The sequence below is a fragment of the Dermochelys coriacea genome, chromosome 10, assembly GCF_009764565.3.
Source record: "Dermochelys coriacea isolate rDerCor1 chromosome 10, rDerCor1.pri.v4, whole genome shotgun sequence".
NCBI classification, from domain to species: domain Eukaryota; kingdom Metazoa; phylum Chordata; order Testudines; family Dermochelyidae; genus Dermochelys; species Dermochelys coriacea.
The window spans coordinates 65,360,821-65,619,772 of NC_050077.1; the positions used below are offsets into that span (position 1 = coordinate 65,360,821).

General features: G+C 41.1%; 1 protein-coding gene and 2 long non-coding RNA genes across 8 annotated transcripts; 2 read left to right on the forward strand and 1 right to left on the reverse strand.

Moving 5' to 3' along the window:
- Positions 1–11,102: 11,102 nt before the first annotated feature.
- On the reverse strand, positions 11,103–228,251 carry FBN1 (fibrillin 1). 6 transcript variants are annotated; one of them, XM_038418952.2, is made up of 66 exons: positions 228,200–228,251; positions 227,167–227,452; positions 208,572–208,654; positions 207,204–207,302; positions 199,779–199,874; positions 197,644–197,739; positions 147,616–147,813; positions 144,620–144,745; positions 136,722–136,847; positions 132,483–132,641; positions 128,183–128,338; positions 126,009–126,149; positions 124,940–125,059; positions 119,514–119,639; positions 117,072–117,194; positions 111,581–111,703; positions 109,360–109,512; positions 104,817–104,870; positions 103,465–103,590; positions 101,140–101,265; positions 99,925–100,044; positions 98,879–99,016; positions 96,696–96,746; positions 93,436–93,561; positions 92,253–92,480; positions 89,758–89,883; positions 89,534–89,662; positions 87,634–87,759; positions 87,361–87,486; positions 86,186–86,308; positions 81,131–81,256; positions 79,982–80,107; positions 68,952–69,074; positions 68,094–68,216; positions 66,056–66,181; positions 63,966–64,088; positions 62,921–63,043; positions 61,448–61,612; positions 60,976–61,044; positions 60,744–60,869; positions 59,066–59,188; positions 56,178–56,336; positions 54,589–54,660; positions 51,564–51,689; positions 47,384–47,506; positions 42,817–42,942; positions 41,557–41,673; positions 40,576–40,704; positions 39,246–39,365; positions 38,356–38,481; positions 35,252–35,401; positions 32,335–32,400; positions 31,459–31,575; positions 31,090–31,209; positions 29,897–30,019; positions 29,247–29,378; positions 28,648–28,773; positions 27,827–28,033; positions 25,993–26,118; positions 25,636–25,758; positions 23,343–23,459; positions 22,112–22,240; positions 20,498–20,617; positions 16,810–17,041; positions 15,428–15,605; positions 11,103–12,374 (listed from the first exon to the last, which is right to left on the reverse strand). In XM_038418952.2, the coding sequence occupies exons 2-66, from the start codon at positions 227,340–227,342 to the stop codon at positions 11,985–11,987; spliced, it is 8,607 nt and encodes a 2,868-aa protein (XP_038274880.1). In that variant the 5' UTR covers positions 227,343–227,452; positions 228,200–228,251; the 3' UTR covers positions 11,103–11,984. The 6 variants fall into 6 exon arrangements, with proteins under 6 accessions (XP_038274880.1, XP_043350163.1, XP_038274879.1 ...); XM_043494228.1 differs by lacking the exon at positions 228,200–228,251 and adding an exon at positions 227,771–228,197; XM_038418951.2 differs by lacking the exon at positions 228,200–228,251 and adding an exon at positions 228,139–228,164.
- LOC119862352 lies at positions 119,068–132,618 on the forward strand. The gene is made up of 3 exons (XR_006274866.1): positions 119,068–119,384; positions 124,163–124,219; positions 125,988–132,618. It is a non-coding gene; the product is annotated as an uncharacterized LOC119862352 (long non-coding RNA).
- LOC122456167 lies at positions 141,907–146,777 on the forward strand. Its single transcript, XR_006274865.1, has 2 exons — positions 141,907–142,054; positions 146,114–146,777. It is a non-coding gene; the product is annotated as an uncharacterized LOC122456167 (long non-coding RNA).
- Positions 228,252–258,952: the final 30,701 nt, after the last annotated feature.

Below are 258,952 nucleotides of genomic sequence, written 5' to 3' on the forward strand. Positions count from 1 at the left end.
TGTTTTTATAAAATTTCACCTTGTTGATTTCAGACTAATTTTCCAGTTTATCAAGGTCATTTTGAATTCTAATTCTGTCTTCAAGGGGGTTGCAATGAGATGGGTATAACTTATCAACATATTATTCTCTAGATGCTCATAAATTGATTGTTTGACAATTTGTTCCAGTATCTTTCCAGATGTTGAAGTTAAGATGGCTGGTCTATAATTTCTCACGTCCTCTGTTCCCCCTTTTAAAGATAGGGACCATGTTTGCTCTGGACCTCAACTGCCCTCCAGGAGTTCTCAAAGATAGTTGCTAACAGTTCCAAGTTTGCTTCAGCTAGTTCCTTAAGTATCCTATGGAAAATTTTGTCAGGACCTGGCAACTTGAAAACGTCTAATTTGTCTAAATATTCTTTAACCTGTTATTTTCCTATTCGGGCTTATGCTCCTTCCCCCTTGTTATTACTGTTAATTGTGTTAAACATCTGGTCACAATTAAACTTTTCAGGGAAGACTGAAGCAAAATAGGCATTAAACTCCTCAGCCTTATTGGGGTTGTCCATTATTAGCTCTCCTTTTTCAAGAAGTAGCAGACTTACTCTTTCCTTGGTCTTTCTCTTGCTCCTTCTGTATTTACAGAACCTCTTCTTATTGCTTGTTATGTCCCTTTCTAGGTGTAACTCATTGTATGCCTTAGCAAAAAACATGTGTTTTCCTTAATGAAAATCAGCTTATCTAGGGGTATGTATACAAAGCAAAGAAAAACCCACGGCTGGCCCATGCCAGCTAACCCAGGCTGTGGGGCTGTTTCATTCTGTGTAGACTTCCCCCAAGCCGAAGCCTAAACTCTGGGACCAGGGTCACAGAAAATCTCTAGGGCTGATTCTCCACTGCCTCCCACCTTATGTTGTTCTTTATCCCTGTGCCAAGCAACCATGAAACACTGCCGTTTTGGTTTTGTAGCACCATCTGGCTGGCAGGGTGAGTCAGCAAAATAGCGCTACATGATTACGTAAGGTCCCAGAGCCTGACACCCAATAACATGGTATGGTCTGTTTTGCCCCCCAAATGTTATCATAGCATCTAGGTGCTTAAAAAACCAACCCATGCAGCCTTCTTCTAATGTAATATATTTTACACCCTGTATGCAAGAAGCAGAAGCTAAAAGCCTTTAGTGACGGGAAGAGGTATCTTTGGCAAGTCTATTTTAAACATGTGGACTGGGCAACCTGTTAATTTATTTTTTGCTGAGTCATTTTCTCTTTGGATTCAGCAAAGAAGGACTCATCTTTGCATAGTTAGTACTCCACACTTGACATTTACTAGTTTTTTTTTTTATGGTTACCTGGATTTGACCAATTTCAGGGAATCTTTTTTAATGTTTCATGAGTTAGCTTTGTTCCTTCCCTCTCCGTGGAGTGATCAAAACCTCCATAGGAAAACCAGCCTCAGATCCTGAAAATCACACATACAGTCTCCTTTGACTTAAGTCCCAAAATGGCTTTTCTGGAAATGACATTGGCACATATGCAGTATGTTGACATGAAGTGTTCTGGATAGTTACCCATTTAAGGCCCAAATCTGCCCTCAGTTGCACAGGTTTAACACTAACCTCTAGAGCCAAACTCTGCTCTGAAGGGGATGGTATAAAGCATGATTCAGAGGAGAATTTGCCTCTTACTTTTTAAGGTCCTTGGGTACTTTCCCCCTAAACCAATTGTGCCTAAGATATGGTCCACACTTGGTGGCGGGAGAAACCACAGTTGATTTTCTAAAAGACTGACCCTCCCAGATGCTTAAGGCATCCAATCTTTCTCCATAGCTTCTCTGATCTCTTCACTAGTGAAGTATTAGACCAGGTAAGAAATAAGGAGAGGTTAGGTTTTTTTTTTATGGCTTCTCCTAGCTCTGAAAGGCAGTATTGGCAGTAATAGGGTGGGGAAAGTTTGGACATTCTAGACCTGCAAAGAATGATGGGCAGAAGAGGAAGGGAGTAGGGAACAAAGAAAAGAATAAGAGAAAGAGTAGGACTGAGAGCAAATGAAAGCTTCCCCAGTACAGAAAGAGGGAGGAAAATTACCTGAAGCCCCAGGAAGGTAAGAACCACTATATCTTAGTAACCAAAACTCTGGACTTAGAACCACAACAACATTAGTCTTACAGCGCATTTCACTCAAGTATGGCAAAGAGTTTTACAAAGGAGGGGAACTATCATCATCCCCATTTTACATATGGGGAAACTGAGGCACAGCAGTTCAATGAGTTACCAAGGTCACAGAGCACGTCAGGAACAGAACTCACCTCTTAGTCATGTGTGTCTCAGCCACTACAGCATGCTACCTCCCCTAGATGTGCACCATTCCACCTAACCAGATCCACGTCAGAGCCATACATGGTACAGCAAGTCCTGTGTTTTAGGACTGCAGTCAACAGTGTTGAATTATGTGGGGGAAGCTTTGCACTGAACCACCAAGCCCCCAAAGCTGGTAATTTTCATTCATTGGTGACAGCTGATTTGCATGAAACGGTTCGTTAAAGATCACTGTATAGCTGTGATGAACCAGCAATGCCTAACAGCTAGTTCCTCTATTCATTAATCCTAGTTTCCTGTAGTTTCAACCAGTATAGATGTGGATTGACAGTGCGGTTGTCTTCAGATTCCTAGTCTACTTTTCATTGGCATCTTGCTTCTCATTTCCTGTTGGCCACTCCTAGCATATGTGTTTCTCAAAGCAACAGTAACTTGTGCTATCATCCTGCTCTGTAGCCTTACATTTATATTCCATGGTCAGCTGCTCATATTCTGCCTGATACTTGAAACCAGCTTCTGCTCAAATATTTTCCAGCTACATTTTGTGTTTGGAGCAGAAGGAATCTCATGATCAGGGATTTTAGTGACTATTATTATTTTTTATTTAAGACAAGTTTATGTCTCCAGATCACTTTAAAGAGAATGAACAAGGAAGTCTTTTCAATTGTTGGCTGTCCAAAAGGCAGCCGTCTTATGGCTAAACTGGCAGCCTTAGCTTCTGGGCTGTTTCTTGTAACATTACTGGTAGTTCTGAACTGCGGGCAGCGGCTGGGCTGAGAAATGATGCCAAGTGGCTCTGAGTAGTTCATTAAAAATAATAGGTGAATATTACATTTTCCCACTAAGTGTGTGTGCATCATATTCCAGCACAAAACCATGGGGCCCATATTCACCCCTGGTGTAACTATTGCTTTCAGATGTGGATTTGTCCCCAGGGCTTACAATGTGTGCTATGGGACTAATCTGCTCCCACTGAAATCAGTGGTTTAAACCACAATGGGGCTGGCTCAGGCACTAAACCTGTATATATAACCTCAAAACATGAACACAGGGAAGCCCCCATTGTAGGATTGAGTTTATTAGAGCAGTGAAAACCCAGGCAATCTCAGCTCCAGGAACTCATGAGTGGAACTTCAAGCAAAGTTTCCCTTGGTTTTCAGGACTACTCACATGCTTAAAGTTAAGCACATGCTTACATGCAGTGCTGGGTTGGGACCTCACTTTGCGAACCATTTTCTCTCAGATTTAGTTTGTGTGGACTCACTCTTCTGCCTCTTGCTATTTTGCTTTCACGCTTAAAACTCAAAATCAAAGTGACATGCAGCCAAAAATACCAAGATTTCTTAGTTTCAGCTTGAAACTAAGGTCAGCCTCCAAGTTTTGCATGGTTTCCACCTAAAACCATATATCATCCCTACTTCACCTGAAATTTGTTCCAAATTTGCTCAAGAGTTGGCCCAGAGTTGCTTGAAACAGAGCCCAGTTTCAAATGAGAGGTTCATAAACCTTAATAAACCTGGCCCAAGTTTGGGCTTGTAACAAAACCAGAAACATGCAAGTTTCACCTGGTTTGGGTTTTGTTACAAATGCTTCTCACAGAGCTAGTATTTATTATGATTACAGTTATAACACATTTGGACTGGCCTGAATGTATACACCATGTTACAAACAGAAAAGGCCCAGACCCATTTTCTGCCCTGTGGAGCTTATAATGTAAATAATATACTGATTTCTGTTTAATTTACATATATGCATAACCAAACATTTATCCCACATGACTTACTTAGCTATTCTAATGGTTTGTTGCAGAAAAGAATCTCCATGAAGAGGTGCAGTTGGGACCCATTGGAGTGACAAGAGTTAAGAAAACAAAGCCGAAGCCTTGTGTTGATGGATACATTCATAAAAGCCTGTTTTTGTAGATGACAAAACCGAGATGTTGGCTGAAACGATGTTGTGTTCATCAAGTACGTTCTCAATTGTTACTGCAACTTTGGCTCTTCCAAATACTCAGGGAGGATTGGTCTGATAATTAAATCATGGGTCTGGGACTTAGAAGAACTGGATTTTGTTCCTGACTCTGCTACAAATTGTGCTGTGACCCTATGAAGGTACATAGTGAGAAACCTCTGTGCAGCTGCAACAACCCACCCTGATTGCAATATCAGCTCTGAGTGTCAAGGGAGCGCAGGAGACTGTAGGCCTTATGCTACCACCTTAAACAAGTGGATAGCTGGCTGGGTATGTGAAAAGGGGTCTAGTAAGTTACCTTTCTTATTACCCCAACTCTGTCTGGCCCCAGAAAGGAGCCCTGAGAGGAACTGTGCCTCTGAGGGACAACTTTGTGAAGCAGCAGTACTATGTGCCTTTCTATACTCAAGGCTGAGCCTAAAGGCCTTACCGTGTGAACTTGAGCAAGCCTATTAACTCCTCTGTCCTCCATTCAGAAAATACTTAAACATGTGCTTAAGTCTGTCCCTATTCAGGAAGGCACTTTTAAGTTAAGCACATACTTTCTGGAAACAGAACCTCTGTTTTTCAGTTCCCTCTCTGTAAAATGGGGATAACACCACAGCCCTACCTCACAGAGGTGTTGCAAGGATACACACTAATGTTTGCGACGTGGTCAGAGACTACAGGGCTGGGAGCCATAGAAATGTTATAAATAAACAAACTAAAGAAATATTAAATTGTGGTGCTCAGACCTATGAGAGTTCTGGATGCTGTTCAGTATGACGAAAGCCTCCAGCAGGCCTGTGTGAAAAAGTAATATAGTTTTTGGGTACTTAGCAAAGGTTTAACGTAATGCATGTCTGCTTTGGCAGATGCAATGGGAAATAGTCAGCCTTTCTACACTCTTCTGTATTTAATATATATGAGAATTCAGAGTTGTGACATAGTGATTGAAACAATTGGCAAGCTCACATGGTTATTTTTTCAGAAATGAAACAGTCTCTGTGCATTAAAGGAAAGGCCCTAATCCAGCCCGCCCTGCACCCACCCATCTCATGGGTAAATTTCATCTTTAGAAAAGTATTTTAGAAGTGGAAGAGAGTCTCTGACATACAGAACACAACATTTCTATGGCCCCAGTGCCTTCAGCAGGAGTTGCTTCAGGGCCTTTAGCCCCAAGAGTACTTCTGCTAATGGGGGATTCTAAAGTGTTTCTCTAGCTTTTAAAAACATAAAAAACGACAAGTAAAAAACAAGCCTTTTGTTCATGCTGAAGTGAGACATTGTCATTCACATGTGAAGATGGTAATAACGTATAGATAACCAAAGTGAAGTATCCCTAGGAGAAATGGAGCCTCAGAGGGTGAAAGTTTGAGTGCCCTTTATTCCTACTGAAGCCAATTGGAGTTGAGCATGCTCAGTTCCTCGTAAGATTGGGCCAATGATGCCTTAGGATTTATATGTGAGCTGCTTTAGGTAGCAGAGTCAGGACTCGCACTCCTGCATCTTCTTTGCCTAAGCTACTGGCATGATGAAAAGCACAGGAAACAGAGCTTAAACTACCCTTCATTTTAATTTCATTACAAACACACAGCATAGGCTTTCCTTAGTCCTCTTCAAGCTCACCCGTTCCCCTCACCCCCATGACACCAGCTTCATTGCTAATTAATTATTGGGCCACATGCAAAATGGCATGGTAATGAGGGATGTGCAGAAACCTCCCTCTTTGGCGTCTTCCAGTCAGGCCTTGCTGAAAGTCAACTGACGGCTTGCATTTCAAATGCCCCTCTTGTAGAGGTAGTCTAGGCTCAAGTAACCTACATCTCATCTAACCACCAAGAGCAAGATCCTTCTCAGAGGAACAGTTTATGTGCTAACGTCGAGTGCACAAAGCTCGAGGAGCTCAGGTTTGCTGTGGAGACTCAGTTACTGTATGATCTATATGCTCATCTTGCTGGCTGACTTAACTCAGTGCACTGAAGAAGAATATGAAGCCACTGTGAAGAATACCCTCGTGGTCATGCTTCAGGAAGTGGAAGGTTGTGAAAAGTGGCTGCAGAATGAAAGCGTAGGGGAACAAAGCTCTGCATCTGAACTAGCATTCAGGACAGGGCTAAATGTGTTCAGGCAGAGCAAGGACTGCATGCTTAATGACATCTAGGGGTATTAAACAACTTCTATACAATGGGTCTAATTCCGATCTCAGTTACACCAAATAACTCTAATGCAGCCATAGAAATTACTCTGGATATACACTGGTATCACTGAAATCACAGTCTGGCCAAATATATCACTGTATGCTGTGGGGAAAAAAAGGTAATGCTTCTTTCAATGAGAATGCACCCAGTAGAGCGGATCACATAATTTTTGCCTCTGAAATGAATCTGAGCATCAGCAAGACTTTAGCCTGCAATAATCCCTACAATAGTTTGAAGGGTCTGAACCTTTATTACTACTACTGGTCAATAACTACATTTCAGTGTGACAACCAGCATGCAACTGTCATCAGCTATAATCCCTAATGGCAATGAACTGGGGGAGAGTGATTCTAAACTTTGCTGATAAAAGTATTTTGTTGTGACTAAATTGTAAAGTGAAAGTATGAATGGTCTTTTGCCAGAGCACTTTCACATAAGAACAGAAGAATGGCTATACTGGGTCAGACCAAAGGTCCATCTAGCCCAGTATCTTCTGACAGTGGCCAGTACCAGGTGCCCCAGAGGGAACAAAAAGAAGGGGTAATCAAGTGATTCATCCTGTTGCTCATTGCCAGCTTCTGGCAAACAGAGGCTAGGAACACCATCCCTGCCCATCCTGGCTAATGGCCATTGATACACCATGGCCATTGATACACCTATCCTCCATTAATGTATCTAGTTCTTTTTTGAACCCTGTTATAGTCTTGGCCTTCACAACATCCTCTGGCAAGGAGTTCCACAGGTTGATCGTGCGTTGTGTGAAAAAATACCTTTTGTTTGTTTTAAACCTGCTGCATATTAATTTCATTTGGTGACCCCTAGTTCTTGTGTTATAAAAAGTAAATAACACTTCCCTATTTACTTTCTCCATACCAGTCATGATTTTATAGATCTCTATCATATTCCCCCTTTTCCAAGTCGTCTTTTTTCCAAGCTGAAAAGTCCCAGTCTTATTAATTTCTCCTCATATGGCAACTGTTCCATACCCTTAATCATTTTTGTTGCCCTTATCTGAATCTTTCCCAATTCCAATATATCTTTTTTGAGGTGGGGCGACCACATTTGCATGCAGTATTCAGTATGTGGGCATACCATTTATTTATATAGAGGCAATATATTTTCTGTCTTATTATCTATCTATCTCAATGATTTCCAATATTCTGTTCACTTTTTTGACTGCCGTTGCACATTAGATGAGCTTTAGCTGTGGAACACTAGCTTGATGGACACATCCTTTGAAATCTGTGTTTGGTAGGTAATACCTTCTGAGAACCCCAAGAATAATTTCTTGTCTCATTGATTTTATCCTTTTCCCTTTGGGTAGTATTGCTTGCTCTTGTTTTTCACAGCATGCAAGCCAACATGACTCCACCTTCTGTTAATCTGTTTTGTGTATTAGCTCTGGTAAGATCAGCAGGAATGTGTAGAGCAGAAATTGTCATTGTACAGGTGAAATTTGGGGGCACACACATTTACCCAATACAGAGTAGGTGTTTAGCCAGGCATCTATACGTTTCTCCCACACTTATGGAGCAGAAGCTAATAGATTTTCTAAAGGTAAAGTTTACTCTGAGGTGTTATTTTGATATGACCACATTAATGCGATGACTAGTGGCTTGTTCTGGTGAGTGTTCAGAAGGGGACACTCAACTTAGATTTTTCGAGCTGACCACAGTTAACACCAAAATGTTACAAAGGGCTAAATTCAGGCCACTTTGAATAAGAAAGTGTGAAGAAGGTCACCAAAGTGAGGTGCAATATTTGCACCCAATCCTAGCTCCCCTCACATCCAGAGACCATGTAATAGCATAGAGAGGGTGGTATAGGATGAGGTCTGAAGGTCATGAGCCGCCTGTTTTTGTACATACTCCATTATCCCTGGTGCCTCCTTCCTGGCTGGGATTGTGCTCTTGGCATGAGTAATCTGTATGTGCACCTGGGCAAAAGTTGTGCGGGTTCCTTCATGCTGGCTGGAATATGGATATCAAATGGAACTTTCTTGGTCTTCTTATTTTTGTCCCCATTTTGAGTGAAAAAAAGGAAGAGGAATTTGAACCCATCTGGTATCTATCCCGGTTCCAAGGAGTATGCATATGGCATTTTAACCTTAGTTGCAATGTACTGATTCTGGCTGAAGTAATTCTGATCCGTAACACTGGGGTGAGGCTTTATTCACTTTAATGCTGTGGCTTTAAAATGGGAACCTAAAAATTGCTTTTTAAAGGTGACATTTGCTAGAAAGAGATGTGAAAGGCTCAGAAGGTACAATCCTGCTCTGTCACTTGGTTTGATCTTAGGTGAGCTCGAATGTCAGCAGTTTGATATAGACTGGTTAGCATCACACTTACCTGTAGAGACAGGTGTCAACTGAACGTGAGTAAGGAAAACAGTCACAGAAAGGTGTGCTCAGAGTTGGTTACAGCAACAGGCAAAGATCAAATGTATCAGAGTCCTAGAGGGCAGGCCCTACCTGTGCTGAGGAACCTAGACTTGTCTGTTTCAGAGCCCAAATCAGAACTTAAACTACAAGCTAGAAACATTTGCATTCACATTTTACTTTGATATGAAATCCCAGCAAGAGCAGCTACCTGGAAATTGGTCTCAGACCGGCTATAAGAAAGACAAACAGTTTGGGTTCTTTGCAAGACTGTTTAAAAGGGAGACTGTGGAAACAGTCATGTCCTGCCAAAATACACATCATCTGTCAAGCTTACAAGATACTGTTACAATACACAGCAAGTCAAGAGACCGGGTTGATATATACAGTAATGAAACATTTTTGTTAAGCTGTATGTTGACCAGAAATTATAATATTTTGGCACATGCATATAAGTTATGCACAAATTCACTTGCTAAAAGCCACAATTATTTCAAAGAGCTAAAATATGTATCACCATTTCCCCAACTCTAATATGAAAACTTTTACGTACAAAACCATACTAAAGCTCCTCCTCCCCTTCCACTCTACCACAGGCTTAGAGCCTCTGTGAACCCACTACCAAGTCAAATACAAGAAAATGATTGTATTTAATTGCTCTTGTAGGTTCCACAAACACTATTGGCTTAGTGCAATATCACTCTTTGTTGTTCATCTCAAATCCAGGAGTAATTAAGAAATGACACTCACATCAATAATTATTGAAGCTAAAAATTCTAAATTACATTGGCAGGATACAGAGGCAAATCTCAATTCGGGCCCAATCCTGCAAAGAGACACACCTGGGTCTGAACCCTTTAAAGGGACATTGTCAAGATTTTGTAGCATAACATTGGAATTGTTCAAATATGGTGTTTAGCTGACAAAGAGAACATTCTGATTTCTAAACATTTCTTGTTTGAATACATCACTCCATGGCACAGAAATACTTTAAAATAGTCTCTTTTTGTGGGACCTCCGAAATCACAATATTTCAAACTGCCTTTTTTCCCCCTGCAGTTTCAGTTAACAAAGATGATTTTCAGAGCTGTGCAGACAACACTGAGGCTGCTGGAGCACGATCAAACATAGGTTTGGCATGATAAGGTGTTCTATAAAGGTTTACATGTTAAATGAAGAAATCTACTTGACATTGTCTGTAGATTTCTCTAAAATAATTCCTTTTAGTTCCTCTCAGTTTTTATGTACAGGAAAGAAAAAAGAAATATAAACTCCAATGTACATGCCTTCACTGGCATTAAAAAAAACCTCACTATCTATTGAAATGGGAATGGTATTTACAATTGTAAAACTCTGAATATGTTTTGCTATATCTAATCAACATGTGGAAAATATGCTGTTCACAACTGTGGCACTATGGTAAATAAAACCAGACATGGCCTACTGAAGACATCATGGTGACCCTCTGTGTGCCAACTTCTTTTAATATTATTTAGCTGGTTATGGAGAAAAAAATCTGATTACAGAAAATAATATCCCTCTGAGTGAATTATTACAGAACATTTCCCTTTTACAAACTATTGTCGCTCAGTATATTTCCATCTATCAACTACAATGCTGTCCAATCAAGTTTTTCCACTGTATTTTCAGTGCCACGAATTGTTCTCTTTTCTTTTGGATATTACATTCTCACATATCAATAGAATGTTCTTTTCTTGCTAAAGTGTTAGCTTGTACCACTTCATAGACAAACACTGGCACCTTCACATTACGCATGTCATATAATTTGCAGTTGATTTCAATACTGGATTATCCCTTTGTAATCAACCTTGGATTATTTGACAATAGATGTCATGCGGAGGGGAGGAGGAGGAAGAATGGTATACTTTATGCATGCCAAAGGGGCTTTAGGAGACACGACTTTTGAAATGAAATGCACATGTTTTCCAAATAATGATTTAACATCTGATTTTGCATGTTTTGGCTATTAGTTACTGATTGACAGGATTATTTAGGTCAGGTCACTGGAAATGTTCTAACTTGCCCTTTGGGAGCTACATTTTAAAGAATTCCATTGCTGAATTAGTATTGTGAATAATTCTGTATTTCTCTTCTGTCTTCCTCCGCAGGAAGACTGAATAAACTACAGATGCATATATTCAGTAATGAATCACCTATACATGCAGTATATCCCATGCTATACAGGAATGCATGAAGCATAAACATTCAGTCTAGTGTACTGAAGAACTGGTATTAGCAAGAACACAAAGTCACAGAATAAACTAAAAAACCCACTGTTTTATTGTGACGTTGAACCCTTGTTGATATGAATGATTATGGGTATTCTTGACATGTATTACATAATGTCATAGTGTAGGATGGCACTGATTATCATCTGACTTCTGAGAATGTTTAATGGTCCCTACTGACCTCAGTGCATTTTGATAAGTCACAGAAATTTCATCATCAGGTTTGTGTATACAGTTAACAAGTAGTTGGTCTTTATAAGCACCATTACAAACCCTCACATTAAGGGTATTATTAATCTAGTTTACAAATGCTTCATTGATAAAAATAGCATGATTACAGTATACACACACTTAATTTACATGTACTGTATTATAGGCATAACTGAGATAAACTACTGAGCTAACTTTGGTTGATTGAAGTATGTAGACTGAATAATTGCAATTTTGGCTTCTAAGTTGTGTAAATATTACAGTGCATTTATAAATCTAGATTGAAAATTTACGAGCACCAAATGGATATCATAAATGGCTGACCTAGTAAGTTGTAGTTGGAGAAGCAAAGTTTAAGAATTACAAAAATAGAGAAGTCCATCAGTTGAAAGCACGTTCTTGTACCTCTGCTGAAATGATGTGTCTCAGCATCAGTGGCCAACCTCCAATGATAAAAGTCCCAGTTTTCAAGATTCAACATATCAAGGTAGCTCAGCTACACTTTAAGAAGCCTGAGAAAGTGGTTGTTTTGAGCTAGGGTATTCATCCTGTACCTTGCTTATGTAATAATATAATAGTGCTCATTCATACAAATGTACTCATAAAAGACTGTACCTATGATATGGAGAATCTGATTGGGAGGAACATTCAGTCCTACCTATCTATCTTTGGTTTTAATTATTTGGTCTTTGGTTGATGAATTAATGAAGCAAAATCTGAATTTTCATTTTCAGGTTATCTCCCAGCTCACCACTGAGGTAGTCTTTGTCATGTTTGTCTTCAAGCTGGTTAAGTTCCTTCTTTTTATAGAGAGGAATACTACTGATTTGTAATGAGTAGGTTCCAGGTATTGGCTTCTTCTTTGTGAAATGAAGGTAGCTTATCCCTTCCTTCTGATTGATTCTAAAGAAACCGTCTTCGTTTCCAGAGTCAATTAAATATCGGTTGTGATTTGTCAGTGTTGAGAGAGCGGGAAGAAGTTCCAGGATGCGATCTTTGTTATTAAGCCCCGAGGTGTTGAAGGAAAAGATGGCTATTTTTTCACTATCCCAACTGGCAAGACTGACTTCTGGTTCCATCTCAGGTTGATCCTGCACAAGAACACTAACATTAGTCTCTGCTTTGTCACAGAACAGTTTCATCCATTTATAAACATTTCTTTCCAATTTAAGAGGCCATCTAATAAAAAAGTTGAAAAGAAAACTATATTGTTGCCTGTCTTAAATGCCAGGCAACCCCACTTGCTCCAACTGACTTGCAGAGGGTCTAGGTCAGAGCAGGATTTGAACCTTGAACTGAGCAGTTAGTCCTGTGTATGAAGGCAAAAGAAAAGAAAGTCTTAGTTACTTGCAATTAGCATTCTCTGTATGGGTCATCTCAGGCATGCACTGAAAGACACTGCATGCTGCACATGGCTCTCAGAGCCTTTGAGATGATGCATTTCAGAGTTCAGACCCTTTACTCACCCTCCACACACACTGGGTGCACACACCTGTGTCACACTTCCCAGTCTGTCCAAAGCAGTAGTGAAGTGAAGCTAACAATGAGCTGCGTGAGGTAATGTGGTTGGTGGAGCAGGCAAGTCATTTACATGCGTGTGACTTAGTTTTCTTCTTTACCAGCTTTCCTCTACCTAAGCACTCTGTTGGAACAGGCTTCCAACAGCTTCTGTGCTACAGACTAAGGGAGCTGGAGATGAAGTGGGTGTCAGCTCTTACCTCTAAGGACACATCTACACTGAAGCCGGAGTTGTATTTTCCTGCTCGAATAGATTGCACTGACTTTGATAGAGCTACAGTGCTAAAAACAGCAGCGTAGCTGCTGTTGTTAGTGGTAAGAAGTATTAGGTGCCCTGAATACAACCTAGGGTCTTGGGATGGGATTATATTCAGGGTGGCTAATGTCTCCCATCATCACCTGCACTGTGGCACCTATGCTGCTATTTTTAGCACACTTGCGCTATCAAAGCTTGCATGTGTACATCTACCCAGTGTGGGGGACATTACACCTGCAGTGCCAGTGCAGATATAGCTGAAGTCAAGGTGATTGAGCTCATATAACACATGAGCTAAACTCCACTGAGATGAGTTATTAGCAACATTTCTATAAGGCAGAGTTTCAGGGAACATAAAAGAATGTCAGCTGGAACGATATTATCTTTGAAACTTCCTGCAGCAGGCAAGGGTATGCCTGTATAATTCTTCAGCCATAGGGACAAACTGCCCTTCATCAACTAGCAAACATGCAAAGCTTTGAAACCCTGATGATTTTTAGAGAACAGTTATCCAACCTGTGGCATTCCAGCTTGCTTCACACTCAACACAGCTTCTTCTTCAAGTATATTTATTGTGCTTTACTAAATCATTGATCTTGCATGATTATACACTTTGCAACAATTTCAAGGGGCCCAGAGAAGTGCACCCAAAAAACTTTTGCGTGGGCAAAACCCCCCTACTTTTGCACATATGGATCATGTACCTGTGTACACAACTTGGCTTGCACACACAAACTTGAGTTATTTTACATATGTGAAGGGTGTCCCTGATACTCCGTGTTAGCACATGAAAAGATGACATATCTGCACATGCAAATATATATATGCTGAAAGCATGCAGGACGCTTAGCTCAGTAAATGTGCATGTGGTGCAGGGACATTTTAGGAGGCCCTTTAAAGTTTTCTGGGTTTCACTCATCACGATGCACAACTCAGAGGGCAAAACTCAGAGGGCAGGGAATGAATTAAATGCCCTTGGATCTGGTGGCATTTCTAAAGTAAATTAATTAAAATTTCTCAAAAAGAAGAATATGAATTTTATAGTATACCTTAATTGAAGGAAGTTCTCTGGCCTGTGCTATACAAGAGTTCAGACCAGACAATCACAATGGCCCCTTCTGGCCTTACAAACTATCAAAGGAGCCAAATCCTGCAGCCCTCAGTTAAACAAATCTCCCACCAAGATGAGTGAGAATTCTGCCTGAGTCAGAGTGCAGAATTTAGTCAATGGACAAGTTGAACCTGCCACTATGACTTCTTGTGCACAGGCACTGTACGGTGCTGGAAACAGGAGGAGTCTAACTTTTTCTGCCAGGCAAGTGAAGAACAGAACAGGGTTATGACCGTTTGAACACCGAAGTTACTCGCTTTTGTCAATTCAAAACAAACCATAAGGATGAGGCTGATGCAGTGTTTATTTTCCTTTGAATCGATTTTAAGGAATGTTTACTAAAAATGAAAAGAAAACGATCTCCCATTGGAGTGAGTGAACGGCGACTTGTAAATAGGTGCAACTAGTTGCACGACACACTGTTTTTCATGTAAATACAGGTTGTTACGTCATCTATTATTAACATTATTTGGTGCAAGAGGAGGAGGGGCAGTTGGCTGAGCAACACAGCAGATTGTAGTAATTTAAATTTCAGTTACCCCAACCTAAAGATGTGCATTAAGCCTACTGGTCACTCCAGTGACCTTCCAACAATTATGTTCTGAATTCAGCTTCCAGCTCTGCTATCTGGGCCACACAGGGAGAACACTATTTGCCTGACTGTCTCTGACAGTCTTTGGTCCAAAGCCAGAGTTGTGAGTGACCAGAAGCACGTCCACATACCTCGTGAAAGGTTGCAGTGACTGGATGCACAGGAATCCCAGCGGTTTCTGTATTTAGCCTTTGGAACACAATATTTTCTTTGTAGAAAATCCCACCGGCTCCATGCTCAACAGTCCCTTTCAGTGGGGGACTCACCCACTCCCAGAACTAAGTGTCCTTGGTTTGAGACCACAAGGTAACAAAAAAAAAAAGTGTTCTACACTCATGCTGTCCTTTGACATCGAGAACTGTCCTCGCTCTTGAGCTCACCCCTTGCTGGAGAGTTCGAGGGGCATTTAGCTTTAGTGTTTGACAAGAAACAGGAAATGAGCAAGTGTGTTAGGATCTTCCAAAGATGACCTCTCCCCGATGACTGTATCTTCAGAAAGCCCCCCCCCCAGGCATGCAAAGTCCCAGAGCAACTCCTTGGGCCATGTTGAACTTACATGCCTGGTTGCAGTCTGAATTTTTCCATCTAGATTCTTTCTTTGTACCTTAAGTCTCTCATTCTGGCTCTCAGAAAACAGCCCAAATCCCTCCCCAAGAAGGACAATTACCTCTGCTTCATATGCAATGGTTTCATTAGTGCTTCTGCGCTTCCTTCCTCTCTTGGGATAACCGTTGATTTTACATTCATAGCACGCCTCAGGGGAGAGAGAGTTGTCATCTACTTCATCGCTGATGGGCAATTCTTGACCATGACCTTTACCCAGTCCCACTCCAGAAACACAGTGTCTGATGAATTAAGAAATGCAAATTAGTTTCATGAAATTAGTTCCACCCCTCAAGAAAAACCCCATACAACATTAAGAACTTGTACTGCTCTAAACACACAGAAAAATAACGTAGCCAATTTAAGTGGCAAAATTCCTACTGAGGTAAATAGGCCGAATTCTCTTCTCAGTCACACTTTGGCTTCAGAGAAATTGGCCCAACGGGGCTTTGCCTAAAAAAGGCCTGCAATGTTTGGCCCTATGTAAACACTTAATGATTCAGAAACACAGGCCCTGATTTTCAAAAGTAGCTAGTGATTTCGGGTGCCCAAACCGAGACACCTTGATGGGGGATATTCAGGAAGCACTGAGCCTCTTGTCTTAAATGCCTCAAGTTGGGCAACCAAAAATCATTGGTCACTTTTGAAAATGGTGGATGGGACAAAGATCCTGGCCTACAAAGTGCTTGAGCTGAGATTCTTCACACACCTAAAAGTCCCAATGAAGCTAATGGAAGTTTAGGCACCCAAAGACTGCAGACCCAGGTCTGTATTTTGTAGATTGCACATGAAGTTCTAATGAACATTATTCTCTAATTTTTCATGCCAGCACAGACATATACAGAAAATAATTCCCTTGGAACTTCGATGCCATTCAACTAGAAACTCAGGACCACTCCAATATAAGGATATTTCATTCTAATGTCATCAGTAAAAGACTGGGATAACAGTGATTGTCTTTAGAGCCATACAATTCCCCTTTCCTTAGAGAGGAGCTCTATGCTGCACAGGAATCAAGTTCATACTGAGGGGGGAAATCTCCCTAGTGCACAGCTCAGGTACGTGGGGTAGGTGCTAGAGTTCTTTGTAGTAGGACAAAAGGAAGGGAGGAATCTTCCCTCCCAACAGGAGTGTCTCAGCAGACACTACTCCAGCTTGTAGTATCCTTTGTGGCCCTGAGCCAAACTTCCTTGGCAAGGCCTAGAGAATTCATCTTGCTATAGATCCGTCATCCCCACCTTCATCTCTCCTATGGCCCTGCCTCATCTCCCTTGCAGAACTTGGCTCCAAGCATGGGAGGGAGTGTGAAACTCTTGTACGCCTTCCCCAAATCCCACCCCTTTCCCAGCAGCTCTGCGGCCATTGGTTCTGCAGCTCCACAACCAGAGGCAAGGGAGCAGATTTTGCCGCCTAAGGCCTATTAGTTTAAATATGAGAAGCCCTTACCCTTGTCCTATCCTGAAGTAACCAGGTGGGCATCCACAGACATAGCCACCATCAGTATTTGAACAACCATAACTGCATGGGGCTTGTGCAGAACTGCATTCATTGACATCTTGGCAGCCTCCACTAAATTGTTCATACTGAAATCCGGTAGGGCACATACATTTATAGCTTCCCAAAGTATTGTGACAAGATGCTCCTCCACAAACGTGTGCACTGAGGCATTCGTTTTCATCTGGAAGGGAAGCACAGGAGATTAGAAACTGGTTTTTATCTTTAGGATTAATTCAGCCTATTCCTCCCCTCTGTAACTTTAGAAAGGCCTAATCTGGATAACTGAACAGATTCAAACATGCTGCCTCATCAGATATCCAAATCCAAGAACAGGGCTCTGCCTCATCCCTGGCTGCTGCAGCAGGCCCTAGGAGACTACTGCAACCAGAGTAACACAGAGCAACCTTTGGGCTACTCTATACCATACCAGAAGCTGTTTCAGCTCCCAGCCAGCCCAGTTCAAGGGAGCAGAACAGTAGCTTAAGTGCCACCTTCCCCCCCACTCTTCTCAGCTATGCCAAGTGTAAACTGGATGAAGCTGAAGAGCTGGCCTGGTAACACCATATTTATTATATTGTAAAACACTAAGGGGAAAGAGTGAAGAAATAAAGCATGACAGTTTCTGTAAGCACTGAATCTTTTTTTGATTCAAAAAGGAGATATAGATGAGGTACAGTTCCTTACAGAAGAAATGAGCAGTAAAAGTATAGTATTAAAGCACCCTTTGCAAGCATATGTAAATATTAAAGGTGGACAAAGTTTGGATCTGCACTTTCCCCCAGTTCAGTGGTATGGTGAGTAGGAGGTCAGGTTGGACTCATCTACAGTAAATATATGGCTTATTGTTCAGGATGTTTTCTCCAATATGGCAAATTGAAAGAGTGCCTTGAGATTTATTAATGCTACTGTTCTGTGACAAAGTTTAGCTATTTTTCTATATTTTAGAAGCAATCCCTTAAATTTCTTGCAATATTGAGTTATGGATTGGCACAAAACAGAACTGTCTGGGCTAGAGAAGCAGTCATACACTGCACAAGACATGGGAGGAACCAAAGCATTCTTTGGTGATTAACTAAATGTGTGTTGCAGCAACATCAAAAAGTCCCTGTACACTTCATATAATAAGGTCAAAAAGACAAAATTATTTGCAGAGTCAAGATTGCCAAATTACATGAAGGAAAGGTCTTGCAAAAGCTTATGACACAAATTCTTCCCCTGTGGTATGCCCAGGGGCCCCAGCTTAATATCTAACCATACTTAAGAAATCATATTCTTACATTCAGGAAATAGTAGAATCTAGAGCCTGACCTTGACTCCCTAAAGTCCACAGGGGTTTAATCATTAACTAAAATGAGGACAGGTTTGGGTTCTATGTCACTAACTATGGCTCAAACCTACATACTTAATTGCTGCTGAACTCATGGTTATCTTGCCTACATTATGCATGTAAATTTGGGCTATAAGAAGGTTATAGCAACCACAGCAACTAGGGAGCCAAAATTGAACTCATTTTACCCAATTTTGAATCAAAAGGGTTCTCAACCTTTTTCTTTCTAAGCCCCCCAGCATGATATAAAAACTCCACGGCCCGGCTGTTCCACAACCTTTTCTGTATATCCAGTAGATTAAAAACCAGGGCTGGCATCAGGGGATAGCAAGCAGGGTAACTGCCTGGGGCCCCATGCCACAGGGGCCTGCAAAGCTAAGTTCTTTGAGCTTTGGCTTCACCCAGAGCAGTGGGGCTAAGGCTTCAGCTTCAGCCTCAGTGAGTTTAACAGCGGCCCTACTCTCTGGTTTATTTTGGCAGACCCTGAAATCTGCTCGCGGCCCCCTAGTGGGCCCCGGACCCCTGGCTGAGAACCACTGAACTAGAATTTAAGTATTGATTTCCATTTATAGGGGGGTTGTGCTGAGGAAAAGAGGAGAAAAATCCAGTGGAAAATGATATAGTAAATATACCCTATAAAGAGGATCCACTGGTATCAGCCCGGCTTATCAGGGGTTCACTCATTTCTAACAAACATTGGTAGCATATGCTTCACTTTAGCTAGAAAAATGGGTTTCAACTGTGGAATCATCCTGCAAGACATGGGTTTCAACTGCAAGCAATAAAGATTCAAAATATAGTTTGAGGCGCTCAGAGAGAGTTTCTCCATCTTTGATTCAAGAGAGCTGGAAATTACAGTTTATTCTTTTCAGGTTATTTTTAAAAGGGTGAATTAAACCCCAAATTAAATCAAATCTCCCGCTCCCCCCACATTTAATTAAATCTTTCCATAACCAAACCATTTTTGAATGAGCCTCAAATTCCCCTGCATGTAAACCACACTGAGCGCTGGAACAGAAATGTCTAGACTCCCCTTCCAGGGCTGTGTAATATGTCAGAAAGTTTGGTAAACATAATTAAAAGCAGAGACCTCCCTAGAGCAGCCGAAAGATAACGCACAAAGGCATTTTTATATGCTCTTAAAAACAAACAGTGCCAAACAAAGAGTTATGAGGCCCTTAATTATCAAAGATGGGGTCATCAAACATATCTCTTTAGCCATCCATGCAAAACTGCAGCTTGTGTGGAACCTAATTAAATCCGACTGGAAATACATGGAATCCTAGCCAGCAGAAAAATAATGTGTCTCTCATTTGAATACAGCAGGTTCATGTTGCCCTGCTGCAGAACAATACAGAGTTGTTTCCTAGGACTTCTGAGACAAGTAGGGCACAAATCCGTTTGCTGAAGTCATATTGAAGAGTAACATTCTCCATAAGTAACCCCACTGATGTGGGTCACAGCAACTTGGGAAGTAACCAAATTTTAGATGGGGACCAAATGTTTCATTTTAATCTGCAGGTGAATTTATTTCCTAACACACTGAAGAATCAATAGCAGAAACAGTGTTTGGTAGGTGCTCCTTGCACATTTTACCCCTAAGCTCTGGGGAAGTATCTTTGGGCAGATACAGTCAAATCTGGCTGAATTTTGACAAATCATGTTTTAGCTTTGTAACGTGGGCAAACCTCCACAAAGCATTAGGAGAACCTATCATTCATGCATGAGATCTCAGCAGATTTTAAAGCTAGTTCTCAGGCACAACAGTCCAGTTGTGGGACTGTAGCTAAAAGATGGAGGTGCAGATGCAGCAGGATTGTTCTGGAATATTAGATGCTTGCAAAGTGTTGTGCTAGATGGTTAACTTACAGGTCTATTACAATCCAAGTACAGGGTTTGATTCTGCCATTTGTTATGTGTCGTCAACTCTCAGTTTGAGTCCCGTCTGAGCAATGACTGAGAGACCGCTGAGTAAGGTTTTCTGCATTTGGGCCATGTCTGAGTCAACAGAGTACTTAAGCATATGAGTAGTAGTTCTCCTGAAGTCAGTGGGACTACTCACTACCACTCACTTAGCTCTGACTGAAGTGCTTTGCTGAAGCAGGGCTTTGGCCATTGGACTTCAATGGGAGTTGAGTGTGCTCAGAATGTCACGAGAGGGGCTCAGTATCGTATCAGGGTTGCCTTCTGCTGGACAGAGTTTTATGAAATACACGGCTAAACAAAATACAGAAACAAAACCTCCCCCCCCATCTTGTTGCTAACACAATTATAGTGTATTTTATTTTGTTAACAAAGACAGTGACTTGCCAACACATTGGTTCCACTGGTAATGCTGGAGATATCCATGTGGGCAGCTACACCTGTATCCTCCAATTATATTCTGGCAACCATGCTGGCACCGGTGGTTTCCATCACATTCATCAACATCTAAAAGGGTGACACACAGTCCAAGTGTCAGGAATTCTCTCTTCTCAACGGAGATATTAACCACGCATTTTCCATGGTTTCTGAAAAAGGTTTTTTTCTTTTCTTTTTAATCCTACTATCCTCCCAAATCAGTGTCACGTGATCAGTGAGGAGAATTTGTGAAAGGTGGGCAAATATGAGTGGCAATATAAAACTGTAAGATAGAGGAATATCAGAAAAGGAGTAAGCTAACTTCAGTGGCTTTTTGTGTTAGTTCCCTCGTCATTTGGGAATTTCTTTATGACACAAAATGTGATCATCTTTTTAAAAAATAATTTAAAAATTGAAAGCAGTGTATCCTAGAAACAGTGGCCTGTGAAATATTTTGCTCAGAATTTAAGCAGTATCCATTAAGTATTGTTGCATTCCTTAAGAATGGAGCATTTATGACTGAATGGAAGCACTGGCAGACAAAAAGATGTAAATGAAGGCCATTTAAAAAAGAATATAATGTGCATTTTAAACCTGCATTGAAAGATTAAATAAAATTTGTCATAAAAAAGGACTGGTTTTTATTAAACATTTCAGGTTCTATCTTTCTGAACCTTTTTCTTCACAAATTCTATTAACCTTCATTACTCAGGCATCAATCACTCTTCTACTTCACACATGCAAGAAGTGAATTACACGCTGAAATTGACTTTGCATAGTGCGCCTTTGTGCTTCATACTGTAATCCTTCTTCTAAACTAGACAGAAAGAGCCAAATTCAGAGCTGGTTTAAGTTAATGACATTGCATACACTTGCTTATTCCAGCTTTGAATTGGTCCCTGGATGCAAATGACTTCAAATAACTGGGTACAGCTCCTACTTACTTCAATGAAAGTGAAACTGCATAGCTGAGAGCAATGTGTGTGAGTATTTCCTTGTGTACTCGCATCAGATGCATGCTTACTGTTCCTTTCTTCTATGGGGCATGTATATGAAGCCAAATTCATTCCTGGCGCATCCACTGAATTCAATGAAGTTGTGTTTGCTTTCACCAGGACTGAATAGGATCCACACAGTAGAATTCCCTTCCACACTTGCAGACAGAGCCATCAGAAAATCAAGGTGTCCAGGATTTTCACCTCATTGTCTGTGTTTTGCTTTCTGGATATCTTATTATTTGAATGTATATCAAAGCTGATCTACAAATAGCAACAACTCCCACGGGAAGGGAAGGAGTTCACAAATTCTGGGGCAAAATTCAACAGGAAGCCACCAAGCAATGTTCAGTTTGGAACAAAGGTGCTTGGCTCAGCACAGAGGGAAAATCACCCTCTCCTTATGCATTTGGGGAGAAGTGAAAGGAAATCCAAGAGGAACCCTCTTATTCCCAAAATTCCCAGTGGGGCAGCGGAAGTCTGCGTGCTGTGGTCTTTGAGTTTATGATGCCAGATGCCCCAGGCTCATCCTGTTGGGACAATAGAAGACCAGAGGGCTCAAGCTGTCTGTAATATTTACTGTGCCTACCTTCACAGCTGAGTCCAGTCTGGTCAAGGGAGAAGCCACGCTGGCATTCACACGTGAAACTTCCTGGTGTGTTCTGGCAAATACCCCTGGCCCCACACAGATTGATTTCAGAGGCACATTCATTATTATCTAAAGGTAAAAGAGATGAAAGTATTATTACTGTTCTGCAAGGTAATTACTCATCTTGAAGATGATCATTCAAGGATGTTAATAGTATAAGAGTGCATGAAAAGCAGAAAAGAAACGTAAGTGACACAAGACATTGACATGACTGACACTGTGCTCCTTTCCATCCTATACCTTGCACCAAAGAAATGGGAGAGAGAAATCCCTACTTTTCCACTTGACAACACTAGCAGGAGATACAATATGAAGGGAACTGCTCTCAAACCTTCATGCTGGATCCTGACAAATATTCTGCTCTCCTTGTGTACACAGCATGGACACTGGTGCCGTGGGAGCGCAGAATACTGGAATCAAGATCCAGATTGCAGAACCGAAAAGGAGAGATTCTTTTTTACACTGAAACTGTTCTAATATGGATGTATACATAGGTCAAGTCGTTTAAATGTAAACATTTAGGGCCAACTTATTAAAGATACCTTAACATGGCACCCAACTACAGGCACAACATTGAAACTGCTGCTAACTAGTGAAGAAAGGGCAAGAAAGATGTACAGTGCTATCAGTATACAGTCCTTGCACTTGGGGAATTCAGACTTGAGTGCAGGAAACAAGGGAAAGGGGGAGGGAGGAAGGGCCTTTTTTCCACCTCTGCCCCTACTGTTTCATCCAGTGCAGTCCTCCTCTGTCCCTAGGTCTCTAACTACCTGATTTGCTGGTGCATTCATATAGACACCAACACACTCTCATTTATACCAACAACTAATTGCAGGTGCAAAATATAGAGGCTGTTTAAAAAAACATGGCTCTGTGTACAAACATATCAGTTTCTTCTACAGTAAATAATTGGTACTAGCAGACACAGCAAAGAAAATTTGTTTGCACAACAAACTTATTAGGCCAAATTCCATCCTTTGTGGTTGCCCCAGTGTAAGTGGGAGCAGAATTTGGTCCAGTATTTCAGCATAAACAGCTTCCATTTCTGCACCTCATTTCTTCTGGAAGATGAAGTGACCATCCTGTTACAATACTGTCAGGAATGAGACGCAATACGAATCCTCAAATGGGAGTTTCCACTTAATGAAGAGCAACGTCCAATGTCACTTACCAATACACGCTGTATGATGCTGAGTGAAACCAGGAGGACATTTACAAGTGAAGCCCCCTATGGTGTTGACACACAGGAACTGGCAGTTATGCTGTTTCGTTGCACATTCATCGAGATCTGAAAGAGTAAGCCAACATTCCTTCCATTTTCAATCCCTACCAAGGTGCTGACATTTCAATGTTGACACTGAGAGAAGTGGCTGCAAGTTAGCGGTTCAACGTACAAATATTTTGTAGAGGAGTAAAACGTAAAACTACATTGCATAGGCCTGGCCCAGTACTCTAGCAGAGCAGAACGTGCTACCAGTCAGAGGACCTTGCCTGATGTCAGCTAGTGGGACAGGAGAGCTTCAGGCAAGTAACATTACATTTTGATTGATTTATGTAATGCCCTTAATATCAAAGAGCGGAGTAAAGCCCCTGTAGGTTACAACAGCAATTACAAACTTGGCATAGGAAATGTCATTTTACTTTGTCATTATTGTTTAAATAGTTCCTTTGGGATTACAGCCCACTTCAGCAGAATACAGTTTATAGCCTGCTGGGGCTCCTTTGGAAGACAACTGACTTCAGTGGTAGCAGGCACTTATTTTGTAGTAGCATCTATCAGACAAATGATAACGATGGCTCTGATGCTGGAGTGGGTTCCCTTAGAGCAGACTGTGATGGGCAGGTAGAGTCCTTTTTAATAGAGTAGGACTACATGTGAAGGGAGCTAGAAGCCATTGAAGGACTGGAGATCTGACCTAAAAATGCTTTTACAGATTGAAATAATGTGTGCCAGAAGACAGCATATTGTATAAATTACACAAATTATGGACCAAATTTTCAAATGGTAGAGCCCCATTTGCATGTATATTAAAATACATATGCAAAGGTGCTTCCACAGTATTGCGCACCTTTACCACAAATAGGATATTGCAGATGCGATCAGGAATTTAAGTGCACAGCTACCTAGTTGCCTATGCAGTTGCAGTAAATGTATGCGCGGATGTGCAATTGCACAAGCTCCTCTTTGCATGTGGAGCTCCATGTGCTCAGTGCTCCAGCACTGAAAAAATTGATTCTCTAGGATGAATACATGTTAGCATGCAGCCATAAAGCCAGCAACAAAGGGAGAGCAAAATGGAAGTTACTGGCGATAGAGAAAATGTCATCATTTTAAGATGAAATTTGAAAAGAGATGGAAATTGGATAAGATGTAGAGCTACAGAGGGACTCTTCCAGATGACAAAGCCTGCAGAAGAGAGGTCTCTCCGACCAATGGTTTTGTCGAAAGACACAAAGAGGAGGCAGAAGCAGTGGAGAGGAGGAGAGATAGAGAATATCCCTGAACTGGATCTGCATGGGGGCACCAGTGAGGCTGTTTGAGAAATGAGGTTTATTGGTAGTTCCTCTTGGGACTTGTGAGAAAGCGGGCAGCAACAGTGGAGAGCTTGATTGTAGGGCACTGGGACCTGAAAAAGCCATGGAGCCAGGAGTTGCTTTAGACAAGAGGAGGAGAAATGAAGGCACAGATGAGGGTTTCAGAATTGGTGGAGTCAAAACAGTTATATGCTTAGGCAATATAGACTCAGACTTTAAGGCCAGAAAGGACAATCATGATCATCTAGTCTGACCTCCTGCACATCGATGGTCACAGAACTTCACCCACCCACTCCTGTAGTAGGCCCTTCACCTCTAAATTATTGTCTCTTCCTGTCAAAAGGCAGTTTTGTAGACAGGAGAGGTGTGGGAAGAAAGGTGAGGGTTGAGCTTGATTCCAAGGTTACTGGGAGATGGGAGTCAAGGAAGGAAATGGAGGAGACAGAGTATTCTCCTCTCCTTCATTTTCCTCTCTCACCCACTGCTGCAGGAATGGTTAGTTAAAACACTGCTGATGCTTGACAGCATATTGCAAACATTCCATCTGAGCTACTATAACTGGCATTAATTAAAATGAAATTATTATTGCAAGGCATGGCTTAAATCAACATGCTTAAAATCAGAAGAAAAATTATTTATACCAGGGAGCAAATATTGAGAAAGAAAAGTCTTAAAAAATATTCACTGCTATTACTGTGACTAGAATATTCCAACTGTCTCCAATATTTTTGGGCTCGCCTCTGCTCTCACATTTACTCCAGTTTTAGACAGCAGAGTTCAGTGGAGATACTCCTGATTTACACCAGAGTCAGTGAGATCAGAGTCAGACCCTTGGCACGTATGTTGGTAGCTATTTGTCTGTGAAATGTATCTTTGGGCAGATACAGTAAAATCTGTGAAACGTAGAGTTCCTCCATTCAAATTTTCACCTTTACAGCTTCTTCCATCCTCTTGTAAGATGTACCCTTTTGGACATGAACACTGGTAACTCCCTTCTGTGTTCTTGCAGATGAAATTGCAAGGCTTAGGGGACTGGTTACATTCATTCAGATCTAAAATAAGAAAACACAGACTCTTTTTGGCGCTATCAACTAAGATTTGTAATGAAGAGTTAAAAATATTCAGTAGTTTATTTCGCACAAAAATATTCCCCCAAAGCCTGGTAACAAGTGATGTTTTGTTTTCCAATGATGAAAGAAAACCCTCATTTCTTATTCCTGTAAATTTCCATTCAAATTCATCTCTTTAGTAATGTACTGGCAGGTGTAAAATAATGGAAAACCTACCTATGCAAAGGGTGCCCGTTATATCTGGAGTATAGCCAGGTTTACATATGCAGCGATATGATCCTCTCTCATTGATGCACTCTCCATTCCGGCAGACATCGTGAATAACCTTGCACTCATCAATATCTGCAATGCAATAAATATAAATTCAGAGAGAAGACAAATAATAGGAAATTACTGTACAAATTCAGTGAGACTTCTATGTTTTGACAAGAAAAATGCAACATCCAAATAATGAAATGCTCCATGCATTTAGGAGGCTTGTATCTTTAGAAAGAAAAATATGGAAGGATTTAGGCAATGCAGCACAAATTTAACATTTAAATGTAATGAGCAAGCTTTAAATGCAAATGAATAACTAGAGTAGGAGTGCTATCAAGAACCTCAAATAAAAGACTTGTTCAAGCTCCCATTTAAGCCAGTGACGAAGCTCACATTTTCTTTTACGAATCTGACCCAAAGAAAATCAACAGGGATACTTCAGCATATTTGCAAGTGAAATTTGTGTAACATTTTCAAAATCACATAAGTGACTTATGAGCTGAAGTCCGATTTTCAAAGATCACATAAGGCCAGGTTTTTAAAGGAATTTCGGTGCCTAAAGATGCAGATAGGTGCTTATGAAAATTCCACTAGGCACTTCTGCTTCTTTATGTGCCTTTACAAATCTGGCCTTTATGTACTTAAGAACCTACCTCAAAAGTCAAAGTGACTTAAGCACTTTTGAAAATATTATCCTTTATGTATTATGTTTCTTGCAGGTTTGAGAAGCTAAGTGTAACACAGAAGCATAAACTCTGCTGCTGACAGCTCACAACACCACTGAACATCACTGGGGCCTACCTAGAGCAAGGTAAAGTCCCTCTTTTCCAATATTGCAAGGTTTAAAGAAAGTTTTCCACTTCCTTCCCCAGGGTTTTTTAGTTAGCACTGCACACTAGAAAGAAAACTTCACCAAACGATGCAATATTGGGGTAAATGGGACTTACCTCTCCAAGGCTCCAGCACTTTTCATGGGGTGTGTCATGCAGCTCACCAACCGAGAGCATGCTGGGGCATCATACTGAGCACAAGCCCATGATCTTGGGGTGGGGAGAGAACAACACTTCTAAGAACTGGGGAAAAAACACCAATGCTTAGCATCAGTGACTACTGTGCTGAAACGTCCCCTGGGTCATTTGGAGTACTCAATGGTATGTTTAATTATAGATCTTGGTAACTCCTTTGTATGTTTTTGTCCAGTTATCTTTAATCAAACCAAACAGGTAATTACAACAAACACAAATGCCAGGTTTCAAGTGTCCTCCATTAGACACAGACAAAAAGCTCAGATCTGAGTGTGCAAACATCCACAGACACATAGGTGCTAGAACTAGGGGTGCTGCCACACGTCCCCGGCTTGAAGTGGTTTCCATTATATACAGGATTTACAGTTTGGTTCAATGGTGCTCAGCACCTCCACTATAAAAATTGTTCCAGCACCATTGCACGTTCATGTGCTGGACTACCTGATGTCTGCATACAAATGTACGTCCTGCCAGCGAATGATTTGGGGAGCCTGCTGAAATTTGGGATTTAGTTGGTGCCTAACCACCTGAGTTGACTGCTCAAACACCTTTTTGCCTATGCACGAAGGTCCTCAGCAAATTCTGCATTCTCACTGTTGGAAAGCTTGCAGGAAATTTGGACCTAAATGTCTGTGTGTTAAAATAAAGGATTTCTGTGTGCTCAAAGATGCAGCAAATGGAGTTTATATTTTATCTCTTGATTTCATAGTTGCTAATGTGGTTTTCTGATTGCAGATTTCCCCTTAAACTTTTACAGACAGAAGTACCTGCTCCATTGGTCATGTATCCTCGGCCATGGGGACATAGCTTTTTAAACGCCACAGTGCCTGGGAAGGGGCAGATCTCACAGTTTGGCCCCCAGCCACGCCCGCCATCGCAGCAGCATTCAGACTTTGTGACAGAGTTCCTATTGCTTGATCCAATCTGACACAGACTTTGTAACACTTCAGTGAAGCAGTAGCCCTCTCTGTTGTCTGAAAGACAAATTATGTTGCAAGTAGAGTACTCGTGGCAATGAGTGTAGGGGGGTCATGACATATTAAGAATTTAGTCAGAAATATCAAAGAAAGGGAAGCATACTTAACCCTGGGACTGTGGAAGTGAGAATGAAAGTCTGGCAGCAGCAAGAAAGAGAACATGACGTCTGAGGGAAACAAAGGAGACAAGAAATTTAGTAAGAGGGTAGGAGTCAAGTCACAGTGTGCCTAGAAAGGTTGCACTTCTGTTTGAACCCAAAGAAAAGAAGAAGGGCTGACTGAAAATAGAATTATCATAGACAAAAGGACAGAGTAACTCCCTGCTGATTGATACTAATCAACAGGAGGCTTTCATAATAAGCCAGTGCACTCTAACCAACTGATACAAGAGTACAACTAGCAAAGAAAGAATTTAGTGCCAGGATGGTGCTTAGTGACAGAAGGCTCCACCCTACAGACACTTAAGTAATGCCATTGAGTTCAAACTCTTGAGTAGTTCTGCAAAAACAGTAATATATTATTAGCCAGTGAAATAATCCCAATTTACTGCAAACTTCCAGTACCAAATGAGATGCTAGCTGGCTTTGCTAAAGCATTAACCTGGTGCTTACCAAGGCATTCATTCTGGGTGTCACTGGCAGTGAATCCTTCATTGCATTCACATCTGTAGCTTCCTATTGTGTTGATACAACGTCCATTCTCACAGATCCCAGGTTTGGTTTGACATTCATTTTCATCTGCATTTTTTTTGAAAAGATGTGACAAAAAATAAAATCCATAAACATGTTAGTCCAGGAGTCAAAAAGAAGTATGAAGTTTTGAACTTTGAATATATTCAGCCTGTGGACCCGATTCTCTACTGCCTGTGTCGTCATTAACCTCTGTGCAAAGAGAGTGTACAATGCTGCCTGATTCAAATTCTCCATTCACTAACAATAGTGCTAGCATTTTACACTTATCTTCCACATGTGACCACATATGTAAGACAGTGGAGATATAGGCTCTGCACGACCCTTTACCTGCAATTATGGGCACAATTATACAGGTAGATGAGTGATTCTCCCCCCCACCCTCCCGAATTCCTAAATAATTAGTCAAGTCCAAAATTGCCAATTTTTCTTCAGAATCTGGCTCTATTATCTGAAATTCAGCTCAGCTCTACTGGGAAAACGATTATCTCACAGAAGTTTAACACCTCAGTTTCACTTACCTACACAGCCCTCACCATCCTGTCTGCGCTGATATCCTGGTCCACATATGCACATGTAAGTGCCAATCAAATTTTTACACTCCATTTGTTTTGAGTCACAATCATGAATTCCTTCTTCACATTCATCCTGATCTGAAAGAGTTCATATTACAGAATCATACATACCTACAGAGAGAGATTCTCATGGAAACTCATAATAATGAACTGTTCATTTTGAAAGTGAAATCACAAACAACTTCTTTCAGCTGTGCTAAATTAATAATCGGAAAATACTGATTTCACTTAAGGTGGGTAACCCTTTACATTGATACTATTACCCTTTTCATAAATTAATATATTTTAAGACCAATATGATCAACTAGTCTGATCTTCTGCATAATATGAGCAGGCCATAGACTTTCACCCAAAATTTTAAAACTTCCCTAGGATGAGCAAGTGTGAAAAATCATGAAGGGGGAGGAGGGTAATAGGTGCTTATAAAAGACAAACCCCCAAATGTCAGGACTGTCCCTATAAAATTGGGACATCTGGGCACCCTAATCTTCCCCTTTCAGGACTCCCCAGGGATTTGTACCTGGGACTGTTAGCACTGAGAGAATTGTACCCCAACCTGTCTGAAATTACAGTATCTTCTAACTATGAAACTTTACCTCTGCACATTCTCCTGTCTTCTCTAAGAATGTAGCCAGCTGGACACTTGCATTCATATGATCCGTAGGTGTTCACACATCGGAAGGCACACAGTAGAGAATTCTGAGCACACTCATTTACATCTGTATTCAGACAAACAACCATATGCAAAGTGAAACTTGCTTTTGCAAAAGACACCAGCTGAGAATGTATGTAGGTTAGTTTAGTTATAAATCAGAGATGCCAAATTGCTCAAGGTTAAATTTTACTGTCAGATCTGTAATTCTACTGACTGACTGTACACTTCTGCACAGGACCAGGGCCACAGAAATCCCTGCTTGCCTAGATTTCCTTATGGGAGCAAGGCAGCAGAAATCACTGCCTGCAGCATCAATCTGGCAACTGGAGTAGTTTCCAGCTTTGTACTGCCAAAATACAATTAGTGTTAAATCAACACCTGCCCCCAGAACTTATTTACTCTTACACGTGTTGTTGATTCTAGGCATTTTATTTTAGCTACCAACAAGACAACAGACTCTTCCGTAGCCTGCATTTTACAAAATATTATCCTTATTGTGACCAACATTGACTAAAACATATTTATTCAAGTGCTGTGTAAACAGAACAAAACTACATTCTGGTGTTTATGCATTTGATCTACCTCCCACTGAAGTCAATGGGAAACTTTCCACCAACTTCTGTGGGAGTTGGAGGAGGCCCTAAGTGCTTATTAACAGTAGCTCAAGCCAGTTTAGTGGTAGAATTACTCTCCGGTGCATTGCTGGAGAGAATTAGGTTATGCCAGAAGATCTGAACTCTCATATCAGAGCTGCATGCATAGTGAATACAATCAGTAACTTTTCTGGAGAGGGTACTGAACGGAACTTGCTTATGTTACCCGCAACTGGGCAATCCATCAGCACGCACTAGCTCAGAAAGTGAAGAAGCTGCTCACTTACCTTTCCAGTTAGAAACAGGGTAACATGGTAAAAGGATTCACATTTGGATTGGCACGCGGGATTCACATTTGGATTGGGATTCCTGTATTTGGAGTGGTGATGAGGCTAAGGTCTGCCATAGATAGTTGGAGACATCGCACAAGAGTATCTCTAGTTCGCCTGCTTTGGCAGCTCAAAATTTATCAATTATTTCTGAAGTTACTGATGGTTTACCATAAAACAAACTGAAAGACCCGTGCATTTGAGAGTCTCACCTTCACATGTCATCATTGGTCCTGGCTCAAATCCCTCATCACAGGTACATTCAAAACCACCTACAACATTCCTACAAGTTCCATTTCCACATGGATTTCCAACAGAGCATTCATCAGTATCTGCAAGCAGTTAAAACAAGACATGAATGCATGTTACAGGAGGCTGAAGCTTCAAGTGTCTGACTCTGATTCTGCAAGGATTCTGCATTATTCATGTGCAAGGATTCTGTATTATTCATGAGTATCAGAGTTTAAAAACAAGGAATCAGTAAGGGTCCTAAACTGGAGTCGCATCTATCACTACTACTCTTTATTGTTATACTTGGGGAATTAGGAGTCATTAAAATGGAATACAACACTTTTACTTACCTACACATTGAGCTCCGTGAAGGATATAACCAAAAGGACATTCACAGCGGAAGGACCCATCCGTGTTGATACACTGCCCAAATCTGCAGTTATCTGGGTCAAGGCACTCATCCACATCTTAGTCCAGAAACAAAAATAAAAGGGCTACAGTTAGTGAAATTAATTAAATGCCATTTTTGAGACTAAACTAGCAAGACAAACATGAATTTAGGACTGAATATTCCACAACTCACAATGAAAATATTTGAAAGGAGATTAGTTCACATGAGGGACAATAGGAACTTTCACGCCAAATTTTCCAAGGGTGGCACATAAGTTGCAATGATCTTAAAGGCTGGATAAAGAACCTTCTTAAGAGGGGTTCCAGTGAGAGGAAGCATCATGACATAGTAGCTATCTCACTCTCCTGATATCAAAAGAGTTACCCACAAGATTTAGGCTAGAGTGTTTGTCTACGGAGGGAGTTAGACCCAAGAACGTATACAAGTGAACTGGGACTCTGCGGTTTTAGTACTAAGAGATTAAAACCATTTCTTACAGATGAGCTGGGTATAAATGTCGGTAAGAAGCGGAAATATGCAGCTTGGATCCCTTCTCTAGGTTTTTCAGATTTCTCCTGGTATGTCTGGTCATTATAATTTAAGACAGAGAACGGTCTCCTCAAGGTTAATGAATGGAGTGGGAGAGAAGTTCAAGTTTGAATTTTACATTTGTATAAATAATTCCATGCAAAGTGTCTGTACAAAACAAATCCAGGGCTTTTGAAAACATTTGCAGAGAAGTGATTTTTAATTGGAAGGGAGGGTGGCTGATGGACAGGAAGTAGCCTGCTAGAGTTATGTCCCTACGGTAATGTTCAGAACACCAATCACTTACCAAGCCGTGCATCCCCTGGTCCAATAAGGATGCCAATTCCAAATGGACAAATTTGACGAAACGCCTCTGTAAGTTAAATGCGTATGTTAAACCATGTAACAACAATTAATTACAGATAAATATATTATCAGTTTAACATACGGTGGGATGCAGCTTTCATTTATATATTACATTTAAGAGGATGTGCGTGTGCGCACACACACATGTACACCTACTCACTCAAATGTGGTACATAAAGTATATATACCTACACTCCTTTACATATAAAGTAACTGTATTCCCTTCATTTTTATCAGGTACATATATAATCTTACAAAACAATTAGCATTGTTTATTTTATCCTTATGGAAGACATTAAGTAAAAGATTTATATTAAAAGCAGTAAAATGTCAACAACAGTATTCTTTTTTCTTGTAACTAAAATTTCTGAAGAAAATACAGCCTGATCTGATTGTAAACCAATTTGTTGAATCCTGTAGAGCCACAGGTTAATAGCTGCCTTTTATACATCAAGTATTGATTTAATTACAGATAGGCTGAGGTACTGTTGTCTCAGTTCAGCTTAGATTTACATTAGAATTAGTTTGATGTCAACAAACCACTTGCGCTCTTTTTGCAAGATATCAAATGGCAGACGTTGTGCAAGATCAGGTTGCTGTCCACTCTTTGGTGTGGAGAGCATGTTCCCCCTTGTTTATGTGTGTCAGTTAGCACACTCTGGACATTTGAAAAATAAATAAAATCATAAATTTCCACTACACTGAACCAAAAGGTAATGAGAATGGAAATGCTCACAAGATTTCCATCAAAGTCAGATTCAGAAAATAGAACGCTTATGATTTTGAGTTAGACCCAGTTCAAAAAACCCCCACAAGCTTTGGGGTTGAATCCAAAACCCACCCTCACCCCACCCAACCATAAAATTTATGCAGGAAAGTGGAGTCTTGGATTTGAGATTAGATCAGACCCACCTTGAGATATTATTTATCTACTCTACACTCAGAATATAACAAATCCTTTCGCAAGATACAGTAACATCCTACTTTGAAGTACTTCAGTACACTATGAGTAGGCTTACAATACAACAGACCCATATAGTTTTAGAGATAGTTGCACATGTTTTGTCTTATGGCTTAATTTTAAAATATTAGCTACATTTTGCTGAGATTGTATAAAGGAAATGAAACAAAACAGAACGATGTACGATAGCATTAAAAATCAATCAAGTGCCAGACCAGCTCTTCCTCACAGAGAGTGAAATTCAGCCCCATGCAGAGTGTAAGCACAAGGGCTATGCATCACACAGGCATTTAAAGTAGGGCTTAAAATGGGACATAAGTGATGCATAAGCCTTAGGCTGACCACCTGCTCAAGGGCACATTTCACACGGACTGCATCAGGGAATACAATACAATGTTTAAAAAATTCGGCATCCTCCATATTAAGGGAGTTTTCTAGGTTCAGAAATTTGTAAGCAATTTCTTTTTTAAAGATGGAAAAAAATAAAGAGCCTTGATCTTGTCATATGAGAACAATTCAGACTGGGACAAACGTATGTGCAGGCACTTCAGGAAAACGCTCTGAAGCTCACCATGCTTTTATAATTCACTCTACTCTTTTGGCTTGTACACACATAGACCAATTTAAGCACCCATGCTTAGGGGAGCCGCCTTCAAGAAATAGCACAATAGGGAAACCTGGTGTTTTGTTTCTTGGCTTCGGAGAATATAGTCTGCTCAACATCTCCATGATTTGTTCATGAGCTGAACTGCATTAACACATCATTGAAAATAGTAATACTGTTAATTGCGATTTGTCATTTTGAATTAATATACCTGTAACGTAATAGCACTGACACTGTGAATTCCCTAAGTGTCTATTCAGTAAAAAAACTGTATACCAATACTTTAACTGAGAGCAGCATGTGCTTCAGGGCTATCCTAAATTAGGGCTGCAATGAGTAATCAGTTTCACTGTTCCCCCTGTTATTTGAGTCTTTCATAGCTACAGGATGGAGAAAAACTTTTTAGCAATAAGAAAATGTGCCAAAGACAGGAAAGGAGGTTCAGAGAGGCAAGTGTAATAGTTGTAACTACTTTTAGCTCTACAGTTTTTAAAAAAAACTGACTAGATTTTAAGCTTACGGTGGTCCTTTCTAGATTTCATTTTGTTTAGATGAAATTCATTTGTATCCCATAGATTTTTAAACTTACAGCCTAGCAAGGACTTAATGCTATTCTACCAAAATTTAAAAATAAAAGATGCATAGCATTAGAAAACTCCAGAGTAGAGACTTATCTGACTTTCTTTCCATAAAATAACCCAAAAATGCGACAAATATTTTTTGAGAAACAGGTATGTTGTATGGCTTTCTATACACAAAGGCCTTTATTTCATTAAAAGAAATATTAAGTGAGATGGTTACTACAGAGAATTCTTTGCTGGGTGTCTGGCAGATGAGTCTTGCCCACATACTCAGAGTTTAGCTGATCACCATATTTGGGGTGAGGAAGGAATTTTCCTCCAGGGCAGATTGGCAAAGGCCCTGGGGGTTTTTCGCCTTCCTCTGCAGCGTGGGGCACGGGTCACTTGCTGGAGGATTCTCTGCACCTCGAAGTCTTTAAACCACAATTTGAGGACTTCAACAGCTCAGACATAGGTTAGAGGTTTGTTACAGGAGTGGGTGAGTGAGATTCTGTGGCCTGCATTGTGCAAGAGGTCAGACTAGACGATCATAATGGTCCCTTCTGGCCTTAAAGTCTATGATTCTATGATTCAAACAAAATAATCTACTATTCCTTGAGGAAGATCATTCTGTTTTCTAATTCCCACTTCTATGACTCTCAAAGTTATTGTTTGTCTTCTTTCGGTTCTGAGTGCTCATAATACCATGATTGCATTATATCTGATAACGTACCATCTCCTTCCTCTGGGCAAAGCTCACATGGGTCACCCCATCCTTCTCCTTGCAAAGCGCAGCAACATTCTTGCTTGGAATGGTTTCTGGATTTGGGAACTGAGCATTTGCCATCTTCAAATTTGGTAAAGCAATAACTCACTCTCAGATCTGCACAAACAAAAGCACATTATAATACAGCTCTGCATTAAAGGCATTAGGACTTGGTGCAATTGGTATGTGAAAATCAAAACTTAAGCTAATTACGAAAGAGCTTCCATATGGATGGATCTTAAAAAGCATTGTTGTGGCCAGTGGTTACAGTGGATTGAAACCGAAGAGAGAGCTCTCTCTCTACCAACCAAGGAAGAGAAGATCCATGGGAGAGAATTGTTTACTCTAGACAGGGAGAAGAGGGGGAGCTCTGTGCTCCTCCCAACCTCACTTTCCTTTCCTGCACCCCCTGAATATTAAATTAATTTATTTACATTCTATTATTAGAGCAATGATCTTTAGCTAATAAACCACGTGGAAACTAAAAAGCATGAGTTAACCCTTGATGATAATGCTGTATGTAAAAAATAATGGAGTGGCAATTTTCAACAGCACCTTTTTCTTCTTCAATGCTTTACCAAATTAGAGATAAAGGCCCATTGGTTCTGTGGTACCACATTGTGCTCTTACATGTTGGGTAACCTAAACACTGGAACAAAAGTGAGATCACAGACCACATGCTTCAGCAGGCAACTCCTTAGGTTGGCACTTAGACAGCATAAGGGTCAGCTGCAGAAGCAGCTGCTCATCCAGTTTTCTGGCTACAAGATCAGTGCTGGGCACTGTCCAGACTTCAGAAAAACTCTAGGTAATGTGAAGTTTTAAACAGAAGCTTGTTTGGCTCAGTACACTCAAAAAAACCAACCTTCTTCTGAAAAAACACATTGCTTTAAGTTCAATGTACAGAAATAAATTAATTTTCCTATGACAATCCACATGAAACACCTGTCCTCTTTCAGAAAAGACAAGATGAGGTTGCATTATTTCTATAATTATTTTCTTGGCTTTGTGGGTGATTTTTCAGAAGAAGAGATTGATAGCACATGGGCTTTAAACAACTATGTAAGTGCAGCAACTATGTAAGTGCAGCTGCTATTTTCACCACTATTTTCACAGTGCCAAACCAAATGTTTACTGCAGGTTGGATTCATCTCACCAAAACCACAATCTCATTTAGCTACCATGGGATGAAGAGCTCACTAGGGTTTCAACAAGCATCCCTGTCTTGGGCCAAACATAACTACAGAGATCCTGAAAGGTCTTGTCACTGGTGATTCTTGCTGAGCCTACTGTACATTGCATTTGTGAACCTGGATATCTGTGAGTTTGGAAGTTTATATCTACTTGAGCTTCTTCAAAGTCTTTGAGATGTTCTTCTCTTTAGTTTGCTGCACTTCTGTGCAGGCAGTAACAAGCCTACATCTTTCTATTCCTAGCTGTTCAGTTTTTGATCTCCTTTCTTAGTCAGTTTCATGTTTATGCTCAAAACATTGCAAATGATTCTGGTAGACAGAGCTGGATTAACTCTCCTGTGGACCCGGGGCTATTAGATTTAGACCCTGTATACAAGTCTTTTTCCTAATTTAAAACAAAATGATCACAATTATGGCATCGAGGCTATTAATGCTATATTAAACTTGCCTTTTAAACAACATAAAATCGTTCTGTGGTTACATTTCAGTCTTAAAACATGTAGAATATAGTTAAGTTAATTTAAAATAGCCTACCTCTTACCTTAGAACAGCTGCTATATTAGTTTCTTTCTGGGAGGGAGTTTGGGTGCAGGAGGGGGCTCCAGGCTGGGGCAGATATTGGGGTGCAGGAAAGCGTGAGGGGTATGGGCTCTGGAAGGGAGTTGCGTGCAGGAGGGGATTCTGACCTCAGGCAGGGGGTTGGGGTGCGGGAGGGGGTGTGAAGTGGAGGCTCCAGCCGGGAGACGCTTACCACAGGCGGCTCCCAGCTGGCGGTGCAGCAGGGCTCAGACAGGCTGCCTGTCTGCATGCCGTGGCCCCACGCTGCTCCTGGAAGTGGCCGGCTGCTGGCACATCTCTGCACACCCCTGGGGAGAGGGGGACAGCGTGTCTCCGTGCATTGCTCGCACCCATACGCGCTGTCCCCACAGCCAATGGGAGCTGCAGGGATGGTACTGGGGGCACAGGCAGCATGCGGAGCCACCTCCCTCCACCCATGGGCTACAGAGATGTGCCAGCAGCTGGCCGCTTCCGGGAACAGTGTGGGGCCACGACATGCAGGCAGCCTGCTTGAGCCCTGTTGCGCTGCTGGACTTTTAGTGGCCCGGAGATCACGATCGACTGGCAGAAGCTCCAGAATCGACCAGTTGATTGTGATTGACGGGTTGGTGATCACTGAATTATATAGAATTATCGATTTATTTTTGAGGGGCCTCCCTTAACCCGAGGCCCTGGGCTGCAGCCCCTAAAGCCCCTCCATTAATCCGGCCTTGCTGGTAGAACAAAGGCATCTAAATCCTTTTAAAGCAGAGGGTGTTTACTCTTCTTAAAATGCTGCTTTCAAAGGTTCTTCTAGTCTTTTCTTTACCACATCTTCCTAGTGAGGAATAGCATGTATCTGATACTACTTAACATCTGCTAATCTTTTTTCACATCCACTCTGTTCTTTTCATCTACAGTAGTATTACTCTAATGTAAGCTCTTCTGTATATTCATCCTCAGCTCGCATTCCATACACTTCGTTCAAAGTTCAGAGTAGCCGCCTCAGTCTTCATTTTCACCTTTCCCCTCCTCTTTTAAGATTTCTAAACTTTTTCTCCAGGTAGGTGAGGAAAGGTTTCAAGGAGACAGGGTTCCATTGCTTAACTCTGTGCCTTAACCATATTTTTTCACTCTTAATTGCTCCTCTCTCTCTTGTGCTGAGTAGACAGTGTGAGAGAGAATCTGGGACAGAGTGCATAAGCATCAAGCTTTCTTTGTGAAAAACCACTATTAGATTCTACAGCCTCTTTGTTAATTTAGAAACGGGCATCTAGTAAAGTTTTTAGTAAACCCAAAGCAAATAATATATAAAGACCAAAATGTATAAAAATAACTTGCCTTGGCATCTTCTGCCGGTGGAAGACAGTACAAACCCTTCAGGACATAGGCATGTGAAACTGCCTGGAGTATTGCTGCATGTACCCAAGGCACAGATTTCTGGTTCTTCTACACACTCGTCAATATCTGCAAGAAAAGTAACACAATACTTCAGCCATCAAAACTGCTGTATTGGCAGCTGCAAAACACAAAAGGTAACTGACAATACCCAGCATAGTAACTGAGATCCAGCAGGTATTACACTGCATAGTTTCAGCTGAGAGCAAATTCCTGTGCCTTAACGAAAATAAACTTTAGCACTCTATTGATAATAAATCCCGATGTGCAATCTGAGACTAACTTCCAAAGACGTTTTCAGTGGGCATGCTCACAATAAGGAGACATGTCCAGGCCATACAGGCCTTTAAAAATGTCTTTCCGAGGGTCACGTCCTCTAGTCTTTGGTCAGGCAAAACTCAGAGGATTTTTGCTTGAGTAAATACTAAGTGATGACAGCACAGGCTATCTAGCATTGCACATTACCAAGAGAAAAGTAATACTGTGTATTTAGATACCATAGCGATAGTACCTAGACAGACTAATGGGTTGCCCCCAAATGAGTAAAAGTCTCTGTGGCTGCATAGCCTGGAAGGATTAATTTAATTATCTATTTTTTAAATCAATACCATTTAAACTTTATCATACATATTATACTGTACACATGTACATAAACTTTACAGGACACTTAATTTTGTTGGAATTATTCTATTTTATGATTAGGTTCAGACACTTGACAGGGGTCAAAAATGACACGTCAAGGCCTAAAGATAGGCATGACTATACATATTATTAGGACTGAGAACTGCTTTTGACCAGGCTGCCATTACGAAATACGAATGACCCTTATATACCTTCACATCTGTCATTTTGCAGAACGTATCCAGGAGGACAGATGCATCTATACGTCCCATCCAGGTTCTGGCATGTGCCAGGTGAGCATCTACCAGGCTCCACTGCACACTCATTGATATCTGCAAGCAAAGACGTGAAGGAGCAATATTCAGAACAGTTATTGAGGCAGCTCTAATCCTGCTCACATCAAGTCAAGTGCAAAACTCTCGGTGAAAAGAATGGGAGCATCTATCACTTGCAGGGCTCTCTGAGGGCAGGGAGGCAGTCTTTTTTTACAAGGAGATTAATGTGCTTATAAATTATCTTATAAATCAAGAAAGACGAAAGATTCCTCAGCCCAAGAATCAATATCAATTCATCCATGTCAGGCATGGATAAGGATATAAGTGAATTAAACGTATCTGGAAGGGAGGAGGCACTAAGAAGTGTGAAGTGCCCCCAAATGCTGAACACTTTTATTAAGCACCCGAAGTCTTCTGTTACACTGCTCCCTGTGCCTTAAACAGTCTCCACCATCTTGTCCTCCAAGCATTCACCCTCACCTGCTTTAAAACTGGCTTCCTCCAGGAGTCCTGCCTACCTTCTTCCCTTCACTGCTAATTTCCCACCACTGCCTTTCCTGATCTGTTCTGTGTCCTGTTGTCTTGCTTTGATTATCTGCCTTACAACCTGATCCTGAAAACACAGCTACATGTATACTTACTTTTATGCACAGTGCCACTGAAATTATAAAAAGGAGCAACCATATGGGTGGGAGAAAGGCTCTGCTGGACCAGGCCCCTGTGCAAGGGTGTGTGCTGGCCAGAAAAGGTGTCATACTATACATCTGTAAAGTGCCATGGTAATCTAGAGAGCTATGTACTTTCTTATTAAGAAGAATCAATAACTATTATAAAAGAATGAAGTAAAATCGGACTCCCATGAAAGGGGAAGATCTGGGAAAGTTACTGGACCTGATTGTTTCCCTCAAATATATGCAAGATGTTTTTTAAAAAAGATTTTTGTTTTACACGCAATGGCCTGCAAGGTATTTGACACCCCCACCCCCCCAAAAAAAAATCCCCAGAGAGGAGACAAAGGTAGTTTTAGCCAGTCCTAGAGCAAAATTCCTTCCTGGCTGTGTGCACAATAAGTTAATGAGTATTTCAAGGAATACAATATTACAATGCAGCATGCTACCACAGTATTTGTGCTTTTCCACAAGAGCATAGTGATAGCAGGGGAAGTTCTTCTCTAACGTGCCTTTTTCTCACCATTTTTACCTGGGACCATGTGCTGAGGGTTTACGGTCCTCTTGCCATAGAAACCAATGCTAGATTAAAACCTCACCCACACAGGTCCTGCCCTCGGAGGACACCTCATAGCCATCGTTGCACAGACACTGGAAAGACCCAACTGTGTTTATGCAGCGGCCATTCCTGCAGAGCATCCCATTTCCACTTGCACATTCGTCCACATCTAAAACAAAAAACTAACGTGAGAAATGCATGGCGAAAGCCACAAAGATTAAATACACGTAAGAAGGAATTCTGTTTATTATTCATCCTCACAGCACAATATTGATACATTCAGGGTGGCATAATTATTTATCTGTCTCTATATGTAAAGCATTATCCCCAAATGTGGGCCCTGATTCTTCTAAGGCATATGCACACGTGGGTTCTTTCTCCCACCTGGAGCCCCATTTGCATTCAGTAGGGCCACAGACAGACAGCCTTTCACACACTAGAATCCCATTAATTGCAGAGATTTTAAGTCCACAGTATTCCTGTCCCTTTCTGTCACCTCCTGAAGAAAGTCAAAACAGTTTTCTTCTGTATCATAAATATTTTTGCTTTCCTCAAAAACTATTGGGAAAAAATTGCAGCCAATTTATTGTTTTATGGGATTCTTAGATAGATAGATACTTAGAACTGACTGTATATTCGGAAGGCATATGTTCAAGTGGCTGCCAGAAGAGGGGAGTAAATTACATAGCAAGAGATTAGAGAGACAAGATGGGTGAGACAATATCTTTTATTGGACCAACATCTCTTTTATTTTTATTGGTCCATAAAAGATATTACCTCACTCACTTTGTTTCTCGAATATCCTGCGACTGATACGGCTACAACTACACTGCATAGAGTATGAGACTGATAAACTGGCTTCCAGAGCAAAGAAATTGCTCTTTACCTCTAATTGTATTGACTATACAGCTGAGATTTGAATTCACTGGAAAAATATGGTGTTTATGATTATGTCATTAGAATAAGAGACAACCTTAGAAAACCTGGACTGGTCTCAACAACAGTTTTAGTACCTCCTTACCTATGCAGTCATTATTGTGTGAGAGAATGAATCCATTGTCACAGCGGCAGTTGAAAGAGCCAACGGTATTTCTACATGTTCCATTACCACATGGATCTTTTTCACACTCATTAATATCTATGAAAGAAAAGCAGCAACAAGAACTCTTGTTACTAACTGATAGTGAAGAGGGAGGCCAGATAGCCAAACAACGTGCAAAGAAATGAACTAATCCTGGATTACTAAAAGAGCAAATGGGAGAATAGAGATTAAGCTTCCCTTAAAAAAAAAAAAAAAAAAAAAAAAAAAAAAAGAAGATATGAGACAGGGTTATACATTTGACTGATAATGTCAAAAGATGGTTTTTTGAGCAAGGGCTGATCCACAACTTGTTTACATGCAGCTTCCATCTTGCCGTTTCCAAAGGAGGCATACACTAACCTTGTCTATAAGGGATCTGCTGTCTTCCCAAGGGCTTTTGGGTGGCTAGCCACTTCTAACCCAGACGCCCAAAATCTCAGTAAGAGAACTGGGTGAAACCTAGAACAGAGGGTGCGTTTCTTCTCTCCCACTCCAACAATGTCCCCATGGAAAAGGGACAAATTGGCCCGAATCTGACTAGTTTTATCTGAGATGAGCACTACGCAAGCAAATGCTTAGATGCAGTACAGTATATTCTGAGTTCACTGATTGCATAAGTGGGCACAAGTCCTCTGAAGTCAGCAAGTAATTTGGCCCTAAACCTGAAGCTTTCAAAGGGCTTAACATGAAAGCTCTTGTTTTACTTAAAACAGCTTTGTTTCTGCCTCGCAGGAAATCAGTCCTTTACATGCTTCAGCATTAGACAGTTTTACAATTATTGTATTGCAATGTTGCATTATTAATCTGTGGAACTCATTTCCATGAGGTATGATTGAAACCAAGGGGTTAGTGAAATTCTAAAAAGGATGGAATATTTATATGAAGAACAAAAACATCCCTCTACAGCTATGTTAGGTAGGATACTTTTTTTTTTTTAAAGTCATGGGCACTATATGCTTCAGAGTATAAAACAACCACTAACTGATGCAGAATAAACTTAGCCAATGGTCAGTTCTATCCATAATTGTCAACTAAGATGTGCTTGCTCCTTTTTCTGAAGCATCTATTACTGGTCACTGTCAGAAGAAGGTCACTGGACGAAAAGTGCCACCGGTCTACTCGGATCTGACAATCACTATGACAGAGAAAAGGCCTCAAACCCCTTACTCATTAATCTAACAGCATAACTTTGATACTTGCCTATGCACATCGTTTGGTCAGCATTGGTTTTGAATCCCGAGTGACATATGCAGTAGAATCCTCCAACAGTGTCAATACACTGGCCATGGCTACAGATATTGGGAATTTCTAGGCATTCGTTGCGATCTGTAAATAAAAGGCATCTGAAAATTGTTCCATAAACCACAAAGCCAGAAAACCTATAAGTGGCAACTATGAAAACTAGAATCCAATTCATGGTTCTAATTTAAAATGACAATTGTTCTCTCATGGCAATAAAGTACTAATTTGTTAACACAAAATGGAATATTCATGGTAAATTAATTTTTGCAACATTTGCAGATTTGGAAAATAATTGGGAAAAGTTACTTACAAGCGACTATTTCTAGCTACAGCAACAGGGCACCATGGGAATAAAAATAATGCCATGTAATTGTGTGGGAAAATCTCTCTTATGCTGAATTAAACAGCTTGTAAACAAAGAGAATAAACAATTGTGCAGTGGTTTGGGAGGTTTAAGAGCTTTATCTGTTATGGTTATACATATTTCCAGAGGAAAATACTACTTGCTTGCAGACATGTTTGATTATAGTACTGAATGTAATATGATCATCTTGATTAAAAGAAAAGGAGTACTTGTGGCACCTTAGAGACTAACAAATTTATTAGAGCATAAGCTTTCGTGAGCTACAGCTCACTTCATCGGATGCATTTGGTGGAAAAAACAGAGGAGAGATTTATATACACACACAGAGAACATGAAACAATGGGTTTATCATACACACTGTAAGGAGAGTGATGATAAACCCATTGTTTCATGTTCTCTGTGTGTGTATATAAATCTCTCCTCTGTTTTTTCCACCAAATGCATCCGATGAAGTGAGCTGTAGCTCACGAAAGCTTATGCTCTAATAAATTTGTTAGTCTCTAAGGTGCCACAAGTACTCCTTTTCTTTTTGCGAATACAGACTAACACGGCTGCTACTCTGAAACCTGTCACCTTGATTAACTATCAGAGAACTCATACAAATGAGAAATGGAGCGAACACTGGCCCTTCCCTGCACTAGGCTCTCAGAAAACCAAAATCCAATGTGCAAGCAGAGTGGTGCACAAATAATATGGCTACAATGGTGCACCCAAGTGTGATTGCATCTAAATCTCATCCGAAGTGACACTACGCAAACCACCAAGATCAATGGGAGTGTGATTAGCTTAAAACAGGGACATGCCTGGCAAATAATTTGGGCAGCACATTTCCTGACAGTAGCCACAAATGCTTAATAGCACCATCCTGCACAGAAGAGCAACAAAAAGTACCGTACCGTGCAGTGCTGGCCCGGTGCATGACATGCTGCTTTCCGATAGCAGGATGTCTTTTGCGCCAGTTGGATATGTGACTACTCACTGCTACCCTTGCTGTGAATGCTTTCCTCCGTAAGTTCCGGATTTAACCGGCAGTCAACAAAACACATAGAAAGAAGCAGAATGTTTATTATTCAGCACATTTCTCCCCATAATAAGAGGAAATAGTGATGGAAAAAAATCTAGTAAGGTGATCTTGTCTACCTCCATTCGAATGAAGGCTGGTTCTATTCAGTATACTCCTAAGTGTTTTGTCTATTCTCGTTTTAAACGACTCAAGAGATGGGGTACTCCCTTTTCTCTTCAAAGCCATTTCACAATCCAACAAATATGGCTAATTAGGTAAATTTTTCCTTATATTCAGTCGAAAGAAAGAAGCAGCTTCTTCCTGGTGATGGAGAGATCCATTAACAGGAAGTCCCCTGTTCTGTCTTCACAACTTTCAATGGTTGCACTCCAAACTTTATGGCCATCATAGACCCTGGGAGCTTCTTTTGTGATGAACACAGAACATTAGGAACTGGGAAGCGGCACTCTCTAAGGCATTATGAAAGAAAGTTGGATGCAAATTATCATCATCTTGCCATAACAGGTAACACCTGAAGAATTCTATTTAGATACTGAGAGGAGTAACTAGCTCAATCTGTCTGAGGAAGCAACAGGTCATATTTGGATACAACAGCACACAAACAGTTCTAGTGTTACCATTTTCCATGCAGTGGCTGCTCTGTGGCCCAATCCTACAAGGTGCACAGCACCCTAAACTTCCACTGATTTCAATAAGGTTGCCAGGCACTTTGCTCAGGGCTTTGCCGGATCAAACCCTTCATCAAACACTTTTATTTTGACTGTGATTGTTCCACCTTATTTTCACTAAATATAAAATAAAAGCAAAATACAGGGAAGTAATGCTTGTGCCAATTTGTATTAGGGTATTGTGGCTCATATCAGAACTTTCCCTGGTTTTCCTGTTCTGTTAAAATGAAGGAATTACAACAACAATCATGTTAACAACATGCTAAATATTTGTACATGTTGCCATGTATTTTAACAAAACAAGCTTTAGTTCTCAAAATGATTTTCTTTTCTGCCCCTACACCCTTTTCCCACGAAGGTCTCATAAAACAATGCAAAACTGCACTGCAGTAAAAAGTGCACTTCCTAAAACTCAAAAGCTTAGAAGCAGAAAATCCAAGGAAAATGTTATCAAGTTCCTTTGTAATTATTATTTTGTCCAGAATGTATACAATGTTTACAGCCACTTGGCACACAATCCTATACAGAACCTTTGCGATTCTTTAAATAATCAAGATAACAAGAATACCATTCTTGCTATGATGTCATCCTTGGAAAACAGAGTGAATGGAACAGAGAACTGTAGTCCCAGTCAAATAAGTATATTAAAATAATCTCTGGAGTCTTGTTTAAGTCTATAAAAGTGTGAAAAGCTTCTTAAACTTTCTAAGCTAGCTATTGAACATCACCTAGCAGATAAGACCACCTTGTCATCAGAGACTCCTAAAAGACAGTGATTATTTGTGAAAATCTGAGAGGTAAATAGCGCTAAAATAGTGCTAAAACTAAGGTTAAGATTTTGTCACGGTTATTTTCAGTGAAAGTCACAGACAGGTTGTGAGCAATAAACAAAAATTCACAGTAGCCCATGATCTGTCTGACTTTTACTAAACATAATAGGGGGTATGGGGAAAGAGCTGGGGGGGGATGTGTGTGTGTGTGTGTGTGTGTGTGTGTGTGTGTGTGTGTGTGTGTGTGTGTGTGTGTGTGTGTGTGTGTGTGTGTGTGTGTGTGTGTGTGTGTGTGTGTGTGTCAATGACAGCTGGAGCCCCATGGCGGGAACAACTGACAGCCCGAGCCCTGCCACGTGGGTGCGGGGACTGCATCACCACGGTGCTGGGGCACATGGCCTTGGCTGAAGCCATGGGTGTACAGTCTCCGGTCCCAGCTGTAGGTGTTGACAGCTGAAGCCGAAGAAGTCACAGGGTCCATGACTTCTGTGACTATATCGTATCCTTAGCTATAACACATTTAGCAAGTGATAATGCAAACCACAGTAATTATGTAGAGGAAGGAGAAAATACTGCACATTCCCTGAGAAGTTTTTGAATTTTCAGGGCCAGAAAACAGTAGTTTTCCTTGGCTTTACCTCCATAGATATATCACAAATGAAGGGTTTAGCACAACAGAGTTAGTTCAAGGAAGGAGCTTTAGGGATAGAGGGGCACAAATGGCCTATTTAGAAACCTAAAATCTACCTGTTAGTCTTTATGAATTTTCTGAATGTAACACTGACCATGTAAGTTCTTCTAGTTCAGTTTATTCTTAGTTTCATTTTCATTTTTGAGGTTAATTAAATAAAAGCTAGAAAAATATTATGTGGCCATGTATGAGAGTCAAACAATCTTTACGTGCTGTATTATACTACTCCATAGCCAGACACTGTGGTCTGTTATGGAGGTATACGCACAGAGTCCATCCAGCTAACGCTAGTCACGCAGCAAGCACTGTACTGAGTGCAAGTCAAGGCCAGCTTTTACTTGTAACCATTAATGAAAATACTTTATTCAGTGTTGGATTCAAAGAATACACTCTTTTGGCAGATGACATTTCAAAGCCCCTCTTGGGAAGTTCTCTGGTTAGACTTATTTTGCAATCACACACCTGAATTTTTGCAGGCATGAAGTGTATAAACCATGAGAGAGATAAAAAAGCAGAACATTCATCAAAACCTTTATGCATTGTTAGGAGGCAGGTCCTTACAGCTCAAAAACATAGTCTGCACCCATTCCAACAGAGCAGTGGTCCCCAAACTGTAGGGCACTCCCTCTATGGGGGTGTGGAGGAATGTCCAGGGGAGCACCACCCAGGCCCACTCTGCCCCCAGTTCTGCTCCAGCCACGGCCCCAGCTCTCAGCCCCTGGCCACAAGCCCACTTCTGGCTGCAGCCCCCCCCCAGGGTGGGGGCGGACCAGGTGGACACATTCCATTACTGGTAAGGGGAGCACAAGAGGAAAAGTTTGAGCACCACTGCAATAGAGGCTTGTTGAGGGGAAAAACCTATCTTCTCCCTACATTCTTATCACCATATTAGTTTAGAGTGACACAAACACTACAGCCTGTTATAGAAAAAATATGATTTTAAAGGTTTTATTTTTAAAGCCACTATCTCCTGCATACTGAGATACAAACAAGCCTGGAAATACTCACCAGCACACTGGCCTGTTGATGTGAACCTATAGCCGGCTTTACACTCACAGCGATAGCTGCCAGCCGTGTTGACACATTCTGCATTTCGTTGACACACTGGTCCATTCTGGCATTCATCAATATCTATCAATGCAAAACAGAATATGATTTTTAGGATAAACTGACCACGGACAAGAAAACAAAATGTATTTTTAAACTCAAAGGGATGCTCTCTAACCTACAGTTAAGGAATTTTTTTGTTTGGTACAAAATTTAAAGTATTTTTTTAAATGCAGAGAAAAATATTTCAATGAGAGTAGATTTTTGGTTGGATTTAAATATTTCTCCACCATGATTCTGAACGTGCATTCAATCCATCACTGAAATTCAACCCTTTGCAGGTAGCCAATAGAAGGCTCTTATGAAACCTACGGGTCTTTGGCTGGCACTCTGACCATGGGTGAATTTCAACCGGTGACCCCAATCCTGCACTATGAACCCTGCAGGTGGACTGCTGTGTCCACACAAAGATCCACCGAAGTCTCCGAGTTTCCACACTGATCACAGTGCAGGATTGGAGCCGAAGTGAAGTAACTCTCAATGACTTTAACAGGAGTTCAACATAATAGTGACATGCAAATAAGATTTTTAATACAATTCTTTCAGTTTTAATAACCTAAGACTCTAGTAAAAATACAGGTGAGGACAGTTAGGAAGAAAATCATTTTCACCCAACAGTTTTTCTTTGAAATATTTTTTCCTTTTGAAAATTCTTAAACTAAATTTAATTATTAATTCTTTACCTGCAACTTAATTGATAAGATTTTTGATTTAACTAATTTTCCTCCCTGCTGCCTGCCAGCAGAGCAGATGAGCAAATGACACATTTTCAATCTGTAATATTAACCAGTGTCAGTTCCAATTTATTTACTGTGGGTGGGTGGGCGTTGCATGGGACACACCCATTTACAATAACTGTACTGTTGTATACAATTCCTAAAGGCGAACAGGAACTGAAATACCCGCTTTCATGAAAAATGCAAGCACTAGTTACCCACAAAGAGAAAGACAGCATTAGAAAGGAGAGAGAGCGTGAGCCAGCCTGGTAGCTAGGGGTAGTAGTGTGTAATAACGAACATGAGACCTGGGCCTGAATTTGCATTCTCAGTCCCCTAGAAGGCAAGGACTGGAAGCATTAAAGAGGCAACATGTACATTTTCCCAGGGGTGTGGTGTTACCTTGGTTATTCAATAGTAACACCTGGACAGCAGGAAGTGAGTTCTGAAAGCATCTTATTTTAGCTCCCCTGACTGACATACACTGTGGTGGGAGAAGGGGTGCATACAAGAAGGTGAGGAGTTATATGAAGAAACAGATAAGGACTTCAAGAAACTAAAGTTTTATTCTGGGTGGCCTATTGCCAAGTGCCTAGATTTCATGGACTTGTCAGCTTCCCTAGAAGTGCTTCAGTCCTCTTGGGGAGGGTATATTGTTCCCTGGAAAAGTTATTGCCTCCTGGCGGCTGCGTGAAACTGAGGAGATATAGTACCCAAAGCAACTCAGTATCATTCTTCAAGAAGAAAATACAAAGCATTTTGTTTGTGTTGTAGCTGTGTTTTTTAATCATACAGTAGGTTTAAAAAAAGGTATATTTTTCATTCCAGATACTATTTTGAAACTTGATAAACGCATCAGCTAACCTAGGGGACATAGCAGATACTCATGCGGACAGACAGTGTGATCTAATAGAAAGAGAACTGGACTGGAACTCAGCAGACATGGGTTCTATTCGTGGATCTGTCACTGACTTGCTCAAATATGAAACTGCAGAACTACGAACTGTGGTATGTAACCGATCATTTAAATCGGCTTCTGTACCAGATGACTGGAGGCTAATTTTTGATTAATGACTAATTTTTCAAAAAGACTCCAGAGGCAATCCTGGCAATTACATGCTGGTAAGCTAACTTCAGTACCAGGCAAATTGGCTGAAACTATAGTATAGATCAGCATTATGAGACATGCAGATGAACATGATTTGTTGGGAAAGTGTCAACATGGCTTTTGTAAAGGGAAGTCATGCTTCACCTATCTATTAGAATTCTTTGAGGGGTTCAGCTAACATGTGGACAAGGGTGATCCAGTGGGTATAGTGTACTTGGACTTTCAGAAAGCCTTTGACAAGGTCCCTCACCAAAGGCTCTTAAGCAAAGTAACCAGTCATGGGATAAGAGGGAAGGTCCTCTCATGGATCAGTAACTGATTAAAAGACAGAACACAAAGGGTAGGAACAAATAATCAGTTTCAGAAGGAAGAGAAGTAAATACTGTCCCCCAGGGGTGTGTACCGGAACCAGTGCTGTGCATCATATTCATAAATGATCTGGAAAAAGGTGTAAACAGCGAGGTGGCAAAATTTGCAGATCATTGAAAATTACTCAAGATATTTAAGTCCAAAGCAGACTTTGAAAGAGTTACAAAAGGATCTCACAAAACTAAGTGACTGGACAACAAAATGGCAGATGAAATTCAATGTTGATAAATGCAAAGTAATGTACATTGGAAAACAATCCCAAATATATATACAAAATGATGGGATCTAAATTAGCTGCTACCACTCAAGAACGATATCTTGGAGTCACTGAGAATAGTTCTCTGAAACAGCCACTCAATGTGCGGCAGCAGTCAAAAAAGCTAACAGAATGTTAGGAACCATTAGGAAAGGGATAGAAAATAAGAGAAAATATCATATTGCCTCTATATAAATCCATGGCATGCCCACACCTTGAATACTGCATGCAGTTCTGGTCACCCCATCACAAAAAAGATACATTAGATTTGGAAAAGGTACAGAGAAGGGTAACAAAAATGATTAGGGGAATGGAACAGCTTCAGTACGAGGAGAGATTAAAAAGACTTGGACTTTTCATCTTAGAAAAGAGACGACTAAGGGGATATGACAGAGGCCTATAAAATCATGGCTGGTGTGGAGAAGGTGAATAAGGAAGTGTTATTTACTCCTTCACATACGAACCAGGGGTCACCCAACGAAATTAATAGGCAGCAAACAAACAAACAAAAGGCTGTACTTCTTCACACAGCGCACAGTCCAGGGGATGTTGTGAAAGCCAAAACTATAACGGGATTTAAAAAAGAACTAGATAAGTTTGTGGAGAATAGGTCCATCAATGGCTATTAGCCAGGATAGGCAGGGATGCAATTCCATGCTCATGGTGTGGGAGTGGACGACTGGGGATGGATCACTCAATGATTGCTTGTTCTGTTCATTCCCTCCGACGCACCTGGCATTGGCTAATGTCGTAAGACAGGACGCTGGGCTACATGGACCATTGGTCTGACCCAGTATGGCTGTTCTTATGTTCACAACCACCACAGAGAATGAAGGAAATTCATACCATAATCTTTAATTGTTTCCTGACAGTGACTAAGGGCTTTTGTACATGGCATGGCAAAGCACTCCAGAGAGATGCGATATGTTTTGTGCACTAATGTGCTGTGCACTAACTCCCGGTATAGACATGCTGACGTGCTCTAAAAGGTACCTAGTTGTCTAGTCCAGGCAGCTAGAGCACAACATGTGAGCTTTCTCTACAAATCACATCATTCTAGGGCATTCTGCCAGCACCGATTAGCCAGCCCCTAACACACTGAACATTTATCAAGATTTACTTTACATGAGAATCCACTACAATATTTTTGATCATGCCTTTGATTTTGTTTTCATTAGGAAAAAAATATCAGCTTGGAAGTGAACGCTGGTCTTGATCTGACATGGGAAGACCACCCACTGCTCATATTTACATCCAGACCATGAAAAGTACGAAGATTCACTTGGCACAACTGGTTGACTCAAACTCATTCAAGACTTTTATACTAATTGGAAAATCAGGTACTTTGTTTCCAACAGTAAACATACATGGCATCCGATGAAGTGAGCTGTAGCTCACGAAAGCTTATGCTCAAATAAATTTGTTAGTCTCTAAGGTGCCACAAGTACTCCTTTTCTTTATACATGGCACCAGATTTTCCAGCAGGAAGCCAAAATGTCTTCATTAAGACATGCCTGGCCCACATTTCTCTGATCCTAGTATATACCCCTGTTATGGATGAATTTGCAAGTACATTAGATTTGCCAGCATTTGACCCAATTTCCGTTTGTGATGAAAGTATAAGCCTCTTACCTTCACAGATCAGCAATTTGTCATTGTAAAAGAATCCCACTGGACACTCGCATCTGAAGCTGCCAACCATGTTTATACAGACTCCATTCTCACAGACTCCAGGGATCTCTCGGCATTCATCAATATCTGTAACAATTGATTTTTAAATAGTCTGAAAGTGCCAGTTCATTTAATCCCCTTTTACAGAAATGTTTTCTTATTATCATGGCATATTATCACAATGTTTATATTAGCAGCATGATCCTGTTACCGTGTAAAAAGGCATCAGACATTCAATAATTCCTACACATGCTAGAAAACTAAACTAGTCTACTCAATGGCTCTCATTTTTCACTATATCCAAGGTATACCCAGCCCAGGGCAAGTTAGGCCCACTCAGGACTCTCAAAATCCATCCCCTATCTGATCTGTCCACTTCCTGCACCTGACATGCCTCCTGCTATCCGTTATGCTGGAGGTGTGGCTGCAGGTGTGAGAAGCAGCAGAGCCATCTTCACCAGCCTGCATACCTGCAGACAGTTCCCCTACATGGGGGCAATTCTTCACTTGCCATTTCTAGCCCCTTTTGGCCACTTTGTGCTACTCACATGGAACAAGGTGTCCTTAGGGAACCAGAGAATCCAGCTTAACCTATTTTGCCGTCAGGTGAGTGTAATATAAACTGAGCTTCTTCTGTATTCATTAAAAAAAGCTCATCATTCTCTAAGAGCCTGATCAAAGAACTCACTGAAGTCAATGGAAAGACACTGTCTTTAGACCAAGCTCTCTGTCCTTTGGCATTTGTTATAACAACTTTACATTCACTTCCACCATCTGTTAAAGCCTGGTTAGTTTTATGCCCTTTTACAAAAGTTCTGAAGGTACCAATGACTAATGATATTTTAAATGCCTGAAACATACTATGCTTTTCATTGATTATGTCTAGCAATTGTCCTTCCTGTTTTAGTAGATTTGTGGGCCAATTCATTGTTTTGGGCCCTAAAAATGCAGCCAAAAAATAGTACAAATCTCACTTATTGGGCTCTTTAGCTGTATGTCTCTTTAAGAGTCTAACTTCAGCATACAGGTCAGAAAATCCATGGAAGCCTTTTCCTTTAATAAAGAATGCTGTCTGCAGGGATTCACAGAAGCCAATGAACATTAGGGGAAGGATACACTACAGAGCTCTCTTCACACCTAAGATACTTTGCTTCTGATTTTGAAGGGGCCAGTTTTGCTCCTGGACTAAGCTTTAATTTCCTACACAAGATTTGCTCCTGATGATGATGATTTTTAGCCTGCTGGTTATAAAAAGTGAGTCAAGGCAGAATCTAACAGTCTCTGTCTCCCACCATCAGAAGCAATCATCCCATATAAGGATGCAGAACTCTAATGGCAAAAATGGAACATAAACATAATGGGAAGAAAGTACCTCAGCATTTCCGGCAGTGCACAATGTGGACTGCTCCTGCAGTGGTGTAAGCCAGTATACCTACTGCAGTGGTTCTCAATCTAGTTAACATTGTGGGCCACATCTGCAGTTCTCCGTGGGTTACATGGGCCACATCCACACAATATCTATACTACCTGTAGGGCACTGAGGATGTCACATGGGCTACAGCTGTGTGCTGACTGGGCCACAAGTGGGCCATGGGTTGAGAACCACTGGCCTATGATGTGTAAGAAGTGGGAGTGGCTACTACTGCTCTCCTGAAGAAGTAAAAGAAGCAGTTCAGGTATCAACCCAGCAAGGCCTATGAAGTTCCCAAGAATCACTGAAAAAGTGTGTGCTTGCTGGACAATGTAGCCCTGAATGAGCAATTTGTCTCACCAGTGTGGCTAGGGATATACTAGTACATGAGGACACCAAAAGTCAGCTGCATTGGCTGCTGCACTCCAGTTTGAACAGGGCTAGCAGAATAAAATACTACAGCTGCCAGGGATGCAGGCTGCAACACGTGCTATTAACTGCTACTGCAGGATCTGCATATGGTGCACATTTACATTACCCCACCCCTGCCTAGGGTGACTCCATCCTCATTTGCACAGTGCACACCACATTATATTGTACAGAGAATGCTCAGATCATGCAGGGCTGGACACAGCTTCACATGACTGCCTCCGATTGAGCAGGTGGTGGGCAGGTACTTTACTACTTGCCACCTAAAGCTCATGTGTAACTTAATGTGCTGGTCATAGGGTACATGATGATTTTGGTCAATGAGATCCGGTGCTTTGCTCCTCAAAAGACCAGAAACAAAATGTACAATATGTTTCTAGTAATTCTTTTTCTTATTATACACTACATCTTATTAGAATTGATTGATTAGACCCTATTGTAGGGTTCTATAATGCCCATCACCATAATATATGGATATAATTCACTTTGTTGCTGTCTATATAATATAGTTCTGCTTGTCTGTTGTACAATGATTGCTCCACATCTCATTTGTCTTTTTGTGGGAATAAAAACAAAAGGAAGCCCCCACTAGGGATGAATTTGGCCTCTTTGACAAAAACAAAACAAAAAGAGAAAATGAGGAATTCATTTGTCACACACAATACCAATGTTACACACGATACCACATGTGAGAAATATTTTAGTGGAACAGAAAAAGGGATTGTTGGGTTAATTCAATACACAGAGGATTGGTGTGAAACGTCAGATTAAATCTGTGATTTAGTCAAAAGGAAACGCTCCTAATTCCTCTGAAACCCAATGCTGATTGGCCTTATTCCCAGAACCTCTCCACTCTCTGGTGTCTACAAGCCATTCATCTAGCTCGATTACCATTTCTTCAGAGCTTTAGATTGTCATGATCACAAGCAGCAATAATCAGAGCTGCCAGCTAGGAGGAGTTAGGCAGAAAGTTTGCAGGATCTGATTTAAGACAAGGGTTAAGGGTTGCACAGAAAGTTGAATTTCGTGGCATTGTTTAGTCTTTATTTCTCTCCAGGAAAGAGTTGATTGTGAAAACAATGCCTCCCTTTCCCTAGTACATACGTAGTGTGGAATTTAACTCAAAACAGAGTAATCACAACTCACCAACTGGTAAACCTGTATAAATGTCAATGAAGAAACCAGGCCTTTGACTTCCACAGAGTGTTGCAAATTCATCTGTAGCAGGAAAAAAAAAAAAAGACAACAGTTATCTCGAATGTATCAAATTAAGTGAGTAATTTCACTCCAAGCCTGAGAAAAATGCAGTCTCCACTTTTTTCTGTACCTTTTGAGGGATGGATTTTCAAAGGAGGCATGCGGCACCTTGCATGAGTGCACACTCTCCTGCCAGATTTGTAATGGGATTCTGATCCCACGCCCAGTGAAACCAGTGGAAAGACTCTCATTGGTTTCAGCGGGCTTTGGATCGGATACTTATTATTAGGTACACACTTGTCAGGTTATGTGGGTGCACTGTACTTTGTATGCACAGGTCCAGCTCTGTACTTCACAAACCTGTCGTAATTTGGAAATCAACACATAATTTTTAAAAATTGCAAACAACCTGGATGGAGCCAGTTCTCAGGTCAGATAAGTCTGTTTTGCGCCAGCTCACCAGCATGAAGCAGAGGAACACCTGGTGAATCCAGCTTTCTGAAGATTCTCCCAGTGTGGAGGAATCATGCAATGGCACAGGACTGTCACAGTGACTCCTATGCTACACGCTTCCTGTACCCCGCATAGGGTCCATCCTTGGAAGGGGCTGAGGTGCCCCTGCAATCCCTGACTGCTGAAAGAAGAGAAGACTGAGGGGAGATTTGATAGCAGCCGTCAACTACCTGAAGAGGGGTCCCAAAGAGGTTGGAGCTAGGCTGTTCTAAGTGGTGGCAGATGACAGAACAAGAAGCAATGGTCTCAAGTTCCAGGAGGGGAGGTCTAGGTTGAATATTAGGAAACACTATTTCACTAGGAGGGTGGTGAAGCACTGGAATGGGTTACCTAGGGAGGTGGTGGAATCTCCATCCTTAGAGGTTTTTAAGGCTCGGCTTGACAAAGCCCTGGCTGGGATGATTTAGTTGGTATTGGTCCTGCTTTGAGCAGGGGATTGGACTAGATGACCTCCTGAGGTCCCTTCCAACCCTAATCTTCGATGATTCTATGGAAAGGCTCCTTGGGGCTCTTGGCAGCCATGGGTAAAATACAATTGTGTTTTATGATGAGGACTGTGCTGGGCCTGGCTGCCCCAGGATCGGGGAACATACAGATGTCTTAGCACAACCTATGAACCCACTCTTGGTTACATGCCAAACACAGCTTGGCTGGCTCATAGCATCTGGCCTATACATGTTTGTCAAAAGGGACAGATGGACAGTCGTGCAGAACAAAGTCCTCCAGTAATTCACAGAACAGGCAGAGCATAGCAGCAGGAGTGCAGAGTGCTCTACGATGACCTACTCATGTGCCTCAACCCTTACTTGAAAGGATCATCTCCAGGGCACAAAGTATAATGAGAAATGTATTATTTAATATGTGTATATTTGTATACATATACCAGTAATATTTGTACACATATACACACACAATTATACAAAATACATACCACTTTCCTCTCTCTAGCAATTCATTTTATAGCAGCTTGCAGTAATCGTATTGTTAATGGGGCCTTTTTCAGCTAGCTTTCAAATTAAACATACCTGTGCTAGGGATGGGGCATTGTTCACAAGGCTTATTCCATGCACGCCCAATATTGTAGGAACAGCAGCACATTTTCTTGGTCATGTTAAAGAGCAGTTCTCCATCACAGGTTTGATTGTCAGCATAATAATTTCTGTAGCACAGACTCCTCCTCATATCTGCAAAGAAAACAAAAATATAATGATGGTACTGAAATATATGAAGTGTCTGTAAGAGCCCGCTCTTATTAGACAGCCTCCTTTCCCAAAGTTCCTGAGCACAGTTCTATGCTACCTTTACTATGTCACCTCTTTTAAACATTTGGTTTGTTGGTCCCTGAAGCGGTCGCTGTTTTGTAATGTTTTATATTAGTCACCCCCAGCCACTGTGGAGTCAGCCCTAAAATTTGGGTGGTTTTTTTGTTGTTGTAAAACTGGCCATAACTCAAATCAGACTCACCAAATGATTCACGAAGGCCTGCAAACCCTGGCTTGAGCAAACCTGAGCACATTTATGGCTGATCTTAAAATCATGCAGTTTATGACTTCACATCATTTTGATGCAAAACCAGGTGAAACTCAGTGGTTTTCCCAAATTACGCATGGAGATTTTAGGTCTATATCAGCTCAAAAGCCAAAGTGAAAGATGGAGGCGGCCAAACACAGCTAAACTGAAACCAAAGAAAATAAGATTGCCACACAGTGCAGAAACCACCCAAAACCTCACGGGAATTACTGCAAAGCTTCTTTGCTGTGATAAATCTTGAGAGGTGGACCCAAATCTGTACTCACTGACACTGTTCAAGGATTGTGTGGTGTCAGGAACAGGAGCATTTGGCCCATCTTCTCTTGATAAATGTCCTTATAATAGTGCAGGCCGCTACTGTATGCACTATTTTACAACAGTACATATTCAGGGTGAGATTGTGCCTGGCCCTGCACAGATTGTTAGGCAAGGGTCACAGGCAGTGGTGAACTGGAGCCTGTTCGCACCGGTTCGCTAGAACCGGTTATTAAATGTAGAAAGCCTTTTAGAACCGGTTGGGACAACCGGAGGGACAACCGGTTCTAAAAGGGCTTCTAAATTTAACCGGCCAAAAGTGACACCTTAGGCACCTTACCCCCCTGGAGCACCCAAGGGTAAAATCTGGTGGGTGCAGAGCCCCCACAGGCAGCTCCCCGCCCCACCCCCGGCCCCAGCTCACCTCCGCTCCGCCTCCTCCCCTGAATACGCCACCCCGCTCTGCTTCTCCACCCCCCCAGGCTTCCCGCGAATCAGCTGTTCACACGGAAAGCTGGCGCAGGCTGAGAAGCAAGGGGCGGCTTCCCGCTCAGGCCCAGGGAGGCAGAGTGGAGGTGAGCTCGGGCGGGGGGAGAGAGGGGGCTCAAAGAGGGCTGCCCACGCCGCAGAAGGTAACGGCGGGGGGGGGTCAGCGCAGGGGAACCAGTCCCCACCCCAGCTCACCTCCACCATCCTTGGACTGAGCGGAAAGCTGCGGCCTGCTTCTCAGCCCTCCCCGGCTTCCCGCCGAACAGCTGATTCGCGGGAAGCCAGGGTGGGGGGGGGCGCAGAGAAGCAGAGTGGGGCCGGGAAGAGGAAGGAAGCGAGCTGGGGCCGGGCGCAGGGTGGGGAGCTGCCAGTGGGTGCTCTGCACCCACCAAATTTTCCCCATGGGTGCTCCAGCCCCGGAGCACCCAGGGAGTCGGTGCCTAAGGCACCACTTTTGATGTGATCAGTGGGGGAAGCAGCCGCTCCCTCTGCTCCCCCCCCAGCTATGCTCCCCTGCCCCTAGGAGCCAGAGGGACCTGCCGGATGCTTCCTGGGAGCTGCCCCAGGTAAGCACCACCAGGACTCCGCACCTCACCCCCTGGCAGGTGTCCCTGGCTCTTAGGGGTGGGGTGGGCAGTTCTGGGGGTAGTCAGGGGACAGGGGAGGGGGGTGGATGGGGCAGGGATCTTGGGGGTGTGTGTGTCAAGGAACGTGGGGGGATTGGATGGGGAAGGAGTCCCGGGGGGGTGGGGGTGGCAACGACCCCCTCGTGAGGTGAGGAGGGAACTCGTTGTTAAGATTTTGGAAGCTCATCACTGGTCACGGGGGTCTCCATCTTCTGGTCTGGAGCAAGGGCGAGGCACTGTATCAATTCTTGAGCACAAAGACAGGCATCACAAGGAGTCTGGGATTCTATCAGCACCAGTGGTGTTGGACTCCCCAAAGTGGGAGATATAGGACAAATGTGCAGCCATGGCTAACAATGCCTTTGTGAGCTCCGCTGGGGCGGTGTACATCACTCCTAATATGGCCACTGGTTTTACAGCCACAATTTGGCCTTAATGCTCTACAAAGATACAGTTATTGGTCTTCTGGGGCCCGATCTTGGTCTCACTAACGTCAATGGAAGTTTTGTCACGGACTTCAATGGGAGCAAGGACAAGCCCTTGATGTTAGGAATTTCCACCATAAAACTATTACAGCCAGCCAACAGTTTTACAATGAACTCTCCAGTTGGGAGGACAGTTGGGAGGCCTGTGCAGAGATCAATAGCATGATATGTCTCATGGAAACTCAACCTTGCCAAGAGATTAAAATGTGAAATTCATGCCATACAAAGAGTAAATATGACACTTTCTGCTGTGGGTAGAAGGAAATGGAAACATGTCATTATGCTGATTTAAACACTCTACATTGATCTGTGAATTGTGTTTTTTAGTAAAGCTCCGACAACCACCTGTCTTCATTGACTTAATACAAAGAAAAAAATAGGCCAGAACCTCGGTTGGTGTCGATCGGCATTAACTCCATTCAAGTCAATGATAATTCTTTTCTACAAGTGAACTCCATAGAGCTATGCTGATTTACATCATCGGAAGCCCTGACATGCAATGTAGAAGGAACACTTTAAAAAACGTACCCATACAGTTGTTGCCACCATTGACTTGCATGTAGTCGGGAGGACAGATACAGGTGTAGTTCCCAACAGTGTTATAACAAGTGCCAGGTCCACAAATGCCAGGTGTTTCACATTCATTAATATCTATAAGAAAACAAAAAGACATTAAATAATTGCAGCAGATTTTGGTCTAAATTTCTTTTGTGAATCAGTGAATTTGGGTTAACCTCTTTTAGCAGCGCTCAGGGTAGCAATGTACTCGCTGGAGGCACTTAAAGGAAATCTGAGCAGCTGGGTCATGATGGGACAGGCCTGCATGGCAGAAGGGGTGATTCCATGCTTAGACAGGTCTATAGGTGAGCCTTAAGGGCCTCACAACTAGCTAGGCGAGTGGGCCCCTGGCATATTCAATGGGTCCAGAACAGTGAGAATCCATTTCCTCTCTGCACCAGTTATCCAGAAATATTTTGGAGATGCTTTGAGATAAGGTGGTTTCAGGACAGATCACACATTCTATACTCCTGGTCTCTCTATCTCTTTGTGACAAGAGGGCTCAGTGATCAGTCTGTCCAGATGTGTCTGCATCCATAAGTCTGACAGGGGCCTACAGCTGGTGGACAGAGGCAGAGAGCCCATCTGAACACAGGATTCTGCAGTGTACTGCTCAGGCCTTTTGGGAGTTTAAGCTATTGAGCAGGGAAGGTGAAAGAGCTGCTCCCATCAAATGATGCCACACCCACACCCCCCCCCAAGGGGTTCCAAGCCACAGGAACAGGATAAAACTGGAAGCTTAAAATATATTAAAAAAATCACTAAGTAGCCTTCTGCATTTTAAACAATCTATAGGGATAGGTAGATTTATATCGCCTCTCTACTGCACAGGAAACCAGATGTTGAGCTCCATATGGTGCAGACCTTCATGGAAAGTCTTTGTGTCTGATTTTTAATTTGTATGAAAATGAATCTTCCTGTAGGTTTGCACAGGGCTCAACACGTTGTGGGCCTGTGAGAAAAACAATTATAGCAATGAGCTGGGAGACTGAAGGCAACCTGGAAAATGAAAAACTAGTGATCAGATTTGGGGAGTTGGGCTAAAACTTTGTACAAAATACAACCTGATGGCTGTGGGACTGGGTTTAAGTATATGGCTGTGATGTTCTGAATGCATGCTACCAACTGCAGGGGAAAAGGGGAGAGGGAAGGTTGTAATATGACACATATTTTCAGTCAGAGACTCAGATCATCACGCTTTAGCCTGCAGGAAGACAGACAATAAGCTATGGTTAAAATGGACGATGCCACTTCAGCCAGCCCAACACACACAAGCAGCAAGCTGCTTGTTGGTTTTAGTGCATAGTCATGTAAAGAACTATATTGTTCCTCAGCAAACAGCTATTTCGTAGAGATGATCAAGAAATGATATTTTTATGCAACTGGAAAACTGTTAGATTGTGTTTTTGATGAAAACCAGAAAACGTTAAGCAAACATTTGCAAAAATTTTCATTTAATCAAAAAGGAATTTTCTGTTGAAAAACTTTTTGGAGGAAAAATTTTGACCAGCTCTACTATTTCTGCAATTACACTGTTGGTTTGACTGTTGATGTACTTTTAAGGAACAGATAATTTTGATGGATGCTCTGTTGTCAGTAGTTGGTAAGAAATAAATGCCCATGCCGAATAAACCCTAAGACTACATACCATCACATACTCGAGACTCTTCATTCAAATAGTAGCCATTTGGACACTGACAGTGGAAACTACCAAACGTATTAATACATTTTCCTCCTTGGCAAAGTCCAGGTAGTTCTTGACACTCATCAATATCTAACAAAGTAAAAACACCAACATTATTTCATGCCATGAAAAATCAAGTTAGTCATAGAACGTCGCAATTTAAGACATGTCAAAAGCATGAAAAAATAAGCATTACCCTCCAATATAACTGTAATAGGGTTTGGTCGGAATCCTTCCCCTCCAGGGCACAGCACCTTATATTCAGCTGAAAACAAAAGATATTTTATGAAGCTAAAAAAGTTGAAACATCTTCATCACAATGATCTTTGAACTTGTAAAGCTTATTATAGCACAGTATAGAACAGCCTAATAATAAAACAAGGGCCCATTGTGCAAAATCAGGTATCACTTTTCTCATTGGCTAACACAGAGTCTGTTGTCCAAGCAATAGCACAACTATGTAGGAGCCATTACAATGCAACTGCTGATTGATAATATTTCAAAACCAGCAGATTTTGTACCATAACTGGTGTAATTTTCAGGCAGTTTAGTACTTGTATGTACCCAGTACATGATTTTACTAGCACTCCCACTATCTAGAGAAAATAAAGAGAGACAGAAAGACGCATACATATACGGTTAGGTATAATCCAGTAAAGCTGACTTACTTGAGTTCACAGGTGGGCAATGTTCACAGGGAATCCCCCAAGCTCTCCCCAGGGAGCAACAGCAAGAGGCCTTGGAAACACCAACCCCAATCTCATTGCTGCAGACTATATCTCCATTGTCTCCTCGCGGTTTAATATCCAAGTAACAGTTGCCAGAACGTGTGTCTATTCAAAATGCACACAAAAAACATACATTACATCTGATGGAGGGGAAGAAAGTTTTGTTTCCTTGTGCTTCCCCTCTCTCTGTCTGTCTGTCCCCATCTATTGTCTCTTGTCTTATGCTTCGGCTGCAAGCTCTTTGGGGCAGGAACCATCTTTTTGTTCTGTGCTTGTACAGAGCCTAGCACAACAGGGTCCTGGTCCATGATTAGGGCTTCTAGGTGCTATGGTAATACAAATAAATGAATTAATAATATTTGGGCAGTCTCAATGCTGAGAGAGAGAGCGCGCGCTCCAAATTACTTTCATTTCACATAAGAAAGCTGTGGTTGGAAGTAATTTACTCTCACAATTACATTGGGCTCACACTGCGAACAGTCTCACTGCAATCAGTGGGACTGCTCATAGGCTAAGGAACTTCTGAGCAAGAGTGGCAGACCCAGGTCCTTCATCATTTAGGTGCCTGTTCTTATTCTCACATCCTTGTATTAGCACCTTCCTCCAATCTTAGGAACTGCTACTCTTTCCTGTTCTTGAAATTACTGAGATTTACAAATGAAACCATCTATTCAACACATATACTTAGAAATTAAAATGCATTTTAATTGAAGGAAACAATCCAGGACCAGAGAGCTACAGGGAGGTTCTGAAAAAGTTGGGGCCTAATCCTTCAGAATTTACTCACAGGAGTATCTCCTTTGATGATGATAATTAAGTCTGACCGAGTTGCACTCAAAGCAGGATCCAAGGGGTGTAATACTGGTTTTCTGCTACACCTTTGTGTTTCTTCAGTCTTAAGGCCAGACAGAGGCTGGTTTGGTCCTGGTGCAATTCAAAGCAGCCTCTAAATTGTGCACAGCTGCAACAAGTCCCAAGGGGCTGTTCTGGCAGCAGGGAATGGCTGAAGTGCAGTACTGCTCAGGCCACATTCCCTACCCTCCGCCACACCCTATTAGCCAGGAGCAGTAGGGTGGGAACTGCAGAGTCTGCTCTGGTTTCAGAGTAGCAGCCGTGTTAGTCTGTATTCGCAAAAAGAAAAGGAGTACTTGTGGCACCTTAGAGACTAACAAATTTATTAGAGCATACGCTTTCGTGAGCTACAGCTCACTTGAAGTGAGCTGTAACTCACGAAAGCTTATGCTCTAATAAATTTGTTAGTCTCTAAGGTGCCACAAGTACTCCTTTTCTTTTTGAGAGTCTGCTCCAAGAGCTTTCCATCATACCCTGGGAATCCTCAGCTGGCAGTTTAAGCTAGAGTTACTGCCCCTTTGTGCCACTTCATTTTAAATAATACAGGAAAGAACAGCTTACCAACACAGCCAACACGGGTGGGGTTCAGCTCGAAATCAGGAGGGCACTCACAGGTGTAACTGCCAGGGGTATTGACACATGTGCCACTGATACAGGTTGTGGGGTCTGCGCATTCGTTAACATCTGAAACAACAAGGGGGCAGTTAGCGAATTCCCCAATATTCAACCTAAACCAACAACATGACAGGTGTCAGACTGTCAGTCTCAGGAAATAATCAGTTCCATTGCTTGTTGTGGGGTGTATGTTCCCTCTACAGAAATCTACACACATAAAACCACCACTAAAACTGTGGAAGCAGAGCACTAGTCCGACATGAATTCAATATTTCACTGAGAAATACTCCATTTTTGCCAGAAAAAATAATTCTACAAAATGAAATGCACTGTAAGAGAGGCCAAAACATTAATCACATTGGTCAAAAATATCAAGCAGAGAAATCATTTTGAGGGCCATATTGTCCCATGTGTCTCTGGGAGCAGAAATTACAGGGCCCAGCAGATCCTAACCTGTGGGAGATGTGGAAGGGAAGGCGCAACACCTCTTCTCCATCAATCCCCTCTTCCCTTGACTAGTGGAACCCCAGAGATTCACACCTCAGCAGGGAAAAGATTCCGGGATGATGGCACAGCCCCCCAAATCAGGCAAAATATTTGTGTGTAACTTCCTACTGTCCCTATTTTGCCCACTGTGCTGTTTTGCATTGAAGGATCTAGTGCAGTTCCATACTTTCTTAGTTATAATTTAATTGTTATGATATAGCTAAAGCTTTGCTTAAGGAGTTGGTCAAGATAACAACAGCTATGTTCAGAGGCCGCTCAAGAGTCTGCCACTCTAGACAAAACTTTGGTGTGCTGCTGCCTACTCTTAGTCGTAGAGCAGCGGATTTGGCATTTGAGCAAATGGCATTGTGACCTGACACACTGGGTCATAACAACTCAAATTTGGCCCAGCTGCCCCTCTGACATGATGGATGCCCTAGATAGCAGCCCAGTTCATTGACAGCTAGCTATGTTAAAAATGATCTTGTTTAAAATCAGTCTTCACCTGTGCAGTTACCACCGGTTCTGTCCAGTTCATAGCCTGTCTCGCACTCGCATCGGAATAGACCAGGGAGGTTATGACAAGTCCCATAGACACAGATGTTAGGAAGGGAGCACTCATCAATATCTGTAAGAACAAAAAGGAGGGGAAAATTAGGTTCCATGATCTTTTTGCTATAAACTTCAGACTAAAAACTTGTCTGAATAAGCATTCAGAAAAGTAAGCATGGAACTGGATTCTGATTGCTCCTGCATGTTTTCTAAAATATTTTAGATTTGCAATATTAATATATAGGATTTGCATTTGTACGCAACAGGGACCAAACTAGAACCCCTTACTTAATTGCTTTGGAAGTGAAATTCAGCTTTATGCAGATGGCCAGCACAAGGGGCTGAAGGGTTAAGTGGGACTTAAGTGATGCACAGGCTTTTGCAAAGAAATTAAATTCACCTTTTATTCAGTTTCACTGCATATGACAGATTTTTAGACATACTGTGCTTATTTCTTGGGTGTAACTTCTATGGTGTTTTGCCTGAGTGAGGACTGCAGTATCAGACTCACTGTTTATAGTATACTTATATGAACTGCATAATGAATGACTAACTTGATCCAGTAACAAAGAGAACATGTTTACAAAGGACTCTAAAATACTTCTGCAGTTTGTATACACACCAGAGATTTCAAGAGAAGATTGTTGTAGCAACAGGAGAGAGGCACCATGCAGGCTGTTTAAAGTTAGTTTGAAGATTATATAGTTTCAAAGTAAATGGTTTCATAGGTGAAATACTAAGAAATCTAATTTTGTTTTTAGTTTACATAGAATTTTAACTTTCACAATTTATGCCTCTTTCTTTATTAGTAAGAAATAATACACGGAACAAATTTTGCTTGAAAAAGTACCAAATCCTATTTATAGTGTACTTATGAACTTCATCAAATACCAGTATCTATAATGCATTTAGGATGGTTGAGTTGAAAAATCTCAGCCTTGGGGAAAATATGCATTTATTTATGGATCTGAGCAAACAATTCACAAGGAGTTATTCATTCGTTATGTTTCTCTTCTTGTTCTATTAGCAAACAGATTGCAAAATTCTAACATCTTTTCAACACTCAAAATTATTTGTGATTTTTAAAGTAAACTTCCCCTCTATTATTTGAGTAGTTTGTAAACAATTAACTGAAAAAATTCAAGATTTAAATTTTTACGTTAATGCTGTCTAGGTTATTTGTCATATAGTGTCTCATGTTCCTTGAATGGATGACTTAAATTACTAATCACTACAACATGAATTGTGGATTTCAAATGTTACAATCAAATATACAATTTGAAGCATGATTGCAGCAAACATTTGCTTTTCACAAGTATTTGCATTAGCAAAGCTTAAGCGCTTGAAAGTTCATATAAAAGGGCAGCAAAGAGTTGACTGGCAACACACTTTCGAATTTGATCACACATGCATAGGATTTAATTTCCCATTGTTTGCTCAGATCTGTCTCTTTATTAGCTTAATAAACTGTGCCCTTCCACAGGGCTGCCATATATATGCTTTTGCACTTCGCAGAAGCTGCTCAGAATGGGCTTGCTATCAACTACCAAACCTCAGCGGACCTGGGACTGATCTAAAGCCTATTGAAGTCATTGAGAGTCTTTCCATTGACTTCAGTGGGCATTGGCTCAGTCCCTTGTTTCCCATACACTGCTCTCCCTATAGGTTAAAGACAATATTATGACAATCTCTGCTGAAGAGACATGAGCAGAAAGGGAGACAGGAAAAAAAGTGACCAAGGGGAAGTAGTGGCTGAAAAGCCTTTGGATCACCAGACCACTGAATAACTAGCTTTGTGGCGGTAAAAGATTCCTCAAAGAGTTGTTCTTATTCTCCATAACTATGTGTTTAGAGCTCTGAAACCAAAATCAGCGTCCAGATGCATGAACTGAAAAAATAACAAAACTTTACCCTAAAATATTTTGGAAGTGAATGCAGTTTTCAACAGTAAACACAACTGCAACCAATTGCAACATTTTTCAAATATAAAATATTATTCAGGAAGATTTTGTTGAGTGTTATTTAAAGGCTATTGTGAATTACCTTCACATGCTTTCTCATCTGGACTTGGTAAAAATCCCATTTCACATTCACAGCGATACCCTCCTGGAGCATTGAGACATTGCCCGTTCTCACAGAGATTCAGGTTTTCTGAGCATTCATCAAGGTCTGTTAAAAGAAGAGGAATTTATATTTTTCTCATTGATGTTCAGTTCAGCTAAGACACATATATATCCAAAAGTCTTCACTGTTACATTAATTGAAAACATTTGCAGAAGAAATTGTAGTCAGGTTATGTGCAGGTCTTGTCATATTAAAAAGCTTGGGGCATTTCTGTTACTTTGAAAATAAAATTTCTAATGAAAAAGAAAAAAAGCAATTAGTCTAGATTTTTAAAAGTGGTTAAAATTAGCAAGAAGTGGTGGGAGATTGGTGACTGCTGTGAAACAGTAGAGCCTAGAAGCCCCAACTGAGATCAGGCCTCTATTGTATGAGGTGCTGTACAATGTACAAATAAATAGCAAGAGATAGTCTCTGCTACAAAGAGTTTCCACTCTAACAAGGCAAAGACAGACAAAGAGAGGGAGTGGAGACAGAGCCAGACAGCGGTGAAGGTCACCCGATGGGTTAGTGGCTGAGCTGGGAACAGTGCCCTAGCCACTGGACCACACTGCCTCTCAGAGAGTTTGGCTCTTGGTCGTTAGCTGACATTTTACACATCACAAAAACAGCACATTTGCTGCCATGCAGTTTGGCTGGCAGTCTCAGTTTATAGAAATCCAGGACTGGAAAAGCAAACATACTGCATATCAAGATTGATGTGCACACATTGCCACAGGTGTGCTGGAAACACTACATAGTACTAGTCTAGTGAATTCTATCCAGCTCTCAAATCCATGAGCAATAAACATTACAAGCATTTCAAGATGAGCTCTATCAAAATCCAGAAACTTAATTAATACTCATTAACACCCCCCCAAAAGATACAGTTCATATACACCTCAAAATTAAGGAAGAACATCTAGAAAATAAAAAAAATGGAGGTTACAAAGGCCATTTGAGAAGCTGAATCAGATTCAAGAATGAATTGTATAAAGAGCATTAACAGAATAATTCAAATGTAATTAACTTCAAACATGTGGTGCTAGATTCTCAACTGGTGTAAACCGGCACAGATAACAGAGCGCTGCTGATTTACCCAAGCTGAGGATCTGGCTTACTCTCTATATCTCTATATACTGTAGGGGTTTACACTGCAGCCTATCAATGTAGTATCATGTAGTATGAACTTCTACATCAAATTAGTAGCAATAGCGACTGATGTGACGTGCTAATCTGTGATCAAAGTAGAAGACTTAAGTCTGGGTGGGGAACGTCTCTGGTGACAAATTTACACAAGACATTATTCAAAATGGCCCATCTATGTATGAGCACCATATCCTGAAGGTACTATGCTGATCATGCAATAAGAGGGCAGTGAACACATGCTCACTTCTGAAAAGAAAAAAAAAATTTTAGGCAACCATACAAAGGAATTTTAACAGATGTGCTCCATTACTCAAATGTTACGCGGGTGGCCAATAATCTGGTTTATTAACTGGTCCAATTATACCGCCATACACTGTTTTAATAAGTTTGCCACACATCTCTTTACAAGCAACAGCCATGAAAACCTTCCATCTTGACAAGGGAGAAAAACTGCTGTCAAGTTATACTGGTCAACTTTTTCTTGCCAGATGATGTCATGCTACCTGAAATGGGAGACGTTGCAACATGACATATCATAATACACCTTAACATGAGACTGGAAAGTGTCAAAGAAAACACTTTGGTCTTATGTCTCATGCTGCCAAATCCTGATTCTGTAATTGATATACACTTATAAGTCCAATTCAATGGGAACTCTGGGCATAGAAAGACTGCAGGATCAGGTTTTAGTTTTTGATTGTAAATATTGACCCAACATTGCACATTTAAATTAGTCTACCTGTAAGCAGTGGGTAAATTTTCCCTAGAACTAGTCACTAAGATGCATGGGTATTATATGCTAAGAGTTGCATCACTGCAAAAGAAAGCTCACCTGTACAAGTGAAGCCATCCCCAGTGTAGCCGTCCTTGCAAAGGCAACGGTAAGAGCCCATTGTGTTCTTGCAATTGGCATGTGGGCTGCACATGTGTGTTCCATTGGAGCATTCATCCAGATCTTTAATAACAAAAATTGCGTTAGTAAAACCAAATCCATTGTCAATGCAACCTTTAAAATCCTCAATTCATAGCACGGGGAAACTCTACTTTAAATAATCTTTCACAAAAACAAAACACACATTCATGATTTTTTACTTGACTTGTTTTAACAGACTAAGAAAACTCCCGGCATTTATCACTGGATATTCTGGGTTGGTGCATTCAGTAGTTTAGGGCAGTCCAGCTGTTCTCTCATTTTGAAGGGAGATTTCTTTTTTCTTCTCTTCATGACAGGCACTTTCCTTCCCCACTCAGATATTCTTCTCTGACAGGAAAACAGGATTTCCAGCATATTTGCAACTCAGCTAAGAAGTTTGCTAGGATGTCTGTGTCACTTGGGAATCACCGAGACCCCTCCCTTAAAGATAAAGGGTAAAATCCTGGCTCCATTGAAGTCAATGGCAAAACTCGCACTGACTTCAATGGAATCAGGATATCCCTTCGAGTGCACAAACTATCTCCATACATTGCTTCATTTCCACCAGTCTTGCAAGCCAAGCAAGAGAAACTGTTCATGCTGACATGTCTCCCACATGACAGTGAATTCTTCCTTTGTGTGTAAGATAAACTGACATCTTTAACATGTGTGACAATTTATTTTAAAGTTGTGGATACAATGTTGCTTTCCACAGCTGTCTAAACACTTTTATTGATGGCTTAAAATGCTAAATCAGACATAATGTATGAAACTCACCTGTGCATTTGATGCCATCTCCAATCCAACCTGAGCTGCACTCACATTTGAAACTCCCTGCCGTATTTGTACATATGGCATGTCTGTCACAGTTATGGGCTCCAATTTCACACTCATTGATATCTGTAATAACATGGGGGGGAGAGGAGGGGTTTTTGTGAAAGAGCTCACATATCAAACTTTTCTTACGTCCAGCAAGACTACGTTTCTTTCTTAAATTGCTTCTAACTGCTAGTAGCATTTAAGAATTAGGCATAAAAGAAAGACTCATGGCAAAGAAAAGCTACTGAATAGTTGGCTTATTTCAAACATGTATTGGCCTACTATTTTGTGTTTTGTTTGGCGGGGGAAGGAGGGTTGGGCAGTTTTTAAAGCAGCACTTTTGAAGCACGTAGCACCTAGGAGCCATATGGTGTAATACACTCTAAAGCTCCAGTAACATCTGCAGTGCAAGGAGTGCCGTATTTGTTCTTTTCATTGGTATGATGCTGGAAGAGTGCTGATATGGAGATTCACAGGCCTCCAGGAAGAAGGGGAACAGCAGCCATGGAGATCGCTAGAGCAGTGAAGATGCAGCAGATGCTCCGTAGCCTGGGGTTCTATTTCCCCCAAACAGCCTTGGAAAGCCCTTTGGCAAAACCCATTTAACTCAGTCCTGGTGCCAGGACTAGGATTTGTACCCTACATTAGGGAGACACCAACATTTTACCAGCCTGTATCCTGAACTGTACTTGGTAGCTGAGAAAAAGGGGGCAAAGTCTGCATTACACTGTTACCACCAAAGCCCTGGGTGATGCAGGGCTGCTCTAAATTGCACTGCGCAGTCACAGGCCCCAAGAGGCCATTCTTCCAGCAAGGGATCAACGGGCGCAGCACTGGGCATACTCCATACAGAATGAATGGGGTTGGTGCTATATCCCAGCTCTGCTCCACTAGCATGCCAAGGGTATCCCCCCTACCCAGTAAAGCCAATGTTTGCACTGCCAGAGTGATGCAAAACAGATAGAAGTGCGAGATGGGGGAATGGGGGTAAGGATTTGGCCCACTATGTTTGGTCCTATTGTGAAGGCAGATGGGAGAAAAGCACAGGACCGAGTATTTGGGAGTATTATTTATCAGGAACCCAACAGACCTAAACAAAGGGAAGAAAAGGACACCATTCTTAAAGATGACATATAGCCAGCTATACTATTCCTCAACCTTCCTAGACTTGCCAGCACATTCCATTTCAGCACTTGTTGTTTTCCCCTTACTTTGATTCTTGGGCAGTGTAAAATTGTAGAGAGAGAAAAACAAACCTAACACAGCTCTTTCCTTATCACAACACAAAATTAGTGCTTAATATAAGCACTTGGAAAACTGGTATAAACTCAAAAACAATGTTTTCAGAAATGATTTCTGGTAACTAAAACAAATGCTGCAGGAATTCTCTCACACACGAGCCATGGCTTTTACAACATTTACTGTATCCTAGGACTCTAGGTGTGTTTTGTTCTACTTCCATACAAGATGTAAACTGTCTAGAATTCACATCAAGCCTCTTAGAGTTTCTATCAGTTGTTTCCAGCCCTTTTAACTGCCTTTAGTGGTAACTTAGGCCAAATCATCCCATTCTGCAGAAAAGCCGATGGAAAGGAAAAACGAAGGCAAAAAAACCCTACTCTGCATGATTTAACATACAGAGAACTCAACCCATTCTCCTCTTGGGGTAGATTAAAAAGGGTCGGGGGTCTGGACTAGGAACCATGGGAATTCCCAGCCCCAAACCCAAGGATCTCAATGCATCTACTATCATGCCTAACAGAAATTGTCCAACTAATACCAGTTAGGGAGAGGAGCAACTGGGGAGAGTTTTATATTTCTAATTTTTTTTTAAATATTAGCTAACTATTGTATCATCAAGATATGTCTAAACACCATCTTGACCATTTTGCTTTGTTTCTTGTATTCCTTTCTTCTACCCTTTCTTTGCCTGTCTGTTTGCCTTTTAGACTGTAAGATCTGTGCCCTTCTTAGGGGAAGAAACCTACCAAGAGAACTCACTCCTAGATCCTCCCCCTTCCAGAGGTGCTGTGACTCTGGGAAGAGGGAACTGATGACATGCAGGCCAACTCCCTTCATTTTGCAATTTAAATCCCAATTTGAGTGACAGTATTGAGCTTGCTGTGTTTTATTTTTTCTCCTCTACGCAGAGCAATGGAGGAGGTGGGGTCCATTTTTTTCTGTGGCCTTTCTACTAAAATGAGAGAGGAGTCTGAAGCAAAAACCTGAGATGAACATCCCCAATATTTGGATTGGTTCAAAATTTGGTTGCTGGGCTCCATATCCAGATCTGAATCTGGCAGCCTGAGTCCATTGCTCATTAATGCAGACTAACATTAGCAATCCTAGAAATCATGCAGATGAGCACTTTTAAAAAAAAAAGTTTAAAAACAAGGCCAGGAACAGATAACCCTATAACATATTTTCCTTAATCATGTGCAGAAACTTGTAAGATGATAATATTACCCTAGGCAGGAAACCAGTGTCCATTAAAGTCCTTAAGGGTGGTCAAGAAAGCTAATTTTGGTTTAGAGTGAAGAGAAAGGCTAGAAAGAAGTTCCAGCGGTCAACCACAGTATGTAGTGACAAGAAAAAACAGGCAAGCAGTCTGCATCTTTAATCTCGACATGAATGATTTAAAAAAGTTGCCGAGTAGCAGCCGTGTTAGTCTGTATTCGCAAAAAGAAAAGGAGTACTTGTGGCACCTTAGAGACTAACAAATTTATTTGAGCATAAGCTTTCGTGAGCTACAGCTCACTTCATCCAATGTTCGTCCGATGCTCATGAAAGCTTATGCTCAAATAAATTTGTTAGTCTCTAAGGTGCCACAAGTACTCCTTTTCTTTTTAAAAAAGTTGTTAAACCACTGGTAATACTAAGGGTGCTCTGTATTTGATTACTTGATGATCTGAAATATTCAAGTGATCACATGCTTCTTTATAACCTTTTGAGCACAACAAAACAACATAAAAAACCAACATCATGCCAGATTTTTCTGCCAAGAATTTTTTAAACCACCAGTAAACACCAAATGGAAACTTGCATGCAATATTATGCGAGTTATGTTATATACAGATTCAATTTTGTAAGGCAACTTCAGAAATAGTAAACAGACCTATATTATCTGATCACAGACACAGTCCAGCTCCCATTGACCCCACTAGGAGCAGGGTCCATCCTTATGCTTTTATAAAGCTAGATGCTGGAAGCTTGATTCTCTCATCATGTCTTGCAATGCCAAGGAACAAATGGACATTCACTCCACTTGGGTCTAGTGATATCCTACTATTTAGTATTCTAATGGTCCAATCTTTCCATGGCATAAGACCCTACAGGCTTACGACAGCCCTGTGTAAAGGGGGCAATGAAATTAATGGGATTTGTGCCAATTGTACATTGGCTTAATTTGGCCTGAGGATGCCGTAAGTATTGAATTCAGACTTCTCAGGATGACATACAAAAGAGAAAGTGAGCTCCGAAGGGGAAAGCTTTTAGTGAAAAAGATCTCTCCCAGAACAGCAAAGGGCCAGATTCTGCCATCTTTCCTCAAAGTATAAAATGCCCTACTCTTCAAATAGTTCCATATATTTGCATGGGCCTACTCAAGGAGTAAGGCACCACTCAACTGCAATAACAGTACTAGAATTGGGGGCAAAGAGAATACAGGAAAATGCTAGCCAAGCCAGAATTTGACACCAGACTTTAGTCCAACAAAATTCCCATTGATTTCAGTGGGATTCTTACTAAAATAAAGAGTGCAAGGTCAAGTCACTGATCTGTATAAACACTCTCTTTGCCTAAATTTCCTCCAGTGGGAAAGTTTCCCTTTAAATATAATGCTATGGGAAGCCAACAAAAACAAAGGAATTACAATCTAAGGCTCACACTGCATCCTCAGCTGGTCCCATTGTGCGCCCATACTGCAGCACACGCGTTCTCATCTTTGTAATCACATTACTCCCATTGACACCAAGAGAGCTGTCTAACTATAGCAGATGACTATGCTCCTGGTAAATAACAGGCAGCTCTGACACCATAGCTATTCCAGGCCCAGTGGGGATAAACCATCAGTCTTCATTTACTGTTGGTTATTTTACTTCTTTTTGACTTCTCTTAATATTTATTTTTCTCACGCATTAAGTAACAAATAAGATGTCTCCCATTAATCACAGAGGCACAAATGTTTCCAATTGTGCATGAGCAACAATACATATGCACAACTGGCATATGCAATTACTGCACTTATGCTCATAAAAAGTGGCAACTGCTTGAACAAATAACCAACTAACATGCATGCACAATGACTACACACGCCAATTACGTATGTGTATCTCTGCATGTTCTGAAAATCCAGGGCAGAAAGCAGAGATGGCAGAGACCTATTTATGGTACATCATCAGAGCCTTGCTCATGCTTTGGGAATCCTGTGCCTTTCCTTGCACCTAAATGGAGAAGCCATGCCACCAGTACTAGCAGGAACAAGGACAGTGGCAGGAGGAGGCCAGACTTTATGAATAAATGATTTTTTTTTTTTTACATTTGGACTGCAGTATCACCCTGAAGCTAATGCACTGAAAGACCATGAAAACTTACACACTCACCCCCAGACACAGAACCTATGCAAGGTTCTATGAACCATTTACATTTCACATTAAGGTCTTCAGTGGGGCTTAAGTAGACAAGAGAGCCTGGAGCACGCTGTCTATAAGGGTGAATTTAATCCAATATCAACCTGTGAACCAGCTCTGTTTCGCTGTAATTATTTTTTTGATACAGTCTCCCACAGTATTTTTGCCAGCAAGTTAAAGAAGTATGGGTTGGATGAATGGACTACAAGGTGGATAGAAAGCTGGCTAGATCATCGGGCTGAACGGGTAGTGATCAATGGCTCCATGTCTAGTTGGCAGACAGTATCAAGCGGAGTGCTCCAAGGGTCAGTCCTGGGGCCGGTTTTGTTCAATATCTTCATTAATGATCTGGAGGATGGCATGGATTGCACCCTCAGCAAGTCTGCAGATGACACTAAACTGGGAGGAGTGGTAGATACGCTGGAGGGTAGGGATAGCAGACAGAGGGACTTAGACAAATTGGAGGATTGGGCCAAAGAAATCTGATGAGGTTCAACAAGGACAAGTGCAGAGTCCTGAATTTAGGATGGAAGAATCCCATGCACCGCTACAGACTAGGGACCGAATGGCTAGGCAGCAGTTCTGCAGAAAAGGACCTAGGGGTTACAGTGGACGAGAAGCTGGATATGAGTTAACAGTGTGTCCTTGTTGCCAAGAAGACTAAAGGGCTGTATAAGTAGAAGCAGTATAAGTAGGAGCATTTTGGGCTGTATAAGTAGGAGCATTGCCAGCAGATCAAGGGACGTGATCATTCCCCTCTATTTGGCATTGGTAAGGACACATCTGGAGTACTGTGTCCAGTTTTGGGCCCCACACTACAAGAAAGATGTTGAAAAATTGGAACGAGTCCAGCGGAGGGCCACAAAAATGATTAGGGGGCTGGAGCACATGACTTATGAGAGAATCTGAAGGAACTGGGATTATTTAGTCTGCAGAAGAGAACAATGAGGAGGGATTTGATAGCTGCTTTCAACACCTGAAAGGGGGTTCCAAAGAGGATGGATCTAGGCTGTTCTCAGTGGTAGCTGATGACAGAACAAGGAGTAATGTAATAATCTCAAATTGCAGTTGGGGAGGTTTAGGATGGATATTAGGAAAAACCTTTTCACTAGAAGGGTGGTGAAGCACTGGAATAGGTTACCTAGGGAGGTGGTGGAATCTTCTTCCTTAGAGGTTTTTAAGGTCAGGCTTGTCAAAGCCCTGGCTGGGATGATTTAGTTGCGGATTGGTCCTGCTTTGAGCAGTGAGCTGGACTAGATGTCCTCCTGAGGTCCCTTCCAACCCTGATATTCTATGATTTTCATGTCTGCAAACTTCTGTAAAAGTATTTTCTGATTTTTATTTATTGGCTCTTTCTGCAAATCTGTTAACTTTGTCAGACTGATGTTCCATTTGTATTTTGAGTTTGTGCCCAGATCCCATGGAGAAGGTCACATAGAAGTCACATGGCATATGTCCTCCTGGGTCCCTGCCTGATGGAGAAAATCCCATATCCAGGTGGGTCAGCAGAAGCAATTTGCAGAAAATGGATTTGCGTAGAAAAGTAGACTTCAGCTGAAATTCATCCTCTGATGCAACTAGAGAAATCTAGCGGGGGGAACTTTAATTTCTCCTGGTCTTAGCCCCATGACTTTCTGACTCTGATAAGCAGTGAGTGGCCTAGGAAACCATTTTTTTGCGAACTGTCTTGCTTTTTATTCAAATAACGGTGAGCATCTCCCAGTTTTACATGGGTCAATTCATTTGTTTGACATACACCATCAGCTTTCTGTACTTCCCCAACTTGATGTATCATGATCATTTAGTATTGGACTTGATATTGGCAGCTCCCAAATTCATAAGGGGAAATGTATGTGTTTCACTGACATCAGAGTTCTCCTGTGCCACCACACTGAGGCATAATGTGTTTTTAATGGATGGAGGCTAGAGGAGGGGCAAGGAAGAGAGGGAGACAGGCTTAAGAATGCAGCACATTTTACAAGATGCAATGTTAGGGCTACTCTAAGTCAATGGGATGGCTCTTGAGTGACAGCTGCAGGGCTGGGTCCTTGCTTTTACCATACCTTTTGCAATGTGTTTGTTTTCAGGTATGCAGTAATTAACAATCATACTGACCGCTCCTTTATATATAATCATCTTCACAAGGATGGGTGGGAGTGGGCTTTTTGCTCTAATTCATTTCTCTGTTCAGGCCTGGTGTTAGGGGGTGGCAAGCACAGCAATTGCCCTGCAAAACTAAGTTGCTCGGGCTTTGGCTTCAACCCTGTGTGGCGGGGCTTGGGCTTCGGCAGGGGTGGCTTTAGACTCACTGGGGCTCAGGGCAGAAAGCCTGAGCAGGCTGACCCCCGCCACTCGCAGCACAGGGCTAAAGCCAAAGCCCAACCCCCCCCCCCCCCCACTGCACGGTGTTGAAGACCTCGGCTTGGGCTTTCTGCCCTGGGCCCCAGTGAGTCTGACGCTGGCCATGTCTCTATTACACCCTTGGCGCTCAATGCTGCTCACTCCTTACTCAACCCGTACTCCTACTGACCTCACTGGGAGTCCTGGCTGAGTCAGAACTACAGAATTGTGCCCACATTCTGTTACTGAAATTTTCTCAATTCTCTGAACTGCTGTGGAGAAGGCTGGTTTATTTTCTGCCGCTTTCGTTACCTGACTTTTATAAACATTCACCTTCAATGCTCCGACGGTTTGCCAATTCTGCCCTAATGTGTACCCCAAGCAAACCTGTTGCAAGAACAGGAGCTTATCTAGTCCCCACACTACTCTCACTGACATCAATAGAAGTTGCATGCATGCAGTGGCAACAGGATAGGATACACGGGGCATAAGTCAGAGCTGAATTTGTCCTTCCGTGTACAGCATATGTAGATCAAATCCAGTAAATCTATGGCTTTAAATCAACCAGAGTGGGATACTATGAACTCACAGGCAACACATAGGCATGGGCATTGAACCACAATGAAGAAAAGGGGAGTTTGTCCCAGTACAGGATTTTACGTGTGCATGATTACAAAGAATTTATGTTCCCTACCACATAATGTGCACACACACAGTGATGGGAAATTTTGCAGACAGCTGCACAATCTGGAATGAGGGGAGGGGCTCTACGCACCTCTATACCTGACCCACAATCCTCTTCTCTAGCAACTACATCCCATTCCCTCTTTATGAAAAATTAAAATCAGTTCACCTAATTTGGTTATGGGAAAGCCTGTTTTATAGGTAAATAAAAACTAAACATTTGTAGCACTCTCCCTAGACTGGCTTCATAGGCTATGAACATCTTTGCTTAAAACTAACTGTTTTCCTAAACTCTGTCCACATTCTTACTGAGAACTGAAGGGAAAAAACCTAACATCTGTGTGGGATGAGAATGTAAGGCAGTGGGTGGATTTTGAATACTGCTAAATGATTGGGGAAAACAACATGTTTATTTGTTAAAATGGAAACAATCAGTAATGACAAGGGAGGTGAAATATTTAGACAAAACTGTAATGTAACCCAGAGGACATTATTTAGTTGTTCTCAGGAAACAGAGAACCTCCCCTTCGAAAATCCATACACATTTTTGTAATTTTTTTCATAGGAGTGCTCGCTCTTTTAAAAAAAGTGAATGATTTTGACTTATCTATACGAGGCAAAGAATTATGCGCTATTACCAGGGTGCTGTTCAGCACAAGTGCAGAAGCCCTTCTATGATACCAGCACTAAATGCTGTTTCCACAGTGCTCATCTGCTCGGTCACAGGAACTCTGGCTGTGACACTAGATTTGTGCAGAGAATGATGGGAGAGTTCAACAGTCTATAGACAGATAGCGTTTTTTATTTTAATGCATAGGAATGTGCACATTTTGACGGCAGTGGGGACTGTACAATCATCCCTTTTTTAGGCCGTCAGCTTGGAACAGTTTTCATTTCTGTCACCCTTCACACCTCTATCACCTTCACACACTGCCAGCCCTTGTGTTCACGTTCCTTTTGTCTTCATTTGCTGCCCACCAGTTGTGTTTTCAGTAGTAGTGGGATGATGACACAGCAGTAATCCCAGTGAGCCAGCTGTGATAGGACAAGGAATGCTACTGGGAGAGCACAGCAAGAACAGATCCAACCTTCAAGTGATGCTGTTCTAACACGATGAGATTTTTCTTGTTTTTAAAATGTGCTCCATTACCCTGATTCAGTAATGCTCTTGCCTGAGCTGGGCCACCATCTGACCAAGCATTTGTACACAAAGCCAGCTACATGTAAGGTGAGCCTGTCCCCTCCTGTACACAAACTGAAGGTCTGTGCAGACTCTAGCCCTCTCTGCCTGGCGAGCTGCTGAGCTAACTAGATAGTTGCACAACAGCGCCCCTTGTGGTGGATTACAAGAAGCATTTCCCTCTGCTTTACTTACACATACTTCCCCTCCCCAATAAACTGCAGAGCCAAAGCAGCTGCTCTTCAGGCTTTCCAGCCCCTCCCTTACTGCCACCCTCCTCCCCGCAGAAAGAAGCTGCTCTTGAGATACCAAGACCTTTCAGCTTCCCTCTCCATTCTCTTCACAATGTCAAGCCCTCCTCCCCCCCCCTTGCACTGGCTGTGACTGGCTAAGTGACTCCGTGGCTGAGAGAGTAGTTATGCCCAATATTTCGAGCTGAAGATGTACATTCCAGCTCGAGGAGACATACCCACACTAGCTCTGATCAAGCTGGCACACTAAAAATAGTGCATCTTGGACAAGTATGTACTCAGGGTGACTAGCCTCTCCTTCCACTCACGCTGCCATGGCTTTAGCATTCCAGCTGGATCAGAACTAGCATGGTGGGGTGGCGGGGGAGGGGGCTGTCTGTGTTTGCTCATGCTGGATTTTATATCTCCATCTCGAAATGTAGGTGTGTGACGAGGTAGGATGGGTGAGTAAGGGAGGGGGCAGGAGTGGCTACTTTGGGAAGGATAAGAGAGGGAAAGGCTGATGAAATACTTTGGAAAACAGAAGTACCAGAAATAGCTGGCTCTTTCTATCTGGGTATCAGTACTTAAATCAGAGGAAAAGGTTGGAAGGAAGAGATTTCTCAGCCTTGCTCTATTAGTAAACCAACACTGTCATGGATGAATTTTCAAATGAGATTTTTTTCCCAGTTGGCCTACACCAGATGTCACCAATATTGCAAGAATTTCCAGAAACTTTTCCTCCGAATAATACCCCAGATCCTTTCCCTGTAGGACCTTTATTTGCCCTTCCACCTCCTACCAATTACTTAATATTTCCTGGCTGCTTTAACTGACCAGTATAGCCCTACAGATGTCACAAACCAATATTTGTGTCATCACCTTTCATTTCCCTGAGAGTGATAGTTGCGGTGGATGTGACTGAACATTACAAGGATTTTTCAAGTCTGCAGAACTAAAGCTCTGTATCTTTTTGTGTAATTTAGAGTAGAAACAAAGAATGTTGAAATGTTGGTCTACAGGGTAAAATCAAGGACTTCTTGGATTTAGATCAGTTTACGTCTGTAAAAGGCAGCTGTTACTAATGCACAACTTCAGACGAGGTCCAATGTACCAAGTAGAACACCAGCTCCCCCATTGTTCTATGTAAACTGTAAAAAATCAGCATAATCTCTTTTTGACACCTATTGTACAACATTAATAATACTTCTATAAGGACAGACTTATCAGCATATATACTTGTCTCATAAAGGTTGCCAGAACTGTGTTTACTCTAAATCCGTATTCAAAATTAAATTAAACATATGTTTGTGCTCATATTTTGGGCAAAGCTCATGACTCTCAACACCTTGGCTCAGATACTAGCATCTTGTGTTTTTAATGCTATCCTCTGAACGTGTAAGTCTGAACCTCAGCACTGTTGGCTGGCTGCTGCTGTGAAATAATTTACATTTTGGTTTTGCCGAAATATGTTTATAATTCAGCTAGTCAGGTATCTGTACTTCTGCCACTTTGCAAAAACTGAAAATATATTTTAGGATAGATTTAAAGCCACTAGTATTTGCCAAAATAATATTTGGAATAGATATCTGTTACTTGCATATACAGTTATCTAATCCAAATCCAATGTGGTGGTCTTCATGTGGTCTTGTCATGTTACGCTGAATTACATGTTCTTTTCGGTCATACCAGAAACCATATAATAATAGGCCCAACTTTGCTCCCAATGGGATATTTGTCATTCACTTCAATGGGAGAAGGATCAGGCCCAATATTATGCCATACAAACACAACACCCACTCAGTGACTCTATACAGTATAACATTTAGCAGAGAACAGAAATCAAACAGATTCAAGAGAGGGTTTAAAAGCTAAAAAAGGGAAATGAAGAATCAGATGATGATAATTATTAACTTTAAAATTTACCTGTACAACCAGTGGTTCCTTTTTTGCCTGAATATCCCATATCACAATGACAGATAAATGAGCCTTTTGTATTCTCACAGCTTCCACTTAGACAGATGTTTGGATTCAGGTCACACTCGTTGACATCTAGAAAAAACATAATTTTAAGATTTTACAAAATTCTTAGACCGTAACTAACCCAATGTCTTGGAGACGTTAGTACTGGTACAAAAATGTGTCTACATGTGCAGAGAAAAAAATAAATTAGGCTAAATATTCTTCACAATGTAAAATACTGTACATTTCCAAATCAGATTTAATATTGCTATGTTATTGCACTGATATTTATTTCCCAGCCTCTCTCATCTTTAATGCCAGCTTTCATTAATAATTACAAATGACAGATTTAATGGGGTTACACTAAGGATAAACTTGGTCTATTATCTGTCCTCAATATATTTTGGTTTTTTTCTGCTGATGTTTCCCCAAGGGCAGTAAATGTGGTTCAATTTTAAAATGTAAAGGTAAAATTCTACTCTTCTAGCCATGCAGCAAATCTTGACTTCAATATTTTGCTCTACCAACACATGCTAAACTCTCACATGGTTTTGTCTTGGTGTAAGTTTTGGCCAGAATTCTGATTTTGGCTGACCCCTAAATCTGCCATCCAACAGCACCCTCTATGATCTGAGCTGCATAGACACACTCTGGAATGGGACCCGAAGAGAGACGGCATGGTCATCTTATCTCACCATGTATGCTCCTTAACTCAGCCAAAGCTCTGAACACATGCAGATGATTCCTATTATTGACAAAAATAGTCTGCACAGAAGGGTTGTCCATGTGGCCATAGCTAGTCAAAATACAACAGTACTGCTTTTTAAAGTTTTAATGTTTGACTGTTACCTCAAAACTGGCAATTTGGCAGAGTGCTGGAACCAAAACCCTTTTTTCACCAAATGCAGATATCCAAGTATATTTGTAGTCTTGATATGTAATGGCAAAAGACACCCGATTGCCTGGACAGTCGTTATTCTTGCTAAGACATTCACTGTTATTTTTATTTGTTTACATATTTTAAATAAATCTAAATTTATCATCATCTTTGATCACTTAATTAAGGAAGATGGCTTGTTAGAAAGATTAGGAATCAGAGGTGTTTTCACTTACCTATACAAGTCTTCATATCCTCAGATGCCATGAATCCATCATAACAAAGACACCTGTATTCTCCTGGTATGTTAGTGCACTGGCCTCCATCACAGATGTTAGGATTGTCTTCACACTCATCAATATCTATTGGGAAAGTTTACATTAACACATCTTTTAGACAGGTGATCCTTGTTATGAAATTCACTGCAACGAATCATGGCAAACAAAATTCTTGATGCTTTGTGATATATGTGCATATGATCAATCTTTGCAGTTAAACCAAATATGGAGTTTTATATAAAACTCCAACTGATTCCAATGGGAGCAGGAGCAAGTTTTGTATGCCCAAAATCACTTGTAGGAAAATAATTAAAGAACCTTTTTCCATGCCATATAACCCCGCACAATCAGAAATTTCAGGTCCAGTCTTGCTGTCATTGAAGTCAATGGGAATTTTGCCACTGATTTCAGTGAGATAGGTATTGGATCTTAAATGATTTTAAAAAGCCGTTCCACACACTAAATTCCCACACAAGCAGGATTATGCCCAATATTAGAATAACTAACATGTATGTATTTATTTAATAAAATATTATAAGTTACTTGGATTTTTTTGTCCCTGCTGGCCAGTCAGGCTATATCTTTATGCTCTCCAGCATTTAAAATATTGTTCTGATCAGCACATCAGCCATCACTGGGGGTTGATCTGAGGAACTGAGACTGTACTGTTTATTGCAACCATGATGGGATCTGGACTTTTTAAAACTCAATGGGGTAGAATTTCTTTTAAAAACTCTCCAGATTTTAATTTGTCACAAACAACATATACCAGCACAGTTAAGATTGAAGACTCTGCTCAGTGACTGCATGGAAAAACCAGCAAAACAAGGACATGAATTGAGAACCCCCTGAGAGGGAAAGGGCGTAACTCACTATCAGACTGGTCTGTTGTGGATTTTGGTAATTATGCAGCTGCAGAACACCAACTCACTTTAACTGTTTGTCCTAGAATCTTATGTTTGTTATTCTTTTTTTTTACATTTCTAACAGCAGCAAACAGAAATGGTTGCATCTACAAGTTTTTGTATGGACAATTAACTCTTATTTGGTAAAAAGCTGATTGTTTACTGTTCATCCTACGAATCAAATAATGCTGGCATACACATTAGCCTGGAAATGTAGTTTTGGAAGTGGAATGTGAATTTATATGCAAAATAAGTGCTGGAAATGAGAACAGGAACCACAAACATAAAGAACTTATTTTAGAAACTTGAAGAACTTTATATGCTTAATTGCCAAGGTTTTACATTCGCAGTTAGGGTGGAAAATTGGCTGACAAAGAATTTATTGTTTCTCCTAATTGAATTGATTATTAATGCATAACCTCACCAACCTGACCTACTATTACAATGAATGGAACTCACAGCAGTTCAATTATGGAGAAATATATTCTGCAAAGGCTTCTAGCCATGTGTCATGTTACAGATAAAATACATTTGTGAACAATGTATAGGGAAAACTGAAAATCATAGTTCCTCATACTCAGTCCACAATGCCACTAAATGTATATGAAGTTGTTTATACAGTCACACACTGTCAGAGTAAAGCTACACATTTATCACAATGGCTACTGACTGTCACCAAGTGCACCTTTTCTCATTTTGTTAAAGAAGATTCTTGGGGCTAAATTTTCAGTAGACGTGCATGTACGTTTTTGCCAATTCAATATTTGCATGGGCAATTACATATTTTGCATGTGCAGAAGAAACTGTGTATATTTTGCAAGCACTGTGAAAGAGGCCCATTAAAATTTGGGGTAGCTGCTGTTTCTGGCTGCTGTTTTCTCCCCACAATGCATTACAGACACAAATAAATACTGTTAGCTAGCTGTCTGGTTACCTGATTTGTAGGAGAAAACACTTGGTGAGGCATCTAATTACTAATATTTGGGCTCACAGTTGCAGTAAATTATGGACGACAAATTAACCTGTAATAAGAGGCTAGTGCTGAAAATCTGCCACTTAATGTCAATCCTTTAAAAAGGTGACAAATATTGACAGCATTGCTCCTTCTGGGGATCCCATTCATGTTATTGATGAAAACGATTTCTAAAATCAAGTTGAACAGCGGTGCAAAGAGAGAGTGTCAGGTTCTTCAAAGGAGCTGCATCTACTACATCCACATACTTGAAATGATATTTCGTGGCTTTAAGAGCACAGATAAAAATGCAGACTTTTGACTGGCTATCATTTATGACATTTCTGTATTAATAAATCTCACTAGATGCAGTGACCTAGGTTTTTTTTTTTTTAGGTATTTTAAACTATTTTAGGGTCTAAGGCCCTAACCCAGCAAGACACTTAAAATATGCTTAATGTTAAACTTGTAAGTGCTCTCAATGGGACTATCTGTGTGCTTAAAGTTAAGCATGTGCTTAAGTGCTTTGGTAGATCAGGGCCTAAAAAAAGTACTGCACATCCACAACACCCATCGACTTCAGTGGGAGTGGAGGATGCTCAGCACTTCACAGAATTATGGTTTGTTATAATTTTTGTTGCACTTTACTAATAAGAAACGACAAACAATACATTTTCAAAGGATTACTGCACTTCACTTGTGGTTGAAGTCATTCTTCTGCCTGGTGCTTCCCAATGCAGTAATAATTCAGAAACATCCTGCCTGTTCATGCCTTAATATACTACAGAGTGGCAGCGAGACCGAAAGAGAAAGAACGAAAAGAAACCCTGGAGTGGTTGTGCGCATGATTCCACAAATCTTTATTTGTTCCCTCAGGCTCGACTATTCACGTAAGTAAGGGCTTGCAGTATCAGGCACTAACTTTGCAACTCCATATTCACGTATCTATTATTTCTTTTACTTCACTAACCAAATATTGAGAAACTGCAAGACTAGAGCCTTTGAAATTTTAAGTTTCAAAAGGTGGAAACGTTGGCTTTTGCAGCCAAGACTTTGTAACAACATAGTATGATGGTGGGTAGTTGTGATTAGCGGGCTTCTGAACAAAGTCCTAGCTTGCACAGTGCTTAGGGTTGCCAGGCTTCCAGTTTTTAACCGGAACGCCTCAAAAAAAAAAAAAAAAGGGACCCTGGTGGCGCTGGTCAGCGGTGCAGTGGAGCTAAGGAAGGCTCCCTGCCTGTCCTGGCTCCGCTCGGCTCCCCAAAACGGCGGCATGTCTCTCCTGCTCCTAGGCACAGTGGTGGCCCGGGAAGCTCGGCCAATGGGAGCTGCGGCCAATGGAAGCTGTGGGGGCAGTGCCTGCGGGGCATACTGGCCACTTCTGGGAGCCGCCTGAGGTAAGCATTGCCACATCCCCTCCCATACCCCAACCCCTTGCCCCAGTCCTAAGCCCCCCCCACACCCCAAACCACTCATCCCCAACCCCACCCCAGAACCTGTACTCCCAGCCAGAGCCCTTCCCCCCTCCCAACCCCATCCTCCTTCCCCAGCCTGGAGTCCCCTCCTGCACCCTGAACCTCCATTCCCACCCAGAGCCTTCACACTCCTCCCCCCACATCCCAAGCCCTGTCCCAGCCCAATGAAAATGAGGGAGGGAGGGTGGGGGGGCCTTGGGGAATGGGCGGGGCATGGGTGTTCAGTTTTGTGCAATTAGAAAGTTGGCAACCCTAATAGCACTGGCAGGGTATAAATATGCAAACACTCGCAATCAAATTCAGAATTTTTTAGGCCCCTCATCTAGGTCAGATATGATTAGACCAGCCTGTGGACACGTCTATAGTACAGTCAATTTTTGATTGGAGATGCTAAGAGCCCATCTCTGTCCCTCCAATAAAAGGTCAATCAATCATTTTCTTTTGACACTGGAACATAATGAGTTGTTAGATTTATAGCTCTATGGGTTTTCAAATCCAAGTCTGGGTTTTCTTTTTGCTTCTGTTTGCATCGACAATAGGTTTAACAAGCATTAGGGCCTTCTTACTAGGGCACAGTGTCTCATTTTTCTACTGCCATGTAGGGGACATTCCTGGGTGGACCGGGGCAGGAGGGGGCAGAGCCAGAGGCAAATGCTCTCTGGTGATTTCAGCCACTGCAGCTTCATAGTCCTTCAAGGTAGCTCTAAGTTATGGTGGAGCCTGTTGAAACCAGTGGGAGACTTTTCATTGACTTGATGGGCTTTGGATCAGACTCTAAAAAGTCCAATACATAAGGTAATACTTTGCACTGGAGGAGAAAATTCACCTACTACACAAAATCAGGGCCGCCCAGATGGAGGGGAAGTGACAGTCTGCCCCAGTGCTACCATTTGAAAGGGTCCCCAAACTGAGTGGCATTGTGACCTGGTGCACAGGGTCACACCACCACTCAGGTTTGGTCTGGCCATCCTGCCTTCATGACAGAGGAGTGACTGGGCCAAACCCAAGCAGTGCTACAACCGCATGTGCTAGGCTGTAACACCCAGAGCAAGAAGCCAGACTTAGGTCCGTGGGACAGGGGCTGCTACTGTGTGGTGAATGTGGGGCAGGTTTGCTCTCCAACACCCCTCTCCCCAGGGGTCTCATCTCAGTGGTTTTGCACCTTAAGTCTGGGAGCCCTCAGTTTCAGATTTTGCCCTGGGTCCCCAAAAACCTGCAGAAGATAAAATAGTTTTTGCCTCCAGACTCACAATGGACGCTGATCTTTCCTGTAATAACAGCAGGCTCTGAAATAATACAGCTACAGCCAGCTGTAGAATGGACAGCTAGAAATATGTATCTTTTTTGTTGAAAAAAAGAAATTCCCCTGAGAGCTATTGAGCTGGAAATTGTGAGGCTGTGACTTCAGTCTTGTACTCTTTAACCCAAGGAGAGAACCAAATTCTGCCATGCATAACATCTAGCTACATTATTTATTTTTACTTTATGTAATATTTGTCCAAATAAAATATATTAATCATAACATGTTCAATTCAGAGGTTTAGGCAGTGTGCATGGAGAACTGTAAGAATTAATGAAGATAACAGCATAAATGATTTCAATCTGTACTCCTAAAACTACATCTCACTTTTCAATACAAAGTAAAGAGCTTTCAGTACAAATGCTCACAAAGCTACTTTACCAGTGCAAGATCTGTGGTCTGGCATTAGTGCAAAGCCTGATTTACAGCTACATTCATAGCTTCCCTCTGAGTTTGTACAGAAGGTGTCACAACCTCCATTCATTATGTTGCATTCATCAATATCTAGAAGGAAAGAAATGAAAGTTAAACACGCTCACAAATACATTTTTTTTTGTTAAGCATATTTCATGGATACATTCTGGGCCAATTTAAAAAGAGGGTTCAATCCAGCATCTACGTTTGTGCACACAATTGCTGATCTTTTTGCAGGTGCAGGTACTTGGATGCACATGTGGACAAATATATAGGCACAACAGGGAATGAGATGTCCAATTAACTGAATGCATATGCAAATGATCCCGCACTTCTGTCTCTCTCTGGATGCCTAGATAGTCCCTATCACTGTAGTTCCTGAATCACCTGAAGTCAACAGAAATGCTTGTGTAAGCGCTTACAGGATTGGGCCAAAGTCCCTGACTGTGTACTCCTTATTCAGGTAGGATCAGAGCCACTGTTTTGGCACGTACATCAGAATTTTTCAAAATACGAAAAGTGCATTCAGATTTTTTGTACACAGTGTCTGGTACGAGCTTAGAAGCCCTTTCTGAATCTATGGCTTTTAAGGAAACTGACAGTAGAAATTTATACAATAGAGATATTTACAGATTAGTTTAAGGATAAATGTCACTAAGCCACACACACTATTCTACTCTACCAACACATTGCAACCTCAGAAACGCCAATCTGAAATAAAATACAGATCTGAGGGATATCACAGTGTATTTAAATGACCTCAGTTACAACATTTTATGGCACTTTCAAAAAAAAATTTTTTTTAATATCTGCTGGTTAATTTACCAAACAAAATAATCCAATAAATAAATATGGTGTGTAAATATTGAGTGTTGGCTGGGCAAATAGCAAAGAAAACGTGGGCACAAGGGTCAGATTTGAAACAGTGATATAACTTCCTTGATCTCAAAGGAAGGGACGTGCATGTTCATGCTACTACACACTGCTCTGACACTGTGCCCGAGATTATTGAATCAGATGTAGATATATTTTATTAGATAGACACAATTCTTTACATCAACTCTTGTTAGCGAAGTGGCAAGCATTAATTGGTATTCTATGTTCATTAATAATTACAGCTGCTCTGAGGATCAAGTTCTTACCAATACAAAATAATTTGTCGGGAGTGGACTGATATCCAGGGTTGCAGGCACACTGATACCTTCCAATCAGGTTGACACAATGCCCATTTCTGCACAGGTTGTGGCTTAGGTCACACTCATTGATGTCTATTTCAAAAGAAAAAGGGAACATATTTTACGTCTCTGCACTGCAACGTTTGAGTAAATGGCATAAATGAATGCATAGATAGAGCCAGGAAATGCAAATATAGAAATGACCTATATACGGTGCACATTTTGCTGGCACCATCATACCTATACATGCGGAGATATTTGGAGCCAGTTGATGACCTGGAGGACAGTTGCACTGAAAGCTTCCTTCTGTGTTTATGCAAATGCCACCTCGGCACAAAAGAGGATTTCTCTGACACTCATCAATGTCTGTAAAAAGAAACAGGTTTCAGAGTAGCAGCCGTGTTAGTCTGTATTCGCAAAAAGAAAAGGAGTACTTGTGGCACCTTAGAGACTAACAAATTTATTAGAGCATAAGCTTTCGTGAGCTACAGCTCACTTCATCGGATGCATCTCCTCTGTTTTTTCCACCAAATGCATCCGATAAAGTGAGCTGTAGCTCACGAAAGCTTATGCTCTAATAAATTTGTTAGTCTCTAAGGTGCCACAAGTACGCCTTTTCTTTTTGTAAAAAGAAAGGAACACGCATCACTGCAGGCGCTAAAAGCTCCTGAATGCAACAAAGAATAAAAGTGCTGGTGCTACACAGCAACATTGGGAAATAAGTGTTTGTTTGACCCTTGGAATTCTGAGAGTGCATATATGCAGCTCCTCCCTATGTATTGCTCCCTCTCCTGTGAATAGTATTCTTACTTCTTCCAGCTGCTGATCCTTCTCCTCCACACATCAAGAGACACACCCTCTTCCCAGGTACTTACCCCCCATATCCTTGGAGAATAAATACAACTGTTCCTCCCTATCCTGTGGACAGTTTCCTCACTTCTCTGTTTGCCTTTCTGCTCTGAGCTCCCTTCCCACCCAGACATGTGCTCCAGGTCCACCAGCTTCTTTTCGCTGACTGAGAACCCAGTAATCAGCTTCAGACTGAGACAGCAGGGAGGGGCTTCAAATGGAGCTCCTGCTGCAGAGCTGGAAGGGTTTCAACCAGTGATGAAGCTGGGCAAGACCAGATTCATTCTGGGTAAGAGCCCCAGGCTGCCAACCCATTAATTCCTACTGGAACCCCATTTACTACAATTATTGATCAGAAAATGGCCTGTCTCCTAGGAGCAGGTGGACAGGTTTTACTAATATGCACATTCCTAAAAAAGAAACATACTTTCAAAAATGTCACTTCACATCACTATGTACTGTCACTACATGTTTTGAGGCCCTGCCTCAGTCATCCTTTAAAATGTATATTGGAGCTTTTTCAGTGCTTAAACTGAGCCCACAGCCATCCCTCCCTGCCCATCTCCCCCTCCCCCAAAGAGTCACATTCTGCTCTCCATTTCCATGAAGTTATTCTTGATTTACACTAGGGTAACTCAGGGCGGAGTCTGACTAACAGTGATGATACATAGTTTAAAAAAAAAAAAGCTGCTACTAATCATGCTATGCAGGGCTGTGCTGCCAACTGGGAGATGGGGATCTTTGGGATGAACTGAGAATCCTTGCCCTTTGTGCATTTGTGCTTTGGCACCCTAGAGAGGCCTAGAGAGAGCAAATTCATTGTTGGGGTGAATCCTAAGCACCCACTTTAGGATCAGCCCTGAAATGAGTTAAGTAACAATATTTACAACTGAAAATTTCAAGCACAAAACCCAATGAGTGTATAGTATGTTGGAACAACAATCCTTTGCGTGGAGACAGGCCAAGCCCAGGATCTTTTATCCTAACCCTCTCCCAAACCCAGCTCCTGAATGTTAGTGGTTCAGATAAAATGAACCAAGACCCAACTGATGGATTTGACTAATAAGATTCTGCAAATCCAAAACCAGCCTGATTTACCCACTGTGGAAATGGAACAAAACCAGAACCTTCTATTTGCCTTCCCAGTAATATGGAAGCTAGATCTAGAATCGGATCAGGAAACCAGTCCTGTTTCAGTTTCCAAAACAAAACCTGACTAACAAGGCTTTGCAAAACCAATCCCAACATACAGACTCTGTACCCCATCTTTGGTATATGACATAAAACATACCCATGCAGTTTTTCATCATCATAAATCCACTTTCATAGCCTTCAAAACATTTACATTCGAAGTCCCCTGGGGTATTGACACAGATGCCTTGACCACAGAGATCAGGAGATATGCGGCATTCATCAATATCTGAAAGACAAATAATTTTAAACACATGTTAAAATATAATTCAATATCTGTGTTTTCAATACAATGTTCTGAAAGCTACCAGGTAAGACTTTTACCTGTACAATTTCTTTCTTCAGAATCAAGTGCAAATCCGCTGTCACATTTACACTTGAAACTGCCAATGGTGTTTCTGCATTTTCCATGGGTACAAAGACTTGGGATCATTTTGCATTCATTGATATCTAAAAACGAGACAAAGAAAGGTTTGGTTATTTTTAGCAACCATCCAATTTAGTAAAACTTCACTGAAAGAGATTCAGGTTAGTAAAATTCTAAATCCAGCAATAATACCAGCTTCTCAAAAGCTGCAACTACAATTTTGTGCATGCAAACCACTACATTCAAATAATAATGACAACACGTAAGCAATTATATAGCCCTTTTCATCCACAGATCTCAAAAGCGCTTTACAAAAATAGGAATGTATTATTATTCCTATTTCACAGCTGGGGAAAATGAGGTACATCCTGTTGAAATTTCATTTGGACTTATGGGAACAAAAAGAATTTATGTGACAAAGAATGTATTTGCAACACACAGTAACAAATGTAGAGAATGATTTGAGTGAGGATCTTTTGAAAATTTGATCCTGTGTATTTATTTAAAGTAGCTCATTCCCTTTTTATGATTTTACAGATGAACACAAAGACCTTCACAGATGATGCTGTCAGTAGGAGGTGGAGTGAAGTGACTGCACACACTGAAAGAAAAGGAGTACTTGTGGCACCTTAGAGACTAACAAATTTATTAGAGCATAAGCTTTCGTGAGCTACAGCTCACTTCAAGCTCACGAAAGCTTATGCTCTAATAAATTTGTTAGTCTCTAAGGTGCCACAAGTACTCCTTTTCTTTTTGCGAATACAGACTAACATGGCTGCTACTCTGAAACCTGCACACGCTGAGTTACTAGGGAGAGTGGAACTCCGTGAACCAGTGCTGAAGTAACAGTAAGATTAGCAGCATTTGCTATGTAAGTAGGTTCTAATAGAGGCCTTCATTCAATGCAAATTCAAGCCCCATATATCTCCCAGCTTTCCTTTCCTTCTATGATCCTCACCATAAAATAGGGGGCTGCTGGGAGGCAGGATTTGGCACTAAGACAACCAGTGATCTAAAGTCTTGACTTCACATCATCTTAACAGACCACATTACTAAGTTCCTATAAACCACTTTCCATGCATACGACAGCAAGAACTAGGCGCACTACCCCCTAAAACATGCAATAAGGGGCCCATCATGTGAGCAGTACAAAGGACTCACTACTTTCAATGAATCACATCTATCATACTCCCACCTCTTGTAGCCTGGAGACCACAACAAGAATTCATACTGGGATTCACCTACATAGTAATGTAAAGCACTAACACAGATGAAGCTGACCCCCAGTTTCTTTTGTCATGAATGGCTATTTTTTCCCCTCCTTTATCTAACAGAGTCTGATCCAGGGCTCACTGAAGTCAATGGAAAGACTTTTATTAGCTTCAGAGGGCATTGAATCATGCCCAGAGTGGCCAAAGAGAACTGCCAAAAGAACCACTCCATCCCCTGATTTCTGAAAAAAAATGAGACTTCCATGAGTCAGAGAAAATATAATTACCCTAAACAAAAGCACGTTACACTTTATTGATAATTAAGAGCCTGGTAACTGTTTATAAAACTGAACCTGAAACAATCACCACCAAGTGTCATTCTCATTTGTGTTTCCCCTTCCTTTCAAATATTAAAGCATTTGGGTTTTCAGTTAACTAGTTTCTTTAAATGCCTTCTCCCAAACACATCCACCTCCACTTTCACTTTTGATACCATGTTGCTTAATCTAACTGGTAACCAAGGAAGAAGCTTTCAGAATGAGGTTCCATTAATGCTGGAAATTTACCCCAGAGTCACAACATGACCTAAATGAATGAAGTCTTCATTCGCTGTTTCTACCATTAGAATATAACAATTTGGCCAACAAACTCCATGACTCAGACTCTAGCATAGATTCACTTTTGCACGGCAGAAGCTATCTTTACAGAACATGGTATGTTTCTTCAACAGCTGTGCAAGGATTTTCAAAGTGTTGAGAGTCTCTTTCTCCCTTGATTTCCAAGGCAATTTAAACACATGTATCAGGCACAGTAAGCAGTGGTTCTATAACAATTCCAAAGTTGGCTACTCATTTTGTTTCAAGTTATAAGGGGCCAGGGCCAGATCTTCAAAGGTATTTAGATGCCTGAAGATGCAGACAGGCACCTGGTGGAACTTTCAAATGTGCCTACAGTAGGTTAAGGGCCCAGCTCCCAATGAAACCTATGGGAGTGTTAGCTGCTTAGACACTTTTAAAAATCCAACTAGGCACCTCTCTGCATGTTAGGATACCTAAATACCTTTGAAAATCTGGCCATATGTCCTTACTCAGTAATCATTCCATCCTTAACCAAGCCTTAACTCCTGCAGACTTCAAGTCCATAGGAATTTAACCTGAGTAAGAAAAGAGTAAAAACTAAGGAATGCCATCAAGATGTGGCCCCCAATGGCTTTACAAATTAATTAAAACCCCCTTACATACCTTTAAAGAATGGCTTTCCATTTATAATCTCTCCCCTACTAGCAAATCCAAGTCCTCTTGGACAAAGAGCTTCAAATTCAGGAGTTGCCTTCACAGGACATTCCTCGCATTCAGGGCCCCATGCTGCACCAACAGAACAGCAGCAACTATCCATTCGGTGCCGGCCTGCTATCGGTAATGTACATTCTTCATCTTCATGCTTCAAGTAGCAAGTCTCCAAGCGAATGTCTGTTGGGTAATTAAATAGTGAGATGATAAAAACTGTGTGTGCACGGTACATGTGTGTGTTTAATGAGCACGAATGTTTGAATTTATGTGTATTTGACAAAAAGTCTGCCTCATTGGGGGGGCTGGAGGGAAAGCATAAACACAAGAATCTTCCCCCAGAATCCCTTCTCAATAGGGCTTGCTCCATTTCCTCAGATCAGGAATATGCCAGAAATACCACACAGTTCTTTTCACTGGAATTACTGGCACTAAGCTCTGGAATTAACAGGCCTAAAACTTTCCAGGAAATGGGGCTCAGCATTTGAGGTCACTTTTGGATCAGAGAAGAAAGGGCCTCAAGCATTCCAGTTCCACCAGAACCTATGTCTTTGTTCAGCAACACTTGAAGATTTGCTGTTAAAAAGAGGTGAATGCACTGCGGATGAAGTCTATAGATAGCACCTGAAATGGAAGTCTTTTTCTGGACTTTCCCCACAAAGAGATGTAGAATGGGGAGAAACATTACAGTCTCTCTCAAACTCATGTGTACCTCAACCCTGGCTTGGAGAGCCCACCTCTGGGGATGAGTGGGACTAGTCTCCATGTCCATTCTACCCTTGACTTCTTCCTGAGGCCAATCAATAAAGGTTGCCAAACATGGCCAAATTTGCTGGGGTGTTATAACATTGACACCTGCCCTCTGGGAAATGGACCATCTCATTTCACATAAGTTTCTGACCCCGCATCAGATGAGTTTTGGTCACTACCTATACTACCTAGTCCAAGCTCTAACTGGCAACCTGAAGTTGAATGGCTCTGTACACCATTACTGATCTTATTTTAAAATGATTATGAATAAAATCTATTTCCCTATTTACAAGAAAGTATGGAATGCAAATCTTTGTTTGACATACAGAGATTTGGGTTCCCTCCCCGCCAAACATCAAAAAAAACCTGTAAATAGCTTAATACCTACCAAGGCATGTCCGTCCAGAGGCATCTAAAATCATTCCACTAGGACACTGGCAAACAAAGGAACCCAAGGTATTGACGCACTGACCGTTTGGACACACCCCAGGAAACACTTCGCATTCATTTACATCTATTTCCAGACAAAATTATAAAAATGAAAATCAATGCAACAAACACACCCACATTAGAAAAATATAACATTTTAACACTCCCATTTTAGGACTGACTATGTATCAATTTGCAAAGTCTGGCAAAATTCCAAACTCTTGGGCTTTCCTATGCAAATCAGACTGAACGAATTAATTACAGCCTCTACCACTGATTAAAACATATTAAAAATGTGTTGTCATTACACCTTTGATATGGCTATTGAAATCAGGTTTATAAATAAAACAAAATTAGGTCACCGAAAAAAGCTATCCTGCTGTATGTTCATTACAAGACAGATTTTTAAAAGTATTTGGGTGCCTAAAGATGCAGTCCGTCATCTAGTGGAATTTTCAGAAGCGTCTAAGTGTCTAACTCCCATGGAAACAAAATTATGCATATATGTTTAGACGCTTTTGGAACTCTCAGTAGACACCTATCTGCATCTTTAGGCACCTACGTACTTTTAAAAATCTGGCACAATAGCTTTTTCATTGTAATATTACTGGTTAATTTAAGTTCCTGAACATATCCCTGGTGAGCATGGAATTTAACTTGATTGTGTACAAGCATCTAAATTGTATTTTTTAAGAGGAAAATGTTGTACTGTTTTGTATGACAAGGTGTAAAGCATAATTCAGCCTGCTGAACTAGGATGGCCTGAATATAAATATCTGGTTTGTAATGCCCTTCCACCTCTTCCTTCTGTGGAACATACTGTATTGTTGAAAATCGTCTTGGAAATTAAATTATAGGCCGAGACGAAGCATCAGAAATTTAAGCAAATTAGGAGGGAGCGAGCACAGAAGGTTAGAATGGAAAGGCTCCCACAACCTGCAGTTGCATTGCACATTCAGAGAATGAAGCCAGGAAATGGGTCGCTCAGATCTGTAGCATTGCCAATTCTCGCAATATCTTCAAGAGTGAGGTGAGTCTGGCCTACTCTGAAGCCAGGCTGCCTATGACAAGGCTCCAGACCACTTATGAATATCAGTTTTTGAAGTAAAACTCTGCTGACTGGCTGCCTTCTCCACTACCCTCCTCCTGGGAAAGAACCCCTTATGGAGCTGCTTCAGGCAGAACTTTCCGCCCATCCCCTCAGCCAACACCATTCTCACTGGAGGGAGGGAAGGAGGAAGCAGAAAGAGTCCAGCAATGCAGGGGGTTCTATTATCTCTTCCCATCCTGTGAGCCAGGGGTCAGGAAGACATGGAGGTCACCTTAATAAATTTGGGAATAATGGCAACGCTAACTTGTCACACACGTTGGGGGAGGACAGAGTGAATTCAACAATCAAAAGACAGACTCATAACACATCATCTTCCTTTTAAAAAAATCTCCTGATTTTTGGGTGAATCACATGATTTTTGGGGTGTGAATTTTTGGGGTTAGAAATACTGGATTTATTTAGATTTATTAGGCTTATAGGGTGAAATTCAAAGTAGAGAAACAGCCTACGCGAGACTCTTGAGCTGGTGGGGGAGGGCAGTGTGGCCAGAGCTGCCACTAGGCGACCTCTGCATTTCTTGCACACTCCAGAGGGGTGAGTGACAGCTCCACGATGGCTGGGAAGTAAGACAATTGGATCCATGATTATGTGAAACAGATGGAACAGATTTAACTGCACAAGGTAGCAGATGACCTGTGGACACTTTCAGCTTCAGGATTTGTCTGTGGGTTGGAGGCGTGTTGTTAATTCCATCCCACACACCTCAACTTATTTCCCTGCACAAAACCCATTTTACACAAACTGTGCATGGGGAGAAGCGAATATCACCTTGGGAAGCCACTATTACCATTTGGCCCCTCCCCACCAAATAAATTTCCTAGGTAAATATTTTTCTGCATCCTCTGATTTGAAGAGTCCTTATGTTGGTGGAAGCCAAAAGCTACTTTAACACATTAGGAACCAGGGTAACTAGTGAGAGAAAATTTGGGCTATTTTGGCCTACTGGAATGAGAAGGATTAAAGCATATAACAGTTGTAAACTAAAGTGCTGGTAAAAGAAATGCTGAAAGCACGGTGTTCACATCTTGGATTAATAAATTTTCCATCCCAGCAGTGTTGAAAATGTTCTAAGTCTTTCCTCGTGAATAGAGATAGGTGGGGCCGCTCCACCCCCCCTTTTCTTTCACTTACACACTCCAGAAAGTATTGCTGAGGTCAGAGAAGTTCTATACAGTGGGTCTGGGGTATAGAAGTGCCAAGGTATTCAGTCACCACTTGGAAAGCACAGGATACATGTGGGGGTGTTCTACTTATTCGATTTTTTGGTTCTGTTTAGTTTGTTCATTTGTCAAAGAACTGCTTCTTTCTAGAAGCCACATATGGGAATAATTTGTTTTTAAAATATTTTAACTGCAGTGTCATGTCAGATTGTGTCAGTCATGATGACCTGCTACAGTTTGAGACTCTCTGAGCGTGTGCATGGTAGGGAAATATACAGTACAGCTCTTTGGCTGGGGTTCAAATTAATCCACAATAAGGAGGGAAAAGGGCGTTGGGGCTTTACATTTTCACTGCACAATATGTGATGATCTCACACATTGAAAAAAAAAAGTTTTAAAAACCAACCTTTTCTTGAATTAATGTTTTACCGTGGCCTGAGACGGATTTCTTATATAACAAGAGAATGACTGAAATCTAAAGCTATACATTATTAAAAAAAGAGAAATAAATTATTTAAATTTGATTTTAAATCCCTTTTTACAGTTCTATTTTATTTTAATATACTTATGGAATGTTTTAATGACAAAATACTATTATATCATAATGCTACACTTCTGTAATTGTTATTACGGACACAGGATGCATTTTATTTTGATCCAGTATTTTACTCCCCAATCAATAACAATATTAGAAAAGACAGAACGCCTCTCCAAAGACCACTTCAGTTTGTATTTGCAAAGATGTGCATTCTGAGTGAGTAGCATCAGTCTATATCGTCATATATCACACAGTGAGACCATATTAACCCTGGGTGTAAATCTAATGAGGACAATAGAATAACATCAGGGATGAATTTAGCTCTGTTCTTCCATGGCAAATATCATTAAACCTGAACGCCAGCATTTCATCATTCAAAACATGATTTGTTTGAAAGTAACGGTAAATACCTTCACATAATGTTCCCCTTATTCTTGAATATCCTTTTGAACAGATTGGGTCTGTAAATAAAGAAACAGACATGAACTTTCAGAGTCCAGAACTTGCTGCTATGATTTACTTTATTAACAAAAAAGAAGACCCGAAACAGTAACATTTCTTCCTATGAAAAATAAGGGAGTATGGAGTGTAATTTCTGAGATAATAAAGACACAGAATAGGATAACTACATTAAGAATGGAATGGACCCTTTCCTTACTAACCAAACTAAACTAAAGGTGGAGTTAAATGACTCCAGCTTCATTCACAGCAATTAAATACATTAAAATGTTACCCTGCAGAAGTCACAATACATTATAGTCATTGAGCTCCTAGGGCCACATTTACCACTGGGATAAGAGTTTCCAGTGAAGTTTGATAGATGAATTTAGTGCAGAGACTTAAACAATAGGCAAGTTTCAGCCTCAGGGAGCAGGATCCTCTTTAAATGTCTGTGTTTTCCACTTTTCCCTGCATCAGAGTATTTCCACTGAACACTTAGATCTAACTATCAAGCAAACAGACAAGGATCTCAACCCATTCTTTCCTCAGATGTAGGATTCACTGTGTTATTAAGTAATCCAGGGTTTGTTACAACAGGAGCTAAAACCTCCATTACTAGAGCAAGGTCCATATGTCTTTTAACCGTTTAGTGGGAGCTCTGGAGCCATTCATCTAATGCTGCCTTGGCAGGATCCCTATATCACTAATTAAGACAAACTATAGTACAGCAATATGAAGTATCACAGAATGTAGGTGTGGTCCAGTCCTTCAAATCTAATTGCACAATATATTAACCTAAAGCTCCACGTTCAGGACAATATATGACCAACCGCTGACTCTCCAGCATTACACTGGCTCTTTTCCATGCTAGGTGGGAAAAGGGTGAGCAACATTATTTTGGAATGCAAATTTTATCAACCTATGCCTGTCTGCTATGGCAGTGTTGTTGGCCTGACTCTAAATAGAGCTGGCTGAAATTTTCAGAAATACTGAGCATTGGTGTCCCTAATTGCTATACGTGCCTGTCATTGTACACCTACATCTTTATACCATCTCTTAATAGGGCAAGCAAGGCACAGAAGTAGCTTTGTAGGTCCCAGCCAATGCCAGCTGACCTCCTTGCCCTATTGGCCAAACCCACAACATGTAACATTTGTGCAGAGCTAGCCCTACGTATCTAGAGATTAAGACCATGTCTGCTATCCCTTTTTAATGTGCCATGGGTACATAAATGGTCACTGGCCTCTGTTTTAGTTATTAAAAGTGTAAATTAGGTGCCAAATAGTTTTGGGAATCCCAACCACTTGTCTTTTTTGTAGGCTTAGACCTGCTATACCAAGCCCATCTGAATGAAATACTAGGGTATTCATGCATTTTTATAAATTAAAATGTAAAGGGAAAGGAGGAAGCAGACCCATTAATATGATTCTTATCACAGTTGTTAAATAGGAATATAGAGGAACTGTCAGAGTAAACCAGAGGTTTGCAAACTACAGCCCAGGGGCCGCATCCAGCCCTTCAGATGTTTTTATCCGGCACTCAAGCTCCCGCTGGGGAGCAGGGTCCGGGGCTTGCCCCCTTTGATGCTCCAGCTGGGAAACAGGTTCAGGGGCTTGACCCGCTTCGCATGGCTCTTGGAAGCAGCAGCATGTCCCCCCTCTGGCTCCTATGGGTAGGGGCTACCAAGGAGCTCCGCATGCTGACCCTGCCCCAAGTGCCGCCTCCCTGTGGCTGGGAACCACAGCCAATGGTAGCTGCAGGGACGGCGCTGCAGACGGGGCAGTATGCAGAGCTGCCTGGCCATGCCTCCACATAGGAGCCAGAGGTGGGGACATGCTGATGCTTCTGGGAGCTGCTTGAGGTAAGCGCTGCCCAGAGCCTGCACCCCTGCTCCCCTCCCGTGTCCCAACCCCCTACCCCAGCCCTGATCCCCCTCCTGCTCTCTGAACGCCTTGGTCCCAGCCTGGAGCACCCTCCTGTACCCCCAACCCCTCATCCTCACCCCAGAGCCCACACCCCCAGCCGGAGCCCTCACCCCCTCCCACACTCCAACCCCCAATTTTGTGAGCATTCATGGCTTGCATTTCCATACCCAGATGTGGCCCTCAGGCCAAAAAGTTTGCCCACCTCTGGAACAAACCAATGATCTTACCTCGTTCACAGGGTGTACATGGGCTACCCCACGCAGCACCTAGTGAGGAACAGCACTGGGACTTTAGAGTTGCCCCATTAATATTTATTTCACATCTTCCATTCACAATAGTCTGCCAACAAGTGCCTTTAATAGTTTCTATTGGAAAAAAACACAAGACGCTGCCATACAGAGTACTTAGCATTACATATATTCACATAAATACACAACACACACACACATACACACACATATATAATGGTTAATATATTTGCCAATATACTTGAATTTCAGCATGCAAAACATATAACTGACAATATTAGAACGGAATATATTTTAAAGGTTCTTATTGTACACTTCCCTCTACTGAGCCACATCCTGAAACCTGGCTCAGTACAGAACACCTACAGCTCCCACTGACTTTATGTCTATTGATCCCAGTGGCACCATGGCAAAGAATAAGCGAGGACTTAATGGAGGGTGGGTCTCCACCACACTGCTTACTGGCCAGAGAAGATGAGCCAGCACAGGAGTTGGGTTTAGGAATTTACTGCTGGTATATGTCAACAGTAAATTACTGACTCCCAGGAGCAAGCAGTGGAGGAAATGTGACTCAGGGGAGTATCTCCAAGTCCCAATGTCTTCCAGAGTTATTTCTGGGGTGGGACAGCCTGCACAGCATCTCTTGCTCAGGCTCCACCTCAAGTCACAAACTAACCCTTCCTCAAATTCTAATCTGTGCCCATTTGGTAGCCTCCCTTGTAGAAGCACTCAAATGGGCATGTATAGTTTTGAGGAGCTGGCCCTGTGCATCTGTATACTATGCACAAAATCTATCACCTCTCTCTCAAATCTGATATAAAAACACATTGTGTTCCCAATAGCTAGAGTCATGTACCCAAGGTAATGGTGAAAACAAATACTTTCTTAACATTTTTTCTGTAACATTTCCCCCTAAACTTATCTATCCAAGTTATTTTTAAATGCTTTCTGGACTTGGTGTAGAATATTTGTATGTCACTGGACATTTTCAACTAATGAACATATAATCTTTGATGAATAAATACCTATGCAGATGGTTCTTGTTGTATCCAAAGTACTTTCAGGGCTACATTCACAAGCAAAAGAGCCAAGTGTATTTTTGCATATTCCATTAACACAGGGGTTAGACTCACACTCATTAATATCTAGAAGAGAAACACACTCACATTAGTGCCTATTGCTGCCAGTAAGACTTCAGAAGGCCTCCTTCAATCTAGCTAAAACAGAAAGAATCTTCCTACTTGATAGGAAAGTCTCTTGATATTTTGGTTTCCAGCTATGGTGCTCTTCCTAGAAGAGTGATCAGATACATGGCCAAAAATGTGCTAACTCGTTACGTTGACAGGAAAGCTCTACTCAGCGGCAGCATCTGTTTTTTTCAGTGAGGTCCAACTGCCTGGTTTTGCAGCTGGACTGACTGAGCTGGTCAAGTGATTTGGCCACACGTTAAGTCTGTGGCTCAAATTGGATTTGAAACTCGGACTCACCTGGCTCAGTTGGACTTTTACAGCCTATTCTAAAACACTTGGGCCTCATCAACATTAGCACTTTCCACACTATTGTCACAAGCATTTGTGCCATTCCACTGGTGATAGTGATGAGGGCAGCGCTGACTTAGACCAGACCCAGGTGTTTTTACCATCATGTTGTCTAACCCTCATATGTTGTATTCTTGTCCCCCACCCATTATTTCCCTTGGTCTTTCTAGACTGCACACTCTTCAGGCCAGACACTGTCTCCTTCTTGGTGTTTCAAATACACCCGGCACATTTTCAGCATTACCACATGGTAAATAATAAAAACCTTAACTGTCAGCATCATTACCTGCATTGAGTATACTAAATAAATAAATAGGGCAAGAAGCTTTGTTATGTAAATCTGACATGTGTCTGTACAGCAGAAGTTAAAACCTTACCCCTGAAACTCTCTCAGGAATACAACTAGCTTATTTTTTTCTTTTTTAATATTCAGAGTCAAAGGTAGAATATTAATAATCTCCATGCTGTTCTTAGTAGGCTATTAATACATCTCGAGTTTGCACTGGAGATTTTATTAGATTTTAAGCTTTCATGGATTGAATTTACACTGACTAGTTCCTATGCATTAGTAGAATATATAACAATTCTATTCTGCCTTAAATGGAAATCATATCAACTGCTGGCAAAGAACTCCAGTAATATGGTAAAATGTTTTAAACTGTAATTAATATAGCTAGAATGTAATGGGCTGTTATCAATTACCTTCACATGTTTTTAGATCAGGCTTGTATATAAATCCTTTGGGACAGGTGCAGGTGAAGCTTCCAGGGGTATTTCTGCATTGTCCATTGTCACACAGCAGCGTGTTCAATGCACATTCATCAATGTCTGCAATGAAAATTAGAAACATTATGAGAAAAAAACATGCCTTGACAAGAGGCCATGAAATAATTCCATTTCCAAACAGCCACATTTCATTAGGACTGATATTTTGGGGGGGGGGGGGGAGAGAAGAGAAGGGAAAGGGAGATGCCTTGCATTGTTTTGCAAAGCCACTGAAAGAGCAGCTCTTTGGAGATGTTTAAGAGTTTACAGGAATGGCCCTTGAAATTATTTAAAATAAAAAATGCCCTGTACAAATGTAACTACAGTCATACCAGAAAGTAAAAAATTAAGATATATCCTTTTATTTTACAATTACTGTACTTTATTTCTTATCTGCTGATGATCTACCATGAAAGTAAGAGTAACAAAAACAGATGCATTAATTTAAACTACCTGCGTATCATTTAGAGAAAATTTCGTTCTTTCCGATTTACTTTATTTTATTCTTTTTAAAATTGGGGAAATTTGAAAAACTTATTTATATTTTTCTGGATCCCTTTCCTTCCTTCCTCCCCTTCCCAGTGCTCTATTATTTTAATGCATATTCAACCTAGAAAGTTTTGCCATTTCATCTTTTTATAAAAGATTTATCTATTTGGCACAGTCATAATGCTGAAAATCACCCTTTAGTCTTGTCTGCATTAGAAATTATCTTCAAAAATTCTCACCCTTCATACTACTGCTGGAGTTGCTCCACTGATTGTAGAAATGGTGAGAACACTAGTTTAGATTGGCTGCTGGTAGCCGCTGGCATTTAAACCCTCATGTTTTCTAGACCTGTTCTGGGCTGGGTTAGATGCTCTGGTGAAAGAGACTAGTCTACACTAGCTGCAGGGGTGGGAAATTTGAATAAAAATGCTAGTGCAGACATGATCTTTGGGAAGCCAAAGCTCAAGACTCCTTAGGGGATCTTTGCATGAGTTTGATCATTTGAGAGAAGCTGCAAGAAGGTGGCATGGGGCCATAAAGGATATGTGAACATCAATAAGGCCAAGAGACAGAGGTGAAAGTAAGCCGGTCTGGTCCGGTCTGGTGTACTGGCAAGAACCGGTAAGCCGTACCAGACTGGCTTCCCCAGGCAGGCAATTTAAAGGGCCCGGGGCTCCTGGTAGCAGCCAGAGCCCTGGGCCCTTTAAATTGCCGCCAGAGCCCTGCTGCCAGAGCCCCCAGGTAGTGGAGGCGGCCGGGAGCCCCAGGGCTCGGGCAGCAATTTAAAGGGCCTGGGGCTCCGCTACAGTAGCAGCAGCCAGGAGCCCTGGCTGCCACTGCTACCCCGAGGGCTCTGGCAGTGGGGCTCGGGCGGTGATTTAAAGGGCCCGGGGCTCCGGCCGCTGAGGGGAGCCCCGGGCCCTTTAAATTGCCACTGGAGCCCTGCTGCTGGAGCCCTGTGGTAGTGGCGGTGGCCGGGGGCTCCAGGCAATTTAAAGGGCGAGCTCTGCTGCGGTAGCAGCGGCCAGAGCCCCAGGCCCTTTAAATTGCCCCTGAGCCTCCAGCCGCCTCTGCAGATGGTAGTTCCAGCTGTGATTTAAAGGGCCCGGGGCTCCCAGCTGCTGCTACTGCACCTGGAGCCCTGGGCCCTTTAAATCTTAATTTAAAAGGGCTGGGGGATGTAAAGGCCCTGCCTCTTCCAGTTGAGGCCCTGCCCCCTGCTCAGGGCTCCGGCGTACCAGTAAGTCCTTTCAGTTATTTGCACCCCTGCTCAGAGAGCAGTTAGGCAGAACTGGATGTGTCAGAGAGACTTCAAAAAGTGTTGAGAGAAGCTGGGAAGGCAACAGCTGAGAACAGCAGAATGTTACAAGGGGCAGGAAGATTTGGGAAGTAAAGCAGAAAGTCTCAGAAGCTTCAGAGTAGGCCAGGAAAGTAGATGGAGAGGGCCAGGAGAAAGACTACAGAGAAATGGGAAAAGATTTGTGATGAAGCATTGAAATATACTGGTGCAGTAACTGGGTGGGCTTGGAAGAGTGGCTGGGAAGGTCACAGAGTTGGGTAGGACAGAAGAGATGCAATAAGTAGGGGTGGACACTGAAGTTGGACACAGTGTGCCGGAGGACAGGAAGAGCATTGAGGAGCACGGAAAGGAAGGTAGACAGATCAGGTGAAACCTCAGAGACTATCAGTGGAGCGGATGGGAAGGATCAATGGAACACTTGGGCAGAGGGAGTCAAACATCAAGTTTGATAGGGAAAAAGGGAAATTTCATACCAATGCAGTTTTTCCCACTTGCATCCACTTCATACCCAGAATTACATATGCATTTATATGTTCCACGCAGATTCTCACAGATTCCATTTGGGCAGATATCAGGATTCAGTGCACATTCGTTAATATCTGCACAAACACAATAAAGTTCATGATTTCCTTTGGACGATCAAATTCACTAAACTAGAAAAAGTCACCTTTTTCAATATCAAGAACATTGGGTTTCCATGATTTCACGAGGACGCCTTTCTTATTAAGAACTCCCATATAAAAAGTCACCCTCTCAAGAATGAAGACCCCCCCGCACCTTCATGGTGATTAACCTCCACCGCTAACCCACAGGTGTTTGAAGTCCTGCAGAGGTAAACAGGAGCTGGAGATCACGTGAAATCACTTAAGCTAGTGTTGAAAACACAGAGTGCTAAGGAATCACTGCATAGCCCACTTCATTACACTTGCAGGGTAGTGCTCTGTGGCCCTTACTCCTGAACACTGCCTGCTTTCTATGCAGCACAGTCCCACTGATTTCAGTCATGAGCACTGTTTGCAGGAGTAAGGCTTTGCAGGAACTGGCTCTAAGATTACAAGGCTTTAAAGGGAACCACAAGAACCTGCTAATCTCTGATCAATCCTGCAGGACCATAATACTGTTAAAATGAAGTCACTGCATTCTGCACAGCTGAGCACACATTGCTCCTGATCCCACTGCAGAATGTGCCATGTGCCAGTTGCTCACTAGAGAGTAAGTTGGGAGGATGAGGGATCATTGGATAAAGAGAGAATCAACTGCATAGAGTATTTTCCTCTTTGATGGTTCCCTTTTTTCCTTTCTTCACAGCTGGTCTTCCCTGCTACAGCTATGGTGCTGACAATGACGAGCAATCCATCACAACACAGTTATTTGTGAGGCAATTTACAAACATCTGCCCTGCATTTAAAGGTCAAATGGGTTATTTATCAGGCCTTCCAGCACCATCCCAGGGGATGGGCTATGTTAGTTAAAGTATCCAGTAAGCTAAATGCACACTGTGTTTTGTTGTTGTGTGGCTGCAGGCAGGAGTTCTCTAGATAATGAAATGTATAATGCTGTAGTAAAAATACATGGCTTACAAATCTGCTGCTCCCAAAGAGCATTCCTACGTAAGCCTGATGAGCATATGTGCTTGAGCAGCCATTAGAGTGAAATGATGCGTTCCATGAGTTTAAACCTAGGCTTATTTCTTTGAACATGCTGCAAACCATTCACAGACCCTCCCTCTCACTACTTCCCTACAGCAATCCCTTTTACAGTAACTCATCACACTGACTCTTTTACGCTGGTCTAAATTTCAAGTGATACTGTTCTGTGCTCTTACCTCTTCCTTCTAAATCCAGGCCTGGTCCACTGCTGCACAGAGCCTGGTACTCAGCTGAAAAATATTAGAAATAGATATTTATTTGGTTTCTTTTTAGCTAATTGTTTGCAAGGTCGCCTACAAGCAGATTTATTATCCCATTGCAACAAAGCACCTTGCCATCACTCTAAAAATGTCATCATCACCACTTGGCTCTAAAGCTCATCAACTTTAGGATATTTTAGCAAAAATACACAAAGGGCACACGCAAATTAGCCACATGTGTGTATTTTGTGACAAATCCAGGCCACAATGATATGTGCTTATCTGTAAGGTGGAGAAGCAGGAAAGTTTTCAGGCACTCACAGGAACTCATTTTTACAAGGAGTCTCACAAGTTCCTGGGCATGCCTAAATTCTTCTGATGCACTCACAATGCTCAGACAGCACTGCACAGCCATAACCAGACTAAATACCATCACAAGATACAGGTCATCACCTTCCACCGCATATGTATTTTGCTAACTGCCCAGATATTTACACTGCTGTTAATTTAGGTAACAGCCATCCCTATATACCTAGCGGTCTCTCTCTCTTTTTTCAGTACTGCCACATGCAAAATGTGTTCCACTGTCATCATAACAAGCAATTTAATTTGTGTACCAAAGACCCTATGTTTAACAGATGCTCTAACTCATTCAAATTGCCAATAACTTGGATCAAGTGTTTGCTCCCTGGTCCCAAAGAAATTGGAACAAAGATATCCTGGGTTAAACATCTTGTAAACGGACTCTGATGAACTCCTTGTTCTGGCAAAACTCCCGTGTCAAGATTGGGCCTGAAGTAATCTTACACAAATACATTTAAAATAGATTGCTTTCACTGCCTTGAGTCACATATCCACTTTCACATAAAATGAAAATAATCTAATACACATTGGAGTCAGCACATAGCTACCTTTAGAACAGGGACAGGATACATTTTGAATGGGGCTCTGGGTTAGCATGGGAGGAGTTTCTGAGCAGCAAGAGATAAACTCCTTCCTTTGAGGAAGTTCTTCGGCTCCTGAAAAAATAACTTATTTCTCTCCTCCCTCCTGCCTTGAAAGCTGAAGATATCCTATATTTTACCCTTCACAAGTTGGCATCTTTAACAATAGAAGAGGAGGGCAAAAAATCCCAGAAGAAACAACTTCCACATGTGTAAATGTTCTGTTAAATTTATTCAAATATAAAACAGAAGTCAATGGCATTGGGCCTTACATTTTCTAAACATTTTAACTGTACTGTGCAGTAAAAAGGAAGCCCTGGTATCAACAGAAACTGATGGAAAGGCCCTTTCCTACTCTGATAACATTTTGGTGTTTTGTTGCTATTCTAACTAATGTGGCTTATTGTCAACTAGTGAACAGCAAGGTTTCTTTGAAGATCACATGTCAACTAAACTAGGCTAATTTGTTCCAACTGGTTACATCTCCCTGTCCCTTTTTGTAAGGTTGCCAATTAAAACTAAGATCAAAAAAATCCTGGTATTTACTTTGTAGGCAAAGATAGTTCAGATTATCTCGAGATCCTTCTGTGCTATGCATTTTACGGCACATTTCGCTCGAATACAATAACTATCTTCTATCTGCTACCCAAGAGCCATAAACCTGGAAATCCTGGACGCCCCATCATCCCAGGCATTGGCACCCTGACAGCAGAATTGTCTGGCTATGTAGACTCCCTCCTCAGGCCCTACACTACCAGCACTCCCAGCTATCTTCGTGACACCACTGACTTCCTGAGGAAACTACAATCCATCGGTGATCTTCCTGAAAACACCATCCTAGCCACTATGGATGTAGTAAGAAAAGGAGTACTTGTGGCACCTTAGAGACTAACAAATTTATTTGAGCATAAGCTTTCGTGAGCTACAGCTCACTTCATCGCATGCATCTGATGAAGTGAGCTGTAGCTCACGAAAGCTTACGCTCAAATAAGTTTGTTAGTCTCTAAGGTGCCACAAGTACTCCTTTTCTTTTTGCGAATACAGACTAACATGGCTGCTACTCTGAAACCTATGGATGTAGAAGCCCTCTACACCAACATTCCACACAAAGATGGACTACAAGCCGTCAGGAACAGTATCCCTGATAATATTATGGCAAACCTGGTGGCTGAACTTTGTGACTTTGTCCTCACCCATAACTATTTCACATTTGGGGACAATGTATACCTTCAAATCAGCGGCACTGCGATGGATACCCACATGGCCCCACAGTATGCCAACATTTTTATGGCTGACTTAGAACAACGCTTCCTCAGCTCTCGTCCCCTAATGCCCCTACTCTACTTGCGCTACATTGATGACATCTTCATCATCTGGACCCATGGAAAAGAAGCCCTTGAGGAATTCCACCAGGATTTCAACAATTTCCATCCCATTATCAACCTCAGTCCACACAAGAGATCCACTTCCTGAACACTATAGTGCTAATAAGCGATGGTCACATAAACATTACACTATACCAGAAACCTACTGACCGCTATGCCTACCTACATGCCTCCAGCTTTCATCCAGACCTCACCACATAATCCATTGTCTACAGCCAAGCTCTACAATACAACCGCATTTGCTCCAAACACTCAGACAAAGACAAACACCTACAAGATCTCTATCAAGCATTCTTACAACTACAATACCCACCTACGGAAGTGAAGAAACAGATTGACAGAGCCAGAAGAGTACCCAGAAGTTACCTATTACAGGACAGGCACAACAAAGAAAATAACAGAACATCACTAGCCATCACCTTCAGCCCCCAACTAAAATCTCTCCAACGCATCATCAAGGATCTACAACCTATCCTGAAGGACGACCCATCACTCTCACAGATCTTGGGAGACAGACCAGTCCTTGCTTACAGACAGCCCCCCAACCTGAAGCAAATACTCACCAGCAACCACACACCACACAACAGAACCACTAACCCAGGAACCTATCCTTGCAACAAAGCCCATTGCCAACTGTGTCCACATATCTATTCAGGGGACATCAGGGCCTAATCACATCAGCCATACAATCAGAGGTTCGTTCACCTGCACATCTACCAATGTGATATATGCCATCATGTGCCAGCAATGCCACTCTGCCATGTACATTGGCCAAACTGGACAGTCTCCACGTAAAAGAATAAATGGACACAAATCAGACGTCAAGAAATAGAACATTCAAAAACCAGTTGGAGAACACTTCAATCTCTTTGGTCACTCGATTACAGACCTAAAAGTGGCAATTCTTCAACAAAAAAGCTTCAAAAACAGACTCCAACGAGAGACTGCTGAATTGGAATTAATTTGCAAACTGGATACAATTAACTTAGCCTTGAATAAGGGGGTCATTACACAAAGTAAAACTATTTCCCCATGTTTATTCTCCCCCTCTCCCCCGCTGTTCCTCAGACATTCTTGTCAACTGCTGGAAATGGCTCACCTTGATTATCACTACAAAAGGTTTTCTTCCCCTTCCCCCTCCCCCACCCCCTGCTCCCGTGCTGGTAATAGCTCACCGTAAGTGATCACTCTCGTTACAGTGTGTATGCTAACACCCATTGTTTCATGTTCTCTGTGTATATAAATCTCCCCACTGTATTTTCCACTGAATGCATCCGACGAAGTGAGCTGTAGCTCACGAAAGCTTATGCTCAAATAAATTTGTTAGTCTCTAAGGTGCCACAAGTCCTCCTTTTCTTTTTGCGGATACAGACTAACATGGCTGCTACTCTGAAACCATTTGTAGACAGTGAAGAGAACCAATAGATTAATTATGGCCCTGATTCTGCAACTGGCTCAGCACAGGGACCCCCGCGGAGCCCTGTTGTCTTATTTACTGGCTTCTATCCCGGGACTGTGTCAGCACACTGTTCCTGTAAAAAGTGCTTTTCTAGCAGCAGCACCTTCACAGCGAAAATGACTAGGATTGCAAGCTTGCCAGAGTGTAGTTATGGTCCAAAGTGAACGGTATTGTTTTGTGGAGTTTTGGGTTAGAGGCTCAAGTATCCTTCATTGGGCTCCCCTTTTTGCATCCACAATTGGAAGACATGATTTTGACTGATCCCAGTTATTTGTGGACACAATTTAGGTCATTTAGTTATCCAGACACCTGAACAGAAGGTACAATTAACTATTCAGACACCCTCAGTTACCTAAAATGTGCCCACAAATAATTTTGAGGTCAAAACAGTGTCCACAGTTATTCATGTTGACAACAATGGAGGCCATTGCTTGAAAATCTGGCATAATGCTTGCAGTGATCATGGGCCAGATTCTTGGTGTTCATTTATGCCTCTTAAAAAAATATTCACCCCTGTACTCTTCATACATGCACAGTAGCAGATGTTCCAAGACACAGTGATGTGTGTGTCATGTACCTGAGGTTACACTTCTCCAGATTTAGGATTTATGAATGACAGGATCAATGCATGTGACTTTCTATTTTAATACTGTCAGAACTGAGACCTTTGTAAAAACTAATTATCAATGAAAAGTTTAGGTCAAATTTCGTACTTCTTAAACATACAGTACCTGAATTTTGAGCAGGACATGGCTGACAAGGTTCTCCAAAGGCATAGTCAGTGCTGGCACAACAACATTCCGATTTAGTAACAGCGCCAAATAATGGTTTAACACATTGACCTCTCTTGTATCCACCATAGCATGTGCTTCGCATATGTGTATCTAAATGAGAAACATAATCCATCAGGGATCTAGCAGAGTCACAAGAATAATGCCATAAATCAAAATACATTCAGTCACACCTTTAGAACCAGATTTTAAACACTGTGAAATAGCTGTCAAATATAATTTTTGCTCCTCATTTTCTCAGTAGATCTCACTCCGATATAACCTCTCCCATCACTTAGTGCTCAACTCAATGCAAAGAATTCTGCTTCCTTGCACTGTAAACCTGACAGGGGCTGAAAATGCTGAGGAAAATCAATTCTCCATAGCTACTGCATGCTAAAGTAAGCTTACTGAGTTGAGCCCTTATAGAGATAGCCTGTCAAAAAATCAGCTTTTGAAAACTAAACAATTCAGCCAAGCTATTAAACAAGAGATAATTTTACATTACTTTGGGACCTTTCATCTCAAAATATTTATTAATGAATTCTTGCAACTTCCATGTGAAGAATGTATGTATGTAGGTAGGTAGGTATATCTGTATTATTATCATCATCATTATTTAATGGCATGGTAATTGCAAATTGTAACTGGCAACCACTGTAGTAATATACATTTGAATATAGGATGGCTTCAAGACTGAAATGTAGTCTTGGGAGTCAGTCATGTGACAGGGGCATTAACTTTTCATAACATTGACCCATGTCAGGTGACTGGATTCCAGAAATGAGGATTAGCACATACCAACACTCTGAGCTGTCACGCCATTTTTAAAGGAAAAAAAACTATATAAAACAATGTTATTTTGGAATACTCCACTTTATTCTCAGATTTAGAGGGTGGATTTCACTTTACATCAAATTGTTTTCCTTCTGTTTCTATCTAAATGTATTATTTGTTCCTGACTCATACAGGCCCAAACATACGTGCTGAAACTAGGGGTGCTCCTGCACCCCCTGGCTTGAAGAGGTTTCCATTATATACAGGGTATACAGTTTGGTTCAATGGCTCTCAGCACTCCCACTATCCTCGCTGTTCCAGCACCCCTGGGCCCAAATTCATCACTTGTGAACTCCAGGGATTAAGCCCAGTGGGTTTGTATTTTGTGCAATTTAAGGGTCAGGACAGAAATTGCGAGCGAAGCAACTCCATTCTGCCGCCTGACTTCCAAATGGCCCACAAGCTATCTCCAAAACAAAGTGAGAATCTGCAGCCACACTGCAGCCACTTCATTGTTTTTCCTTAGAGAGATAGAATATGCACAAAAGCAAAAACACGGATGCTTTTGTTTTAAATTGATAACTCGGAGGTCAAAAAAAAAGGGCTAGATATTTGGAAGTTTACATAATTTGTAATAGTAAACAGAAAAAGAGGGGGTAAGCAGATGGGACATAGGACCTCTGGCCCTGATCCTTGAAACACTAACAAATAAGAAGTTAACCAGGCTACTCCTGTGCATAAAGTTATACATTTCTGTGTTTGCTCGATTGGGGCCTATACAAGGTATGTGATTTTTTTTTCAATCTACGAGACTACAAATTATTTTAAAATGGGTGGCAATTTTTCTTGGTTATGCAAAGAGATAGATCTCTAGACGCTGGAAAAGTTCTCATGTCCCACCTTAAAAAAAACTGATATGTTGATATAGAAGAACTTTACTCGATAGGAAAATTTTATCTATAATGTTAATGACAAAATTAAAAAAATATCGTGATATTGAAAGAATTTCTCTCTTGTGTAAAGGAAAGCAGTGATGTGCTAATGGGAGGTACTTCTTCTTACATACCGTTTTATGCACCTGTTTTAAAATATAGTGGCCAGATTTTCAGCTGATGTAAATTGATATTGCTCCATTGACTTTAATAGAGCTATGCTGATTTACGTCAGCTAAGAACCTTGCCTGAGAAATTTTTTGAAAAGAAAAGAAGGGAAAAAGAAAATAGAGAAAAGTGAACAATTATAGTGAGCCTCACAAATAAAGACATTCATTAGTTTGGGAGCACCTACCAATCCAGTGTCATGTGGTATGTGCTATGAACTAAACCATGGCGTGTCCATCATTGTAATTTTAATGCTTTCGCTCAGTTAGTTAATTGTGACTTGTCTCACAATGAGTTTGTCTTACCAACGCACACACGTCCATCTAGTCCAACTACAAGACCTGGGAAGCAGTCACATCTGAAAGAACCATCAGTGTTCACACAGCGCCCGTTCATGCATATTCCAGCTGTCTCACACTCATCGATGTCTGTTAAAGAACAGAATAAGCTTTATTAGAAATTAAATTAAACAATCTTCAATGCCTGACTGAAACTTGCATTTGTAAGGCTTATTTTCAAGGTATTCAATAAAAACAAACAAAAATCACTTCACCAAATGAAATATGAGTGCAATTTTTTTTATTAAAAATAAAAAACCCTCCAACATTAGTTCATTCTACGAAGCAGAAAGAGCAAAATTCAGGGCGAAAAATATCCTGCTTTCTGTGGACTTTCCTCCAGTGAAAAGAGCTACATTTTCCTAATATGTTCCCAAGAGATGCATAATCCAAAATAAGGGTCACTCAGGCAAAAACAGAATTGGAGGAAGGAGGAAACCGTGACTGTTAAGACAAAGGACTTGTGTAGTGTTTAACAGGGCATTCCCTTTCTGTGTTACCATTTAGTTTGTGCTGTAAGAAATCAGGCCAGATAGCAAATTAAAGCTTTGACCCCTATGACCAGTCTTCACAGGGCCCCCAAAGAATTTTCTTCTTCCTGCTGCGTGTTCAGTTTTTGGGAGCACTTCTGAATGCTAAGTGTCCAAGCCCAGCCCACACATCATGTCCCCGTGATGATCTGCATGACAATTGGGTTTTTATATCAGATGCTTGTTACAGCCCTTCACATAAATTTTTTAATGGGAAAATTACACACCAGCCTCGTAAGGAATTTTTTAATGAACTGAACCCTGAACAACTGTTAAATAAAAACTATCATCTTTGTCCAACAATAGCTACATGGAACAATAAGTCCTGTAGCACTGAAACACAAGGTTAAAACTATTTAACATTTGAGTTGGGAGGTCAAATTAGTCAAACATTTTAATAGACTGCATAACCTGCTAACAAAGATAGCATTTTCTTGACACAGGGAATAAGCTATTTTTCTACAATTAGGAATTACAGAGGGAATGTTTTAAAATATTGTTTGGAAGCATGTATAACACTTACAAAATAATCACTTTAGAACAACTCTCAAACAACGGATGACAATTTCCTTTTTTTCTGATCTTAAAAGTGCAAATTGAGAGTGAAACACCTCTGTTTTTCTTGGGTTGTGTTGTTTGGCACAAAACATAGCTTGTATGATCCAAGATTCCTTGTTCAAAATATATTTTTAATAGAAGTTGTATTTGATTACATGGGCTAAATTAATTTCAGTTAGCCTGCAAGCTTTTGTTCTGTTTAAAACAGACAGATAAATCATGAATTCCTTCCCTACTTTACACTCAGTCCTTACTCCAACAAAACTCTACGAGAGTGTTGTCTGAGTAAAAGCTGAGACAGAACTTCAGGATTTGGCCCACAGCGTGTATCAGTGGAGACTGTTCTTGACTAGATGACAAGCAAATCCTTTTAGCAGGTATACACGTTCTATAAAACATCATCTTAAACTTTTGCTAAAGTTTATTTTTACGGGTTATTTAAAAGAAAGAACTGAACAAGCATAAATGTGTATATTTTTCCTCTCTCATTTTAGTGAGTTTTTAAAAATGTTTTGTAACTTCATAAAAATAAAGAGTGGAATATAAAACACATTTCTTTCCGTACAACTCAATGCACTTTACAAAGACAGGTAAGCATTATCACCACCTTCTTAAAGATCAGGAAACTGAGGCACAGAGAGGTAAAGTGATCTGCCCCCAAAAATCACACACATCAAGCAAAGTGCTAGCTTCACTGAAATCAGTGGCAAGAGTCCTATGGACTTCAATGTGGCCAGGATTTCACCCATTAAGTCTATTGCAGAACCAGGAATAAAATCCAAATTCTGGCTCTGACTGGACTATGCAGCCTCCTTCCGTGAAGGGATGACATTTTGACAACCCCAACAACTGTAAGCTTTCCCCCACTGACTTTGCCAGTATGTCTCAACCTTGTTCTGAAGAAACTATCTACAGGATTCACTCTCCATGTCTAATCCGTCTTTGTCCTTTCCACTTAGATTGCCAATTAGTGGCAACTGTGAAGGACCTTTCAGATGTGCAAGCTAGTTCCCTAAATTCTGAACTGAAAACAACTTATTTCACAGGCCACTAAACATCCACTTTCAGTCCTGCTGACCAGGGCAGGATTTGTGATATGAAGGTGAAACCATTTACTAAATGTATAAAACAGCAACAATGCACCCAACATGTAAAATATCATTAAAGGGAACTGTCATGGTAAATAAGTGTAATGTCCCCTTTATTACAGGGAATACTCACAACTATGGTGTAATATTCCTTTTGGGTACATTATTTCATTAAAGCTTGAGTGAAATTTTTCAGACAGCAAGGTACATGCCCCCGACACATACTTAAATGCCAGTTTTATGGAACTAGGGGTCAATTTCAATATCAAATATTCAAAAAAGCGTTTTTACAGCACCCGTGTTTCAAAACTCAGCTTACGGTGCATCAAATGAGATCCTTATAAGAGTGGGATGGTGTATATTGCAGATCTTGTATTCCTTTAGATCCCCTAACAAGTTTGGCAAAACACTTGTCAATTTCACACCAAAACTGTAGCCAATTTCCTGCATAGCTGTCAGTTTCTGTGCACACATACCCAACTTGCATGTGTAATGATAGTAACTGCATGTGCAAATTAGAGGCCAGATTCTCAGTTAGTGTAAACTGAGGTATCACTCTTGACTTCAACAAAGATTTACCAGAAGAGAATCTGGCTCTAGGATTGCAATTGCATGCATTTGTGTAGGTGCATGCAATGCAAAAATCTGGCACGCAATGCTTACTTACTGAAAATACTACTTTTTAGTCAGAAAGAAACCATTTACTCTGTAATGGTGTATACAGAGAGGAGTTAATGGGGATGAGCAATAAAATCGACAGGAAAAATCATTAAACAGATTTTTTAAAACACATGTAGCTGTTAACGTGATGACAGAAGTTGAATAGGGAATTATGTTAATTTTAGCCACAATGTATTTCTGGGAGCTAATAAATGTTATTTCAGGAAGGTCTGTGGTTGGAGGTGGGGAGGAGGGATAGTTGAGGTGAGTATAAAAGTTGAAAGCAAAGTGAAAATGGATTTTGACCAAATAACAATCTCACCTTTCCTGGCTATTTATGTGCTCATTCTTAGAGCTCAAGGCTTACTATGAGTGTTGAAAAGTAATGGGGAAAACCCTCTATTTTATTGCAAAATCTGTTCCAGCTTTCAGCAGGAATCATTTGAGTTGCCTGCAATTTTGGATAATTTTCAAACCTTTTCCCTTTGATGCACAGAAGTAACATTTCTCTGGGCCAGGAATACCTTTTTGTCTGGATCCTCACTACTGTTTGGCCCTCAGGCACACAACTGAGGTTGGGGAAGCGGAGAATCACAGGTTTGTTTTTTTAAGACCATGAGTCAATTTATCTACTGAACTTTTGATCTAGGTCATTTCCTTGCAGAAATTCACTTAAAAAAATCATTAAGATGATTATGCCAAAAGTGAAAGTCAATGAGGGCTTTTGGAATAAGTCCCTGTGGGGGGCTCAGGTTGCTGGTGGCACCACATGTCAAATTTTATGCCAGTGACACTGGTGTTCTGCAGCAGATGGCTGCCAGGGGCCTTATGCCACGGCAACCTTCCACCCACCTATGAGCCCACATTCCATTGCCATTCTGCACCCTCACCAGCTGAAACATTGGCAGTGATTCCCTTCATGCTAGGATGACGGCAGATGCAGATACAGTGTTACTGGCCACATCTGCTTTAAGAGATGAAGGAATAGTATTGCGGATGGCTGCCAACATTACTAGTGATGGCAGCTGTGTGTCCACAACAAATAGAGAGTAGTCACTAGACAGCGGTGCTGAGGCAAGGACAACTATCACTAGGCTTTAAGTCTCAGTATCTTACCCATGTTTGTATTTCCTCTTGCTGCCCATTCGACACTGACATACAGAAAAAGACAAGTTCTTAGTCCTCTACTTCTCATTTGCATCCTTATCACCCTTCCCTCTCCCGCCCTAACACACAAAGAGGCCGAGTGCCCATTCTCAAAAACCAAAGCAAAACTGAACCAAAAGGCATTGCTGTGTGTCTGTGCAAGTTACAGCTGGCCCAGCCAGTGACTAAGCTCCAAGGCTGAGCAGACACTTGAGCATAGGCAGCAGAGTGAGTGAGTGAGTGTGCGCGCGCGCGCGGGGGGGGGGGGGGAGTTGCATGTTTGCTTGAGAAATTAGTGGAGAGTTGTTTCTTCTTCTTCATCTTGAACAAACAGCCCTATGGGCTCTACAAGAATAAGCTGCTCTCTGGCACAAAACATGCAACTCTCATCCAGTTTCCTGAATTTTGGATAGATCTGCCTTGCAGCTTCAGTAGGAGAGGTGTCAAATTATTATTGTATTAGCTTTTCAGAGCTCTATGAGATCTGTTGAACCTGATCTGGGTCCAAGTTCTCAGACAAGGTGTGGTTCCAATCCAGCCCTTAAGACATGGATTCACATTCATTCGTCTTTTGTATTAACGATACTTTAAAAAACAGAGTATTAACTGAAATCAAAACCATGATTTTTATTACTGCTCTTCGGGGGGGGAAAAAAAAAGCAAACCTCAAGTGTGCTTCAATGAGCTGAGTTTTTTTTAAACCTACCCTAGGGTATTGTTGACGATCCCCAGAGCTAAAAGATTTATAATTTTTAAAAAGAAAAACTAAGAAACCTAGCTGAGTGTTTGTTTATTCCTTGTTTCAACTTCTGCTTTGTGCCTATAAAAATTGTTGAAATATGAGATTTATACACAGAAAACTTCCAGTTCTTTAAGGGACAAGACAGAAACTATGATGACATAGCCAGCAAAGAGAACGCTACATTGTCATCCAGTGAGGGTGAGGATGAATTATCATACCAAAGGGGAAAGACTAAACTACTGTGGTGCCCTCATCTAGATCCCCACCAAGCAGGGTGCTGTACAGGGTCGGAAGCACAGAGACAGGAGTGTGAGAAAGATCCAAGGAGGGCAGAGAGTCAGGATGTCTGGATGGCCAAGGAGAGAGGAGCAGGAGAAGACAAGAAAAGGGAAAGCATGTGGGAACCAAGCTACAGAAGATGTTACAGGTAAAGACCAGGAGTGTCATTGGGTCAAATCCTTCAGTCTTCACTCAAGCAACATTTCCCACTGATTATTTGGGAGAGTTGTTAACACTGTGGATAGGAGAAATTGCCTTGGTCCATGACAGATCTTTCCAGCTGATTAAAGAATTTATTTGATCCAAAACTTGCTGAATCATTCTTGGTCTCAAGGATCAGTGTGGGGTGGAAGAATAGGAAGAAATTCAATGATTCTTTAAGCTGTCACAGAGATATGAATCACAGGCCCTTTGAAAACACTAATGTATTGTAATTACTATTGTCAAACACTCACCATTGCAATAACGTCCATCAGATGCTAACTGGAAACCAGGTTTACAAATGCACTTAAAGCTGCCGTCTTCATTGATACACATCCCATTGAGGCACATGTTCCTTATGCTACATTCATCCATATCTGAAATTGCACACAATGGATACAGATGTTCACACTGATGAAATAGTAAGAGAGATTCTGTTAACTCCCTCCTTAAGATAATGAGCCAAACCAAACTCATGTGGCTGTGTGAATCTATGATAAATATCAACAGGTGATGGAATCAAAATCCAGTGTGAAGGATGCCCCAGAGACATTACTCATATTTGTAGCAATGAATAATTTGTCAATGAAGAAATAGATTTGAAATCACTGAAAAGCACAAAAAAGACATTTAGACTCTTGAAACCCTTAAAACTGCCACCTGGGAAAACACCTGTGGTTTTTTAAATTGAGACCTAAACCTCCCTTGGTGAAGAGGAAGTATGGTTTTAGATATGTGAGAGCTTGACTATAGGTAACCTCCAGGCTGAAAGGTAATCACAATGTTTTTTTTGTCATTAAGATAAGAACACCTACAGGTGGATGGAGGAGAAAATTGTGTTAAGAGTGAAAATTTCTCTAACCCCCATTAGTCCCAAATTTGTGTTATGTAGACTCCCTAGGATGTTGCTCAAATCTGCACAGGAAAATGCAATGGGGCTCTCTTCAGACGCTAACATTCTGATCGTCAGCTTCCGTTTAAAATAAAAGTATCACTTCACTTTCTTTAGGTGACAAGTTACCTATTAAAATATTTGCTGACTAACCATTGAACTGTATAAGCATGGGGTATCCTCTGTGACCTCGCTGTATAGCATAAAAGATACTTTGCTATTGTCTGAGAAATGTCTAGGTTGTAATATGAAGAAAAAAACATTTTCAATATTTCAAAACAAGTAATCTATTGGTTAATGCTAACACACAAGTTATAAATATAACAGACAAATTCTCCACAACTCTTACATATATAGTAAAGTATTAATTGGGATATTAAAAGAGAGCTAAATGGGGTCAATTCGTTGCTATCCTGCATCTTCTGCAATCATTCACAACAATGCTCTCTCATATTGGTAACATTTTATACTTTCTTTGCATTTATTTTGCACTGATATAAATAAGCATGCAAGACAGCAATGAATTGATCCCATTAAATCTATCAAAGATCAGGACTAGTCATCAGTTTAATGTAAAAGGCTACACTTATCTTATATAGGCAGCACAATTGCCATGGTCTTTAATGAGAACTGGATATGTACCCCCATGAGAGCAAACTCTGACCTATTACAGTGCAGCAGATGCAATGATTTTAGAAGTTGATGCAATACACAATGCTCAGATACATTCTGGCAACATGCTTAATGGAATGACAAATGTTTTATCAGATTGTCATATTTACTGCTCTGGTTCTTATTAGCACATGGAGTTTAGTGGGAAAGGAAGAAGTCAGGCCTTGTGTAACAATGGATTTTCATTTGTATTTAGATGACGAAGTTACATATTTGATTTAAAAAAGTCCATAATGTTAAATTAAACCTAAAGGGAGCAGGACAAATAGATCCCTAAAATGTCTGTCTCTACCAAGGATTAACAAAAGCACTACTAACATAAAATTCCTGGATCATAATGACATTACAATATATTCAGAATCATGCTATTTTCCTTAATTTTGCAGCTGTCTTGGATAGAAATTATACTCCTAGACATAGCGTGGTTTCTTTTTACTTACAGGCTAAGTCTGACCAAAATTATTTATGATTTTTAAAAAAATTGTGTATCTATCCCAACCAGGAATTTTGGCACTAAGTCTTTGAGCTGAATCACTGAGATAATATTCTGCCAAAAACATTTCTAAGAACAGTGCTTGAAATTCTTTTAACGTATGAATAGATCATTGGGAACTCTCCCAAGGATCTTGGGAAGCATGATAAAGAACATTCTTCATTTTTTTTCACTATAGGTCTATGAGGTAGGAACATATCAGTTAAGTTCACATTTTGAAACATCTAGTTTTTTCCAGGTTGGACCAAACTAAATCCACATGAAGCACATTGCTAGTCACCCAATAAAGTTCCATTAAAGCGTCCTGTTAATCTCACAGTAAGATCATGCAGTGTGTGACTTGTGCTCCACTCTAAAACATACCACTCCCATCAAAGGAACTCTACATTTTGCGATAGTGGTATGTACTATTTCTTTTGCTGGACAGACATCCTGTTGCCAATTGCCAAGCCACGGCTCCAGAACTGGCTGCAAAGGATGGTTTACTTGCCCTCCCAGACACAGGAAAAGGTATTTAGAAATTTGATTCCCAGCTCCTTCTCTCCCTCCACCCCAAAGACTTTTTATTATTTTTTAAAGTGAGTAATCTCTTGGAATTGTAATTACTGATGGGAAATAACTTCAGAAAAAAACTCTTACCTTCACAGTTTTTTCCATCGACTGCCACATGAAAGCCAGCATTGCAAACACAGTGAAAACTGCCATCTGTGTTTATGCACCGTCCATTATTACAGATCCGGCCATTCTGTAAACATTCATCAATATCTGGAAGACAAGCCAAAAATCAAAAATATAAGTGTGATTTCTTTTCCAGTTTTTTGATTCCATGTAAAAATTACCTTTGCCTGGAAAAGTCTGATTTGCATAACTGAACATTAAGAAGGTGGAAAGAGTATCAAATGATCAGTTTGAAAGAGATTTCAATTTGCAATAGGAACTGAATCTTAGTTCAGAAAACACTAGACTCTAACTTGCTAAAATAGGGTTCAGGCTCCTTCTTACTGTTTCTATGTGGGTTTCTGCATTTCAATTCCTTACAAAAAGTTTTCACTAAAATCTAAAATTACTAAAAGCGAAAGGTTAAACAAAACCAAAGGTTTTTTGTCTTTTGCTGTTGCTGTCTGAAGTAAGAATATAGTGGAAAATTTTGAGACTTTCTCACCCCCAAAATATGTTTTCTGTTCATTTTTATATTTAAAACATCAGATCCTCATTTCCCTCTCTCTGCTGGAGGCCGTTGGCAAGATCTTGGAGGACCTGCCTAGTGGTATCACACAAGGCTGGCAGCTCTCCCTCTCCCCCTAATGAGGGGGGAGGAGATGCTGAGACAGACTGTCTAGACATTTTTTAGATTGCTCAGTGTTCTTCATCAAGGGCTGGATCATCTCCCAGAGATTCTTGCACTCAGGGGACTCTGTGCACAAAGATCTCAACCAGTTCATGCAAATGCCTCCTCAACTACCCAGTCACTGTCCATTTCCCCAGACACGCTGCAGATGCCCCCTGACAGGTGTTCAGGACCAAAAGGGCTCTGCTAGGGGTTGGGGATGAGCAGAGAACAGACTGCACTCCAGACTCATGTCCCCTGCTAACTATGTTGGTATCCGAGGCAGAATTATTGGTGCTTGAAATCCACAGTTTCCTTCCATGGCAACCCATCTTCACTGAGCACCTGTAGAGGGAACCCAGTCAATGGTTGAGCTGCCAGGGAATGGAGGTACCAGCAGAGGCAAGAATCATCACATGGACAGATTCTGCCTCAGCAGATCCCATTCCCCATGATTCCTAGAAACTGTGTGAAGACCTGGGAAGCCTCCTCTCAGAGCGACGGGGTGATGGACAGGAAATGAGGCACATGGAATTTTCTTGCCCCTTGGACCCCTTCCTTCAGCCTCCTGGTAAAAAGTTGAGTGTGGGGCTTGATCTCAGTTAATTATAATGGCAGTTCTTAAGGATCTTCACTTTTATGTACCTGCTGCTATCTGACTTGTGGTGAAGAAACTAATATTTGCAATTTTGTTGTTCCCTATAAGCAGATACAGGGCAATAGACCCAACAGTATGTTTTGTTCCACTTGTGGTTTTTAATTATAACATTGTTGTTGATTTTTCTTTTCAGAACTACTAGTAACCACAAAGCTGCCTTTCACCTGAGAGAGCCGTGCATGTTCTTTAGCTTCTACCCTTTCCATGCATGACCCATCTCCTCTTGCTCTTTGAAAGGTTATGGCATAACAACATGATCAAGTTAGATTACCAGTTTTTGGCTCTCTGACTCCCAGATACACATGCCTCTTATGGTTGATCCTGGTAACATTTCTTATATTTTTTCAGTGCTATTTTACTTGCCTCCTTATGTCACCGAATTAAGTTCTTTAATCACTATTCACAGAGCTGTCAGCAGCTTTATTCAGGAAAATCTCTTTACTGGGCCCATATTTGAGATCCTCACTAATTTTTACTCAGTCAAACTCCCACTGAAGTTCTTGGGAATTTGACTGAGTAATAATTGAGTAAGTACTGTGGGATCTGGCATGCTATGTTTAATAATTACATCAGTGTAAGTTATGGACCCACAAGGGCACCCACTGTAGGCTTCAGGCTCCCTTGGCTGTTACCTCTTCTGAGTGGAGACATGCACCTCACTCCCTTCTTACCAGGGTAGTTTCAGGCTGCACAGCCCCTGACAATACTGTCATATCCAAGTAAGCAACTCTGCTTAAGCAAGCCTGCTTACTTTCTCTTTCGAGACTAACAATAGACTAATTAATTTATTAGAGCATAAGCTTTTGTGAGCTACAGCTCACTTCATCGGATGTGCCACAAGTACTCCTTTTCTTTTTGCGAATACAGACTAACACGGCTGCTACTCTGAAAAATAGACTAATTGTCCACCATTACAAGCACAGCACTTCCTATGCACACCTATTATATTCTTATGGTAAAAGCACTCCAGAGAAAACAACAAAAGAATCTATATGCATGCTAATAAACCTACCAGAGATCACCCCAACCCTAAAATGGGCTCTGGCAGAAGAAGTCCTTCAAACCCCACCAAGTGGTTTCCTGTGGTTTCAAGTTCATCACAGCCTCAGCTCAGAACAAGCACATAGTGTTATGTGGCCCTCTGTAGGCCCAGTCCTTCTAAGGACCAGGGGTCCTGTCCGTTTGGTGGATCAGGAAGAAGGCCTGGAACCTGTTTAAAACCAGGCTATTTAATCAAAAAATCCTTTCTGTGTGTGTTGGTCCCTGGAGAATCCAGTTTGAATTAGATGCAAACCTCTTCAAAGGGTTGATAAGCAGAGGAATTACATTAGCACATCTTAAGTTACATAAAATCACACAAAAACAATTGCGTGTGTAATACAATGTACCCAAAAGCACTGAATCTAATTCAATCATATTTATCTTCATTCCATAAGGTTTGGGCAGGATATTATCGTGTCTGTCACAGATTCATCCCATGGTACCTTAGAACCAGGAATCTATAAATGTCTTATGATTACTTAGGACTTTTCAGAAAGGGGTGCCCCTGTAAAGATGTACATGCAACTGTACAAACTCACATTGGTAGGTGTTATAGAAATGCTCCTGCAGACAGAACAGGCACTTGCATGTGCAGTTGTTCACTGAAAGTGTAAATGCTGTTTTTTCAGACACAAAAGGAGCAGGCACATTTTGGCAAATATACTTTTGAATAACTGTTCCTTAAAGTCCTTTGTATAGCAGTGGTCCTGCCTGTTTTAGTATATTTTAAAACTGCAGCTAGACAAGCAGAGCTGTAATGAATTGCAAAGGGCCTGTAAAGTGACCACACAGTAACTGCAATGGCCACCAGGCTTTATGCTCAAATACATTTGTTAGTCTCTAAGGTGCCACAAGTCCTCCTTTTCTTTTTGCGAATACAGACTAACACAACTGCTACTCTGAAACCACCAGGCTTTAGACATTTATGTGTTTAATGATTCACAGCCAATCAAAGAAAAGCAGTGTAACAAACATGCCTCATGACTAAATTCATCCCCTGAAGTGCACATCGTTGGCACTTTTTCTGCATGCCCTACTGTTCTGCAGACAGCTGTTTGTACTATTGCTGTCCTTTTGAGTCAGAAAGGAAAATCCCACACCAGTGCTGGTGGCTTTCTTTTCAAGCTTTTTGGCAATGAGGCACGTGGTCATGAGCCTCTCTCGTCCCCTCACTGCTAGGACTGCTTGCAGATGTTTTCTCTGGGCTTTGTTTTTTAATTCTTTGCTTTCATCTCTGATCCCCTAATCCCACTGGGATTTCTGAACTTTGCTTTCTTCTGAGTGTCCAATAATATATCTTTAACCAAGCATAACAGCCCTGAATTACTTCTTCTTGAGATTCCTATGTGCAATTGTGTTAAGAGTATCCAATTCTGACCTCATTGGGTTTTGTGATTCACCCACGCCATATATATTAAATTGCTGGTTTAGGCACCACTGTTTTTGGTGATTATCTTCACTTCTTCATTTTCTTTCCTATTGCAGAATGCAGAGTACACAAAGAGCTGGTCTACACTGAAAAATTATATTGGCCCAGCTACATCTTTTCAGGGGCATGAAAAATCCATGCCCCTGAGAGACAGAGTTAAGCTGAGCTAACTCCCGGTGTAGACAGTCCTAGGGCAACAGAAGCTGTAGGAAGAATTCTTCCATTGACCTAACTACTGCCTCTTGGGGAGGTGGACAACCTACAGTGGTGGGAGAACCCATCCCGTTGTACTGTTAAGTGTCTACATTGAAGCACCTCAGTGGCATGTCTGCAGCTGTGCCATTGTAATGCTTTAAGTTTAGACACAGCCTACCTTCCAGATTTTCATCAGCAACTGGTCTTTGCTTAGCCATGTAGGGGGTTGAGAGACAGGAGAATGGACACCCAATCCTGGCCTCCCAGAAAGGTATACAATAGTTCACACTAAAAACAGTCACTGCAGCCTTAGGTTCTGTAATGACTGCTCACAATCCCCTTCTGGGTTTAATTACTATTTTCATTACACAGTGGAAAAATAATTTTCTGAGCTTCCCCATAATCAACAGTAACCAGAAATACCCGTCTCATTCATTGTCTGTGCCACTGAGTCTCTTCGCAGGGACTCCCCCTCTTGGAAGTCGGATCATATTGTAGTAGCAAAGGGGCTGGAGGGGTGGCAAGGATCCCATCCAGTCACCTTTTGGAGTAGAACTGAACTTTATGTGAATTCACTTGTGTGTCCTTGTAACATCATTCAGCATGGTCACTAAATGTACCCTATTGGTTTGTTGAAGAAACGGTTCACAGGACTCTTGTGAAAATGAAGTTGATGAGGCAGATTCTTATCCCAGGTAATAATTTAAAATTAATATAAAGAAAAAAAAAAGTCTTTCACTTCACTTGAGAACTTTTCAATAGGCATTAAAAGCTACTCATTGAAGGCTGGGGAAAATCTGAGACCTTCCCATCTTTCTTTTTGGTTTCAGTCATCTCCATTACCACACCCAACTTCAGAGTAGGTGTATGGCTAGGTAATCATCTTCTCTGTACAGAGAGGGAAATATGATGAAGGCAAATCTGAGTCTTTGAGCATTCAAACTCACGCTATTTCATTTGCAAGGTTCTCTTCCTCTAATATATCCTGACCACGCCCTCGCAGAGCAGTCAAATTCTCTCTCAGTAGAAGTGTCTCATTATCAGTTAACTAGCGAGGAAACAGATCCACCTTTAAAGCCAAATTCACATCCCAGCACTGACCAGGAATGTCTGAGAGCAGTGAAAAATGAGTCTTGCATCTCAGAGGTAGGTAGTGCTGCCAGATAGATTCCTCCCAAGCCCAAATGTCTTTTCATAATCCTGGCCTCCGAGAGTTAGTACTTTGCGCTACCAACTCAACCAGCAGGTAGGTTTGGGTCAGCCTTTTTGAAAGAATATTTTTTACTCAAGTATTTAATTTATTGTTAAAAGTTCTTATTAAATGCATATGTTTAAATTTGCTTAAGAATAACTAATATTTTTCCTCCTTAGTGTGTATACAGGAGTACATCTAGGTATATAATATTGTACTTCACCTCGACACTCTGTCCTAGTTAGTGTGCTCTGATATCCAGCACGACACTGGCATATGTAGGATCCTTGGGTATTTATACAGTCTCCACTAATACAAGGATTCTTCTCACATTCATCAACATCTGTAAAATACAGACAATATATTTTTAGTAAGACATTGCTTGGCAGGTATTCAGGCCCGAGGGCTATTTTATTAGTTTATTTTACATGAGCAAAACATTAAGAATATTTTTTCTCATCAATATAAGTCTATGTTATGTAGCATTTCATATTCAAAAGTTCTAGACAGGTACTAGATACTAAGTCAAACAATATTTCCCAGATAAACGTTGTAGCTTCAAATAAACTGAGCAAGCCTCAATGTAAATTTCTGCATTTACATTTTAAAATTACCAGTATTTGGATTAACCTCTAGAATTGCACGTTCTAAATCAGTTTGCTACTCACAGACAAATGCAAAGGGACTCATGTAAACACACTGTTATATATGTGGTTATTAGCAGCAGATCTATGCAATCTATACCTTCTGTTATTTACAATAACCTTCACTTTACAGTGAGCTAAAGCCTCCTTATTCATTGCTTATTTGAGTAAAATGCCAAAAAATCAATAGTCATTGAAGTCACTAGGCATTTTGCTTTAGTAAGGACAATTTTTTTTTAAATAAATGTTACTTTAATCTGTGATTGTAAATTGCATATTTAAGCTGCAGGCAACACTTTAAACTGATTACGTTTTAACCACAATCAACCACATTATATTTCTAAGAAAAATGTGCTTAATTTTGCATACTTAGAATAATCAGAACTTAATTTATCACAAGGTTTATTTGTTTTTACATGTAATACGCTAGAAGTAAAATTATTATAAATATGCGTTTACTTTTGAAATCAAATTAAGTGTTACACCCATTTTAAACATGAAGCCTACTTTTGTTTTTGTTTGTTGGTTTGTTTTTTTTCTTTTGTTTTAGTAAGAAATTAATGAAGGTCTTAGTATCTTATGGGATAGGAAAACAGTTTCATACAATTATCACTGTCTGATTTACAGAGCACAAGGAAAATCTCATACCAATGCATTCCCCTCTGACATCCAGTTGGAATCCTTTGTTGCACTCACAGCGGTAGCTCCCAGGAGTTGGAATACAGCGCCCATTAAGACAGAGATGTCTGAATAGCTGGCAATAGTCAGTGAAATTAACTGGCAAAACCACTGAAATGAAAGAGTTACAAAAGTAGATTAATAGGTTATAATAATGATTTTCTGTAATACTTTCTCTAATACAACTCGTATAGCATTCTCCATTAAAAGTTAACATTTACCTTCCATCAACACATAGATTAGAGAAGAAATTGGATAGCACTAAGCGTGCAAAAGCAGCACTATGTCCCAGACAGCACTGTTTGAGAATGGCTGGTAAATGTTGACTTTTTCATGGTGACAGCTATAATCTGCTTTCCCATCTTGCAGAACACAACTTTTAGGGCTAAACCCATGCATAAGGAGGTGTGTGGTATTATATAGGGATGATAAAAAGCCAGCATTAGCCAACAGCTGCGACACAGTACCTCAAATATCTCCATTTTTATAGCTAGGAATTGGACAGATTACTGTGGTAACTATGTGGTATCAGTTGGCAAGTGCTTACTGTGGGCTGCATTGGCATTTTGCAAACCAGTCTGAGTAAGGGACAGGATAGGGAATGAACTGACACTCTGAAAGTCAGAGTTCTTTTCCTGCTTCCTCCTTGCACCAGACACCTAAACCTTCCCCTAGCCTTTTCCTTGGCACAGTTTACTTCTCTCTCTACAGTGGCTCACTTGCACGGGCCAGTGCACTGGATGAGTATGTGAGGCATGCTGAATTGGAGCTCTGGTTCCACTTTCTCCCCACACCTGTCTGCTTAATCCCCACTCACCTAAGGAACAGTGGAAGTAGCAGCCTGGCAGCAGCAGTTGCTCTCCCTCACACAAGTGTGAGAGATACAGCAATTTCCTGCCATACCCTTGGGAGACCTTACTGCATTCAATTTAAGTATCTTTGGGGTTCATTGTATCAATGTACTACCACAGTCTGGGATTTTACGAAACCTCTCAAGTCAGGGAGGATGTGACAGATGTGAGACCTTGGGGTTCAATTAACTATATTGAACAATGTGCCTGACAAGAACAGACTTTTGGAATAAAACATGTTCAATGTTTTTCCTGGTGAATATCTAGAGGAAGGTGAATGCTAATTCCTTAACCTCCAGTTATACAAAATCCCAGCCTGGGGAGTGGGCCATTGTCTGCTGATCACCTGTTGGATGAGGCCAAGATCATAGGCCCAAAGTGTATAAAGGAAGGACTGAACTATTCACTGCTGTTCTGGTTCTGAATGTGAGATGGTTATGAATTGTAACCACAGGGAAAACCCAGTTGTGGGTTTTGAGGGACTGACACCTACCAGAGCCTGAGGTTGGAGTCAGGGTGACCTGTAGTAAGCTTTATAGCACATTTGTGGGTTCTTTTATTGTTTTTAATATGTTTTCTCTGTAATGCTTTCAGTCTTAAGAATACATATACTTGCTTATAAAGAGCTGGGTGCTAACTTATAGCTGGGCAATTACACTGTTCATAACTTCTAGAGAGGAAGCAAAAAGCAAATGCTGGCTTGCTAGGCAGTCTGGCTTGCTGGGGATATCACAGTGTAGACAGGGAATTGTGTAGCCTGGAAAAACCCTCGTCAGGAAGGAGAGCAATGTGTGTCTCTGCCCAAGAGAGGTGATGGCTGAGGAGCCAGGATCTTAAAGTGGGTGCCAGACCATGGGGGGGGGGGAATAGAGGTGCTGCTGCCCTGAACTTGTGACAGCAAGGACTTGCAATATGAGTAGCCTGCACAGGGAAGTAAGGGAACTCATTATAATCCTTCCTCCCCTTCGCAGACATGTAGTTGGGCTCAAGACTGAGCCTTAAAAATGACAACCAGCACAGCACATTGGCCATGGTAAATATAATGTAGGAGTAAAGATGGTATCTAATTAAGAGGGGATGGTGTTACAGAGAATGCAGGTCTACCACAAGGGGCCTGGTTACAGGGAAAACAAGACATGGTTATCCTGAAACCCAGTCAGTGCACATGCAACCACCCAAAGCAAGCACAAGACAGCAACAATAGGAGTGAGCACACTGCTCCTGAGAAATTCACATTTTAAATGTGATAAAGACCCAGTATCCTGCAGGGAAAGGGCTAATATTTATTCTTACCATGTGGAGGTGGACCGCGTGATGGAGGTGGAAAAACAATGTCTGGCCGTTGTGGTATCACAGGAATCAGAGGAGGATAAACATCAGGAAGGCCTGGAGGAAGATCAGGTCTCCCAGGCGTTAGCCCAGCTACCACGCATAACTTGCGATACTCCTCTGAAACATGAATACACAGCACTTCAGTCTGGTGATAGTAAACATGAAATACCTTCCTGGAAAATGGAGACCAAGTGAACTTGTTTCGTAACAGAGGACCTCATTCTGTGAACTGTCCTTCTAGTCCAAAGTAGAATTTAGTACACAGTTCATCAAAGCACTGCCAGTAAAGAGAGAACATGTCATTGGAAATCTACATTTAAAAGCCACGAGGGGGCATCAGGGAACCAATCCTATTCTATTTATTTAGTCTCTTTCAGGCAATATCTCTGCCAAACTCAATGGGAATAAGAACTTTTGGACTGGGCCCCAAATTAACTACCATCCTGAAGTCTTAAAAATTCAGCCCGTCCTGCAGGCTGACTTCCACAGAACAACACTGAGTTTCTGTTTAAAGAAAAGAAACAAAACAAAAAATAAAAACCTTCTTTCCTGTATGTCAAGTGAAATTTTCAGGCTCCAGGGTTGTATTTTTGTCTCTCATTAGCATCTCAAGTTGTAAATCCCTTTATTAGCTCAGAATAAGAAGAGTGAACTTGAAGGCTACATAACTTACATTAACAAAACCTATAATATGTAAAGTGATTTTACATATATTTTCAAGGTATAATATACTAGTATAACTGACGATCACAAGGCCACATTTTCAACTGACCTTTTTAATCAAGTCCACAAAACATGTATATACAAATAGTCATTAGTGCATGCAAATCTGAAGGCTTTGGGGCAATAATGAAGGGGTTCAGTGAAAATGATGCTAAGAGATAAATTAGTCCTAAAAAAATAAAGTAGTATGCATGTACAAAACACTTAACATAACAAATTATAACTTTTTCCTAAGGACATTGCCAGGAAAGTTAGATTGAACGCTTTAGTCTTCAATCCGACTGTCCAACAGCTTATATGCTGTTCAATATGTTAGAGTAGATTTGTTAAATATGATATTAACCTAAGATTTTCTTTTCCCCGTCATGATCCACTGCATTTGTTTTGCTTCTCTTGGACAACCAGGCTGCTTTACGTTTCACTGTATTTCCCTTTCCTGCTCTTTAAAGTGTCTTTACCTTTAAAGTCTTTCCCAATATTTTTTTTATTAGATAAGAGATTTTCAGGTTTTGTTTTTTTATTTAAGCTTATAGGATTTGTTGTAACTTTCTTTTTCACTCCTCATTCAGAAAGTGTGTTGAATCTGCTTTCAGTTAGTTAGTCTAACAGCTATAAAAATAACCTTTACGTTAGACATTCAGAAGGAATAGTGTGTGTGTGAGAAAAAGGCAGACACACACAGATATTTAAATATCTGTTAATGACTAAGTGTATCTTTAGAAGAGGAGAGGTGACCAGGGGAAGTATCCAGACAGTAGAGATACAGGAGAGCAACACTGACTGCCCACTGGAATACTGGATAGTTTATCGTCACTGGGGCATAGGAGTGTCTATACTGGAAACCCAGAGAGACTTCATTCCCCTGGGAAATACAGATTGTGAGCCCAACTTTCAAACATGGACATCTAAACTGCAACTCCCAATTCCTTATTGGTGTGCTCAAATCAGCAAACAGTTGCCATAATCCCCTTTTTAAACACCTACATTTGAGCATCCTAATTTAAGTGCCCACTTTAGAAAATTTGCCTTTGTGAGCCAACAGGGAACTTCTTTGATGCTGTGTGTGACTAGAGAGATTGTTAGTCTTGGATCACAGTATTGTTGAAATTTATCACAGTTAGTGGGAATCTGGTTACATGACAACACTAATGATAGAAAAGCTATATGCAAGTAATTAACCAGTTTCTGAGAGAGGAAATACTGTATTTTAAAGTCTGGTGGTTTATCAGCAAAGTAGCTGAGTGTAACGCATTCTTGGACAAGCCCCTCTCCACTAGAACAAATCACAGCACCCCTGTGTTTAGATGAGAAGTGGACCTACTAGGCTGAAGACTTTAGATACCAATTTAAAAGTATTTATAGTTTTAATGGTGAATCCTGCCCTTCAGTATTAACAATTATTGCTGTGATATGCAACAGAATACAGAGCAGGCCTTTTTTTATTGGAACTTTAATCTCCATGTATAATTGCCAGCAATAAACAGCCTATTTTATAGTAACAGCTGCAAGAGGGTCTGCTGCCCACATTGAAAAAGCAACTGCCTGGTTATGCAACCAGTGCTCTACTTTGTATTACATTAAATTTCCATATCAGAGTTGGAGAGACTTGGCCTCACCAATGTCATTCACAGACAGCCATAAAATTCCTAGATTTGGGCTCACTCTTAGGACATATTTAGAAATCAGTGAGCCTGTAATACTATGGATGATAATGCTGTGTGTGTTTCTAGCCTCTCTCACCAGAGGATTTGAAAGCAGTTTAGAAAGGAAAGTATAAATTACTAAATTCCATTTTAGGCTAGGTCTACATTATGGCTGCATGTACAGTACAGACACTTCACGAGCCCCTGACGTGTATAAATAGCCACGTAGAAGGTGAGACACCGCTTAGGCAAGTAGAGACACGCTAGAATCTTAGAGTACATACCCTGCATGGCTCTCTACACATGACATGCTACCCACATCCACATTGCTGGTTTTAGTGTCCCAAAGCCTCCCTCATGCCAGAGCCTTTCCTCACCACAATGAAAGACTCTGACAGTGGGGAAAGGCTCTGGCATGGTAGAGGTAACGAGAAAAGGCTCCTGAAGAATTTCTCCGCTGCTTCCCTCGTGCCAGAGCCTTTCACTGCCATGTGCAGCTACACACCGCAGTGTGGATGCTGCCTAATTTTCACTGCGGCATTTAGCTACATTGTACCCTACACGCTGTTACTCTGTCTTTAAGGCCTTTTCTGGTAAGAGAAGCACAGAGAAGTTAAAAAACTTGCCCAAAGCAGCATGAGCTGTCGAGACTTAGCACAAGCGTGAGAGTCAGGAAGTCGTAAGTTCTCAATTCTGCTCTGCCATTGACTTACTACGTGGTCTTAGGCAAATCACTTTTCTGCCTCAGTTTCTTCAGCTATTAAATGGGAATAATCAGGAGTTGTGTAAAGGAAAGTGAGCAGTGTGTTAAAAGCAGAGGGGAGCTCCCACTCCTCCCCCCTGTCTTGGGAAAAAGCACTCCCCTACAGCTCCCCATCCTATTTTAACCTGCTTTCGCCAGGGGATAATACTATTTGCTTAGTATTAGTCTAGTATTCTAATCGTTGTCTCTACACTGCTTCGAACATATAAAGTACTATATGAATTTGAAGTACGATCATTCAAGTCACTCAATAAGACAGTGACAGAGCCAGGAATAGAACCCAGGTTCTGACCTTAGAACACTGCTCTCACCACTAGATTATGCTGCCTCACTCAACCGGTTAAAAAATAGGGATCATAAACTCTCCCCCATCCTGTGAACCAAACCTGCATTTTTTCATATTTACATTGCTTTGCAGAAAGAGACCACTCCACCTCCTCTCTAGCCTCCTCCCACTCCCTAGCTCCTGATCTAGTGTGAGTTCCCTCCCTGTAATCTTCCTCAAGTCTCTTACACTCTTCTTTCCTGTGACTTTCCAGTAGGCCTTCAGTCCACCTTCTCTCCTAAACACCCTTCAGCAGACCCATCCTATGTCCCTTTCCACTTGGTTTCACAATCCACTTGTGCTACTACTCTGTTGGGCCCTGGCCAGCTCTGATTCCATATGTCATGTTCCCTCGGACACTCAATGCAATGTAGGGCAAATAATTGCAGAGCACATGAATTCAGTGACAATCAGGACCAGCCATGAGGAATCACATGGTTTAAATGAAAGGACACTCAGTGGTTGCAGGCCCTCAGAGAAAAGGGGCCAATCAGAAGATTGAGAGACAGGACAAAAGGAGATAAAGACTATTGGAAGGTCATAGTGGGAGGAGATATGGGAAGGAACTAGAGCCTACAACAGGATTATGGAGGGAGTAGCCTGTGCCTATTGACAGGGTTTTTGAGAAAGACGACTAAAAATTAGGTTAAGACCGAACATCCAGTCCTTTAGAGATTGCTCATCACTAGCCATAATCCTTTTCATAAGATTTCAGCTAAGTCTGCACTGCAAACATTACTCACAAAACAGGATAACTGAACAGGGAAGTGCTAAACCATTATTGTAAGAATGCAAAATGATCCATACCAGTAGCTCGGATTGGGCACATTTCAGGGGCACTTGTTGCCCCAGGAGACCAGCATCGTCCAGTGTCACAGCAGCATTGCATTTTAGTTAAAACTTGGGGTAGCTGATTGCCACAACGGCCATTGGTCAGAGAAGAGAAACAGTATCCAGGACGCACATCTAACAGGGGAAAAGAAATACACATGGAAATATCAGCCCGATAAAAAATGCATCTTTCATTTACAAATCCAATGCCTATTGCTCCGAATGCTGCCTTGACAGCAAATGTATTGGTTTGCTTGGTTGAGTAGGATTGATTCAGCATCAATATTATTAATTTTAAAAAGTTGAAAGCAAAACAAGAAATTGGGTGATTTTTTAAAACCCAAAACCCAGCACAACTTTCTCAAGTGTCACCAACTCTCAGGATTTTTATTGCAAGTCTCAATACATTTGGAGTTTTCTTTAAAGCCCCTGAAGTCAGGTGATTTGTGAAAAATCTCAGCTTTCATTTTAAAAAACCCTAATTATCTAGCCCTAATGGTTGCAGAGTAAAGATTGAAAATGTGAACCATAAGGAATCAAAATCCAACAAGCAAATAAAAAGAAAAAGGGATTGTTTTCAAAATCTCATGATTTTAAGCCAACTTGTGATATTTGGGGCCTGGTTCATGATTTGTGAATGACGGTGGCAATACACAGAGGTTTCCAAACCTTTTGGGTCAGCTTGGACCCACTTCTCAGCCATCTGCCACTGGCAGATTTATAGTTTCACTTCAAACCAGGTGGAGTGCCATGATTTTTAATGAGACTTTGCTGTGAGTTCTTAGGCTCATGGAAACCTGAAAGCTAAACTGCAGTTCAGAGGTGCAAACCCTACAGGAAGTAAAACCAAAGGAAATGTGATGTGGAAAAAAAACCAAACTCTTCAGCTAAGAGTCCTATGTAATAAAATAATAAATGTATAACAACAGTGGGAGAGGAGAAAAAGGAGAAAGAAGAAAAAGTTTATTCAATATTTAATGCTTCAGCACTTTCACAGAAAAGCCCTAGGATGCTATAATTGTCAACATTATTACAGGCAGCATCAAATCATTATTGTTTCAGCTTTAATTTAAAGGCTGTAGATGTACATTAACAAACAAACTACAGCTCCCACAGCCACACAGTAATTTATTTTTCATTAGTCCTGGCTTTTGAAGCTGAAGTGCATGCTGACTGAAATTACATATAGATGGCAGAGCAAGAAATTACAATACAATTGCAACAGGTGCCATCAAATTGTTTATGGAGATGTGTTAGCTTCATATCTAAAATGGGCTAGCATGTGTTCTACAAAGAACAGCTTGTACTCAGATTTCACCTTCTCAGCTCTAGCGACATTTTACAAACATCTCCTATCTGAGGGAGGAAAAGAAAAATACCCAAACACCTTTTCAAAGTCTATGATATAATCTGCAGCTTTGAGCAATTCTTTTACAGTGTGTCACATCATGACAGCATAATTCAACTCAAAACAAGCTGTAGCATGATTTGATGTTGCACGATAAACCAGACTGATTTTAAAGCAGAAGAATGTTCACTGTCAAAATGTAGAAGAAAAATATGGACGTAATCTTATATCAGCATGCAACATTCCTTAAAGAAAGCGTTTCAGTTATCCAGGATGTGGCAGTTTCTGCTGTTCAGCATCTCAGTTATCCAAAGCTTAGCAGATGAGATACTACAGTTTGTATAAAAATTCAAGGAAATTTCTTATTATTTTGGGGGAACTGATGATATTCAATGATCTGGTGAGAGAATCTGTAATGGTTTTGCCTTTCATTAGCTGGAATCCTAAACAAAGATATTAGCGGTACTACAGCCAATGGAGACAGTCAGCCATTGCTTCAAGTTTTAGAACTAATTCAATTCAAATCACAGAATCATGAAAATTTGAGATAGAAAAGACTTATTAGATCATCTAGCCTATGGGTTCTCAATTTTTTTCCCATCCACAACCCAAAAATTATCTCATGATATACCATGTTAAAATGAATCTCAAACTGGGCCAATACAAATGAAACATCTATGTATTATTCTTCATGCTACGTTAATTTCTTCGTTAGGTTTCATTCTGACTGCAGAATTATGAGGCTAGGGGGAAGTGTTGGAAGGATGACAGGGTGAGGATAGAAGTGGTTCTAATCCCTGCTCCTTAATCCAGGGACCTTTATTTGTAGACCCAGAAGCCCCCTCTCTGTCCCCGTTAGCTAACATTTATCTAACAATTTTTACTTGAGGACAGACATATTGTAACTGAATCAAGACTAGATAGTCTGCCTAGCTCTAATGCAGATTTTGGTTATATCCTTATTAATACTGCAAATGCACAGCTTGCAAATTAAGACATAAATCTAAACTATGTGCAGATAATTAAGAGTGCTTCACATTTAGCACATTTTTCCTTCAACATGATGCCGAATATCAATGATGGCTCATGGCCTGGTATATCATTTACATTGCTTCTTGTCATCACTTCAACACCCTATTGTGAAACTAACCTACTTCAGCCTGGAAATAGAGGGAGGGAGCGGAAAGTATGGTTGAAAACCTATAGGAATCTAATGTGAGTGATGGCATCAGACAATCTTGACTGCACAGTATCTATAGAACAACAAAATCTGCACTACAGTAGTGAGTTAAATTCAGAATATTAACAACTAGCATGTAAACAAACATCTAATATATACAATAACTAGTGAGCAGCACAGTCCTTAAGGAGCTACTTGTCCAAAGCAAGAAAACCAATGACCAGGTGCATTCTGTACCCTCTGAATACCATCTAACTACACACACAAATACTGTGTCTGATAGTGGAAGAGATACTGTTAAAGGAAATGCATTTCTGAACATATACAAAAGTATAATGGCAACCTTCACAATGAATCATGTCCTAAACTAATGTCTTTCCAGATTTCTAGGGAAAAGCACTTTTTGCTGGGAAAATTACTCTCCCTCCATACTTTCCCTTCAAGAGTTATTTTTCTGCTCTGTCCTTTACCAACTGATCTCTTCTGAAAGATGCTAATATAGGGAGACTGCCTTATTCCACCTGGTTTTCAGAGTCTTTTTGCATTTTAAATAAACCAGCCAAAACCATGGAAATTTAATTTTCATTTAATTTGAAAATGACTATGAAGGCTCTGGGTTTCAGGACTGAATAGAGAACAACATACTTGCAATAAGTTTAAAGGAAAGACAAGAAATAATGGTGCATCCTAAAATACCTGACCCAGCGGGACACATATGGATCTTATTCTAGACTGGAGATATCATCAGTCACCAAGTACGAAGGAGCAGGCAGGCTATATCCTTCCCAGAAATAGTGTTACTCCAGTGCATTGTACTTTGGAGACCATGACATCAAAGTGTCAGTCAGTGAGTGATGGCAACTGCCGATACCTTGTCTGGAAGCACGGTAGCAACCTCAGGGATACTGCTTTGGGGCATTATGTGATGCAACAGGACACAAAGACTGCTTTGGAGGGTCATATCCATTCCATCACATTCAAAGTAAGACAACAGCACCTCCACACTATCAATGTCACAAAAATCACACTACTGCATGTACTTTAAAGATAGCAGCCACCAGCCAGGCTGATTAAAGAAAATAATGTGTAATGACTCTAATGAAAAACATTTGAATAAAACCTATAAAGACTGTGACTGGCAATGTTTCAAATTTCTATGTCTAAGATTTTATTTCTTGGGGTTGTTTTTTTAAAAATAACCATGCAGTGCAACACAAGCTGCAACAAAGATTAATGTGGGAGAATAGGAAAATAAGGGGAATCCTGTAAAATAAGTTCAGCGCATTTTAATGCGACAAACTTTTTTTTAAACAACATTATAGAGAAACCCTGAATAAGAAGGGGAGGGGGAAAATCACAACAAAAGGAGAGAGGAAAAGGGGCAGACTACAGTTAAAAACTGTATATCACCACCCATCTTTGTAAGCTAAAATATCAAATCATTTCAGAAAGGGAGTAGCCACATGGACATTGTGTTAAATTGCAAGAGTACCATTAGCTACAACAGGAAAAAGAAAGAAAAATAGAAAACTAACCTTTGATGACAGCTGTGGGCACTTTCTCTCAACAGGGATTTCAAGAGAGCTCCTATGGTTATTAAATATATTTTGTATGCTATTATCTATTTTTATGGATATATGCATGTCAATTGCATCTACTACTCCAACACTTATGGTTTTATACTCACCTATACATCTTGTGCCATCAGGAGCTGTATAAAAACCAGGTGGACATTTGCAAAAATAGCTGCTAACAGTGTTAGAACACTCTCCCCCATCACAGATTCCAGGAATGGTGCTGCATTCATCAATATCTGCAATAAAAAGAGAGAGATCTGATCAGCTTAATTATCAAGATTCCAGCATTAAAATATTTATCATTATTGTTATTTAAGGTCAAATTCTTTTACTACAACGGAGTTATGCCAGCAATGTTTATAATATGGTACCGATAGGTGGCCCTAAAATGAGAGCAGAGCCTTATTTTATTAGGCATCATATAAATACATATGAAATACCAGTCTTAGCCCTGAAATACTTTGAATCTAAGGAAATACCGTATTTTCTAAATTCCAGAAGCACAGAGAGTACAGTTCACTGTTTAATAATGATGGGTGCAACCCTGAAACTTGATTTAAAACTGTCGAGGGAACTTACTGAATGCAGGCAAAATCCAACATCCCACATTTAAATTTAGCTAGTGCACAGGAGTTAGCAGTCTAATTTTAAGAAAACTGCCATGAGATCCACAAGTGGTCCGGAGCCCCGTTTTATGTCTCATGGTAATTCCAGAACTACAGTAACACTACTAATTCAACTCTGGGCACTAGTTCAACTCCAACACAAAGGGAAGTGTACCACTTACTGAATCACCAACACCACTTCCTACCATGCCTAGGTTTTTCTTGGAAGCCTCAAGTATTGACCAGACAGACCCAATTTAACTAATAAGCTCTGTCAGCATGACAGCACAAGGCAGTCAATGAACATCAACCCTCCTGCTTCTTCCATCTTCAAATGCTAAATAAAAGGATCATGCAATGGATGCAACCGGTACTCTTCTTTACCAGCATACAATATTTGTCTGACAGAAAGGTTTTCATGTGCTATAGATTTCTAGACATAAATTGAAGCATATAGGACAACACAGATGGCAGAAAGCAGATCACATCCATGAACGTCTTATACATTAATCATCACTTTTAAACAAAAGGATCATGCAATGGATGCAACCTTTAAGAGATTTATTGCCCCAAATCTTCAAGTGACAAATCATTTACAGGAAGTTCTTTGCTGTCAGCATAAAAAAATGACAGCACATGCTTCCGTATACCTGATCATACCTACTGACACTGATAACAGAGTCTGTAATGCTGAAGGTTCTATTCCTTCCACAGCAAGGGGCTTATGTGACCTGCTGTGGCATGTCAATATCAACCTGTGCCAACGTCAATTGTTCATCAATTACTGGCGGTAATCAGCCTATAGTACTTTGTCATCCCTTTATTTTTCAGTGGCTGTTCCCAGTCTGCAGCTGGTATAGCGCTCTAGGGAGCTCAAGCACACAGGAACTGAAAGACAGACAACTGTTTCCATCATCTGCCATATAAGTGCCTAAAATAAGAACACATAACTATCAGCAAACAGGAAGAAAGTTCTGGCAGCTAAAAATTCAGACTGCATTCTAGAAGATGCTCTGGAAACCAATAACAACCACCTGTCTAAGTGTCTGTAACATCCAACATGCAGCCCTGATTGTGATGAAAAACCAATGGCACCAAAGGCCTAGATGAATTAAAAAGGTATAGAAAATAAGTGAATATAACAGGGGTCAAATTCAAATCAAGTAGCTGAAGAAACTTAACCCCAACTTATTAACAGGAAGAAACAGTCCCTCTTATGTGCAGCAAAGGAAAACAAGGGATAATGTCCTTGTCATCTGTACGTCTGATTGTGTGGAACATGGCAAAGACTATATTGCAGTTTTCATCCAGAGATATACAAAAGCGATAGACCAATTTTATACAGGAATCGCTTCTTCCATCAATGAAATATTTGAGATGAAATATAGCAGCTGTTAACTGCTATGCCACACAACAAGTTAGGGAACACTGTGAAGATATCTATTTTATGTATTAAAAATTATTTGAGGGAAGTTTGGCCACAATAGCTGAGCTAATACCTTTACTAATTCCCATAGGATCTTTAATGAGCACAAATAGAGAGGACCCCAGTTTCACATCTCATTGGAGGCGTCAAGGCAAGAAAAAAATAAATGTTATTAATTTGTCTTCCTATCATTATCAGCCTGAAGAATCAGGTGCTTTAAACGATCCTATAGTGAGATCTGCTTATTCTGCTAGGAGAGTACAGACCATCTAAGAGTATATAGAGACTGATTCATTCTAAAACCCTCATGTCCATCAAAAATGCATTATTCTGAACATCTCAGTGAGCTGTTATGATGTCATTTGTGTGGGCTACATTCCACACATGGGTGTATGGGAGAGGTGCAACTTCTTGGTCAGTGCTACTTAAAGGGCGTTGTCAAAGCCTTGAGTCTGAGCTCCCTGGGAGCAGTGCTGAGAGACTTTTGGCTTCTGCACCAGGATTATATTCCACAGGAGTCCCAAAAGTCTCAGAAACAAAAAAATGTGGAAACTGAATTTTGGTCTGAATAAAGCACTTAATTAACAAAGAAAAATAATAGTTGTAAATGGATAAGATTCAAGTATCTTCTGACTCAAGTTCACCACTGTTTAAAGTCAGTGTTGCCACTGTTTATATAGATTCTGACCTTTTTAAAAGCAAAATCACCACTCTTTATTTTAGGTTGAGCCTAACCCAAACAGCATTTCACTGTTTATTTTACTGTTGATATTAATATAAATAACAGTGTCATTGTTAAGCATGTGAGTTTTATAAAGGTAAGTATGTTTGAGGTACTTGCAGACATAAAGGTCACTGCAGAAAGAATTACCCCAAGAATAACCCACCATCACTGGGAAAAAAAAGTTACTTGGCTTAGCATTAGTGAAACTGAAAGGAAGATTATCACATGAATCAGTGAAACAATCTAATATTTAATGTTCTAAATCTAATCTTCCATTGCCTGTGCTGGCAAATAGCATAATAGCTAAAAGGTTTTTGGCTTTCCAACTAGGCCTGTTGTTTCACAAGCTAAGAAAGGTCAGAGTTTATCAGAATTTGAATGGAAGACCTCCATGGAAGAGATACATACTGCAGGAAGTATAGTGTTGGTGAGTCAGTAGACAGCTGAACCAGATCTACTGTACAAATGCCAGAGATGGTATTAGGGCTACCAGAGATGCTACTTAACAGACAAGATGTAGAACCAAGGACTTGGCCACTTGTGATAATTACTGATCCCTGGGGTGTCCTAAAAATGATTCCAATTTGATTTAAGTACACCGTGCTTAGCTACATGCTCCCTTCAGTATCTTGAAATGTGGTGTAATAACATTGTAAACTGTTCAACAGACATCCCCTTTCACACCAGAGGCAGCTGAAGTGTTATTTTTAATTATTTGCATTATAGTCATGTCCATAGGCTCCAATTGAGAGTAGGCCCCATTGTGCTGGGCACTGTTCAATCATTTAGTAAGAATCAGTCATTGTCTCACAGAGCTTCCAGTTTAAACAGGCAAAAGGTGGGAAAAAGGAAGTATCGTCCCTATTTTACGGATGGGGAACTGCTTCACAGAGATATTAAATGAGTTGCTCAAGACTACACATTAGGTCCATGGCAGAGCCTGGAACTGAACTTAGATATCCTGAGTCCCTGTCCAGGACTTAACCCACAGACCGCCCTTCCTTTCAACAAAGTGAGTCCTGCATAAATATTTGTACTGTTTGTAAGGCACTTAGAGATCCTTTGGGATTAAAAAAACATATAGATATGCCTGTAGTTAAAATGTACAATGTACAAAATTTGTCAGAAAATTCTGTCATTATTTAATCAAACTTCAGCATAATGCTGAGGCAGCAGGCAACTAGAAGTACGGTGAAATGAAACCTAAATCTAAGGGCCTGCCTAGTAACTCATGGTCATTAATTATTGTGACACTAAAGTGGCACCTTGTAGTCCACATATTCATCATTGGGGATGGTTGTGATATTCCATACAAAGCATGCCATGTAAGATATCATAGGAAAGGTCATGATCTGCTGAAACCCATTATTCTCTCAAAATATGTATATTGTTAGTGTTAGCATGAAGTTAGGAGATTTTGCTGTATGGTTGTTATTGAAATATGTTGTGAGTTTGGGAGTTGCCCACTGCTAGTTCTCCAGTGACAATAAAGGAGGTGACCAATGCCCAGGAGGGCGTTAAATGGCCATTAATCAGCAGGGGAGTTGTAAACAAAGGATTTAAAATTCTTTAAGAGAGTTGCACAAGACCACACCGGGGGGATTGCTCAACTCTGTGACTCAGCAAGGCCCACCAGGATATGTCTGTGCTAGTATTTTCCAGCCACATGGACTGAGGCTATAAAATAAGGGACAATGGCATCATGTGATTACCTTTCTCCTCCCCCACCTACACTGAAGGCAACAAGAATGGACGGAAGACAAAGACTTGAACTGAGGTGAGTGGTCACAGGCTTAAAGAGAAAGTCTGTATATTGCAGTCTGTAACTGATATGGGGTAAGAAAAACTGCTTGATCCAAATACTGCTTAGTGTAATAAGGTTTAGGATTTAGACTGCATGCTTACTTTTTATATTCTTTGGCAACTATCTTTGATCTTTTATGCATACCACTTATAATCACTTAAAATCTATCTATCTATCTTTCTATAGTCAAACTTATTTTAATGTTTTATCTTACCAGGGAGTTTGTCTGAAGTGCTTGGGAAATCTGCTCAGGTTACAAAGACTGGTGCATGCCCACTTTCCTTTGATGAAGTGGTGAACTAGTTAATAAATTTGAACCACTCAAGAGAAGAGCTTGAGCAGTTCAAGGTGGTATATTCCTGCCGTGCAAGGCTGGGGGTTTTGGAGATTTGCTGGAGTTTTCCTGTGTATGGTTCATGAGGGACTTGGGGAGCCTTCATGCAACATAGCTGGGCGTGCCTCTGCATGCTGGTGGCTGAGCGATAACAGCACCTGGAGGAGTTTGTTGCTTATTACTGGCAAAGAATTTTGATAGACAGCGCAGGCTGCAGAGTTAAGGGGGCACAGCGGACCCACAGTCCCAGGTTGTACCTCAAAGATCCCGTGCCATCTCTTAAAAGTAGTGTGTTAGCCCGAAGTCCTAGCAAAATTTCAACATGTGTAACTGCATTCTACCTATGGTATCTGCATTTCCCATGGTTCTTCAACGAGGGAAGCCAATACTAACATAAATCACATATGTATTATGCATGCTGACTGAAGTAACAATATCTAGCTGAAGAAAATATAGCAGGCTCTTCACTGCTGTCAGAACCTGCACATGTCTCTGTAGCAGTCTTCAACAGAATTTCCATTCATTGCAATGTAACCACAGGATACACCAGGTATAGCACATGGAGGTGGGAGTTTCTAAACAATTCATCATTGAAGGGCCTGGAAATTGCAGTAGCAGTGTTTGGTGGGATGTCCAGGTCTACAGGTTTCAGTTTTCCCATTATTAATATTTCACAAGACAAGTTCAGTCTTTATTATTCTCCATCTCCTCAGTGCTCTATCTCCTAGAAGGAAAGCCAAGCCACCAGCAGCCAATGTGAAAAATATACTGTATATAAATTCATACAAAATGGTTTTCCATAAACTACAATTAAACTAAAATGTTTTAAGTAAGCTATTTATTACTTGAAATAGGGATTTTTCCTTTTAAATGGCTGTGCTCCAAATTTTCTAAAATGACTAGTGATTCTGGGTCCCTCAATTTTGTGGTGCCCAACCTGAGAGTCTTGAAAGAGGGATATTTCCCCTGTCATACTGTTTAAATATGAATATATAGTACTATAGTAAATGAAACAATGAATTCATACTACTGTGGCTCTTTTGGGTAATGTTGATCGCTAATTTGGCTCCTCAACCATTGTGGTCTGAGTATCACTGCCCTAAATGAACACTGTCAGGATAAAAAGCTATAGGTAAGGAGGAATAAATTAAAACCATATGCACATTATTGGCCTGTGTAGTCAACAGTCATATTTTAAAGGCTCAGTTCTGGATCCCTTGTGGACCCAAAATTTCCAATGAAATGAATGGGAGTTCGTGTAAGCAAGAAATGGAGGATCAGTACTTGCATAGAAACATGCTACTGATTAAATCCTCCTTGGGCCATATTCTGATGCACTCACTTACACTGAATATTACCCTAGTGAAGCCAATTGGAATTGAACCACCTGTGGAGTAAGGAGCTACTCTCCATGAGTAAGAGTATCAGGCAGGGTCAATTCTAGGGGTACCACGCTGGGTGCCAACTTTCAGGGGGTGCTGACCTACTGTGGCCTCAGCTTTTTATTTTTTTTTGCGCGCTCTGCTCTGATTGGCCAGGTATTTGTTTGATTGTTTTCTCTGCCACTCAGGGGGTGGTGGTGCCAAAAACATTTTCCACCCGGGCTGACAAAATGACTAGGGGCACTCCTGGTATGAGGATTGGTCCCCAAATTAGTTAACTAACATACATTGGAAACAAGCATTTTTATAGCTAAACAACTCAACCAAAGAGGGATGAGAAAGCTTTGGAAATCACCCTCCTGTCATTTAATCAGAAATAAATCTTTTCTAAGGACTGGAGCCTGCAAGATGCTAAGTGCCTCAATCCTCATGGCCTCAGGACTTTGCAGCAGCATGCGACGCCCGGTCCTGCATTATTTAAGACACTGAGACAGTTGTCATTGACTTCAATGTAAAGGATCAAGCTACAGTGTTACTCAATGAGGCTTGGGATGAAAGAGGGAGAAGGGCTTCCATTTTCAGGGTCTGTTTTTTTCCCTGATGGTGAAAGCTCTAAGTATCCCATTTTCCAGTTACATTATGTTAAGAAGAAAAAGGAGTTAATATTGTCAAGTCAGGGTTAAGCAGCAGTAAAATCCCCATGACCATGTAACTATATGGATCATCAGGACTTGCAAACAGGCCTCCGGGGTTAGTAGGTGACTGGAATCTCCACGCTGCCACCCAAAGGTAGCTGTAACCAGGCTGCTCCCTGTGATCCACAATCCACAGAAGTTGAACACCATCGGAAATTCCACTTCAAGTGATCTGACTGACAATTGTCTTAGCCATCCCTAATTGGTTCCTTGACCCTATAGAAGCCCATGAGGTATACCAAGCAGTATCCAGGCAACAATGTGGACCCCTAGCTAGCTGCCATGACTGCCCTGCTTCTGAACTCCTGGTGTTGACCTAAGCTTTGATTTGGATTCTGACCCCTGATCGACCCCCAACACGGACTATGATACTAAGTACTGACCCTCAGATGGATCCCTGACTCTGTCTCCAGTACTGACCCGTGGCTTGACTCCCAACTCAGACTCCAGTTTTGAGCCTCTGTTTGACTCTTGACTCCGACAACAGCTCTGACCCCCTGACTCCAAGCTCCTGCCACTAGTCCTGCCTCCTTTGCCCAAGCTCCTGACCATAATACACATTTCTGCATTGCCATCTGCCACTGATCTATACAAGGAGGACCAAAGCACTGATAAAGGAAGAAAAAACACTTCATCTAATGTAGAAAAGAAAAAGGGGAATTGGATCCTGCATGTCATATAAGCATTCTTGTAAATCAAATTGTGCAAAGACATGTGCCTCAAATATTTCTAAAGCAAAATATTAGTTCATAAATATTTTATGTTTTCATGTTTAATTTGATTCAGATGTACCTTGAGTTTTTAAGTCTGTAAAATGTTACATGAATAAAACTGGAAAAAGCTGCAGGGCCAATATTTAAGATTCTCTGGTTTAGAAGGAGAAAGGCATATTGTTCATATGAGCTGTGTGCAACATCATTTGCATACTCAAGGAAATGAGAGAGACTGGGACATTTGTGACAAACTTCTAAACAAAGCTGGCATCAAACCGAAGATTTCTCCCCCTTACTTTGAGACGAAAGTTCTGAAAGTTCTTACCTTCGCATTTTTGTGTCACTTCATTAAACTTGTGTCCAGCTGGGCATTTGCACTCAAAAGATCCAACAGTATTAATACAATTTCCCCCTTGACAGATCCCAGGGATGGCTTGGCATTCATCCACATCTATCATATAATAAAGGAAAAACACCCACATTTAATTCATTCCTCAGAAAGAGCCATAACAATTTGTCCATGCAGAAACTAAGTAAATATGCCTAAATCTGTTGGTCATCCCATCATAATATTATGATTCTTGCCCGTGTAGAGACTGATTTTGTAATTACATTACAGAAAGAATGATTAATTACAATTCTCTAAACATTTTTCTGTAAAAATTGCTAGCTTATTATTGTATCACCCTTTCAGCTTATTGCTATAACATTTACTTCTGTTTTTCAAAACATTTGGAACATTTTCAGTACCGGGAACACAGTCCTCTGAAAATCAGGCCGCTTTAAGGCTTCTCAAATTGAGCACCCAAAAATCACTAACCCCTTCTGAAAATCTTGGCAGGCATGTATAATAGGTTATTCAAAATGACGCATATGCAGAAATTTTGGATGAGCCAGAGAGCTGCAAGCTACAACATGAGAGAGAGAGACCCTTGTTCTTCGTGGTATTCAGTCTACTATTAATGGGGAGTTTTTATTCTTCACTCCCATGGGACAAGGTGCCAACTACCCTTAAATAAGTGGTGATTAGGACCTGATTTAAGAAACCATGACTGACATTAATGAACAATGTATTCAGACATCAATGATATAGCTTTTTCCTTTCCCTTTTTCCCCCTCCTCCTTATATTTAATCTTTGTTTTTAAGAAAATGAAACAGCAAAATTGATGGCAGCTTGTGGGTAGGAAATTAAATATGAACATTTCAAGGGATCCCCATTTTTTGTCTCCACATCAATCTTAACAAAGCCAGGCTGCACATAAATATTAAGGTGCAAAAGTCTGGCTGGACTGTGACTTTCAGCAATGGCTGCATTGGAAAGTGGAAGGGAGGAGGAGCAAAGCAGCAGTAGGAGGTCTTGGAGGTCTCAGAGAATTCTTCTGGGAGCTGCATGTTAGTACAAGTTGGACCCTGAGCCCCACCATCTTTGGGAGCATTCAGAATGGTCTTCCCACCCTTGCACTTGTACTACCATGCAGCTCCCAGAAGAATTCTCTATGAAAATGCCAATGGAACTTGTGTTTGTAAATTACTTAAACACTTGAACATCTCCTCCTACATCTTTGATTCCCCTAATTTCTAAGCGTTTAAAACCTGAACCATGACACTATTAACTTAAGTTTCTGCATTTTTTAAAATATGCCAGATAGACAAACAAAGAACAGATTTGAACAGTGGGCAACAATTTTGTATTTTATATCTTAAATGTGTGTCCATTTGTCTTACTGACTCTCAAACATCATGGGCTTGTTCTTTCTTCAGAGAACCTGCAGGAACAAGGCTGGATTTTATTGAACCTGCTTTCATTTTACAATTTAGATCAAATATGGATGTGAAATAACATCCACTAAGATTGAAGACATTTAAGTTATCTGACTTAAAGAGACTGGATGTCATACAACTGCATGAAGAATAAAGATAACATATAGTTCCATACCTGGTCTGTTAAAAGTATGGACACAGGAGAACAGATCAACTGGAAGTACAAGTCAAACCTACAGAGCCAAAACTGGATTGTCATTGCATGTAGTTGTGTGCTAAGAAACATGCAGTGTGAAGAAGCAGCCTTGTTCTGGACCATACAAACCATCAGAGGTCGCTCTGCAGCATTCCCGTGACAGGAACAATGGAGAGGTGTAACAAGGCACAGCCTAAGAGCTGAGGGCATGGGTCAAACATTTATGCACATACAGTCCCCGACCTGCAAATGACTTCAACTCTCAACCCTCTACACAATTTCTCCCTGCTCTTTCACAGGGAGAGAGGACTGTGCCTTAGGATGGCTGAAGTCAGAATATGGATACATGTATCCTACAAAAGCAGCATTAACATGTGTCCATCTAGAGGTATATCAGGCCTGTTTCAGGTACCAGACAGGACTTTACCAATGGTACGAGATGTCTAAATGTTTTAATGCAATGGAATGCCTTGAAGTTCTTCACAGGAATTTCATGATTAAATAAAATTAGAAATAGATTTATAATCTTTATCTTCTCTATTCTCACAATACAAAATATGTTAGAAAGGTCTAAATGAACAAGTCCCAAAGATACAGTCCTGGGAATTTATAATCCACACCAGTTCAGTACATGGCTGCCCCTGTTAACTTTCTCCTATTTCCTGCCAGACATCCAGACAATAAAAGAATTTGTACAGCTGGAAGTATTAGAATAAAAGCCAAAAAAGCAGTGTAAGGACTTTCTAGGGTGAGGCATGCTCAGAAAGAAGCAAGCAACATCTGCGTGGATTTTACAATTTGAACTAAATGCAAATGTATTTCCAAAATTGTTTAAAGTGTACAATAGGGCATTTTAATTTGGGCGTTTTAAACGGCACGGCATGCAGTTTTCTCCAGGTCAGATGAATGTAGCTCAAAAGACGAGACATACAAAATGAACCTAATGCCAACAAACTGAAGTAAAAAAAAAACCACAACAAAAATTAAGATAAGCAGAGAGATCATCCTCCTCACAGGTTTGATTTTTTTTGTCTATCTCGAGTACAGTTTGAAACAGAACAAACCCCTTCTCAGGAGTGGCAGTGTGCGTATTGAGAAACGCCACTATCCAGTCAAATGAAGGAGCCGCTGGCGGTGAAAAATTCATTAAGAGCCTGGCTGCTCTCTCACATGACCTAAGTTACTAATGCACTTACTTGAACATCATACACTTAGTGAACCATAAAGTAATGTATCTGACGTCGTTCTTCCCACGTACAGCAGAGAATGGCTTAGGACAGGTTATACAAAGCAATGCAACTCAATCAAGATTAAGCCATTAATAATTTTAGCAGCTCTTGGTGAAGCTTTGCATCTAGCTTACCTTGACAGGCACCTGTGCGAATATTTGGAATGAAACCCCGGCGGCAGGGATGAGGCTGAGCTGGACACATTTCACAGGGGTGGCCCCATGCTCTCCCAACTGTTGCACAGCAAAGGGTTTTTGTACAGACTATTCCAGTGAGCTGTCCCTGGCACATCTGATTGGTTACCAGTGAGAAGCATGGGCCAGTCCTATAATCTGATCCAAAGAAAGGAAAGACATTACATAACTCATAATAAAGCAGAGCTGGGTAAATAATTTGCAACTAATAATTTACCCCATAAAAATCTCCAAAAATCCCTCTTTCCAACATAGTGATTATCCATGGGCACATAATTTCTCTCAAATTTATTTTTAATTGTCAATATATTTGAATACGAAATAAACGTCTCTGTGGATTGATCACTATTACTTTACCATGAATATTTGATATTCAAGATGCTCCAAGCCTCCTCATAATTTTCAGGACTAAATGTAAGCCCCATTTTTTTGGTTTAGCTTTCTTACCATTGCTCTTCATAGAGCCCACATGTGTTTGGGTGAGAGGTAGAAGTGAGAAGAAGAAAAATAATTCCACTACTTTTTAAGGTACTCCTGCACATGATGAGGAGGGAGAGTTTTGCTGTTTTCTTTTATTTAATGGGAGATGCTCAGATATTATCATGATGAGGCGTACCTCTGTAAAATGGTAGACACTCAAACTTATTTGTAACTGGTCAGATAAGTCAGATGGTATTGTTTGTTCCTTAAGGGGGATGCATCTTTGCATGGGTACGTTTACAATCAGTCTCCCGAGTTATTCACCAATGCAGCTAAGCAGGTCCCATTCTGTAAATGGCTGTGTCAGTAAAATTCAACCCCTCAAATGTTCAAAGAAAGCCAACACTATAATGCACATGAGCATGGCTGAAGCTAGTTCAGTTACAAATTTGATCAAATATTTGTGTGCCTTTTTTGCTTAATGCATGCCTTTATTTCAGATGGTCCCAGAAGGAAAACTCCTTAAGCTGAATGACTCCCACATTTTGGGGAAGTTAAGCTCTAGATTTGGATCCACTTTGCAGCTTGAGATCATATTAGTAATAACATCAGTGAGGTCTTTTCATCAAATTGAATGAAGCTTGTTTTAATATTTAGCACAGTACTTAAAATTACACTGATAAAAGAGGTTCTGTTTGTTTCCACAACTGTTGTTTTTAAACTGGTCTCAAGGGTATGTAGTCTACATGAAGTTTAGTAAGCATAATTTTCAGTTACACAGACATGTTCCATACCAAGCATATGGGTAAACTTTGCCTACAGCTGAACTGAAGGCATGTGGAATATGTCTACTTTGATTTGTTTATGGTAGAACAGGACATTTATCCAACAGACAGAATTAAACTGAGATGTTAATAAAATATTAGTAGCCTTTATTTTGTTCCATTCTCCCACGGCAACAACAAAATAGCAACACCAATTCCTGCTGTCTCCAGGACATGCCAGACTCAACTTGTCAAATAAAATTTTCATATTTTTACAGAAGATTCATCACTCTCCACTTCCCCCCCCCCTTGAATGGAAAAGTCTGGAGGCCAATATAAAGGATTAGAAAAAGATTAATTTGGATGCTCATGTTAACGTGTTCACAGAGAAACCGATGCTTTTTTCAGCTTCAGTTTCTCATAGAAGGGCCTGATCCAATGCCCTGAGGTCAATAAGACTCTTACCACTAACATCAATTGGCTTTGGATCAGACCCTAATAATATATGCTGATACAATACAAGGTGAATGCTTAGGGGAAAAAAAAAGGTGAAATGAGTTCCATTCAAAATATTAGAAGAAACTCTAATTGTAGAACAAGTAAAGACATTATAAAATCACAGATACGTAGGGTTGGAAGGGACCTCAAAAGGACATCTAGTCTAGGCCTGTTCCCATGCAGAGGCCGGACAAAGTATACCTAACACATACATATTTATATGCCTCCCCCTCCCGCTCTCCTGCTGGTAATAGCTCACCTTACCTGATCACTCTCGTTACAGTGTGTATGGTAACACCCATTGTTTCATGTTCTCTGTGTATATAAATCTCCCCACTGTATTTTCCACTGAATGCATCCGATGAAGTGAGCTGTAGCTCACGAAAGCTTATGCTCAAATAAATTTGTTAGTCTCTAAGGTGCCACAAGTCCTCCTTTTCTTTTTGCAGATACAGACTAACACGGCTGCTACTCTGAAACCTATACTTATATCACTCACAATATTTACATTCCTTTAAAAAAACATGTTTGGCTTTGTAAATCATGCTGATTTCAAGAGGTTATAAATCCTGGGTCTTCTTCTACAAGGCACTCAGCTCTCACGGACTTGGGTCTTGATCCTGCAAACTCTTCCTCACATTCCATCCGAGCTCAAGTCAAGTCAATGCAGCTACTTCAATGAGCAAAGGGTCTGCATGATCAAGCCCTTAGTTAGGATTTGAGAGTAAAGCTAGTTGAAAAATGCTAGGTAAAAAATAAGAAAAAAAATTGAAAAGTTTTCATTGAAAATTTTCACTTAAATTTTTGAAAAATCTGACCTTTTTTATAAGCTGCTTGAAAACCAGAAGGAAAAAACCACCCTTTTAAAATATATTTTAATTTTTCAAACATTTGCTGTTGAAAACACAAACATTTTCACCTAACTCTAGTTGATGGGACTCAGTACTTCACTACAGATGCTCACCAGATTGTTGGAAAGGGCCTTAGTCATTTCATGGGCATTCCACAATTTTATACATTCTTTCATGTATCTACTAGTTATTTGCATAAGCCGTTCCAATGACAGTTTGTCTCAGAGCATGCCTGCCCTGTAGCACTCCCTCCTACCTTGTGTGGTGTCATAGATACTCATTGCCTTAGTTTCCCTTCTCTCAGGGCCCCTTAAGAATTCCACCCCATCCAAGTGGGTATAAGATGTAGAACCCCAGTAGGGGTATTGTTTTATTAAATTCAAATAAACCTGAAATAAAATCTCTCCCTTTGGGTTCAGGGGGTTGTACAGTCCCATTTTGGGGGGGGGCCTGCATTTCTCTGGGAGTGACTATCCCTTAGGAGAGCTTCTCTTTGTGAGAGCACCTACCTGCAACTGAGTCTTAATGGTCTTTTATCAGGCTCTGGTGCTCATTCTTCCATTAACTGCCTACATAGGCTCAATCTCCTTAAATGAGCTTGTCATAGGTTCAGGCTCGCCTTAAAGGGAGTTCATAAAAGTATGGCAACTGTAACAGCACTTGTGCTCTCAGACATTATGGCAAAAAGAATATTGAAATCAATGGAGTTAGGCCAGTTTACATGAGCTGAAGATCTGGCCCATTAAGTCACAGGGAAGGAATGAGGTTGTGTTGCAATGGGTCACTCCTGCTCTGACTACAGCACCTAGACAATTGTATGCATTTCTTTAAAAGATTCCTAGTGTTCATCAAGCCACCACATTGGCTTCTGAAATATGTACCGTTGACAGACTAGGACCAAAATGCAGCACCGTGATAAATAACAATAATTGGTCCAAGTACAGACCGAATGGCATTGCCCAATGCGACCTGGAGCATTAGGCCATCTGCAACAACTACAACATGCGGATATGCATCACCCTGGGGTCTTTAAGTGCTCATATAACATTAATCTTGATGTCTGCAAGTACAGTTTGTCTTTCTTAAAATGTAAACGTATTGTTTAAAAGTAAATTTTAAATGACTGGAGCATTGATTTTAAAATTCAAATCAGTCTAAGGACCAGAGGTGAAATCCTGCTTGCCTTACTCACAGGAGTTACCATCCTTAAGTTGACGGGAATTCTCATGCAGAGACTTTGCCCCAGCCTTAGAGGACAATGGTTCAAACTAAGGGCCTCATCCTGCGTTATACTTGATGACAGTTCATGTAGATGTGTGGATAGTTTCAGGCATGGCTGATAGCTAAAGCCGCCAGACCCACCTCCAATTTTATGTTTGGACCACTGATTTAAAAACCATCTGTACAAACAAAGACCCCTTTTCCACTTTGCAGATTGGCAGTCTGATTATAAAGTACTAGAGCCCTTCAAAACCAATATACAATTTCACAAGGAAATACAGCCACTGATGTTCATTGGACTCACAGGTATCTAAATGCACATGAACGGCTTTGAAAATTATCTTTATATTTTAGCTGAAGATGAGACTAAAAAGACTTAAGTCATACTAAAGAAGTATGACTGGGAAAAGGAGTTTGCTTTAGTCCATTGTGAAGCAGGGTGGAGAAAGAGAAGAGGATTGTACACATTAGAGCACTAGGTAGAAAAACAGTCTCCAAAGGTCAGAGTAAATGAGATATTCCATGTACTACTACAGCTAGCCAATGATCAAGAACTGCCAAATCAATCTCACCAAGCATAAAAGGAAACATGTCAAAAGAGAAGGAGTTATTTAACACTTGAAATCTGGACAGTGGATAATTTGTTACAAAAGTATCAGAAGAAGGAAGAAAACACCTACTGATTTCCATGTGACAGTGTCACCAACCCAGGTTTCTGAAACAACGCAAGGAGGATCAAGGAGAAAAACAAAATAATGGAAGAGGAAGGAACAATAGCAGGAAATATCTTCAATATACTACTACAGCGTATAGGGAGAAATTTCTATTTTTGCCTTTCACATCAATGGTATTTGTAGCCTATATTCATCCTGTCCTTTACAGGAACTTAGCATTTTTCATGAATTCACCCTAAAAGGGCCAGGACTTTGATCAGGACTCTAGTTATTAGTAAGAGGATGAGCATTTAATTTACTAGATAATTAAAATGCAGTGAACAGTAATATAATGGTAGGTGCTACATGAGAGATAGCTGCATTTGTTTGTCCCAGTCCCCTTCTCCCTGGAATGGCAGAGGCTGAGTGTGCTATAGCCACACATCCAGTTCTGTGGAAGTATTTGCATTGCTCAAGAGTATCCCCATCAGTTGAAAAGAAAAATTGATGGATTCCAAAAGGAATTTCATCCAGTCCTTGTCTAGAAGCATGTGGTGGCATCATTTATTTTGGGGGAGAGAAAGGGAACACAAGCCAAAGGTTGGATAGGAGAGAAAGGGAACACAAGTGAATTCCTAGAAATCTAGAAGGGATTCCAAATAATGCTGGACAGTTTTCATCTGACTGAGTAAAAAAAAAAAAAAATTCTATACTGTATCTCAACTGTCCAACAGACAAAGTTGGAATTTACTACTTTGGGTGAAATTTTCAAGAGGCCTCAACCCACTTTCATATCTTGGGCCTGCTGTTTTGTAAGCACAAATTCAGGGCATGAAAATTAGCTGTGTCTCTAAAATCACAGCAACAAATTTAGAGACTATTTTTGAAAACTGAATCTTTATTGGGAGGTGGGAGTACACCGAGTATTTTATTTTTCAAAGAATTAATACTAAAAATATCCTTATGTCTATTATCTAACTATCATGGTAAATACTACATTTATCTAGACTGGTACAAAGAAGATTCATGACATGATAGAATTTCCAAAGTCGCGACCTGATCCTGCAGTGCTTACCCAGGCTAAAAAAAACTCCCATTAATTTAGCTGATGTTACAAAGCTGTAACTACATAATTATGCTATCATGTACTGTTAAAGAGCTTGAAACCAACGACCACATAGTATTTACTACAGCATTCACGCTGCTGCTATCTGTTACAGTTGTGATTCTTTGGAAAAACATTCTTTCTTGATAGGGTTGGAAAGTTTAGATTCTAAAGCAAAAGTATTACCTTGGATTATTTAGAGTCTTCCCTCAATTTTAAGCCACAAAAGTCTTCCAGGGCCATGATTACTTCTGAGACAAGTACAGATGCTTTAACCAATATCTTCATAAATGATCTGGAGGATGGTGTGGATTGCACTCTCAGCAAATTTGCGGATGATACTAAACTGGGAGGAGTGGTAGATACGCTGGAGGGGAGGGATAGGATACAGAAGGACCTAGACAAATTGGAAGATTGGGCCAAAAGAAATCTAATGAGGTTCAATAAGGATAAGTGCAGGGTCCTGCACTTAGGATGGAAGAATCCAATGCACCGCTACAGACTAGGGACCGAATGGCTCGGCAGCAGTCCTGCGGAAAAGGACCTAGGGGTGACAGTGGACGAGAAGCTGGATATGAGTCAGCAGTGTGCCCTTGTTGCCAAGAAGGCCAATGGCATTTTGGGATGTATAAGTAGGGGCATAGCGAGCAGATCGAGGGACGTGATCGTTCCCCTCTATTCGACACTGGTGAGGCCTCATCTGGAGTACTGTGTCCAGTTTTGGGCCCCACACTACAAGAAGGATGTGGATAAATTGGAAAGAGTACAGCGAAGGGCAACAAAAATGATTAGGGGTCTAGAGCACATGACTTATGAGGAGAGGCTGAGGGAGCTGGGATTGTTTAGTCTGCAGAAGAGAAGAATGAGGGGGGATTTGATAGCTGCTTTCAACTACCTGAAAGGGGGTTTCAAAGAGGATGGCTCTAGACTGTTCTCAATGGTAGCAGATGACAGAACGAGGAGTAATGGTCTCAAGTTGCAATGGGGGAGGTTTAGATTGGATATTAGGAAAAACTTTTTCACTAAGAGGGTGGTGAAACACTGGAATGCGTTACCTAGGGAGGTGGTAGAATCTCCTTCCTTAGAGGTTTTTAAGGTCAGGCTTGACAAAGCCCTGGCTAGGATGATTTAACTGGGACTTGGTCCTGCTTTGAGCAGGGGGTTGGACTAGATGACCTTCTGGGGTCCCTTCCAACCCTGATATTCTATGATTCTATGATTCTATGATCTTATGTTTATATGTTACAAGTGTTAAAAACAATTTAAAAGTAACAATGTAAAATGAGCTCTCTTTTTAATCTGTTTGTGTACATCTGTGATGATTTGAAGATGGGATCATGATGGTCTTGATTGTAGCAAAGATTCCAGATCAGATGCAAACTTTAAATAAGATCAGCATCAAAATACATCGGTGCTGCAATCTAGAAATGGGATGGAATCAAAACTTTGAATCCATATGTTGAGGGTCTTCAAAATCCAATCATAGATACAGATCTTGATTTTGCAAATGAATCCTGGCCTTGTTAGTGGACCAAAGAAAAATTTCGCATCTGTAAACCTCTGAATTTTGACATTCAAAATGCGCCCATTGAACTTCAAAATTTGTGGCTTGAGCCCATCTCTACTGTAAACACTAGTGAGAAATCACTAGCACAAAAAGTGGAAATGTGCTAATAAAGTTTCAGATGACACAAAGCTGGGAGGTATTGACAATACAGAGAAAGATCTGGATATCATACAGGAAGATCTGGATGACCTTGTAAACTGGAGTAATAGTAATACGATTAAATTTAATAGTGAAAAGTGCAAGGTCATGCATTTAGGAATTAGTAACAGAAAATTTTGTTATAAGCTGGGTACGCATCACTTGGAAGTAACAGAGGAGGAGAAGGACCTCGGAGTATTGGTTGATCACAGGATGACTATGAGCCACCAATATGATATGGCCATGAAAAAAGTTAATGCAGCCTTGGGATGCATCAGGTGAGGTATTTCCAGTAGAGATAAGGAGATGTTAGTACCGTTATACAAGGCACTGGTGAGATCTCATCTGGAATATTGTGTGCAGTTCTGGCCTCCCATGTTTAAGAAGGATGAATTCAAACTGGAACAGGTACAGAGAAGGGCTACTAGGATTAACCGAGGAATGGAAAATCTGTCTTATGAAAGGAGACTCAAAGAGTTTGCATAATCACAGGTTTCAGAGTAGCAGCCGTGTTAGTCTGTATTCGCAAAAAGAAAAGGAGTACTTGTGGCACCTTAGAGGCTAACAAATTTATTAGAGCATAAGCTTTCGTGCATCCGATGAAGTGAGCTGTAGCTCACGAAAGCTTATGATCTAATAAATTTGTTAGTCTCTAAGGTGCCACAAGTACTCCTTTTCTTTTTTCAAAGAGTTTGGCTTGTTTAGCCTAAACAAAAGAAGGCTGAGGGAGATATGATTTCTCTCTATAAATATATCAGAGGGATAAATACCAAGGAGGGAGAGGAATTATTTAAGCTCAGTACCAATGTGGACACAAGAACAAATGGATATAAACTGGCTACCAGGACGTTAGACTTGAAATTAGATGAAGGTTTCTAACCATCAGAGGAATGAAGTTCTGGAACAGACTTCCAAGGGGAGCAGTGGGGGCAAAAGACATATCTGGCTTCAAGACTAGGCTTGATAAGTTTATGGAAGAGATGGTATGATGGGATAGCCTAATTTTGGCAATTAATTGATCTTTGACTATTAGTGATATTAGATACTATTAGATACTATTAGATGCCCAATGGCCTGTGATGGGATGTTAGATAGAGTGGGATCTGAGTTACTACAGAGAATTCTTTCCTGGCTGCCTGGCTGGTGAGTCTTGCCCACATGCTCCGGGTTTAGCTGACTGCCATATTTGGGGTCAAGAAGGAATTTTCCTCCAGGGCAGATTGGCAGAAACCCTGAGGGGTTTTTTTGCCTGCCTCGGCAGCGTGGGGCACAGGTCACTTGCTGGAGGATTCTCTGCACCTTGAAGTCTTTAAACCACGATTTGAGGACTTCAATAGCTCAGACATAGGCTAAGGGTTTGTTACAGGAGTGGGTGGGTGAGATTCTGTGGTCTGCATCGTGCAGGAGGTCAGACTAGACGATCGTAATGGTCCCTTCTCACCTTAAAGTCTATGAGAATCTATCAATCACTGGATATCTCAGTAAGAACACTGGTTTATGACAGCAAGAGGAAAGATCACTGAAAAAAGTACCTAACTTGACTCTTCCTACTGAAAGATCTCAGCTAAATGCTCATGCCAAGATAAATCTAACCTTGGTGACCTTGCAAGCACAAAATGCTTCCTGTAATGAATTAATTAGGATCAGAAATGCAGCAGCACAGAAGTAGCATTTCTGGCAAATTAATTTTAGAGAACTACACGTATTCTGTAAGAACAAACACCAGTGTGTAAACAATCTCGTGTGGCAAGGCCTATGATGTGGGGCAATATATTTACTCTAATTAAAACAGATGCTACTGACACCCCACAAAGAATGGAACCTACAAGAAGGTTTCTCTGGGTGGTTGTAACTGCCTCTAACAGTAAAAGCATGGGGCCAAATTCTGCTACTCTTGTTCAGACAAAGCTCCCAAAGAACTCAATGGGAATTTTGCTTGAGTAAAGATTGTAGGATTTGGCCCAAAGATTGTAGGAATGGGCAATATATGCATTCCACAAGCAATAATATTGTTCTGAAGAATCCGTATTTTATCTATTTTGTTGTTTGTGACTCTGCTGTCAAGAAGATGCAAATATTTAATCCATTGTTTTATTGTACTGTTCACTCTAATTGATGATGTTAAGGTTACATACAGAGTAGAGACCCACTATTTCCACTTGCTCTTAACTTAGAGGGAAATTACTCTGTGGGAGTGAAACCTTACAAATAAAATATAGGCGGTTTCTTATTTTCTCTTTTCTTTTTCTTGAAAAAACCAAGAAAATTAAATGCAAATAACTATATGGATGTGATTTTTCTCTCAAAACCAGTATAAAGCATTAATAACTCCACCTAAACCATAGAAGCTTACTTAGAAAAAATATTGGGTTTGCCCCATAAGCTGCAGTATTAATGTTCCAAACTGTTGTTTTGTGTATTAAATTGGAGTTTATATAGAGCACGGGGCATGTGTTATACAGAAGCATAACCATTTGCCACAGCAGAGTGTGTGTCAATAGTCTATCGATGCACAGCTCCCTTATGCATACACCAATACCTTACTATTACTCATCTGTTGGGGTTAGTTTTTTAACTGACTTACTTTTCTAGAAGTCTTGAACAGAGCAGCCACTTGCTATGGGTATATTTGTGCTGAGCAGGCCTTCCAGACCAATACAACTTAAAATACTAGTTGCCTCACTTTCACTTTTAATATACACTTACCTTCCATTCTAACTACAATATTAACAGAGAAACACCATTTCAGTTATACCATGTTCCACAGTATTTCAGTCACTACGGTCTCCTTCCTGAACTCAAAGAGCAACGGAACTGCATTTAAGGAACAAAATGACGTAAATTCATCCATCAGTCTCCAATTATTTCGAATCTAAACCGTTATAAAAATTATAAACAAAAGGAGAAGCTATGTATTTATACATGACAGAGAAGGTCACAACATGCCTCTTTCCAGAAGGCGATGTGTGTGCTATGACTAAAACAATATTAGACTTCATTCTACAAATTACTATGAGGCAAAGAACTGATGGGAAAGTGACAGAAGACTAAGCGTAGTAGTAAACTGGAACATAACTGTGGACAGTTAAGAAAACAAAGGTTAGGAGTTGGGCCTCAAATTTGCAGTGCTCTTTAGTCCCTTGATATCTCAGACATGCTCAAGGTCCTATGGTAGAGAAGGGAGAGCTTGTATTTTTTTTAATGAATATTTTGCTTCACACACACCCCTCACAAAAAAACCCAAATAATGCATTCTAACATATTTCACTGCAGTAGAGAGAAGGCAACTACACTGTGTTCCTGCTTCCCTTACACAACGTCCCTGTCAGTTGCTTGTATGCTACCACTGTATATAGCACTTTTAACTCAGTTATGTGACTCACCTAACTCCACAGATTGAGTCAGCAAGCAGACCTAAGACTCAAGAGTTCCTGCCTTGCATCATCTAGCCTGGTATTTTGTATAAAGTTGTCCCTTTAAGAGCGTATCAAACTACATGACAAGAAGAATTTCAACCAATCAGCCCCAGAGCACCCAATTACAAGGGTTCTCCCTTCACAGGTGACACTGAAATTCTGCTTGATGATAACAGCGTCCAACCACAACACTCCTTTTTCAACATGGGCCATTTCCTCAAAAAAATATTCACTGTTTAACACTCACACTCTCCGGCATACACTCATCCTAGCCAAACCCTAAAATGTATCATTACTGGAAAATCCATGGTAGAGGCAGCAGGGGGCTTTCATGAGAACAAAAAACAACAACAACATTTTGTAAATATTTTTAACACTATTTCTTAGTACGCTTAGCTGCCTCTCATTATTTTCCTTAGTCATGTAACAGGAATAATGATCATGATGTTGGCACTCACAGTACTTGCAATAAGCTGCTTTTGCTCTTATTATATTGCTCTGTTTAACTTCAGCATTTAATCAGCCACAAAAGTTGTTTACTGCTTCATATACTGCAGCACCACAAATGTCATCCCATAATTTATAACTTCAGTAACCCCATTTCTCCATGTCTCCCCGACCTTTTCTTGTTGCTCGTACTATAATCATATATTGCCTTGCTGGCACAGTTTAACCTAAATTTATTTTCCATTCTGTAAGCTTCTTCAAAAATCCATCTTTGCAAGATGATCTTTTTAACATGTCTATCTAGTACTCCTGGGTACTGGTTAAAGAACAGGACTTTTAAATAATAGTTTATTATCCACATAAACCTAACTATCTTTTATGAGCTGCATTTGATGTATAGAACAAATCAGGCTGACCATTTAAAAAAGTATTTTGGCAATCCATGTTCAAGAACAAATACACAACTCTTTTCATGCCAGTTTTGTTCTTGCAACTGACCCACTTCTCAAAGTCTGTCACTGAAAAGTAATAAAATAATATTCAAAAATTATTATAGAATTCGAGTGATTTGTTGCACACATTTTAATCCAACATGCAGACTAAGCACTTCACCAAAATCAAGGCTTTAGCTCTGTTGGTCCCAATTATGTGCAGCAGTAGTCCAAAATACAGAAAATTGTTACCACATTTTATTCTTTTTCATGATGAAGAAAACAGTAAGCAATGCAACTAAACGGAGAACTTCGCATTTCTGAATAATCAGTTACCTGACACATTCTTCCCCTCACCCCCATTTCCTCTAAATCCTGAAAAGGAATGCTCTGTTGTAGCCTTTTCATTTTTTCAATTCTTCTCAGAAGATTATAACAATAATGAAATAAAATTCAAACTGATTTTCTTCTCTCTTCCCTTTTGCAAAAAATAAAAATTTTGGTGACATATTTACTGTCGAGCCCGGATGATTATTAAGGAGAATGGGTTCAATTTAAATAGTCTGGAAGTTCCACTTAAAAAGAACAAGTTGGCTGCAGTTATTACTTCTTTTTAAAAAAGAGTTCTTAAGAAGTGCCACGTTATAGAAACTCTCCTAACTCACCACAGATATTAACTATTAAACAGCAAGGTAAAGACAACACTAGTAGACCAACTTTTTGGGTCTGTTTTTCTATTTGGCTCCAAAAGATATTGACTAGAAAATAGTTTTGATTATCCAAAAGCAGTGCAACCTGTGTAAGAAAAACAGATCCTAATGAGCTACAGTAGATTAAATAAAGCAATCTCTGGGTGCAGGGAGGGAGGGAAAGAGGAGAGGAAATGCTCTTACAAAGACAATATAACACCCAGAACTGAAAAGGATAAGTCTGTGATTTCTTTAAAAAAGGTGTGGGGTAATTTTTGTTTAAAAAAAAAAAAAACAAAACAAAAAAAAACACAAAACCTAGAATGTTCTCTTCATTTCTTTTTTTAAATATAAATATTCCTCAGCAGTGTGGTGAAGCCAAATGCAACTGTAGTGTGCTGGGGTGAGACCCAGTCCAGAAATAAAATGGATTACAAAGAAAAGGGGGAGGTGAGAAAAAGGGAACTGGCCAATTTCAACGTCCAAGCTAAGTGAAATGCAAAGAGTGAACGTACAATGGAAATGGTGGGAAAGAAATTAGAATATGTATTTCAGATTGGATAATTTAAAATGATAGCAATAAATATGGTAAGGAAGTTTTTTGATAGGTGCATGTTTGCATTATATATAATCGCTTTTGTGATCCTCTCTCATAATGCAGGATTTCTAGACTTCTGGCAGTTCCTTAATGAGATTAGAGCAATCGCCAATCTCTTCTTACCCCACTCTAATGGCTGCCAAAAAAGCAGTTGGCTTGGGAGGAAAAAGTCTCTCCCTCTTTACCATAACAAAATGGAATCAGCACTCATGGGAAATCATGGCTATGGAAAAGTTTCCCCTATGCAGAAATAATAAGCATGCAGAGTGTACTGGAATGTGGACTCTCTCTGACACACAGCACACACTCACCCATCCAACTCTGTTCTGCCAGGCACTTGTACAGATTTTCACGTTAAAAATCTAAGCATTTCAGAAAAGTTTGATTAGTCACGGATCTGATCTGCTGTAAAAATTAAAGTCCTTCATTACTCAATTTGTTCAATTATCAGGGCCAATAAGCAATAAACTATCACTATTTTTTACATAAGATAGTGGAAACTTACATATTTCCGTGCAGTAACTGGTTGGCTAAATGCACCAAAAACACTGTTTGGAGACAATAATAAATAATATACAAATATTCTATTTCATCTTCACAGTTTGATCTTGATCATGATGTTATATCCACATTGCACACCAAAAGGTCTCAGAGCATCTTATAAATTTAAACTGATATATAAACAAATCATGTCAGACACCAAGATGGTGCATTCAACTCAGTGGCTAACAGCACTCAGCAACACTGCACAACCCTTTGTGTCATGGGACCAGATTCTGATCTCATTTACAGTGCTGCAAATATGGAGTAACTCTGACATCAATGGAGTTATTCTGTATTTACATTGGTGTAACTGAGATCAATCTGGTTCATGTTTAGCCATCAAGGTGGCATTCATTTTAGTGTGTATTTTAACAATGAATGCATGTAGTAATGATACTCTAATTAGACTGAATAACTCTGATTACACCATCACTGAGATTTGATGGGAAAAGTGTACAACAGGTATGAGAATAAATCATGTCTCCATTACATATGGTAATTAGGAAACACCTACTTTTCTCCTTGTAGGCATAGGAGCTGATCCACCTGCATAACATTGTAACCTATAACCATTTGGGGTTTAATTCAGGTTCAGTCATAGTAGCTGAGATTCCACTAAACTGGAAGCAGCCTATGAAACACCACCAATTCCAACTTACTAATATTTGGTTAGAAAAAACTAACCTCTGACACAAATGGAAAGTGGTAATGTTGCTTTGAAAGGATCCTAACAGCCACTCATTTCTTGGTCATGCATAGCAGCCATAGTGGATGCAGTTCAGGGAGCGTTCTGCTCGTGAAGTTCTACTGCGTATGCAGGTTTCCAAATACAGCGAACTGCTACAGTCTGCGTGACTGATGCCTGCAGCAATGCTCTGTTGGATGTTCATCACTCCAGGGACAATGAAACTAACCGATTTCAACTCACAACAATACCATCACCTTTATATTAAAGCTACAAAATCCAATTTTTCTAAGGAATAAGAGATGCATCAAGTTAGCCAAAAATAAACATCAGTCAAAATAGAAACCAAAACCTGGAATCCTTAGCCATAGGCTGTTACCAAGTTTAAGGTCAAATTCTGTCTTTATATGCATGCTGGGTAGGAGATCTTACTGAACTTCCCAGTAGGCAACTTAATGAAGATCATCGTTATTCAATATTTTTTAAACTTGACATATTGGTTAAAGTAGAATCGTAAGTCTTCCTAAAAGGCTTTGGGCTTTTTCATGCATACTGACTATGGCAGACCTATTGTTGCTATTCAGTATGTAAAAATAATTCCACAGTCTCGGCATATTGTTTAACATTTCCTGAATTTTGTATAACATCTATGATGATGTAATTTGCTTTTCCTTAGTCTTCCTGCTAGCTATGTGTACATTACTCTAATGTAACAGGTACTGCAAAACTATTATTTATCTAATCATTCAAAAAAAAAAAAACACACACATAAAAACCCCAACCCCAATTCTTCTACCACTTGGTGGGAGTTTCTAAGATTCCATTTGTCCCATGCTTGGTGCCAGTACAAGCCACTAAGTCTTGGAAGGGGGTCGTTCCCATGGGAAGCCTACAACATACATTTTTAATTTCCTCACTAAAATTAATTGCTATAAACAAATGACTGATATAGACACAAATTTTTAAACATCTCTACTAATTTGGGGCATGTCAGTTTCTAAAGTGCTCAGCTTTAGAAGTCTATGGTGAAATTCTGGCCTCAATGAAGTCAATGAGAGTTTGTTGCCAAGACAATCATTTAAATAACACCGCTACATCCTCATTTTCAGAGATGCTTAGCACCTTCCACCCCATTTGAAGTCAATGGGAGCTGCCGCTGCTCAACACTTATGACAACCCATCCCTATGGGTGAAACCCTGGCTCCACTGAAGTCAAAGGCAGAACTCTGAGTGATTTTAATGGGACAGGATTTCATGCTCAGTGACTACAGTTCTGCATCCAAAAACAGAACCCCCGCAAAGTTAGGAGCCTCTTTTGAAAATCAGGCCCATATTGGCTCAATCATAAATGACATGGTCCAATTGTATTTTACTAATGATCTGCTCCTGGGGAAGTGTCAAAAGCTTGGAAATCTTAATTTATACCAACTGGTCCACTGCATGATTTGCTGTTTAACTCTGGAAGATTCCTAGCTAGTTATTTTGAAGATCCCCTTGCAAAAAAATACAGGCTTCTCTCACCTCCACACTGTGTAAATCCCAAAGCTCCTTCGAAGTGGAACTTTTTATTTGTTGCCAGGACAATCATTTAAATATGTCAATGTAAATATGTAAAACATCTGGATCTAATGGAGTCAAGCAGTTGATCCAGAACAGTGGTGCTCCCAGAATCCATGTCAATGGGAACTAATAAATAGGAACATTTTCTCAGAGGGGAGGGGAGAGAAGGGGAGGGGAACAGAGGGCTCAAGCAGGCTGTCAGCAGAAATTCAATTACTACACTGACATGAACATGGAGTTCTGTTCATTCCTTGCGTGCTTACACAGAATACTGTTGCTGGCACACAAAACAGCATGAGATCCCTCTTGACTGGGAATGGAGAGCATATATGAAAGGGAGACTGTGCTGTTTCCTTCCCCCTTTACTAGTTGGGGGGCAAGTGACTAAAGCAAAAGCTTTGATTTTATTATATACTTTGCTATATACTATATATTTTATGCTATAGTATACAGTACTGTTTATTTTATAGTACAGTATATACTATACATTTTACTATGTTACTGTGGGTATAAATAGATTTCAATCTCACTTTAGTGTTCATACCTGGCATTGGAGAGAATATCTCAAACTTAGGCCTACATGTTGGAAACCTCGCTAAATCCCAACGTGGGAATTCCTAACACTCAAGTAGAGTGGGGTTAGCCTGCCTCCCCTTTCTCTCTCTCTCTCTCTCTCTCTTTCTTTCTCCAGGGTAACATAACTGAGTGTAATGTACTAATGTACTACTTAACCAGGCATGATGCATCATGGTTAATTCATCATGAGAAATGAGCCGTGGCCGGAATATATAATATGAACATTACTGAAAGCCATGGAGTGTGTGCATGGGGGGGGTGATGTGGTGGTCATCAGAGTATATTTAAAATACATAATACTTAATATCTTTTCAAATTTGTCATAGTTAAATGTATTATTTATGGCCTACTGCTAAACTTTTTAATAGATAAAAGAAGTTTGGGAAATTTTATGAACTGCATAGCGTACTCCTGCTAACAGGTAAAAACAGATGCAGGAACTGAGGTCCAGATGCCTGTCTAATGTACATGTATCATGGGATAGTTTTACCAAGCGCTGTATATAATAGGCTGGAAATTGCTTACTGATTGAATGATTAGAGAGGAAGGATGCGCCTCAGTTTAAGACAGATGGCTGGGACTCAGGAGACCTGAATTCAGTTCGAAGCTCTGCTACAGATTTCTTGTGTGTCTCTGGACAAGTGACAATTTTCTGTGCTTCAGTCCCCCACCTGTAAAGTGGAGTTATCAGTACTTCCTTCATAGACACACAATCCGTGAGTTCTGCCTAATGAGACTGTGATCGCTTCGGGGCAAAGATCTAGTATATGTTTGTACAGCCCTTGGCACAATAGGGCTCAGAGCTCATTTGAGACCTCTTGGCACCATTGTAATACAAATAATAAATAAGAACTTTCATGTAACATTTTTTCATGCTACAATCCTCTAACTTTCTATGCACAGTTGGTCATCAGCTTCTAGTCAAAATCCATAGGAATTATTTCTTAAGATTTTCTGTGTTGTACAAGAGTACCGGCAATAGAACACATTCCTCAGAGGAATTCATGTGCAATCAATTAGATAGTCTAATTAATTTTCCAACTCAATAAGTTGCATGAACAATTTTTTACACAAAAATGTACCTAATCTGGGCATATGCGAAAAGGCAATCCACAAGCCTCAGAATCTGCCTTTTGGCAGCTGGACAAGGGGTGTTCACTAACAGTAACACACTGCCATGTGGCAGCAATGCCCTCTCAGGTGGGATTCATATTTCTGATACGAGAGGTGACTTAACACATCAGGGAGAAAGAAGAGGGTTTTTTTTCCCAATACAGACAGTGTTGAGAGAGTTGCCCTAAAAGGAACCCTTAGGGCTGATCGATCAATCAGTATTGATAATACTTACGTAGCTTTCAGGCAGACGGAAAGTGACATGCTACACAGCAGCTAATAAGGGGCTCAATCATGCAGTTCTTAATTAGTCAACATTTCCACTGAAGTCAGTGGGAGCTTTTGGCTGAGTACGGAGTGCAAGATTGAGCTTGAAATACATGAGAAAGGAATACTCTATGAAATGCAGCACCTCAACTTACTTGGGAACTTCTTTTTTTAAATACCAGGGTTTTCAGCAAACTTCTATTTAGCTGCCATGATATTTGCCTGTACTTCCTTTCCCATCATTGTGATCACTAAAAAAAATTCTTATTCCACACTGACATAATGAAGGATTTGTGAGACCACAATTGCAATTGTAATGTCTGAAACAGTGGGCTGAAGCATTTCTAAAGGAATCCTGCAGGAGACAATAGCCAATTATAGAAGAGAAAAGCTGTTATTTGATACACAGATTTCTTGGTAGACAACAATGATGGGTATGAAGATACAGAAGAAGTATGTGACAATAGGGTTTCTATCAGATGTATTACTGTAAGATTTGCTTGAGTGTAGACTGGGCTCATAAATCCATGAAGTTCAGGAAAGAGAGGCATATACCAAGAGGGAATCTCCTCAAGCCACCAAAATAAAACCCTCAAAAACATTCTTAGATGGTGCTTTAGTAACAATATAATTTCCTCTATTTTAATGAAAGTGGTTGCTAGGTTAGGCTCCCCAGGCAGTGCCCCCAGTGCACGGGGAGGAGTGGAACAAATTTGAGGAAAAGGGGGAAAACAGGAGAAAAAAGGGGTTAGAGAACAGGTGTGAGGGAAACAGAGACAAATAGCCAACAAAGAAAGAGAGAGCATAGGAAAGAGGGATGTAGCAAGGGAGAAAGGATCAAAGTGAATATAACAGGTGGGGAGGCAAACAAGAAGGTGGTGAGGGGAGAAAGAGGAGAGACAAACTATGGGAGTGAGGAGGCCCATGGGGAGGAAGAGAGGGGGAAAGAAGAAAAAGAAGAGATGGGTCAGCCAGCCATGAGGGGCCAGCCAAACAGGAGAGGGAAGCTTGCCAGCAAAGGCCAGCAAACCAACTAGTTAAAAGGGAGGCATAGCCAGGAGCAGTCAGCCAAACAAAGCCAGCTAGGAAGAGAACCTGAATACCAAGCTGACCCCAACAAATCTTGGTTACACCCTGGGAGTGGGGTGCCTTGCCTTAATGGATGTGATTTTTAAGGAAAGGAAGGGACAAAAGCAAGGTTCTGTTCATACTCTGCCCAGCAGAAAGGTATCGGCTTGAGAAATGCATGAGAATATAAAAGCACTGTGATGAGTAGATCATTAACATAATACACTAGACTGTCTCATCTGACTATTTTCTCTGACATATTATGTACTAGCTAGCACTAGGCGACCACATATGAATAAACAAAGTTACATAAATTGCAGCTATTAACCTCATATTTTCCAAAAAGACCATTTTCCATCTGTAGACAGTTGATTTCCACATTCTTTTTGGCCTGTTCTCCTCAAGCTGATGTGGTCCAAATGTTTTGCCCTGATATTATTCTCATACTTGATTGTCAGACAGTAGGGAAAACAAATGCTTCACCAGATGAAGTAAGAGTTAAAGGGTTGCAAACTACATCAGGAATGGCTTAATCCAGCTGCAAGAGATGACATATGCCATACGTGACATAACCCCCACCCACCCACCTCACACACACAAAATGCAGTAAATTGGCAAATGAAAATAAACCTGAAGTCAGTGAGAATCTATTACTTCAACAGGCTTTGAATCAAGCCCATGGTGTTTAATAGTTGGGAACCTGTTTCAGCCAAATCCAACTCTCCAAACCTCTCAGCCAATACAGATTCACACTCCAAAGGAGTGGACATTTTGCCTATTAGGGGCCAATTTCTGTCTGCGATTTAAGGCAAGAGAACCATTAAGTTACGTGAGAGTACAGGGGCTTCCCATAATTGTTGGGAGGAAAGTGGAGAAAATGGAAAACAGGATGGGGTTAACCAGTGATAAACCAGAACTCTTCAAATTGAAGTGTTAAGGAGAGTAAGCTTATAGAGTGCAGTACAGTACACTATATACAGTTCCTCTGCGGGAGCTCTGGCATTAGCCTGAAATGCAAGGTTTAGTAGTTATGGTGCCAATTCAAACTTGTACTTAAAAAAAAAAATTCACTCTAAGTTTGAAAGGAAGTTTTTGGTTTTAATTTGTAACTGAATGGAAACATTTAGGGATCTAGATGGCTACTGATACACATACATCAGCCCCAGAAATGTTAATGGCAGAACAGACTATTTTGACTGATACTGAAAGTTACAGCTACATTCACACCAATATTGTGGGAAAAGTGGGGCTTTAAAAAGCAAAGCAAAACAAAAACATCCCATAAAACAATAGAAAGCCCGTAATTTGGGACACTTCAGGGGCAGAGAAAACTTCCTCCTAATGATCACAGTTATTTTGCATTCTGTCCAAAAGGCAAGTTCCCAGAAAGTTTGCCATTTCTCCATATCATTCCTGTTAGGGGTGCTTGGATTAGGAAAAGCCATGAACCCTTATTTTAATAATTAAGCTTCATTTTTCATGCCATACTTCTGATAAATTGGAATTAAAAATGTTTTTAAAGCATTAAATTGTTTAGTGTTATAAAATAAAATCAGCTTGATGTGGTTATACTGCCCTTAAACACAAAGCTTTTATTAGTGTGTGAATATACTGTAAGCCTAAATTATAAAGATAATGTAGTTTAGCCCACATGTTTAAAATGAGATAACCACCAGACTGGAACTCTCACTTGGCAAGAATACTGCTTTGACACCCCTTCCTCACTCCAATTCACTTAATTAGGAACGAGAAATTGAATCAGTATCTTTTAAATAGCTAATTAAAACCCTATTCCTACAATGATCTTGTTGGTTTTTCACATAAATCTTCATGCTCCTGTTTGCAGGAAAGTAAAATACAGCATGCATATTGCATGTCTGGAACCAAATACCAAATACATGGGATCCCACTGACATCAACGGGTGTCCTGTATTTGTAGAATGTCCCTATGTGTAGGATGACCAGATGTCCCGATTTTATAGGGACAGTCCGATTTTTGGGTCTTTTTCTTATATAGGCTCCTATTACCCCCCACCCCGTCCCGATTTTTCACACTTGCTGTCTGGTCACCCTACCTATGTGCAGTTGCAAACCAGGTCAGGTCTGATTACTAAAAGATGAAGTGCCCTCACTGAAAAGAGAACTCATGACTTTTCCATACACCAAAGTCAGGGACTGATCCAAAGCTCACTGAACTTAATAGAAAAATGTAATGGAATCAGGCCCCTAGTAAGAAATGAGCCCATTAACTTTACAAAGGGAATGTTCAATCTGCTTTTCGTTGTTAGCATTGTTTGGGGAACACATGCACATGCAGTGTTCTCACATTTCTATATGTGACCTCTAATGCATCCAAGGAACACCTATTTCTAAAGCATACGCATAACACGAAAAAAGACATGGTTTTCAAATGCCGGGTACTAAGCCCAAAATTAAGAGTAGACGGCATTATCGGCTATAACAGTAGCATACCTACTTAGTTTGCCATCTTTTTAATACAGTATCTTTCCCTACCCATAATCACCAATTGATTACAAGACCTAAATCCCCATGACCAGGTAATGACAATCCCCATCTGGCACCCTGAGCCTACACAAAAAAAAGAGAATCTTCTTTGCTAAAAGTGATTTCATATTTGTAATTGAAAATGTCTTATATGTATCCAAAATTATGGACTACCACATACGCACAGGTGCCTGTGCACAGAACAAAGTGCCTCCAACTCCCTTACACCCCTCACTGGAGTTGGCTGACATAAGCTGACTACTCTGAAGTCCAATCCTTTCTTTGACTCACTGGGCTTTGGATCAAAGCCAGAATCAAAGAGGGGTTCCACCCAGGCTTTATTTCCCCTGACAGTACAGAATTTCTATATCTGAGCCTCAAAAAAAAAAAAAAAAAGTGCCCTGGTGTTCTCATATACGACCAATTCCTTTGTGAAACGCATGTAGAATTTATCCTCTGGATATGACAAAATGAAGAGTTGTGGAATAAATGCAAGCCAGGCCTGTGGGGCTTGGGCACCGTTTTTCAAATGGCAAATCGTTATTTCTTTTGGTATTCACTGTTATTGTGTTAATCACCTTGAATTATTTTGTAATTTTTTTGAATGCACATGCCTAGGAACTCAATTTTACTTAACATTATTTAATGCAGAGTTGGTATATGAATATTTTTACAAGATTACTCATTTATGAAGAGAGGATTAAAAGCTTCATGTGTGTAAAAACCTTACCATTTATTTGAATGTGTTCATGGGGACTAAAAGTAGTACCATTAAAGGGAAACTAGATAGTCATGAAGATATAGCGGTACTAACAGGAACACCCCAATAATGCCACGTTCAATAAGGGACTGAAGGAGATAAAGTCAACTCCTGTCTTCTGAGCAAATCAAAACACCTCAGGTGAAATCCTGCTTCTCACCCCTCTCTGAAGTCAAAGACAAAACTCCTATTGGCTTCATTGGGGCCAGATTATCACTCCTGGTATGTTTAGAAGACAGCTGAACCTTTATAACAGCAGAAATACAACACATCAGTTTAACAAAGAGAAATGTATTCCAGTTTGGGACTGATGTGAACAGCAATAATATATGCTGAGGAAAATTGTTATTATTTCTATTCAAAATTCTAAACAGCTGTTTTCAAGGCAGATTAAAAGATTTTTCAGCATTTGGACATGACTCGAGCTTTATCTAATACATACTTTGCATTTGAGTCTTTGTTGAATTAGAAATTTAATAGAGCAGCTGAGTATTTTAAAATCTTTTGGAAGACGTAAAAAAGGGATGTGAACTCTAGGACACCCTGTAAAACATAAATTTCTTACCAAAAGAATATGTTATTCATGTGCACTGTACATTAGGTCAATTATTACTCACTTTCTTTGGAGAGCAACCAAGTGTCTCCACCCTTTATAACAGAGCACACTGCAATCAACTGTAATCAGAAGAGCAGAATGATTCTCACACACATTCGTGGCTTAGGTCTTACCCCCAAGAAGTTTAATCAAGAGTCTACAATTGAATTTGACATAATTTTTACAATTTTTTTTTAAATAAATAATTTATTATAAATAGTAAAAATCCAGAGGATTTTTTTTTAAACTGGCCTCAAATTTAAACAATCCAGTTATTTAATGACAAAAATATATAAACACCTCTTCTCCTACACTTCTTTAGTTTCCACTAACCTAATTTACCCTCTCATCTTCCTTTCATACAGCAGCTATAATAAAAAGAAAAGGAGTACTTGTGGCACATTAGAGACTAACAAATTTATTAGAGCATAAGCTTTCGTGAGCTACAGCTCACTTCATCGGATGCATTTGGTGGAAAAAACAGAGGGGAGATTTATATACACACACAGAAAACATGAAACAATGGGTTTATCATACACACTGTAAGGAGAGAGTGATCACTTAAGATAAGCCATCACCAGCAGCGGGGGGGGGGGGGGGAGGAGGAAAACCTTTCATGGTGACAAGCAAGGTAGGCCAATTCCAGCAGTTAACAAGAATATCTGAGGAACAGTGTGGGGTGGGGGGGGGGAGAAATAACATGGGGAAATAGTTTTACTTTGTGTAATGACTCATCCATTCCCAGTCTCTATTCAAGCCTAAGTTAATTGTACAAGAACAAATCCGCACAGACACACCCCTAGAATCCCGACCTGGGGTATTCTATCTGCTACCCAAGATCCATAAACCTGGAAATCCTGGACGCCCCATCATCTCAGGCATTGGCACCCTGACAGCAGGATTGTCTGGCTATGTAGACTCCCTCCTCAGGCCCTACGCTACCAGCACTCCCAGCTATCTTCGAGACACCACTGACTTCCTGAGGAAACTACAGTCCATTGGTGATCTTCCTAAAAACACCATCCTAGACACTATGGATGTAGAAGCCCTCTACACCAACATTCCACACAAAGATGGACTACAAGCCGCCAGGAACAGTATCCCCGATACTGTCACGGCTAACCTGGTGGCTGAACTTTGTGACTTTGTCCTCACCCATAACTATTTCACATTTGGGGACAATGTATACCTTCAAATCAGTGGCATTGCGATGGGTACCCGCATGGCCCCACAGTATGCCAACATTTTTATGGCTGACTTAGAACAACGCTTCCTCAGCTCTCGTCCCCCAATTCCCCTACTCTACTTGCGCTACATTGATGACATCTTCATCATCTGGACCCATGGAAAAGAAGCCCTTGAGGAATTCCACCAGGATTTCAACTATTTCCATCCCACCATCAACCTCAGCCTGGACCAGTCCACACAAGAGATCCACTTCCTGGACACTACGGTGCTAATAAGCGATGGTCACATAAACACCACCCTATATCAGAAACCTACTGACCGCTATTCCTACCTACATGCCTCTAGCTTTCATCCAGATCATACCACTCGATCCATTGTCTACAGCCAAGCTCTACGATATAACCGCATTTGCTCAACCCCTCAGACAGAGACAAACACCTACAAGATCTCTATCATGCATTCCTATAACTACAATACCCACCTGCTGAAGTGAAGAAACAGATTGACAGAGCCAGAAGAGTACCCAGAAGTCACCTACTACAGGACAGGCCCAACAAAGAAAATAACAGAACGCCACTAGCCATCACCTTCAGCCCCCAACTAAAACCTCTCCAACGCATCATCAAGGATCTACAACCTATCCTGAAGGACGACCCATCACTCTCACAGATCTTGGCAGACAGGCCAATCCTTGCCTACAGACAGTCCCCCAATCTGAAGCAAATACTCACCAGCAACCACACACCATACAACAGAACCACTAACCCAGGAACCTATCCTTGCAACAAAGCCCATTGCCAACTCTGTCCACATATCTATTCAGGGGATACCATCATAGGGCCTAATCACATCAGCCACACTATCAGAGGCTCGTTCACCTGCACATCTACCAATGTGATATATGCCATCATGTGCCAGCAATGCCACTCTGCCATGTACATTGGCCAAACTGGACAGTCTCTACGTAAAAGAATGAATGGACACAAATCAGACGTCAAGAATTATAACATTCAAAAAACAGTTGGAGAATGCTTCAATCTCTCTGGTCACTCGATTACAGACCTAAGAGTGGCTATCCTTCAACAAAAAAGTTTCAAAAACAGACTCCAACGAGAGACTGCTGAACTGGAATTAATTTGCAAACTGGATACAATTAACTTAGGCTTGAATAGAGACTGGGAATGGATGAGTCATTACACAAAGTAAAACTATTTCCCCATGGTATTTCTCCCTCCCACCCCACCCCCCACTGTTCCTCAGATATTCTTGTTAACTGCTGGAATTAGCCTACCTTGCTTGTCACCATGAAAGGTTTTCCTCCTTTACCCCCCCCCGCTGCTGGTGGTGGCTTATCTTAAGTGATCACTCTCCTTACAGTGTGTATGATAAATCCATTGTTTCATGTTCTCTGTGTGTGTATATAAATCTCCCCTCTGTTTTTTCCACCAGATGCATGCGATGAAGTGAGCTGTAGCTCACGAAAGCTTACGCTCTAATAATTTTGTTAGTCTCTAAGGTGCCACAAGTACTCCTTTTCTTTTTGCGAATGCAGACTAACACGGCTGCTACTATGAAACCAGCTATAAGAAGAAGTACTTTTTCTTTCCTATATGGATGTCAGCAAATAGCTGACACATTGGTGCTCGATTCAAGGTGGGTTTCTAAAAACATAACTCCCTGGACTGTATTTGGAACTAATTTTGCTCCGTTAATTTAGTACATCAGTTTTCTTCCATGTAGCCATGGTGTATTAGGTTCCTGTTGGAACAAGGAGGAAAAAACGATGGGACTATTTCCTCAGGCCATGGTAGCATGAGGCAGAAAGCATGCTCCCTCACTTTGTCCACTCTGTCTCAGGCCAAGAGAAGTATTTCACATGATTTAGATAACCACACAGGTTAACTACCCAGCTAGGTAGCTTGCAGAGGCTTTCATCTTCTATTGCTTAAGCTTGTGTTTCAAAGTTTTTTTTTACAGAACAGCCATTCACATGAATAGAATGCATCTCTATTAGTTTCCCTCCCCTCATCTACCATTCAGTCTAAACTCCTTATCCCTGCCTTCAATTAAATCTCAGGAAAAATTTCCTGACTGTAAGAACAGGAGGACAATGGAACAGACTGCCTATGGAGATTGTGGAAGCTCATTTACTTGAGGTTTTCAAAAGGAGGCTGGATAACCAGCTGTCTTGGATGGTTTAGACTCAACAAAGCCTGCATCTTGGCAGGGAGTTAGACAAGATGACCCTTGAGGTTTCTTCTAACCCTATGGGTCTATGATTCAAAGCTCTCCACAGCTCCGCCCCTGTTTATGTTTTACATCTACATAGCCCATGGTAGCGAGTCACAGAGTCCTAGGGAGGGGGTGGGTTCCAGCCCAAGCCCAAATATCTGCACAGCTATTTTTAGGGCTGCAGCATGAGCCTAGGCTAGGCTCTGAGACTCACTGTCATGGGCTGACGCTTGCTGTGTAGACGTGCCATAAATGTCAAAAGCTTTGGGCGTAAAACTTCTCCCTCAGCCCGTTATTGATTCCACACTTTTGCCTCTCTTTCCCTCACCTGTTTCTGTGTCACCTTTATGATACCCCTTACTGATGGAATGACCTTCCACTTCCAGTCCGTGACATTATCTGAATAAAATATGACCGTGTAGATCATTGTTGCTACCACTGTTACATAATAGCAACAAATCTTATACAAAAGTGTGTCAAGTAAGGCGTCGATAGAAAAGTTATGATTTGCTGAATATGATTATGCTATTTGTATGCATGTATCATTTTTGTATCTGAAGTTATGAATATAACTGTGTACCTGTATTTTAAATGTTTGCTCATGTGGTAACAACAACAACAACAAGGTATTTAGTTTGCACATCTTGAAGGGACTATTCAAGTTAAATGGCTCATCAAGGAGCACTTAACTCACAATGGACTATGGGAGATACCTATCTACACTTAATAGACTTTCCAGTGAACCTTCTGTCTGGAATATAGGTAATGGCTTCTGCAGTGACTAAGTGAAATCATGCATGGACATGTGACTTGCTCATGTGACTCCAAACACCATCTTGTTACCTGTAATTTTCCACAGTGAGAACAATGGATTTCTTTCAATTGGCAGAAGCTATAAAAGGCCCCGGAAACATCTCCATTTTGCCTCTTTCTTGCTCAAACCTCTGGACTATGAACTTACATTAATGGGAGCATTCTAACCAAAGGACTGAGGACCTTCCAATGATTTGGAAGCAACCAGATACTTAACTTAACAAGTCAGCAGTTTATTCCGTCACTGCTACAAGCCTGATCCAAGAACTCTGCAATTATTATACGTATTTAATTCCTTTAACCAATTTTAACTCTCACCTTTCTTTCTTTCTTCTTATAAATAAACCTATAGATTTTTAGATACTAAAGGATTGGCAACAGCATGATTATTGGGTAAGATCTAACTTATATGGGACCCGGGTGTGTGGCTGGTCCTTTGGGATCAGAAGAACCATTTGTTTGATGAAACTGGTTTTAAATAACCACTCATCTTTACGTCTAATGTCTGGGTGTTGAATCCAGGACTGGAATGCCTAATGAGACTGCTTTTCTGACTTCTTGTTAGCCAGTGTGGTGACACAGTAATTTACTTTTGTTGCTGATTTGGTGTATCTCATGGGAGAACCACCACCAGTTTTGGGGTGTGGCTTCCCTATTTCTCAGCTGTTTGTCCTGAATTTGGTATTCTCAGTTGTGATCCACAGAGGCACAGTGACACACTCATGGGGTAGCTCTGCACTGCGATCAAAATCCCGCAACACTCAGTTTCAGAGCCCAGGTCAGCTGACTCAAGCTTGTGGGGCTCGAGCCGTGGGACTAAAAATAGCAGCACAGATATTTGGGCTGGCCCAGGCTCTGAGATCCCCAAGCCCAAATGATACACTGCAATTTTATAGCCCCACAGCCCCAGCCTGAGTCCCATGAGAGCTGGCCTGGGCCAGCCTCAGCCATGCCACACGTCTTTTGTTGCAGTGCAGACATAGCCACAGGGTAAGAAAGGTCCCCTTTCTTCTATTTGTTTATATAGTTGTAGCTGCCTTCACTTCCCCTCTAAATCAGGTCAATTTTTTTAACCATACCCAAAATGTGGCCACTCTAGCCCTCTCTTAGTATTGCAGTGTGGGAAAACTTGATGGTCCCTCAAAGTTGACCATCCAAAGGACAAAAAAAGTTGGCCATAGGATTGTGGGATACTTTTGGCAGACTCCCAGAGAACGACTCCAGTGGGGCTGTGGCCACAATGCAAAGCAATAGGGCTTGAACCCTGGGTCATGCCTTGACTCAGGCTCAGATCCTCCACGCCTGTGGAGTCTTGGAGCCCTGGGTCTGTGCCCCGAGTTAGCACAATTTGTGTGTGTAGATGAAAGGAATGGGTAGGCTTAAGCCTGAGTTTGAACCCTAGGATTACACTGCTGTGTAGACAGAGCCAGTGAGATTTGGGCTCTGACTCACCCTCACTCCCCCTTCCCCCGCCCAGCAGGGTCATAGGATCTGGGTACCGAGGGCTTGCTGACCCAAGTCAGATTGATGCGTGTGTGGACAGGAGGAGGACTTGAGCTCAAATCTGATTCACAGCCCAATCTTAGTGTGCAGTACAAACATACCCATAGATTCACAGATTCCAAAGGCAGAAGGTACCATTGTGATCATCTAGTCTGACTGCCTTTATAACACAGGCCGTAGAATTTCCCCCAAATAATTCTTAGAACATTTCTTTTAGAAAAAAAATCCAATGATGGAAAATCCACCACACCCCTTGGTAAATTTTTCTAAATTGTTACCCTCACTGTTAAAAATGTAAGCTTTATTTGCACTCTGAATTTGTCTGGCTTCAATTTCCCCAGCCACTGTATTTGATTATATTATTCTCTGCTAGATTGAAGAGCCAGTTATTAAATATTGGTTCCCCACATAGGTATTTATAGACTAATCAAGACACCCATTAACCTTCACTTTGTTAAGCTAAATAGATTGAGTTCCTTGATCCTATCACCAGAAGGCATGTTTTCTAATCCTTAGTCATTCTTGTCACTCTTCTCTGAACTCTCCCCAATTTTTCATCATCTTTCTTGAATTGTGGACACCAGAACAGGACACACTATTGCAGCGAGGGTCACACAAGTGCCAAACAAAGATAAAAATCTCTTTACTGATAGTTGAGAGTCCCCTGTTTATGCATCCAAGGATCGCATTAGCTCTTTAGCAACAGCATCTCCCTGGGAGCTCATGTTCAGCTGATTATCCACCACAACCCCCAAATCTTTTTCAGTCACTGCTTCCCAGAATAGAGTCCCCCATCCTATAAGGATGGCCTACGTTCTTTGTTTCTAGATCTATACATTACCTTTAGCCATATTAAAATACATAGTGTTTGCTTGCAGCCAGGTTACCAAGCAATCCAGATCTCTCTATATAAATGATCTGTCCTCTTCATTATTTACCACTCCCACAATTTTTGTGTCATCTGCAAACTTTATCAGTTATGATTTTGTTTTTTTCCAGGTCATTGATAAAAATGTTAAATAGCACAGGGCCAAGAACTGATTCCTGAGGGACACCCACTTGATGACAATTCCCCGTTTACAGTTACATTTTGAGACCTATCCATTTTCCAGCCTTTTTATCAATTTAATATGCTCCATGTTAATTTTGTATTGTTCTAGTGCACTACTAAGTCAAAGACTTAGACTTACAAAAGTCTAAATATATATTACATTAACACTATTGCCCTTATCTACCAAACTTATCTCATTAAAAAAAATTAAGTTAATTTGCCAGAATCTATTTTTCATAAACCAATTTTAATTGGCATTCATTATATTACCCTCCTTTAATTCTTTATTAATTGAGTCCTATATTAGTTGCTCCATTATCTTGCACAGGATCGATATTAGACTGACAGATGATATGGGTCATCCCATTTACTCATTTAAATAGTGACATAACATTAGCTTTCATCCTGTCTTCTGGAATTTCTCCAGTGTCCATGACTTACTGAAAACCAACATTAATCATCCAGTGAGCTCCTCAGCCAACTCTTTAAAAACTCTTGGATGTAAGTTATCTGGATCTGCTGATTTTAAAATGTCTAACTTTTGTTGTTCCTGTTTAACATCCTCCTTAGGTACTAGTGGAATGGAAAGAGTGTTATCATCCTCTGATGAGACTATATCACCTGTTTTTCCCCAAATACAACCAAGAAAATATATATTGAACACTTCTGCCTTTTGTGCATCATTATTGATGATTCTGCCATTCTAGTAATGGATAGATACAACTGTCGACTACTTTTGCTCCTAATATATTTAAATTCCTTATTATTGTCCCTAACTTTGCTGGCCACATATTTCTTCCCCTTTCTTCCATTTGTTTTATATATATAATAGGAAGTGAAGGCAGACATAGATAGATAGAGATATTTGCCTTCACTTCCTCTCTAAATCAGGTCGGGTTTTTTTAACCAATATTCCTCCTTCCTTAATTGTGAGATTGTTGGTTTTTGGGTATCTAGTAAGGTGTTTTTAAAGGATTCCCAATTATCAATTACATTTTTCTGGTTAAATTCTTCCTCCCAGCTCATTTGGCTCATGATTGCTTTCATTTTTGTGAAGGTGGCCTTTTTAAAGTACCGGGGTGTATGTGTGTGTTATTGGTGTGCACTTTATTCTGTTTGCACATTATAAATGTGATCAAATCATGATCATTTGTACCTAAGCTACAATTAATTTTTAGTTCTGTGATCAGTTCCCCTTTATCTTTCAAGAGGAGGTCTAATATAGAATTCCCCTGTTTTGGTTGCAAAAATTTTTGAGTTAAATTATCTGTAGTATTTAGAAATTCCAAGGATGTTTTAGTACTGGCAGCATTAAACCTCCAGCATGTGTCACTCAAGTTGAAATCCCCATGATCACACAGCTTTTTGTCCTACACATTGTAGGTAGATGTGTAAGGAGCTGGTCATCCTATTCCGTAGTGTGATTTGGTGGTCTGTAGGAGACACCAACTAATATCCCATCTTGTACTAATCTACCTCACTCTCTTCAGTCAAATCCCTCCTACTAACTATAATCCCATAAGAACTAGTTCATGTTATTCAAATCTCCTCTCTTCCCCAATTATTATGGAATAGGGCCAGGGTCAAGGAAGATGATAAAAAGGAAGTAACATTAAGTTATGCCCAACTTCTGATCGTTCAGCATGTTTTTTCCTTACTCTCTCCTGTGTACTAAGGAAGATGCTGTGACACTATTGACTTGAACTGGGACCATATAGAACATTGTTGCAACCAAGGCCCTGTGGCATCAAATCTTGTATAAACGGGGTCAAATAAGGCATCTAATACAAGATTATGGTTTGCTGGTTATGATTATGCTATCTGTATGCATGTATCATTTTTGTATTTAAAGATATATGTATTGGCTCTATACCAGAGGCGGGCAAACTTTTTCCCCTGAGGATTGCATTGGGTTTCAGAAATTGTATGGAGAGCTGGTTAGGGGAAGGGGTTGTGGCCCGGCCCCCACCTCCTATCTGCCCACCCCCGGACTCCTAACCCATCCAACCTCCTCTGTTCCCTGATGGCCCCCTGGAACCCCTGCCTCATCCACACACCCCCACTCTCTGTCTTCTGACCGCCTCTGGACCCTTGCCCCTGACGGACCCCGCCGCCCCATCCAACCCCTTCTCTCATTCCTGACCGCCCCCAGGATCCTGCCCCATCCAACCACCCCTTCTCCCTGGTCCCTGACTGTCCCCAGAACCCCTGCCCCTGACTGCCCCGTTGCCCCATCCAACCCTCCTCCTTCCTGACTGCCCCCATTCAACCCCCTGTTCCCGCCTCAACTCCTATCCACACCCCTGCCCTCTGACCACCCCCTTGAACTCCCCTGCCCTCTATCCAACCCCCCCGCTCCCTGCCCCCTTACCGCGCTGCCAGGAGCACAGGTGGCTGGTGGCTATCTGCCGCCGCCACCGCGCAGCACTGAGCACCGGGTCAGGCCGGGTTCTGCAGCTGCACTGCCCCAGGAGCTCACAGCCCAGCCACCCAGAGCGTTGCAACACCTCAGCTCGCTCTGCTGCCTGCGGGGGTGGGAGCGCAGCGGGGAGGGGCCGGGGGTGAGCCTCCCAGGGCAGGAGCCCAGGAGCTGGGCAGGAGGGTCCCGCGGGCCAGATGTAGCCCGTAGGCCATAGTTTGCCCACCTCTGCTCTATACTGTCTGTATTTCAAACTTGTGCTATGCTTCTGGGCGACACCTCAGACAAGTTGGTGTCAGCTCTGCCTAGCCTGCTTGATGGCCCATTAAGGGCCATCAGCTATACCAGGGTCGACAACCTATGGCACGGGAGCCGATTTTTAATGGCATGCCGCTGCCTGCCGAGTCCCAGCCACCAGCCCCGCTCAGCCTGCGGCCGAACCCAGGCCGGGACCTCGGCAGGCAGCAGCAGCAGCAGGCCACTAAAAATCCTGCCCGCCCAGGTCACTCTTCTCCGCCCCTCTCCCCTCCCCCTGGGCAGGGTGAAGAAGCTTAGTCCTGCCGGCTGCTGCTGCAGAGCAGGCAAGCTCCCCCCCACCCCCGCCCCCGCCTCTTCCCCCAGTGTCCTGGGTTCCTGCCCCTCCTCCTCTCCCTCTCTGCCGGGGATCAGCTGATGGCCCTCGCGAGGGTCGGGTCGCTGCTCCGTGGAGGAGGCAGAGAAGAGGTGGGGACGGGGGATGGAATCAGGGCATATCCCCTCCAGCCCCCTGCTGTGAGCCACTCAGGGTAGGGACCACCCCTACAACTCCAGCCCACACCCCGAGCCCTCTGCCCTGACCCCTTCACCTCCCCACACACCCTCCCAGCCCTCTGCCCTGACCCCTGCCCCCCCCACACCTCCAGCCCTCTGCCCTGACCCCTGCACCCCCTCACACACCTCCAGCCTCCTGCCCTGACCCCTGCACCCCCCACAACCCCAGCCCTGACTCCTGCACCCCCTCACATGCCCCCAGCCCTGACTCCTGCACCCCCCACACATACCCAGCCCCCCCACACCCATGTCCTGACTCTTGCACCCCCCACACATTCCCACCCCGCACCAAATGGGAGCTGCCCAGGTAAGCACTCCACTCACTGGCACTGGTGGTGATACTGGGAAACTAGAGTGTCTAAGGGAATTGCTTGTGTGACTTGTGGTTAGCCAGTGGGGTAAAACCAAAGTCTACTCTGTTTGGCTGGTTTGGTTTGGCTTTGTATGCAAAGGAACCCCAGCCTTGGGCTGTAACTGCCCTACTTTAAGCCATTTGTCCTGAATTGGCACTCTCAGTTGGGTCCCACCAGAACCAGCATCGTTACAGATGCACAGCCTCAACATCATACTGACATCATACTGGTATCTTAAATCTCGACCAGCAAGTCAGCTTTTCACCTGTATTGCTTCATGCCTTGCTCTATCTACCACAAGCTTGTTCCTTGAGTTGTCAGGGGCATAAGGCAAAGGTGAGATGAGGTTCTCTCCCCCTCAGATTGCAAGCAGGAGGTCCTCTCATAGGGATGAACAAGTAGCATAGGAATGTTCAGCCAATAATAGTGAGAAACTGATTGTATACAGTAGAGATTCAGTCAACAAATAACACAAGGTACACATTTGAGAGGCTGCTCTGGTTCTTCTGGCTCTTAAGAAAAATTAAAGTTCCCACCCTTCTTTGTTCTTTCTTAACACCCTGACCCAGTTCAATCTTTCTTCTTTCCCATGTGCACACTGGCCCTTCTGGCTGCTCTAACTTATATCGGTGCCAACTCTGGACCCCGAACATCCCAGCGATAGAGAGAGATGTAAATGTGACTTAGAGCCCCCTTTCCCTCTCCTCCCTCAGCTGTATCAAGGGGGAGCTTGGCCCAGATGAGGATAAAGCCCCAAACATACAAACACATAGACTGTAACTACACAATAGCACAAAGCAGAAAGACAGACCTCAAATAATGCCAATAAGTCTGGTGTTGAGAAGGAGTACAGGCTCCAAAACCAAGGTAAACATCAAGTGAAGAATGAAAAGTGAGTCTTTCCTGGCTTGTTGGCTTCTCTAACACACAGTTTCTTGCACGTCATTGGCCTGCATCCAACACTCTCTTCCCGACTGAAGAATGTTAGAAATGAAAATGAAAGGCCGACTACTTTCCCATTGGCTTTACAGTGATTACATGATATCAATTGCTCACGCCAGCCAAGAACCACAGTAAGGAGACACCAGGCCAGCAAATCCAGGTAAAGGGAGGACTCCAAACTGTCTTTCTGTGTGTGTGCTGCAAAATTGTTACATTTGCACACAGCTTCGCAGATACAGCCTACCCTCACAGAGCAGCAAACAAGTTACAGTGGTATGGCAATGTTGTCTCAGCTGTCTCCTTCTAATCTAAAAACTGTCCATAGCATGAAATAGGGTCTTTAGCAGGCAACTTTGTATTTGTTTACTTTACCACCTACATGACCCTTAGCTTTCTATTCCCTCTCTGTGGATATAGTAACTAGACGGCAATTGTGTTAGTCTGATTTCTTCAACACATTGCTGTTCCTTATAATAATGGACACCGGTCACAAGGTGAGAAAAATTAAGAGACCCAAGTTCTTCTCAGCTACAGGATGAGTATGAACAATAATTGAAATTGCACTCTTAAGAAAAGAGAAACTTCATTCACATAGGAAAATCACTTCACAATTACTCTAATTATACCAGAATGATTCCTGGCCTGTCTACTTCTATAAAAAGTGTCACCAAAAAAGCTCACTCACACAGTCTGTCTCATCATGCAGAAGTAGGGTGACCAGACAGCAAGTGTGAAAAATCGGGATGGGGGTGGGGAGTAATAGGAGCCAAATAAGCCCCAAATATCGGGACTGTCCCTATAAAAATCGGGACATCTGGTGACCCTATGCAAGAGCTGCCCTCTGGGCATCTAGTCGGACAATTTAGGAAAGCTCTTTTCTTGTTTTACCTAGTATCAAGGAGAAGTGATTTCAGATAAGATTCCAACCTCCTTTTTAGGGCTTCTCTAGATGGGTACACTCAGGAAATTTAATCTGAATCAATTAAATGTGTGGATTAGTTAAACTGCATTAAACACCTGTGGACTCTCTCACTTAGAATTAACAAGGCTTTAATTCGGTTTAGTTTAATTCACTCCACCTTTTGGTAAATACTCCTTCTACCACCCAATGAGTCAGAGCCAAACACCGAATTGGCACAGAGAAAGTTTTAACCAGGGTTCCTGAAATGATGCTGAGTGTGGTTGGTCATGTCTGCGCTTGTAGCTAATTATGTTCAGCACTGGTTCAGCTTCACCAAGTGCTGACAATGATTGCCAGCAAACACCTGTGCTCAACCTGGGGTCCCATTTCAACTGACTTCCAATACCAGGCCGCAAAATACACATGTATGGAATGATCTTCCCAGGCCCACAGCACCCAAGGAGACTACTCCTTCTATACCTCTCAGCTATTGCATCAAAGGAAAACCTGAAAAAAAGTGTTAACTATAGTCCTCAGTGTCCTGGTTACCAAGATGAGTTCCACAGATACCCTGCCCCAATCCTGACCTATTATTATCCTATGACCACTCTATAAACACAACAATGTGGTTGGCTTTACAGAGCAAAGCAATGCATACTGGAAAACGTAATCCCAACTATACATACAAAACACTGGGGTCTAAATTAGCTGTTACCACTCAAGAAAGATCTTGGAGTCATTGTGGGTAGTTCTCTCAATGTGCAGAGACAGTCAAAAAAAGCTAACAGAATATTAGGAACCATTAGCAAAGCAATTGATAATAGGACACAAAATATCATAATGCCACTATATAAATCCATGGTACATCCACACCTTGAATACTGACTGCAGTTCTGGTTGCACCATCTCAAAAAGATATATTAGAATTGGAAAAAGTACAGAGAAGGGCAACAAAATGATTAATATATGGAACATCTTCCATATAAGCAGAGATTAAAAAGACTGGGGTCAGTCATCTTAGAAAAGAAATAACTAAGAGGGAATATGATACAGGTCTATAAATCATTAATGGTATGGAGAAAGTGAATAAGGAAATGTTATTTACTCCTTCACATAATACAAGAACCGGAGTCACCCAATGAAATTAATAGGCAACAGGTTTAAAACTAACATAAGGAACTAGTTCTTCACACAACGCACAGTCAACCTGTGGAACTCATTGCCAGGGATGTTGAGAAGGCCAAAACTATAACTAGGTTAAAACAAATAATTAGATAAGTTCATGGAGAATCAATCCATCAAGGGCTATTAACCAAGATGGTCAGGAAGGCAACCCCATGCTCTGGGTGTCCCTATGCCTCTGACTGCCAGAAGCTGGGACTGGACAACAAGGGATGGATCACTTGATATATGCCCTGTTCTCTTCATTCCCTCTGAAGCATCTGGCACCAGCCACTGTCAGAAGATTGGATACTGAGCTAAATTGGTCTGAGCCAGCATAGCCATTCTCATGTTCTTATGCTCTAATACAGCAGTTCTCAAAACTTTAGCAACCCGAGGACCCCCATATTGATTTAAAATTTGTCGTGGACCCCCAACCCCCCCACTCAGCCCCAGGCCCTACCCTCACCCACCTCTTCCCACCTCCGCTCAACTCCTGCCCCTCCTCTTCCCCACCTCTTTCCACCCCCTCCCCCGAGCGCGCCCCATCCCCGCTTCTCCCCTCCTTCCCAGCATCTCCTGCATGCTGCTGAACAACTGTTTCCCAGCATGCAGGAGGCCCTGGTAGGAAGGGAGAGGAGTTGATCAGCGGGGCCAATGGACCCCCTAGTGTACCCTGGCAGACCCCCGGGGATCTGCGGACCCCAGTTTGAGTAACGCTGTTCTAATACATTGGTTTATCAAAGATCCCCAAAATATATGGCTCAAAAGTAAAATCAATGGCACCACAAATGCGAAGTTTACTGGTGTAAATCTCACTGATGCCAATAGGCACTAAGACTACATCCCCTACACATCAGTCGGAAAGCAGGTTTCCCCCTCCCCCATCAACCATTGTAACTTTGTCAGCTTGAATTTTTTAAAACTAGCTGTTCCATATTCAAGATTTTATTAGGCAAGTTCATTAGGTATTGTCAGCATAACATGTGCTTTCCCTTCACAGCACTCAATTAATCATTGCTCCACTCACTGGATAGCAGAGCACATACACAACAGAGAACTCAAAACATTCTGGATTATGAACACACTGGCAACGTGGGCACTAGATCTTTCTTGGACTGCTAAAGTGTTCCACTAATGCCATTAGTTGGGTCACAGATTATAGGCAAATGCACATTTGTTTCAGGTTCTCAAAGCCAAAGTATTATTTTGAAATAATGCTTTCTCTCTGGTATTCTTCCAGGTGCCATACACTTTTCAAAATTTATATAAAAATAATAATAAAAAAAAAAAAGTCATCACATCCCTGGGATGGGCACCACCCTAGAGACCTGCAGACACATTTTTATTATGTGCTGGTTTTCAGAAGAAATGACAGCAACTCCCCTGGCCTTGCACAAAGCTTACCAGCTAATACATTAAATGAAGCTAGCATGGGCAAGTGGAGATAAGAAAGGAGTTCTGGGAAGGATGGCGACACTGAGACAGACTGAAGTTCAGAGCCCTGCAGGTGGACACCCTGGCAAAAACAGGAAATATATTAAATAAATTAAAATAAAGCATTGAAATGCCATTTCTTACCTTCCTGTTGAACTCACTACTATTGCTGCAGTGCCAGAACGTCACCCTAGCTGCCAATCTGCTCTTGCCGGTAGGAAGTGGGCAGCAGCTCAGGCTGAGTGTAGCAGTGCCAGGTTGCTACTCCCCTTCCCATGCAGACAGGAATTGGAAGTGGGTGGAGCCTTGGCTATACTCCTCTCTGTGCACCAGCCAGCACAGTTGAACTGATGCAGAGGGGGCTAGAGTCGCTTATTCCCTCCCCTCCAAGTAAGGGGGAAGCAAGGACTGTAAAGCTGCTCCTTCATTCACAGTTCAATCCCTGCTCTGCTCCTGGGTCAGCTCTGGATAAAAATCACTGCTGATAGCATTTTCGGATGACTCAAAGATTGGCAGAATGGTCAATAATGAGAACAGGGCAGTCATACAGAGCAACCTGGATTGCTCGGTAAGCTGGACCCATTCAAGGAAGTTGTATTTTAAGACAGCCAAATGCAAAGGTATATGTAACCCATGCTTCTGTAGCATGTTTGAATAGGAGAAGTCCGTTTGGGGGGCAGGGAAGGGAGCCTGCCACAAGAGCAGACCAGCTGTCCCCTGACTCCAGCTACTATGGGACTAGCTGGTAAACAAAGGAAAAAGGTCACAAACCCTTGAAGAATGGTTAGTAGGGTAATTCCACTCTCAAGAATAAAGATAAAAAGGCATCAAACTCTTCAGTGCTGGTTCCAGAAGGACACAGCCATACCAGAGGGAAGGTGAAAATCTCTATGCCTGAGCGGTGATGCTCACAGGGCTGCTTTTACTAATTGCAGCAAGAAGATAATCAGAAGGAGGAGGATACAGCCTATTTACAGAATTAGGCCCATGCTGCTTGTTCAGCTCAGGACAGCGTGGGGACATTAATGCCAAATCGGTAGTGCATATTTTAAATGCCTAGGATTTGTGGCCTATGTACCATTTTGGTACTGACGATATTGGTATGCCTGATACTACTATATTTTGTTTGCATAGTTAGAGCTCTGCAAATCTGCGGATATCCACTTAATATCCACTGACCATGTTTGCGAGTCGCAGATCAGATGCGGATACAAATTTTGTATCCACACAGGGCTCTATGCACAGTATTTGCTGTACTGCTGCAACAATAAGTTTGTGTTTAGATTTCTGAGGAGTCTTAAGTAAACCATCAAAGCATCCTCTTATAAACTTAACGATTTGTTTTAGTGTGAGCAGCTTTGCTACACTGTGGTGTCTTTATTCCAAACTGGAGCATCCACGACTGTCCAAATTTGCTTATTTATCTTGTATGTTATCATCCACAGGTGGGAGCTCTGCTGTGAAAACCAGACTGAACCCACTCACTATTCCTGCAATAAAATGGAATTAGAGTGGGTACTTGTGTAATCAAAGTTTAGGGGGTTACACATACATCTAGCAACAAGGAATGCAGACCACACCTACTCAATGCGGGGGCTGTGTACTGGAAAGCAGTGACTCTGAAAAGGATTTCGGGGTGATACTGAATGAGCAACTCAACATGAGCTCCCAGTGTGGTGCTGTCACAAGAAGAGCTGATGTGACCCTTTGGTGTATAAACAGGAGATGAGCAAGTAGGAATGGGGAGGTGATTATACCTATGTACACGGCCTTGGCGAGACCGATACTGCAATACTGTGTCCCATTCCAGTGCTCACATTTTACAAGACTCTTGAAAAACTGGAGAGGATGCAGGAAAGAGTCACAAAAATGATTCGAGGCCAGGAAGACATTCCATACAGTGAGAGACTTACAGAGCTCCAGCTGTGTAGCTTATCAAAAAAGACTGAGAGGTGACTTGATTACAGTGTATAAAGATATTCACAGGGGGAAAATACAACGTACTTAAGGACTATTTAATCTAGCAGAGAAAGGCAGAAGAACCACCAATGGCTGCACACGGCAGCCAGATAAATTCAAATTAGGAATAAGGCTCAGATTTTTAATTAGGGTGATTAACCATTGGAACAAACTACTAAGGAAAGTCCAAAGTCTTCAGATCAAGACTGGATGTTTTTGTGGAAGACATGCTATAGCTAAACATAAGTTATTGGGCTCTGTACACAGTAACTGGGTAAAATATAATGGCCTGTGATATGCAGGAGATCAGCGTAGAAGATCCAATGGTCCCTTCAGGCTTTAGACTCATTAAATCTATGAGCTATATGCTGCCCTTTACTAAGGGCAGATTGTAAGACTGACACAGAAATACAATATTTATTAGTAGCATATTTTAAACAGTAAAAAGGCAAAACCCATTGCCTCCTCATTAATGACTGGTTGGAGGTAAAGCCCTTTAGTCCAAATGTCTATCATTTGAGATGAAATGCTTGTGCTAGGAATTATTATTGCTACCGTTGTCATCATTATAAGATGAGCCATAAAATAAGAACATGAACTAAAAATAAGGTAAGGATTATTATATGTGTTAATGGTAAAAGCTATACCACCAATTAAAATTGGGGATCAAACTTTCAAAACACCTAAATGACTCAGGAGCCTAAACCTCATTTTCAAAAGTGGTTTATGCAATTCAGAGTCTAAATCTCACTGAATTTCAGTGGGACATAGGAGCCTAGGTGCCTACATCACTTTTGAAAATGTGACTTAGTCATTTAGGTGCTTTTGAAATTCTTACCCTAGATTCTCAGCTGCTGTAAATGTGCTACAGCTGAGGTACTGGCATCGTGATGTGAAGGAATCCTGCACTGCTCGAGTCCTGTATTGTAGCTTTGCTGCGGAGAGAGGATTTTAGTCTCCATAAGTCTCTATCCAGCTGTTTCCTAACCACTATGTGCACTTAAAATAAATACATTAAAAGAAAATTTAAAAAAAAAAAAAAGAATAAATGAGAAATGTGATTTTCAGAGTAAACTGTGGAGAACTGGAGTCCTGCTACAGCACAGGAATGTTCTCTCTAGTGCAGCAGTTCTCAAACTGTGGATCGGGACTCCAAAGTGGGTCATGACCCCATTTTAATGGGGTCGCCAGGGCTGGCGTTAGACTTGCTGGGGCTTGGGGCTGAAGCCAAAGTCTGAGCCCCACTGCCCAGGGCTGAAGCCCTCAAGCTTTGGCGCCCCCCAGGGCGGTGGGGCTCATTGGTCCCCCTTCCTGGGGTCATGTAGTAATTTTGATTGTCAGAAGGGGATCACAGTGCAATGAAGTTTGAGAAACCCTGGTCTAGTGCAAAACCACAGAGATGGCAAATGGATGCATGGGAGAACCCTATAATAAATCTTTATGTTAGAAGTACAATATATTGGATTAGGACTTGAATGACAATCAGTAAATGAGCTGGCTAGATGAGTAACTTAACTGTCCTATACTGTCTGTGGATATTGATATTTATAATTGAATTTTGCTGATTTTTGTTGCCCAAAGTTCAGTTAAAGAGTTATGGATATTTGTTTTAAAATAAATATGTCATTTTAAGACTTCTAGTGGTGTTCATTTTTAACAATTGTAGAGATTTACTGGTTACTTCCCCCAATCCTTAGGCATTAAAACCTTTTTACGAAGAGAAATAGTCAACTCTGCTTTCTTTACTCAAGTAAAATGCCTATTAATCTCAACAGGAGTTTTGTCTGGTTAAGGAGTGTAAAACTAGCTCTTTATTTTATAGCAGAGCAGAGTTTGGAGACAGATCTTTCTCTTAGGGCTCTTTTCTTTTCAGACCTTATTTAGGCCTCTTTTCTTTTCCTACAGTATTGCTCCAGAGTGCCAAACAGTACATGCTGTCACTGAAAAATATAAAATCCACTCAGTCATTATTCCTGAATTTCCCAAGGCTAACTAGAAGCGTGAATGTGGCTGTTGTAACAGTTCTTAAGTAGTTATTTCCCATCTTCTTTTGCAACTTTTATGCTGAAATTAAATTAGGAAATTATTTCTAAATGCAACATTTGCTGTACAAAAGCATTGACTTTGATAGGGAAAACATTCATCAACTTTGTTGAAAGGGGATATGACAGGAAAGTTACACTGACCATTCTGACCACCTTTGCTTAAGATCTGTCTTCATTACAGATAACCCCCATTTTGCAGCTGACCTACACACAATCATTTTATTTGGAAAATGTCCTTGTTAGTTTAACCTTGCATCAAATATGATCTATGATGTTTCAGATGAGGGTCTCTTTCCTTTATTAGAACTGATCATTATTCAAGTTTCAGATCATTTATTTAAAAAAACACCACCCTCACATACTCAACTATTTGGAGATCATATGCATTGGAATTTCACTACTCTGTCTCTTTCTGTTGCAGTTGTACCAAAACGTGCAGCCTAACGGCTCAATAAAGGGGAAAGGGGAAGTATGAATGGAAAATATTCACATAAAATTTCTTGGTGATTCACAAAGAAAATATTTGTTTTCACAGCAACAAATCAAGTGATTCTAGGTACTTGTGCTTTCTTATATCAAAACACAAAGGCCCAGAGCAGAATGAACATTTTTCTCCATAAATGGCTGCATGCATAGTTAAATAGGTTCTCGGCCTCATTTATTCATTCTTTTTATTATTTTAACCCCAGGAGTTACCATTTAGGAAGCCAGACACCTCTCCAGCCAAAACTCCTACAGGAATTCCTTTTTCTCGGCTATTGTATATTCTAGGAAATATGTATTGAGCAGTAAACTGAGAGATACCTGAAATGTAGGTAACTGGGGACTATATTTGTAATGTTGGTAAAAAGTCAAAATAGCTTGAATGTTCATGCTCATCATGGAGGCCAGAGATGTATCTGAATGGAGACAGCTCAAAAGCAAAGAATAGTCATTCCTGCAGTTCCTTCAGTGCATGAAACAATCTGATCTTCATAACACAATACACTTCTATTCAGATTCCTCCAAATTCCCTACAGAACTTCACAAAGTGCAAATCTAGCAGTGCAAACTCTTCAGGGAAGTTACATTCTTCACCTATCTGCACTGTGTATGTAAGTCACATCAGTACTAATGTGAAAACCTACAGTCAAGCAGGCATGGACTTCCCTTCTTGTATATAATCTCAGCAGAACCCATTGATGTAATTATGTCCTTGCACACAAGGCTTCTTAGATACTAAGGGCCAGATCATGTACAACAGAAGTCAATGGGAGTTTTGTCATAGCCATCAATGAAAGCAGAATCCAATCCTTAAGTAATAATTATGAGTCACACACACGCGTACCCCAAAGGAACCGGTAAAGTGCTCAATCTTCGCAGGATTAGGATCATAATCTGGGTAACAAAACTCCAAGAATTATTTCAATCCATTATTATTTTTAAAATATCTATATTACAATTTATGGCATCTGTCTGCATAAATTGATACAGTTAATTGCTGGTGATAGGTCCCATCTTTTCTACACTGAAAACAATGTGGAAACCTTGATTTTCATTTGAATTTTTGCACACCTCTACCAAAACAATTTTAAAAAACCCCAAAACCTAAAACCCAGTACATCACTGCATATCTAGAGGTCACTGGCCTTAACAGCCTGTAGATAAGGTAGAGGTTTTTATAATGAAACTCTTTGTACACTTTATTGTGGCATTAGTGAAAAAAAAAAAAAACAGGAATTCCTGTTTATTTGATGGAGGGTTGTTTGGTTGATTTTTGTTGTTAGGTCGAACTGGAGTGTGTGTGATGGTTTCCCTTCTCCAAACAGAGCCTTGAATTCAATGAGAATTTAAAAATGCCTGATACTATGCATGAAGAATTAAACTCCTCCCAGAAGCCCCAAGTCCCTCTGCACTGAAGCATACGTATCATGATCAGCTCTATGCATATCTCTTAATAAGCACTTTTTAAAGATGCTATTTAATATCTGGTGATTCACAAGGTATAGAATAAGCAACAATATATGGCTAGTTAGATAATTATATCAGATACATATATGCAAGGAACAGAACAATGGTCAAGTCCTTTCTCCACTCAGGAATTACCAGTGCCTAGTACAACTATCCCATCTGAAGTGTGTTATTGCTTACTCAAAATCCTTGCTACATTTGTTGCTTTAAACAACTCAGAGTTTTAAGCTGAATTTATCAAATTCAGGCCTAGAGATACATTGATTATACTGTTGTATATTTTAAAGCATCTTAAATTGAGTGTGTTAATTGTGTAATGTGAACTATTGTCCACAGTATTAAACTACAATCTCCATTCCAGAAGAGAAAAACTCAAGTGGATTATCCATGTAGCTCACTCTCTTTCATGCACAAAAATACTCCAAAGCACTAGCTCATTTGGAAAGAAGAGCTGCAAATTGGGTTTTAAAATTGAAAAGATTTTATAATACAGAGGTACAAAACTGTGTTCAAAATATTTTAAAAGGAAAAAAAAAAGTCACTCCAAAGCTGAGACTGAATCGACTGAATTTCAGCCTGGAGCAAATTTTCATGATTAAGTTATAAACTCATGAAAATAAGGGTCTACAACAGCAACAGTTATTACAGGCCTTCAACTACAGCTGTGTTAGAGTGTGCTGCTATAATACCGTACAGGCATTAACGTTACTGGGCTGCAGAAATTACATGTCTATGTCAACAGATGTGTTTCTTGGAAGCCAGCTACAAAAATCAAGTTTATTCAAATGTTTGCCAGCTACCATATGCTGCAATACTACTTTAAATGCGACATAAGGCTTTGAGAACATACTTTTACTGCTATCTACACTTTGTTATTTACTTTCCATTTAGACTAAATACCAGAGACGGGGCACGCTAAGGGGTGCAGTGTCCTTGCTGTAAAAACATATTCTACCAGTTGTAATATTTAGAAAGAAAAAAAAATATGCATAGCACTAAGGCCTGGTTTGAGCACAGTGTTCGCACTTGCATAGAAGATTTCTGGGAAAGATCATTTTACATAGGACATTCAATTTGGGAACTTTTAATAATGGCCAAACATAATTTAAAATCATGCAAAAATCCCTGCATGAAGATAGCAGTACAGGAATGACTTGATGTGCAGAAAAAGAATTCATTTGCTCATATTCAGAGTACAGAAAAAAAACCACGATATATTTTAAATAATATTTGAACTATTTGGGCCCAATCCTACTCCATTGAAGCCAATGCCAAAAAGCCAGTAAGCAGCAGGATTGGGCCCTTTATGTTGCCACAAGGACTTGAACAAATAAACAGGACTGAATCATGTTCTAAGAGCTTCCACTATGTTTCTCCAAATGGGTCTAAGTAGCAAAAGCATGTTTTTCAGGTCATTTTTGTAGTGCAAGTACAGCAACCATGTACAGCATCAATTGTACATTATATACAGTTCACCCTATTAAAGTACAATTATCTGACTGTAACAGGGGACAGTGATACGTTCAGAAAATCGAGGGAGCTTTCAATGTAATTAGCAGGCAGTGGAGGGTCTGAACCTATTTTGGATTATAGGGGATTTCTGATCATTAAATTTGTACTGTTTTTTCTGAACTGAACTTTTTTGTTCATAAAGTGCACGATTTGTTGTGCTATTTTGAGTGGCAAAAGGAAATCTATTATTTGGAATTTATTTTCATTAAGAACTTGATCCTGAGAGACTCATACGCTCAAAGTTAAGCATGTGCTTAAGGGCTTTGAGCACTTGGACGCTTATCCAGCAAAGCACTTAAGCACATGCTTAACTACAAGTACATGAGTCTCTTGGGTTTAAAGTTCAGCACATGTTGAAGTACTTCATTGGATCAGGGCCAGAGCACTCAGCACCTTATAGGATGGAGCCCTAAAAGCTGAAATCCTTTCAACCAAGCTAGGCTCCATAAAATATTCTCCCGCCTAGTTAATATATCTTAAATCTGTCTTAAATTCTTTTAGGAAACTTTTCCAATTCCATTACCCTTTCATTGTTTAATTTATGCCATGTCCATCTTTCGAATACACATTATCCCAAAGAAATACCAAGTCAGTTTTATTCATAATGATGAATCTGCATATACTTGGCACTACGCCCAGTAGGCTTCCCCTGCTCTGGAAAGGAGCCGAATACTGTACTCAACAGCTTAGGAGTTATCGATACAGGTATATGACTAATGCAATCATGCCATAGCCATCAAATAAATCAGTATCTAAGAGAATATACGTCATTGGTGGCATAACATACCCTCCCACAATGTGCTGAAGATCTCCAGCAAAGTTGTAAGTAAACAACATTCCTTTTGGCCTTGTTTATAGTATTTTATGTCAGGAAGGCTTCCACTGATCCATACAAAATGTAATTTGTATGCTCTAATCATCCAGGGCCAGATGCTGCCCCTTCCAAGTCAAAAGTACTCACGCCACAGATTTCGGCAGGTCTCACTGCGCTATCATGTCAGCAGGATTTCTATTGTAATACGCCCTTTGATTTGCTTGGCTCGGTGCTTGAAGGAGCTGGCCTCTGGGAAGGGCTTTTAGATCTTCATTTAGCAAGCACATGGCCAGTATTTTACTCAGATAACATTAATCCAGCTTGTCTCATGTTACATATATGGACCAAAATATATGGTAACAGAAATTCTATTTAAAACAGCATAATATTAGGGGCAAGAACCACGTTGCATACCTCGGGATCTAAAAAACAGACACAATCTTTGCTACAACAGAGCCTTTTCATGGTTTTCCACCTCAGATTATTAGGATGCTTCCAAACAATGTATTAATTGTTCAACAATACACTGTATAAGAATGCTATACATGGCAACATCATGTAGTAAGGGTTGCAGGATTCTTTGGCTTGTGACATACATGAACTAAAAGGCATGCCACAAACATGCTTTTTGACTGTAATGATTAATGTTTGTAGATAGAAGCACTGTATAAATTTGTAGCCATAATACATGATTTAGACCACTGGCACAACCCAGAAGTCAAACCACAGCCACACGTGTGATGTGCAAGGCACATACCATAAAACCCGACTCCATCTCCCATTGCATTTAGCTAGAAATGGTACTGTCAAACAAGAAAACTGGGTCTATTTTGCTCACTCCAAAATTGAGAAGTTTTAAAAGAATGCTGCCACATGTAGTTCTCATTTTACTTATGCTTAGATAAAGGTGCTTCCCCTTTGACATGTCAGGTTTGGTCAGAAGAAAATAGATACTGTTTTACTTTACACAATATGCATTTCACTGTAATCCACTCATTGGATCACATCCATCCATATACATCTAATAAGTCCTCCAGGGAGAGTCAGAAATCAACATTATGTTCCTGATGCTAGAGTGTGCTTTTAGATCTCTGATTCAACTGACAGATGTGAAAAAATCACATGCTGCCAGAGTGCCAGACAACTCCCTAGCGACAACACAGGTGCAGATGGTGAAAAAGGCAAGTTATTCCAGCTAAGGTCGGCAATAGCTTATACTCAGAATGTTCGCTTCAGAGTGGAGTTTTTCTGATGACGTAGTATGACTCAGGGATCTGGAACCCCACCCTTTCTGGTGGGCAGGAATATATTAGCTCAGTTAGGTACAGAGGCTGCAGGGATGAAATACATGCAGCATGTATGAAAGAAGAAGTTAAACTTCGAAGATCCACAGGGGGCAATATCATTTGGCCTCAGCTTTGCAATAATCACCACCAAGCACAATTAGGGTGTGTTAATCACCGCTCACTCTTTTTTCTGATAATTATGGAATCAAACACATATGCTAAGAAAATGCCTGATGGAAAAGGCATACAGATTGAAGATACTATGCCAGGCCCTGACCCATGCTGCGGCTGCTTTGCTCCAGTCCACTGGCACAAAGCAGCATGGAGGTGGCTCAGTTGCCTGCCCAGAATTCCACAATGGCATAAAGGTTGGCTTAGCCAGCTCTCTGGCCCCTCTTCCATCCTGATATAGGGAGTGTGGCTGGGAACGTGGGGCATAGCCAGAACACTGCTTGGCTCCAACAACCTCCAGCTGGTGTAATGGTTTGCAAGCTGTTAATGCTAGATACACATTTGAGCAGCTGACCACTGTTCTAACATGTGCGGGGAATCAAACTGGCCCCTGGCAGCCCCAGGAGCAGGGGGGCATAAAGGTGGCATACAGTCACCATTGTTCTCTCCCTCCTCAGATCCTGCACCGGGCAGAGCCTCACCAAATGCAAAGCTTGATCCCAATGGCTGCAGTAACAAGCTCTGTCTGCAAGGCTCTATGAATAGTCCCTGTCCAGTAATGTTCAGTACTCCTGAGTACAACGCAAACACTAAAACAATTTTATTTCCTTCAGATTTAGAAATCTTTAATCTCAGATCCTTTAGCGCTTTTTGATTCCTCACACTCCTCCCCACCTCACAGACTTGAATGGCACCTATAATCTGCATACCATCCCCACATGACGTACAGGGCCAATTTATCCAAGTAATTGCAGGAACTGCCCATTGCACGAGCACTGATCAGGACCTGTGCAAACCCTATTTGTGCACATTAAGTTTGAAAATCTAGACCACAGTGGTAATGGTCAAATGCAGAGGTGGTAAGTAAAATGCTGTGGGTTATATGTCAAGAAGCAGCTAAACATGGTTGTACAGCCATCTATGGAGTTTACAGTGGCACATAATTAACTCTGAGGAGCTGGAAGAAGGCATAAGAAAGAGTAAATTAGAGAAGGGCACTCCTCCTTTAGCCTACATATTCATACATCTTCAGCTGTTATTGCTTTTCTTGCTACACTTGTGTCTTACAACCTCTTGGCCATGTGCACCAACCTAGATTCTTTCACACTCAGTGGGTCAAATTCAGATTTGATGTGCAAGGGGATTCAAGTTACACCTCTAAGCTCGTGTAGAATTTAAGGTCATGTAGTGTACATGCAGAGGGCGCCATGGGAAAATGCAAGATGCATACACTTTAGACTCCCCACAGAATCAGACACTATAGCTTCTTTAATATCAGTATCATTCTCCCTAAAAAAACCTCCAGAAATCACCAGTTTAAAATATTGATGGCAAAAAACCAAACAGAGGATTTATATGGTGCGCCCACACAGCATGCAGAAATATTTCACCAGCTGCTTTGATCATAAGAGCAAAACCATACCCAAGTGAACTGTATGCAAGACTTTTCTTAATGCCAATTGTAGGAGTTCTCTCTCCCTGAGCAAAGTAGGAAATACCTACTACTCCCCACCTTATGACCAAAGACAGAACAACCAACCATATATTTTACTGCCTCTAATACACAGCTGCTTTAGCCTTTAGGTAACCACCTATTCTGCCTGTATAGGAGAGCCAGCCACAATTAAAGGGCCCAAACTTGAAGGTTCAAACACCCAGAACACTCATTGAAGTCTAGGGGAGTTTTGGATGATCAATACTTCTCAGGGTCAGGCTCAAAATGAGCTCTAATATCTATAATACGTGTTTCTTTAATATTATCGAGCATATAATATATTCTAACTTATGGGTGATCTAGATGAATTTTCAAAAGCAGCAAATTAATAGACCATTTAATCAAATTTAAACAAACGTTATTTTCAAGACTACAAAGAGTTCAACATGAGGATTACAATAAAACAACGATGCCTGGCCTCTGTCTCCAGTGAGCTATTAAACTGATTTAATTTCCTTGAAACAACCCAGTATAGCAGATAAGGCAGTTGGTATGGCTGTGTTTTCCTCTGAAACAGCTGTGTTTGTTGCTATGGATATTCTTAAGCAAAAAGTTTCAAATTGGTAACAACAAATTCATATAAGATGTAAAAAACTGAGCAAATCTTGCCAAAAAACAAAACACAAAAAGAGTCAGGATGCTGCTTATCATAGTTAATTAAATACATCAGTCTGATTGATATGAAAATAACAGAGCTATTCTAATAATTTAAACATAGAGCTAATGCTTTTGTAAAAATACGTCTTGATGCTGTCATTTGACAGCTCTTGGATCTAGATGTTTTCATGAGCATCACAAATGGAACAAAACATATGCCTTAATCAATTTCATATGTCTTTTGTTCTGGGTCCTATTTTTAAATCAAACTTACATATTTCTATAACACTGAATATTTATTTTCAGTCTAAAAGTTAAAATAAGACTCATTCAGTTGTGCGGGAAATGTGACATCTTTACATCCCCTGCAACAGTAATTAAGTGGGGAGTTTTAAAACAGAAAAATAAAATAAGACTTGCAAAAATCTATCAATCATCGGGCTGCATAAGGTCTATAGGACCATGCCATCAACCGGGTACATGGAATGGAAAGTTAAGAAAATAAGAGACTGAACTGTTAGTCCTATACAGGAGGTAAGGATTCCATCCATTAATATATCATCCATCCTCAGGGATTACATCCATAAGCTAGTCTTATTCCATAATTTTGCACGAATGCATACAAAACCTTCACAATTCTCTGACTGAAGTTTTGCTTTCAATGAAGAATTTGCAAACTATTCTTCAAGAAGAATCTTATTTACATTTATCATTGTCAATAAAAAAATTCTACAGTCTAAGTTGTGTCACATCATCAGTATTTTCAATTTACAATTATAATAAATAACCATTAAACCAGTTTCACTAGAATGCGAACATATACACCGTGATCACAGCGTTCGTGATCTAGAGCACATACCTCTTTCACACTGAGGTCCAGTGAAGCCATATGTACAAGCACATCGGTTTGGAGCCACACATCTCCCTCCATTAAGGCACCCATTTTCACAGACAGCTGCAAGTGAAAGGGAGCAAAAAATAATCTTAACTGACATACTTTCATAATAGACGTAGTTTTACCAGCTTCGGGAAAAAATGGTGAAAACTGGGACTCTAATGAGACTGGATATTTTAGTTAAATTTAGATACAGGATCTATTTTTCAATGGACTTAAGTCTAAATTTCAGTTTTTACACAACTTCACAGGCTAAACTGAGTGAAGAATATTAATTTTTCCAAGGGCATATATTGCAAACACCTTAAAAATCAGAATCTCTCTGGGCTTCTGGTGTTTCCCCGGTATGGTACAGTTTAATTATGCTAGTTTCAAACATCCCTTTACATTTGGCATTAATTTTAGTAACGTTTAATTACTAAAGAGTAAAGAGATTAGGGCTGGGAAAACACATTATCTCCAAATCCTCCAAGTTCTGTCCATGCCTTTGTATAGTCCAGGAACAAATTAACAGACTGATTTGTTCACTCAGACTTATCAGAAATATGATTAAATATCCCAGGGTTTCTTGTCGACAACCAGTAAATCATGGTATCAGACAATATAGTAAAAAAAAGGTATCAGCTATTCATGTTTCATTGTTTGGATCCAAACAGAGGAACACCAGGTCTTGCAGCCTCATATGACCTGTCATGAGATATAGAACCCACTTCTCCTGACATGAAAGTTCAAAAGCATAGTTTCAGTTGTCAAAGATAATCAGTAAATGTAATATTCATATGAAACAAACATACTAGATTTTACATACAATTTGTTTTTGCAGTACCAATTGAAAAGGCAACCGATCTCTTTCCAAATGGAGCAGCCCCACAGGGTTTGCTCTCTGAGGTGACTCCGTTTAAGCAATATCTGTCTTAGTGACCCTGACTCTACTGAAGGAAACATATATAAACACACTTACACACTTTGCAAGACCGTCCTCCCTTTCCTACTTGCTATATCACATCCAAACCACACACATTGATTCCACCTACTCATTCATAACAAAGTTCTCCCTCCCCTTCAAATTCCTATGGTGAAATCCTGGCCCCACTAAAGGCAATGAGAATTTTGCCATTGCCATCAATGGGTCGGGATTTCATCCCTAGTTCTTACCCAAGGAAGAAATGTTTTTGTCTGTATTTAAATAAATTTTCCTTGTAGGATTAAAGCAACATGACAGCACTGGATTCAAAAGTGATCTCCGAGTTTATTAGAACTGTTGCAGCCCTGATGGGAAAGACACAATTAGCATCAGCCTTTGGTACTCTTCAAATAGTGAAGTCTGAAATGCCAGTGGAGACTCTCCCATGACTGCAATGTTCCTGGTTGTTAAGAGGAGAAGAGGTGGGTTTATACAGGATCTCAGTAAACCTAGCAAATATCCTATATAAAAGAAGCAAAGGACTCTTGTAATCCATTACAGAGATCTCACATAGGGCTGCCTAGATCAATTATGTGCTTCTTTAACAGAGCGGCACTTGCATTAAAGGAGTTCCCAGTTGTTTGTATTGCCTAGTTAGTATAGCTCCAGTCTGAACACAACAGCTAAGAAGAGATATGTAATTCAGGGCAAAATATGTTGGTCAAGGAGAGTAACTATGTCAAGCAAGCTTAACTAATGCCAAAATGAACAATCTGGTTATCAGGTACACTACATAATTCTATATTTAAAAATACACATATTACATAAAGTTACTATATTAAAAAAATCCTTGAGAAACTCTACTGTATGGAAACTGAATCCCCTGATAATATTGAAATTTAGGGCCTACTGCTGCAATGTGTAAACCCCTGGAGGCCAATGTGAATTTTGCTAGCATAAGGATCGGGTTATATCAATTATTATGAATTTATTTGATGTTTATTTTAATAGTTCTGATCAGAAAGAATTCACTTGGCACTTGATTCAAAGTCACGTGTGTTCCTGTAAAATTCCACTGTAGTTCACCAAGAGCGAGTCTAGTGTTAGCAGAGAGTTAGATTTGAATTGTGACTGACCAGTCTCTCTCAATATTGTGTATCTTTACAGTCTACATATGTAAATATTGGTTACTTACGCTGTCCGCAATGTGTTCCTGTGTATCCTTTCTGGCAGAGACAATGGTCATCACTGCAGCTACCTCCATTCATACACCTGATGTTGCAGTGTTGTACTTAAAAGAAAAATAATAAATTTTTCACAAGTTAGCAAAATAGTCAGGAATAGCTAAATGGCTCAGTGATTATTTTAGGGCTTTATTCTGTGAAGAGCTGAGCATCAAGGGCATCATTAGAAATAGAGGGTGCTTAGCATCCTTTAGGATTAGGTCTCTGGTACGTAAAAAGTGGAAGAGAAAACAATATTAAGTTTCAGTATTAAGGGACTCAAAACACTGCCAGAAACAAACGAAGGTACAATCTCCAGCTCCTATTCATTGAACTAACTAGAATTTCACACACAAGTAAGGGCTACAGGATACAGCCCCAGTTTACAGTGGTGAAACTAGGCCAGCAGAAAAGGGAAAGCAAATATGTTGGCAGACACTACCAGGCAGTAGCACCAGTGCTTAGCATCAGTGCAATGGAGGAATAGGCTCATGTGGGGAGCCTGCAAGACCCCTGCTCCTGTTAACACATGCAGATCAGGAAGGGGACCTGCAACATTAGGCCCTCTAGTGGGAGAAGGTGGAACTGCAGTGCAAATTCTCTGACTTGTGGACAGACAAGGTGCTGATGGTTGATGTGCTGGGGAGGAGTTTAGGGCAGCAGTGCTCCCCAAGGCCAGAGAAGGGGGAAATGCTCCCACAACTGTTAACAAAGGAAGGGTAGCTGTATTTCATGCTCCCCAAAACCTACGCATTTGCCGTTTACAAATGCGTAACATGCACTCTCTCTCTTACACCAATAAAGCTGAAAAGCCTGCACTACACTTTTCTGATCATAAGGACAAATATGTTATTCAACTAAGATGTCAGGAACCACTTAAATATCAGGCACTTCATTTGCATGGAAGCGGAGAGGCCTCATGATTTAATTCTCCTCACAGTTCCCACTGTCTAATAGATTCCAATTGAGGCAGACATTCTGAATATGTAGCCAGGAAATGGTTTCCTTCTTAACAGGAACCACATGAAAGGCTCCTCCCCAGATAGGATTACTGTCAGATTAATGTTTTGGTAGATTGGCACAGAGCACAGGATACCCACTACATTGTCTGAAATGTTCAGAAGGACTGAGGAAAAGAGACTGCACAAGCAACCACTGCATGTTACTGACAGATGGCAAATCACCACTGAAAGTTTGCTGCAGCAATGCTCCTTAGATCCCTTGGCAATTTAAGCTCCACAAAGATGCAAGTGAGATGGTTGTTGGGTTTTTGTCGTTTTTAAGGAGAAATAATAATTGTAGCTTTTGTTGCCACTGGTACATACTGCCACTCTATAATATATCCACCAATATAAACACAGATTGTTAGTGTTTAAATTGAATGAGGTTAAAACTAGAATTTATATTTCCCATGTTTCTAATAGTTGTGATACATCTTTGCTTTGCTATGGAAGTACTTTAGGCAACAAAAATAGTAACAACATTCCTCAACAAAAAGTGAAAATATCTGAAAATATTCAGAGTAAGTGTCTAAGTGAAGGTTTTTGGACAGCATCCTAAGTAGGTCAGAAAAAGGTGTATAGTTACTTTAAAATGTGTAGTTCAATTTAGCTTTATACAATCTTAGAAAAACAGAGGGGATTAGAAAAAGCATAGGAAATGATATCATCTGTCAAGCAGGGTAGGAACTTAAAAACCACAAACTGATTTCAATTAGAGCAAACCAAGCCAAAAGCTAATTTACATTCCCAGATGAGTATCAAAGCCGTTTAAATACTTTGAACTACATCTGAGATAAAAAGGTTAACAGTAGCTTAACTGCTAAGTTTTATATTATTTGTTCAAGTTGAAAGCAAAAGGATATTTCCCCATTTTGGGAAAAGGGATGGTTTTACATAGAATTCTGAAAAAAAAAAATAGTTTCCATCATTTGTCTTACTTCTCAAAGGCACTCTTCCAAAGTAAAATATTCCTCTCTACTTTTGAATGCATGGGAGTTTGGTGGTACATACAGTCATCATTACTAAAATGGCCCATTCAAGTCAGTGAGCTATCTCCCCTAGTGCCATACAGCAGAATCAGTGACATACAACAGGGAATCTAAACACTGACTTTGGATCCTCTTTTGACAATTTTTGGAAACACCAGTAAGAAACCATACTGAATATTCTAAAACATTAACCTTCCAAAGATGTATAGAAACACATGCATAGCCTGTCCAGAGTTTGGATCTATGACTGAAATTCTGAAAACCAGCACACTAATAAAGAGCCAGACACTCCCCTTGGTTACACCAGCAATTTCTTCATGTTCAGCTGTGTTGTTCTAGCTAGGAGAGAAGAATCTGTACCAAAAATTGCAGAATCAAAAAAATACAGGAATTACATGGGACTGGTGAGCTAGTACACATGGCTTTGCCATGTCTTAGATTGCACAGGAGATCGTTAAAAAACCCAAAATGATTTTTCTTTCAGGCCCAATCCTGAAAATCAATCCATCTACACTCTGAGCTGCCATGGACTTCAAACAGGAGTAGTTGCAGGAAAAGGGCCTTATAAATCTGCAAATTGCGCTGACAATTAACACTCAAAACAATGCGTAAGTAATCAAAGTTGCTACACAAATGGAAAAAATGGGCAGCACATTCAAAAGTAACAAATCCTGAAGTTTTAACTAAATTTTCAGTGAATAGAAGTAAGAATTTCAGGATTTGGCTTCACAGAGTTTCCATAGCATATCATACCAATATAGCTCATGACACATTCAAAAGAGCAGTAACAAGATAACACGCATTGTCCAGTCAATAATTCCAAGCAGGGAAACATAAGGATCTTTTGATATTAATAGTAAATTTGATATTAAGAGTAAAAGCAGCAGTAGTATCAATATCTCTGGAAAAGGGGCACTTTGTAGGATCAAGCACAGGGTTATCAGTAAGAATATTAGTGGCTATTTTTATAGAATTCTGTGACAAGAACGAACATTTCCACTCTAGCCCAAGTATTGTATAGAAGAGTTCCAAACAGCAGCTGTAAATGTGAAATGAGACCTTCGTGGCAACCCAAATGCAAAAGACATGTACATCTTAAGCATGCTTTTTTTGCGGGATGACTGACTCAGAAGACTAGAGTTGGGGGTGGACACTAAACCCACTGATCATGAAAGAAGGTGCACTCTGCCTCACTGCATGATATACAGAGCATGGTAGGAAAGTTGTGATGGCCCCAAAAGCCTTGGAAACATTAAAAATTTAAGATGATATAGCTTCTTCCTGATGGCAGCAAAAAGAAGAAAGGCATAAGCTTTGGGAGGTTCCGTTTGGTTTGAACAAGGACCTGGAGTCAGAGTCCTGATCCAAAGTCCACTGAAGTCAATGCAATTATTTCTGCTTGCCTTGCATTTTTAAATGACATTTTAGTCAGGGCTTTTGTGGGATGGTTGCGATATCTGTGGACTGACCCATGACCTCAGACAATCTCAAATACCTACAGACCTGCTGACTGGAAACATTTTTGAATCAGAGAATTCTCCAAGCCCAAAATGACTCAAAGGAGGAAGTTTTTCCATTTACAGAAAGGTGACAATCAAATCCCATTGGATGACGTCACTGACCTCAGAATCCCCCATTCCAATGCACCAAGGGACTCCTGAGGAGATGTTCCAAGAGGAAGGAATCAGGCAGGTCAACATCTTAAAATACCAAAGAAAAGCCTTTGCTTGTTGGCTTGCTTGACTGCATTGGCTGCTGCCATTAGCTGCTGGCCTCAGGACATGAATGCCACTATGACTGACCAAGAAGCCAGTGTTTCCTACGTCCTCCTAGCTAGCCACCAAGGGGCAGAAGTCCAGCAGCATGAAACACTGGAGATTTGACATTTACAAGGACATAACCTCTAGTCAGTCAGCAAGTCTGTTGAGATTAAAACATCTAAGCCAAGAAAACCACCAGCTAATCTTTTCAACCATGTACCAGCTTCCTAAAGCTAAATTAAACCAAAAAAGAATTGGGACAACCCAACCATCCTGCATAAATAGCAACCTTTTTGGTTTGGTTTTCTTTTCCAGTCTTCTTAATAGAGTAATTATTTGGGCAGGCTGCCTTAACTGGCACCAGAGCTGTAAGTCTCAGCATTAACTTCATCTTGGGAGCTCCCTGTATCAACTATGTGACTAGGACATGAATGTATCCATGAGATTGAGAATGCTTGCTATTTAGGGGGCTGATAAACAAGACTGCTGCCTTCCCAAATTATTATGTAGAGCTCACAGAGAACTGTTGGTTTATTTGATATGATTTAATCAACATGATAATTAGATTAATTTGATATTAACCTACTTTCTTTAAATCTTATTTATTTGTATTTATTTTATGTTTTTGCGTAGTTTAGTTCAGTTAATAAAATTTATACATGTGGAAACCTGTGTGGTTCACACATTTCTTCCACAGACATCAAACCTGACCTGAAGAGTCCTGAGATAAGTAAGAGTAGCAACTCTAAGACCCACCAAATGGTGATCCACAGGACTGCTCTATAGTCCTCCCCTAAGTGGGGCCCAAACACTGTTAGCTTTTGAAGGAAAGATGACTTCTGTAAATACCATTTCTTTCAATAAGCAACTTAGGTTCCAGAACCTTTGAGGGCCTGGGGTGCAGGATTCCAACTGATCAACATCAAGGCTGATCAATTCCCCATACTGTACACCCTATCCCATCCCCGCAGGATGTATTATGGATGGAACATCAGTCTTAACTTTGAATTTTCACTCCTCCTTAGGTCTGTCACAACCTTATATACTGTTGAATCAAACTCATGTTGTGAACAAATAATTTTTTTTGCCCATGTTAATAATGGCACTTTAAGGGCTAGCTTGTGCCTTCATTACTTAGGTTGGTGAGTACTGACTCATACAAGATGTCTCACTGAAATCAACAAGACCACTCATATGAGTGAGTATTCACCAGTGGTAAGGTTTGCACTATCCAACCCTACACTGTGAGAAGTCAATTTTTAAAACACAACATGCTTGACACTGCATGTTTCCTTTTGCATGTCTCTCAGGTGGGACAGTGAAAAACAATGAAGTTTGTTTCACTGTTCTTTATATGGTTAAATTTCAGCTTCTTAATCTGCAGTATTTGGGTTTCAAAAATTGCAGGGCAAAGACTACTGTTTTAAAAACAATTGTTTTAAATCAGAATTTATATTTATTAGCATCATTTGCAGAACATTTCCATTTGTCTTTGGTTTTATAAAAGCTTGTTTTGACAAAGTTTTAATCTGGAGCCAGATTTCAGTTGACAATATCCCTTTAATGTTAAACAGGTTTTTAATGTCACATTTCCTTTGTTTCTTAATGGCAGCTCCAAACTATTGTGGTCTATTGTGTATTCATGGAATCTGTCTATGATGCCAACTGTGCTAACCATTCACACAAAGTCTACTTTCTTGTGCAGTTGAAGTGCTTGGTGATAAAAATTACTACAGAAAAGCTCATCTAGGCAGTAGCCTGTATTCTAATTAACATAACTCAGTCATTTTTTATTTTAAACACTGGTTTGCTTTACTGATTAAAAACAGTGTGACCTCCAAAAGTGTGCCTAAAACTACTGTCCCATTTAAACAAGTTCCGAGTGATTTTTTTTTTTTAAACACGAGCTGCATGTAAAGTTAAAGCGTTAGTTTTTTATAATGTATATAGGAAATCCACAATGTTAAAAACAGCCAAAATCTAAGTAACAGTATAAGGGGAAAAACTGTCAGCACTGATTAAAAACAGTGATTAGTATAATACCTAAGATAGAACAGGAAATCACTTGGCAACAGAACAGCATTGGTCCTAACTGTTACTTTACTCAAAGCTGCAGCAGAATCTCTGGCATCCTTTAATCATGCCTGGAACTCCCATGAAAGCCATTGGGAGTTTGTGCAGAAATAAATGGCAGGATACAGCAGAAAAAAAAATTACTGGGTCAAATCCAAGTCTTTACTCATAATTTTTTAATTCATGACTCGGAAGAAACTTCCACTGAAGTCAACGTTGCCCAAATAAGGACGGAGCAAGTGCTAAGGGCCAGATCATGTCTGGCTCTTACACAGATATAGGAACATAAAACAGACTCAAAGACGACTTCCTTGGTGCATCTCAAAGGGGGCCAATGCACATAGTTAGGGCAGTACCATGCACCCTATGCAGGGAGACAGTAGCAAGCACATTTCCCCTGAGCAACAGGCACCTCAAAAGAAAAATTCTTTCTCCTTGAGGTAGAATTCCTCCCAGAGCTCTTCTGGGACTGTGTGGCACCAGACCATCCCTCAGGGCTCTACCTGCTAGGAATGAATCCAAAATAAGGACTTGGGAGCTTGATCCATTAAGAACAACATTTGCTATTATAACACGTCCCTCACTCACATTCCATATTTTCTTTTACTGCTACTACGTGAAAAAAAAAAAAGTTAAAACCACACAGACAGAAATGCTCAGCTAATATTAAAGCTCTTACACCTCTAAAAACAAAAGGAAAGAAAAGATGCCAACCTGAAAACCCCCACTGAGGATCCTGAAGAGATATCCACAAAGTGCAGACTCAATATATTGTAACACAAACAGGCAAGATAATATTGCAGACCTCAGTCAGACAGCTCCCCTTGACTTCGGGTTTAGACACTTGTGACAACCATGTAACTTTTACCTGAATATGGTCTTCAGGATCAGCCCCAGAAGGTGGACACCAAGCCTGACTGCTAACTGCATTTAAATGGAAATGGCCAAATTCTGTTTTCTGTTACACCTGATTAATCCCCTTGAAATCAGTAGGATTACCCAGGTAAATAAGAACAGAATCTGGCCCACCAATGCCCCATATGACTTCACTGGAGTTATATAAGTGAGTAGAATTTGGCCCACTGTCTGCAATAACGTGTCTATCATAATGCATTTTGTGCTGTTGATGTGTGCAAATCTAGTGTCTAGTAGAGAAGACAGGTTTCAGAGGGGTAGCCGTGTTAGTCTGTATCAGCAAAAACAACGAGGAGTCCTTGTGGCACCTTAGAGACTAACAAATTTATTTGGGAATAAGCTTTCATGGGCTATAACCCACTTCATCATTTTTAGTAGAGAAGAGGAATTTTCCAGAAAGTAAAAAATGCTGGAATTAGTGTGACTACTGGCAAGCTAATATGGTTTCTAATACAACTAATTTGGTTTTAATTTGGCAAAAGGAGTATCTCCCATAGCTAGCTTCTGAGTCATTGTTCAGTTTTCATCACAGGGGACTAGGCCTTCTTGGCTGTGGTAAGCAATTCTAGTGATTCAGAGGTTAGTTGTCTGAAACATTATTGACTGCTGATAGCTTGATCGACTGCAAACAGGAATAGAAGGTACAGCAAAATACTTACTTGACTTTGAACCACAGGAAGGTGCTATCTGGCCATTTGGACATGTGCACATGTTTGGTCTTGAACAAAATCCATCCCCACAGGAATGTCTGCAAATTGCTATAAATAAAATAAGAGAGACTTTAAAATATGTTTAAAAAAAAAGCCATAAAAACACAAAAGGCATCTGATTCACAACACAAATAGAGTATAATTACTAAAATATCCTCAGAGACAAGGTGGGTGAGGTAATATCTTTAATTGGACCAACCTGGACACCCATAGCTCGCAGAGAAGCATGCAGGTCACACCTCTAACTCCAGAAGCCTGCCTATGGCACAAGAACCCCGCTCTGGCTTCTGCCCACTTTGGTTACCATTTGCAGGGTGACCCCAACACACTCCCAGTCCCAATTTTCCCCAAAGCCATCTGCCCTGAAGTGTCCAGCCCTCTCCTTATGCAATAGAGGATATTCTCTCACTCACCTTCTCTCTCTAATATCCTAGGACTAACACAGTTACAGTAACACTGCAAACAAAATCTTGGCACACAGAAGGCAGAGTCTGTGGTGGGAACAGAGAGCAAAGGGGGCCGCTCCCATTATTTGTAGCAGACAGCCAGACTCTTGCTCCCAGAGAACAAGGCATGGTCAGGCATTAGAACCACCCATTAGATGCCCAAAAGGGGACACGCCTTAGGAGCCATGTGACCATGGTGTTGCCTACTACATCACTAGTGAAGGATGGAGCTGATGGGAGTGCAGGCCTGCACCTTTCATACAGCACCAAAGATGTACACAGCAATGTACTTGTCACCTCAGATATTACTCTCCCAGTCTCTGTCATCCACAGTCAAAACACCTCTAACAGCTGTTGCTGGTATGATACACTTTTACACAAATATACACATACAGAAACCTATAGTTGTAGATATATTTTATACCCCCTACGTACATTTCAGGACTAAAGTATAAAGAGGTCCAGCACTTGCACATAGCATAAATTCCTTTGCCATGTGGTGTTGCTGCCCTCCTAGATTATGAAAAAGCATTTGTGTTTAAATGTGGAAACAAAGGAACAGATTCCATAGCTACTGAAGAGCCTGAACATCTCTTGGTTTAGGGGATTTACCACAAACTCAAGAGGAACATACCTGTGGGACTCCCTTGTCCAAATATTTCCAACACATCAACTATATACATGCTGTACTGTAGCTCAGAGGGGGTTTTATATTATCTTGCATACGTTAAAATAGAAAATAAATGCAGTATGGCAGGTACTGAACTGATACCAGCAATAAATTCAGTTCTGCACCGTCAAAACAAACACGCACACAATGCAATGAGAAAAAGATAAATCTTGGCCATAATGTTCAATGACAGTAACTTACGGACTATGCATTGATTTCCACCAGGTAGCGTTTTCCATCCAGGGCAACAGTAGGCATTGTAACGTGATCCACACACATTGGGTCTAGAAGAAAAATTGTTTCTTGTTTTTCTCCAAAATACATTTTAATAACCAAGATTTGAAAATGTCAAAAATAAAATCAGTGCAGTACACATTATGGGAATCGGCTCTCAAGATAAATGTAGCTAGTGGTCTATGCCTATTTAACAGGAAGTATTTATACTAGTTATTGGCTTTAGGGATGCCTACTCTTTTATGATGCCAAAGATTACATTGCAAAAATTTGATATTAATTAAAACTACTCAAAGCAAAAGAAAAAATGTAACAGATCCGATAACTCAGATGCTACCAAGTATTTATGTGGACACTTAATTTAACTTAGAAAACAGAGCAACATATACGGGGTTCAACCCTGCATTCCTCATGCCAGCAGAACTCCCACTGAAATAAGGAGTGAGGGATCAAGCCTATGATCAGTGAGTAAAGAGAAAGTTTAGCACGCTCAGAATGACTCCTGACTCCTTGCAGCTTCATGCACTTTTCTATGTCCCTATCCAGCTCTAACATGCTATACTACTCCTGTTTTGACCGGAATAACCGGAATGCAATTACATTATGCTATTACATTAGACAAATTAGAAAGCCAATGCATGTAAATATGTATATAGTAAAAATGTGTCATTAGCAAAAAAAAAATTAAAATGTGTGTGTTCTAGTGAGCTGAAGTGCCTGTGAACTAAATACTGAAGCACCTGGTATGCTCAGAACCTATTATTGCTACTCAATTCTTAGACATAGGAATCAGTGGGGCCAATCCTTCAAACTCATACTTCCAAGCAGTAATACCTTTAAAGTGAGTGATAGATAAGTTTTGCAGTAGAAGTTTGAAGGATTGGGCCCTGTAGTGCCATATTTCTAAAAGTCAGTGAAAATACACAAGTTGAAACCAGCATTCTGTGCCTCTCTAGGATCAAATCTTCATTTTACTCCCATGAGTAGTCCCACTCAATGGAACTACTCCTGCAAGGAAGACTAACATGATATAGCTCCAAATGCAAGAAAATAGATCTTCCTTTTCTTTTATGTACCATAACCTTACTAGGGGACAGATCCTACAACCCTTACTCAGGCAACACAGCTTGAGTAAAGTATGCCAAAATCTAGACCTCGGTAAATATGTATTCCTTAGTATACACTGTAACATACAGACAGATTAAATGCTTGTTTTTATTTTTAGGACATCGTTTGACCTTGTTTAGATTTTTTTTGTTTTGTTTTACTATGAAATATAGATACAGAAAGTTCTTCAGCCATAGTATTACAATGTCTAAGTAAACATCTGCCCTGCATGGTGAGACACCTCAAGCACAGATTTCCAAACTTCTTTGATATTTATAAACATTTATTTGTGTGTATGTCCCAAATTACTGCCTTATATTTATCTAGTGATATGCATTATTAATAGAATCTTATGTATTATTATTTCACCAGCTTCAATGGCATCACTCTGGTGATTAAGGACCTGACCCAAAGCCCAATGGTGTCTATGGCAACACTCTCATCAACTTCAGTAGGTTTGGGGTCAATGGCTCCATGCTCAGCAAGGTAAGTACGGGCTGTACAATTGGGCCCAGTTTCTCAGAACATCACACTGCTCTTTTCTCTAATTGCTTTTACAGGTTTTAAAACTCCTCATTCATATATTTTCAACATACTCAATTGTAATTGTTTCAATTACATTCTCCAGGGCTACAACCATGTCACTTTCTAGGAGTTCCCCTCTCATCAATACAAAACTGCTCCAGTATCTCATGCCAAATCAAGACTGGGAACCAGGCAAGTGAGATTTGCTTTCACCTTCTCCTGTCTGAAGAAATAATGGAACTTATTAACATAGACTGGGTGGCATTGTTGGTACTTGTTACAACTGGAAACAAACTGACAGTATCCAGTTTTGGTTGGTGATAACCTCTCAGTATAAGGCCATAAGACAACAGTTACACACTGGGCCACATTTTGATCTCAGTTACACCAATTAGAGCAGTGTAAATCCAGATTAAGTAGATGGTCTTGTGGTTAAGACACAGGAATAAAGCTAGACAGAAACTGGAACTCCTGTTCCATGGGAAATTGTGAAATGTAAAAATTAATAAATTAAAAATAAATCCAAAATGGGACCTGGGGAGCTAACTGCCCTGGAGCCAATGACTTGAGAAGCCTTGGGAATCCCAACAGAAGCAGCTGGGACCTGGCTTTTTGAAGCTTGCATGGCAAGCAGGATCCCGTTGGAAACCTCCTGGTTTCCACTGCAATTTCATCAAACTTGGCATGTTCCTGCAGAATGTTTCAGTTTCAACAAGTTTGCATTTTTTGATAGAAAAAAAAAAAAACAGTTTCTGACCAGCTCTAGTGAGGAGATCAGTGTTCAATTCTCAGCTCTGCCACAGATGTCCTCCGTAACATTACCCTGTGTGCATCAGTCTATTTATAAAATGGGGATAAGGATTCCTGAGTTGTGAGCCTAAAATTCATTAACATTATGAGACACTCGATACTACAGTAATAAATGCTACAGAAATAAATACAATAATTGAATGAGATTAGAATCTAATCTCTCTCTTCTGTAATGTTGTGATAGTAATATATAGGTTGGACTAAATTAATCAATGATTTAAGTGGACACAACTCCATTGATTGCAATCACTTACGTTCATGGCCAATTTTGGTCACTGCATCTAAATACATAGTTCAACGCTTATAAAGTTATGCAAGTCTTGCTTTTCACCTGCTTATACTGAAGAAGCCATGTCAATAGTCTAGATATGCCAGTCATATACTTCCCTTTCCTACCGTTCCCTCAGTACAATCAAATTTAAAGAGGGCAGCTGAATTACACATCTTATTTCATAAGCAGTAACTTGGGATAATGAAACAAAATTATAACAAACGACAAACATTTATTTTGAAGGTAAAGAAAAAATGTAAGAACAAAAGCTCATATTTAAGTAATACTTTGTGATTAAATTATACATCTCTAAAAACCTATAAGATATATAGTAAAATAAACTGTTTGTTGTCCCCGGCAAGGTATGAAATGGAGCAAATTCACCAGGTTTCTTTTTTAAATATTTTAAGATCACTTATTATTGTCAACCAGTTAATTTTTTTTGTTGTAACACGGTCACAGGGACATATAGTCATAGAAACATTAGCTTTTAACAAATACACGTTCAAAGCACAATTTTTTCTTTTGAAATTATTGGTTACAGACACTAATGATGCATTATGAGGCACAATGCTAAGGAATATAACAATTTATCTGACTGGCGTTACATGGAGAATGCTCAGCAGGCATCTGGGAAGCAACAGACTCAATATGTCATGGGAGTAGTGATAAATATTGTTGACTGCATATAAGTCAGATGCCTTCAGCATCACCAACGCTGTCAGTTTTGTGTACATATTAGGTACATTTCTATGAAAGATGCCTAGAGCGTTGGATAGATACTTTTTTCTTTCAATAAAAAAAAAATCTCACCCTAGAATTTTGGACAGTAACCTCCTACCGCACATCATTAACAACACCTAAGCTCATTACACTGGACTAATATAAAACTTAGAGATCTAAAATGCAACAAAGTAGCTCAGTGAAAAGACTGGAGAGGCCTGAACTAGAACATGGTAGGCAGCAGAGCAAGCCACAGTGCCCTATCCACATCTCTCAGCTGTGTTCAGACCTCTATGGGGGGGCCTGATCCTTCAAGAGCTCTGCTTCCCACTGACGTTATTTTGATATGAATGTTTGTCAATTAAAACGGGATTTAGACCACCAAATCTTAATTGAGTTACCCAGGATGGCTCCCAGGTCTCATTTCTCAGAGGATCAATGAATTTCAAACCCCATCAGTAAATATGAGAAATGGATTATTTTTGCCAATATGCCCTTAAACTATGAAAATTTACTTGGCATTTTAGTTGTGTAGAATCAAAAAGGACAGCAGGCCACAGGCACTTAGAGTCAGAAACGGCTTGATGGCAACTCAGTCATCTCTACCCTGGACACTGAACTCTTCACTGTTTAAACTGGTTTTAAAATAACTTTTTTCCTCACAGAATAGGACAAAAACACTCCTGTTGTCTGGGGAAAATATATGGGCGGATGGGGAGGTGTTTTGGAGGGAAAAGGAAATCATGATCCACATTAAAATCCATCTGCCATCTCTTGCTGCTTAATCTTCCCGTTTCTGAAAGCCTTCTGAAATTTGTCATAATTGTTCTAAGCAGGCAAATGCTGACAGTTATTCTTGCTTTTTGCAACATATTTAGTACTGTGGACCGGCTGCAAAGATACGCGCTCCTAACATGTGAAAGATGGAATTAAAGGATTTTTAATAAGAGACTTCGGTACATATAAAAAGCAACCTCAGATCTCTGCGATGGTATCTGTGAACCCAATCCTGCTCCCACCTCTGAGAAACTGCCAGAACAGAGACACAGCAGAACTAGTCTGGAAAGAGAGGGTACAGGACTCGGGCCAATACATGGAGTCCTCCCATACGGCATACAACCAAATCTGGTTCTGTGGTGACTCCTTCCACCACCGCTGGATTAGGGTCGGATGGAGGTAAAGCAGCGGCAAAAAGACAAGAGGCAGGGGCAGAGCTGACAGACGCACTGCTATGCAGATTCACAACTACTGACCTCTCTGGAGGGGTGCAGCAGCAGAAACAGCAGAGCATTTCTACTGCAAAGTGAAGGTTCCTTCGCCCATCATCCCCACAGAACAACCTTGAATCAAAGCCTCGGACTTGGTGCACGTGCAAGGACCTGGGCACAGATATACAGTGCTGCTTCTTCACAATTTTAACACAGGTCTAGAAGAGAAGCAGCAAATCAATGACCCTCTAGCAGTGCTCCTCCAATCACGATTATGCATGCACAACATATATGATGTACATGCATAATCATAGAATCATAGAATATCAGGGTTGGAAGGGACCCCAGAAGGTCATCTAGTCCAACCCCCTGCTCAAAGCAGGACCAAGTCCCAGTTAAATCATCCCAGCCAGGGCTTTGTCAAGCCTGACCTTAAAAACCTCTAAGGAAGGAGATTCTACCACCTCCCTAGGTAACGCATTCCAGTGTTTCACCACCCTCTTAGTGAAAAAGTTTTTCCTAATATCCAATCTAAACCTCCCCCATTGCAACTTGAGACCATTACTCCTCGTTCTGTCATCTGCTACCATTGAGAACAGTCTAGAGCCATCCTCTTTGAAACTCCCTTTCAGGTAGTTGAAAGCAGCTATCAAATCCCCCCTCATTCTTCTCTTCTGCAGACTAAACAATCCCAGCTCCCTCAGCCTCTCCTCATAAGTCATGTGCTCTAGACCCCCAATCATTTTTGTTGCCCTTCGCTGTACTCTTTCCAATTTATCCACATCCTTCTTGTAGTGTGGGGCCCAAAACTGGACACAGTACTCCAGATGAGGCCTCACCAGTGTCGAATAGAGGGGAACGATCACGTCCCTCGATCTGCTCGCTATGCCCCTACTTATACATCCCAAAATGCCATTGGCCTTCTTGGCAACAAGGGCACACTGCTGACTCATATCCAGCTTCTCGTCCACTGTCACCCCTAGGTCCTTTTCCGCAGAACTGCTGCCGAGCCATTCGGTCCCTAGTCTGTAGCGGTGCATTGGATTCTTCCATCCTAAGTGCAGGACCCTGCACTTATCCTTATTGAACCTCATTAGATTTCTTTTGGCCCAATCCTCCAATTTGTCTAGGTCCTTCTGTATCCTATCCCTCCCCTCCAGCGTATCTACCACTCCTCCCAGTTTAGTATCATCCGCAAATTTGCTGAGAGTGCAATCCACACCATCCTCCAGATCATTTATGAAGATATTGAACAAAACGGGCCCCAGGACCGACCCCTGGGGCACTCCACTTGACACCGGCTGCCAACTAGACATGGAGCCATTGATCACTACCCGTTGAGCCCGACAATCTAGCCAGCTTTCTACCCACCTTATAGTGCATTCATCCGGCCCATACTTCCTTAACTTGCTGACAAGAATGCTGTGGGAGACCGTGTCAAAAGCTTTGCTAAAGTCAAGAAACAATACATCCACTGCTTTCCCTTCATCCACAGAACCAGTAATCTCATCATAAAAGGTTATGATACATTAAGCATTCATAAATCCTCCTTGTTCTTTTGTTTCATTAATACTACCCTAATATCAGCTTATTCTGATGGGACACTGAACAATCATGGCTATCATCAATGAAGTCCTGTATAATACTATCTACTAGTTCTGCTCCATTTCTATACTGTGCAGCACTGTCCCATTGTTTTGCCTTCCTTTCATCAACCAGTTCCTCCTTTACCACTTCAGCTTCACCCTGAAATATCGCCTGGGAGCGGCTGCCTGCTTTTTTTCAGAATGGATCTTGCTTACAGAGAATCTGTTTGAGAATTCGTAAGAGACAGGAAGATTCCATGAACCAGTATAGTAGAGTCACACCAATACCAAGCACCATAACCCAAGCACTATGACTGCCAAATAGTGTGGCAAGAGCTGGGGAAAGGGAAGAATTTCCCTTAATGAGGCAGCCGCAGGAGTGGGGAGAATTCGATTCCAGGGAAAGGTTGGTGGCATGTATACTGCTGCCCTTCCCAGGGGTTTTGACAGGGGAAGGCAGATCTGAAATGTAACCAGACTAGTATAGGAGCCCCATGGTGAAGTCTGCCCGGGGTGGTGCTGAATGTTCACATCTCCCAGTTGCCCTGGCCATGACCCTTCACAGAAAGCACAGCTCATTACTGGGGAAGACACTGCCCATCTGTGCATGAAAGTTGCTGGCACTGCTGGGAGATGTACCACAGACAGACAATCTGCCAGGAGCCCTGCCGTACACTAGTCAAAACTGGCGTTTCCCAGGGATGAATCAAGCGTGGGTTTGGAATAAATTAGACAGAGGCTAGACTGAGTGGGCAGAGTAAGGCTGAGAGAGTAGCAGAGACAGTTTGCTTGCCAGATAAAGACCGAACTGAGATGGAGAAAAAGCAGTTAGTTAAACTGGACAAGGGGAAGGATGTTGTAATGATCAGATACAGTACAGGGTGAAATCTCTAACCACTCTGCTCCCCATTCCCCCCTACCACAAAAAAAAAAATGCACCTGTACTCTTATTTTCAAGGAAAAGTTTGTTGATGTTAAGAATGGTCTTTTCTTAATTCCTTAGCTCAAACAGTAGGCATATGCTTCATGTAAAAAGGCAGTTTCCTGGTGCCAAAGATAAAAATCAAACTAATATTACAGGCCAGATTTGTAAAGGGGCCTCCATCCAGTCTCCTCCTTTTCTGAGCAAAGTTGGTGCCTGCAAACACTGCACCCAAAAGTAATTGCAGAAACAAAACTGACCACTTAAACATGGTACTTAATTATGAATGGAAATGAGGTCTTTGGCTAAGTGTTCACATTCACACATGCAGTTAAAAGTGCCTGGCCTTTACAAATTTGGCTCAGTGTGTTAAAGTATATCCAATATGCCAGTAAACGCCACTAAAGAATTCTAAATATATGCAGGGTTGGCCTTATTACCCTGTTTAAAGCCTTCATATCATTACCTTTTACTGTAAAATAGCTTTGCGGACACCTGTGTGTGCCTATCTGCGTGCAGAGCTCCCCAGCTTCCTGCGGTGGGGCACATTTAACAGCTCATGGGTAGCTCCTTTGACTGTTGACTTGGCCCTGAAGTTTTAGTCCAGGCTTAACCTACTCCCTCAACTCCAACAAAACTTTTAAGCAATGAACTAGAGCTTTAAAAACATGTATTTCCATGATAGCTGATTTTCACACATCCGACTGATAATTAAAAACTAGTTTTGCCAATTATCATGCTCAAGCAAAGAGACATTTTTATCATTGTGCTTTGTCTAACTAAGATCTTGGTCCACCTAAGATGCTGGGGTGGAGGAAGGGGGAGAGTACGTTGAAAACTTATAACAGCAGTGTAGATGAGAAATCCATGAGAGCATTCAGGTTTCAGTACAAACAACCAGAGTGCTCAGCCACAGTGCTTATTATCCCATAAAGATATTAAGCATCTCCCCATGTCACCAAAATCTTGTGCCATTTTTCATGCACATGTATGTGTGACATAGACAGTCATAAGAGATCCTGTGTGATTTTCTTCCCCTGTAGTGTGAGAGTGTGGTCTGTCTGTGCCGTGCAATGAGTTTAACACGATAATTATTCCTCACTCTCACAGGACAGCACTACTGTCCCAGAATCTTGGCTCAGTTCAGCTGAGGAAAGAACAGACTTAGTAGCTCCAGGGGTGTCCTTGGCTCTGCAGTCCTGAGGCCAATGCGCATGTCAGGAGCTCAAATGACCAGCAAGATCTTTCCTTCAGCAACACTGAACATCCTGCAAACCCCAGCTCCGATCACACTGTGCCCGCTAAAATACAGCAATTGGGTGATGGTATTTGACATCATGGGGACTCTGCTACACTGGTTCACGGAATCTTCCTGTCATCATTTTGCAGGGACAGATTCATCTGACCTGACAGCCATGCATTGTTCTCACACGTAGCCATAGAATGGCAAATTCTTAGGCACATTCTCTCATTGTTCTACATGCTAATGTCCCGTGGGTCCAGCCCTAGACCCAATTTATGTGGTGATATGAGGCACATGAGCCCCAGCATGCCATGGAAACTAATGGCATCCTGGGCCAACCAAGCATGGTCCATAAAAGGGAACGAAGGGTCTCCCATGCATTCTATGCGCAAGAACTATAGACATGTTCAAGGGATGGCATACCTCAAATCCTTCCTCTCACCTCACCTTTTAGGGCAAGGCAGATGTCTGTAGTCACCCTGATGTAGGTCCAGCCAGGGACAAAGGGAGGGACTAGGTGAAGGTCTCTGCACCATTGCCAACATTCACAATCTGGTTGCCAGCGATTGGGGTCAATTGTGGGAGCCTCTTACAGTCTCACAAGGAAACAGAAGCAGCTCAGGAATTTTGCGGGATTTGCATGGCATTTCCCACTTCGGCCACTAGAGGCTGCTTGCACACATCTTGCGTACTCTGAGCAGAGCAGGCAAAGCTCAACACTGCAGAGCAGAGCAGCCTCTCTGAGGACAGCAGCAGCAGTCTCACCTCCACCACAGGGCATGAAGGTGGGGGGGGGAAGGGGTTGGAGGAAAGAGTCCAAGGGAATCCACCCTACCCCCGCAGGCTAGAGATGGAAGGGAAAGGAGTAAGTCAGGGAGCAGGTGAACAGGGGAAAGGGGACCTGAATTTGTGTGCACACACTTTGTATGCTCTGAAGGTTGAATTTTCAAGTTGGAAACATGTTGGGCGCAGTGGAGAGGCAGGGGAAGCTCAAAATCCAGGCATGATTTTGGGAGAGATTTTCAAAGGCACAACTGGCCCTTGAGAACCTCCCTGCCATTGAAAGTCAATAGGAGCTAGGCACCTAATTGCTGTTCATACCTTTGAAAATGTGCCTGAACTTCCTCCCCAAGCCCAGTGATTTTTAGGCCAGTCTAAGGTTGAGAGGACTTGTGGTTTTGAGTTCCTGCAGTTTAAATAAAAAACCCCACAGGAACAATATTGCTAAGTAAATTAAATATGTCTGGTATGGAGGAGTGGGAAAGGACTGCTGCTAGTGGACACTCTACTTTAGCCCATCAAGGGTGACCAGACAGCAAGTGTGAAAAATCAGGACGGGGTGGGGGATGGGGGTAATAGGAGCCTATATAAGAAAAAAAGACCTGAAAATCGGGACATCTGGTCACCCTAAACCCATCCCACCTCCAACAGCCATAGGAAGGGAAATCAACCATCTTTAGCTTTGGAGTTGTCAACCAAGCCATTGTCTTTGAGGCACGTGCTCCCATTCAGCATCTCTCTCTAGCGGACTGCTGTCCAGCCATAAAGGAACCTGCTTTCCACACTCCTCCTTCCCCAATCCAAGGACAAAGAGGTCCACATGAAATAGGACAGTCTGAGATGAGTTTGTGGCCCTAAGAAGAGACGCAGGGGAAGGATGTGCAGCTACATATACATTATATGGACTCATCTGGGGAGTGCTTCCTTCCTCCTCAGAAGTGGTTTAGCCGCAGCAGCTGTGCAATCCAGGTGGATCTCTCACCTTTTGTGCATTCCATTCTGTTTGACCCAGGAACGGGCCCAAAGTGACTTCCAGTCACCAAACAAGGGGAGAATATTACTCCTAAGGTTTTATGTCCTGTAAGACATCAAATGGTATTACAGAGCATAGTAATTGGCCTGAGCTGGAGCTCTCAAGAAGAGCTATTGAAAGGTACTTCGTAGTTCACTTTAGACATGGGGAGGAGCAAAAAAACAAAAACAAAAAAATGTTCTATGCAGGAGGCTGTCGCCTACATGTCTCAACCACCTCTGTGTGTCCAGGGTTCCTCATGGATCTTCAGATATCTAAAGGTTTAGGGGAAGAAGATCCCACTTCCAGCTTGGTGTGGGAGGGGTGGGAAGAATAAAAATTACTCCCCCACCCCAGAATGATTCCTGGGGGCCTCTATGAGTCGAAGTTCACTAATTCTTATGAGGGTTTTTCCAAACAGTGGTAGGACATGGCCCATGTGTCTTTTCTCAGTACATTTCTATGGAAAGGAGGAGTTCTCTTTTGCTTCGTTATGGAAACAGTTCAACAGTGCTTTTGTTAGGTCCCCATGTTGTCAGTGTGCTAGTAATCAGATGCATCTAAATGCACAGATGTGTCCAAAATGACCCCAAATGAAAACTTTTGTTAAAGTCCATGCAGAGTTAAATATGGAACACAAGTCATAACAAACAAGACACTCTTTGTACTAACTAAGCAACACTTTTGCTGAATGGCAGCATGCCAGTGAGGGGACAAATGAACCCGAGCAGAAAACAAAGGCTGCAACTTTATTCAACAGCCAATGTAAGAGGGTAGATAGGCCTACATCAAATTGCCAAGTCCTTATAAGTCTCTTTGGAGGAGGTAGAAGGGACATTTGGCTTGGGCTGCCTAAGGTCCTTGAGCCTAAATACAGGTCCAAAGTACCCGGAATAGGTGTGTTCAGCCCCACGCAGAGTATTTTGCCTGGGTAATGAGACAACCATATGGAGGTCAAGCTGAATCTAGCAAGTGGCATGCAGACTGACTCCAACCAAGAATGATCAGTATTTCATGTACCACGTGCTGGGTAATACAATGAGTGGCCTCCATGTTTCTAAAACTAAACTGTCTTTATTAAAAACTATAAACAGGTGCTGCAACTTCAGTTACAATTCCAGCCACGTGCACACAGACTGGCTTTCTGGTGCGTTCTCCAAACTCTTCCTTCCTACAACCTGTGCACCTCCCTCCAACTTCCAAGCAGGTTACTACAATCAGATTATTCTGCGACTGTTACTCTTCCTTCAGCCCCATTCCAACTAAGCATGCAGTTTCTATGCACGGGTTACCACTCACCCTTCTTTGGGTGAGCACTGCCCATCTGACCTAACATGGTGAACTACAGCAAATAAACTGTCTGCAGATGGACACAAATCAAAAGGTACAGTCCTATGGGCAAGGCAATACAGGCAATAAAAAAAAAAAAAGACACTAATACAAAATCAGAAGCCATAACACACACATGAATACCAAACCATGAAAAGCCAATACCCTACATATACACCCTGCACATCCCCACAGGAAAATGACGCAGTGGAACAGGCACGTAGAAACAGATTCAAGTCCCATTACATATCTAGCCCTGTAAACAGAAATCCTTGCATGACCCCACTTCTGACCTGCCAATCACTTGGTCACATGTAGCCAGCCTTGCACGTGACCTTTCCTAATCCATGACAGACTACTGTGTTTCACTTTCCAGGCTACAGGGCTAGCCAACACATCATGAAACCCCCAGCCTGTTGGACAGGCAGAAGATGGTCCAATCAAATACCTTGCCCAATGGTCAGTTGTGACCCCCACCTTGCAGCCTGCTAGGCAGCCTGCCATGGTCTATCCTGTGCAGTCAATTAAGCAGGCAAAACAATCTCACCTTGATCTGCACATCAAAGGGTCTTCCTGGCAAAGTGGTACTTGGTGATCAGGCTTCACCTGATTGTCCGGAGCCAGTTTTACAATATTTACGTTACAGCCATGTTTCATCTTGTATCACAGAGCAGCTGGGCTGTATTCCGTTTACTATAGTCTGTTTACACTCTCTGTTCTAGTTACGATTTATTACTGAGAACCTATAGAATAACTTATTTTTTTCAATTGAGGATTTCTGGCTCAACTATCAAATAATACACAACAAGCATGTCAAAAGATATTTGTGCCCTGTCTCAGAGTCCAGTTAAAACATCTACGTTTGATAGAAGACAGACAGACAGACATGCTGGGGAGCAGGGTGGCTCAGGGGTTTCGTAATGGAATATATAGCCTCCGGATCATTTGCTGGTCGGAATACAGCCCTTCATGGTATGGCCTTGATTGCTTTTCAGTGATCTGCCTGAAATTATTTGGCTGGGTCCCCGATCCTAAACTGTGATCCCCACAGGACCAGGAATCTGCCAATACAGATCACAAAGCAGGATCTTTGGGGTGTCTTGTGGATCCAGTTTAGAGAGAGCTGATGGTCACACCACAATAATTAGAAGTATAAATGGAGAGCACAAGGATCTCATGGATCTGGAGACTGAATTACTCTCTCACCCCTAGAAGCTCCAGAACAAGACTGACATACTGGCGTGGGGATACTTGCAATGCTACTGGCTGTGAATAGAGGACTCCAGGGCTATCAGACAACTTTCACTAAATTCACGGAAAAATAAATATTTTAATAAAAAAAAACAAACAGTCTAATTAAACACAGCACACAGAGGAAGACATCTGTATTATCAAGGATTAAATGTGATTTCTTGTTTTCTTAAATTTTCATGCTCAAGAAAGTGTTGGCACTGGTTAGCACTAGCCACAGCAAAGGTAGACTTTGCACATGCTTTCATGCAGGGCTTTGTATATGCTTCCCAAATCCCACTTCACACCTTTATCAAATGGTATCATACTTTGTTTTTTAGGCACAAGGGGACCCACATGTGTATTAGGGACTAAGCCAAAAATCTCTTCACTCATTTCATTCTGTCCTGAATTAAACCTCAATTCATATACAGGAAAATGTAATTGTAACAACCACCATCAATGGCAAGTAGACTCAGGGACAAGTGTAGTACCTGAAACTACCTTTAACTGTCAAAGGCCTTAATTCTGCCTCAGGATCTGCCAGTATTGGAATCCAGCATACATATTGGCTTTAAATTCTAAGATCTATTGGACTTGAACTATGCCTTCCTCTCCTGTTTGTAAGCCACCAAACACAGACTGGTTGCTATCACATTGTGTATTTATAGATATAGATATAGAGAGAGAGATTGTTTATTTTTTTAATTGGCCAGATTTCAAGTTGTTGGTGTTCCCTCTTAAGTGCTGCAATTTACATGAGATATATACTAGCAAACATCTCTGAAGCCAAAAGACCCAATTTGCCCTGCATTTACATTCTTTTCACTTTGTTCCCAATTCAAAGTTTTCAGCTTTCAGTTTAACTCAGGTCCAGAGTTGGACACTGACTGGGTGTGGCATAAATGGACAGCCAGAGGTGTGTAGGCCAGAAGTGGTAAGAAAAATGTTTGAGGTTTTCAGTATAAACCAATATTTACCAGTACGGTAACTCTGCTTTTCTTCAGCAGGTTTTTAGTGGCAAGTATTGGTTTTAAATGAAAACCAGAAGCCTTAATTATATATTAGAAAACTGGAATTATGTTATAGATTTATAAGACTTATTTTATTTCAGTGAGCAGTGATGCAAATGAAAGACCAAATCCTGCCTGGTTTATTCAAGTTTATTTAGCCCCTGTAAAACCAGTGCATCTTGCTTTCAGGAATAAGGTAAGCAACATTTAATCCCAAAAGGATAATAATCTGCTGTAGGAGAGTTTCATTTGTTTCACTCAGAGTTTCATGAATTAGATCAGTGCCAACTATTCTGTTCTGTAATATTCACTATTATTTCCAATTTAAAAAAAAAACCGTACAGTTCTAGTATGAATGTATTTAATTATGGTCTTTAGAATAATCTGTTATCTCATGGTTCAGCTACCTCAAAGAAAGCTTAGTCATTTTAAAATTTCAGTTTCAACTGATTGAAGCTAGGTATTACCCTAGGTATTACTACCTAGATTACCAAGCTAGGTATTACCCTCATCCACCTTATACTTTGAGAGGAAGCAAACAACCACTTTTTTTTTTTTTTTTAAAGTTACAAGGTCTTTGCCTCATTTTGGGGAGAAATGCTAATCAATGTAGATAACCATAACAAAACAAAATATATCTCTGTCATTAAGTCCAGAAGGGACCAGATCATAAGAAATAAATTGACTTTTACTTTATATCCAAGGGTTCAGTTTACACATCATGTTCTTCAAATGTATATTATTTAGGAAGCTTCCCATTGGAGGCCCAGTCCTGCAGTACTTACTTGGGCAAAACTTCAAATGACAACAGTGAGAGTTTTAGGAGTTCAATGGTTACAGGATAAGACCCTTGCAATATAATATACTAACACTCTTTAAAGCTCTTGGGACGCATCTGGATGAAAAAAAAAAATCTATACACACACACATAAGGTGTTTATTATTTTAAACATGCTATCAGGCAAATCATAATGGATTTCAGAGTTACGGCAACATGGTAAACAGACCTATGTATTTGGATGGGGAAACTAACACAGAAAAATCAAAATTATACTTTCTGAAAAAACAGTTACTATCTTGATAATAGTTTTCTGATCAACTAACAACAATATGAAACTAAAAAGAAAAGGAGTACTTGTGGCACCTTAGAGACTAACAAATTTATTAGTCTCTAAGGTGCCACAAGTACTCCTTTTCTTTTTGCGAATACAGACTAACACGGCTGCTACTCTGAAACCTGTCAATATGAAACTAGCGTGTAAACATGCATGTTAGATTAGAGGAACTGATTTAAAAACACAAGGGATTCAGCTTTTGCTAAAATGCCATTTGCTCAATGGCATAATGGCTGAGTCAGAATTCTAAGTTACAGGATAAGCAGCAGGCTTTAAGTCTTAAAGCTCAGGCTAACATAGAGGAGGATCTGCTCCAGTTAAAGTCCTCTTCTAGCTTTCAGCCATCTCATCAGCATAACCAATGAAACAATGATAGTGAGAAAGAAAATAACCAACTTTAAACGTACAATAAAATACAGAATTAGTATGAAATTAGATACAAATTAACAGTAAACCCTAGTTGTATTCTTTACATATAAAACCAACATCTGCCCATAGAATCTTAATATTTTTAAAAGCTACATGCTTTTCAGTGTTAGTTTAACCAAACACTAACTACAATTTTTTCCTCTGAAAATCTTTCAGGAGGCTCCCATGTCCATGCACTGACAATCAATAGCAGAAAACACTGTAAAACCAGATTCAGACTTACTTGCCCCCCCCCCCCCCCAAAAAGAGCTATCTGAACTATAGTAACATGAAAATGAAGTCTACTATTATGATTTATATTATAATCCTCAGAGCTCCAAAAAGATATTTGTACTGATGGACAAACGAGAAAAATAATGTGAATGTGTCTTCTCCTAAGTCAAGTGAATTTTCTAATCATGTTTTAAGTCTATTTAACAACCACTTATTCTCTGTCTAATGTACCTGCAATTCCTATATACTCAGTGCCTATTTTCCATATGGATTTCCACAGAATTAACCCCAACCCTGTCTGTTAAAATGACAGCTCTTTTTAAGAAACTCATTTTGTACGTTAGACTGCCACACCAAAGAATGTCCTTGTGTTTTCCAAATTGGAAATGTCCAACAGGACTTTTCATAACAATGATAAGGATGTTTATATGGCTAAGAGAAGAAAAGATTTCCAACTGCTTAAACAATTTGGTCACTTTTTACTGTCGGCCTTAAGTATGAGGTGCAAAAAAGGGACTAATAATGACTGAATGAACTAATGATTTGTTTTGTGTTTTACTGGATCAGACCCTTTGGCAAAATGCTATAAGCTTGTTAAGTATCTGCTTTCCAGGGCACTAAATCAGAATTGTAATATTCCAAATAATTAACCAAGCCATGGTCAAATGGAATGTCTAAAACTAATGTTGCTGTTAACTCTAAAATCTCGTGTTGTCTAAAATACATTAACTCACTCACAAATATTTCTTATGCAATTGCTGCAACATATTTTATAAATAAAAGATGTCTAACTCATGAAGCAAATCACAGGACTAGACAGTTGGGCTATTTCTTCAGTTTTCAGCAGTAATCAACACTTACAACACTTACAATATCAACTTTGAAAAAGCTGTTGCAACTGTTTGTTCTTTTTTTATTACTTTCTAAACAACCCACAAAAAGACAGTGATGGTTATTTTCAACAAAGCAATTGTGTCTTCCAATACACACATGCAACTCCCACTGACGACAACACATGTACTAGAAGGCAGAATTTGGCCCCATGATTAAGTAATAGCGTTTTTCAACTTGATACTTTAACTCAGAACCCAAATTATGCAAAGGGGGGAAAAAACAGTTGAAAGTCATAGTACGAATAGTAATTATCTGTCTGAAAAGTAATTCTCTAACCCTTTAAGAGCTTTTATTATTTACAATTATCTCTGCAATCTTTGCTTGCAGTCTTGCCATCAATAGCAGTTTTGCCCAAGTAAGAAGTGCCAGAATGTGCACTGCCCAGCTATCTCTCCGGTGACAAGACACCTGGAAGTAAAACAAGATGGTCTGACCATGCAAACCCAGGTTGTTGAGACTATTTGGATGAGTAAACACTGATCACTTGACTATGTTTTTTTTGCAAGATGATGCCCAGAAAGGATGAAGTAACTTGAGATATCTCCTCACCAAGGAACTATAAAATTACCACTTTGCACACTTACATATAGATATACGTCATGATCATTATATGCATAATTTGGCAAAAGAATGAATTCCATGCATCTAACCCTCTGAGAATAAAACCGTAATGTTTCCTTATTAGGCAAATAATGAAATAAGGAAAAAGTATAAGGACCAACCTTGCACTTCTCACTCAGGCAAAACTCCCACTGATTTCAAGAGAAATATTTGCAAGATTAAAGACTGCAGAATTCAGCTCATTTGTGGTGCCTGCTAATATAGATATAGCTAGGCTTGTATCAGAACATTCATATAAACTCTATTTTCAACTGTTGAGAATTTTGCCCTGGTGATGGGGCAGGAATCCACATTACACATCCATACAGTGATGAGGTATTATTTTGAGGTTTCCCATGTAACAAAACAATTAAGTTTTGAAATGTGTTGTTTCAGCATTTTTAAAGATATTTTGTTTTACAGGCTGAAATCTTTAATATTGAAAATAAACTATTAAGACGGCACCGTGACATTTCACCATGATTTTATTACACTTAGGAGTACTTAGGGCACATGTCAATGTAGCTACTAATACTAGATATTAATAGCTCCAGAAGAATGGCATTGTGAGAATGGTACATATTTTATACATCAGACCACAATGGTACCAAATGAGCAATGATACCTATTACAAAATGGTCTACATAGGCATGACAGCCCATAATTGATCTGAAAAGAATCAATTCAGGAGTTATGGGCATTCTTTTTTAGGCAAACAATGGGAGTCCTGTGTGAACAAGGAATGATGGACTGGCCCTAATTATTCTTTAAAATGGGAGTGGAGGTTTTTCTATTTTCTTTTCTAGAAGTTAAATTAACAAACAAAACATTAAAATATAATAATCTTTAATATGAGTTAAAATTAACAGTTATCAAAAAAGCAAAGACTGGATTGTACAACCCTGGTTCATCCAAATCTTCCACTAAAGTTCCTGGAAGTTTTGGGCGCATAGGGAATGCAGAATCAGGCCGAAAACTTGTCCTTACCAGTCCTGTTGTGCTCTGTGTGTAGTGTAGTGCACATGGTATGTCTACGAGCAACTAAGGACAGAGCAGCAGGGATCTCGGCCACAGCCTTAGCTTGGGCTTTCCTTGCTTTTGTCAGCATGATCACACCCTTTTACTGTATTTAATAGGTGAGGGCAGGATGTTGCAGATCAACAGGAACCACTACCCCACACTCGGAGCTTGATTTGGGGGGAGTATAGTCCACCCCAAATCCTCCCTAAACATAAGAGAACAGTGACAGCCAGATCTTGCCTCCTTTCAACTTCAGCGGCGCCAAGGAAAGTACCATCCCAACTGCACTAGCTCTCACCGGGCTGGGTAATAACAGGGGCTTTTCTTCTACTGTAACAATCGAAGGTGTCCCAAACTCTCGGACCTCTGACCTCCCTTTCGCTGAAGCCCACTGCGGGAACTGGACGCTGCGAAAACACTAACAAGTCCCAAGGATGGCGCCACTTCACAGTAAATCCACGTCTAGCTTTAAGGTGCACCAGGTTCTGTTATGTACAAACACCCCGTGGTCCGCCCCCCCCCATCCAATTACCCTTTGAGCGCATCGTGCCCTCCTCCGCCTCCTCCTTGTCCTCTCCTCTTGGCTCTGCTGGCTCTGGTTTCCTTCACGCTATCAGCCTCCAAATTCCCTTCAGCACCTTCGCTCGTACGGGAAGATAAAAGCACTGTAAATCCCAGGGCGAACTTCAGCAGCCTACCCAGCCGCATCGCGCCGCCTCCCTTCTGCGGCTCGCCGGGGCTCGGGGCGCTGCAAGCGGCTTCTCCTTCCTCCCCAGCCGCCTAAGTCCGCAGGTCCCAGCCGCCCGACTCCCGATCAGCTGCAAGAGGAGAACGGAGGGGAGGGGAGGAGAGGGGGTTTCAGTGACACGGAGCGAGACCTCGGCCATTCCCCAGGCCACCTCCAGCCCCATCTGCCCAGCGCGCCATGCGTAGCTCCTCCGCTCGCCCTACCCCGGCGCCCGGCCACTGCGCAGCCCGTCTCTTCCCCAGGCGCCCCGGCTGCAGCCCGGCAGAGCCCCGTCCCGTGTCGTCGTCCCCCCCCCCCCCCGGCTGGCTTCTCCGACTGCCCGCTGCGGAGGGCGCGAAGCGGCTGCCGGGGCTGGCCAGCGGGCTCCCCATCGCGCCCCTCGCCGTACCTTCCCTCCGACAGCATCAGCCAGGGCTGCGCAGCCCGCCCAGCGCACCGAGCGGCGGCTGCAGCTGCTGAGGCTGCTCTGGGGCCGGGACGCTCTCCAAAGCATGAACCTGGCCAGGCTTTGCAAAGCAGCACCAAAGCACCCGGGAGGCTAAGGCGGCAGGGGAGAGGTGTCAGGCTGGGGGGCGAGCCGGGCACGGGGCGGGCGCTGACACCCGTGCCCAGCCGCAACACCAACCCGGAAAAAAACAAACAAACAAACAAACAAAAAAACAACCCCGACCGCCCCACCACCACCACCCCGCTGCCTTCACCCACTGGAGCTGCCGCCGCCGCCGTTCCCGCCGCCGCCGCCGCCGCTGCACCCACCGCTGCTCCGGCGGCCCCCTCCTTCCCGTCTCCCTCTCCCTCTCCCCTCCTCTTCAAGTACCGTCCGCGCAGCTGTGTCTCGCGAGAGGCAGGGCAGCCGGCCTCCCCTCCCCACCCCGGCTCCCGAGGCCGGCCGCGGGGCTCCCGCGCCCCCGGCTCCTCGAGGCGCGCTCGGGTGCCAGGCCCGGGAGCCCAGACGGCGGCCGAACCTCGCCCGTGAGGGCGGGCGGCACCTGCGCCCTGGAGGCCTGCGGGCAGCCAGCGAGCCCCAGGGAAGGGGGTGGGGGGGGGACCCCGTGGGCCGAGGCCAGCGGCAGCTCCTGCTTCCCACCCTCCCTCCGCGCTGGAAAGCGAGGACCGAAAGGTCCCAGATGCTCTTCCCCCGGCGTTGAGGGGGGAGCGGGACACCGGCCCTGCAGGGCTAGGTGCTTTCGGTGGCCCCACGCCCTGCAGAAAGCATCGGGTTCTTGCCCTACCTAACGGGGCCTGAGTACAGCGGCAGGAGGAGGAGAGGACTTGCCCGTTGAGCCAAGCCCCAGCCTGCGGTCAGCGTGCCAGCCGGGCACTAGGACTCACACGTGGCCTGATGACTTTCGTGCGAGGTTGAAAAAAGAAAAGCAGGACGGGGGGCACCTTAGAGACTAACAAATTTATTAGAGCATAAGCTTTCGTGAGCTACAGCATTCATCGATGAAGTGAGCTGTAGCTCACGAAAGCTTATGCTCTAACAAATGTGTTAGTCTCTAAGGTGCCACAAGTCCTCCTTTTCTTTTTGCGAAGACAGACTAACACGGCTGCTACTCTGAAACTTGCTAGGTTGGATCAGGTTAAAGTTAGGCCCATCAGCCAAACAATTTGGGGATGGGGACAGTGGTGCAGCTGCATCCAGAGGTGAAAGTAAGCCGGTGCACGCCGGTACGGCGTAGCGGTAAGAGCCGGTGCGCCATTCCGGGACCTGCTTTCCCAGCCAGCAAGTTAAAGCCCTGGGTTAGGGGTGTCGGGGCTGCAGTGGGGACTCAAAGGGTCCTGGAGCTCCAGCCGCTGCCAGCGCCCCAGCCCTTTAAATCCCCACCAGAGCCCCGCTGCCGAAGCCCTGGAGTAGTGGCAGTGGGGCTCTGGCAGGGATTTAAAGAGCCCCGCAGCTCCAGCCCTCGCTACCGCCCCGGCCCTTTAAATCTCCGCCCCCACTACCCCAGGGCTCAGGTGGGGGGGATTTAAAGGGCTTGGGCAGCCGCTACCACAGCGGAGCCCCAGGCCCTTTAAAGCTCTACCAGAGCCCCGGGGTAGCGGTGGCAGCCGGGAGCCCCCAGGACTCCTCAGTGATTTAAAGGGCCCAGGGCTCCGCTTCGGTAGTGGCAGCTGGAGCCCTGGGCCCTTTAAATCGCCCCCAAGCCCCAGGGTTCCCATCCACCTCTGCAGCTGGTAGCTCAGGGGTGATTTAAAGGGCCCCGGACTCCTAGCCACCACTACCACAGCTGATCAAGATTTAAAGGGCCCACGGATTTAAGGCCCTGCTTCTTCCAGTTAAGGCCACGCCTCTTCTGGTTGAGGCCACACCCCCTGCTCAGGACTCTGGTGTACCAGTAAATTCTCCAACTTGTTTTCACGCCTGGCTGCACCCCAGGACTTGAAGTAGTAATAACAAACACCAAATACATACAGCAGCACCCCACAAAAAAATAATTCTAGCACCACTGCGTGGGAGAAAAAAAAAAGACTGAAAGAGGTGGATTCCTCAGCCTCTGTCTGAAATCATGTATTCTGGAGGTGCAGCACTTTAAGTCTGATTTAGTGGCTTAGAAGCATAATGGTATTTATATTTCCCTTATAAGGGAAACAGTACAGATGTTGACTTTACCTTGGAGGTTGCTGAATAATGAATAAAAGCGCTTGCTCTTGAATTGCTTCAATCTGCCTGGACATTCTATGACAGATTTTAAAGTAGCCGTACTTGAACAAAAACAGACTTCAAAGAAAAACTCCAGAACTAAAATTCATTAGAAAATTTAACACTATTAATTTGGGCTTGAATAGGGACTGGGAGTGTCTGGCTCACTACAAAAGCAACTTTCCCTCTCCTGGTATTGATACCTCCTCCTCAATTATTGGGAGTGGACTACATCCCCCCGCTTGAATTGGCCTCGTCACCACTGGTTCTCCACGTGTAAGGTAACTCCTTTCTCTTCAGATGTCAGTAGATTAATGTCTGCATCTGTAATTTCCACTCCCTGTATCTAAAGAAGTGGGTTTTTTACCCACGAAAGCTTATGCCTAAATAAATCTGTTAGTCTTTAAGGTGCCAGCGGACTCCTCGTTGTTTTTAAATATGGACTAGGGTCACTGGAAGATAGAGAAGTCCAAGTACAGAAATACAAGGCAAACCAGGAGACCAAAACTGCAGCAGATATTAATTTTTTTTAAATCTTATTAAGTAGAACAGTGAAGCCAACAACTAGAAGCTTTTCCTTTGTGGAAAGTCAATATCACATTCTTCCAGACTTAGAAGTGGCACAATCTTGGCCTTGATAGAATTATTCTTTTTGGCCCACAAGCAACAAATTAAGTCTCTCCTGATTTTCAAGCAATCTTTCTTGTAAAACGGAGAAGCATGGTGACTGTGTGATTAATTATTAGTGCTTTGCATTTCTGGTTGCCTGCTATACAATATATACTTGGTCAGCCCTTGGTATCAGGTTTGGTGCAGAACTAGAATTGCTGCTCTTGGGAGCTTACACACTAAAAGATAGGTACAAAGAAGATAGGATGCAGTGGGAAATCCAGAGAAAGAGATCAGATCATTATAAAACGAATAAACTTATGCTATGATGATGTGTGGCACATAGAACCATACAACTAACTGATAAATCAAACTGCCTATAGAAAATCACTAAAATGAGAGGGAAGATCTGCCCACATTCTGCTTCATTCTAAGAGGAGTAAGAATCCTCTAGGAACTAAATTCTCAAGTAGCTGCTTATTTTAGGACTCACCATGTATGTTTATAATATTATGCACAGCTCCCACTGATGTTCTAAAAATAGAATTATACCCTTTTGATAGGAAGTTTGGATGCTAACAGCTTGCACCCGCTAGGCCTGATCTAAAGCCAACAGCAGGGAACAGACTTCCATTGACTTCAGTGAACTTTAGATCAGGGCCTAAAAGAGTAACAGAAGTCAGTCTCCCCTTTAATTGTAATAGCTCTGGCTGCGTAGCACTTTTGTAGCCACGTCGGTGGTTGATAAGGTTTATAGTGTCCATTCATGCTCCTGTAGTTACTTTTATTACTTCAATTTTCGTAAATCACCTTGCAAAACAAAACCTAATCTCACTCCCCCTCCCTAACCCATTTATTGATGCTTTTTTGGATTCATTTCATTGTCCATAAACAGGTCAGTACTATAATTAAGCTATCCTATATATCAAAACTTCTATACTTACAAAACACAACTGAAAGCACACAAGCATCTTAGGGCTTGTCTACACTTCCTGGGGGATCAACAAGTGGTGATCGATGCAACAGCGGTTGCTTTAGTGATCTAGTGAAGACCTGCTAAATCGACCACAGATTGCTCTCCCATCAACTCCTGTACTCCACCGGATCAAGAAGAGTAGGGGGAGTCTATGGGAGAGAATCTCCCAGTGACATCGTGTAGCGTGGACCCCATGGTAAGTACCTCTAAGCTATGTCGATTTGAGTTACGCTATTCACGTAACTCAAATTGCGTAGCTTAGATCGAATTTCCCCTGTAGTGTAGACAAGGCCTGAGCATGAAAACAATAAATATGAATGTATTCATCTCCTTGCTAATAAGTATTTTTGTAGACATGTTAGATTTTCAAACCTGAAAATATTCCAGGTTGTCAGTTTCAACCAGCTATTCCACTGTGAGTGGTTCTACATTACAAAATGGGTCTTCTAAAGTCTTTGCTTTCAGTTGTGTTTTGTAAGTACAGAAGTTTTGGTATATAGGATAGCTTAATTACAGTACTGACCTGTTTTATTATGGACAATGTACAACCTTACAGCAAGTAGCTAACCACCCTCACGTATCCATCCCTGCCCAAAGTATGCATTAGGTAAATGCAAGCTATATCTCTTCCATGAGTACATAATTAGAATAATGCAAAGCTTTGTATGGTTACATATTGCATATTTTACATACTTTGCTTACAACTCTAATCTAATCTTTTTAGGTGACAGATCTGAGGAACTGTCCCAGATTGAGTATCATTAGAGGATGTTTTGGAAAAAAAATTGATAAATTAAACAGCAATAAGACACCAGGACCAGATGGTATTCATCCAAGAGTTCTGAAGGAACTCAAATGTGAAATTGCAGAACTACTAACTGTAGTCCGTAACCTATCATTTAAATCAGCTTCTGTACCAGGTGACTGGAGGATAGCTAATGTGACGCCAATTTTTAAAAAGGGCTCCAGAGGTGATCCCAGCAGTTACAGGCTTGTAAGCCTGACTTCAGTATCGGGCAAACTGGTTGAAACTATAATAAAGAACAATATTGTCAGACATATAAATGAGCATAATTCGTTGAGGAAGAGTCAACATGGTTTTAGTAAAGGGAAATCATGCCTCACCAATCTACTAGAATTCTTTGAGGGAGTCAACAAGCATGTGGACAAGGGGGATCCAGTGGATATAGTGTACTTAGATTTTCAGAAAGCCTTTGACAAGGTTCCTCACCAAAGACTCTTATGCCAAATAAGCTGCCACAGGATAAGAGGGAAGGTGCTCTCATGGATTGGTAACTGGTTAAAAGATAGGAAACAAAGCGTAGGTATAAATGGTCAGTTTTCAGAATGGAGAGAGGTAAATAGTGGTGTCCCCCAGGGGTCTGTACTGGGACCAGTCCTATTCAACATATTCATAAGTGATCTGGAAAAAGGGGTAAACACTGAGGTAGCAAAATTTGCAGATGATACAAAATTACTCCAGATAGTTGAAGTCCCAGGCAGACTGCAAAGAGCTACAAAAGGATTTCTCAAAACTGGGTTACTGGGCAACAAAATGGCAGATGAAATTTAATGTAGATAAATGCAAAGTAATGCACATTGGAAAGCATAATCCCAACTATACATATAAAATGATGGGGTCTAAAATTAGCCGTTACCACTCAAGAAAGATCTTGGAGTCATTGTGGATAGTTCTCTGAAAACATCCACTCAGTGTGCAGCAGCAGTCAAAAAAGCCAACAGAATGCTGGGAATAATTAAGAAAGGGAAAGATAAAGGACAGAAAATATCATGTTGCCTCTATACAAATCCATGGTACATCCACATCTTGAATACTGTGTGCAGATGTGGTCACCCCATCTCAAAAAAGATATATTGGAATTGGAAAAGTTTCAGCAAAGGGCAACAAAAATGATTAGGAGTATGGAACAGCTTCCGTATGAAGAGAGATTGACAAGACTGGGACTTTTCAGCTTGGAAAAGAGATAGCTAAGGGGAGATATGATTGAGGTCTATAAAATCATGACTGATGTAGAGAAAGTAGATAAGGAAGTGTTGTTTACTACTTCTCATAACACAAGAACTAGGGGTCACCAAATGAAATTAATAGGCAGCAGGTTTAACACAAATAAAAGGAAGTATTTCTTCACATAACACACAGACAACCTATGGAACTCCTTGCGAGAGGATGTTGTGAAAGCCAAGACCATACAGGGTTAAAAAAAGAACTAGATAAATTCATGGAGGATAGGTCCATCAATGGCTATTAGCCAGGATGGGCAGGAATGGTGTCTCTAGACTCTGTTTGCCAGAAGCTGGGAATGAGCGACAGGGATGGATCACTTGATTATCTGTTCTGTTCATTTCCTCTGGGTACTTGGCACTGGCCACTGTCAGAAGACAGGATACTGGGCTAGACGGACCTTTGGTCTGACCCAGTAGAACATATGTTCTTATGTAGTAAAAAAACTTGATGGACATCACTTAAAATGACTATAAGGAGCTGAAATCTCTTTTTACAACAGTTCTTTAAATTTTATTCAACACACTTTATTTAAAAGGATAAAGTGTATGTGGGACCATTTTGCTTTAAGCCATTCAAACAAATACAGTATCTTTTGCTTACTCAATAGAAACAGCATTCTACTAATTTATTTTGGCAGAATTTTATTAAGGAGATCAATTAACTTTATATTTGTACCCCACTCATTTCATTTTGACCATTTCAGCATAACTAATCGCTTAACACTAACTGGACCGACAAGCATACAGAGGAGACCATATTCCAAAAGGTAAACATTTTTCATAGATTCATAGAACCATAGATGCCAAGGCCAGAAGGAACAATTTTGATCATCTCGTCTGGCTTCCTTACAACTCAAAAGTAATTCCTGGAGCGTATCTTTTGGACAAACATCCAATCTTTAACATTTGTTAGTGATGGAGAATCTACCACAGTGCTTCGCAAACTGTTGTAATGGTTACTTTCACCATTAAAAATTTAGGCATTATTTCCAGACTGAATATGTCTAGCTTCAACTTCTAGTCATTGGATTGTGTTCTATCATTCTTTGCTAGAAAGAAGAGTCCATTATTAAAGATTTGTTCCCCTTGTAAATAGTTGTAGACTGTAAGCAAAACATGCCTTAACCTTCTCTTGGATAAGCTAATAAAGCTCAATTATTTTTGTGCCTCTTCCCTGAATCCTTTTGAATTTATCAACACCCTTTTGAATTGTCGGCACTGAAACTAGGAACAGTATTCCAGTGGAAGTCACACCAATGCCAAAAAAAGATTATCCACCACAACCCCCAAATCTTTTTCAGAGTCACTGCCTGCTTCCCTGGATAGAGTCCCCCATCCTGTAAGTATGGCGTACTGTCTTTGTTCCTAAATGTTTATGTAACCCTTCTGCCCGTCAGAGTTGGCAGCAATAAGGGTCGGGTTCAGTATCTAGGGGTTCCATTCCAATAACACAATGCAAAACCAGCTCGAGCCCCCACCGAGTGACCTGGGACAAATATATACCACCCCCTTTGGGCACCTCTAAGAGGAAATACTTCCCCTCTCACAAGCATAGAGTCTGAGTGTAGTAAACGCCTTTTAATAACAGAGAGAAACAATGTGGCATTATGTTGGGGAAACACCATCAACAGGATTCATAACACAACCCATGAGCCAAAACCCACCCCAAGCAAATTGGGCTGTATCCTTTCCCTTTGGTTCTTGAGTCCAGCAACCCAAAAGCCACCTGAAGTCCCAAAAGTCCAACAACCCAAAAGTCTCTGTCCCTGGTCAGTGCAGCCCCAGAATTCAAAAGTTTATCTGCAGAGTTTTACCTCCCAACCTGGGTAGAAATGGGGGGGTTAAGGGACACATTATGTGGTCCGAAGCCAATTGCCCCACCAGCCATCCCACGAGTCGCTCTGCTCTGGCAGCCACTCCACTCCAACCATCCTGTGAGCTGCTCCAGCCATCTCGCAAACTGCTCCGCTCCGCTCCACCAGCCGTCCTATGAGCTGCTCCAGCCATCCCGAACTGCTCCACAGTATAGCTTCGGGCCCCTCCCCCCACTTAACACAACACTCAGTGATTTCAGCTTGTAGTAGGGGAGCCTCAGTGCTGGTGCACCACTGGCCCAAAGTGATTTCAGCTTAGCAGCCTGTAACTAGACTCCTATTGGAATCAAAACTAGCTCTGATATTCCACAGTAGAGAGAGGAGACGGTGCATTGGCATGTAGGACCCTCACCAGGTGGCCCATACCACCACAGCCTCTTTCCCTTCGCTGGGTTTTGAAACCCATGACCCTTGCCTAGCGAGTGCTGCTTAGTTGATGGGAATCCCTCCATCATAACAAAAGGCCAAGTACACTTCCACTGTCCTTGATTCACATAATCAGGATAACAACAGTTTATTCCTGCCCCAACAACAGAGAAACTGGGGCTCCTATAGCAGTCAAAAGTTACCATCTAGGCATGGTGGATGTGCTTATGCAAATGAGATCAGCCCCTGAAGTTCTTTTCCACAACCCTCCATGACTCGCCACCAGATGTCAGGGTAGAGCTCATCCTGACTCTGCTTACATTTATATTTACATTTAGCCATGTTAAAACATGCATTGTTTGCTTGCACCCAGTTTACTAAGTGATCCAATTGCTCTGAATCAGTCACTTGGTCCTTGTCATTATTTACCACCAACTACCCCTCTGTGTTATCTGCAGACTTTATCAGTGATGATTTTATGTTTTCTTCCAGGTCATTTTGATGACCTGGGTGCTTGGGACCCCTGCAATGAGCGTGTGCTGCGGACCTGCAGGATCGGTTGACGGTACGCACGGCTCATTCAGCGCCTCCTGGTCTCGGATACAATCCGATGGTCCAGGGACATCTACATCGAACACATCACCGGCCACCGACAATACCAGGAGGTGTGAGCCGGTACAACATCGTGCATCAACTATGGGAAAGGGACTGAGAGACTTTTTCCATTGGACCATATGAACTGGAACCATAAACTCACTGAACATCCCACCAAATGAGAGTAGATCCATCATCATCATCATATCCGCTCATTATACTCCACAATGAACATAGCCATTGTATGGACAATGTACCCCCATATCTCAATGTGTGTACTCTGACCCGTTAAACTATTACCCCCAATGGGGGAGATTGCAGATTATGTATTCCTTATGCCACCCGCTCCTAAACTGAACTTCGCACCCCTTGATAATCTGTACCTTATTCCCTGATAACCAGAAACTTCTATGCCTAAACTCTGTACTGTTTTCTTTTTACTTCAACATTATCTTAATTATTAAAACCCTTACACCTTGCAATTCAGATCTCCTAACCTGGACTCCCAAGAGGGTACGAACAAAAAAGATGCACAGGCAACGTAGGCTGGATTTACAGGAAGGGTGTGAAGTCCCAATGAATAGGTAAAATACAGAGATATACATTGAAATATGATTGGCAGGCTGGGCAATGGGATACAGATCTGATTCTGGCCCAGGGTGATAGTGACCCAAAACTTATCACTACCATTCAGGTTTCAGAGTAGCAGCCGTGTTAGTCTGTATTCGCAAAAAGAAAAGGAGTACTTGTGGCACCTTAGAGACTAAAATTTATTAGAGCATAAGCTTTCATGAGCTACAGATGAAGTGAGCTGTAGCTCACGAAAGCTTATGCTCTAATGAAGTGAGCTGTAGCTCACGAAAGCTTATGCTCTAATGAAGTGAGCTGTAGCTCACGAAAGCTTATGCTCTAATAAATTTGTTAGTCTCTAAGGTGCCACAAGTACTCCTTTTCTTTTCACTACCATTCAGTGGCCTGTGTGAAAGAAGTTGTTTATGTACAATAAGGATCAAGTCACTAATTTGTACCTTGTTGGCACTTTCAGAAAAGAGAGTCCCTCCAGGGAATGATTAGCATGGAGGCTGAAAAACATTTACACATCTAGAAATGCTAGTTTGGTTTTAGGCCCACTCATGAGGCAGTGGGGAGAAAGTTTGCATTGATGCCACTCAGACTGAATTCTGGGGATAAAAAGGAAAGTAATTTCTTCAGAGCTGTTAATTCAGATTCCCACCCACCCAACACTATCCTCTGAAACAGACATTATATATATAAAATATAAAATAAATAAATAAACTGGTAAAGTGAAGAGAAGTGTGCAAGGGATTTTGCACTCCTTTTGTAATGACAAACTTATTTTAAAAAGGAAAGTTTAGATGGGATGGTGATGGTGGTGCAGTAGCTGAATTCTTGCTACTACAGTAGAATACAGATCAAATGCGTGTAATGGGACAGTCATCTTTGGTTCCATTACTTTGGTCTTGCTCTGTGTGTAGCAAAATCTACACATTTACTAAAGTTACTATGGAAGCAGAGTGCTTTTAAACTATATTGTTGCCAAAATGCTGTTAAAAAATGAGGTTTATAATGAAAAAGACACAAACGTCAACAAGTAAACAAAAAAGGTAACAAGTCATGAAAAGTATTACCTTAGCCCTGGTCTACATTATGAGGTTAGGTCGAATTTAGCCGCGTTAGGTCGATTTTATAAGCAATGTATCTACACAACCAACTCCATTTCGTCGACCCTAAAAGGCTCTTAGAATTGACTGCTGTACTCCTCCCCGGTGAGGGGAGTAGCACTAAAATTGACAGTGCTGGGTCGAATTTGGGGTAGTGCAGATGCAATTTGACGATTTTGGCCTCCAGGAGCTATCCCAGAGTGCTCCATTGTGACCGCTCTGGACAGCGCTTTCAACTCTGATGCACTAGCCTGGTACACAGGAAAAGCCCCGGGAAATTTTGAATTTCATTTCCTGTTTGATCAGTGTGGTGAACTCAGCAGCACAGGTGACCATGCAGTCCCAGAATCACAAACGAGCTCCAGCATGGAGCAAACGGGAGACACTGGATCTGATTGCTGTATGGGGAGAAGAATCTGTGCAGGCCAAACTCCAATCAAAATCTGTTCTCCCCTGCAGCCAGGACCTTTCCATCAGCCTGGAGCCAATATCTTCCCAAGACAGGTTCCCGGACCCTGAAGCCGGAGAAGGCACCTCTGGTGAGTGCACATTTGTAATTACAGTACAGGGATTAAAAGCAATTGGGTTTAATGTTTTATTTGCCCTGAAGAATTGGGATGCATTCGCGGCCAGTACAGCTACTGGAAAAGTCTGTTAACTTTCTGGGGAGGAGCGGGAATCCTCCAGGGACATCTCCATGAAACTCTCCTGGAGGTACTCTGAAAGCCTTTGCAGAAGGTTTCTGGGGAGGGTTGCCTTATTTCATCCTGCTCAGTAGGACACTTTACCACGCCAAGCCAGTAGCAAGTAGTCTGGAATTGTTGCAGCACAAAAGCATGGCAGCGAATGGTCCTGGGTTTTGGTCGCATCCAAGCAACATTCGGTCTTTATCTTTCTGTGTTAGCCTCAGGAGAGTCATATCATTCATGGTCACCTGGTTGAAATAGGGGAATTTTTGTAAGGGAACAGTAAAAGGACCCCATTCATGCTGGGCTGTTTGCGCTTGGCTAAAAGAGATCATCCCAGAGAATAGCCACTTGGTAGGGTGGAGGGAGGGGTGTGCTGCATATCCACCTGAAAACTGCAGCCCCTCCTTTTAAATGGCAAACCCAACCAGCATTATTTGCTATGGGAAAGGAGGGCGCTGCAGTTTGAAACCATTCCCATATGTTATGAAGGTGGAAGAAGATAACCCCGCGTACCCTTTGTCTTACCATGGTGCCTGGAAACCAAATTCTGTTGCCCCGCCATGTGTGATGTGTCACCATACCGACAGAAGCTCAATATAATAGGCAAAATGCAACCTTGTGCTGTCTGCTGGGAATTGCTTGATTCACTGTGAAAGAGTCTCCCCTTTTGTTCTCAAATGTATCATCTTAAATTTTACTCTCCCTTTTTATTCCCCAGGTGCAAAATGTTTCTATGCTCCCGCTATCATCTTCATCCATGAGGTTATTGCAGATTAGAAGGCAAAAAAACGGCACTTGCGATGACATGTTTTCTGAGCTCATGCAGTCCACCTGCACTGATAGGGAACAGCTGAATGCATGGAGGCATTCAGTGCCAGAGGCCAAGAAAGCATTAGGTGAGCACGATGAGAAGAGGCAGGAGGCAATGCTGAGGCTAACGGGGAAGCAAACAGACATGATCAGGCATCTGATGGAGCTGCAGGAAAGGCAACAAGAGCACAGAGTGCTGCTGCATCCACTGTATAACTGCCTGCCCTCCTCCCCAACTTCCATATCCTCCTCACCCAGATGCCCGAAAACGTGGGCAATGGGGAGTCTCTGGGCGCCCAGCCACTCCACTCCAGAGGATGGCCCAAGCAACAGAACGCTGTCATTCAAACAGCTTTGATTTATAGTGTGGCTACAATAAGCAATGTGGCCTTGTCCTTCCCTCCTCCCCCACCCCACCTGAGCAACCTTGTCAGTTATCTCACTTTTTTTTTTTTATTAATAAAGAAAGAATGCATGGTTCATTCAGGGTGGTTGGCTTACAGGGAATTAAAAATCAACAAAGGGGGCAGGTTTGCATCAAGGAGAAACACACAACTGTTACACTGTAGCCTGGCCAGTCATGAAACTGGTTTTCGAAGCCTTTCTGATGCGCAGCACACCTAGCTGTGCTCTTCTAATTGCCCTGTGGTCTGGCTGCTCAAAATCGGCTGCCAGGCAATTTGCCTCAACCTCCCACTCCGCCATAAACGTCTCCCACTTACTCTCACAGATATTATGGAGCACACAGCAAGCAGCACTAACAATGGGAATATTGGTTGCGCTGAGGTCTAACCTAGTCAGCAAACAGTGCCAGTGAGCTTTTAAATGTTCAAAGGCACATTCTACCACCATTCTGCACTTACTTGCTCAGCCTATACTTGAACTGCTCTTTACTACTGTCCAGGCTGCCTGTGTATGGCTTCACGAGCCATGGGAGCAAGGGGTAGGCTGGGTCCCCAAGGATAACTATTGGCATTTCAACATCCCCAATGGTAATATTCTGGTCTGGGAAGTAAGTCCCTTCTTGCAGCTGTTCAAACAGCCCAGAGTTCCTAAAGATGCGAGCGTCATGCACCTTTTCTGATCATCCCACATTGATGTCGGTGAAACGTCCCTTGTGATCCACCAGTGCTTGCAGCACCATTGAGAAGTACCCCTTGTGGTTTATGTACTGGTTGGCAAGGTGGTCCGTTCCCAAGATAGGGATATGCATTCCATCTATCGCCCCACCACACTTAGGGAATCCCACTGCAGCAAAGCCATCCAGTATGACCTGCACATTTCCCAGAGTCACTACCCTTGTTAGCAGAAGGTCAGTGATTGCATTGGCTACTTGGATCACAGCAGCTCCCACTGTAGATTTGCCCACTCCAAATTGATTCCCGACTGACCGGTAGCAGTCAGGCGTTGCAAGCTTCCACAGAGCTACCGCCATTCGCTTCTTAACTGTCAGGGCAGTCTCATCTTGGTATTCCTGGGCTTCAGGGTGGGGGAAAGCAACTCACAAAGTTCCAGGAAAGTAGCCTTATGCATGCCAAAGTTTCACAGCCACTGGGAATCATCCCATACCTGCAACACTATGTGGTCCCACCAATCTGTGCTTGTTTGCAGCGTTCCAATGTATCAATCTGCCCCAGTGCCACCATAATATCCCAAATGCCACATCCTGTGCTTTCAGGAATGTCTGTGTCCATGTCCTCCTCACAATTGTCCTCGTGCTGGTGTCTCCTAGCAAAGTTCTGCACATACTGCAGGATAATGTGAGAAGTGTTTACAATGCTCACAACAGCAGCGGTGAGCTGAGCAGGCCCCATGCTTGCCATGCTATGGCATCTGCATGGATAACCCAGGAAAAAAGGTGCAAAACAATTGTCTGCCGTTGCTTTCACAGAGGGAGTGGAGACTGACGACATGTACCCAAAACCACCCGCGACAATGTTTTTGCCCCATCAGGCATTGGGAGCTTAACCCAGAATTCCAATGGGCAGCAGAGATTGCAGGGACTGTGGGATAGCTACCCACAGTGCACCGCTCCGTGAGTCAATGCTAGCCACGGTTTGAGGACGCACTCTGCCGACTTAATGCACTTAGTGGGAACATACAAAATTGACTGTATAAAATCGCTTTCTAAAGATTGACTTCTATAAAATCAACCTAATTTTGTAGTGTAGACGTACCCTTGGTGAGGCACTTATAAACATTCATTTGGACTGAGATTTTCTCTTGATTGCTTTCATGGTCCGGGTTCAGCTTCTGAAAAGTTATCTAGCCTGCATAACAGGTTAATTAGAATCTGAGACTGCTATCTGATGAGACATTTATGATGTATTTGGTATCTTGCATGGTTACAGAAATGTAGATTACAATATATGAAGTAATGTTACATGATAAATAGACTGCTCATCATCAATTAATATAGGGAAATATGGAGATGATCAATTTTTGGTGTATGGCTTTTTTAAAGACCATCACCTTATACATACTAAGGGGGAATATTTATCTGATTTGTTTACAAATTTATAATGGCATCTATCTGGGCATTTTAGATCCTTTAAAAAAAGCCAACCAATAACAAATACCTTCTCCAAATCAAAAGACTTAACAGAACTTCTTTTCTGTGCTACTAAATTGATTGATCCTTACTAGCAAACCAGAGACCTACAAAAATGGATAACTCTGGCACAGCCACTTGAAGCTTCCCAAAACTGGACTCTAGAACACATCTAGAAGGAAGAGGTTCCTTGGCCCTCCAACTATGATACTCTGCCATCCATTCAAGAGTATTTCACTCCAAGAACAGACAGCAAGAATCATCCAGCATCTCTCTGCTACCGGCACAGGCCACAGGGGAAGACCTGATCTCTTGGATAACTGAGATCCAGACCTTTGATGACTTTTTAGAGCATAACCAACACCTTTAACTGCACCCAGAAATAAACCAGTAATCACAGCAGGTCTGGTAACACCAGTATTGCATGTGCATGACAACTTACCTCCCTTGAGAAAATGTTCCAGGTGATTTTCAGGAGTAACCCCAAGTAGAGTGCAGGTAATAGTGATATGGGTTATGGTGGCAGGGTCCACAGCAAGAAGGAACAGTGACAGCTGATTGGGTCAGTCACAGATTTGGGGTGGGGAGATGTGTGCTGCCTCTGGCATCTGGGAAAACAGTAAGAGTGGAAATTATTTTTGCAAAGGTCAGGACCGCATTTTTAATAAGAGACACCCTCACAGCCCTTCCCCCCCACACTGCTTTGGAAGCATCTCTGCTCATCAGCATAACTTCCTTAGTATCTGCTTTTTCTCCACTATTACTTAGATTGTAAACTCTCTGAAGCAGGGACTCTCTCTTTGCTGTATATTTGTACAGTGCCTAACACAATACTGCTGGGGCCTCTAGCCTCTACCATAGCACAAATTGACAGTTATACATAAATGGTTCCGTTCATTTTATAAAGTGGCTGAATTATTAAAATAATAATAAAATCATTCCTCCCTACCAGTTGTACCAAACTATCTCTCCAAGTAAACACAATTGTAATTCCATTTTAGTTCTGTTAGGAGTCTGTGTGTCTGGAACTAACTTGCAGATTTTTTTTTTTCCACTCACACTGGCTAAGTCTGACAGATGCTTTTGCTCAGGCTGCTATGTAGTAACTTAAAAAACCCTAGTCTATAGTTGTATTCTATAGAGTATGCTAACAGGAATTGGTCTTTAGAATTCTCATTGATAATTATTCTGTTTTTCTGGATATTAAACTCTCTTGGAGTGGACCTGTAAATCTAGGATGGTCTCATAATTTGCCTAAAAGACAATTAAGTTGCTCATCAACGCTCACTGTATATAGCTTACCTTCAGGCAAATACCCCAGTTTACCCTGCTATACACTTCTCATGAAGACACATAACAGACTTTGGGTTTGGAATATTGGTGGTTCAGAAGTGCTTAGTCTGTTTGCACTGTCTTTCCCTCCATTTGAACTTTTACTGCTCAGACAGTTGATTTTGTTCCAGTATTTAAAAAAAAACAAAAAAACCCCATCTCTCCCCCCTCTTGTAGAGCCAAATATCGATTTAAAAAAAAAAAAAAGGTTCACACTTTATCACAAATAAAAAAACATTTCAGTGTAAACAAAGAAACAATCTAATGGGACAGAATTAAGTACCAGTCTCCAGCTAGCTATATATATATTTTTAATGCAACTACCTGAACTTCTGCAGTAAGTGAATATTTAGATCTGTAAATTTTGTTAATCTGTTTCAACTGACATGGACAGAAATAATATGTTCATGCTTTTGAAAAGGTCTGGATATCTTAGTTCAATTGGCTACATATTTCTTAGTTAGTAAAGGAAACCTTGATTATGCCAATGAAAACAAATAGTGTGGGAAAGATTTTTTTAAAAAATATAAGTATTCTAGAAGCACAAATAGTAATAACACAGGTTTTGCCTGAATGTAAAGTTAGATCAAGTGGCTGGTTTAAATCTACAAAAGCCAAAGTGAATTTTTAAACTCCCCAATAAACCACCCTTTTTCCTGACCGTGTACAATCAGGTCATCTGTAATAACTAGACACAAGAAGATATGTTATGGATGAGTTTCAGGGGTAACTCCTCAGAGACATATGGCTCTGGGGCCACAGATTTCTATTTAATTTTTGCTTATAGTTTTCTTCTGAGTTTTCATTTTGGTTTGAAGTTTTCATCTCTCAGTTGAGTTGGTAAAGATGGAGGATGAAATCCTCAGCTAGCTGAACAAACTGCTCAATTTGTTAGCCTGTATCAACTAGGGAGCATGTCTGTCACTGCATGACACGATGTCAGACCTGCTAAGGGGTGTGCTGTGCACCCCACTGTAATACAACAAAAACTAAAGAAGATTATCCTCTAGTTCACATTTTCTGGACCTTATCCAAAAGCGCACACAGGCCCCTAGTTCTATTCCAGCTTGTAACCACAAAGTCCTGGCTGACCATGGAGCTGTTACACTTTGTACAGGCTCAAAAAACTCTCTCTCCTTTGCTATTACTTCCTGTGCAAGGTGAAATGCTTGCAGGATTTGTAGCCTTGTATCCCTTCAAGCAAAACAATCCCTTAAAGTTATGGAATTGAGAGAGTTTGATGGCTCCATACTGAAAACTGGAGGCAATTTGGGCAAGAATCTGATTGCCCTCTCAAAGTCTAAAGGAAACAGATGTGCTTGATCCTCTAATACACCTGGCTTCATAAGTCAGGATGACAAAGAAAAGCAACAGGGGAGAAAAGAAAAACAAACAAAAAAAAAAGGACGCCCAAATTGAAACACCTTTCTTTACGTGTTTGTTATTTTTAGGGATTGTCCATTAACACTTTAGTGTTTTTTCCCCTTTCCTAAGGTAGGTCAATTTTAAAATTAATCTTTACCCTCCTGAGAAAAGGGGAATGAGATTATTACCTTTTAATGGATGGAGATGTAATCCAAGCCCCTATTAATACCAACATAGTTATTCATGAGCACCCCTACACAAAAGATTATTAATGAGTCAGAAAACCACCAGCTACTGGGGCTTTTCTGGTACTTTTGTCCCCCAGGGAAGGTGGAGTTTGACCTAGTTTTCTGCATGACTGATGTCAAATGTAATACAACTAAATTAAAATAAAAGTCTCTCCTAGCAGGGATGCAGGGGAAGGCTTTGAAAGGCAACATCCAACCTTTGATAGTGGCTTTACACTGTATTGGGAATATGTTAAGTAATTAAGGAAACATATCTACCACTATATAGGTAGATAGATAAGCCAGTGGTTGCAAGAGAAATTCTGTTTCTTTGATTTAGATGAAAAAAATTAAATGCAGGTTTGAGAGCTATGTAAAATATAAACAAGAAATGTTTAGGACATGTTCTTCCTGGTCCTCCAGTCACCACTCAAGCATAACTCTTATGGACTGAAATGGGAATATTGGCTGAGTAAAGTCTACAGATCAGCCCACTGAACTTAAGCCAATGCTGAAGCCAAATAATAGATGACTGGTAGGGTCTTATTTTGGACTCCTTTGCTGTCGCAAATGACATTTTGCATAATGACAACCATCTCTAGGTTGAAAACCAAAAGTAAATTGCCATACCTATCACTGGGTGAGCTTTCAGACTGAAGTCCTGAGCAAAACAGATGCAGCTTCCTTTTCAGCTACAATGGTTACATGCCAAATGGCTGAAAGCCAGCATCTAGTGGGTTCCTGCAGCTCTCACTCATGCAAAACTCCTCCCTGACCTGAGTAATGACTGTAGGATCAGGCCCTACATTCCTTACAACATTGTGTCAGCAGTGGGATTGGGCGTCTCTGCTGAGATATTCTCTCCCAGCATTCCTCTGGCAATGAGATGTTTCAGTTCAATGGGAGTTTCCCCACTGACATCATTTAAACAACAACAACATGGCTAACAGAGACCTGGGATTAGATCCTGAACACACCGTGCTTTCTCTGCCCAAACTTTTCACATGAGAAGCACCAGTGCCATGGCACTCGTGCATGGCCATGGTCAGTCTTCAGCCAGTTCAAAGCTCTGATGAATAGTTCACTACAGCTCTGGTCTGCCTGAGTCTGCACTTTCACTTATTCAGTAAGAGTTTCCAAAGTATGACCTCATTTCCTCAGGTTTTCTAGATACTGGCTTAAACTAAGTGAGACAATCTGATTTGGAGTCAGTCACATTTTATGGGGTGTAAACCCATTGGGGGATTATTTTTCCATGTCTGCCTTAACTGCTGATTTTTGAGTTAAAATAGCCAAGTGGTGATTCTCATCAAGGGGTTTTCATCAGATCCAGATTTGGCATTAGCCAGTCCTCAGAAATCATTAATTGCCTCAAACTGCACTGGAGATTATAAGAACTCTTTGCGGAGTGCTAGAAACATGTTCTAGCTTTATTATAGAATACATATATTTTAGTATTTTGCATCCTTACATTGTGGGGTGCAGGGCTCAAAATACTGTCACCTAAGTGCATCTGGGGCTTGATTTAAAGCCCACTGAAGTCAATAGAAAGACTCCATTGACTTCAGTGTGGGCTTTTTTGGTTATTTGTCCCATTCACTTATACACTGGGTTAGAGAAACACTTTAGGGTATGTCTGCATTTGAGCTGGGAGGTGTGATTCCTAGCTCATGTACATGTAACCAACACTTGCTCTGCTCAAGCTAGCATCTAAAAATAGTGTGTTCCCAGGACCTCAGGCTAGCCACCCAAGTATGTACCCGGGCTGTGGGCAGGATTCAATTCAGGGCAGCTACCCTGAGTGGCCCTCTGTGCCGCCGCTGTGGACACACTGCTTTTTTTTTTAGGCACCAGTTCGAGCGAAGCTAGTGTGGGTATGCCTATGCAATTACACCGTGCAGCTCAAATGTAGATGTATCCATAAACTCATACTGTAATTCATGACAAACTGACCATGTCCAAAGAATACTGGCATGAAAGGCGTGGATACTCTGATAATGAAAACACTGCAGTTGCACACAGGAAAGAAAGAAATGAAATAATTGGAGTCAGGACTGAAACATTACATTACTCGCACAAGTAGGCTTATTGAAGTAAATGGGTTAGGCAAGAGGAACTAGGTTCCAAATACTGAGCTTGAAACAGTTAATAGTGAGAGAAAAAGCACACATTGTCGCTACATACAGATTTGAGATTAATTAGAAGTATACTAAAATATCTAGGCTTAAAGGGGATATTTTTAGAGTAACCTGGTTTAGACAATAATTTCTATTTAACATATTGCTGATATCAACAGTGAAAAATCTTGATAAAACATTTGTGATACAATCTCTGAGTAATTTGTATTTTGAATGGGAAAGACAATTCTAACATGCAAACGCTTCCAGTTTGGAGGACACTGGATTTACAAACAAAAATTTTGAATTGAAAATTACCACCAGAACGAGGTCTGGTGTTCATATTAGCTGGGGGGGGGGGAGGGTGATGGGGGCACACTACTCATTGCTGGATGGCACCTCCTCCTGGCTGCTTTGGGGATTAGCTCTGTGAAGCCAACACCCCTTCCTGCAACTGCACCCTGTCTCTTTGTCATTGTCTCTTGATCTGCAGCTCCTCACTCACTCCAGGAGCTGCTGCTTGCTTTTCATGATTTGTCCCTCTGGCCAGATTACTATACATATTTTCCCCTTCCAGAATGTCCAAGTCTTTCTTCAGCAATGTTGGGTAGTCTTCCCATTCACTGCCCCAAGTGCCACTCCCTCAGTGGCTAGTAGGGGAACCTGGGCCCATCCTGTACTCCAGGCTCCAACTCAGGGATCCTCTAGTCAGCAGCAAAGTTCTATTCCCTTCTGAACCTTGATGCCTTTCCCTGAACCTCTTCTGTACTTTCTGGCTCTCCCCCCTCCTCTGGGTTTGCCAGCCCAAATGCCATCCTCCCTGGGAATAGTTGTAGGCTACCTGCCTCTGTAGCTTCCAAACACATCTCCCTTTCCCCTGGGAGTGACTGTACTCTACTTTCCTGCAGCCCCCTTCTGTTGCTTTATAAGCCCAGCCCAGCTCCTTCCCCGGCTGGACATCATCAGCAAATTAAGCCTTAGCACCCCATGACTTTCCTCCAAGTCCTGCCTATAGGTAAATTGGTCTAGTTTACCCCTTCGGCCTTGTGTAGGGTGGGCACAGGGGAAAGTTACATTTGTATTGATTTTTTTAAAAAAAAAATCTTGATAGACTGACTTCATGAATTGTAAATAAAAGTGTTGAAAACAGTTTTTAACTTTGTGAACTCTTGTCCATACCAAAGAAAATACCACATTACTTCAGACGATTAAGAACAGAGGTTGAGCAGGCACACAGTCAACAGAGGAAGTGTCATCTGACACTCACAAGAGAGCCAAGTCAAAATACTCATGGGCAGGAGATGCCTGAAAGGGAAAAACATTTTTGTATATATAGCACAGCAGACTTTTCCCACTCCTGTCCCTCAGGAGTAAAGCCATAAGGAAAAGGAAGCCTAATTTATTGATGGAAAGGTGGAGATTATAAATTGAATCTGTGGGTGCCCCTTCAAGTTGAGAGGCTGCAATCTTCACTCATTACAATAAAATGTAGAGGACATAGCAGAATTTCCCACTCTTTGGTGGCTGTAAAAGGATTCGCTGGGCATTAAGGGCCTAATACAAAGATCACAGAGGTCAAAGAAAAGACTTTCCACTGACTTCAACGGGCTTTGGATCATCTGCTATCTTCAGTATGGAGTACTTTACCCTACACAGCCCTTTTATCTTACACCAGTGGTGCTCCTGAAAATGACATCAGGTTGAGTCTAGTGCATTCTGGAGAACTGAAGATGTCCTAGCAGAGAAGTGGGGTACTCTTTGGCCAACGAACAGATCATTCCTCACTTTCTGGACATTATGGTCTAGGCTAGTGGTTCTCAAAACTTTTCCATACCTTGACCCCCAACCCAAGAATCATTTCCCACCTAGCGGGGTTCCCTGTCCTATTTAATTATATGGTTACAACACCCCTAACTGGGAACCCATGGTCTAAGTCTTAGACTCTAAAAGGATGAAAATATACTTTAAAACAAATGCCTAGATAACTCTTCACACAGCTTATTATATGCAAGATACTTATTCCTCCTTCGAAGCTGCTGCAATTTAGCTGGTAAATAATGAATTTTCAGAATTAGCATGTGGATCAAGCCGTTTGTTTACTTGAGATCTATAGTCAATGGACTAGCTAATTCAGATTTTGAAAATTTAATAAGTACTAAAATACCTGCCTTGCTATTACAGTCCAAAAGGCCTACTCTAGAACGTTGGCTCCAACATTTGCATATTTTAGTTCTTTAACATAGTTAGAGACATACAGCCCCACACACAAACCAACCAAAGGAATCCCCTATTGCTTTGCTGCAGTATCCATATGAAAGAATAAAAATCTGACAGTACATGGATTTTGTCAAGGGTAGCACAGCAAGATAATGTAAAGTAGCCCTGGTGGCAACTTCTATTTGCCCTGCTTTGGTTGGTTTGCTTCATAAATCTAAACCTTTTTTTCCCCTCCCAATAGCTGTATGTCAATAGTGTGGTAAAAATCATATTTATTTATTGGTTTATGGCTTCGACTGAAGCACATGATACAGGAAGTTCAGCAACATGCTTAATCAACTCACATCCCCCAGGACAGAGTTATTGTATCACATTTGGAGCTAAATTCTGCCCTCTGCTGCATTGTTGTGCCAGGACTGTGCTAGAAAATGGTCATTCTTCACCCATGCAAGCACAGGGCAGCAACTAGCACCACAGAGTGCTGCAAGCTACGCCAGCAAGCGTGCTAGACTGTGTATCTCATCCACAAAGGTTTGTGGATTTGCAGTTCAGGAGGCTGTTTAGCCCGAACCCGAGTTGACCAGCACATATGTTGCTCGCAACAAAATGCTAGTCAGCAGCAGGCAGAGATTATGTTATGGATTCTTAAGAGGAGAGGCAAAATGCATTCTACAGTTGGAAGCTTCCTACAGCAGAGGACACACTGAACAACTTATGGCATTAGTATGTGTATTAACATCTACTGTCACCAAGCAAGACTGGGGCCCTACTGCACTAGGCATATTGTAAAGAGACAGCCCCTGCCAGAGTGCCAGTTATTTGGCAATCCATAAAAGGCCTAGGCACAAATGGATGAGTTAAAGGAGAGACTTTGGGCCTTCTGTTCTTTTTCTAGCTTTTGTTGATTTCAGACAGCCCTTCAAACACAAATGGTTTAATTTTTTTTTTTTTTTTTAATTGAAAATGTCAACAAATTCTCAAACAAAGCATGTGCACTGCTCAGCTACCATAACCTTGATCAATCGGTCCTTCAGTCTTCATAAGATTGCGCTGATCACAACATGTCTTCCATTCTTCTTGTATCCTGGCCTTCCTTTTCCATGCGTGGCCACGTCTTTTCACAATAAAATCTTCCCATCTTTTCGGAGGTCGGTCAAGTGATCGTTTCAGTTCCCATGAGTACCACTCAGCAATAGCTGCAGTCCACTGATTGTCAGTGAGCCTTGCTAAATGCCCGGCCCATCGCATTTTACTATTGCCTGCTCTCAACAATGATGTCCTGCACTCCACTCTGATCACTTCATTGGGAACTCAGTCACGGATTGAAATTCCCAGAATTCTTCTTTCCATCGTCCTCTCCGAGATAGTTGCTGCTCCTCTGTCTTCGTCAGTGGCCATGTTTCACTGCTGTACAACATTGTTGAGCTGAAGAGCCTGACGCGTGTTGCCTCGTTGATTTTTCCTTGGAGGACATCCTGGATAGAATTGAATGCATACCACCCCGCTTTCTTTCTTTCTGAGAGTTCACCTTTCTGATCATGGCGCATGTTAATTTCTTGGCCCAAATAGACATATTGCTCAGCTTCTTCTATTTGTTCTTCCTTTATTGTTATTTGGACTTTAGGCAAGGTATCAGACTGCAAACATCTTGTTTTGGAGCAGTTAATTTTCAGTCCAACTTGCCCGCTTTTGGTGTTGAGTTCTCACACCGTTTTCTGTAGTTTGATAGTATTTTCAGCAAACACCACAATATTGTCCACAAATATGAGATGGTTAACTGCTCTCCATTGATGTTGATTCCACCCTTCCAATTCATCCACCTCATTACCATTTTGAGGCAGGCTGTGAAGAGTTTGGTGAAACTGTGTCTTCTTGTTTCACACCTTTCTTAACTGAGATGAGAAAGGGGTATCAAATCAAGTTATATCTGTAGTTCACTCAGAATTTGTTTCCTTTAATAGTTTGATATAGTTTATGTCGACGCCCTGTTCTGCAAGAGCTTTCAACACTTCATTGATCTCTATGCTCTCAAATGCTTTTTCATAGTTGACAAAGGCAATACATACAGGGAATTTGTACTCCCTTGAGCATTCCAATAGGTGGTTTATAATGAAAATATGGTCCATTATGCTGAAATTCCTTCAAAAGTCTGCCTGCTCCCTTGGCTGCTGCTCATTCAGTCTGTAAGAGTCAGTTAGTTATTATTTTGATGAACAGCTTGTAGACATGTGAGAGCAGGCATATTGGACGATAGTTCTTTAGATCTTCACCTTGTACAGCAAAATGATGCTGGACTCCTTCCAGCTCAATAGTATCTTCTGCATTTCCAAGTAATAGCTAAACCTCTGAGCAAGGGTTTTCAAGAGGTCTTGGCCTCCAACTTTTATTTCAATTGTCCATCTTTACCTGGGGCTTTTCCTTCCTTCATTTGGTGAACTGCATGCCGAACTTCGCTGACAAGGATTGGGAGCATGTGCTTGTTGGTCTGTTGAAGTGTAGGTACTGGGACATTTATCTGAGACACAAACAGTTTGGTTTAGAAATCTTTGCAGACTGTTCCCATCCCTGTTCTGTCAACTACTGATTTTCCATCCCTGTTCTTCAGCGCCATTTTTGTTGACCTGTACAGTGTCAATTCCCTTTTGCATTTTTTGAGGCTTCTGCAATCTTCAGCCATCTTTAAGAGCCTTTCATTTTGGTACTTCTCAAAGTCCTCCTTTAGTCTTATCAACTTGCAGAGGAGGGAGTACTCAAGTTTGTCGCTTCATATTCCTCCACTTCTCTAGCAAGTTCCACATTTCCTTAGAGATTCTTCTCTTCGCTCTTTTTGGTCTTTGTGTCTCGGCTAATTTCACACATTGCCTCAATTTATCAGTTAAGTTTTTATAATCCTCATTGTAGTTATCTATAAGTCTCTAGTCTTCCTTGGAAACATTCACTTTCAAGATTGCCTCATCGAATATTTTTGGCCGATTTACCATCTGTAGCGCTTTCTTCTCCACCTTTTCATTGAAGTTGAGCCATGCTCTGAGCAAGCAATGGTTACTACCGGTGTTAAATGATGGTACTCTTGAGATCTCTTGTACAATGCACCACTTATACCATTAACATGCAATTAAAATCAAAAGGATCTGCCTCTCCCTTCCAGCAGCCCTGCACTGTGCCCAGTTTAGCTCTATCTGGCAGTAACAACAGCAAGCATGCTAATGTAAACAATGTGCTGGCATCTGTCTGTGTTCTAAGCACCAGTTGTGTGGAGCTACCCTCAGCAGTTATCAGACACTGTGCTTAAAAAGTTAACAGGTGCCTGGAGCCCCTGCTACACTGATTCCATTCCCTCTTGCTGACAGCAGTGGAGCTGAATTGGTTGTAGCAATAGTGGTTATTTATTATTATTTTAAGATCCTGATATAGACACACCCTGATACATATGGTGTGAGGTAATAGTGACCTAAAGTAGTCAACAGCTGAAGGCTTCAGGGAGGAGCATGTATTCACTAAATCTACTAGATCTACTGGCAAAAAGGGAAAGCCACCTGCTGGGTTGCTACATACAGCCATCAGGAAGAAATGGTTTTCTTTTCCATTGAAATAGGATCTCAAAAAATCCTTGGTAATCTGGATTGTTCTTTTTATTTTGCTTCTTTAGGACTTGGTTAGAAGGGTTGGATGGATTTTTAAGGCTTATTTTCCTTCCCTCACCTGTTCATTCCTACTTTAGGAATAACAGGGACATCAAGTCCATTCTTCCCTGGGTTTTGGTGGAAAACGTGATAGGAGTTTCACCAAAATATGCAATGAGCTTTCACACCTCAATTACAGGGGCAGGAGTGTTGAATCATTAGCAAAGATGTCCTTTTGGTAAAGTGGTTATTAGGCATTGGAGTAAAACTGGCATTACCAAAACCCAGCGCATTTGCATCTCTTTGATTAGACGTTCCTTCCCTTCTCAACTGTTTTGTTCTCAAGTGTCTTGTGATGTTAATCTCAAATGTAACCCAGTCACCAGGGCATACAACACCAGCATTTTAAACAAACACAATGAGTTTGTTTGTATAAAGGCACAAGCCCATTTCCATCCCCCTCCCCCCCTTTACAGGTCACCTTTAAAAGAAAAACAGAATTCATATCCTGACATGCCTGCGAACCAAGACCAGGGGATCAGATATAGTAATAAAACCAGGACAAGAGGAGTACATATACAATCTATGGACACAATAAGACAACCATGCAGCTTGTAAGATTCTGGAAACAATTTCTTCTGAAGAGAATAAAATGGTTATTTTAATTCATCTGTTTCGTTTAAAGAAAATTTTCTTCTTACTCTGCAAGGCATGTCTGAGAGGTTTCATATATGCATAGTTATATTAAAGATACTTCATACAAGAAATAATCATTCTACATGGGTGTTTTGAAACTGTTGCACAAGGTACAGTAGAACCTCCAAGTTACGAATAGCTCAGGAATGGAGGTTGTTCGTAACTCTGACCAAAACGTTATGGCTGTTCTTTACAACTGAACATTAACATAATACAGCTTTGAAACTTTACTATGCCGTAGAAAAATACTGCTTTTAACCATCTTAATTTAAATTAAACAAGCACAGAAACAACTTCTTTGACAAAACTTTGTAAAATTTTTTCCCTTTTTTTAGTAGTTTGCGTTTAACGCAGTACTACACTGCATTTGCTTTTTTGTTTTTGTTTCTGCTGCTTCCTGATTGCGTACTTTTGCTTCTGTGTGTGATTGACCAGTCAGTTCATAATTCTGGTGTTCATAACTCTGAGGTTCTACTATAATTGTTAGTTGACTTGACACTGACACGTTAAACTGTTTAATTATCTGCTAAATTGGTGCAAGTCCTATTCACACACATGCAGTGACGTAGGGGAGTCAAAACAACAGTGGCTCATGTGTATTGGAAGTGTCTATTAAAGACCTACAGGGAATAATCTAGAGAATTTTGGAGATTTAATATTGGGTAATCTACTGTGTGCAGGTATAATGGCCACAGAACATTTATCTATGGTTGTGCAGAGGATAAAAATTCCATTTTGTGAAGGATTTAAATATTTCTAAATTTGTTTTCATTCCAATGCACAAAACCTCAAAATTTAGTTTCAGATTGCAAAATTAAAACAATATTTGGACCGAATTTTCATAAGACAAATTTTTTTTAAGTTTTCAAGTCATTTCAAGAGAGACATGGAAATATGGTTCCAAAAGTGTCAAAACAGGACATATTGACAATCAGAACTTTATTCACCCTTTTTGCTCTCCAAAATGAAATTTCAGAAAGAAAAAAAAAATCTACAGTTTCATGATGCATTTCAATTTCAAAGGAACTAAATTTTCCAATGGGAAATGGTGCCATCAAAGATTTCAATTCTGTCATTACACCTCTCCCCTCAACACCAAAAAAAAGCCCATTCTGTAATCATGGCTTACAGCCTCAGGCATGAAAGGAAAACTGGGCCAAAGATTTGTTCATACCACCACAGTTTATTAGGCCTGTGATATACAATTCTTTACTGCATGTTATATCATCAGTGATTTAGGAAGGAACCACTCCAGGTGAGGTATAAAAATAACTGCAGACCTAGACATCTTCAATATTCTCACAGAAGCTCTCGTCTTTCTTTGCCTGCTGAAGGGGACCATGTTTAGTGTAAGACTAGGCGCCTCTATTAAATTAAGTTTCACCAGCTTTTGGCTGTGCTATTTGAGCCATAGGGCTGTTAACATTAATGATGCACTATGTGTAATATGTAGCACAAAAACTTATATCTCTGGAATTTATCTGCAGATTTTGGCTTTTTAAATACATGCATACACTCACCTTTGATTAGCAGCTATGGTTAAAACATCACATATGGCAATAGCAGTTTTTAGGCAGATGGCTGTTCTACAGGGAAGAAAACTCCAAGAAACTATGTGAATGCATTTCACCCAATAGAAAGAAATGAAGTACAGAGGGGAACAAAAATTAATTGCAGACTCTTGTTCTTTACAATGCCTTAACTCACCATCTTAAATCCATTGCGATAAATTGTTTCATGCAATCCATCCTATAGAAAACCACTAGAGGGGAGTAAAGTAACATAAAAATGCAACTACTTCATCTCAAACTCAACTTTGCTGTACAAATTGCAATTGCACAAGTTAATTAATAGCTATAGTAAAACCAGAGTGTTACTGAATTACATTTGCTTCACAATCAAAAGTGGAGTTGATTAGATAATTACAATTTTGCGGTCCCCTCTTACTATGTTGCAAGGCTGACAGGGAACATTCGTCATCTGGACAAAGCCATAACACTGAAGTTGGCATTTAGCCAAAACATTTGCCAAAAGAGGTGCGTTCCTTTAATTTCTTCAAGTGTTGATAAGATTTAGAGGGAAGCACGCCGAGTGGGGCTACCATGAGCCGACAAAAAGCTCTCTGCTATAACCCAGGCTCTCACGCTGATCATTGTACTTGTGGCTCTCTGCCTCACTGTCTGAATACACAACAGGATAACATCCACCCAAGTACTGAGGGTGGGGAGGATTCATTAACAATGAAGCTAAAAAAGGGCTCTGCATGCAAGGAGCATTATTGGGTGGAAAGCACTGAGTTAAGTCTCACTACGGTCACCAGTATTGCTGGTGTTCCGTGTCACTTTCAGGTTACTGCAATTTCTACTGTAACTCACCTACACCCGCAGAGATGAGGCAGATGGCACAGTGATGAATCAGGCCTCACTTCAGAGCAGAAGATAGTGTATGAAATAGCAAAAGAACTACTCAAAATACATTTCATTGGGAAGTCTGAATAACCTCTACTGAACAAAGGGAAATAAGGATGCAAACGTTAGTGGAATAAGCTTCAACAACAAAAGAAAGCTCACAAAGTCAGAGTGGCTCTCACAGCAGACTTTAAGGACAAGTGACAAAGAAGAGGCGAACTAAATGATATATGTAACCACCACCCATTGTTCCTAGAAAACATGCCGAGAAAGCTTCTAAACAAATTATGTAAATGTGGGTGTGAGATCCCACCAAGTTTATATATTTCACTTACAAGCTTTTCTTTGCAAGGTCTTGAATTAAAGACATTTATGGACCATCCTAAGAACGTTGCACTTAACAATTCTACATGCAGCCCACTTATCTGTATAGACAATTAGGTACTTAAGGCTGGTCAGTTTGTTACATGGATGAGGATATTTCCTAGAACATAGGTCCTGCAGACATTATAAAAAACAATAAAGCAACTAGAAATTAAAAGGATTTTGTAGCATAGCATGAGTGTACCGCTGCAGTCTGCTATTTGGTTGAGGGGTTTCAGCCATGAATCTTTTTGAATACATATGAAGTTAAATAGAATTGAATTGAAACAGTAACAGAACAAGCAGAGAACTATTGGCTGCTGTGGCAGAAACAAAGTGTTAAACTAAGTAGCAGTCTGAATAAGGAGCTGCTGGCAAAGTCTCTACAGAGCACAGCAGAAGGAACAGATTCACATAATAGTAAATGATGAGTTATTGATTAAGACAAATGTTATTTCAGCAGTATATAACCAAGTGGGAGAAGACACATGGTAAACTTATTTTGCGACACTCTCTTTTAGTGGCTGCATTACAAGCCTTCATGCAACTGTACAAATCCAACCACAAATTGCAACACTAACCTTCCCCATCACTCAGAGTTTAGTTCCAGGAGCTGCTACTGTTTTAGTCAGTTATTGCTTCATTCTTCCCTCTTGATATTAGAGGAGCAAGGGCCTAAGAATTGCTATTCACAAGGGGGCTTAGATTTGTTGTTGTCCTGGCCCTCACAGGGGCTCAAATCCTTACTCATCAGGAAACTCTTGTTGCTGCTTGTTTGGTGCCTCTTCCCTTCAGTCTTCTGCAGTGAAATCTCATTAGGGAGGCTAATATACCATTAAACACTGAGCGGGGGAACACTTTAGCTAGTTTTCCAGTTACACATACAATATTACTGTGCGTGAAGATTTTTATAGTTGCTATGGATTAGTAGCTTATGTCTACTGCTGCGATGCTTTATGGGACATTAAATTATAAAAACAGGAGAAGTTGGTCAATGGATCTCAGATTTAATTATCCTTATTTTGTCAAGCTGTGAGAGAGGACTTGTATCTTACCTCCTACCTACATAAAAAAGCCTTTACTAGGTAGTGGAGAAAGGCAGTGCATAAGAGGAAATCCTTCCCAAACCCAAGACAAAAGGTGCTTCAGTTTGTTAAACAGAGTTTACCTGGTTTCCTCAACACTATCAATCTGCTTTAGCCCACCATAGCTTGCTTGAAAGCAATTGTTGCAGGAAGGTTGTGTCTGCTCAGTGTCGCTCTTCTTTTAATCCAATATGTGACTGAATTTTATCAGCTGTTCAGACTTGAACTTGATTTGGATGTTTATTACTTCAGTTTGAACTGGATTCATTGGCCTTCAAACAACTGCCTAAGGCAATTTTTAAAAACTACAACAAAACTAAAATGCAAGTTGTATATTATATATCTAAGAATGGTAGCTATATTAATAAAAGGTAATGCAGTATGTCATAGGAAGTTAGAAGTTTTGAAAGAGCATTTAAAAAGCTTTTTTGCATCAGAATAAGACTACTGGAAAATTTAAGATTTAGAAAAAGTCTGGATTTGCTTGTTAAGCTTATTACTTTTGGAAAAAAATCATGAGAAATCCACTTGAACCATCAGAGACCAATCTTTTAAACAATGCTTACACTTTGGAACTTTTTGATCAATAATGGGGAAGACGAAATTAGCTGTTTTGCACCACAAATCAGGCAGATGCCCAGTTTGTGTGTTCAATTGCTTGTTTTGCAGAACAGCTGCATACTAACTTTTATAGACACAGGATTGTCTACATGAAAAAGGTGTTTTGGTATTGAATTCAAACAGGCACAGTTAGTCCATTACAAAGTCTGTGTGGGAACTCTTATTCTAGTATAAGTGTGCTTTTCTCAGCTCCGCTTATTGTGAAAGAGTTAAACCAAAATCACTCATACTGGAATAAGTGTTCAGATGGGAGGTTATAGAGATATAACTGATAAAACTTTCCCCTGTACAGACGGCACAGTTATTTCTTCAGATAAAAGCTGGGAATCTGGCCTTTGAGCTTAGCCACTGTTCATGCTGGTTTAGGCACAAGAGGTCTCTTGTGGCCTGATCTTGCTCCCATTGAAGATAATGGCAAAACCTTGCCTACAGAGGAAGCAGGATTGGGTTTATGGATAACATGAAAGGACCACCAAGAATTTCAGAATTCTCATATTAGAGCCCTTGACCCAATTTCAAATCAGGGAGATGTAATGCATATCTGCCAAGCCAACTAGCATGAAAGTTAAAGTAGCCAATTAAGACATTTTTGTAGAGCAAATGAAATACATTTTTCCTTTGAAGTTTTTATTTAACCCTGCCCTATCCTTCTTTTAAAAGTAGACTATATGGCTCATAAAACTTTGTGAGTTCAAG

What these genes read in the sequence shown, in the direction of transcription:
- FBN1 (XM_038418952.2), bottom strand. Translation starts at nt 227,342, where the DNA reads ATGCGGCTGGGTAGGCTGCTGAAGTTCGCCCTGGGATTTACAGTGCTT. An exon ending in TGACCAAACGATGTGCATAG is followed by an intron (nt 41,674 to 42,816) that starts GCAAGTATCAAA and finishes TTTCTTTCATAG; the next exon opens with ATATTAATGAGTGTGAAAAA. An exon ending in AACGGGCACCCTTTGCATAG is followed by an intron (nt 25,759 to 25,992) that starts GTAGGTTTTCCA and finishes TTCTTATTTTAG; the next exon opens with ATCTGAATGAATGTAACCAG.